This window comes from Muscardinus avellanarius, assembly GCF_963383645.1.
Source record: "Muscardinus avellanarius genome assembly, chromosome: 17".
Taxonomy (NCBI): Eukaryota; Metazoa; Chordata; class Mammalia; order Rodentia; family Gliridae; genus Muscardinus; species Muscardinus avellanarius.
The window spans coordinates 16,189,510-16,477,867 of NC_137803.1; the positions used below are offsets into that span (position 1 = coordinate 16,189,510).

General features: G+C 43.1%; 1 protein-coding gene across 1 annotated transcript; it reads left to right on the forward strand.

Moving 5' to 3' along the window:
* Positions 1 to 8,816: 8,816 nt before the first annotated feature.
* On the forward strand, positions 8,817 to 238,467 carry CCBE1 (collagen and calcium binding EGF domains 1; the record flags this gene model as incomplete). The annotated part of the gene is made up of 11 exons (XM_080714297.1): positions 8,817 to 8,950; positions 9,321 to 9,401; positions 204,346 to 204,398; positions 215,312 to 215,446; positions 217,955 to 218,107; positions 226,424 to 226,524; positions 230,996 to 231,116; positions 235,202 to 235,341; positions 235,442 to 235,477; positions 236,578 to 236,613; positions 238,234 to 238,467. The coding sequence occupies 11 exons, from the start codon at positions 8,817 to 8,819 to the stop codon at positions 238,465 to 238,467; spliced, it is 1,224 nt and encodes a 407-aa protein (XP_080570423.1).
* Between the last annotated feature and the right edge of the window lie 49,891 nt (positions 238,468 to 288,358).

Below are 288,358 nucleotides of genomic sequence, written 5' to 3' on the forward strand. Positions count from 1 at the left end.
AACCACTGTCTGGAAGCCAGGCCTGAGTCACATGCTTATCAGCCCAGTACTTGGAAGGCTGAAATGGGAGGATCAAGGTTCACGGCCAGCCTCAGTTACTTAATGAGGCTCTCTGCAACTTAGCAAGACCCCATTTCAAAATAAAGAATGCAAAAATTCAGAAGCTGAGCGTGGTGGTGCACGCTTTTCATTCCAATACTTGAGAGGCTAAGACAGGAGGATCCAGGTTTGTGAGGATCCAGCCTCAGCTACTTAGTGAGGCCCTCTGCAACTTAGTGAGACCCTGTTCCCAAATAAAGAGTAAAAAATAAGGCTGGGGGTGTAGCTTGGAGGTAGAATGTCCCTGGGTTCCATCCCTAGTACCTCGCACACAAAATAATAATAATAAAATCACCATCTCAGTTTGCTTATCTCTAAAATTCAGGGAACAATAGAATTGATGACAGATTATTGCAATAAGGGTTAAATGAGGCAATAGTTGCAAAGTGCTTAGAACAAAGTCTGTGTATACCAAGTCCTCCATAAATATTTGAAATTATTACTCTTTCTTCCAAATTCCTAAAAAATTATCATCATCTATTGAAATCTTGCAGGAATATAGCTTTCTTAGAATTTTATAATGAACAGGCCTTCGTTTTAAAAAATGTAAGAAATGTATTCCATATTCTATTAGAATCTAGCAACCACTTACCTGAACTCTAGGATTTTTTATAGAAGTAAGTTGTTGTATTTTCTTTTCTTTTCTTTTTTTCCTTTGTGGTATTGGGGATGGAACTCAGGGGCATTCTACCTCTAAGCCACACTCCCAGCCCTACTTTAGTTTTTTATTTTGAAACAGGGTCTCATGAAGTTGCAGAGGGCCTCACGAAATGGCTGAGGCTGGCTGTGAGCCTGCGATCCTCCTGGCTCAGCCTTCAAAGTACTAGGATTACCAGCATGCTCAACCTCACCGGCTCACTGGGCTGAAAGACAGGATCCTTCAGCAGTGGCCCTTGACAGTTGCAAATTCTCCATGTGTTACTCTATTAAAAGAGCCCAAGAGCTACAGGTGTACCCAAGTGCTAATGCTCGTGCTTGGCATGCACGGGGAGGCCACAATCTCATTGTGGGTGAATTTGAAGAGAGTGTTTTCACCAGTTTAGAATTGGTCACAGATGGGTTTAACTAGCCAACTCCCTGAACACATTTGAACCTTGATTTCACTTAAAATATATAAAAATCAGGCTAACGGTACTGAGAAGTGGAGCTGCTGTCTAAAGGGAAATCTCTGTATTCCAGCTTCTAGCAACTGTTATTTTATGTGCTCAGAGCCCTTGACCTTCTGTAATATCTGAGAAGCCCATGTTAATGACACCAATGTCAATTCTGCTACTTAGGGTCTTCATGACAGGGGGTCTCTATCTTTGGTCATCCATTAAACAATGCAAATTCCATATGAAAAGCAAATTAAGTGAGACAGGGTGGATGGGTTCAGTACAACTACATCCAAACTATTGAATAAAAACAATTAAGATATTAGGCATTGTTTTGTTTGATTAATTTATTTTTTGTGGTGCTCAAGATGGAGCCCATAGTCATTCTACCTCTGAGCTATACTCCAACTTGTTTTTTTTTTTAAATTTTTTATTTGGAAACAACATTTCACTAAGTTGAGTGAGGGCCTCACTAAGTAGCTGAGGCTGGCCATAAAACCGGATCTTCCTGTCTCAGCCTCCCAAGTACCGGGATTACAAGTGTGCGTCGCCACGCCCAGCTCTAGGTGTTGCTTTATGACCTCTGGTGTGCAGGCCTCTCATTTATCTCATTTATTCCTTTCAACAATCCTGTGAGATGACTATTGCAATTTCTTTTATTTTATGGTGGTACTGGGGGTGGAACCCAGAGGCTTTCTACCTCCGGGCTATACTACCAGACCTATTTTATACTTTATTTGGAAACAGGGTCTCACTAAGTTGCTGAGAACCTCACTCAGTAGCTGATGCTGGCTTTGAACCTGTGCGATCCTCCTGTCTCAGCCTCCCAAGCGCTGGGATTACAAGCATGCGCCACCATGCCTGGCTGACTATTGCTATTTCTATCTGTGGCTAAACTGAGTCCTAGAAAGACTAAGTTGACCAGAGTCACAGAGGTACTAGGTGGTAGAGCTGCATTTCCAGCCCAGGTCAGTCTGAGTTCTAGGTCTAGTTTCCTTCCATTTCTCAATGTTACTCATCTTAGTTAATTTTTTGTTTAAGAAAAGTAAGGTTAGCTCATATCCAGAAGGGAAATATTTTTATTTATAGGAAGCACACATGCTCCACTGGCATAAGAACTATAGTTATATTTATTCCACCATAAGAGATATCTTGGCTCAGATCAGAAAAGATTTTAAGGCAACATTCTCATTACCTGTCAAATTGGCTTGATACCATATTACCAAGCCGAGTATCTTCCAGGTCTCAATAAATACTAAATAGCTCATAGGCTTAAGGGATATAAACAGGGTTCTATAAAAAGAGTCAGAGATATTGTTGATATTGGAATGACAGATACTCAAAGGAGTTAGTTCACAAATCCTGGAATAATTCTAAAGTCATTTTCTATTTTCTTCTCTCTCTCTCTCTCTCTCTCTCTCTCTCTCTCTCTCTCTGTGTGTGTGTGTGTGTGTGTGTGTGTGTGTGTGTGTGTGTGTTTCTAGATTGGAGATTGAACCTAAGGGCATTTAAGCAACCTTTAAGCTATGTCCCTAGCCCCTTTTAACTTTTGTTTTGAAACCAGATCTCACTAAGTTGCTGAGGGACTCACTAGGTTGCTGAAGCTGGCCTCAAACCTGTGATCCTCCTGTCTCAGACCCCAGTACCAAGATAACAGGCATGTACCATCCTGCCTGGCTTCTAATGCCACGTCTTGATTCAGAGGCTTCACGGCATGAGCCAGCAGCCCATCTCTGCCGTTGGCTCCTTCTCCTTTCTTGCCCATGCTGTGGAGATGACAAGAGACGACTCGCCACAGGCACACGTCCTGTTGCTTCTATTAGTGGCAAAAGCTGCAGAAGTGAAGAGTGTTCAGAGCGCTCATTTCCAGCTAAAAACTAAGGTATGATCCTATACTGCGATTGACCGAGAAGACTGCTGACTCCTTGCAACAGGATCCTCCTTTAGGAGAAAATCTAGACTCCTAGACACAAGCCCCAGTGTGTGTGTGTGTGTTGGAACTTTCAAGAATAAATCTGACACCCAGATCATGTGAATAATTTTTCTTGATATTCTTGAGACATGCAACCACCTGAGCAAAAGGTTTCTTTGGTTTTTGTATTTGCATGCTATTTTTTTTTAAAGTGGCCAATCTATACATAAAGCAAACTAATCTTTTTTAAATGGCTTCTACTTCAAATTGGGCAAAATTGTGTGATAATATCACTGACACAGGAACCAAACATTTCTTCCTGTTTTGGGAGAAAATTCCAGAGACCCACAGCTTTGATAAACATTTAGAACGTGTGCAAGTTTCAGCCGAGTCTGGCTTAGCGAGGAGGAGATAATGTACACACTTCCAAACCAGGGCTTTAAAATTCATATAATGTATTAAAAACATTTGGACTCTTGCCTCCAGCAATCCTTCAAGTGGCTTGGAGACTTTAACACTTTAAGACATAACCCGGATTCTCTAAGCCGACCTGGCTGCATGTCAATCAAAACCAAAACTGAAGGAAGCTCTCAGCCACCTGCTTATTTTAGGGACGTCTTATCTTTTACTCTACAGTTTAGCTGATGGTTGGTAATTTCATTTCAAGGAGGCCCACGGGGAAAATCTGCCATTTTTAGAAAGCAATCTATAGGCTTTTCTTTTGCTTTTAGTAACTGATCACGTAATTACCCTGAACTGACTTTTAAGGATTTGAGACCTGATTTGTGATCTGCTTGAAACATAGCTCAGGACTTTCTGCTTATATAGTCTTGTCAATTGATAATACTTCATTGCTTTGTTACTAAATCCTGATTTCCCTTTTGCCTTATCTGCTTTATCTATGTCCTATGCTATACACACACATACACATTATAAAACAGTGTATTTTTGTGAGCTACCACTAATCTTTTTACAAGGAGAATTTCACACAAATAGGAACATAAAATGTCCCAATTGGTGTGATCTGTTCTTTTGTGTGTGTGTGTGGTACTGGGGACTTAATCCCAGGGCATTCTACCTCCGTGTTACACCCTCAGCCATATTTTTTATTCTTTATTTTGAAACAGGGTCTCACTAAGTTGTGGAGAGCCTCACTAAGTAGCTAAGGTTGGCTGTGAACCTGAGATCTTCCTGTCTCAGCTTCCCAAGTACTGGGACAAGCATGCGCCACCATGCCCAGCTTAGTCTGTCCTTTGTAATAACTTTTTTCCTGGGATGAGGGATTGAATCAAAGGGCATTTTACCCCAGAGCTACATCTGTAGCCTTTTTTATTTTGGAACAGAGTCGTGCTAAGTTGCTGAAGTTGGCCTCAAACCTGTGATCCCCTGTCTCAGCCTCCCAAGTCCTGGGATTACAGCCGAGTGCCACTGCACCCAGCATAACCTATGTTTTATTTTATTTATTTATTATTAATTTTTTTTGCGGGTCTGGGGATGGAAACCAGGGGCATTCGACCTCTGAGCTACAGCCCCTGCCCTATTTTTTATTCTTTATTTTGAAACCAGGTCTCACTGAGCTGCAGAGGGCCTCACTAAGTAGCTGAGGCTGTCCGCGAACCGCGATCTCAGTCTCCCAAATGCTGGGATTACAAGCGTGCGCCACCACGCCCGGCTAGCATAACCTATGTTTTAAAATGATTTTTCTTTTAGAAGGGTGCTTTCTGCCTTGTGGCCAAATTTCTACTGTGTTCATTTTACTTTTTACAGAGTGGTCAGCCCAGGGTCTTACACTTACTAGGATGTCCTCTTGCACTGAGCTACACCCTCGGGCCCCACTTTCCTCTTGAATGATGGCCTCTCTGTTCTCTAGCCAGCCAATTTCAGAGGCCCCCGGGGGCAGCACTGCTTAACAATACCTGTTCCTCCGGGGAGTCTAACCTATAGCTCAGCCTGCGCTGGAGCTGCAGGACAGGGTAAATTGTATAACTCTCCACTCCCTGGTTTGTTTCAGGGTAGCTGACAGGTCTACATGGGAAACACTGCCAACAGCCACACAGACCTTCCCCCAAGAGGCATTTGGGTCTATGTCATTAATCTTTGCAACACTCCTCTGAAGAAGCAAGAGGTGAGTTCTCTCATGCCAGCAGTTTATAGTTGAGGGGATAGGCAGATTCACTGGATTTGAGGGGCAGGCCCGGGGGCTGAGTAGGTTCGTGCAGAGAGTGTGGGCGCAGGGAGAAAAATACCAAATATCCTCATGGTTCCTACCACTAACTGCCTCTGAATGTCCTGGTATCTCCTGTGCAGTCTGAGCAAATGCAGGTTTGGCTTTTGCAGGACTGTTTCACTTTTCAGGGACTGCTATTTATATATGGCCATCCACAGCTCCTTCTGCTTGGCTGTGCTCTGTGGCAGGCACCCCCTCTCCCCACACACATACAAGCCCAGTGCTAAATGTCTGCCGCCAGGAGCTGCCAAGGGATTGAAATTCCAGGCCTGGGGGCAAAGGTTTTTCAGAAGGTCTCAGCTACAGCTCACCTCTTGTAGAAATGCTCTGACCACCCACCCACCCACCCACCCACGAGACTCCTCCCCCAGAAAATCTAGGCTTTTCCTGCCTTCTCCAGCACCTCTGCTTCGTGGGTGCTCAGCACAGGGGACCAAAAATAAGGTGGCCACACATTTTATGTCAGACACACAGCTCTGCATGATGGGCATGGTTGTGCTTTCTCGTTTTGTGATGTGTACTGCTCCGTCACTTTCCTTGAAAACTGCGAGTCCACACACCTGGCTTAGTACTATTCAACACAGCCAATGACTACTCCGCTACACCATGCTCCGTTGGCAGAATGGACCTTCATGCCGTAAGAGTAGAAAAACAAAACAAAAATGAGAAAAAAAATAGCAAGTTTGTCAAAATAGAGGAATTGGTAAGAAAACAAAGATGGCAACTCCTGCCTGCAGGAAAGTCTTTTATTTCCATGGGGGATCAAGCGCTTTTATGGTACAAAATTTTTTTTTTCTTTTCAGTACTGGGGATGGAACCCAGAGGCATTTTTATCACTGAGCCATAACCCCAGCCCTATTTTTTATTCCTTCTTTCTTTCTCTCTTTCTTTCTTTAGTTTGCGGTACTGGGAATGGAACCTAGGGGCAGTCTACCTCCAATCTACACCCCGCCCTATATTTTTATTTTTTATTTTGAAACAGGGTCTCCCTGAGTTGCAAAGGGCCTCACTAAGTAGCCAAGGCTGGCTGCAAACTGCAGTCCTCCTGTCTCAGCCTCCTGAATGCTGGGATTACAAGCCTGAGCCACCACGCCCAGCTCTAGTACAATTTTCATGAACTCCAGGATAGGTTTCTTTGTCTTCTCTTTTTTCTTCTTTCTCTCTGGTACTGGGGATTGAACTCAGGGGCATTCTACCTCTAAGCTATACCCCTATCCCCATTTTATTTATGTATTGTGGTCCTGGGGGTTGAACCCAAGGACATTTAACCTCTAAGCTATACCCCCAGCCCTGTTTTAAAACTTTTAAAAAAATTGTAACGGGGTCTTGAGGCTTGCCATGAACCTGTGATCTTCCTGTCTTCGCCTCCCAAGAACTGGGATTACAGGCATGTACCACCATGCCCGGCTCTTATTTTTCATGTGCTTAGTGAGGATTTTCTTTAAGAACTCAAACAACTGTTGAGAAATAGAGTCTATTTATCTAGACAGTGAGAAGTCAGGTCCCTAGAAACAAAAACCTAAATCATGGAGATTCCATGCTATGCAATAATTTTTGTAGGCGTTCATGTCTCCTGAGCACTTAATATATACTCCAGGCATTGTGCAAAAATGCTTCATATACATTATTCGACACATTATGAGGGAGTGTGCCGCATTTGACAGATGAAAAATCTGAGTTTCAGAAAGATTAAATAACCATCTTAGGTAACTATAATGCCTGGATTTGAATTTTTTCTTGATCCCACAAGTTCTGCAAGATTCTGAAATGTTTTCCCAATGACTTGAAAACAAACTGGTTTTGATAACCAACAGTGCCATATCTTAATAGCAAGTGTGCTTTATGGCTGCCCTAACTCTGTGTATTCTTTATTTTTTAGGAAAAAAGCCCACTTCGCTAAACAATGAGACACTGAGGTTCAAGGGATATTGCAAGAACTGGATAAAATCACAAATGTGGAAGCCCCTTGGGAAATATAAAGCGTTCTACGGAGTAAAGAGTGTATTGCTGCTATCAACAATAACAACGAGCCTGAGATAATTTTCAGCTGACCGAAATTTCATGTAAATCAAAATACCTGCTTACTTAACCATTGTGCACGCAAAATAACTTGCAAACAAGCTATCTTCTCACGTTGTCTCGAGAGGCAGAACAACACAGATGTTACAAATTAGTGACTTATTGCGATTTGGGACCTTTTAGCCTGTTGCTCACAACTGGCTATTAAAATCAAAATTTGCTTTTCCAACTTCTGGGCCACCACCACTTGCTTAGTTCTGTGGTCCCCGTCTCTGTCACAAATTTCTCTTTGACAAGCACAGAAAACTTATAGCTTATTGGTGTTAAGAACTAATTTATATCAATTTCTTTTTTTCTAATTTAATGTTTTTTATGGTGCATTGTACTCATACATCTTAATGGGGTACAAGATGGTAGAGGCATACCCAATTCCCTCCCCACGATTGTTTTGGTTTGCATTTCTCTGATTGCTAACAATGTTGAGCATTTTCAATTGCCACGCTTCACCTGTATTTCCTTACCCATAAACAGAGCAGCATAAGCTAGCAGGTGGCAGGAGCTGTGGTTCACGGGCGCCCTCGCCCCACCCCAGGTGTCTTCAGTGCGGAGCATCCTAGCTCTGACGTGGTGCGTGGAGTGGAAATGCATCTATAAAAGCAGCTCACTGGGCGACCTTGCAAATCTCTCGGAGTCCTGTAGAAGACTGGCGTTTGCCCTGCACCCTCATTATAAAGAAAATAGCGGTAAAGTTTATAAAGGGTGGAGAACTTCTTTGGAGGGGTTTCGTGATGACTGTCTTCATCTTAACAACGCTACCACAGGTTTGTAAGAGACTCACCAGTGCTCAACACAGGGAACTAAAAATAAAGCCTTTTTCTTTTCTTCCCAGTTTTCTCCCGTATTAAAAAAAAAAAAAAAGTGGGGTAGTTAAAAAGCAGATCCTTCTGGGCGAGAGGCGAACGTCGCATTGACCCTGGGCTTTGGAAACCCACTGACTACAGGAAGGAAGCCTATTAACCCCTGTCCTCCCCTCCCTTTTCCCGGGTGAGAATGGGCTCCTCCTCCTCCTAGGCGTGCGACCCTGGTGCAAAATGCAAACCACCGCCCGCTTCCTCCACTCTGCGCTTCTGTCCCTGAGGAGCGTGAGGGGAGGGCGCTGCCCATGCCAAGTCGAGCCAGGCTGTCCACCCGGCGTGACCGTCCCCAGCAAACGCTCAGGACCTGGGCTCCTCGTGCGCGATAGTACGCGCCCCCTTTTGCCAGCCAGTCTTGAGGGTTTGCTTTCGGGACCCCGGCTCCTGCTCTGAACCCCCAACCCCAGGACGCCCAGGGCTTTGGAGCCGCACGCAGGTGGTGCGATCGCCCCGGCTCTCTGGCGCCCTCTGCCCGGAAGAGAAAGCCGGAGAAGCGGGCCGCGGGGCAGGGAGAGGGCCCGGGCGCGGGGAAGAAGCCGGGAGCTTCCCTGATGGTGCCCCGGCCGCTTCCGAGCCGGGGAGGAGCGGCCAGGGGGCAGCTGGGCAGGAGCCTGGGTCCGCTGCTGCTGCTCCTGGCGCTGGGTCACACGTGGACCTACCGAGAGGAGCCCGAGGACGGAGACAGGTAAGCGCGGCGAGCTCCTGCGGGGCGCGGGCGGCCCCCCAACACACCTCCGAGCCGAGCGCGCCTCGGCTCCTCCGGCCGCCGCCGGGCTCTGCTGGGCGACTTGTAACTTCAGTCTCTGCGCGCTCAGCCTGGGCGCCCCGTGCTCGCGGCTCGAGGCGCGGGGGTCCCCATCATCGGCTTTCCTTAGCCTTCCCTTTGGCCAGGGTCTCTCCTTGGGGACCCTCTCCCGGCCTGTTCCCGTCCTCGGAGTCTGCCCGTCCTCTGTGCTTGGGGACCAGCGCCCGCCCAGCGCTCGGGCGCGCAGACCCCAGGGCGCACGCTGTCCGCCGCATCCCCGCTGACCACCAGCGTTTTCTAACCTTTTCAGAGAAGTCTGCTCAGAAAACAAAATCACAACGACCAAATACCCGTGTCTGAAGTCCTCGGGCGAGCTCACGACCTGCTTCAGGTAAGACTCGGGACTCTGCGGAGTCCGCCGCCGCGCACCCGGGCTGGCTGGGAAGGAGGCGCCCCAGCTCTTGGAGACGCCCTCCCGACCCCCGGCAGCGTTGAAGCTGGAAAGTGCGGGGTGAGCGCTCCTTGATGCGAGACTGTTATACCCTGACTCAAGCAACCCTGGGTCGCCGAGTTTGCATCTTTGCTGTGCCCTGAGCTCCTGACAATTGACCCTGAAATGTTTGGGTGGTGGGGACCTGGGGCGGAGGGCTGCAAGTTACTGGACGGTGGATTAGACGGTTGGGTGTAAATAGCGGGGAATGGAGAAAAACGGCCGCGTCTGCGCTCGGCTTTGAAAGCACAAGGAAATAGTTGGCACTTGGCTGGCGTTTGACCTTGTGTCAGGGCGAGTCCCATGAACAGGGCCCCAGGGGTTGGTGGGGGGAGAGGGAGGACTGTGGGTGAGGTGATTGTGTTGAGTTAAAACACGCCTCAAGACTTGACTACGCAAAGGCTTTAAGGCGTCCCTGGATGCACCTGGGGGTTAAATCGGTCACCTGGGTGCGGGTGGAGACCAAGCCAGGGAGGGGGAGTGTCTAAAGAACTCAATCTAAAAACCTCTTGGCAGGTGACTCCTATCTCTCCCCCAACGAGAGGCCCTGGAGATAAAATGGGTGGCTTTTGTCCCCCAAAGGGAAGAATAAAGTTTCTTGCTTGTTACATCTTGGTTCCTGGATATACCTGGATCTTAAATCAGTCACCTGGGCATTTGTGAAGCCCAAGCTGGGGGGAAGGGTCTAAAGAATGCAATCTAAAAACTGGCAGGTGGTTCCTATCCCCCATCAAGAGATCTTAGAGATAACACAGGTGGCTCTCTTCCCCCAAAGGGAAGAACAAGGTTTCCTGCTTGTAATATTTTGTAGTCAAGGGTTGCCTTGATCTTCACAAGATGAGTTATTGGCTCCTGTTCTAATTCTACTGAACTTTGAGAGGCACTAGTCCATAAATGTGGGCTCCCTGCTCTATAGGGGGGGGGGAGAGGGAAGACTTAAATAGGTCAATCATGTCTTTGAGGCCATCAGTACCAATTCCCATGTTATGAACGGTGGAAGGGAGCTGGGTGGGAACCAGAAAGCAGTAACCAGATGCTGTTAGGATGTGTGCCATCAATGCACCAGCAAAAGCGTATTACGGGTGTGGTGGTGCACGCCTGCAATTCCAGTATTTGAGAAACGGGTGAGTTGAAGGTTAAGCTCCAGCCTCTGCAACTTGGGCCTTCAGCAACTTGGTGAGACCATTTCAGAACAAAGCAAATAGGGCTGGGGTGTAGCTCGAAGGTAAAAAATGCTCCTCGGTTCAAACCCAATATCATCCCCACACAATTCCAGCTGAACTTGAAACAAGTTATTTGGGATTCTGGGCACACTAGTCTGCCTCAAAGAATCACTGGAGTACCAGGGTAACTACTGGGTAGTACAAGGTAACAGCAACCCCCCCCCCCGCCCCTGTGAACTTGAAAAACTATGCCTAATCATATAGAGTCAACCTGGTAATGCTTTAGGGTTGAACTTTTTTTGTGTTGGTACTTGGGATGGAACCCAGGGCTTTTCTACCTCTGGTCTATACTCCCAGAACTATTTTATATTTTATTTGGAAACAGGGTCTCACTGAGTTGCTGAGAGCCTCACTAAGTAGTTAAGGCTGGCTTCGAAGGGTGTGTGATCCTCCTGTCTCCGCCTCCCAAGCGCGGGGATTACAAGCCCATGCCACCACGCCCGGCTTAGGCTTGAACTTTATTCCACATGCTCAAAGGCTTTGGTTCCAGGGTTGGTTAACTTAATGGTACGAAAGTACCTGGTTCCATCTCATATTCCTATCTGCTTTGGCAAGGGGAAATAAATGAGGACTCAATCATCCCTATCAAGGCTCAGGAGGTGTTGCTTTCTCTGCGCATGTGGACAGTGAACTACTAATCTGGATGCCTCAGTGGAGGGTAGGCATCTGGTTGGCAGGGAGAGGCTTTTGATGGTGGTAACTAAGTCACTCAGCTGATGAAAACAGCCTAGTGTTGGCCAGGGTATTGCCTACCCCCTTCCAGCCTGTATTTCATGCATCCAACCACTGAATTTCCTAGGACATCTTCCTATCACTGCTACATAAAGACTCTAACATGGGAAGTGTCCCTGGGATGGCTTGCTTACATGTTCAGTCCCAAAAGTTCAGACTGCATGCAAATCAGTGAGTTACATAATGCATATCAGAGTTCCCCAGTTCTGTGGTCCCTGTTCATTCTACTTGTTACTCAGTTACAGCCACTTTTTGTTGTTTCAAGAAAGGAACGGTCTGAATTTCTCTCAACCTGTCTTAACCAGACACACTGGCAGCATCTTGGCACATGTTTTCACTAACAGCTACCTGGAAAAAGCCTGTGAGACCTAGCAGAGAAACTGTCAAGTGTAAAGAAGTTCAGGAGAGAAGGGAATGTTACCAGCTGGAAAGAGTAATGTCTGAGTATGAACAGGTTGGTTTTTAGGTTGTCTGAAGTCAAGCGTGTTCTGTGTCTCATACTGTTCTAAAGCTTAATCTGTTGGCAGTTGCTACATTAGTCGTGCTTTTGAGCTCCGAGAAGGACGGGGTGCTGTGTGTTCTTGGTCTGTGAACTCTGGTTGTCCTGGTTTGGTAGCCCCGTGCTGCTTTAAGTGTGGCTTAGAAACCACATCTGGGCACCTGTTAAAATCCCGACCATTCCTCTGACTCGCTGAATCAGAATGTATCTTAAAAGGCATATTAAAACTTGAGAAATGCTGCCATAGAACGGTTTTCAGCTCCAGACATGGTGCAAATCCATTTGGACAGATCCTCGGGAGCATGGAGAGCTCTGCAGATGAGCAAGCAGTATCTTTACTACTCTACCCAAAAATGAGAACCACCAGCCTGCCAGGAAACCAGATCGGGAGCTCCTTCTAAGCTGTAAGTAGTATAACTTGTTAAGAAGTGCGCACTCTTCCAGGTGTTTCTTGATGAGTGAGCAGTTACCAGCACAAGGAAAAGACCCCTGAACTTGTTTTTCACTTTAAGTCATTAATGTGGGGAGTTGATTCTATACTAAAATCAGTACGGTAGATACGTCTGACTTGATACCCAAAAGGGTATGAAGTAAACCCGATCTGAGGTGGTCCAGAGGTAGGCTGAGCAGACTGCTCCTCCTGGACCCCTGCACCCCACTTGTTTTGACATGATTTCACCTAGGCACCTTCCTGCTTTTCAGCATTAGATATTAAGTGACAAGCAGGCCCCCCTGGTACTCAGCATGGATGCACCTTACATGCTCTACCTTTAATCCAGAGCTACTGTGTAGCGTTTGTACTAAGTCTTAGAGGAAGAAGCCAACTGTTGGGGGCTAAGTAACTGACCATGGTCTCAGACCAAACCCCTGTGAGCCAAGACTCACAGCTAGGTGTAAGACTTTAATTCAAATGGTTATGAATTTGATGGTACATTAGCCCAAACATCTACCAGGTCCACAGTGGTCTCAAATCATTACCCCTAAGGTCTGTAACAATTGACTTTTTACGTATTACCTGCAAAATGGGTTCATCCGTGTATGGCTTTCTTTCCTTGTAGAATTCCTATCTAGATAGCAAAGTCAATGCCTCTACAGACTAATGTGTGTGAGGCTACGTGTCCAAGATCTAAACAAGCCTTTGCAGACATGTCTGCAACAGTTTAAAGTGAGTTTAAGGTAAATGTGTTCAGTCAGCGTAATCTGATATAGCACATACCCTTACCAGTAGTTATCAGACTTGCGGTGTGACTTACCTGAACTAGGAATTATAGGCATACCAAGCACATGGTCATGGTGCCACCTTCCTGTGGCTGTTTCTCCTACAAGTTGACTTTCCTTGCTTCCCAAACCATGTTTTTAACAGTTTCATGCTTAACCTTAAATTGGGCTTTATGCTAATAAAATGTGTTAAAAGCTTTCTTTAAAGAACATGTTTGTGTGTAGAAGACCAATAAAATCCAATTTTTATTGAGTGGGGTTGTAGCCAATAAACATTCTAATTTTAAAATTCCTTAATCCAGGACTTAAAATAGTTCAAGAGAATGAGTCTAAAAGAATAAGATACAATCCTTGGTCTTCCGTAACTTACAGACTTGATTTTTTTTTTTCTAAGAGAAAGCCTTTGAAACTGGCTAATGCACAATGGTATATAATGGAACTCAGTCACATAGTTCAGCCGGGCGTGGTGGCGCACACTTGTAATCCCCGCACTAGGGAGGCGGAGACAGGAGGATCACTCAGGTTCGAAGCCAGCCTCGCTGGCTTAAGAGACCCGGTTTCCAAATAAAAATATAAAAAATAGGTCTGGGAGTGTAGCCCGGAGGTAGAAGGGTTTCCAGAAACCCCAGTACCACAAAAAAAAAAAAAAAAAACAAAAAAAACAAAAAAAAAACACGTTGTTCATAGGAAACCAAGAATCATTTGGAGCGGACTATTTTTTTTTGCACTGGGGATGGAACCTAGGGGCATTCTACCTTTGAGCCACACCTCCAACTCTATTTTCAAACAAGGTCTCGCTGAGCTGCAAAGGGCCTCACTAAGTAGCTTGAGGCTATCTGCAAGCAGTGGTCCAAGTACTGGGATTACAAATGTGCGCCAGCAGGCCTGGCCAGAGGACTTTTCAAAGGTGAAGTTAGCTTTGCTGTGAAGATTAAATAATGTGATGGACGTAAAACATTTCAAAGAGCCTTGAGACAAGTGCTGGATAAATCTTCCCATCATCCCTGTGACTCATCAATGGTGGCACAGGAAGTGCTTGTGCTAGGTGCTCAGTGGACATGGGTTGAACTTGGTGAGTTCTGAGATTTTACAAATATCTAAGTGTCAATCACTCTATGGCTATCCTCAATGCTCCCACATGGCCGTGGTTGGAAAAGCAACTCCTTTTGCAAGGTTTTTCCCCCCTCCCTATGTGATATTTTCCTTATGATTCCATGAGGATCTGCTGCCTGTCTAGCTCTCGAATCTCCCTATTCATGATGACAAAGTTCGAGCTCTCTCCATCTTTCTAGAACTGGCTGGGGCTCCTGTAATCCTGGACATGCTTCTTGTGGTTCTGGCTCATTGTAGACTTCCCCCATCCTCTTCATCTTGGCCTGAAAGGTCGAGCTTTGAACTTACGGTCTCCTGAAGGGCAGCTCTGGCCTCACTGAGAATAGGTAAGTTTCCTTCTCATAGGCGGTCTGGAGGACTTGTACAGCTGCCTCCTGCTGTCCTTCCATGACTTAGCTAGTCTCTCCTGAAGCTCTGCCTCTGGGCTTCTCCACCTGTTGTGACTACTTTCATGTTGCTGGAAAAATTAGTTTTTGTCCTTCTGGTGCGGTTGACTTCCCAGATGTGCACGGCTGGATAGTAGCGGCTGTTTTTAAGGGGGACCCAGCTACTTGTGGCTCTGGTTTGGATAGCTGATCTGGTTCTTGGGGCCTCTTTGGGGACTTAGCAGCAGCTCAGCCTGCTGTGTCTGCAGTCTATCCTCTTCTGGGGTCCCCAGAGGACCCAGAATTTGGGGCCCTGGTGCCTATTCTGCATCTACTGGCTGGACCCTGAAGTTAAAACTGGAAAGGCTGACTTCTGGACTTGATGTTTTAGACAACAGTGGAGGATATGTGGAGTCCTGCCCACAAATGTAGATACTGGCTTTGAAGGGGAGGATGGTAGTTTTAAGAGAGCTGAACAGGTGGTACAGGAGAAGAGGGAAGGTACAAGGCTCTGTATAACTTTCCACACCTTATCAGTGACTTAAAAACAAGTAACAATAGACTGACTACGGAAAACCACCCTTTCGCAGATATATCCTTGGAGATAGGATTGAGTGGCCACTCTTATTGTAAGAGTTGTTGCTGCCTGGCTTCCTATGGTAACTTCATCTCCTAAACGAAGCCATGGCAGGTGCTCCCGGAACAACCCAATGTGGCGTGGTTTGCTTGATTCTAGATACTGTTTTCTCAGGAGAAGGTTTGCATTTCAATCTCTTCCCGCACTGGTGCCGATTTGGGGTCCCCAGGTCTATCTTCCTGCTCAGCAGGACCCGAGCTGCTTTTGTAGAGTCCCAGGGGCTGCCTGTGTTGTTGAGTATCTGGAGGACAAAGATCTCATTCTGTTCTAGTTTATTTTTTATTTGGGGGATGAAAAAGTAAACATCAATGTCATCTGTAGCTTCTATTCTGCCAAGCCAGGTCTTCCAAGAAGCTATTCCAGTCCTAACAGCAATCTTTTCATTCACTTAACCTGAGTGTTGGGTACCTAAAACATGTGCCACCTAGGGTTCTACTCACTCGCATGTGAGACAAAGCAAGCCACAAACAAACCCCAAAACTTCTCACAGAATTTATGGGTTCTAATTAAACTTTCAGGAAAGGAATTTTGAACTGAAGATGACTTTGGGACATCGAAGTGATATTTTTGGCACACGTTTGAATGTCACATGTTGGAGGCTAGATCTCGAAATTTCCTGTTGCCCAGCTGTATCTTTTCAGCTAAAGAAACAGTGCAGCACCAAGCAGGGATGTGAGAACCCAGAGATGATGGTTGAGTTCTAACAAGAACTTAGCATGTGCCCCAAGTTTCACCTAAGAATTGGTGGAATGTGATGAAGGCATTATAAACAGCCTCATTCCCTGCCGTGTGACCTGGGAGGTGGATGGTAGCATCAGTTACCAAAGGGCGACATACTAGAGGGTGGTAATCTGTCTTCCCTGCTGGCTTCCCAAGACCTCTTAGGTGGATAGCGCACATGGGATAGGAAGTTGGAGAGAAGTAGAGCTATGGTTTGAGAAGGCTGTGGTCAAGGGGCACATTCTAGGGAAAGGGTCTGGAGTGGTCCATCTCCGGAAGTGGATAATGGCAGGGAGCTCTCTGCTTGGTGGGACTTATTTATTCTGAAACTTTCCTCACGTATTTGAGGAAAGGAAACTGCACCACAACTTAATGCTGTTTTTCTGCAGTGTTAAACATTCCACCAGGTGCCTAAATGAGACCCAGGGTGGGGGCTTCTACAGTGGTGACTGCAGCTGCGTGGTGAGTTTCCTTTTGTCTTATGAGGGCTGGCTGGATCCTCTGCTATAGCCCTGTTCACTGCTGCTGGGGCCAGCCTCTGTTTTGTTCAGTACTGGGGATAGAACCCAGGGGCATTCTACCCTGAGTTGTACTCCCAGCCCTACTTTGAAACAGTCTCACTGAGTTGCAAAGGGCCTCGCTTACGTAGCTGAGGCTATGCACGAACCAAACCGTGATCCTCCTGTCTCAGCCTCCCAAATGCTGGGATTACAAGCGTGTGCCACCACCCCTGGCTTCCAGCTTCATCATTTCTATAGGGACTTTAAGCAGAAGGTTCAACGAGGACACAGTCCTAACTTTCTTCGTGTCTTGTAATACATTGTAGTTCTGTTGTCCTAAGTGTATCTGAGCCTAAACTTGTCGGATCAAACTCGAAGGTTGATGTACAGATAGAAATTTTGGCAGGTGCAGTGATGTACTTGGACTATTTCTGCAGAAATGAGGAGCCATCTAAAAGCCAGTTTATAGGCCGGGCGTGGTGGCGTACGCTTGTAATCCCCGCGCTTGGGAGGCAGAGACAGGAGGATCGCGCAGGTTTGAAGCCAGCCGCGCGCGCGCGCTGGCTTAGGAGACCCTGTTTCCAAATAAAAAATGTAAAAATAGGTCTGGTAGTGTAGCCCAGAGGTAGAAGGGCTTCCAGGAACCCCAGTACCAAAAAATAAAAAAATAAAAAAAATAAAAGCCAGTTTATGCTATGACTTTTTCAAATGTTACCCCTTTCTGCACTCATCCTAACCCTACTCTGGTTCTGGGTATGGAACGTAGGGCCACTCTACCACTGAGCTACATCCCCAGCCTCAGTCTCTTTCGAGACAGGAGCTTGCTAAATTGCTAAGGCTGTCCTTGAGTCTGTGATCCTCCTGCCTCTGCCTCCCAGTTCCCTGGCATTAGACATGTGCCTCCCCACTTGGCTGGCTCTTGATAATGTGTCCATACTTGGAGTTTCTCATAAAGAAATAGTTGTCCTGGAAAACTGTCTGATGGAGATTGTCTTGCTGGGAGCTCAGTGAGTGTTTAACCTGTTCCTGTAGGTTGTGTGTGAGCTAATTGCAATCCCTTTGGGAATCAAGATTGTCCCCAAAGGAAAATGCACGTCTTAGGCTGGTGGTGGATCTGTGCTAGAGCATGCTGCGGGCCCTGGCTTTCACCCCCAGTCCTGGTAGGAAGATTAGAATTCCATGTTCTGGCAGAACCTAAACTAGAAAGAGCTTAGGATGTGTTATGAGTAGGTTCTTATATCTGATAATTTGATTTTTTTAAGGACTTTAAAAAATCCTGTACGTGTTGATTTCTGATGTTTGCCTCCATCAGTTCTCTGGGAACCACCCAGGGGTGTCCATTCTATCAGCAGAATTAGAAGCTGGATTATCAAGTAGACTCAAGCCCCTCCCTCAAATCATCACATGCTTGTGCTTTTAACAAAGGGGATATCTTGCTACAAATGCTATAATCTCTAGGATTACTGTCTGCGCGATTAAGTTTTTTCACAAAATTAACATGAGCAATATCACCAACGAAACTAAATTTCTAAAACGTAAACTTTTAGTCTGTGGAGCCTGGTGAGATGTTGGAGACTATAATCTATTTTAAACACTTGTAGCAAGACATCTGTTAAGATGCAAATGTGAGTTCTATCTTCAATGGGTCAAGTCAGTGCAGGTCTTGAAGAACACTGGATAGTCTTCCTATGTGTGCTGAATTTTTAGAAGCACTGAATCCTAGTCTCTGGGTCTCTAGGCCTTTGATTACTTGCTACATGGGAAGTACGGGTAGTGACTCAATTGCGGCTGTACTGGTATCACCTGCAGAGATCCAGAAACTCCCAGGCTGCACCCCAGACCAGCCACATCAAGAAAACTCAAAGTGGGTGCCAGATAATCAGGAACTCAAACTTCTTGCTCGATTCCGACATGTGGCAAAGGTTAAACTGTCTGACTCAGAAAGCATGATTGGGCTGAGTGGCTAATTTTGCCAGAAACAGGGTAAATGGCCTCCACTCTTCGGCTCCCAGGTCTGGGTCCCTTTCATGTAGTTAGCAACTGCTGCAGGTCCCTGAGCAATAACACCAAAGAAAACTGAATTTCTAAAACGGTGTAAGCAGTTCTTCTGTGGAACGCCTTTTCCGGATAGTGAGACGTTGACTACATTCTATTACCCTAAGGTAATCTATTATCTATTGCCCTAAGGCCCAGGTCCTTCGACAGGTTTATGGCTGAAGGTTGTGTTGGTAAGCCATCAGCATGCCCGTGACATCTGTTCTCTGGCCTTGGGTCCTGCTCTCAGCATCTCCGTTCTGTGGGAGGGTTTGTGGGTAGTCGGGAGAACCACACAGTAAGTCAAAGCAGACCAAGAAGTGTTGACCATTCTTCAAGTTCTTGTGAGTTTTTAAGCCGATCAGTCAGTTCCAGCTCCCACAGTGCAGATTCCGTCACTCTGCTTTTCGTATTGCGAGCTCTCAGCTTGGTGTCTGGAGCTACTTAGCAGTGACCTTCGGTGCGTTGAAAAAAACATTGCTTTGTTGCTGCACTGCGTGAGCCTTCTTAAGATATAAACATGGATCAGCATATTATAAATGAAAGCATTTCAGTGTCAGGCTGTGTTTTTCTTTCCTTGTGAGCATCAAACACGGTCTCCTTTCCACATGGTCTGATAGGAACTCTTTGCTGAGTCTCCTCCCATCCCATCTGTAAGCAGCAACTCCTTATGCAGTCCTCTCTCCTAATAACTGAGAGCTTCTCAACCCCCGACCCAGCAAACACAGGCTTTTTTGGGGCTTGAGTTAACTCCATGAAACGTGACACAATCTTTCTGCGGTTTGACCTGATAGTTCTGGCACAAGGTCAGTGCTGACCATATGTCCTTAAACCAGCTAGCCCCCACGTCTGTGTGTACATAATGCAGTTGTATGTGTGTAATTGCATTTTCTGAGTGAGACCATGGTTATGCTAGTAAACCATAGAAATGGCTATGAATCGAGAAATGCAATTGCAACTCGTATATGAAGGTGCCCAAGTGTTGCTGAATGAGGGATTTCTTTGAACCTGAGACTGGCAGAACATGCAATGGTTCCTAACAACTCTAGTTCTTGATTTGAGTTGGACGGTGTACGCAGTACGACAGAGGCCATCACAGGAATGGATGCTTCAAGTGAAGGCATGAAGGGGTCCAAGTGGATGCCTGACAATCTGCCCTTCATCTCTGCCAACCTTACAGCTCTGTAAACTTTTCTTGGAGAGCCCCAGCATTTGGGAAGCATGCTTTTAGATCTTAGAACATGTAAGCTGTGATTGGAGACTACACTGAGATCAGCAGGAAGGTGTGCCTAGCCCGGGACCTCAGAAGGTTGAGCTGTCATTCTGGTACCTTGGAGCAGGAGGGCTTGGGAGATCTTGGCACCCCTGGGGCTGTTTCTGGACAGTAAGGGGTGAGGCAGGGGTTCACGTGTGCTAATCCTGTGGTGCAACTCTACACCATGGGCTCTGTTGACATGAGGCTGTACCTCCCTCATCTCTTTACTGAATCCTTCTCACTAAATTTTCCACTGTCTGGCCTTTAAAACAGGACCTATAGGTCTTGGGGACACATCTGTTTGCTTGTACATGGCTTGGCTTGCTCTTGTGCGATTCTCGGCCCCTGGGAATGTACACATGGGCATGCCTTTGAGGTACTGTCTGCTTTCTTGATGGTCTGGCCACAGAGCATTAGCACCCTGTGCCTTGGAGACATGAAGGCTTCCTCCACACTTCTGAGGACTTAAATCCAGACACTTGGATCCCCAAGGAAACTACCTTTATTATGGGAGAAAGCACTGTTATTCATGGAGATCATACAAAGGGGACATCACATTCTACCATCCTGGGTGATCTCACCAACTAAGAATGGAGATGGTTGGGTTTGGAAATGGGGTGACAAAGGGATTAACTATATGAACACAAAAAGCCATTGAAGGTCTCCACTTTGTAGTTATCTACAGATTATGGAACACAAGAGGGGAAATGCACTAGAAATTTGTCCTAAAACGTAGTGATATTTGCTCTTCCGTGTTTTACAGCATGATGGTGTATGACTTTGCACCGAGGCTGCTCTGTCGTCCCAGCCCTCCAGGATGACAAGGGGTCCCAGGATGTCTTCCTGATCTCTCCTATGCATATACTAAGATGCTTTCAGTCATGAGAAGTAGGTTTAGTCTGTGGTTGATTCTTTGGCTTAGTACTTGGGTACTTGTTACATAAAGTGCGAACATTTTATATTATTCCTATTATAGCGTGGTAGAGAGGCATCTGTTCATCAGGAAGCTTTTTATAAGGGAATAAATAAGCAGATACCTAGACCTCGCCCCCAATGTGTTGGTATATTAAGGTTTTTTATTCTATTTGGAACTGGGGATGGAACCCAGGGGCATTCTCTGAACTACACTCCCAGCCCTATCTTTTTAAATTTTGAAACAGGGTCTCAGTTGCACAAAGGACCTCACTAATTGAGGCTGTCCGCGAAACATCTTTGTCTCAGCCTCCCAAATGCAGGAATTACCTTCGTGGTGTGTCACCATGCCTGGCTCATGTTAAGCTTTAGGTGTAAGGTACTAGTTTCAGCTGGGCATGGTGGTACATACCTGTAATCCTAGAGCTCGAGAGGCTGAGACAGGATCATAGGTTTGAGTCCAGCCTCTGACTCAGGCGCCTCAGCAACTTAGTGAGATCCTGCTTAAAACAAAAGTAAAATGGGTCTGGGGGTGTAGGTTGGAGGTAGAAAGCTTCTGGGTTCAACCCCCAGTACCACCCCCCAATTAATTTCAAGTAGTTGGCTGTGTATCTATGGACTCATTGTGCACACAGGAAGGAAATAAGAAAAATGCCTCCATACCAAATATGTAGTTTGTCATTTCCTAAACACTGTATGACATCTATTTGCATAGTATTTACATTGCACTAGGTATTTTCAGTAATCTACAGATCTAGTGTCTGATGTGCATAGGTTATATTCAAATACTATACCATTTTATACAAAGAACTTGAGCATCTGAATTTTGGTACTCGGGGGTCCTAGAACTGATTCCTCAAGGATGCCAAATCTTACTGTACACCAATGTTAGCAAAATGAGAAGATCGAGTGTCACCAGACAGTGCTTTGGTCTGATTTGAGATGTGGCTTCAGTGTCCTGCCCCTTAGCCTCAGCTGCAGAACTGGTGGGGGAGGCTCCTCAAATCCTCGGTTCTCTGAGCCTCAGATGAGGGATGGTGGGGCTTTGGAGCTCCCCAGTCTGGCGTCTGAGCTGCTGCTTCACAGAGCACAGCGGACGGAAGCGGGCTTAGTTTACAACCCAGGGGATTTGCTGGACATCAGGGCGAACATCTTGGCTGTGAAGATACTGTGGGAGACTCTGGCCGACTTATCTCTAATCAGCTTTAAAGCAGGATGTGAGCCCTGGGCTGTCAACTGGATCTCCCGAATGCCTTTGATAGCTTCAGGTTATTTAAGAGGACGAAAAGCCTGGTTACTTCCCAGGTGCGTGCACTGGATAGCAGACTCTCCTCCGCCGGCCATTGCTGTGAGCACTGGAATGGAGGGACCCTTTCTTCCCACCGAGCAGAACCGGGGGAAGGGAAGGGTAAAGTATTGCTTCCTCACTTGGGCATGAGCTGTTGTCTTGGGGCATCCTCTCCCCTTCCTAAAAAAGGAGAAAGTAAGTTTCATTTGGCAAGACTTTTTGCCTCGTCTCGAAGATGCCCTTCATGTTTTTTTATCCTAACATAATAGGCTTGAAACTTGACTAAAATTTTTATCACAAACTTAACATTTCAACACATGCAAATCCTTCTGAGTGTATTTATCTTATGGAACAAGGATAATCAGCTTCTGGGGCTCTAAGGACCTTCGTAAAGACTTGGTGTGAGCATTTCTCCCGGGTTGGGGGGCCCGTTGTGGCATTTGCCTGGTTGCAGGCTCCATATTTGGCTCTGTTTAAAGACACTGAAGGAGATGGTGTAGAAAGTTAGCTACACAACTTAGTTCTGTGTATTTAATACAAACCCCCTGCCCCAGCCAAACTGCGAAGAATGAGGCTGCCCTTATAAGTATCAGGATGGTTTTTGTTTTGTCTCCCTTACCCCCTCCTTTTTAGTACTAGGGATTGAACCCAAGGACGTTCTGTCTCTGAGCTACATCCCCAGCCCTATTCATCTATTTTTATGCTACTGGGGATGGAACCCAGGGGCATTCTACCTCCAAGCTACACCCCCAACCCTAATTCTTTATTTTGAAACATGGTTTCACTAAGTTGCGGAGGGCCTCACTAAGTAGCTGAGGTTGGCGTCGAACCTGTGATCTTGTGTCAGTCTCCCAAAAGGTGGGATTACAAGTCTGTGCCACCATGCTCAGCTACCCAGCCATATCTTAAATTCTTTTGTGTAGTACTGGGGATTGAACCCAGGGACATTCTACTTACAAGCTACACCCCCCTCCCCAGCCCCATTTATTTTGAGACAGGGTCTTGCTAGGTTGAGTCTCTAAAATGCTGAAGCTGGTTTTGAACCAGGATCTCACTAAATTGCTGAGGCTGGCCTTGAATCTGCTATCCTGTCTCAGCCTTCCAAGTACCATGATTACAGATGTGGGCCACCGTGCCTGACTTTTTATTTTGGCATTCTTTTCCACACATAGGCAGCATGGGTTTAACCAAAAGGTTACCTGCTTGAGTTTCCCATTAAATCAACAAGGCACTCCTTGGTGGGCCTGCTCTTTTCGGTTGAACTTCCTTTCCCTTGTGACTTACCCTTTCTGGTCTGCTTGTGAACCTCTGCACCTTTGGGAAGTGTTTTCACTAGTTGGGTTGGAATCTGATGGATAATGAATTTGTTGCAACTTTTGATGCCCCTCCTCAATTTATCTGCATCAAACTTAACATTGACCCCCTGAAGTTAACTTTTTGTATTTCCTCTAAAAATGTAGATTTTTTTTGAGAACTTCAAATATTCCAAAGAACAACACAACAATGTTGCATGTGTTCACCAAGATTCAGTAATCAAGATTTGACTACATTAGCTCTATCAGTTCCTTTAATCTTTTGCTAAAGTATTCTAAAGTCCAAGGCATGTCCTCTTTCAGTCTACATCTCTAAAAATGTAGAGTTCATACATTACCGAATTATCAGCATACTCGGACTCCCCCCCCCAAAATGATTATGAACTATGAACATTACTTCTAAAAACTTTCCTAGATAGCCATGGTGCATGCTTGCAATCCCAGTATTTGGGAGGCTGAGACAGGAGGATCTGGGTTTGCAGCCAACCTCAGCTACATAAGCCCTTTGCTACTCACTTTCTCAAAATAAAAAATAGGGCTGGGTTATATGTAGCTCAGAGTTAGAATACCCTTGGGTTTCATCCATGTACCAAAAAAAATTTTTTTCCCAGATAAAGGTTTTGAGAAGTTCTTAAGTTACGGATGAATGGTATTTTTTAATCACAAATGAAAAACTTTGTTTTAATGTGCTTAATTGTGAGCAAGTTTCTAGAATGAACATACTGTTGTATTCCTCTGAATGCTGCGCTGTAGCACTGTTGACGTAGAGCGGGTCTCTGGCGGATGGCTAATGGCTGTGTGTGGGGGGGATGGGTTAGGCATATTTTCTCAAGGCAGTTCTAATTGACCCCAAGGGTTATCATTGTGGACAGGATGTATTAAGAAAATGAAGCTTGTAAAGCTAATGTTTTATTCACATTTCTTGTACTTTTAAACCCAATCTAATTTTGGTAGCAAAATTGGATTCAATGGCAATTAGCTCCTATAATATGAAAAAACAAATATTCTGTAGTATAAAGGTGTCCATAATTAGTCTTTTGGGAGGAGTACTGGGGATTGAATGCAGGGACACTCAAACTCTGAGCTATACTTGAGCCTTATCTAATTCATTTTAAAACATAGGGTCTTGCTAGGTTGCTGAGAAGCCTAAATTGCTGAGGCTGGTCTTGAACTTATGATCATCCTGTCTTATCCTTCTAAGTACTGGGATTACAGGCATGTGCTACCATGCCCAGCTTAATATTCTGATACCCATTTTCATAAGCCAAGCCTTTGATGTTTTACATACTTGAAATCAAATCCATGATTTATGCTGCAGTCTTAATGTTTTTAGCTTTAGTTTGTTTTTTTAATAATAGGGATCAAATCTTTAAGCTACACTTCCAGCCCTTTTTGCTTATTTTGAAACAGGGTCTTGCTAAGGCTGGCCTCAAACCTGTGATCCTTCTCTCAGCCTCCCAAGTACTGGGATTAGTCATGTATTGTGCCTGCTCAGCTTAAGCTTTAAACATTCAAATTGGAGATTAAAGCTTAAAATCCCACAGCTCTAAGATGTAGGTCCTTCAGTCCCTCCTGGATTTTTATAACATGGCAACTGTTTAAGTTTCTTCATGGCTTTTTTCTTCATACTAAGACACTTTTTTTTGGTGGGGATTGAACCCCCAGGAGTATTCTACATCTGAGCTGTATCCTCTATTTTTATTTGGAAACAGGGTCTTGCTAGATTTGGGTCTAATTACTTTGAGATTGTCATCAAGCCGGGCGTGGTGGCGCACGCTTGTAATCCCCACACTTGGGAGGCAGAGACAGGAGGATCACACAGGTTCGAAGCCAGCCACGTGCACTGGCTTAGGAGACCCTGTTTCCAAATAAAAATGTAAAAATTGGTTTGGGAGTGTAGCCCGGAGGTAGAAGGGCTTCCAGGAACCCCAGTACCACCAAAAAAAAAAAAAAAAAAAAAAAATTGTCATCAAATCCACCATCTCATCCCAGCCTCCCAAGAACTGGGATTACAAGCATCTGCCACTGTGCCTGGCTTAAAAACTTGCTTTCTATTTTAACTTTAGTTTTTGACATCTCTTGACATCCCACGGAGAAGACTCTGGCCGTCACCAACCACCAATACATGCATGTTTTCTACATTTGCATACTGTGTTCTACATTAGGATAACTCCATGTCCAGGGCTTAGCTCACTACGCTGGAATGCTTTGAATTGAAGCCCCCGCAGTATGTGACTATTGCTTTTCCTTTTAAAGAATTTCTTCCTTTTTGCTTCTTTTAAAGTTTTTAAACATACGTAAACAGAAACCGATCTCCACTTAGCATTTCATCTCAATATTTTATCTCTATTTTAAAATTCCATGTTCTAACTTCTCAGCAGTGCTGAGGATCTGAAGCGCCTGGCCTCAGGCATAGCAGGCCAACACTGTCACTGAGCTCACCCCCAGTCTTCCACCTTGGAGAGCTTCCTCTGACTCTGAGGCCTGCACCAACCCAGTTGATTTCTTGCTCAGGAGCAGTGGCTTGGGATTTCTCTTTGCTGTTGTCTTAAAGAATCTCTGCTTTTGGATTCTGGCCTTTCTGAATCTTCCATTTCTCTCCTTTCCTGTTGTGTTGGAGAGTGGCGTTCAGAACTTTACTGAGGTGAGGATCTTGGAGAGGTGGGCATACTAAGCTGCAGCAATCCCTGCATACTCACCTCCTTGGCTTCTGCTTGGGTGTCAAGGGACGTTCCACATATAAAGTTCCAAGCAATGTCTTCTCCCCGCACAGCACACATATTGCTTGTAGTCCTAATACGTGGTTAGTTGCTCAAGATGCATCTCTAGAAACAATTTTGGATCACTCTATTTCACATGCTCTTTGCAGCCAATCTTTCACCGCATATATCCAGTTTGGGTCTGTCTCTCCACCTGGTGTAGGCACACCATCTTTGGGGTATTCCCAAGATGTTCTTTGCTTCCTGACTTTTTTACAGTCTGTTCCCATGTTAGCAGAAGGTGGTATCTTGAACCTTAAAACAGATGATGTTGTATCTGACCCAGACTTAAAAGCCTCCTATGGCTTTTCATTGCACTCAGATAACTTCCTTGGCCTGCGAGGTCCTGGGCCATGTGGCTTCCATGCTCTCTCCATTCTCTCAAGCGGCCCTTCCCTAGTGTAGCTCGGTCTCTTTTTAAACTCTATTTCAAGTTCTGTTTCCTCTGCCTAGATAAATGATCTTTGCCACTTAATAAATACCCTCATCCCTGCTCTTAATCATTGGGGTATCACATTCTCCATGAGTTATCCACTAAACTCCCGCCAGAAGTCCATCCTCTATCCCCTATATATTTTGTTTTTTAGTCCTCATTCAGGTCCTTTATCTTCTGTGCTTGAATTTTGTAACTTAATTTTTTCCTGACTCTGTCGGGATAGAAGCCATGTCTGTCTGGTTTTTGCCTCCATGGTGCCCAGCACAGTGCTTGGTCTTACAGGGATATTTGTGAAAGAGTAAATGAATGAATGCGTTAGCTATATTACTAAGATTGGCCTCCGAAACAAAGCTGTGCATCTTATTTGTCTTCTGTGATACTGAGGATTGAATCCAGGGGCATCCTACCTCCAAACTACACCCCTAGCCCTTTTTTTTAAATTTTGGAATCTCACTAGGTTGTGTCTTAATAGTTGGCTGAGGCTCTTCTTGAGCCTGGAGCCTCTTGTCTCAGCCTCCCAAGTATTGGGATTATAGGCACGCGCTACCATGCCCACCTTACTCATGGATTTAAATTTACACTTGGGTTTATTCCAGAGATAAGACTTAATATATGCATTAATTATGGGGAAAGGAATAAGGAAAGACAAGTCAGAACAATTAAAAGTCGAGCCAGGCAGGACTGAGGTTAAGACCACAAAGAGCCATGGGGCTTGCTCTGGGTGAGATTCCCAGCATGGAGTGAGAAAAGATGAGTTACACAAACCCATACAGTAATGACAGAGCAATGCCCTTGAGAGCGACAAATGTTCATTTTGAGACCAAAGAGAAACTTGGTTTTTGTAGAGAAACACATGCAATGTGAAGTCCATCCCATGATAGACATGGGAAACGTCACAGGAACCACGCTATAGAAGGCTGCTGCCCTGCCGGATGTGGTTTGGTTAAGGCTGGTGCATGGAATGTGCCATCCAAGCTGTGTGCTGTGTGATAATCGCGGCTGTTGATGGCACTGTCGGCTTTAATTTACTGGCTTGCACCGGGACAGACCAGGCGCACTGATTGGCTTTTGTAATTTTACTTCATCTGAACCAAACACTACTGACTCCTAACCACTGCTGTATATCTTTATTTTCTTTTGCTGAGCACCTCAGAAACCTCTAAATTCTCTTTCAGGGTTTGCCTGATGAGTCCTTTAAGCTCATCCCCAGGTGTGATGTAGGCTTCTAACCACATCTGGGTAAGGGTGAATTTCTAAACAGTACTTTAAGACTGCTTAAACCTTCTTTACCCCTTTTTATGACGATTATTTAATTCTGGATGGACTTTCTCTGCCTCATGTGGTGTTTTTTGTTTAGCTTAATGTTGTGGGTGGGACTTCAATACAGCAATGTGTGTTCACAATTACTAGGACTTCTACAGAGAATGAATTTAAGTTTTCTTTAGCTTTGCAAGATGTGTCTATGTAGGAGCTGTCCACTTAAAGCTGCTTCAAGCAAAACTGGGTTACAAAATCGAGAGGGTTCAGTAGTCCCCTGTACATGTACAGTTCAGGGGAAATTGCTATAGGTTAGTTATTGCTTGGTATCCATATTTGAAGGCCCAGTCACCGAGCATGTAGCCTTTGACAATTCTGTATATCTGCTGTAGCAAAACTGACATAGCAGTATGCTATTGTTAAATACAACACAGAAATTTCTCCTGCAGAAGAGGGTTTCATGCGACCAACGGGATGAAGGAACACTCTGAGCTCAGTATTGACAAGGTTTTGTCACCGGGCACTAATAGAACTAGGACAAAAGGTTTATGGTGATTCTTGGTTGGGGTAGTTGATTACAATGGGCTTTGGTTCTTGCCCTCAATATTTCTTATAATCCAAGCTAAAATTTATTTTAACTTTGGAGGATTTTATTAACCATCCTGTTTCTATTTCGTGCTTTATGAAAAACCATGGGTGAAAAAGATAAGACAGCATGCAGGAAAGTGCAAATGACGGTCTTGGAGACAAAATGAAAACCCTTTTGAGTAGAACCTGGATATGATTAAATGCTGGGTTTGCCTAGGGGAGTTTAGGTTTTATGGCTTTTAGCTATTGTTACTTATTAAATTTCTGCAGAAAATAACTTTATCTGCAACTTTATATCATAAACCCCCTTTTCCTATGAGAGCAGTTATTTTATAACAGTTGTTGATTACACAAGATTTTGTAGAAATGCAAATATTGCATAATAGAAGAGATTGTGCTTGTTTTCCTGGGACGTGCCAAGTAAGCATGTAAAAAAATGTATGTTGAAAAATGTTACTGGCTCTTACAAAGTTATTAGTATATATTGAACACTTGCTACATGCCAGGCCCAGTTAAGTGTCATATTACTTTCTTAACCTATGTAAATATTAAACTATTTCATGTGTCACACTGGGGATTGAACCCAGTACCTCCAAGCTACATCCCCAGCCCTGCTTTTTTTTTTTTTTTTTTGTGTGTGTGTGTGTGTGTGTGGTACTTGGGTTTCTGGAAGCCCTTCTACCTCCAGGCTACACTCCCAGACCTATTTTATATTTTTATTTGGAAACGGGGTCTCTTAAGCCAGCGTGGCTGGCTTCGAACCAGAACCAGCGTGATCCTCCTGTCTCTGCCTCCCAAGCGCAGGGATTACAAGTGTGCACCATCACGCCCGACGCCCCCCCCCCTTTTTTTTTAAATGGGGTCTTGCTAGGTTGCTGACCTTGGCCTCAAACCTTGATCCTCCTAGCTCAGCCTCCCAAGTACTAAGATTAAAAATGTGTCCCACACCTGGCTTCAAGTATTAAAGCTATATTTCTAATTCTCACTTTATACATGAGATGATCAAGACTGACTTACTAAGCACCTTGCTCAGTCCCATGGCTTCTAAGTGGAGAAGCTAGGTTGGGGCTGTTTCCAGCTAAAGGGACCAGTATGAGGTCGTGCACATGGCTTGGGCGTTGATGCTGTCTGCCACTTGGAGCGCCTCTGCTCTCCTTCAGTGGACCTCTCCCCACCTGATGCCTCGGTGTTCATTAGTCCAGGCTGGGCTTCCTGAAATGGTGCTGTAAGTGACCCAAGAGCCCAAGCTGGAAGCAACCAGAAGTAGGAATTTTGCAGGCTTAACGTTATTGAAGATCAGGGTGCTAGTCAGCTTTACATTGCTGTGACAGATTGCTTGAGAAAAGCAACTTTGAGGAGAAAAGGCTTATTTTGGCTTATGATTTCAGAGGCTTTGGTCTATCAGCTGGCTTCACTATTTCTGGGTCAGTGGTGAGAACGTCACAGAAGTGTGTATGGTAGAGCAAAGCTGCTCACTTAGTGGTGGCCCGAAAGTAGAGACAGGGAAAGGGCTAGGGACAGGATGGCTCCTTCCTGGGCATGGCCCCAGTGACTTGCTTCCTCCAGCTAAGCCCCACTTCCTGAGGACCAAACCCTTCAGATCCCAACTGTAATGATCAGAGTAGCCTTGGTCACTTTGCTGCTCAAGGCAAGCCACAAGGCCAGATCTGAGGGAGGTGGCCTGAGCCATCAACGACTGTGAATGCAGATACACATTCACTGAACGTCTTCCCTGTTGGTTGTGCACTCCACCTCCGTGGTCTATATTCCTTGTAACACTTTTTTGCTCTTATCTTTTATTCTCATTCTCTGTCCTACCTCTCTAGCCTTTTTCTAGATTTTTGTTTCAAAACAGGGTCTCACTAGGTTTGAGAGTAAGTTGGTGAGGCTGGTCTTGAACCCATGATCCTCCTGTCTCAGCCTCCCAAGTACGAGGATTATAGTCAGCGCCAGCCTATCTGGGCTCTGGTATTCTTTTACTTTTTTATCTAATAGCTGAGCACCTCTGATCTCCAGTTGTAATCAGATGGTCCCTACATGAATCTACTTAGAGTTCCTTCTGAAGACAGTCAATACCAGTGGTGGATGCTCTTTCTTGTGTCCTTCCAAATACTGTACAGGCTTTGCCTGCCTCTTGGCGAGTTCCTCTCAAAACCAGCATCCTGCCAACCTCATGATTGCCGACGGGGTTGGTATTTTCTTTGCTCTTTGAACCTGCCCTCTTGGGCATGTGCCGCCCCTGCCCTGCCTGCCTGCCTGCTCTTCCTCCATCCGAGCTAACAAGCAGAAAGCCTTTGAGCCTGCCCGTTCCCTTTCCTCGCCACTCATGTCCAGGCTTGTCAGCTCATCCCTCTCCTGACACAGCTGTCGAAAGTGACCACCCTCCCTGCCTTATCTCTTCCTGTATTTTTGTCCCTCCCACAGCTGCTGGTCATTGGAAATGCCATTAAGGAAACCTGCATTCCATCTCCCTCCTCCCGCCAGCTCCTCCTCCTTGCCGGGTACTTGAACTGCTCAGCTAGTGTTCAGGACCAGTCAGCAGTTCTGGGCCTGCCTGCCTCCCTCAGACTTGATGGTATTTAAATGAGACGTCTCCCTAAGATCATTAAAGTGCATCACTCAGCTACCCTGCAGAGCTCTGCTTGAGGCCAAATGTTAACACAGCTTAAAATGTCAGTCTTGAGATCTTATTCTGATATATTTTTTTGGTATTGGGGATGGAACCCAGGGGCATTCTACCTCTGAGCTACACCCCCAGCCATATATTTTTATTCTTTATTTTGAAACAGGATTTCACTGAGTTGTAAAGGGCCTAAGTAGTTGAGGCTGGCCATGAATGGCAGTCCTCCTGTCTCAGCTTCTCAAATGCTGGGATTACAAGTGTATGCCACCATACCCAGCTTATTTTGACATATTTAAAAAAATACTTTGGATGCCGTGATATACAGCTGCAATGTCAGTACTTGGAAGGCTGAGGCAAGAGGATTGCACATTCAGCAACTCAGGCCCTGCTTTCTCTCCTCCTTTGGCTCATTCCCTCCTTCTGTTTCCATTTCCTTCCCTTTCCTTTTTCTCTTGGATTGACCCGAGGGGCATTCTATCTTTGATCGACACCCCCAGCCCTACATTCTTTCATTTAGAAACAGGGTTTTACTAAGTTGCTGAAGTTGACTTTGAACTTGGAATCCTTATGTCTCAGCCCCCCAGATTCTGGGATTACAGGTGTGCACCACCATGCCCGGCTGCAAGACCCTGTTTCACAATAAGAGGGCTGAGGGTATAGCTTAGAGATAGAATGTCCCTCCCAGGTTCAATCTTTAATGCAAAAGTCTGTACAGTGGAGTAACAGGATTGAAAATCGTACAGGAAGACTGACGTGGAGTGATGGAATGCTTGGTAGCATGTAGAACTTGCTAAGACAAGTGGGTGGCCCAGCTTTCAAATAGTGTTCCTTTGGAGGTGTTGATGTCTAATGAGGGTCATCCCATTACAAGGCACACGTACAGGACTTAGAAGAACTGTAATTGTAAAGGACTGATAACGCTCAAGCCTTAAGATCCTCCTGTCTGTCCTGACCCCATGCTGACTGACACTTGCCTCTCCAGCTGTGACAGCTTCCTCCAGTCACTAAAGGAAACCCCGTGGTGCCCAGTCGTTTCCCCTAACATAGTGCACACCTTTGTAAAGAGCTCCGCCACAAAATTCTCCTGGGCCCCAGTGGAATGCATCTATTTCTAATTCTTCTGCAATGAGTACTTATCGCTTACAAAGTGGTTGTAGCTTTGTGGGAAGCTGATTGGTCATAGCAAATTGACAGGGCCATTTCCACAGCCCTGCAGGACGCCTCCCCGAACTGTCAGTCCCACCTCATGCCCGGCTGTGTCCTCATGCCAGGATGTCACTTGCTCCTGGTTTTAACAAAGATGGAACCCTGGGTAGCCATTGAAGTGCTGCTTTTGCTGTTCCTAGAGGCCAGTCCCTCAAGATTCATCTGGATCATTCACTCCTTATCCCTTGGTATCACCCCCAGGGTATCCGTGACAGTTGTCTAGCACGGGATGCATCCTGCACGTGTTGAACAGATGGATGAACTCGGCGCCCGCAGTGATCTGTGAAAGCCAAGTTCCTGAGCTGTAATAGCCTTAAGACAGACAGATGCTCACAAACACTTGTGCTCAGACTCCTGGGGAAGTGATAGGCTTTTGGGTGGAAAACACTGAACCAGGAAGAGTGTGGCCCAGGGTGTATACACATCGTCTCGGATCTATAAACATTGCTGCTCTTAAACTTAATACTTCCTGACACTGGAGGCTGGCTTTTATTTTGCCTCTGGAAAGAACGCTTCAGGCCTGCACACAGTGAAGCGGTACCCAAATGTCTCTGAGCACTGAGATGTTGCAGTTAGAGCTGTAAAACATGGGCTTAGATAAATCAGTGACTAAAATGTGGATTGCCTGCTTTTTGAATTCTTTAGATTGTTCCATATGGTAAACTCAATTATTATCCAACATTTCAAGTGGGTAAAGAGTTGCTTTGAAATTCTTTCTGCCATCTTCGGATACCTGGGTTGGCGTTTTGGGTTGCTGTTAGCCACTGGGGGCCTTTAATGTGGATTAGCAGAAGCTCACACCATTTCTGTATCATAACCACTAAACTTGGGCTTAAAATGCTAAGAACATTTTTGTGTCACTTAAGAGTGCACTTATTAGCTGGGAACAGATTGCCTGTGTCCTTAGAAGGCTGACTCTACCCCACCTGCTTCTCACCAATCTTCCACTTGGCTTTGCCTTAGCGTACTTCTCCACTTGGTCTTCTCAGATTATCCAATAGGTCAATAGTTCTTAAAATGAGGTTCTTAACCATGGCAGCTTTGTCTAAAGGGCAGAGTTTACGTGGAGGGCCAGAGGGTTTGTGTGGATGCAATGTTTGTGTAGTGCCTCCGTTCTTCCTGCTTGGGGCTGGATGCTATGGGAAGCCTAGGTGGGTGGGGGTTGATGCTCCGGGTTCTCCAGTGGGTCTCAGCTTTGTGCCTCTAAATCCAGTTATATCTTCTGTTCCAACTGACTTTATCCCAGTTGCCAACTACAGTGTCTTCTCCCTTCTATGAAGCTCCAGTCCTTTCCTGCACGTCTCTCTGGGGCCCCCTCGGTGTGGTCTATGGGTGCGTCTCCCTCCTCTCAATATGTTGAAACAGCCTTCAAGGTGATGTCAGCAAGAAGTGGGGCTTTGGAGATGATCAGCAATCTGCCCTTGATGGGATAAGTGTCCGAAAGGGACTCTAGAACTGGGCGTGGTGGTGCACACTTGAAATCTTGGCATTCGGGAGGCTGAGACAGGATTACACAGTTCGTGGACAGCCTCAGCTACTTAAGTGCCTTGCAACTCAGACCCTGTTTCAAAATAAAGAATAAAACAGGGCTGGAGGTATAGCTCAGAGGTAGAATGCCCCTAGGTTCCATCCCAGTCCCGCAAAAAGACGAGATCTGGCTTACCCCTTTTTAAGAGGACTTGAAAAGGAGTCTGGAGTCTGGAGTCTGAAATCTGAGGGTCCCTCCCCAGAACCTGCCATACTGGCACCCCGATGGCAGATGTCTGGCCTGCAGATGGGAGGTGCAAGTTCTCATAAGCCGCCTAAATGATATTTGCACACAGCCCTGCAGACTCCATGAATGGTGTACCCAAAGTGGACCTCATTTCTCCTGCTCCCTCCCTCCTTGGGTCTCCTGGGTTAGTGGCCTCACATCCAAGTTCTGACTACCCACACTGTAGTTCTGGGAGTCATTTCTTCCCTGCCTTTTACTCTGTGTTCATGCAGTCGGTAACCAAGTCCATATGAGGGTCGTGTGAATCAGACCTTAATTCTTGCCACAAGTCATACCCTCGGGTCTCAGCCCTGGACTATCATCCTCTCCCTTCTCCCAGGTTGCTGGCTGTTGACTTCCTAAGGCAGCCCACCTGTACATAGCCGGCTGTGTTCTTTAGAGTCAACCTCTTACCTTGGCTGCCCCTCTGACCTTGATCCACAACTCCATCTTTTTATCCTTTGTCAAGTCCCAGCTTCACAGAACTCTGCGCCATCGAGAAACTTGTAATCCAAATCGGAGTGCTCTTAAACAATGGACCCTATTAATACTTCCATGGATTCAGCGGGCAAACGTCGGTACTGGCCCAGGTAAAGCAGGATATAGGTTCATTCCATGTTTCCTCTTCCTGTGAACTCAGCAAATCCCCCACCTCATCTTTGAATCTAACCCAGAGGTTACTTTCTATGTATCTCATCACCAAAGAACTTAATTTCCGCCTCAGTGGCTGTTATTATTCTGGTATGCTTTCAATAAAGTATGTGCATGATCTACCTCTCTACGTGTCTTGCTCTTGCAATTACTCTTGTGACATAAGAACAATGTCTTTCTTTGTATCCCTGTTCCCAAGCCTTGTGCCTGGCACATGGGAAATGGTCTGTAAATCTTTAAAGCCATTTCATTTAGCTTTTAAAACTAAGCGTACTGAACTTGGAGTTGTTCAGGAATTCTGCTCTTCTATACCCTTCGTGGTAGAACTCGATTTGCACAGCCTTAGAATAAGTCCCCTTCTTAAAAATTTTTCATAATATCAGATTTCATTGTCAAATTTACATACATGCATGTGCCACATATTTGGATGCTTTCATACCTCCATCTAAAACACTGAGCAATATTCTGAGCCTGTTTTATTTTTATATTGAGACAGAATCTTGCTAAGTTGCCCAGGCTGGCCTCAAACATGTGCTCCTGTTTCAGCCTCCCAAGTGGCTGGGATCAGACATGCACCACACCACTGTGCTGGCCCACCGCAGTACTTCAGTATGGTACTGTAGGAATTTCTCTAGACTTTCCTGGGGGTGTTTTTAGGTCTCTGGCTGCTTGCACTCTTTCTGTCCACCTGCAGACTCCTAACCAGGGCTTTGGGGCTGGAATTAATGTCCTGTTCAACAGTTCCAGTTGTTCCCGTTCATATATTTCTCTGACTTGATGCTATTCTCACACTAGTGGTTGTACATGTGGGGAATTGTGTAATTTTTTCAAGTGTAATTTTTCTTGATATTGGAGATGGAACAGTGGCATCAATCTACCTTTGAGTGAAGCCCTCAGTCCTTATTTTGAAACAGGGTCTCACTGTGTTGCTGAGGCTATCCTTAAAACTGTAATCCTCCTGTCTCAGCCTTCCAAGCACCGGGATTACAAATGTGCACGTCACACTTGGATATTAGTATGATTTTTGCCTCACTGGATTTATCAGTACAATGAGGGAAACCATTCTGGTCATCCTTCCAGCTTTAGGGGCTAGCCCTGAGGGTGCAGTCAATATTTGGGGATGAGCTAAAATTCGTTATTTACTATTCACAAATGTCGGGATCCACATTGTAACCTGTAACCTCAAAATACAAACCAGCGCTCTGTGGTCCCTCAAGGCTGCAGCAGAGCTGTAAGTGAGGTGTAGACCCAGAAGGTGAGGTTGGAGGTGATGTTCTGTCTTGTTGCAGCTTTAACTGTAAACAAGTGTCCTCTTCAGTCTATGTAGCTGTGTTTTTCAGCCTGTGTGTCTTACTTGGGACCAAACCCAGGAGCATTCTATCCTCAAGCTACACCCCAGCTCTTATTTCTGGTTTCTGAAACAGGGTCTTGCTTAAATTACTGAGACTGGCTTCAGGCCTGCAATCCTCATGTCTCAGCCTCACAAGTAACTGGGATTATAGGTATGCCACCACCATACCCAGCTTCAAATATTTTTGAGTTCAGTGTTTTCAAACAGCCCCCAGTGTCATGCTGAAGCGCTTGCTGTGCGGTTCCTGACTGTGGTAAGACTGATGTGCCATAAGGGGAAGGTACATGAGCCAGACTAGCATGAGTTCTAGTGCTCTTGGTGAGGTTCCAGTGCTACTTTAATAGACACTGTTGATTCAATGTCCTTAAGCAGAATCGGCACAAGATTATGGACAATCTGTGAATTCTGCACGTTAGGACTGGTATTCGGTAACTTGGTGTTTATGGCAACCTACTAGGACATACCTACTTGATTGAACAGAGAATTGGCTTTCATTGTGGGAATGAAAGCTCCCTGGATTTTAAATGTCTTGCATCAGAGCAGTCAGCTAATGAGTGTAAAACTTGAGATTCATTTGTTCAACAAATATTTATTGAGCCTCTTGAGTCAGGCGCTGTGTACATTTGACTGTCCGAATCCTTAACCTCCAAACCAAATGCATGTGAACCGTGTCCTAACTTCTTCAGTGAGTTATTATCAACAAATATGCTTAGTTACACAAGTCAAACTCCTTTTGAGTTTGACCAAAAATATTTACTGTGTGTTTTTGGTCTCTACTCTGCAGGTCCATAGAGACGCCTGTTAAATGTCTGACATGTTTTCTTAAGTTGCAAAATTTTCCAGATGAATTCCAAAACGGGAGTATGTTAGCAGTGTATTGTTGGAACATCTCCAGGGAAAATAGTTTTGGTCAAATGTTTGGGGGTACACAAAAAATTACCAATCTATGGTTATTGAGTAGTTGTGGGAGAAAATGGGTCATATGGCTATTTTTTTTTTTTTTTTACATTTTCCTTTTGTTGCAAAGTCTGCCAGGTATTGGGATATCTGGACAAAATAATGGCATTTGTGAATCTATGGTTAACCTTTTGGCCACGAATTAGTTATTCTAGTGCAAGAGAATACTAGCTGTTTCTGTAAACTCAGTTTTCCAAACATTTTAGTAGATACTTTGGGATTATCTCTGAAAAATAAGTGGCTTTCATTTATTAGAAGCAGAAAATGGAGGTAAATCTTTGATATTACTGTAGATTTCTCCCTCCAGTAAAAATAAAGGGAAGACAGAGAAATGTCCAAGCTGAGATTGTGGGCAGTATTTATCAAGCATGACTCAAATAGCTTGTGTATACCAGATGTTTGGGCTCAAAAAACCTTTGCTTTCTGCACAAACATGCCCAGAATATCATGAGACTACAGAACTAAAGTTGGTGTCTAGAAATTGGAATACAGTCCCCTGAGAAGTACTAAGGAGACTTGTTTTCTCTGACCAAACGGATCCTCGGTGTAGAATGGGAAGACTTGCTCTGTAAGCAATCAAGGTCTCTAATGGGCACTGGCATTTTCTACCCACTGGCATCTTGGGTGGAGTGAATGTTTGCTTACTTAGCAAGTTCTGTGCTTTGTGTTTGTAAAAGGTTCACATTTCTGGACAGGGCTACAGCTAGTGCATAAGATGCCTTTATTTGAATTGGGACGAGGCATCTCTTCTTGACTGATGTTGGTGTGAAGGATGAACCTAGCTCCTTCAGCTGGGTACCCATTGGCAGGGCAAAGCAACATACTTTTGCACAGAAGCCTTGGGCTCTGGAGGAGCCAATGAAGTGGACATATGGAGAACATGCCTGGACTCCACAACTCATGCATTGCCCATGACCCAGCTTTAAGGACACCACTGAGAGGAAAGCATTTAGCAGGGAGGAGCTAGGGACAAAGGGACTCGGTGACGCAGGGTGGGAGGGACCTCAGCTCCACTCTGATCCCTTCATTTCACTGATCTAGGTCTAGGAGGCTTCATCATGTATTTGATTGTGAGGTTTGTTCTTGGTGATGGGAGAAGTGTGTGCTTCAGTTCATTTAGAACAAACTTTTGTAGTTCCTCCTTGACACAGCCGTATTTGTCGGTAGGCTCAGCTGTGTCTCTCTGGGACCCAGGAGTTGTAGAAATCCTGATAGGTGGTCAGGCACATCCCTGGCCTGTGTTAGGCTTTCTAGCTACACATTAGGTAGGTTTAATGGATTTTGTTCTATGATATTCCTCCCTCCCCTTCTTTCCTTCCTGTATGGTATGCAATAAAGATTGCTAAATGTGTGGTGAGATCACCTTCTTGCTGTTCGCTTAACTCTCCATCCCACACTACAGAAGTGCCTACCTGCCAAACGTGTGCCTGGAACCTTTGACATCCTCTCTGCCATCTTTCCAGGTTGCTTGATGAGTCAGAACTGACATTGCAGCAAAGGCGTGATTGGTGGCTTTACAAGGCAACTTTTACCTTTTTATTTTACAAAGGACTAGCAGAGATGATAGGACTGAGGAAATACGGAAGACTAGGTGGAACTTCAGTCTATGAAAGACAAGGAATGGAGACTTTAGAGGGACCCTGGCTTGTCCATTCTCGTGCTACCAGATCTATGAAGCCACTACACCACTTCTGAGAGGACTTCAAGTTGTCTTAGTTGTAATCTTTTATATGCTGGGATCTGGGCTTAGCCAATGGTAGAGAAAAGCAAAGGACCCCGAGACAGATGTTTTGACCCTGTCTACTCTACAACCAAAGTGTATGGCAACCAATATAAATTAATTGTATTTTCTATAGTGGAGGAAGCCTACAAAATTAGCATCTGGCATATATGCTTTTGAGGAAAAACAATAGGCCTTGTGTTTACAATTCCATCACTAAAAATGTTGAGCTCTTAAAACATTAATTAGCCAAATAATTGCACACTAGAAGCACTTGTAAATAAGACCCAGATGCTCTTCCTGACCATGAATAAGTAATGACCTGAAATTCATATCCTGAAAGGAGTGACTTTAAAATCTTTAAGACCAATTGAAAGTGGTACTCTGGATGGTAAACCTACCTCCTGCTTCAAACATTGCCAACCAGCAATTATTGAATATCCAAGAAAGTAACCTAGTGTTCAAGTTGGCTAGTTCTAAAATTTAATATAACTTGAAGTGTGCAATGAATGAGACATGACCATGAATGCTTTCTAGGGTTTCTAATCTTTTTATAGAGTACCAACTACTCTAAATATAGGAAATTTAAGCCAACTATTACCTCAAATTCTACTCCATCCTCTTTAAATGAATATACTTCTCTGACAAACTGGACCTACTCACACAGAATCTAGTGAAATTACACTGTGCAAGTTCACTGCTTTGGGGAAAGTCATTAGACTTTGTGAAAACTTAAAGTAGATGTTTAGATGCAAGGTTATTTGGAGGTTTATGAAAACATTCCAGGCTTGCTGTTGGGCTTAAGAAGTGAACACGGTGTTCTCTTCACTTTTCAAGTGGTATTGCTTGCCAATGGTGCTCAGATAGCGTTCCAGTGTCTGGGTCATGGTGGTCCTTGGAAGCCTATGGATGAAGAGAGCATCTGGCCCCTGGAGAGAAACAATATTCAAATGAACACTTTTATTGGTCCATTGTAATTACACATCATAGTAAGATTCAGGGTGAAAGAAATAAACATACATAACACTTGGTGAATTTCCCTCTGTATCCCACCCCGCTCTTCCCTCCTGATTCATGTTAAGTGAGATGGGTAATGTCACTTTTGTACATGGATATAACTGATCTTTTCCTTTCTCTTGGTTTTTCCTTTCCCCGTCTATCGCCATACCCGATTCTCTTCCACTATTCCAATGGCTTTTCTAATTTGAAGTTCTTGTTTTCTATTTTTATCTTTGATTCTACATGTGAGGAAAAGCACTTGATCCTGGACTTTCTGAAACTGGCTGATCTCACTTAGCAGAGCTTTCTCTAATTCCATTCATTTTCCTGTAATGGTCAGAATTTTCTTTTATGGCTGAATAAAATTCTGTTGGGTATATACCACATTTTCTTTATTCATCTGTTGATAGACACCTAAGTTGGTTCCATAATTAGGCTGTTGTGAATCGTGCTGCTACAAATGTGTGTACGTGTGTCACTATAGCATTCTGACTTTCTCATGGAAAGATACTGAGGATTAGTATAGCTGTAGTTGGTTCCATTCCCCATCTTCTGAGGAGTCTTCATAATATCCATAGTGGGTGTCCTAATTTATAGCCTTACCAACAATGTATGAGCTATTTTTCTACTTCCTTGTCAGTATTTGTATTTTTGTGTGTGGTACTGAGGATTAAGCCCGGGGAAATTTTTCTAACTTCAAGCTACTCCCCTATTCTATTTTGAAAGTGTCACACTAGGTTGAGTGTCTTAACTACTGGCTGATGCTGTCTTCAAACCTGTGATCTTCCTGACCCAGCCTCCCAAGTATACTGGGATTACAAGTGTGTGCCACCACATACTTGTCTTTGGATTCTTGGATGATTACCATTCTAATTGGAGTTAAGTGGCATCTCAGGGTCATTTTGATCAGATTGTTTAACAAATCCTTAAAAACCTGCCTCCCTAATGCACTGGCTCACTATCTGGTTGGTCAGCCATTATTTTCTGATTTTCCCCTGTGGTCCTAACAGATGAGCACTCTGTCAGAGCAGTTCTGGTGAGGGGTCTGGATCTCATCTGTGGTCTCTGATGTCTCTGGATTCCCATGTTGGATGGTGGGGGGCATCTGTCTCAGAGTCCAAAACAAACATTATGCCAAAGTGAGAACCGGCAGGAACCCATCCCTCGTGGGCAAGCTCCCTCACTGGTTAGATGATTCAGGGGCCCTAATCGGTCGAGGGACTGCCTGAGGTCACAGCCACGTCATTGCTCTCTGCTCCTACCCATTGAGCCCTCTCTGCTTCTCTTCCCACAATGCCACATTGCTGCCAAACGTCCTCACGTGGCCAAAGTGCGTGCTCAGCAAGCTTTGGGCTTCACGATGAAACATCTTTTTCTCCACTCCTGACAAGTGACTTTATACCAGACTGCTGGAAAGAATGATTTGTGCTCAGAAGATGCAGCAAAAATCCTGGCTATTTGGGAGAGTACTTTGTTTATCCAGTCGGTACCCAGCCATCAAACAGGATGAAATGTTTAATACTTCCTGTCAACAATTATAATACTAACATTTTTCCCAGGCTAGTTTAAAAATTAATTCTTCTATTAATGGGATAACTTAGCAGTATGTAAAACCTTCTAGCTAGTCTCTAAAATCGATATTTTTGTGTGTAAATGTTCCTTATTAAGCTGATACTTCTGCTTATGATGTGCCCATCATAAACACTCAAGTTTCTTAAAAAAATACAACTTATTTTTGATACTTTCTCATGGAAATCAACATCAGATTATTTTGAACTATGATAAAAATTACCCAGTAAGACAGTATGAGTGGAAATAATGCTCATAATCTCACAGGGTTGAGAGAGAAACTGGAATAGGATGTGAAAAGCTCATAGTACTACAAACAGAAGCCTTTAACCATGTGACTTACTTGGAAAAGTGATGAGCCCTGAAATATATTGGCCGCGTTAGGCAGAAGGATAAAGGCAAATTTACACTTGAGCGTGAGTTTTGCTGTCTCACTCTCCCCCCTAAGTAGGGACCATCAGTTGCTTTGAGCCGTTGGAAGGGTCTCACCACCTCCCAGGGATAAGGATGTGTGCCAGCTCTGCAGTGTAGAGTGTGGAAGGGAAGGAATTTCTGCCCAGGCTTCTGCCATGGGATCTATAGTATTGCTCTTCCAAAACTTGGTGAGAAGTGCTGAGAAGTAAAGTTAGAACAACACCTCTCTACCGAGTTTTCTGCAAAAACCTTTAATGCGAGGCAGGCATAGAACCTCTAGAACTGAGATTTCTTCCCACCATGGAGGGCAGGCTCTTTCTCCTTTCGTTCCTAGTGGGACTCTGCCATTCCACAGTGGCGGCCGCTTCTCCTTTTACCCTGTTAAAAGTATTATAGGAAGCCAGGTGTGGTGGCGCACGCTTGTAATCCCAACCCCAGCATTTGGGAGGCTGAGACCGGAGGATCGTGGTTCGCGGACAGCCTCAGGTACTTAGGCCCTTCGCAACTCAGACCCTGTTTCAAAATAATAAATTGGGCAGGGGGTGTAGCTCGGAGGTCAAATGCCTCTGGGTTCCATTCCCAGACCTGAAAAAAAAAAATATTATAGAACCAAGCTTCTTAGGGGATTACGTCATTTTATTCTTGGCTGTTGATTTCACATCTGTTATTGTGAAGATGTGACATCTATTACTTCTGATCCTGAAAACAAAGGGTGCTGGAGTCTAAGGATGTGCCCCATTATCTTGCGGGTTTGGGCTAGATCCCTGCTGCTCTTACATTGCTCTTGAATGTTGCCTGAAAAGACATGTGTTGAAGGCTTGGTCTCCAGTTTGTGGAGAGCAGATAGTGGAACCTCTCAGAGGTGGGGCCTCGTAGGGGTTCCGAGGTCATTGGGGTGTGCCCTCAAAGAGGATGTTTGGATCCTGGCCCTTTTAACTCTTCCCAGCTGTCTTGAGGTATGCATCTTGCTCCTCCAAGCCTTTCTGCCATGATGTTCTGCTTTGCCATAGGCCTAAAAGAAACTGGGCAAAAGTGACTAGACAAACTTCTGAAACAATGAGCCAAAATCTTTCCCTTAAGTTGATAGTCTCTGGTATCTTGTCACAGTGACAGAGCAAACCCACCTTCCTAAGTGGCAGTGCAGCACCCACTAAAAGATTCAAATGAGACCTGCAAGAGTTGTCCAAACGCATCAGTGATGCGAGATGGCCGAATTTTCCATGGTTCTCAGATTCTAGAGTTAAGACTCGGGAGAAAGGCATCTAGTGGAAATTATGGCACTGGCTTTATACTTGGTTTCCCCCAGGGCTCAAATTTGCATGCACTGGAAGATGGGCCCCTGCCTCTGAGTCTAAAGACATAGTGCTATCATCACTAACTTTATGAATTGAGAGCTTTTCTCTGAAGGTCTTGCCTAGAAAAAAAAAATCTATATTTAGAGTCGCAAAAGATTAGCTCAGACCTCGTTAATCACTTTACATCTCAGAACAGAACCTTGCTAAGATACGCTGAACAATAGCTAACAAATTCTTTGATTTTCACCAGAAAGAGCAGTGGAGATAAATCTGGATCTAATTCTGACTGTTTGCCTGCCTAATTGCTTTCAGAGAAAGAGAATTGGAACTTGGTATAAAGGAAAAAACCAGCTCAGGGCGAGCACTTTTGGTAAAAAAAAAAAAAAAAAACTTGATTTGAAAAGGTGGTTTTTAGAAATACGAGATTTCATTTGAAGCACAGGTGGGTTGTACATGTTTTGGACCCTTGCAGGGAACCTAAGTGTCTGCAGCTTCTATCCCTTGATGTGTTTTGTTGTCCAAGGGACATTCCCGAAACAGCTGGAAAGCTTTCCCTAGATCATTGTAACTGGACAAATGTAGGTCCTTTTCTGTAGGCTGGGCTTGGCTGTGGCAAGAGGGAATAGTCAACTGCAATCTGGTGTGTGATGTTTAATACCATCCTATGTCCAGATTTGCTAGTTGGTCTTTGCCGGAAAACAATCTATTCTAGGCAAACTTGTCAGATAACTCACGAACCCTGTGTGCTGGATTTTGAGGCCATACCAGTGTTCCTCGAGGTTCTATGAATGGGCACATCTTAGGGTAGATGGAGGAACTTCAGGTGGAGACAGTATAACTCACAGTAAACAAAGGGGTTCTTTGGATGAAGAGGTGACTGGACCATGTGTTGAGGGAGAAGTGTGGTTCTGGAGTATCTGGTGAGCTTTCCCAGGACATCAGAAATGCTTTAGAATTCAAATTCCAGCTGGGATAATAACTTCAGAGCAAACTGCACCAAGTGCAGACTGGTGCTGAAGTTTTCTTGAAATAATTATCCGTACACTAAAGGGATTAGGCGACGTTTAACTTGGCTGGGGATTTTCTGAGCCCCACTCACGTGAGGATTCTCGGGGAATGAAGAACTTGAGTGAACGGGAGGTTAAATGTCCTTTACATGAAGGAAGCTGGGGAGTTGCCTTGCTCTGGGTGTTTGGAGCCTTTGTTGTGCTTTGGAGAGAAGCCTTTACTGTGGTGTGCTGGACATGCTGATCTGTCCACTCAACTTTGAGGGCTGGATACAGGAAGCCTCTTCTGTTGGGAATTTTTTTTTTTTTGTGTGTGTGTGTGTGGTACTGGGGATGAAACCCAGGGGCCTTCTACCTCCAGGCTACCCTCTCAGACCTATTTTATATTTTATTTGGAAAGAGGGTCTCTTAAGCCAGCTTAAGCTGGCCTCAAACCTGCATGGTCCTCCTGTCTCAGCTTCCCAAGCATGGGAATTACAAGCGTGTGCCACTATGCCCGGCTGGGAATCGTTTTTTTTTTTTTTTTAACTGGTCCTCTTAAGATTCTGAGCACTCTGCTGGTTCTGTGGGTAGAATCTTTAGTTCTGCCCATGGAGTCTGACGTATTTCAGGGTTATCTTATGGCCTCACAGCTGGGAATCATGCAGAGATGGGAGGGCTATGCAAAGTGCACTCCTTGGCTGGATAAAGATGTCTCGTAGCATCCTCTCAAATCAAAAGTAGGCAGAGCCTATCTGGGCCCCTTGCTATATCCCCCTTGAAATTATTTTGTGGTCACTTCTGGCCATTGGAACCCAGGCACTGAGCTCCCTGGTCACGGCCTTGGCCTGGCCTCCCTAAAGAGCTTCAGCGCCCGGGCTGGAATGGCCTCTGCACCTCAGCCGGTGTTCTGTGAAGCCTTTGGCATGTGAGCCATTCACACCCATAATCCCACTATTCACTCTCATAGAGTGCGTGTTGTCATGAACTCCAACAGTAGCCTGAGATAGTGGTTGAATAGGTCAGTTAAAAGCACATGGGCTTCAGTCCCAAAAGAGGCTGTGACCTCCAGATTCTGCCCCTGGGTAGTGGTAGCAGTCAGCCCTTGACTTCCCCAAGGCTGTTTTCCCATCAGCAAAACAATTGCTGTGAAATAAGCTAATGTGTATAAATGCCTGGCATATGGTTATAATGCTGTTAACAGTTAAGTCATAAATCCCTAACTTAAGTCTTCTGTAAGTTTAACTGGGAGGGTGGGGTGTGGAGTCAGCTTGCATCTCAGCCAGCAGCAGTGGTTGAACATAAGCCTACTTCTCAGGCTGGGCTTACGCAGCTGACAGTCCCAGTAGGGAGAACCAAGGGGCTGAGCCCAGAGGGATACTGTCAGGCTCAAAGGGCAGTGCATGAATTTCCTGGGGCCCCCATTCTCTAGAAGATGTGGAGATGTACAGAAACTTCCTGTGTCTTAACAGCAGCCTTGTGCTATACTTCATTAGAGGCTTCCTCTTTTCTGTGTATATGTTGGCCTTTGTGAAAAGATTTGTACATTTTGTGGCTGAGGACTCAATTACATACCAAATGGCTGTCAACTCACCTGTTTGGAGGAAGCCTGGCAGAGTAAGTTGGGTGGTTAGATTACAAAAGAATAATACACTATGTAAAAACCTTGGAGACATGGAACACTATAAAAGCAATCCAACCATAAGTGTTATCAGAGCATTTTCATTTTAGCATATATCTTTCTGGTCTTTGTAATTTTTTGTATATATTTGTTTTACCATACATCTTTTTTTAGTGTATACACTTGATGTGTCTGCTTCCTGTTATTGTGACCATATGATGTGTGTCTTCTTGAGTTTAAGTGAACTCTTGAAGTGCTGGAGCTGGAATCCAGGGCCTTGGATACTAGGCAAGTGCTGTACCACTGTGCTACACCCCAGCACCAAACTTTAACAGACATGAAAATTGCACATATTTATGGGATACTATGTCTTGTACATGTGTACAGGATATAATGCCAGAATAAATGTCTTCCCCAATACTTTTTTGATGCAAATATTTTCATTTTTTGAAACAGAACAAGCCAGGCATGGTGACACGTGCTCGTAATCTGAGTACTTGGGAGGTAGAGATGTGATGATAGCAGGGTTGAGGCAGCCTCACTAATTTGGAGAGAATGAAAATTAGAAAATAGGACTTGGGTTATAGCTCAGAGGTAAAGCACTCCTGGACTTGATCCCTAGTACCAAAAAAGTGTATTATAGTTCCTGCTAGTCATCTTACTGTGCAATAGCTCACCAGGACTTCTTACTCCAATATATAATTTAGTTCTTATTGACCTATTTTTTTTTCACTTAAAATTATATGGTGGACATTTCCCATGTCACTATACAGCCATTAAACTAACATGGAGTGATTATATTTGGGGGTTACTTTTAATACTCTATTTTATTGTTGAAATGTTTAAAGCTGAATTGTTATTGAATACATGGTAGATATTTTTAGGCAGAAATGAAGCCAAATGTAAATAGAGACAAAAGAGAAAAGTCTGGGAAACTATTAGCAAAGTTTCTGTGAAGAGCCTAACACTGGCTTTTTGCTTTAGTCACCATTCCTATTATTAGATAAAATCAACTCAGCAAATTCCCTCTGGAACTTATGCTCCTATCCTTCGGCCTACAGAATGACCAGAACGGGTTTCATGGTTTTGCTAAGGCGGGTGGTCCCCAGTGCTGAGTCGGGGGTTCACATGGACTTAAAAACAGCTTTGTGGAAGAAATGCTGCAGGGACCTGGTTATTGTCTTAGGCTCCCCTGTTCATACAACACTGGTGGTCCCATTCACAGCTCGGCTGAGCGTGAAAGCTATGGATTAGTACTTCATCAGCCCCAGAGGCTGGTTGGGTACCAGGCCTTCATCAGGAAGGATAGTTTTGGAAGTGTTGCCATGGGAGATCTGTCAAATTTCTGCAGAAAGATGAATTTCCTTTAGGGCAGATAGTCTTAACCAACCCTTTTTGAGATTCTGAACTGATCAGGTACAGGTGAAATTCTTATTGTGGTTTTATTTGGTGCATTATAGTCTCACATTATAATGTAAATCCTGTTGACAGCATGTACATGCTCTTGGTGCCCCTCTCCGTTTCCCTTCCTCCCCATATGGAGTACCCAGATTGAGGTTGATATATATTCACATGTGTACACAAAGTATATGGTAGTATTTATATTAAAAAACCTAAATTTTCCTCCACTACTACCCTTATATCTCCCCCTGGCTCCCCTGAGGTTTCTCCTCATCTGGAGTTTCTTGTATCCCAATTATTCCCTATCCCACATATATTAAAGAAAACAAATGACCCTTTACTCTCAGCAATTGGCTAATCTCACTTAACATAATGTTCTGAGTCTTTCCATGTTCTTTGAAATTATATAATTATATTTTTCTTCATTGCTGAGTAGAATCCCATTGTATGTATTTCCCATAATTTTATAATCCATTCATCTTTTGATGGATACCTAAGTTGGTTCCATAGTTTGGCTATTGTGAATTTTCAGATGAAATTTTTATATTTCACAGGATCTGTGGTGGCCCTAAAGCCCAAACTTTGTTCCCAAGTTGAGAAGACTTGCTAATATTCTGACTTCTTCCCAACTAAGACCTCATCCCACCCTCAGCATTTTCTGATCATAGGCCATGGCTCCTCCATGTGACAATGCCAATTCCCCCTCTTAATGGATAGTTCTTTGCCTTTTTGGTTGTGAGCATTCCTTACTCCAGATAATCCCTGGACAGTCTGATCCTACTCACTTTTTTGGTTTGGTCTACATCAGGCCCACAGGAAATGTTCATTCTTGACCCTGAAAATCCTTTCGTAGGCTTTTCCATGAGTGATTCCAGCTCTACTCAACATGCTCTACAGACGTGGTGGATGTGTGTGGAACTTCAAGCTGTTTCCTAGAACAACTTCTCGACTGGTTTCAAAACCATGTGGTTTGTCTACAGTGGCTGCAGCTCCTGTGGAATAGGGGGAAGGGTCCTTGCCACAGATGATTATTAGCTTATGAAACCCTGGGGAAGATAAAGTACTTAACACATTAACCTAGAGTGTTCTCTCCCCATGACTGAGGTCAGAGATTGCAACAGAGTGGAATATGGGAATGATTTGGATTTGGGGGAAAAGTGCTTCTGGTGTGCTGAGAGCTTCTACAGAAAAGAGTGCCTTGAAATCTGTCTTGTTCTGTTTTCTTCATTAAGCAAGAGACTTGTATGGCATCAGCATAACATTTTCTAAAGCCTGGCTTACTAAGTGTCTCAAATACTTTATGCAAAATCCAGACCTTCAGAAGTCATATGTGGACTTGTGTTATTCCTAGGGTAGAGAGTATGTCTCCAACCAACTAGAAGTAAGTGGAAATAGAGAATAGGCAGTATAGACAACATATACATGAGAAAACTTCTCCACACATTGTACTAGTAAAGATATAAATTTGAATTTCCTCTGGAGGTAATCCATGTTCTCCCATGAAGTCCTTGCTTTACCCCAAAAGATGCTCCCACAATGTTCTCCCTTGAATCTGTGTATCATGTGCTGAAATTCTGTTCTGTCCTATATGCCAAGGACCTCGCTGGTCCTGATTCAAGGTCCCCCCTCTGAACTCCTCCAGTGACATATCTTGTGGTGCCCAACATGGGGTCAAGACACTGATTTGTGTTTTACTGAATATTTTCCTTTATGCCTTGGCCATGATGTATGTAAACTCACTTTTCCCTCTATTTCCTTCACTTTCAAAGACCAAAGAGCACAAGCTGTCTACCTAATTTTCCATGGCTTCCCTTTTTTTGGTGGCTTGAAAACCCCCAAGCCACATAGATTCAAATAGCAATAGGTGAAAATTGACACCACCCTGAGGACCTGGTGACTCTTAATTTTACAGCTGACTTTTTTTTTTTGCCTCTACCTATACATTTCTCTGCCTTTTATCTCAGTGGAGCTAAGATGTAAACTGAGTCACTGCCATACCTGTCAAGGCCAAAGGAAGAAAAACCGCATTCAAATCCAAGCTGCTCTAAGGCATGGACAGATTTTCACTATTTTCATGAGGTCCACCGCCCCCACCCTTGGCTTCCACATAGGAGAAAACTTGAACTATCTCTAGTTCCATCTATCATCCTGAAAATTACATAATTCTTTATGACCGAGCATATAGACCATGTAACATGATTCTTTATCCGTTCATCTGTTGGATACCTAGATTGGTATCACTCTAGTATTCTGACTTTTTTTGAAAAATACTGAGGCATAGTATAGCTGAGTCATATCACAAAATGGTCATCTCGTTCCTAGTCTGTTGAAGAACCTCCATACTAAACTGCATGACTGTATTAATTTGCAAACTTACCAGTAATGTATAAATTTTTTTTCTACATTCTTGCCAGCATTTATCTTATTCTTGATGACTTCTAACTGGAGTGAGCTGGAATCTGAATTGCATATCTGATTACTAGGGATCTTGAAGTATATCTTCAGTTCAGTTGCCCATTTACTGGTTAGTTAATTTTGTTTTTCCTTTGTTTTTCTGCTGTGCTGTGGATTGAACCCAGGGGCATTCCACCTCAGACCTTATAAGCCTATTTTTCATTTCTTTGAAACAGGGTCTCACTAAGTTGGAGGGTCTCATTAAGTAGCTGAGGCTGGTTGCGAATCTACAATCGTGTCTCAGCTTCTTAAGTACTGGGATTACAAACATGAGCCACCATGCTCAGCTTTAAACTCTTCATATATTCTAGATATTCTGTTGGGAGAAGCTGGCAAGAATCTTCTCATGCTCTTGTTTCCTTTGAGAAGCTTTAGTTTAATGCCATGCCATTTGTTTATTTCCTGAGCTCTGGTCATCTGATTGAAGTGGTGTGTCTGCTCGTATACTGGAAAGTTGATCCTGTGTCTTTTGCTAGCAGTTGCTAAGTTTCTGGTTTTTGACTTGTACAGTGAGAGATGGGGATCTATTTCTTATATGTATAGATGTTCAGTTTTTCCAATGCCATTTGTTGAAGCTGTCTTCCAACATGTGTACTTGGTGTCTTTGTCCAGGATAGGGTAAATGTATCTGGATTTTAGCAGATGACCTTAATTTGGTTACTTAGAATAAGAAACAAACTGTAAATCTTCAGTTTCACCTTATACAATTTTGTCCTACCCCATAGTGCTTCCAAACACTTAAAACACTAGAAGGCCAGGTGTGGTTGTATACATACCTGTAATCCCAGTACTTGAGAGGCTGAGGCAGGAAGGTCATAGGTTTGAAGACAATCTCAGCAATTTAGTGAGATCCTCACGCCTTAGACTCTTTCAAAATAAATCTAGTAGCATACAGTGTCCCTGGGTTCAATCCCAGAACAACCCCCCCCCACACACACACACAAGATCTTTGTCCTCGTGTTATAAAATGTAAGTTCTCAAGCACACTTTGAGATCTTGGGGATAGTAGTCTTTTCATTAAGGAATTCTTGAGAACCCCAATAGGGGACCATAGAGCACCCTGAAACTGGAGATGAGCTCACTTGAACCACAGATAATTCTCAGAAGAAATTAGCTGCTGTTGTTTATTTAGAGGCTGCATCATTTAGAGGCAGGAATGCTTGGCAACCCCCAGATTGGCAGCATGGGACAGATTGAAAGTCCTGTACTGCGGGCATGCTTGTAATCCCTGCACCTGGGAGGTGGAGACAGGATCGCGCAGGTTCGAGGCCAGCCACGCTGGCTTAGGGAGACCCTGTTTCCAAAAAAAAGTTTAAAATAGGTCTGGGAGTGTAGCCCAGAGGTAGAAGGGCTTCCAGGAACTCCAGTACCACCAAAAACAGAGAGTCCTATACTGGTGGGACTGCTAGAATACTCCAGATTGAATCTGATCCTGGGAAAGGTCTTTCTAATCCTCCCCCAAAAACCAAAACCCGAAGTACTCAAATGATAAAAATTATGGATGATTCAATGTCTGCCCCTGGAAACTTACCCTTGCAGATTACATAACTGGTACTGTTAAGGCAGAGAACTTAAATTTTTTGTTAACATGGCTTGGCTCCAATACAAATTTAGAGGCTTGTTTTGTTAATGAGAATGGACAGATCTCTGCCTCCCCCTCCACTCGAGAATCTTACATAAGTGTTAAGCAATTATTCAATGGCTAACAAATTCAATTGTGACTAAAGGAGAAGGAATATTCCTCTTTAGGGAGATTAAAGGATTGGTTGGGGAAAAGTGGCCACGTGACCAGTTGATTGCATGTCAGCCATGATTAGAAGACCCTATTCTGGCCATCTATTTGGCCTACCTCCATGTTTGTGTTCTCTATTACTCACTGTCACATGATGGACATCTGTGATAGGCTCTTTTGATTTCTGGAATATTGAGCCTGGTGCTCATTCTGTTGACTAAGCATTTATTTTGTAATTATGGGGACTTAATATCAGACCTATATGGAACAGTAAAATATCCTTTACTGCCTGATTAAAGGGGATATCTGGTTCATTGGTGACTCTCTGGCAAAAAAGAAAAAAAATCCCGCCGGGCATGGTGGTGCACGCTTGAAATCCCCGCACTTGGGAGGCAGAGACAGGAGGATCGCGCAGGTTTGAAGCCAACCGCACTGGCTTAAGAGACCCTGTTTCTAAAAATAAAAAAAAATAGGTCTGGGAGTGTAGCCCGGAGGAATAAGGGCTTCCAGGAACCCCAGTACCACCAAAAAATCCCTCTAGATCTCCAAAGTTAAGATGCTGCCCCCACAGAGGGGGTGGTGCTGGAAGATCTAGGGAAAGAGAGTAGCCTCAGGTACAATTAGGGGGACAGTGAATAAAATAAGGATTAAGTGGAAATGCTCAGGTGCTGAATAGTTTTTCTGAAAAGGGAGAAGTAGGCCAATAAGTCAGGGGATCTTTTAAACTCCAGCTTTGACTCTCATTTTAGCCATAGGACAAACTGAACAAAGATCTGGAAATTGCACTGGGCAGAAATTCAAAGCCTTTGGAAACTTAAGGCTTTCAGCTTCCCAGGTAGGGTGGGGTCTAGCTCAGAGGTGGAACACACCTGGGTTCAATCTCCAGTCTCAAAGTGTTCTTTGCCTTACTCATTAAAGAGCTACATCTCATTAGGAAAAGATTGAGATGATCAACTAGATCCTTCTCCAAATTTTTTTACTGAAGGAATTTCTATTAGGGTGTCTCCCTGTATTGAGTACTTCTTCAAATAAGGTGTTAAGTCTTCATAACCTTTATACTATTTGCTTTCACTGGGCCCTGGTCTAAACAAAGTTCCATCTTTGAGATGGAAACTTTACTGTTTCAACGAAACCATCTTTGGAAGTGTAGATTTAAGAATCATTAGGGGCTATGATAATACCAACAGAATAATTTTAAAAAATTGGCAGATGTATCCAGAATTCCAGATACACAAATATATGGCCTACGGCTCCATATCTAATAGCCTCTCCAAAAAATATTGGGCTGGGATATCGCTTAGTGGTTCCTGCCTTGTATATGTGAGGTCCTAGGTTTTATCCCCAGGAAGCAACCCCCACCCCACCCAATCACTGCAAGGAGAAAATACAAAGGGCTAGTGATGCAGCTCATGGTTGGAATGCTTGCCTCAAATGCAAGGCCCTGAGTTCTATCCCCAGTACAAAAATCTATTAGGGTTTCATCACTTAAAACTAAGTTTTAAAAAATTAGGGCTTGAGTACTTATGTTTTAAGATTTCTTAAATGATCACAACAAGTTTGGGTTATTGATCTATTTTACATCCTATATAAGTAACCATGACTAGAGATGTGTATACATCTGAGGGCTAAAGTATGCTGTGTATCTGAACTTTGTCTAAATGTTACACAAGCACTTAGTATAACTTACATAGGTATAATACATGCAAGGTGTATAAATGCTAAATGCTCTACTTTGTACAGTTTGAGTATTTTATGACAGGAGATTCACTTTCAGATAGTAAGTCTATTTGTGGTCATAAGCACTGTTTCTAAACCAATAGTTTTAAAGCTATTTTTGTCAGTGCTAATAATCTATGTAAACCTGTTACAGGCATATTCACAAACTGTCTTTTGGAGCCATGGATTCCAAATCCCAGTGCAGAAGCATAATATATGTGAAGTATATATATGAGTGTATATAAATGACTCCTATGTATTTGTGATGCTACTAATTGCTGACTCCTTATATATTAAATATATTACCCAAGTGTACTCACCAGCCTTCTAAAATGTAAAACTTAAGAAAAACACTTTACCAAGCCAGGAAACACTTGAACAAGCTGTCCTCCATATTAAAGTTGTCACAAAAACCATTTTTTAGGTTTGTTTGTGGGATCCTAAGTATTGTGACTATCATTGTTAGCCAAACTGACACTTTCATAATTAAAAAGGTACACTCCCTCTGATGAATATCTGTTAAAAAATTCTTGATTTATAAAACATTTAATTTGTTTTTAGGAGATGAATGGGGATTCGTCATCCACTATTTTGCAATTGAATAATAGTAACCTATAGATAGGTGGAAAAATTATCTTTTTACAATGAGGTGGGAACATTAATCTTGGAAAAAATGAGCCTGAATGATATAAAGGTTGACAGTATAGAAAATGGAACTCTTGCCACTTTGTCCATAGAGGAAGGGAAGGAAAATAAGAGCTCTTAGCCATCTGTTTAATTAAAGTAACAGATATGTTACTGTCCAATATGTAATTGATCTTTAAGTATACTCAGAAAATAGAGAACCCTTCATATACTCCTAAAGTGGTACTTAAGGGGGGGGGCAACAAAGAGGTTCAAATGTAAATCGGCTAAGAGCTATTGAAAAGCTGGCTGTACCTGGGGTCAGGTGCTGTCTCTTGCCCTGCCCTATGTTAAAATACCCCCAAAATAGACTAAAAATGAAGTCTGTCTGAAGTTTAAAAAATTTTCCTACAAAGATTATTGCAGTTGCTAAATAAAAATATAATACAAACCTAAGAGTTTGGGCAAACTATATAAATGGTATTTAAAATTTATGGTTAAAATAGAACTTATAATTTTTACATGTGATTGAGTTGACAAATTGTAGGGTTTTTGTAGAGACTAAACAGATACCAAGTGTATGTTAGTGTTCCTGTAAAATTGTTTTTTGGTTTCGAGCTATTACACAAACTAAATATTTTTGCTATGGTTAACTTTGCCTCGCAAAACATCACTGTTGCCTGTTAGTGTTTTGCAGAATGTAGCTATCGCCTACAGAACAGACTCCCAGTAATGCTGACTCCTATTAAATGAAGTAGCAACTATAAAGTTACAAAAGCTAAAAAAATTTAAAAAGCTAAAACTAAAATCCACTACTCCAATGGTAGAATGCTACTAGTCTACTCCCAGTACCAAACAAAACAAAACCCATAAATCCCCAGTACTCTATCAGGACTAGCGGAGCTGCCCTTCTGGGTGTTCAACAACCAAGATCTGGAGACCAAGCCAAGGGAAATAGAGGGCTAAGAAAAAGCTAATATTTTCCTCTTTGCCCTCCAGGGAATTCTGGGAACTCTTCTAAGGTCCCTGCGACTGAGTCACCCAATCTCCCAATTGAGGATCCTTAGGATCTTAGAGAACAGGAAGCAGTCCGTGCATGTTCTACAGAGGATGGGCCGGGCGTGGTGGCACATGCGTGTAATCCCAGTGCTTGGGAGGCTGAGACAGGATTGCACAGGTTAGAAGCCAGCCTTAGCTACTTTAGTGAGCCTCTCAGCAACTTAAACCTTGTTCTCAAATAAAATATAAAATAGGTCTGGGAGTATAGCCCGGAGGTAGAAAAGCTCCCGGGTTCTACCCCAAGTACCACCAAAAGAAGGAGGATGTCCCTACAATTCCCAAGGGGGAAACTATATGGTCAAGCAAGACCCTTGATCCATCCTAGCAGATGGCACAACTGGTAGAGGAAAAGATGGAAGGAGCCTGGAGGCTTCTCACAAGTTAGTAAAAGCAACCCCTAAGGAGACTTGGCTACCTTAATGGTAAGAAGGAAAGAGGCTAACACCAGTGGTCACCAACTTTGTCTTGAACACCCACCAGGGAACTATAGTCAAAGACAAATGGACTGACATGAGGGACATGTATGGACTTCTAAAAGGGAAACACAATGGTCCTTCCAAATGTAACTTGATATGTTTCTGTGTTGGTCCTACCAAAAGCAAAGTGTTCTTATGCATGAGTATCAAGTCTGCCCAAATCATAAGTCTGTCCTCAACTAATTTGAGACTAATCAACCTGGTGAGACCCTGTTTCAAAGTAAAAATAGGACTGGAGGTGCAAAGTGGAGGTAGAAACCCTCTGGACCCAATCCCCAGTCACACACATACACACACTGAAAAAATCAAGCAACTTTCAGATACTGAAATTTGTACAGTTAAACTATTGAAGTTACCTTGCCTAAACTCATCTGGCTATTGCCAAGTTAGGCTCTTTGGTTACCATACTTCTTAACTGCCTAGTCAAACTTGCACCTTCCAGATTGAAAAAGTTCCAGGGGTTGAGATGGTAGTGCCAAGCATTCCAACTCACCCCAACAACTGAGATCAGTCTCTGTTGCCATTAGATGAGGTATAGGCAGAGGCTTGAAGATCCCTGGCTAGGGAGGATCATCGCCCTTGCCAGCTTGAAGGAGTTATGGAAGATGGTTCTTTGTCCTTTGTCGAGCTTTAAGAATAAGGGATGCAGAGAAACAAGGATATACAATTTTAAAAGTTAATCTCAACAAACGAGTAGAACGTAGGAAACACCCATAAACCTTCAAAATGCAAAACAAGTACCTGGTAAGCAGCCCAACCCATGCCTTTGCCTGCAAAAGTAACATGAGGGGCAATACCCATGTGCTCATAAAACAGGCAAAAAACTATGTAACTCTGCCCAACTCATCTATCCCCTAGGCACTTACCCCTCTGTAAATAACACACCCAGACCAGAGGGTTTCTTTCTGCCTCCCAGGAGATGGATGTATTCTCCTCTGAATGTCTATTCCTTGTTGTAATCCAAAAGGTACCCCTTTCTCTCAGCCTTCATTCTTCCTTGAATAAGTATCTGATTTTCTAAAGTTGACTATGGGTCTGGAGGAAGGAGAATCTTTATTTACCAAGCCTTAGACCTCAAAAGGATTAACTTCAGGAGCTTTCAGTTAGGTAATGAAATTGTTCCTCTGAGGGTGCTATTGTACAGTAGTAATGCTTGTGGGTAAGAAACATAGCATATCTCTTTTGACCTTAAGGAAAGGTTACTGTGGCTCATCAGGCTAGCATCAGGGAAGGTGCTTCAAACATCTAAAGAGCAAGCTTGATGGGTGTGGTGGCACACACTTGTAATCCCAGTACTTGGGAGGCCGAGACAGGATTATACAGGTTTGAAGCCAGCCTCAGCTACTTAGGGTCTCAGAAACTTAGATCCTGTTTCCAAATAAAATAGGTCTGGGAATGTAGCCCGGAGATAGGAAGCCCCTGGGTTCTAAACAAAATAGAGCAAGCTTAACATTCAAAAATAAAGAGTAAGCTTGAAATTGTACTTGATATACCACTGACCCTGTGAGCTGTAGGAGATGGGAAGGAAGGGTCTGGTTAAATCTATTTTGGAAGCTCTACTTGTTATATCTGACTCTGGGCCTTCTCAGTAAACATTTGCATATTTAAAGGATCTGAGAAGACTTGTGGTTCAGCAAATTAACTGGATTAAATCTCTCTAGCAAGGAACAGCTTCCTCGAGTACTAGGAGTACTATGTATTTGGTACATATCTCACTCAGGAAGTCTGAAATGCTTTCAGCAGCTGCTCTCTGAAAATTCTTTTCAAACTGGTGAAATTTCATTCAAACCAATGGAAAACAAGCCTGGGGTATGCTGTGCACAGGTATCACTAAATTTAAGGTTGTTTTAAAGTCAACAATGCATGTGTACTTATGAACACAATAAAAAAAACTTGTATATAATTTATAATCAGGAAAAAACTTGTATATAATTTATAATCAGGACAATAAGCACTTTGATCTTAAATGTATACCATCTGTTTTGGAAGCCTTTGGCATCTTAGGTTTTGAAAAATGTAGACTGGGGTTAGCCTCTTGCGCTATATACAACAGAACTAATACCTTATATATAACACTCTCCTTCCCAGTCTCTAATGACCCCTGTTCTCTCTTCCCCTAAAAATTTTTTCCCTATGGAGGCAGTAAAATTAGTGGTTGCTAGGAGTTAGGGTTTAGAGGTAGTGTAGATGTGTGTTGTCATATTAAAAAGCCATAGAATGCCAGGCGTGGTGGCACACACTTATAATCCCAGTACTTGGGAGGCTGAGACAGGAGGATCGCACAGGTTCAAACCCAGCCTCATCTACTTAGGCTCTCAGCAACTTAGAACCTTTCCAAAAATAAAAAATAGGTCTGGGAGTAGAGCCCAGAGGTAGAAAAGCCCCTGGGTTCCACCCCCAGTACCACACACACATAAAGCCATAGAATTTACAGTGAACCTTATGGAAGTAGGGTGATAATGATACATCAAGGGAGGTTCGAGCTGGGCATGGTGGCACACTCGTGTAATACCAGTACTTGGGAGGGTGAGACAGGATTGTGGTTCATGGACAGCCTCAGCTACTTAGGCCTTGTACAACTTAGACCTTATTTCAAAATAAAGAATAAATAGGACTGGGGTTGTAGATCGGAGGTAGAAGTCCCCTGGATTCCATCCCCAGTACCACCAAAATAAAAATTCACCCATTGCAACAAATACACCACTCTGGGAGATGCTAGTACTGGGTGAGTGTGGGGAAGGAAATCTTTGTACGTTTTGATTAATTTTGTCATTAACCCCAAACTGTTCTAGTACCAAAGAAGACTATTAAAACGTGGAGTAAGAACATGTATTTCTTTTCTGTACCCAACATATTTCGCTTATGATATCCTTTGGTTCCATGTTGATAATGACAGAATTTTCACTGCCAAATGCTACATTGTGTATAATACCACACTTTCTTTACCCAGTGAGCCACTGATGATCACCTTGGCTGATAACATATCTTGTCTACTGTGTAATGCAAAAAATAGGAAGGCAACTATTTCTATGATATAATTTCATTTCTCTTGGGTATCTACCTAGTCATGGTATTGTAGAATCCTATAGTAGTTTTATTTTTAGTTTTTATTTCTGTGCTGGAGTTTGAATGAACCTAAGGTCTCATGTATGCTAAGAATGTGCTCTACCTCTGAGCTACAACCCCAGCCCAGTTTTTAGTTTTAGAGATATCTTCTAATGGGTCTCCATACCAGCTGTACTAACTGGTATTCCTACCAATAGTGTCTAAGAATTTTTTGTTTGCATCCTTGCCAGCACTTATTGTATGATACTAGAGATCAAACCAAAGGCTTCATGCTCGCTAGGCAAGCGCTCTACTTTTGAACTACACCTCTAGCCCTACATTTTTGGTATGTGGCGCGCGCGCATGTGTGTGTGTGTGTGTGTGTGTGTGTGAGAGAGAGAGAGAGAGAGAGAGAGAGAGAGATCAATTAATCGATCCTAGGGGTTGAACCCAGGGTCCTTCTACCTCTGAGCTACACCCCCAATTCTTTATTTTGAAATAAGGCCTCTAAGTTGCTAAAGGTCTTGCCAAGTTGCTGAGGCTATTGTTGAACCACGATCCTCCTGCCTCAGCCTCTCAAGCGCTGCATACACACATGGTATACCTCGCTTGTCAGAGCTACGGCTTGCGTTTTCTTTTGCAGGCCGTCTATTCCCTTTCCTCTGCTGTATTGAAGTCAGTTGGTTAGACATGCACTTGTTTTTACTTGGATTGCCTGTGCTTTGGGGATCTCATCTAAAATATCGTTGCCTACACCAATCTCTCACGCGTCCCCTATATTTTATTCTGACAGCTTCATAGTTTCAGGTCTAATGTTAATATCTTTGATCCATCTTGACTTTTGTATATGGTAAGAAGGTCTAATTTCATTTTATAGCATATGTTTTCTAAGCATTTATTGAAGACATTTTTCTTTCTCCAGTGTTCCTGGTACCTCTATAAACTGCAAGCTGGGCGTGGTGGTGCACGCTTATAATCCCAGCATTTGGGAGGCTGAGGCAGAGGACTGTGGTTTGCAGACAGCCTTAGCTACTTAGGCCCTCTGCAACTCACTGAGGCCCTGTTTCAAAATCAAAAGTAGGGCTGTGGGGGGCGTGGAGCTTGGAGGTAGAATGCCCGAGGGTTCCATTTCCAGTACTGGGGGGAAAACTACATGAGGATAAATTTCTGGCTTCTCTATTTCATTAGTCAATGTATCCATTTTTATGAAAGTACCAACTATGTTAAAATACTTAACTCAATTATCTTTTGCCATTCTACCTGTATTTTTATCAGTATCTAAAAACGTTTCAGCCAGGCATGGTGGCGCATGCTTTTCTAATCCTAGCATTTGGGAGGTGGAAACCAGAGGATCATGGTTCGCGGGCAGCCTCAGCTACTTAGCAAGGCCCTTTGCAAATCAGACCTTATTTAAAAAGACTAAAATATAGGACTCTAGGGGTGTAGCTCGGAGATAGAATGCCCCTGGGTTTCATCCCTAGTATCGAAAAAAGTTCAATTCCCCAAACTAGACATACTTCATTGGCTTGTACGGTAAGTGACTTTTTGGATTTCAACACATGTGTATCAGTTTATTTGCTGTTCCTTCTTCGAGCTCATATTTCCCTTTGTGATAATTTTTTTGGTGAAATTCCTTTTTTAGCAATTGCTTTGAAACTTCATACTTTCTGTTGGCTAAAAGTACTATTCTGCCTTAGTTACTGAATATCAGTTTACTTGCATATACAACCCTACATTGATAACATTTGTGTATGCCAGTTTACCTGTATACACAGATAACTAAATTGAAGTTAAAATTTCACTGGCTTCATTTGGAGCTGATAAAGCCTAATAGCAAGTTAAGGCTGTGAAGTAACCTTGTTCCTTTCCCTTTAAACCAGTTTTGCTGTCTGTTTTCATTCTGCACGTTATATCTACGTCTCCTCTTCTCTCCCTCCCCTGATAAGAATGTTGTATTTCTATAATCTGAGTATTTTTCTCATCAATTCCTAGAAATTCTTATATCTTCAAATGCTGCCTTCCCCCTCCCATATTCTTCTGGATTTCTAATTAGACTTGTTAGACTTTATTCTCCTTGTCTCTTAATCTCTCTTCCATTTACTCTGCTTCATGTATTTGGATAAGTAACTCATTCTTGAACGATTTCACCCATTTCTGAGTTAATATACAAATACTAAGTATATTGCATATTTACTCGTTATATTTTTGTTCCAGCACTCTGACCATTAAAACTCTCTGGTTCCTTACTCATAATCTGGTTCCAATCTTCAATGATCTTTTTAGTCTGTCCTGTGTTGTACATTTGAAGGTTCCCGTATTCTGATTCTCTAACTTGCGGTTTCTCGCTTTTGCTAGCTGTAGATAAAGAAGTTCTGTTTCCTGTGCATGTTGCAGTGTTGTGTGGAGAATTCAGATCCGCTCATCTGTGGCCTGGAAGGGCTTGTGTTGTAGTTGTGCTTCCAGTGAGACTTGTTTGCCAGATCTCCAGGAGTGCCTTCAAGTGTGGGGGCTACTGTCCATTGATTTTGTAGTTTGCCCCCAGGCCATGCGTTTAAGATAAATGCAAATCCTGAAGATGTATGAAAACAGGTCTAGGATTATAGATTCCAAGTGGGGAAGCCTTTTATTTAATATTTGATCAACAAATAATTTGATCAACAAAATTTTTGGTTTATTCTCCGAACCAGAGGGCAGGTTTTCCCAACTCATCCTGTCATGAAGAGTCTCCTTTTTGAGGGTCCCTTTTCTATACTGTAAATGTGACCATAATTGGTCCGTTTGAGGCTTGCTTCAGGTTTTGCTTCCTGGCTGGATTTAGGGCCCTCGTATGTTCAAGCTTTTAAGACCCAAATCATAGAGAAGTTCTTTGACACCTGAAGGAATTCTTAAAATTCTTCAGTGATATCTGCTAGGCCTGTCTTCTTTCTCATATTGGCCATATTGTTCATTCACAACTTGGGCGTTATTATGCTAAGTCAAGATACAACCCTTAGTCTGGGTGTATATGTGCTTATAAAACCTTTCACTTATGTTGGGGTCCCATGTGGATACCATAAGAAATATTTCACTAGAACATTTTCTGCACTTTAAAAAAAAAATTAGTTACATGAATATGTGTGGTTAATGCCGGAAGATGCCTCCTATCTGGCTAGGTTGGCTTCCTTCATTCCTCTGGCTACTCAATTTCAGAACTATTTAGACAGTGCTCTGTGTTTTGCCCCAAGGGTCACTGCTGGCTGGATATCCTTCCCTAACTGCTCCACGGACCCAAAGGATCCCGGAAACGAACTTAATGAAGTAGACAGATGATGCTTAGAGGGGCGTGTTCTGTTCTCTGTGGGGCCAGAAGTTGCGATAGCAAGAGGAAAAACTAGCGCTTTTAGCAATAACTAGTGAAATGAGAAAATGTGTCTGCAATTGGACTACAACAAATTAACGTCTTTGGAAAAATAATCTGCAGTTATCTTTTTTATATACTGGGGATTGAACTTAGAGTTCTACTTCCAAGGTACATCCCCAGTTCTTTTTCTCTGGTGAAATAGGGTCTGAGTTCCTGAGGCTGTCCTTGAATTTGCAATCCCCCTGTCTTAGCCTCCTAAGTATGGGATTGTAGGCATGTGCCACCATGCCCAGCTTAGTTTTTCTTTTTAAATAGCTATTGTTGCATAACAGCAGAGGGACAAGTATAATGCTTTACTGACTTGAAACTTGTTTATGTTGTCACTGAAGTTGGTTTTTGCCATACTCTGGACTTTAGATGTTCCACTAGTGAGGAGTTTCAGGTACAAACAACTCATGAGAAGCTGTAGATCATTCCCTATTATTATTTAAGCAAAGAATACATAAAGCCAACTTCGAAAAAACTTCATGATATCAGGAGTTAAAGGCCTTACGTGTGTGTGGTCCTCTCTATGGTCTACTTTGTAAAATTGAACACTATTGCCAAGTCACAGCCGGCCAGAACCTCTATTTGAAAGAGTCCTCGGTTACCTCCCTGGGGTCCTAAGGTCATTGTGTAACAATTGGAGCCTGGATTTTCTCATCAGTGGGATCAATGGTCCAGAATGACTCTTAAGCCAAACCTGTGGATGTTTCTACTGTTGTCATACCTTACGTCATAAAATATCAGTGGTGGTTATTCTGCAATGGACCTTAAAGTCTTTGTAGGTCTTGTCAACACAACTTAGATTCTTGAGTTCATGCAGCTTAGATTTTAATTGAATCCGTAGGACAAATGATAAGTCTAATGTTGAACAGTAGTTCAGTAAATGGTCATGCCATGACTTGCTGTCTTGTTACTTTCTTACACTGAGGTCCCTTCAAACCATCCTACTTGGCTCAAGGGTCCAAATTCTAGTCAGTTTTAACTCCAAGATTTCTGCCTCAGGTGCAGGGGTGTCACCTAGTGGGGGAACATGGCAACTGTAGGCTGTTTTGCACCCATGTTCCATTTAAAATTCTTTGGTTTGGACTTCCGGGAAGATGGCGACCGAGAAAAGCGGGGCTTAAGAGCCCCGCTAACAACAAATATCCATTACCACAAAATCAGCGCCTTTCAAAGCCAGAAAACAACATCACCAGAGAAACAAAAAAAATCACCAGGCTCCAGAGAGAAAGCGGACTGAGAACAGAGCCACAGAGGATATCCTCACGCCGAGGACGCGGCAGACGCGGCAGACGCGGCAGCAGCGCCATACTGCCGGCGAATTCACGGGACGGCCACAGCAAGCCGAGGGGAGCCGCTGCGGAACAGCCAGGCGGGATTTCTCGGTGCAGAGGACATCTAAAGCTCCCAGTGTCTGAGCTCAGCACACGCTGCAGGGATTCAGAGTGGAAATCAAAACCAAGAAAAAAAAAAAAAAACGCCAGCCCAACAGCCGAGGGCGTAGCAGTGGCGCCATATTGCCACCGGTGGCAGCAGCACGGAACTCACTACAGCTACATCTGCGTACTCAAGAACAGTGAGTCAAATTGCGGGCCACAGCGGAGAAATCCCAGTACTGTACTCACTGGGACTTGACCCAGTGGGAGAGGGGCGGTGGCAGTGATATCACACCATAGGAGAACGTGCAACCTGGCACCCCCCACGGTCTAAAGCAGCCTCTATCGACTCTCTGGGTCGGAGACTCTGTGATAAAACCCAGTAAAGGAGTAGTGGGGTCTGAGATACTACTGACTCGAGATCCAGAGCACCTTAAGTGAAGTCATAGTGACCCAAGGGAAGAACCCAGAGAAGGCACAAACTTCCGAAATCATGGGAAAGAGGAATAATACTGGAGCAATTAATGCTCACAACCCCACAACATCAGAACCCGATAAAACAGAAAATCAGAGATTTCTAGAAGATCAAATCAGGAAAATAACTGTAGAAATAATAGAGGTGCTTCGAAAAGAACTCAGAGAGAGCCAAAAAGAGATAAAGGATGCAATTAATGAAGTAAAGGTCTCAATTCAAAGCACAAACAACCGATTAGAACACATGGAGAACAGAATCTCGCTCTTAGAAGATGATCATTCAAAAAATGAACGCATAGTTTCTAATCTAGGAAAAAATATCCGACAGCAGGAATCTGATATTGAAGAAATATGGGCCCATTTTAAGAGAGCTAACCTAAGAATAATTGGAATAGAGGAGGGAAAAGAAAGTGAAACCAAAGGGATCAACAATCTCTTCAAGGAAGTAATAGCAGAAAATTTTCCAGACATAGAGCAAGAGGTCGATACACAGGTCCAGGAAACGTATAGAACTCCCTTTAGACAGGATCGGAGAAGAGGATCCCCACACCACATAATTGTCAAAATGACCAATGTCAAAGCCAAGCAGAGAATCTTAAAGGCAACAAAAGCAAAGGGCCAAGTGACATTCAGAGGCAAACCAATTAGAATCACTCCAGACTTCCCAAACCAAGTTATGAGAGCCAGAAGGGCTTGGAGTAACATATTCCAAACTCTGAAAGAAAACAACTTCCAGCCAAAAATTTCCTACCCAGCAAAACTTTCTATCAAATTAGATGGAGAAATAAGAAGCTTCCATGACAAACAGAAACTGAAGGAATTTATGTCTTCAAAACCAGCACTAGAGAAAATACTCAAAGAGATTAACTACAAAGAAGAAATAGGTAACACACATCAGAACTAGAGAAACAAGATTTTCCATCCAACAGACAACTAAGATTGGTTATCTGTGGAGATTCATTATTTATGTTAGTCTGTTACCTATCTCTAAAGGGTATTGTTTGCCTTTATTGTTGTTAATTTTTAGGATTTCTAGTTGGAATATTAATATACCTTCAGATATAGCATTTGGAAATATTTTATCCCATTCTATTAGTAACTCTTAACTCTGTTTACATTGTCTTTGGATATACAATATGTTTTTTATTTTTTAGGGAGTTTGTATACTCTTCTGTTGCCTGTGCCATTGAAATCATAACCAAGAAATCACTGCCAATTTCAATGTTGTGAGGTTTTATGACCCAGATTTTCTCCTAAAAGTTTATAGTCTTAAGATTTATATTTAGGTCTTTTATCTATTTTGAGTTAATACTTGTATATGGGATTAGGTAAGGGTCCAATTTTATTCTTTTCCATGTAATTATTATGTTTCAACAATATTTAGTTAAAAGATTATTATTTCCACCACCAAATGTTCGTGGAAACCTTGTCAAAAATAACTTGACAATATAGGGAAGAATTTAGCTCTAGGCTTTTATTTAACTCCAATGGTTTATATATCTGCCTTTAGAACAGTACTACACTGTTTCAATTGTTGTAGCTTTATATGGTTTGAAATCAGAAAATATATATCTTCTAGCTTTGTTCTTTTTCAAGATCGATGTGGGTACCTAGAGTCCATATTCCATATTAGGATAGATTTTTTTTTCTAAAAAATAAATATATAAATATATGATAGTTTCACCTAAAAAATAGAAAAAAATAGATTCTCTGGTAAGAAAGAAAGCAAAAAGAAATATTGAAATGTTATCTTTAAGTCATCAAAAGCTTGGTATCAGACAAATGAAACTGTTATGAGAGATTATCATTTTTAATTTTGGATAAATTGCTATAATACTAGATGTCAACTACTAAGCCAAGCATAGGAGGGGGGGATAGGGAGAGAACGGGGTGGGGATCGGGTGGGGGCTGACTGGGCAATGTGTGCATGTATGTCTACAAAAGTATGTATCCCACTATGATGTATGAATACAGTGCACCAATTAAAAATAAATATGAAAAAAAAAATAAAATTCTTTGGTTTAATTCAAGAGGCTGAGAAGTAGGCATTTTGGAGTTTCAAGATGATGACTTGAACGGTGTTGCCCCTTTACATAAAACAGTAGGCTGCACCTTGCATGGTTTGATACAAAGGCAGCTGATCTGGGCTCAACTGTTCGAAGGACCTTATCCAGTGGGCTTCGAAGTCTAACATTAGCAGGTCATTTGATAGTGGCTTTTTGCACTTCACCTTTTCATACATTATTTTGGCCTCTCCTATTGTCTACTGGGTGTTAATCCAGAAATTCCTAAAGCAAGTGAAAAATTCAGCTTTGACTCGTTTAGAGCCAGCAGGGATTTTACGGACTGAGGTGACTGGATCTCTGGGGACAGGCTGGCCGAGGCACAGGTTGAACCATGTCATCAGGGTCGAGTCTCTTTGCCACTCAAGTCCTTAAATCTGCCTTTGGATTTACTATCCAGACCTACTTTTACACTTGGCATCTTCCCTCTCCTACCCCGTGTGCCTATGGTGTGCTCTTCAAATGAGGCACAGGCACTGGAATTTACTCCTATCAGGCCTTAAGCCAATGCTCGAATCAGTGGCTTTGGTGGGGATTTGAGACATTACATAATGGTTGTCCATGTATGGGCCATGTGATCACCCCGATAACAGAATGAGGGGAAGAGATGCTTCCCAAGAAGGAGGAGCTTGGATGCTATACAAGTAGAGCACACAAGCCCATGACCTTGGCCATTCGTTGTCTTGGTGAACCCTCTGCAGGCAATGTGCCGTTTGCTTTGATCTCAGTGTCTGCACATTAATGGATATGTAAGGTGGGCTTAATAATCAATAGCTGAATCACTGAAGAATTGTTGTGAGGAGGAGGAGGATAGTGAGTAGAAAATCTAGGTTTTCTTGTGGGGTGAAATGACAATTGTGGTAGTTTAAAAACATGACCTCAAATACCTTTGGAAATGTCTCCTAGCAAGAGGTGGAGCGATGTTGCCTCTCCCCTTCCCTGGTCAGTGGGCTCATGACCGCTTCTGCCAATGGAATGGAACAGATGTGACCCTCTGAGGACACATCATAAAAGAACACACAGCCCTATTTATTGGGATGCTGGATCTTGGAGCATAGGTCTACCATGCAAAAAGTGCTGCTTGAGTTCACTGCATTGGGGGGAGGTGCACAGTCCCTATCAGTCTAAACCTCCCAGCCATCCCCACACAGGATTCTGCAGCCCAATCCCTAGCTGAGTAACACCGCAGAACCTCTGCCACATCTGACAGAAGAACCACCCAGCTAAGCCCTGCTGGAATCCCTCAGCCACAAGTATAAAAGAATAATCATATGGTGGCAATTCTAAACTATTAAATTTTGGGGTCATTTGTTATCCGGTAAGATTACTGAAGCAAAACTGTGCCCTGTAATACCTTAATGAGAAAGAAAAGACCAAACACATTTCAAAATATTTTGACTATGAACTCATCACAAATGTGTTTGTGAAAGAGCTATTTATGAAGAAAAATTAAGTGGATTTTCCCCCAAAAGGCTTGCAAATAATAAATCGGCCTTCCTACTGCCAGCAGCTTGTTGGCAAGCTGCCCCCTGTAGCTCAGTCGAATCCAGCAGGAACAAGAGGCAGAGGCCAGTGCCTGTCACAGCTTTGCTGCATATGGTGGCTGGCTTACAGGTCTCCAGGGACCTGAGAACTGCTTCCTCATGGAGAAGGATCTTGGACCAGCTGACTGTGTTTTGTCAGCAGTGTTGCAAGCTAGAAAGTAGGCTCTACTTCTGGAAATCTCACTACTTCAGCAGACGTGTGTATAGCCTGTCCTTTCTCCAGAGACCTGTTGGGAAATGTCTGAAGATGGTGATAGGTCTAAAGAGCCCCAGGCATCATCCTGGGCTTAGCTCTGCCTCCAACTAAAGACATTCCCCTTGTCCCCATCATAAGATCTTCAGAGTATCCAGGTGCATGTGCCTATGCTTGAGAACCTGACATCTCCTAAGGAAGCAGTTCCCCACTGGGACTTCCTGGGATGACTCCTAGAAAACTATTTTCTATTTTTGACTTTAGTGAGAGCAGGCGACCTCATTGGACAAAGTTGAGATGCTCTAATTCTCTCTGGACCCTCCTTCCCCACCCAACCAAATATTCATAGAGCTTGTTGAGTGCTGGATAGTGTTCTAGGTTCTGAGAACACATTCATAAGTAAAAACATCCCCGTGGTGGTGAGATTTACCCTCTTTTGTGGCCTGGATTATGTATGGAAGGCTTGATTTCCCCAGTGCTACTAGGTTCAGAGGTGGAGCTTTTTGAAAGTGATTAAGTCATAGGGCCACTGACCTTGTCAACAGATGAATACTTTAGTTAATGGTGTTACTGGAGGAAACTGGAGAAGGCAGGGTCTAGTTGAAAGGAATAGGTCCTTGAGGATGTGTCCTTGGAAACTACATCTTGTCCCTGGCCCTTTCCTCTCTCTGCTTTCAGGCTGCTAGGAGCTGAGATCCCTATACCATTCCTTTCTGTCAATGATATTCTGTCCCATCTCAGGCCACAAATGAAGCCAGAAGACCATGGGCTGGAACCATTTTAAATTGTGTGAGCTTAAAATGAATCTTTCCTCTAAGTTTTTTTTTTTAACCAGGTATTCTGTCACAGCAACAAAAAACTAATATTCCCTCTAATGTAGAGAGAGACATAGGATTGGTTGTAAACATAACCAATAGAGGGGAAGAAGGAAACTCTAAAGCACATGATGTACTTAAACATATATGTCAACCACTAAGCTGAGCATGGGAAAGGCGGGTTGGGGAGGGAATGGGTAGGGGCTAACTGGGTGATGTGTGCACAAGTTTTTATCCCATTATGTATGAATACAATGAAACAATAAAAACATTAAAAGAAATAGAACATACCATGTGGTAAAACTAAGTCAAGTAAAGAAAAAAAATTGGGAATCAGTGAGGGGAATTGATGGTGTTGTCCAGAGAGGCTTCATTAAGGAGATGTTTGAATGCAGACAGAAAAGTGATGAGGGAGTCCAGTTGATGATACCTAGGGAAGATGAGTCTGGGAAGATGCCATCAGTAGGAAGGTCTAAAGCTGGCAACACCAGGGGAACCGAGTGTCGTAAGTAGATGAGGTCAAAGTACCATGGGGGTCATAGTGAGAACCCCACTGCAAGAGGCATGGGGGATCCTTGGAGAGTTTGAACAGGAGTGACAGGATCTGATATGGGGCCCAGATGACTGATTGCTGGTTGTGAATATACTATAGAATCAAGGGAATAAATATGGGGTCCCATAAGGGGCTGCAGTGGCACTGCAGATGAGATGGGATGGTGGGTTTTTGGTGGTTGAAGAGGGACTAGAGTTGGAGTGTGTTGGTCTAAAGCAAGGTGGTAGAGCAGCCCAAAAAGTAGACACGGGAGATCAGGTCTGTTTGGGCCCCTCTGACTTGAAAGGGCAGTCAGGCATCTGGAGAGTTTGTGCCTGGGAGGCTAGACCCACAGCTCTGCCAGCTGGGGGTGAGGACCAGGCTTGCATGAGGAAGCTGTCTCCCAAAGGTGGCTGGGTGGTCTCAGGTTAGGCCTCAAAGTGGAGCAGGCACACAGCTTTGTCACTGGGTTGCAGGACATATTCCAAGCCCTCGTGTCCTAGGACTGCCATCTGTTCCCCAAAGCTGTGAATGTGGTGAGAGGGTAGGAGATGTCTCGCTGCACGTCCAAGGATGGTTCGTGACAACATTGTTGGCTCAGACTGTATATTAGACAATTGGCATGATCCGATTGGCATGATCTAAATAAAGAGCTCTCTTCATTGCTACTGCGTGCATTAGAGCTTGACGAACATAAAGAGCGTTTTCCAATCTCCTGTCTGTTGAGGGCAGAGACCAGGGGACTAGAAGGAAAGTTGAGAAAAAGTACCATTTTGTTCTAAGCCAGTAAATGAAAAAACGCCGTGTTCTCTTACTTTTCTTTAAATACTAGCTCTCACTTAGTTGATCTTGCATCAACTAAGAAGTCCAAATCTGGCATTTTTTAAACCACTTTCTGAATATAGTTTTCAACAGTCCCATTTCCTAGGGCTGCTGTAACAAAATACCACCAACTGGGTGGCTTAAAACTAAGGGAACATGTAGTTTTACAGCTCTGGAGACCAAAAGACTAGAGGGGAGTCTGCAGGGCCGTGCTCCCTCTGCAGGCTCTAGGAAGGAATCATCCTTTGCTTCCTCTGGCTTCTGCAGGTTGCCAGCAGTCCTTGGCAGCCCTCGACTTGCAGCTGCATTGCTCCAGTCTCTGCTGCTGCTGCTTTCACATGGCCTCCTCCCTGTTGTGTGTCCCTGCGCATACAAGTTTTTTCCTCTTAGGAAGACACATCAGTCATTGGATTAGGGCTCAGTATAATCCAGTTTGTCTGCATGTCAGCTAGATAGCACCTATCAAGACTCCGTTTCCCAATAGAGTCCCATGCCCAGATCCTCAGAATTAGGATAGAAACATCTTTTCAGAGGGATAGAGTTCTACCCACTGAAATACTGAAGGAATCTAGACAAACGGGCTATAAAGTGCTGTGTAAGCTAAATATGCTTCCAAATCAGTTAAATAATTATTTACTAATAGGCTTTGCATTCCTTGTAAAATTGATCTCTTGTACAAACTTTAGACACTTCAAACAACTTTTCTAACTCTTGACATTTCTTAGAGATTTAATTCTATATGGTCATACTCAGAATTAGGACAATGTTTTGGTGCACTCAAGGGAACGTGGTAGGAAGGAAATGAATGGCTGAAACCTACAGTCTTTACCCAGGACACCTGTGAGTAGTTGAACCAATGTGATAGAATCTGTCTGGTGTTTTGCGGAAATCAAAAGAATCATGGTAAAGGAGTTGATATCCATCCAGAAGCAATATGTAAGAGCTCAGCACCAGCATGATTTGAACTCCAGGCTCCTGTGAAACCATGGGCTGGGATGTCTAGTCTCCTCACTGAGGCTCCCTGTAGGTGCCTCCACACATCTCAAGTCTTAATCTTGCTATATGTAGAATTGTAGAACATTGACTACACACATCTCAGGGTTCTCAGAAATAAAGTGAATTCACAGAAACGTGTCAGAACACAGTAGCTGAGAGCAGGTTCTAGAATCACATGGTTCACAGGCCAGTTCTGTCTTTGCCCTTTTGGTGACCTTGGGCAGAATTAGGGGTTGAATATGGAATGTCACCCCCAAAAACTCATGTGCTGGCAATACAGCGATGTTCAGAGGTGAAAAGACTGGATCCTGAGGGCTCTGACTTCAGCGGATAAATCCCTTGATAGATAAAAAACTTGAATGGATTTACTGGATGGATTTAAGCAGGAAGGTGTGGCTGGAAGAAGTAGCTCTCTGGGAGGTGACTTTGGACTGAATCTTGTCCTTGGTCCCTTCCTCTTCTGCTTCTCAGCTGCCATGAGCTTTCCTCTACGATGACTTTCTACCACGTTCTGCCTCACCTCAGGCCCAAAGCAATGAAGCTGGCCAGCCATAGACTTAACCTCTGAAACCCAGAGCCAAATAAACCTTTCCTCCTCTAATTTCTTGTCAGGTGTTTTGGTTAAAGCAATGAAAAGATTAACTGGCTGTGTCTTAGTTGCCTCTTCCATAGAAATATATGGATAGTTATACCAACTCATTGTTGTGAAAGATGTGTGAGTTAAATCATACTTGGTTAGTAGTACTTGAGACACTAAATGTTATTGAAGTGATTTCAATATAAGTGTTGAATGAGTTTCAGGAGCATAATATGGACTAATAAGTATTTTTTGTGTGAATGTATCTTCCTTCTGCCCCCCAAAGTACTCCATCACCTGCTCTTTGTTCATCTTAGGGGATGAAAGAGGTGGTGAAGGGCATTGTAACTTGAAGGCTGGTGCTGTCCAACTGGATACTTGGAAGTGGTTTACCTTACTCAAAGCTTGCTATGAAATTCCTTAAACTGATATTTAAGGTGAAACTTTACTTACAAAATTAATTTTTATGTGGACCATCTTTAGAAAATCACCACACAAAATAGATACTAAGATTGGGCAAACCCACCAATGTCCTCTATGTCCATCACACGTCCTGGACCTTGCATCTGTTTTGACTCCCAGTATTTTCTTATAAAGCTTAATTTGATTTTTTTAATAAAAATTACCAGAGTCTGGATAACACACACACATACATGTATGTATGTATGTATGTATGTATATATGTATGTATGTATATAAATTTTTCTCAATCTTGGAGGCAGGAAGTCCAAGATGAATGTGCCAGCAGATTTTCTGTCTGAAGGCTGGGTCCTCATAGATGGCACTGTGCAGGTGGACACTAAACATGGCAGAAACGTGAACAAGCAGAGATGGCATAAGCTAGTGTCATCTAGGCTCAGCTCTTAACAGTCACCTCCAAAGACCCGTTAGGTTTAGATACAGATTGGCCCCTTGGAGACCTCTTAAATTGGTGTTGAGTTGAAATAATGGCACCTGGAGGGTTGTAATTATATGGATTATATTGGATTAAATTATAATGGATTTATCTGGGTGGTGGCTGGAGGGGTGGCCTTGGGGATTAAATGATCCCCCTCCCCGTTCACTCTTCCATTATGTAAGGACAATCCATATATTCTTTCTTCACCTCCCACCACCATTCTCAGATTCTTGGTCCCCAGCCTGAGTCTGAAATCATAAGAAAACCTTTTCTCTAAGTTGCTTGGCCAGGTCTTGGCTATAGTTGTGAGAATGGTAACCAGAATAGGCCCCAACTTTCAAAACCCCACAATGGGGGGCCAAGTGTCAATACATGAATTTTGAGGAATATTAGACCATCAGTTATCTAAGTAGTAATGGAGGTTTTTCTCAGTAGTAGGGCTTGAACCTAAAGGTGCTACACCCTCAGCCTTCATTTTTTACTTTTTGAGATAGTCATGCTAAAGTTGCCCAGGCTGGTCTCAGACTTGTGAATCTGTCTCTGCCATCCCAGTAGCTGGGATTCCAGGTGTGTACCGCCTTGCCCAATGATAGTGGGTTTTATCTATATTTTTGTGGTGCTGGGGATAGAACCCAGGGCCATTCTACCTCTGTACACCCCCAGCCCTATTTTTTCATTTTGAAACACGGTCTCACTGAGTGGCAGAGAACCTCACTAAGTAGCTGAGGCTGTCACCAATCTTGATCCTCCTTCCTCAGCCTCCCAAGTACTGGATTACAAGCATGCACCATCACGCCTGGCTTGTGGTTTTTAAAACTAAAGAACTGAGAGATACCTGAGAACCCTTATTCATTTTGGATTCAAAGATGTTGATTCAAATGAGAAAGTAGTTCTTTTTCAGAACAAACTGTCTTACTCTTATCCTGTCTTACAATCTTGTAAAGGACTTAGTTTGCACTAATTTTACATGTGCAGTGCTGGGGATTAAACCCAGAGTTTCACATAGGCCCCTTTTTTTATTTCAAGGCAGGGTCTTGCTAAGTTGCTGAGCCCAACCTAGAAATTGGAATCCTCCTGTCCTCAGCCTCCAAGTAGTGAGATTACAGGTATACACCACTATGCCTGGCCTATACATTTGCATTTTTAAGGTAAGTAAAATTAACAGCCCAGAAAGTTACAGAAATGGATGGTTGATAAACAGTGAAGCTGGGAAGGTAGGTGACCTGGTCAAATGGTACACAGCCACATATTGGCGTCAAGAATCTCTGAATTTATTCCAGGTGCTTTCTACTTCTACTCAAAGAAGCTTGTGACCCTTGATGCAACTGTATAGTAAGTGCTTGTACCAAGGGGAAGCAGGGGCTCTGTTTGGATCTAGGTCCTTGTGTTTGACAATCACACCAATGCTTAACTCCGCTGCCTTTCTTGCTTTGAAAGCAGAAAGTCCAGCTCTGCATCTTGTTTCAGCCCTGGAGTATATCGAGGTAGGAGAGTTGTTTACTATGTGTTGATGGTCCAATGATCACAAATATATTGGTAAAACTTTGAAAACAAGATTCAACGTTTACTGCAAGTCTTATGTCCTTTTCCTTCCACAATTACCTCCTTTTATTTCAACTCTGAGATGCCCTTGTATTTGCAATGAGTCTGTTGTCTCATGGGGAATGGCGGTGTCTCAGGCCAAAGAGAACTGCAGGCTGAAATGTTAAGATCTGGCCAGTGTGAAGGAAACTTCAGGACTGTGTGTCCAGCATGCGGCCTTGCCCTTACAGGGTAGCTACAGTGCAAAAGCATTTCATGAGCAGAAGCTCTACAAAGTGGGACACAGCTCCACATTATTTTAAAGTATGTGCTAGTGATCTGAGCCCTGGCCTGACCAGACCACCCTCTCTTTTGTCAGGAAAGGTAATTCTACTAGCTTAGACCTCCCACTCTTATCATTTGGAACCACTTATTCCGAGTGGCCTGTGGTTTGGGTCTTTGCACCAGGGAGCACGTGTAATGAGAACCACACCATTCATCCTGATAGTCTTGGCCCGTCTCTCTCGAAGTGAGAGGCTGCTCATGATGGGACTTATTTCTATTCTGTTCATTTGGTGCCTAAATCAGGCATTCCTATGAATTCATGCATGCCCTTAAATCACAGCTGTGTTTCACGCGTGTGGGTGGGCCTGTCTCTGACTGCCGGAGGGTTCTCTTCCCTCGTAGAGGGGAATGGTCAGCCCTAGTCTGTAGACACAGTACTCTCCCACCATCCTCTAGTTTGAAGGTAAAAGTGCAGCCCTCGGTGTTGCTGTGTAGCAAGGGTCTCCAGCAGGTGTTCACAGCAAACACAGCCATATTGTCCTGCCTGGGTTTACATGGAACACCAGTGTGAGTCTTACAGAGCAGTTGTCCCAGAAGACAGTGTCTCCTTAGTCCTCGGTCAGAAAGACGCAGCCTGAGTGCAAACAGCCCACTGGTGGGCCTGGAGGGACCCTGTTGGTAGGAGTATCTGCTCTGCCATCTCATAATTATCTTGAACAGGTACCCAGACTGTAGGCTATGCATGTTTCCTTTTAAATTTTAATTTTCATTGATGCCTTATGTATTAGTAAGATTTATACTGGCACATTCACATATGCATGTAGCATAATTTTGTCTGTCCTTTCCCATATCTTCCCTTCCTCTCTTTCCTCCCATAAAAATCACTTATGATATCTAGTTCCATTCAAATTTCTGTGAATGACATTTTCTTTGTGGCTAAGTTAAAGTCCATTATGTACATACATTTTCTTTAACCATTAATCTATTGACAAACACCTAGGGTGGTTCTTACTTGGCTTTTGTGAATGGTGCTGCTATAAACACGGATATGTTTGTATCTATGGTAATCCAACTTCAGTTCTTTTGGACAAGTACCACAGAGTGGTATAGCAGGGTTGGGTTTCATTTCCAGTCTGAGAAACCCCTATACTGATATCCAAAGTGGTCGTACTAAGTATTCATGGCATAAGTACCCATTCCGCCACATCCTCATCAACATTTATTTGTATTTTCTCTTTTGGGAGGGTGATTACTGGGGATGGAACCCCTAGGTGCACTCTAACACTAAACCTAAAACCCAGCTCTTTATATTTTGAGAAAGGATCTCACCAAGTTGCCCAGGCTGGCCTCAGACTTGTGATCCTCCTGCCTCAGGCTCTCGAGCTGTTGAAATTACAGGGGTGTGCCACTGCCCTCGGTTTGTGTTCTTCATTGCCATTCTACCTGGAGTAAGATAGTCATAAACACTTTGGTTTAAATGTCCTTAAGGTTATATGACTTTTTATACATATACTTAGCTGCTACTTTTGAGAAGTATCAATTTGGTTCAATTACCCATTTATTGAGTTGTGTTATGGTTTGGATAAGGAATGCCCCCCAAAAGCTCATGTGTTGGTAATGTACCAAGGTTGAGTTGGGTTACGGCTAGAGAAGGTGGGTCACTGGAAGTGTGGCCTTGGAGACTATCTGTCCCTGTCCCTCCATGCTATGCTGCTGGCCACCATGGGCAGAAAGCTTTCCTCTGCTACACCACTGTAATGTTTCTGCCTTGGAATGAGCCAACCATGGACTAAAACTTTGAAGTCGTGACACCAAATACTCACCCCCTCTCTTTTAAGTTCTATCCAATATTGGCATCAGAGTGACCCAACTAATACAGGGAGAATGTGTAGTGCTAATTTTGAGTTTCTTGTTCATTTTGCATACTAGTCATCTGTTAGATGCCTTTTAATCTGTAGATTAAATTGCGTAGACAGAAGCCTTTTAATCTACTGCTATCCAATTTATTTCCTGAGCTTTAAGGGTCTTGTTGAGGATATTGATATCCGGGCCTGTATGTTGGAGAGTTGACTCTAGATTCTCTTATACCAGTTGAAGTTTCTGGTCTAATTCCTAGGTTTTTAATCCTTTGACTTTTGTATGAGATGAGAGATAGTGATCTATTTCACTCTTGTGCATATGGATATATGGTTTTTTTCCAGTGCTATTTGCAAAATGCTGTCATTTCACCAATGTATCTTTTGTCAAGAATCACATGGCTGTGATTTTCTGTACACCGTAGTCCATTACATTATGTTGTTATGCCACTACCTTCTAGTTCTATATCTCTATCTTTTGAACTTGGTGATTATTGTGCCTACAGCAATACTTCTCAGAATTTCTATGGCTATTCTGGGTCTTTTATTCTCTCATATGAATGCTAGGATTTTGTTTTGTAATTGTTTGTCATTCTTATAAAATGGGAGGCAGCAATTGAGTATTATCTAATTGAAGAGAGAAGTCTTTCAAAGGGTCTGGCAAAGATACTTGCATAATGGTAGCTGTTAATAGGCAGTGGAAGTGGTGAAATCAGTGAGCCTGGTCCTGTAGTTTGTATCACATTGAAAACAAGCTTTATTTTTAGAAGTCTTATTTTAGGCTCATGGAAACTTACTGTACCACCTTCTCGAATCGTCTTTCCATCCCTGTCCCCACATAAGCCTAGTTTTCCCCCACTGCCTACATCCCCACCACAGGGTAGTACCTTAGTTACAATAGATAATCCCTATATTGACATGCACCAGTGGCACCCAAATCCTGTAGCTCTCACAAGGGCTCACTTCAGGTGTTCCTCAACCTATGGGACTGTAAAAATGCATCATGTGTACCCAGCATTGCAACATCAGGGTGTTTTACAGTCCTGAAAATCCTCTGCATTCTTCCCATCCATCCCTTCCCGCCTGCTTTTCTGGCAACTAATCTTATTATGAACTTCATAATTTTGCCTTTCCTAGAATGTTACATAGTTGGACCCATACATTATAACACCTTTTTTGTGTGTGGGAGACTGGGGACTGAATCTAGGGGCATGCTAATTTCAAGCTGTATACCCAGCTCCATCATTTTTTTTTTTTTAAACAGGACCTCAGTTTCTGAGACTGGTTGTGATCCTGTGATCCTCATGTCTCACAGACTGGGATTACAGATGTAGGCCACCCCATTAGACTTCATACCACATTTTAAATCCCAAGTAATATTGTCCCTTTTTTTTTCTTATCAGATCTTGGCCTTTTGACTCTTAACAAAAGCCTGAGCAATTCTGAAAGAATTGTACTCCTGAGAATATTAGACTGAAAATTAACTTAAGTAGATGAGTTCCCCATACATTTTGAGAAATGGCAGTTTAGTTAGAATACATTTGCATCTGCGTTGAAAGGCAGCCTGCTCTCTTGAACAGTTTGGTGTAAAGGCTGTGCCCATGATTTCTTCTGTGTAGGACTTGAGATGGGCAGCCTTGCTTTGGCCCTGCAAATACAGGCCTTTATTACAGGCTCCTAGGGAAGAGAACAAAGGGTAAAATCTGGCCTGACAGGAAAGGAGGGATGGGAAGGATGCTGAGGGACAGCTTTGACTCAGTACAGGACAGAAAGAACTGAGTTGGAGGACAAATTTGGGTGGATTTCTTTGCATGGTGGGTTCAAGGATGTTGGGTAGTGCTGGATCTCATTTAGGTGTAGCACCAGGGTAAGTCCATGGCAAGACTCTGCCAAGGCTGACATTGATGTGCATTCTGTGACGTATCACTTGTGTACCAGTTACCCCATGTGGAGTTAAGCCGATGGACTTTAGTGATCTTGGTTTTTGGTGTTGAGACAAGAATAAAGGACCACTGCCCCCCCCCGCCCCCGTCAACACACACACACACACACACACACACACACACACACACACACACACACACACACTTGCTCTCGCTCTCTCTCTTCAGGGAGATCCAAGCCCACTTACCTATGGTAAGTATTGATGAGGCAGCCTACATCTTTGAGCCTCTTTCTGGCCACCGTAAAATGAAGATAATGTTTCTGGAAGGGTTGATTTGGGGATTGGCTGCAACCTAACAGATGCTCAGTAAATAGTGGCAGTCATTGTGTCGGGTCATTTACTGCTGTGTCCTTCTCCGTGTGTAGTGGGCTGTTCAGCAATCCCATCTAACCTCCAGTGTCCAATTTTGAAGGCAATTGACGACTGAGTTTAGGCCTGGATTTGAAGGGCAACAGTGGCCGATTGGTCCTCTCCCCAGGGACCGTTCCTCTGTGCATCATCTGATGGAGCCATTACTGTGAGGCAGCTGTCATAGCTCCTGGCCTCCAGGTGTGCCCAGGGTATGTTTTCAGCCATTACAAGCTGGGTCCGCTTGAGTGACGGGTCATTTCCCAGCAGCCAGCCACATACTGTTTGGCTCTGGAGTTCTGAGCAATCCTCCTAAGAGCACTGTGGGCTTTCTGGTCCTTGCACACATGCAACTTTTGCCAGGACCTGGGATGCTGGGTTGTGCTTTCCTGGGCTTTGTTAGCTTACTGCTCACTCTAGATCCTTCCGTGGTTTCCTCCTCAGCAAAGTGAAACCCAGTCGCCTTGACAGCCCTGGCCAGCACAGAGACGTTACTCTGGAAACCATTCCTATTCAGCACACAAACTGGCATCCCGCCACATTCAATATCAGGGTGTGTACGAGCCCATGTAGGTTAAAAATAACTCATTTTAAAGTAATACAGGGCTCAGCCTTGGCTTTTGACAGCTGCAAGGCAACGTCTATTGAGCAGAATGGGGCTTCTAGCCTTGCAGGTGGTCCCCGTTCCAGCTGCTCCTAAGTTCTCATTCAACCAGGTATAGGTCCAGACAGTGGGGATCTCCTCTCTATCCAGGATCATCTCTCCAGCACACCAGGAGAGAGAATGATAAAGCACTAGGATCTGAGGTGAAGGAGAAACTTCATAGGACGCCTAAGAGGGTGGCCCAAGAAGCCCGGAGTTGGGGCTTATGATGTGGAGAGATTGAGTCCATTTCTCTGCATGTATATGTTCTCCTTCCCTCGTTATCCTGTCTTCCTCTCCTTTTTCTCTTCCATTCTCTTCCCTCTTTTGACTAGACTTAGAATGATGAAAGCCAAAAGCTGTAGAAAGAGGACCAGGACTGGAAACGCACACCCTCTCGTCTAATTCTCTGCTGTAAACTCTCCCACCCGCTTGGATAGTTTGTATCAAAATAAGAGGTGTCTTTCCTTCAGACCTCTAGGAGTTGGTGAAAATTGTTTTTGTCAAAATTGCAGTAAGATAAATTCAGCTGGAAAGTTTAAAGCCTTTCTCTCTCATGCAACTAAGGGGAGTTCTAAAAATCTATGGGTTTAAAAACATGCCTAAAATCCATTCGGGGCCATAAACCAATGAGAATATGCAAGAAAATTCCAAACAGAGAATTATGAGATGTGGTCAGATAACAAAAAATATAGTGCTAAAAATCCCTTCAGTTTTTGTTGGCCCAAATAGTTAAGTGGAACAGGATAAATCAAAGAACTTTACATCTGTGACTTTACTACGTAATATGGCAGGTATCACAAGGAATTATTTATTGTAGGCTTAGAACTGACGTGGAATTTGAAAGAAAAAAATTTCCTCACATGACAGTTTCAGTAAGTAGTGACTGGGAAACAGTAAGAGGTAGAAATCTTAGGATTTGTGTAAGTATATATGGTCGCAGCCTCGTTTCCAGTGTGACTACTTAATGTTATTGATGCTTTGGAAATAAAGGTATTTGGGAGCTATTGTTTAAGATTTTAAGGTTATTTTCCTCATACTTTGGAAATACTGTGAAAGAAAATTCTAAAGGTTAAGAAACTATAAAATTTTATTAGAATTGTAATTATAAGCACTTAATAGCCCTAATGACATTGGAAATCAATAATCATATTTTATATAATATCTAGGGTAGCAGACATCTATTTACTGTATATAAAGTAAAATGCAATTGTGTAAAGTCTCTAATCTCAAGTTAAATCAAACTATAGCTTTAAAGAGAAGGCTGAGCAGGTCATAGGCACATAATCATGAGCACTTTGATCCTAAGTAGACACTTTTTTAATGCCCTAAAGTTTTTGTTCAGAGAAGAAAGTTTTTATAAGGAGTATGTTCTAGTTATGTGAGGTTCTTTTGTTAGTCTTAGAGTTCATTGGCTGCTCCAAATTTTGTGTGTACATCACACACCACTGTAAAACAAAGATTAATCCATGGTTATAGGAGATATCCAACATGTGTACATAATCTAGTATAGTTAGTTCAAACTGAGTCATCTCTTATTAACTACTTTGAAAGATTAGATGGATTATTAGATCCACTTATTCGGATCTTTGAGGTGAATGGCATGATCCATTAGTTGGTCTGCTTGGTTCATTCTGTAGGACGTGCAAGTCCCACGCTAGCTCAATGAGTCCAGGCGCTGTCCCTTATCCTCACCCTTCAGGGTGATGGATCAAATAGTAACATATCAGGAGTGGAGGCCTGTGCTGAGAAGTTTAGATTTGACCTCAGTAACCCCCAGGACACAACTGGCTGGAAAGTGGTTCTTGCTAATTCAGGTGCTTTACAAGCCTGAAAACTAAGCCAATGTGGAAAAATCTCCAGAAAAAAAGGTGAGTCTGAATCAAAGGCCAGCTAGAGCAACACAGGCGTGGCTTTTAACCCCTTGGGATGAGCCTTTGGAGAGTGGCCCTAAGCAGCCTTGTCTTTCATTCCGCCTCCTGCCCTATGACCTGCTTTGGGCCAAAGAGGCATTCGCCTCCCTGAGGGAATATCGCCTTTCTCTCCACGCTAAATAGCACCACCTTTGTTTCTCACATTTCTCCCATTCTGTTTCTCTGAAGCTTGACCTTTGGGCTAAGAAGCAAGTCTGTCTTGAGATGGCTTTGCCACAGGCCAAGCTTATAATCTTGCAGGTGCCAATCTTCAAAGGCAATTTGTTTTCAACGGAGGATCTCAACCTTAAATTTATAAGCATTGCAAATTTGCATTTGGCATCAAAGGAGTTAAGGCATGCCTATGGCTGTCAGGTATGGACAGGAAATGCAAAGAAACATGTGGCCCCTATTCCTAAGGACATGCCAGAGAAATTCTTTGACCTTCCCAAACATGCAAAACTATGGTTCATGATATCTTGGCTATTGATTGCCACCATATTGCAAATTGCCTAGAGATTCCTTGCTTTGCCTCTACTTTGACAATTGATACTTGGCTTCTCATCATAGGAGTTGTGAAATTGATCTGTGGTGGGGGGAGCAAGAACTCAGCTTATACAGCCATGGTTGATGGTCTCGGTGGCTTCTCAGCCTTCTTGTGACAGGCAGAGCAGGTGGCAACCTTCCTTGTTTGCAGCTATGAAAGCCCGGATTGTTGAACTTCTCGCTCAACTCGGCAGGATCAGTCCTTAGCCCAGAAACCAAGGCTTCCCTCTGAGTGGACTTTGAAATTGAGAGCTGTCAATTCATTTATCACACTGTGGCCGTTGTGTGAAATTCTTTGGTCATTACATTAGGAATCTGTTTCTGGGAAACATTATGCAACTGGTCTAATCCTGGAACCCCTTCAACCTTCATAGGCTCTCCTCCCTGCACTAAGCTTCCGGTGTTGGGTAGAGACAGATGAAAGTCTTTGGGACTAGGGTGGAAGGAGTATTTGGCCCCTATCCTTGGAGTTTCAGAAGACTTATGTTCTAGCCAAGGTGGCAGTGCCTCCCTCTAACCCCAAAGACCTGTTTCTCCTCGGGGAGATCTGTTCTTTGACAAGAGAAAACAGCCGATTTTTAGTGTCTAATGTTCTTTCCATCTATGTCTGGAGCTGATCCAACTTTGTGAATATCTTAGATAATGCTGTCTCACCTGAAATTTCTTTGCTCAGAGCGCATTTTAACCCACATGGGGGATCTCTCATAAATCACGTAGCCACCATTTTCCAGACCCACCTCTGGCTCCCCTTTCTGTTTCCTTTTGCTATTTGGCCAACTTTTCTCTAAAACAAGCATTTCCTAAATCTGTCATCTCCCGAGCCCTCTCCCTCCCCCCTCCCAGTTCCATGCGGTCCCCTGCACAGCCTCCGCAGCAGCTGGGCTGGTTTGACACAGCCCTCCAGTCTTGCCTCTCTGGAGGGATCTCAGACCTGCTCTCCCTCTGGCCCTCACGCAGGTCTCCTGGTGAAAGATGGGAGTAGGTGCTGCACAGGAGGCAGCCAGGTGCCCATGTCATACAGTCTGTGACTCACTGGACCATAGTAGAATCACCTAGCTCCGACTCTTGACATTTGTATACTTAGCTCTGTCTCAATATGGCCATGAGTGTTTATTAACATGTCTAGTAACAATAGTCTCCTTTTTTTTTTTCTAAAAGAGCTTGTTTACTTTAATCTCTTTATTTTCTTTGCAAATATTGAATGCCTACTGCGTGTGCTGTTCTGTCAGTGAACAAAACCAAGGTTCCTTATGGATCTTGCCTTTTAAGATGGGGTTTGTGGGGCAGGAAGATTTATCTAGCACCTTTTCTCTGCCAGAAATTACATACTTCATGGAATAAAGCAGCAGATTAAATGCTAAGTATTGCATGGAAAAATAAAGTAACTACTTTTCCAGTGCAATATGGTCAAGAATATACCAAATCAGTGGAAATACAGTGACTTGTTTACCCCAACAGCTGGTCAAGAAAGTTTTGACAAGCGGAGACGACACTGAATGATATTGGAATGAGGAATGGTGTGTGAGCGGATAGAAGGTTGCTCTCTATCCGGAAGGAATCGGGTAGGCAAGAGTACTGTGCATGAACCAGCACTGTCGAGGGAGCAAAGAGCGAGGGATTCTGACAACTAGAAATAGAACTGGTCACTGTCCTAGGGATTGGCCCTGCAGATGAGCCATCCCAGGTCTGAGCTCAGCAACTGACGGCAGTGGGGCTGTGTGTTCCCCAAGTCACTTGGGTAGAGTGGACAAACATGTACAGGAAGGACTGGCTGGGACGCCCCACCATGGGAAGTCTAATGGAGACATGAGGTTCTGGACTCTCAAGGCACAGGGTGAAAATTAGAGTGAAAAGAAACCTGGGCACAAGTGACGTTTCTAATTGTTACAGGGTGAGAATCTTCTTAGAAACAAGGCAGTTATTTTTTCCTAGATTCTTGATTTTTTTTCCCCCAGAAGATTTCAAATAAAAGTACAAGTAGGATGTATACAGGTTTATACAGGGAAGTGGGTAGTTTTGATTTGCATCTGATTGCTAATGAGGTTGATTTTTTTCCATGCATTTATTGGCCATTTGAATAGCTTTTGTGAAATTCATTTGCCTGTTTTTTTATTGGGTTGTTTTCTTAGTGCTGAATTTGAGTTCTCTGTATATTATAGATATTCTCTATTGAAGTAGGTGGCAAAAATCTCCCGTTTGGTTGACTCTCGGTTGAGGTTCTTAACAGGTTCCTTCGCTATAGAGAAGCTCTTCAGTTTAATGCAATCCCATGTATTGATTTGCCTTTTAGTTTCTTGTGCCTTTGTGATCTTGAGAAAGATTTTACCTGTGCCTATGTGTAGTAGTGAAAAGGCTGTGATAGAGGTTATATCTTGGATAGAGGGTCATGGCCCTGAGCTGGAGACTGGCCGGAGACTGGCAGCGAGCTTCCAGGTGAGGAGCTCTATTCTGGAAACCTCGCCCCTCGTGCGTATTTGCACTCTACACACCATGGCGGAGTGTGTCCTGGTGCCTAAGTGGAACCCTGCAGGAGCTGCGCATGCAGTTAGTTTATATATTCCTGCAGCTAAAGGAGTTCTGTATTTCCATCACTAAGCATCTGCTTTGCTTCCCCCCTCCACTGCATCCCAATCCTGCCCTGCCCTGCCCTGCTGAAATGGAGCATGTGCTATGGCATTCTATGGATGTGTGTGTGGGGGGGGGTTAAGAAGTTGAGATCTGACCACATGTTTGTCTCATGTGTTTGTTTTCTAAAATCAACTCGTGGAGGCGGGGGAATGTCACCACACTGTGCAGCCAGTTAACAGAGGACAAGAGGCCTGTGTCTGTTACCTGCTCAGCTCTAGGATGGCGACCTTAGAGGCAGACAGCCTTGAGGATAGATGACTTAGAGCTACAGGAATGCAAACTGGGCTGAAGGAAGGTACCTGTGTGCTGGGGCTAATTGGGGCCGAGGTCTCTGTACTTGTCTGAGTGCTGGGATGTGCTCCTGTAGATCTTTGTTTTTGGATGGCATTAACATGACAAGCAGGGAATGGGGAAAGACATGTAGAGAAATGGACCCAGGGTCTACTGTTTCAGATTCTGGTGAATGCAAACCTAGCCAGCCCAATCACTAAGCCAAGCATGAGGAGGGAGGGGGAGAGAATGGGGCAGGAATTGGGGAAGGGCTAATTGGGTGATGTGTGCATGTATGCTTCCACCATCTTGTACTCTATTAAGATGTATGACCCCAATGCACCAATAAGATTTTAAAATCCTTCAAGTTGTGCTTAGGGACACCTTATTTCTTTAGTGGGAAAGTGTTTTAAACTAGTACTAAGTTATAAAAACCTATTTTTGGTTGAAGATTCACCCACTTTCATCTGTACTGTAAATATCAGTGATGTATAAAATTACTCAAAACATTGCCCACTAGAAAGAAATGTTTTTGTATTTTAATTTTAAAAGCAATTGAGGCTTAGACTTAAGTCTTTTAAGTGTTGGAAAGTAAGATTAAGAATTAATCATACGAACATTTTAAGTTAGATTGCTAGGCAACTGAAGTACTCTACAAAGAATAGGACACTTAAAATTTAAGAATGCAGTTTAAATATTAGTAAAATTCCTGAAGTCCTAGCCTAAGTGTGAAAATGTGCTGATATAGAATAAGATTTGGAAGTTGAACTTTAATTCTCCAGAGGAAAGTAGGCATTTGAATTACAACTTTAAATGCATTGAATTAGTAACTTCTAAAGTAAGATAAACTATTAAGTGACATTTGTATACAGAAAGCACTGTAAAGGGTACAAAATACAGAAAATGCTTCAGTTGGTACCTTGACACTGCTTATAAAGTGGGAAAGTGGCTCCTGTGCCCCTCCCTCCATGTGGCTGGTGGTCAGCCTCACCTGGCCCACCCATCCCCCACCTCGAGCACACCTGTGCCTGTGTGCACACATCTGTGATTAGCATCATTACCCACTACAGCCTTTGTCTACCCTGCTCCAAGCTCCTGGTCAGAGGGCTACCTTGAGATCTGTCCTTCTGAATTCCTTTAGGGTTTAAAGTCCCTACCCTGCAATTTAGCATGTAATTGTATGCCCTCTCCTCACTGTCTCTAATTCTTTCAGTGTGTATGTCTTCTAACCAGACTAAAAATAAAAATAAAGGCGGGTGGGGGCTTTCTTGTCTTATATGAGCTCTGGCACCATCCTTCAGTGACTAGTACATACTTCTCTAGATAGCAGCCCCAAACCTGCAAACTTAAAACCAATCTTAAAATTGCACTTAAAAAAAACCTGTACATATCCAGTTGTACTAGAAAGGATTTTGGAGTCCACCTTTGTTTTTAAGAGTAAGAACCGCACTTTTCCTTTGAGTCTGATGGATGCAACAAGCATGCTCTTGTCTTTGCATTCCAAGTGTGGGCATCTGTCAAAGGGTTTCATGGAGCAACTGTAAACGGAATGCTGTTTCTCCTGCCTTGTATGCCCTGTCAGTGTAAGACTCAAGCTTGGAGCCATATTTCTCAGGAAAAAGATGGGACCACATGTTTTCATTATAAGACACCCAGGGTAGCAAAAGATCTAAGATTCAAACGCAGCCTGCAGGAGAGCTTTCTGAAATCCCTCCCAAGTTCGTCAGTGAGCTCTAGAACATGGCCCGAATGCGGCAGGACTCCCAGATGCATCTTGCAGGAGAGAAGTCATGTTTACTATTTGAAGACAGCTCATAATGGGATGTCACAACAGGCTCGTTAATTAGGTGGATGATAAAAACAAAGTGTGACTTAGAAATGGGGGGAAGGCGCAGAGGAAGTCGGCACTTGATGCGTGTGTTCTGTGGTTCATGGCATGGACATGTTTTCTTCGTCACAAACGCCTTCTTTCTGTGACAGGGTCACTGTGTCCCTGTCAGAGCTGAGGAGTTCCATCCCAAGGAGGTAAAGAATGAGTTGGTGGGAGTCCTGCCTCAATTCTCTCATAAAGCATGCCTAAGATGTCCAAGTGTAATTGTGGCCTTGGAGAGGTCCAGGATTATTTTGAGAAGTAATGAACAGTGAAGAATTACACTTGTAGTACTGAAGAATCTGTACTTGGGTGGCAATCACTTAACCTCGGGGCAAGGCGGAGTCTAATCCTGATGCACCCCAGGAGTTAAGACCATCACCCTCACTGAGGAGGTAACATGCTTCTGGCAGGAATCTAAGGAAGGTCATAGGGAACGAGTCGTCCATCCTGATTTCTGCGGGCAGCAGGCTTCTGGCTGGGACCTAGCCCAGCAGCAATTCACTGTACCACCTCACTTCTTGCTTTAACTCTCCTTCCAAAAATGCTGTTAGGAAGAAAGGCTGCCCCAAGGCTTGACTCCTGAGCAGCAGGAGTCCTCTGGGCTCTGGAGCCGCCTCTAGCTCCTTCTCTTTGTTGATCCATGTGTGTCTTTTAAGTGTCAGAGTTTTCTGGGAATATAAAGTGTTTGATTCTACCTAGGAATGTTTCACTGGGATCATGAGAGGCAGAAGTGATCCCTGGAAGTTCTAAGTAGGCGACCGTACTGGGTATTTGGAGACAATAGAGACTCTTTTAAGCTCTACCATTTTTTTCTGGCAATATCTTAGTTTCTGATTATCTCTCACGTACTACCAAGTAACCCACCCAAGTGGCAGGTGAGCTGGCTTGCTGGCAGCTGATGAGTTATCCCAGAGCCTATTTTTCTTTGCCCTGAATCACCTCTTCCATTCTGTGTCCACATTGACCATTTTACCTGTCCTTCTGGGGTCAGCTTGAGTAGTTCCTACCATAGAGCTGCTCTGCAGAGTGAGATGCTCTCCTGTGTGCCAGAGGCCAGTTTATCACTTCCGCTCATCCATCCACCTGCTGTCCTTAAAGAACTTGTGTCCTCTGAGCATCAGCAGAGACTTGTGACTGGCTTTCAGCAAATGGAGGACCCATCAGCCTTGGCAACTTGAAAAGGATTTTGTTAACACAGCTAGAACAAGTTAAAGGTGTGATAAAAAGATGAAAGTTTGTGTCTTTGAAGACTCCTCCTTCCCATCCCAGTGCCCCACCGGGCATATCTGCCAGCTCCTGCCATCTCATTGTGCTGGAACACACTGTCACCAACTGCTCCATGGAGGGCCCTGCTTACCTCCAGCAGGTTGGGTAGTGGTGGCCTAGAAGCCGAGTCTACCTCTATGTTGAGGTTGGTCTGGAGTTGGCAGAATCTGGCCAGTCCCTGGGTAAAAGGGAATCTTGCTCCATCTAATCTTCTCAAGAGCCTTAGTGATAACTGACCAAGAGTGAATGATGTCTTGAGAGACTCAGTGTGGACTGAAAATACATTTAATGCTGAGAGAAAAGCAGTGCACAGTTCAATTAGTAAAAATCTCAAGCATCAAGTCCTAAAGAATTGCAAGATTATCCCTAGAAATGGGTGTTTAAATTGGACATTGAAGCAAATGCCTATTGAAGCATTCACATACAGTACAATTATTTCTTCCTTACTAAATCCCCCTTTATCAGCTTGTTAAGCATATTTCTGTTATAAAAGTAGATGAGAGGGTTTAGCTTTCCTTTTAAGTCAAAGTGACTGTCCTTGTAATTATAGAAAGAACACTAAAACATAAAATTTTTCCAGTAGTATGGAGAGGGTCAGTTGAAGACTGACCCTCTGTTTTGAAGAAAGCCCAGCCCTCTGCAACAGAGTCTCATCCTCCTTGCTGGGGTACAGGGGACTCTATTGACAATTCCTTCAGCCTGGCGTGGCCCTTGAGCAATGGTCCTCTTTCAGTATGGAGGGTCCTACTTGGGAAAGTTTTCCATTTTTTTTTCCATTAAGTCATCCCCCAGTTGCCTGTTATGAGATTAATTACCAGAGAAAGAAAACTTTACCCACTTTCCACTTAAAACAGGTAGCATCAATGGGCATATGCACGGAGCATTAGGCTTTACACTCCACTTCTAAGATAAACCTTACAGCATCATCGCTTTCTGGAAATTAAGGCACAGAAGTCAGACCTTCTGTTGAAGTCAGAACAGAACATTAAATCTCCAACCTAGAAACTGGGTGCTAACTCACAGCCCCTTTTCCCCTGAACTGCTTATCTCTTGTTCAGTAACTTATTCATTTAAAAAGAGTTTGAGGTTCTTTTGCCCTCCTAAAAATCAGCATGTTTAACAAAAGATAAAAGCTTTCTGGGGTAGAAAGAAGAACCAATAACTTTGTAGTAGGAAGAGAATACCAATTTCATTTTGTGTTCTTGCTGGATTTAATAACAATGCAGGAACATATAATTATTTAGTAGATAATTCTGTAATTACTTAAAGATGAGCAAAAACTTGAATAACCCACAAAGTGAAAGGTCTTGAAGCAAGAGACACTTCTTGGATAAAGGCAGAGACTATTTAAATCAGATGTTCTTATGGAGAGAGATAAGCCATCTTTATCTCTAAAGGCCAAATTCTGCCTCACAGGGGTGGAAGAGACTGATTATTTTAGAAATAAAAACTTTATTTACTGAAACCTTTCAGCCAAGGACCTAAAACCTTTATTTACTGAAACCTTTCAGCCATGACCCAGTTGACATTAATTCATGAATTATTGGAATACTTAGCTTCTCTCATTTCTTGATCTACTTGCTGGAAAAGTCTAAACCCCAGAGACCAAATTCCATGCCCTGACATTGGACGCTTCTGGAGTCTGTTTCACCTACCAGCCATTCTGGAATTTTCTAAATAACTGGTGATCAATTGGCTATGGTAGGTGAGCACCCTGGATTTGATCAGGGGCAGTTTAAAATGAAATATTTTGAGGCCGGGAGTAGTGGCACATGCTTGTAATCCCCGCACTTGGGAGGCAGAGACAGGAGGATCGCGCAGGTTCGAAGCCAGCCACATGCGCTGGCTTAGGAGACCTGTTTTCAAATAAAAATGTAAAAATAGGTCTGGGAGTGTAGCCCGGAGGTAGAAGGGCATCCAGGAACCCCAGTACCACAAAAAAATGAAATATTTTGTCCTGTTGGCCTTCTGTGTGTCATATGTAACAGTATTCTGTTTCTGGGAGCAAATGAGTGCAATTTGGACAATTCTGCTCTAGTTCCCACAATAACCTGGCAATTTGGGCATTACCACTTCATCTTAGAAAGAGATTGAGCAAGCCAGGCGTGGTAGCGCACGCTTGTAATCCCCGCGCTTGGGAGGCAGAAACAGGAGGATCGCGCAGGTTCGAAGCCAGCCGCACTGGCTTAAGAGACCCTGTTTCCAAAAATAGGTCTGGGAGTGTAGCCCAGAGGTAGAAGGGCTTCAAGGAATCAAGGAACCCCAGTACCACAAAAAAAAAAGAAAGAAAGAAATTGATCAGAGTGGCCAAGCAGTGTCAGTGCAAACCTGGGCTTTGACCCCAGGAATGGCTGACTTGACATCTGAGCTTCTAAGCGCTGGTATACTTTCATTTTGTGAGACCACATATGCTGACTTAGAATTTGAAACATATCACCTTGATGTATCCCTGTTCCCCCCTTGACCTCAGGGTCCTACAGGTTTAGGGCAAGATGAGCTATATCCACAATTCCCACTTCTTGAGCCACTCTTGACCTTTGATATTACTCCTTATTGAGCCTGTTTTTCTGTGGGTCCCCCTATGTGGCCATCACTCTCCTAGTCCTACCTATGTCCAGGTTTCCCAGGAATCATTTTACGGGGTCACACGAGTATGACAGCACCTTCGCAAGACTTCAACCCAGCCAGGACTCGAGTTCTTCTGTCTATAGTGTCCTGTTCTGTAATTGTCCTTTCTGTATTACATGTGTTCTGTTCTCATAGCGTGGTGTAGTCTTATCCAGGTCTCGGTAGCTGGGCAAATATATTCACTTATCAGTGAGTTTTCTATTGTATCAAAATAGCCCAAGGCCACTTAAGAAAACAAGACTTAGCTCGGCTTCAGAAGTTAAGGGTCATGGCACTGGCTGTGGCTCAGGCCTGCCCAGGGCCCTCTTGGCTACACTGCACCGTGGTAATGGCAATGAAAGCAAGAGAACACATTCCAAACCAACACAGAGGGACGCTCAGGCTTTGCAGAGGGAAGAGGGGCACTGGTGATTATTTTTTGTGGTACTGGGGATGGAACCCAGGGGTATTCTACCTCTGAAATAACATCCCCAGCCCTATTTGAAACGGGGTCTCTCTGAGTTGCAAAGGGCCTCACTAAGTAGCTGAAGCTGTCTGTGGATTGTGATCCTCCTGTCTCAGCCTCTCAAATGTTGGTATTACAAGTGTGTACCGCCACACCTGGCTGGGTACTGATTAAACCCAGGTTGTTCTATCTCTGAGCTACACTCCCAGCCCAATTTTACCTTGAAAAAAAATTTCATTATGTTTAGGAGCCTTTCTAAGTTACTGAAGCTGGCCTCAAACCTGTAATTCCTCCTGTCTTAGCCTCCCAAGTACTGAGATGATAGGTGTGGGCTATTATACCTGTCCCAGGCTCAGGCTTTCATAAAAAAAAAATCAGACCAGTATTTCCTTCTGAGTGCCACAGTTCCTAGTGATCTAGAAACCTCTACTTGGCCTTACCTCTCAATTGTCTACCACCTCCCAATTCTGTTACCTGAGGCCAAAGCCTCCAGCACATGAACCTTAGAGAAGGGACAAACAGTATTCCAAACCATAGTATTCATCTATCCAGTGGGTTTATATCAAATTTCCTTGCTGCACATGAGTACTAGGGATATGAAATAAGAAAATACAGGTCAGTGCTTTGAATCTTCAGTGCAATTCTAATGGATCATGATGGAAGTAGAACCAGATAAGGATGCAGGGAACCTCACAAACTCTCTTGCCTGGGGTGTTTGAAAGGCAGAAGCTGGATAAAAATGAAAAAGTATCTTGCCATACTACTCCAGCACCACCTTTTCATCCTGAAAGATCCTGAATTCTGAGAATATACATTCTTTGTTTTTAAACTAATAAACTATGCAGTGGTTAGTAAAGGAAGCCAAGTAGAATTCACATTTATAATAACAAATAGTCTCTTGCAAATGATGGGTACTCTCAGAGCTGGCTCCCTTTTCAATACTTTTTCCAATCTTGTTTATTTTAAAAAGTTGCATACTTGGGGGTATTTTAACTTTTCTATATAAGAAAGCTGAGTGGTTGAATTTTCTGACTTAAAGATGAGAGAAGCAAAGTTTCGGGGAGCTTGGGTGTGGTGGTACATGACTCATCGCAGCTACTAGGAAGCTGAGTCCGAAGGATCACATTTTGGAGGGCAACTGGGCAATTGAGCGAGACCCTGTTTCAAGATAAAAAGGGCCTGGGTTGTGCTTGGGAGATTAAAACAGGATCACAGGTTCGAAGCCAGCCTCAGCAAGTTGGCGAGACCTGATTTAAAAATTATAGGATTTAGGGGTATATATCAAAGATAGAATGCCTCTGGGTTCAATCCCTGGCTCAGTGGTAAAGGATCCTTCTGTTTAACCCCCAGTAGTGCAAACAAAAGGACTTCTGGAAAAATGAAGCAAAAAGAATGTTGAAGGGTATGTATGGTGGGGGAGATAGTTTCCTAAATCTTGGAGATTTAAAACACCTGGCTTAAAGGCGGGACATATTCTCAATTCCATTAACATAATGGGCTGGACATACTTCCTCCATATAATGCACTATTGGGTGAAGCAATTAAAAGAAAACTGATAAAAAGTAGGCCCCAGTTTTAAATACAAGTTTAGTGATGAACAATAAGAAAAATATACATTCTTACTTCCTATGCCCTGCTATGGTTGAAATCTCAGATGAATTCTGAGGCTTGGGGATGAGAGGTCAGGAGTCGGCAGCAGACTACGTGGCTCTCTGCTCAGGGAAAAACGAGTGGCCCAGAGTGGTTGGTTGGAGGAGATGTAGCAACTGGAATGAGAAAGGTATATACACGAGAATTGCATATTGCATTAGCATCTTCATAGTTACAGTCCCAAAGACCGACCATATAACAGGAAGACTTGCTCCGTTTTCCTTGGAGATACTGGGGTTCAGTCTGTGAGGTCGGGAACTGCATATCGTGACGGTGGGAAGAGAATGGGGGTGTAGAGCTCAAGATATTGCTCTTTACATGCAAACTGGATGCAAGAGAGAAAGGAAACAGGAGCCATATATAATCCCCAAGACACTACCCCCAGAGACCCACCTTCAAACATACCCTACTGCCTGGACTACCACCCAGATAAATCGATTGCAATGAATTTATTCAGCTGAGATTATAACCAACCCTGCTTTCAACATTGCCTCCCCATTTCTGTGAGGGCTGGGGGACACCCCAAGTCTAAATGATTATACTGTGATATTTAGTACTTGTTACCAAAAGTTAAGGAGCTGAAAATGTTAACTCTTGACTTATTACATATTATACATACATATCCAATGTACAATTAAGTTTTTTAAAAGCATTGAACCAAGTGTTTTTGAGAAAGGAAATGTAGGGGCATGAAGGGCCTGGGCTGACTGGGGTACATTAAAATCCTCACCTTAATCATCCTTCAGTGAAACCTACTAAACTCATTTAAAGGAACACATGACAGGTGTTTTATTTAATGTATTTTTTTAGGTTGTTTTTGGTGCTGAGGATCAACCCTGGAGCTGTGCACATGCCAGGCAAGTGTTCTACCAGTGAGCTACTTCCCCAGCCCTACCTGACAATTGTCATGTACAAACAGTACACCTGCAAGACCTAGGAGCTCTTGACCTGCAGAGATGGTTTCCTTTGAAAGCTCGTCCAAGCTCTATGGGCTGGAATGACTTATTTTCTAACAGTGGATGAAATGGAAGCACCCAGAAGTGACTGGCTTTTTTCCCCCATCTATTAGCAGAGATGTCTAAAGTCATAGACTATTTCTATTAAAATCTTGTCAATGGCCACCAACTCCTTCCAATTTAGAAATGCCTTTATCTAGGAGCCTGTCATATGCATGGTTCTGGTTTCTCCATAAGCCCTAGGATATGTCTTGCCTATATTAATTCTTCAGGCAGGAATTAGTGATCTAATGGAACAGATAAAAACTCATGGAAAGTGACATCTCTGGGACTCGAACCCAAATCTGGGATCAAATGTTGCCTTGCCCATTGTGCCTTAGGAAACACATTGGTTCTGGGGCACCCAGGGACATGAGACTTAATGAACTTAACACCTTATGTTGTGATGAGAACTGGGAAATTGTAGGGGAGCAGTTGCTGTTTGTGTTAGCCTTGACGTGATAGAATCTGTCATTTTTGTCCTCTCCAGTAACTAGTTCTAGATGCCTGCCGGAACGCAAGCTACTGGTCTCTCAATTGAACTTGAATAAAATCTTAAATTTGCTCATTAATTCAAAGATTATGGAATTAATGGTACCCACCAGGAGGCCTGGCACCTAATAAAACTTAGAAACTTCACAATGTAATCATCTAACCTTCATCATGCAGCCTTTATCTGATCCCGCTGCTTCCTGTTTTTTCCTTCATCCATAGCACTAAGATGGAGAACCCAGCAATTTACACACTGCTGTTTCTGGTGTGTGGGGTTCGTTTCTTCTGTACTGGGGATTTAACTCTAGGAGAATTCTACTTTCTAGCTACTTTCCTAGCCTTTTTTCTCTTTTTAAAACAATCTTGCTAAGTTGCAGAGGGGCCTCAATATGTTGCTGAGGTTGGTCTTACTTTATTGGATGCATTGCAACTTTGCATAACAGTAGGGTATAGCATATTAGAAAAATGCACGCACCCACTGGCTTCTCCCCACCCTTTACCCCACAAGTATTTAAGATTGGGATTAATTTTGCACACATTGATGGCATTATTTCTGCATTCTTTGACTTTATCTCTCTCCCAGTCACCACCGGTCATTCCCCTGGAGTTTGTGTTCATGTATCTGATGTTAAACTTATTTTCAAATGTCTCTCTGGCTTCCATATTTAAGAGAATATAGCCGGGTGTGGTGGCACACACTTGTAACCACTTGGGAGGCTGAGACAGGAGGATCACGGTTCGCGGATAGCCTCAGCTACTTAGTGAGGCCCTCTGCAACTTAGACCTTGTTTCAAAATAAAGAAAAGATAGGGTGTAGCTCAGAGGTTGAATGCCCCTGGATTCCATCCCCAGACCCGCAAAAAAAAAAAAAAGACATCTAGTTCTTTGGGACTGTGTGTACTCACTTAGCATAATATTTACAAGTTCTATTCATTCTGAAAATGGTGTAACTTTATGGATGAGTAAAACTCCATTGTGTGTATATACCAGGCTTTTGTGGTTCATCTGTTGATAGACATGTAGGCTGGTCTTGCACCTCTGAGTATCCCGTCTCAGCCTCCAAAGAACTGGGATTACAGGCCTGCACCAAGAAACCCAGAAAATACTACTGCTGTTGCTTACAATGGTGGGCAATTGTGTGGATCATGGCAGGGGTTGTGTGATCCTTGTAACGGGGATGTTCTGTGCAGCTCACCCTCTAGTGCCCGCCTCACCAAGCTTTGTAAATCACTGTGTGTGCAGGTCACACAGTGCCTGGCAGTAAACCCCTTTGGTCTCTGCTTGTCTTTGCTCAGCCTGCCCTCTCCAGCATCATTATTGAACAAGGGGGTGGGTGGCTGCTGAAGGAGCAGCATGTCCACCTTGGTCCTCACCTCCACTGCCCCTCTTTCCTTCCTCGGATTTTTTTTTTTTTTTTTACTTCTTCATTTTCTTGAAATTACCGCTCTTTTTCTTGAAGAGATTAGAGGTAAACTCTGTACCCTTCACAATTGCTAGGAAGTACCTCACACATTTTGGACTCTTTAACCTTGGCCATCTTGACCTTGGGTAGCCAGGTTTAGAATCTTTAAGCTAAAATCCTTTGTCTGTAAATGGATAGTAATAAGACCTCGTGGATTTGCTGTGAAGATTGACTAGTATACTGTCGGCACGTTCTTCTTAGCACTACTCTATAGTTCATGCTTCTCCCTTTTAGCCTCTTTTACTTGGCAGTTTCTTTTCTCTGCATTATATTGTGGAGAAAATACAATACTCTGTGTTACATTGATGGCTATTGTTACTTGGGCTCTTTTAGGATCCCAGTGGTGCAAATTGCTTTATATAGGAATCAGCTCCTTTAATCTTCTCAACCTCATAAGACACAAGTACTTTTACTTTTGACAGGTATTTTTATTACATCTTGGATATGAGGCCTGGGGAGAGAAGAGAACTAGCCTGTTTGCACAGCTGGTCCGTGGTAGGGATGAGATTTAAATCTACCAGCCTGCCTGTGTCTGAACTGGTAACCAAGGCTAATCAGCTGTTTTTTTTCCTAATCACTCCGGCCCGCTCAAAACACCAAACTCACTGGAAAACTTTCAGTGGTTGAATAGAAGATGCTGTCCTTCTTAGAGATGACTTGAATAATTATATTTTCAGAGCATAGGTTTCTCATCTGTTGTTCATCTGTCTCCATGGAGCTGTGCACATGTTCCCCATGGCCTTGGGTGATTAGCTTATCTTGGTGAGGTTGTGGCTGGGAGCTTGTCCCTGGGCAATTTAGCAGATATTTTGCCTCCATGGTACTAGTGGGCCTTCCCAGTACCATCACTATTATAACTTAATCATAATTATATGACTTATTATAAACTAAAGCCTGTGGCTTTATACTGATTAGCTGAGCTCTATTTTGATGGAATGAATCACAATGTCCTTTTGATTCCATTATATCTAAAACCCAAGGCTTCATAGCACCCTTACTCTCCCAATCCTACTAAATACTGGGAGACGAGGATGAACTCCCTCCTTGGGATCAGTTGTGAGACCCTGGGCTTCAAGGTTTAGGGAATGTGACTTATGAATGTTGCATAGGTAGCAAAACAGAAGTCACTTGCTGTAGAGACCCTCTCTGCTAATGTGCTGTGGCCAAGAACCAGGGCCAGCCTGCGTAGTCCTGGCGTGCTTCTGAAACACTGAATTCTTCATCTATTTAAGGCCCAGATGCCAAAATGGAACTAGTTTCCAAATCGTCAATTGACATGAATGGTTCTATGTTAAGCCTCTCATGTTCATGGAAAATCGATGATGTGGCAAGTTGAATTTAGGAAGTCCCTCCTGCCACTGTGACCTAGGCTAGCTTGGCTTCGGGAGGTGGGGGGGTAGATTCAGGTGTTCGTAACTTTGGTTCAGTCATACTGCCCTGGCTGTGCCCTTCTTCAAAACCCTAAAATATTCAAAGCTATACTTCTGAAAAAGACTGTTTCCCCTATAGAAACGGGAGGGAAATTACAGTGCAAACAGTCACTCTATTCAGATCTCATGTTTACTTCATCCTTTTATGGTGTAAGCAAAATAATCAGATGGAGGTATATTGAATTAAAATAAGAGAATGGATCCTACCATGTAGAGCATGTATGCCTATACCATCTTGTATACCATTTAAGATGTATGACTCCAATGCACCAATAAACATCTTAAGTTTTCAAAAATTTTTATAAGAATCTTAATGAAGATAAGGAAACAAAATTGGTCTCCCTTTAGGGCCCCAAGGTGATGAGAACCATGAGGAAACTTGGCGTTTTTCATGAGGTTGCCTTGGCTCCCCAGTAAACATTTCCCATCTCCTCATCCAGATTAGAGACGGAGGTTAAGGGAGAGCATATGGCTCTGCCAGGGTCTGGGGCAATGGAAGAAGTTGGTGTGGCTTCTTAAATGTACAAAGTAAGAATGAGTAAGACAGTATGTTTGGAATGGGAAGGTTCCTCTTAGAAATGGTACCCAAGTAAGCCAGGCATGGTGGTGCATGCTTGTAATCCCAGCATTGGGGAGGCTGAGATAGGATGGTCATTCACGGCCAGCCTCAGCTACTTAGGCCCTTTGCAAATCAGTGAGACCTTGTTTCAAAATTACAAATAATTGGATCAAGGATAGAGATCGAAAGTAGAATGCCCCAGGGTTCCATCTCCAGTATTGCAAATAAAAAAAAAAATAGGTACCCAAGTGAACCTTAAGAACGTGTTTGGATATTCTAGGAGGGGAGTGCAGCTACTTGTATACCCTTGACCGAAGACTGGTGGTCCTCTGTAAAGGAAGGTTGTCCTTCCTCTTGGACTGAGCACACATTGGATGCACATGGAGTGGTGAGGGAGGAGGGGGACACCCACCTAATCAACCAGATCAGTTGAAAATGAAAGGACCCGGAGAACATTGAGACTAGCCACAGAATGAAGGGTCATCTGTTTAATCTATGTAGGATAGGGAATCATTGGGATACAAGAGAAACTCCAGATGAGAAAACTCAAGAGCCAGGGAGGAGATAGAAGGGTAAGAGCAAAAGACGACTTAGGCTCTACCTAAGTCTACTACCATAGACTGTGTATACCTATGAATATATCATAACGTCAATCTCTGGGTACTCTATATTGGGAGGGAGGGAAATCCGGAGGGGCACCAAGAGTATGTGCATGTATGTCATTGTCAACATGATTTGCATTATGATGTGAGGCTATAATGTACCAATAAAAGCACAAAAAGAGAAACGGTACCCAAGAAGTCCTATGGCTTTTTTTCCAACCTGAGATTGCTACTTCGTGATCAGTTGAGTTGTCAGACATAACTGATGCACTAGACTTTATTGGTTAGTTTGCACAATGAACTGATAGAAGTTGGACAATCTGAGAAGCCTCCTCCCTGTAACTGTTTTAGATGTTCAAATGCCAGAACAAATCAAGAATCCTAAGGATATTCAAGCCAAAACTGCCTGCAGCCAGGATTATAAAGATTACAAATGTGTCCTGGGAGTTGACAAAACTTCAGGCCTTATCTTATGTAAGAACACTAGGCCTCTTTTACCTTTTTGAAATGAGGCGGGGGTCCTCTTTTCATAGTCGATGCTACTGAAGGAGGTTGTGATGCAGATCATCTAAAACAGCTGAGGGAGCATGTGACTGAGAATTGACACTTGGCACTGGAATGCATTACAGAAGTTGGCGATGCTTAAAGCCACCTATTCATGCTTTTCTTAAACTAATCTGAAAATTAGAAGGCGTTCTCTGATCATGCACCATCTAACGGAAGGAATGCGTTACAAAACTGTACCGGGTGGCAGAATAAACGTTATAGATTGGAAGAATGCCTGTGTATAAACCATGTGGATAACCGAGAAATGGACTGAAATGTAGTATTTTTCCTAAAAGATTGTTATTGTAAAGTGAAAAACGCAGTTCTAGGGTGCTGATCAAGACAACTGCATGGCTAAGGCTTCCACCTTCATAGCTATTACCCAGGTCAAGACAATTTTCAGCAGTGTGCCATGTCCTAAAACATAGAGCTCCCATCCATCCCCAAATCACCACTCTCCTAACCAGTGCCGCCTTCCCTTTTTTTCATAGTTTAATTGCCCAGGTGTGTGTCTCTGGAACCTTGAATTTTCCCATTTTCAAGTTCAAAGTAACTCCTAAGTCTTTTTTTGGTGGTACTGGGGATTGTACCTGGAGGCATTCTACCTCTGAGCTAAACTCCAACCCTATTTTATTTGGAAATAGTATCACTGAGTAGCTGAGGCTGGTTTCCAACTTGCTGTCCTCCTGTCTTAGCCTCCCAAGTACTGGGATTATAGGGATAGACATCACCACACCCAGTTTAGGTGGATTTTAATATTACAGATTCCTTCTATTTCCAGTTTGTCTGTGGAAAAATCCTCTGCCTTTCTGTCTATAGAATTTCCCAGGTCCTGAATTTTGCTTATCATGTGCTTAAACTTTCTAAGATGGTTTGAGTATGTGAAATCAATATAGTTTTAGAAGGCAAAAACAAGTATATGGAAAAGTGCCACTGCCACTCAAATACCTTCATTCTGTTTTCTCTTGCCAACCTCACTGGTGTTTCCACAAAAATAAGCATATACATATATCTAGAAATGGCTCTCCCCTTTTGTCAAGTTAAAATCCAACGTTCCTTTGCACTCCACTCTCCATACTTAACCACGCATTGTGGAGATTGCTTTATTGTATCAGGGTTTCCATTTTCCCCACAACTTCAGAATATATGATGTGAAGATGCTGTAGTTTATTCAACACACACACTTTCCAGGATTTTGTAATTACACATAATCCTGTAATGTGCACACCTATTTTTATTTCAGGTATGAATTTTAAAGTGAGATTGCTGGAGTTAAGAGAAATGCATGTGTGGATTTTGTCTGATTCAAGTATTGCCTAATGCCTTTCACAGGGGTCATACCAGTTTTTCATACCCGCTAGTAAGGTACGGGCATGCCTGTTTCTTTGTAGCCTTAGCAAGAATGTATTTTCAAGCTCTTGTATTTTTTCCAATCTGATGTATGAGGTGGTATCTCAATGCAATTCTAACTTTTCTTGGACATCTTAACTTTAAACTTTTCTTGGACATCATAACTAAACTTGGACATCTTATAATACATATAAACATTTTTATATCATATGTATTGCTTGTTCATTCAGTTCATCTATTTTTCTATTTCTTTCTGCCTCCAATATTTTATGTATGGGTATATAATACAAAATAAGGGACATTAGCCTATTATATCTAGTAGTATTGCAAACATTTTCTGTTAATGTATTTTGAATTTGCCTAAGGTATTTTTCTCTATGCAAAAGTTTTTATATAATCAAACTTAAAAATCTTTGTAAAATTTTTACCTGGAACTTATTAATATATAGCTGCTTTTTATACCTAGTTCACAGAGAAATAAGCTCTATTCTAGCCCTTTTGTGATTTTTTTTTACATTTACATATGGCGTTTATTTGAAGTTATTTTTGTGTAGAGTGGAGACTAGGTTTATCATTATCCTCACACAGCTGTTCAGTGGTCTTAGTACAACCTATTAAAAAGTCATCCTGGTCACAGTGACTTAAAATGTATACTAAAAGTGACCAGGTCTGCTTCTGGATTTTCTATTTCATCCTCTGTCCTCCTGTGCTAGAACCTTCCTGTTTTAAAGTGTTTTGGTACGCTTTCATATCCAGCAGGGCTTTTATCTCTGGTTTTCCTGTAATCTTGTCTTACCTATTTATGCTTATTCATCAACATGAAGTTTAGTGTCATGTATAGCACAATAAAAACTAAAGTTTATTGATGTTTTTATTGAAGTTGGTAATTACATTGGAATTTATAAAATAAGTGGAACTAACAACTTTATGATGCTGAATCATAGTACCCAAGAACCAGGGATGGTTTTCTACCAATCCACATTTTTTTCGAGGTCACTTAAAATATTTTGATAGACTTTGCAAATTTCTTGTTCAGCTTATTGCTAAGTATATTATCTTTGTTGCTATTTTACTGCATTCTTTTACTGGGAGAATAATTTCGTTCTTAAGTTTTCTAGGTATACTGTACAACTTGTATATAGCTTTATTTTTCACATTCTAGTACCTTTTATTGAGCTGCCTTAATTGAATCAGTTAACACTGTTAAGCAAAGACTGGAGGTGGCATCTGTATTTTGTTTCTGACTATAGCGGAAATGACTTCAATGTTTCACCATTAAGGAAAGTTAAGTAATACTGACCTTGGGAGAGTCAGGCAAGCAACCATTTGTGTGTGTGTATTCATAAGGTTCTTCCTATATCTATTATCCCACCATTGAACAAATTATATTCCTGAAGTTGGTCATGGTACATGATAGTTATGAGAAGTTAGATTTCTTACTGCCTTAAGGAGTTCTACTGTAATCCTAAATGATAATTGTAATATTCTCTTTGATGTCATCAGTGATATCGTTTATGCAACATAGGACCTATTTGGTCTTTGACAGTTTATAATTCTTGGTAAAACTCTATGGACCTCATGGTGTTTGTAACACGTAATCTTCTCTACTCCGTCCAAAATTGGTCTGTGAAAGATTCCTGTCACTAACGTGGGTCATATTGATGAACCACGTTGTCCAAGGAAATTATGCACTTCATATAGACTTGTGAATTGACAACATAGGAAGTAGCTGCTATCCGTATGGCTGAGATAGAGACCAAGGAATAGGTTGCCTTCTCTGGTCCCCAAGAACAATTCAGGATGAGCTCCTGATATTGGAGGAAAGGACATGATTGTAGCTCTGGATGGTGAAGTTGTTAAGGTCTTCTATTTGTGGAACTTGGCTGGAAATCTTTGCTCTAGAGTGCTGGGGAATGCCATTGATTGAGAAATAGTACCACACCCTGAAAATCGTTGTGAAACCATTCATGGGATGGTTCCTTACCAGCAGTGGTCCATCTCCAAGCCCCTGAAGAGGCATCAAAGTGCATTCATGTCTAAAGTGGCCTTCCCTTGTGTAGTTATGGCAGGATGCTCAGCACGTCAGGCCACTTAGTGCTGCAGGAGCTCCATGCCAAGAGGCAGTTGACTGCAGGAACCAGATGCTAGCGAGGGTTCCACAGCTGCTGTGAGACATCACAGGCTACAGAGGCCTAACAAGAAGGGCATGTTGGAACCAAGAAGAGGAATCCTTGCTGTCTGATTAGAAAAGTTGCCTTATTTTTCAAGTTTTTTTTTTTTTAGCCTAAACAAAGATCATACTGTATCACCACAATTATAAGAGGATGAAAATCAGGCAGAGTTAATTGCTGGTGGTAGAGGTCACAAAGTGGCAGCCTCTTACTAAGGAGTTATAATCTGGAAAAGCACAAAAGTTCATGGAGTGTGGGAAATATGTCTTAATGAGTGGTAGCTACACTGCGTCTGTGTATGTAGAAAATAATTGTCTGCACACTAAATTAATGCAAATCAAAGCTTATGTACATCGTACTAAAAAAGTGAATCTTGGCTATTCTTGGCCAAGAATCTTTTTAATATTCTTGGCCCTTTGGTTTTCTATGTAAAATTTAAAGTTAGTGTGTGTTAACTTCCATCAGAAAATCTTAGAATTTCATTGCATCTATATCTGAATTTGAGCACTGCCATTGGCACAATGCAAGTCATTATTTAGGAGTTTGGTTTGTTTAAGCCTTCACTAACATCACTAATATATCACTAACATAGACTTTTTTGCCGTTATTTTCTTGAGCTTATTGTTAGCTAGTTATTTGACATTATAGTGCTATTATAATGGGATTGTTAAGAGTTGAATGCTTTTGCTTCTGTATGAAAAGTACAACTGAATTCAAATATAGATAAATCTAGCAAAAAGTGAACTCTTATGCTAGTAATCCCAAGCTTATTAATTTTGTTTTTTACTCCTGTGTTTCAATCCCTTTTATTCCTGCCACACTAAGTAGCCAAGACTTCCAGAAAAGTGGACAAGAGAGCCACAAGATGTAGATATGAGTCTCATTTTGGAAAAGTTACTCTCACATGCCCATACACGGAAGCAAGCAAGGAATAGACTTGAATGTGTTGCTGAATTTTTGAATGTGCTGGGATATCCTATTCCAATGAAAATAAAAACAATCCTCTTCTGTTTCTTGTTTTCTAAAAGATGTTATGCCCATCTCTGTTAAATTCTACAAAATGCTTTCTGGCATCAGTTGAGAGGATTAAGTGACTTGTGTTCTTTAATCTATGAATATAACAAATTATGTTCATTGTGGTGTTACATTTCCATTCTTGAAGAAAGAACTCATCATGGTCATGATGTATTCTGTTTAGTGCTGGGTTTAGAATGTACTGTTTTGTTTAGGATTCTCAAATCGATGTCAGAACTAGCAATAGGTGGTCTTATTTCTTTTCCAGGATTTTGTTACTATTGATGATAAAGGGACTTAAAGTGTATCTTAATTCTCTGTAAAAGCGTCTGTAAAGTTACAGTGATCTATTCTGTCCAGGTGTGGTAGAATTTGTCATTGAAACCATCACCAATTCTTTAAGTTTGGCAGTTTATTTTTTAAATGTATGGTTGTTGCTTTGCAATAAAAACAAATATTCAGTGATGCTTTATGTGTGCAAACATCACTTACTGTGTTCACCTCTAGATTTCCACATTTCCTCCCAGCTCCGTGTGTTACTGAGATTGTTAGCGATACCTTCATTTATGAACATAACACTATTTGGCTTGTTTACTTCTTTGAGCTTTTATTCACCAGTTTTTCTTTCTAATGAAATAATATATTCTCTCAGACTGAATTTTCATGTTCATTGTTTCCATTTGCTTCTATTTCATGTCTCTTTGCTGATGTCTAGACCTTCTGGAAATTGATTTTTTTCCTTTTTTTTGCAGTACTGGGGATGAAACCCAGGGGCATTCTACCTCCAAGCTACACCCCCAGCCCTATTCTTTAATTTTTTATTTTGGAACAGGTCTCACTGAGTTGCAAAGGACTTCACTAAGTAGCTCAGACTGTTTAATGAAAAATGGCCCAGTCAGGAAGACCAGAGGTTTCCAGTCAGCCTCAGTGACTCAGTGAAACCCCATGAAACTTAAGACCCCGTTCAAAAAGAAAAAAGTGGCTTGTAGTATAGCTGAGAAGTAGAATGCCCTGGATTCAATCCCCAGTTTTGGAAAAGTGCCCTATTTTTAAGTACTTCTAACTAGATTATTTCTTTTGTATCAAGTATATGCCCTTATTTATTTCATCTTACATGTGTTTCACTCATTGGTCATTTATTTGGTGCTGGGGGTTGAACTGAGAGGGGTGTTCTACCTCAGAGCTACATCCCTAGCCCTATTTTTACTTATTTTGAAAAGACCTGCAGAGGCTGGCCACAAACCTGCCATCCTCCTGTCTCAGCATCCCAAGTACTGGGATTACAAGCATGCGCCACCACGCCCGACTTCCAGATGTTTCTTACTGGGTCTTCTAAGCTTGAACGTTTTTGTGTGAACTCATGTTACATGTTTTGATGGTTGCTTCAGCCTCTGGTCTAAGGTTACATGGCAGTAGAGGGGTCTAAACGTCTGTGTCATCCCAGCACACGCCCATCTTGGATGCTCTGCAGTTTTTGGCACATGGCTACTGCCTTTTCTCCTTAGCCATAGGAAAAGCAGAGCATTTCTGAACATATCTAGGATATGTTGCCGATGAACATGAGGTCTGACATCAGCCTGCTTCTACTTGTTTACTGTTTTTAAGGAGCCTGGTTCTGGTTGGGCTTTGAGGTGTGCTTGGTTCTGCATTTCATTAAATACAGCGAGGAGCCATGTCCATGAACTACATGGTGTTTCAGCCATTATCCATTAAGCTAATCTCTCCATCCCAGATGTGGGGGATTGTCTTGTCATTTTCAAGTGTGCCTTAAAGATATGATTCTCCTTCCCCCATCTTATAATGCTTGCATATGCGTCCCTTCCTATGCATTTGAGATGGAAAGAAAAAGAACATTCAAGGTCTCATTTGCCTTTATCAGTGTCATGTGAGTTTTTTTTTTCTAAACCTTTCTGCTGCTTTCTTAGACTCAAAATTAATACAAAACCAAGTGCAGTGGCCCATCTCTGTCCTAATATTTGTGAGGCTGAGACAGGAGGATCACAGGTTTGAGACCAGCCACAGAAACTTAGCAAGCTCTCAGACCTAAGCAACTTAGACCCTGTTTCCAAATAAAATAGGACTGGTGGTATATAGCTCAGAGGTAGAATGCCCCTGAGTTCTCAATCCCAGTACCAGAAAAACAAAAACAGATTTAAAAATCTTCTAAAATAGAACATTAAAGTTGGGTTGGACATGTCCTGTTTCCATGAAATTATTTTTTTTCTTTAGAGAATAAGATTTCAAATTTTAAGTGAAATCATTAATAAAAATCCAATATTAAAGGGAATTTCTCCATTTTAACAACTTTGTAGGCAAATACTGCTTAAGACCTAAAGTCTATTTCATCTAAAACTTCTTCACAATTAAAATAATGGCAAGAATGTTTAAAGTAATAGTTGAAATACATGAGTACAATTTAAAAATTACCTAAATAGACGGGCGTGGTGGCGCACACTTGTAATCCCTGTGCTTGGGAGGTGGAGACAGGTGGATCGCACAGGTTTGAGGCCAGCCATACTGGCTTAAGAGACCCTGTCTCCAAATAAAATGTATAAAATGGGTCTGGGAGCATAGCACGGAGGTAGAAGGGCTTCTAGAAACCCCAGTACCACAATAAATTAAATAAAAGCATCTCTAATTAAAAAATTACCTAAATAGGATAAGCTACTTTTGTTTTTGTTTTTGTTTTTTTGGTACTAGAGAATGAACCTAGGAGAATTCTACCTCTGAGCTATCCCACCAATCTTTTATATTTTGAAGCAGGGTTTTGCTATGTTGCTGAAGCTGGCCATGAAACCTGTGATCCTCTTGACAGGTATGTGCTACCACGGCCAGCTTAGGCTACTTTTAATTGATGGCTTTTCTCTCCTCAATTTTTGAAAACTACATGATGCATACATGTGTGATGTGCATTATTTGTAGAAAGGTAACAAAGATGTACACATGACACAGAATGAGGAATGTAGTTGAGGGGGAACAGTGGGTGAGGTGACCAGGGTCCATTTGTAATTTTACTTCTGCATGGTCTGGTAGGTAACAAAGTGAGATATTTTGCCACCTTTCCATCTTTTGGAGAAGCTAGATTTTGACATTCCCAAGAGTGGTTCTCAGTCAATTCTAACAGACTTGTTTCCTTATTCATCTTATCAGGTTTGAGTTTCTGTGACACGTCCAACCCTGAGTTTGGTGGTTGCCTGTCATGGTCTTTGATTTCAGGAGCTTACAGTGTTCATGGAGAGTCAGGATGATCAAGTAGCCACCAAATAAATGTAAAGATAGCATTTTGATTTTTCAAATAGAATTGAAGTGTGAAAAGGGTCTTTTATGGGGGAATGAGTAGTTATGACACACCTTGGCTCCTTGGCAGTGGAGCAGGCTTGAGGATGGTGACGTGGATGAGATATGACACTGAGGGGCTTTCTAGGTGGAGGGAACAACATGGTGATTGGCTTGGGGGCTGGAAGGAAGATGGCCAGGCGGGCCATGGGTGCCCTAAGGCATCTCATGAGACAGTGGAAGGCAGAGCGTGTGTGTTGAGTTTTGATCCTTTACTTTGCGGGGATAGGAAATCATGAACTTGTTGATCTAAAGCAGAAGGATGGAGTCAAACTTGTCTTTTTGAATGGATTCTCTCAGGCTGTGTAGAGGTTTGAGCTTAAAGGATGCCGAGGAGAATGAGGCCACATAAGTAGGGCCAAAGACTCACTCTTGCCTATGTGCAAAGATCTCTACTCTCAGTGTTCTAGGACGCATGGCAGGCACAAGGAGGGCAAGGCCCCTGGCTGGTATTTTCAGGGGAGAAGCTCTTACCTACTAAGTCTTAGGGGAAATTTTTTAAAGAAAAAACATTGGCTGCTTGGATGAAAAATGAAAACCCAAAGACCAAGCACATTCTCCTTTCCCTATGCTTGTCAGCTGGGGATATTTCTGCCCTCTCTACCCACAGGAGAAATAAGTTATGGTTAGGTATGTAGAAGAAATTTCAGAAATAACAAGCATTAATACAGACAGCTGGAACATTGCCTCACAGTTCCCTTCCATCCATGAGAATTCCTAATTTTATATTTTCAGAGTTTAGTAAAAGTTCAGGTTTTATTCTCCATGGGCTTACAATAAAGGCTGAAACTATATTTCAATTGAGGTAAAAGTGCCTCATGGAGACAGTTTATCTTCCTGCCGAGTTCAGGTGATGGACCCAATGTGTGCTTGTATGCTTAGAGGTTAGCCTAGAACATGGCAAGGTGTTCCTTAAAGCTCAACTGTTTCTTTTATAAAATATATAAATACAGCCAGAAAGTTGGGACCAGTTTTTAGCTGGTTGCAGGAAAGTTTTCTCTCATGAAGAAGATAGAAAGCGAATCAAGTGACAGCCCAAGTCCAGGGCAGGACTATGCAGGCTGTCTGGTCATTGCACTGGGCTAGATCTTGGCATGGTCAGGCCCAGCAGCTGTCCTCTTGGTCCCTAACTTCTCCAGTGCTTACATGGTGCTGCATTGAAGAGCCTGACTTCTGCCACCAAAAGTCTCTTGATTCAGTCTGTGGTGAGAACCTCCAAACTCAGGATCAACTTGTACAAAACATTAAATTTCTACTCTTTACCTATCAAGTACTTGGCATTCAGTGTGGTCTGGAGTTCCCAATGAGGCTGGTACCTGCTCAGCTCAGTAAAGCTTTGGGCCCAGACAGCATAACCTCTGAGGTCTGAGACTCCCAGTCCTTTAATGAAAGTGGCTGGAGCCTGTATTATCTTGAATCACCAAAGAGTTCTTTCTCATTCCCTGATGTATAGGATCAGAACTTAAAGGGGAGAAAATGGATCTGGAATATCACCCAAAGGGCCCATATATTAAAGGCTTGATCACCACATTGACCCTATTAGGTAGAACCTTTAACAGGCAGGGCTTTGTGGGGGGCATGCCCTTGAAGGACTGTGAGACCCAGTTTCCTTTTACTTCCTGGCCACAAAGGAGAGGAATTTGACTTTCATGTGCTCCCTGGTATGATGTGTTCCCTCACCCAGTGTATCAGGGTCACCCAGTTAGGGACTGAAACCTGAAACTGAGTCAAAATTTGTTCTTTGTAAGTCAGTTATTCCAACTATTTGTTACAGTAAAGGAAAACTGACTTACATACAGATGGGTAAGGCTTTATGGGGGACTTGGACATTAAAGGATGAGTAGGATGCGACCTGCTAAAGGCAGCTTTCCAGGAGAGAAGAGGAAAGTCAGGGCATACAAACCAGAGGTGGGCCAGTCAGGTTAGCACAGAGGTTCAATGACTGGCAATGAGGAGCCCTGACTCGGAAAGGTTAGTTAGGGGCGATGGTAACCTCCAACTTCCCTCCCTGTCTTGTTTAACACTCATGCTTGATCCGTGCAACATGGAGAGTTAGTAGGTATCCATAGCAGCTAGGATAGGAAACCCAGAAAACTGAGTGGAAACATAGATGGGGTCGTGCAAGACACTTGATCACCATGATTCTTGGCTGGAGGTGATGTGTGGAAGATGAGTTTGGTTGTCACAATGGAAGGTGGCCACTACTACCATCAGGAAGGTGGAAACAAAGTTCTGATAAACATCCAGTGGAGCACAGGACAAGTTCCCACCCCCCAAACATGTATGTGGCTTCAAATGTTAATAGTTCTGGATTGAGAATGCTCTAGTGGTTGCTGTATCTGGAGGGACCAAAATCCCCTTCCTATTCCTCTTTTTCATGGGTGACTAAAAACATAGTAAAATTAGACATTTCTAAGTATAGGAAGATAATGTGTGTTGCTACCCAGTGAATGTATTTCCAAGCTGGTGTCTTAGCTACCCTCAGACATACCTTATTTCGATATCTGCTACTTTGGAGTTTTGCATTACAAGAGAATTAAAGACACATAAGTGGTAAGTTCTAAAGATTTTCCTTAAACAGAAGGCTTGTCGGATGAACTTATATTTCTGCTGTCAGTGTAGAGCCCATCTGGCCTTCTCTGTGCTGAGCAGTATGAAAAGTTGTCACTTTGGTTCTAAATCCACTGGTAACTGTTGTCCAAATCAAAGGAAATAAAACTAACCAAAGGAAATAGCATGGAGCGCTGGTGCCTCTTCTGATCACTGGGCACACAGCTTCCAATGGGAAGACAGAGGATGGATTAAAATTGCAGGCCTGGCCCCGCCAGCGTGTGGAGCCTGCATACAAGTTCCCTCATCTCTAACCAGTACATGGGGTTCCAGCCAGGACTAGACCCCTTCTCCTACAGAGATATTTTCCTCCTTTATTTCCTTTTTAGAATCTATCTTGTTTTGTGTGGTACTAGGGATGGAACCCAAGGGCATTCTACCTCCAAGCTCTACTCCCAGCCTATTTCTTATTCTTTATTTGGAAACAGGGTCTCACTGAGTTGCAAAGGGCCTCAGTAAGTAACTGAAAAAGCTGGCTGTGAAACCCACATCCTCCTGTCTCAGCCTTCCAATCCCATCTCAGCCTCCCGAATGCTGGGGTTATAAGCATGCACCAGCTCTTGTAAATGTTTTTATTGGTGCATTGTAATTATACATCATATTGAGGTGTAGTGATAACATAAGTGTGTGCGGCACTTGGTGGGATTCCCTCCAGATCCCACCCCACTTCCTCCCTTTTGCTGTACATGTCATTAAGATTGGTGTGAGTGGTTCCTTGTAAATAACATTATTTGCATGAGAAATATTCGATCGAAAATTTCCAGGACAATCAGGGATCCCCTGCCCTCACCCTGGCCCTGCCACGAGCTGTCACTTTTGGACACTTTGCTTTATGCTACAGGGCCTCCATGTTCTCATAGCCCAGATAAAAAGGTTGAACTGGATCATTTGTAAAACTTGGTTAACACTGAGACTTTCTATAATAAAGCAAAAAGTGACTCCACCTTCTGAGAGTCTACATAGTTTTTTCTTTTGGTTTTCATAGGAAATTCTATCCAAATCAGACATGGTTTGCTCTCTTTGAATTATGGAAAATAGAGGTGCTTTGGGGAGATAGATACATACACTGCTGTTCTCCTTTCTTCAGATCCCAAAGGCACCTCTTGCTCCTCTTCCATGCCCAGCTTCCCCAGTTCTAGTGATAAAGGCAGAGACAGTGGGCATCCATAGCTCAGTACACTCAAAGCACATTTTCAATTTTGAACAGAGAAAGTCAAGTCAGTGTGTGCTGAGAAAATGAGAAATGCCGTGCTCCTGTTGGAGAGTCCTGGGGAGGTCTCACTGGCAAAGCTGCTAATGCAGTGAGAGTCCAAGCATTTTCTTCTGTTGGCAGCTTCCCGGGGGTCACCACCACAAACAATGTGGGGAATAACAAGTGTCCTCAGGAATTTATTGTTTTCTGAGGAACAACTGTTTTGCAATGAATGTGGACAATTTTGCCGAGAAATTGAATTAAAATTGTCCTCAGTTGGAAGCAGAATGATGGCTCTATCTAAGCTTAAACTCAGCATTATGGGAGTTTTTTAGATGCTTGGTGCCCACATGACTCGCCAGAGCATTTAAATGAGAAGCTTTGGGGATGCATCCAGGAATCTGTTAAAGATTCCCATGATTCCAGTGTTTGAAGTCGAAAATAGCCGGTCCTGGGAAAAGTTGACCAGGTATATGACCACATCCTGTTGTGCATTTGGGAAACTGCAAACTACAACTTCTTCCATGCTTTGACTGTATTTCCTGTTTTCCTAGCTGATTTTAACAAACCCAGAGGCTAATGATGGCATTTGTCAAATATAAAATTATGGCAATTGTCAGTGTCATGAATTGTAAGCAAGGATGGCTCCACCTGTAAGGTCTCTGTCAAAGGGTTTCTGTGGTTTGAAAGAAGTTAAAATCACCTAATAGTCTACCTCTGAAATTTTTATTGAGTGATCTAGATAGTAGTTTGAGACTGAAAACAATTTTTTGGTACTTTGGATGGAACCCAGGGGTGTTCTTACCTCCATGTTACACCCTCAATCCTACTTTCCTATTCTTTGTTTAGAAATGGGGTCTCACTAAGTAGCTGAGGCCAGCCATGAACCTGTGATCCTCCTGTCTCAAGCCTCCCAAGTTACTGGGATTGCAAGTGTGCACCTCCATGCCCAGCTAGACTGAAATTAATCCACGTGTAAGATGGCAATATGACAGACCTTAGTATTTTCTTGACCTTGAGTATACAAAGAAGTATGTCTGCTAGGCATGGTGGCTCACACTTGTAATCCCCACGCTTGGGAGGCGGAGACAGGAGGGTCGCGCAGGTTCGAAGCCAGCTGCGCTGGCTTAAGAGACCCTGTTTCCAAATAAAAATATAAAAAAATTGGTCTGGGGAGTGTAGCCTGGAGGTAGAAGGGCTTCCAGGAACCCCAGTACCACCACACACAAAAAAAGTATGTCATCTTCAAACTGTTGGAACTCTTTCGATTGGTGCTCTCCTTTGCCACCAGTTTTCCAGTGAAATCACATTACTGATTTTCTTTGTATTTACTCACAATTAGCTTTCCACAACTGCCTGTTATCTAAAATATATGGTGTGCGTGTGTCCATGTCCCTGCACAAATGTGTGCTGTATCTGTACTCACTCGGCGATCCAGATGGAACTGATTTAAATCTACAACTTATTAACACTTCTCTCTACTGGCCAAAGAGCGTGGGCTTATTTTCGCAAAGTGTGATCTCCAGTGTTTGGAGTAGACATTTTTATGATTCAGCTTGAGAAACTGGGAACAGCCGAGGCACCGTCAATCAAGTGTGGGGTAAGCCAGTCCTCCCATCCTTCCAGGGGGCTTTCCTTGTATTAATTGTCCAACCTCTGCTGCCCTGCCAAACTTGGCTTTTGTTGGAGCGAAAACTGACTCCAGCTGGAGCTGTTGCCCAGAGGGAGATGTGGGGCTGCCGCCCACATAGAGGGGCCATGTCTGGTTCGCTGAAAGTGCTGCTCTTCTCCAGCATGCACTGGCCCCACGCGTGTTAAGGCTTGTGCTTTATCCTCAAACTTTACCACTTCTCTCCCATCTCTGCTAGATCCAGAGCTAGAAGAGTTAAATACTGACACCTGTCACCAACAGTGCAGCTTCTTTGAGCATGCAGTTCACACGAGGACCCTCCAGAGAAGAGCTGGAGCATTGGATTTCTTTTATGTGCAAGCTAGCCAATCTTGAGCTCACTTCCAGGCTTTCTTTGGGTCTTAAAAATAGAGGCACATCTGTGACTACTGTTGAAGAGGTTCAGGAGGAGTCCAAAGAGAGACCTCTTGTAGGTAGACAGAATCTGCCAGACAGGCTATGTGTTATACTCACTTGACAATAGACTGCAGGGAAAGATGTAAGCCGGGAGAGCCACGTGCATTGCTTAAAAAATTTATGCATCAGGTACAGTGGCCCACATCTGTATTCCCAGTACATGGGAGGCTGACATAGGAAGGTCTCATATTCAAGGCCAGCCTCAGCAACTTTAGCAAGACTCGGTTTCAAAATTAAAAATTGAAAGGCTGTGGGTATAGCTCAGATGTAGCAGGCCCCTGGATTCAGTCCCCAGTAATCATATAAGGTAAAAAACAACAACCAAAACCTCAAAATGGATATATTTCATCTCCTTTGGTCTTTATGAAGTGATCTTCCTTTGACACAAAAATACAAGCAGTAGGTGAGCAGGAGACAGGAGCAGCAGCCGAAGAAACCAGTAAGCGGCCTCACTCATAACACCGACACACATGGGAGATGTCAGAGCCATTTCAATCCTACATTTAATCAGAAGCACCATAAAGGTGTATCGGCCACTTGTATCTCTTTTGTGAAGTGTCTATATAATTCAGTTGCCCACTTCTTAATTGGGCTGTTAGTGTAGAATCTTTTGAGCTCTTTGTATATTCTGGATATCAGCCCTCTATCACAGTAGTAGCTGGTAAAGATCTTCCCCCATTCTATGGGCTTTCTCTTTAGATTCTTGATGGTTTCCTTTGAGCAGAAACTTATTGATGCAATCCCACTTGTTAATTCTTGTTTTAATTTTCTGTGCTTTGGAGGTCTTGTTGCTACCTGTGCCTATATGTTGGAGTGTTAAGCCTATGCCCTCCTAATAGCTTCAGTCTCTGGTCTGATTTCCAGGTCTTTGATCCATCTCAAGTTGGTTGATTCCTGTACACGGTGAGAGGTAAGGATTTAGTTCCATCTTTCTACAAATAGTTAGCCAGTTCTCCCAGCACCATTTATTGAAAAGACTGTCTTTTCTCCAGTGTATGAGCTTGGCCCCTTTGTCAAAGATCAATTGACTATGAGTATGTGGGTTTGTTTCTGTATCTTCTGTTCCATTGGTCTGTGTGCCTGTTACTGTGCCAATATCATGCTGTTTTAACTACTATTGCTTTGTAGTATAATTTGAAGTCAGGGATTGTGATTCTTCCTGCATAGCCCTTACTGCTGAGAATTGCTTTGGCTATTATGGGTATTTTCTTTCTCCATATGAATTCATGACTGATTTTTCTAGGTCTATAAAGAATGTCATTAGTATTTTGATAAAAATTGCATTGAATCTGTAGATCACTTTTGGGACAATGGTTATTTTGATATTCTGCTTATCCATGAGCAAGGGAGATCTTTCCATCTTCCAAAGTTGTCTTCAATTTTTCTCTTTGGTCAGGTTTATTTCTTAGGTATTGTATTGGTTTTGAGGTTATTGTGAATAAAATTGTTTTCTTTTTTGTAGATTCATTTTTCGCATATAGAAAATCAACTGATGTCTTTTTTCTGTGGTACCGGGGGAAGGAACCCCCCAGGGACTTTCTAACTCTGGGCTACACCCCAGCCCTATTTTATAATTTGGAAACAGGGTCTTACTAAGTATCTGAGGCTGGCTTCAAGCCTGTGTTGATCTTCCTGTCTCAGACTCCCGCGCGCCGGGATTACAAGCATGTGCCACTATGCCCAGCTCAACTGAATTCTTTAGGTTGATTTGGTATCCTGCCACTTTGCTGAATTGGTTAATCAGCTCCAGTAGTCTTTTGGATGAGTTTTTGGAATATGCTACATATAGGATCATGTCATATACAAATTAGGATAATTTTCATTCTTTTCCTATTTGAATTCCTTTGATATCCTTCTCTTGTCTTATTGCTGTGGCAAGAGTCTCGAGGACTATATTGGAAAGGAGTGGTGATAGTGGGCATCCTTGTCTTATTCTTGATTTTAGAGGAAAGTTTTGCAGCTTTTCCCCATTCAATATGACAGCTTTGTGTTTATTGTATATTGTCTTAATGATGAGATACATTCCTTCTATTCCAATTTTCTGCAGTGTTAACATAAATGGGTGTTGGATTTTGTCAAATGCTTTTTCTGCATCTATTGATATCATGTGGTTTTTGTTCTCAGTTCTATTTATGTGGTGAATAACATATTGATTTGCCTATGTTGAACCAGCCTTGCTTTTTAGAAATGAAACCAACTTGGTGATGATATACAATTCTCTTGATATGGTTTTGAATGCGTATAGCCAGTATTTTGTTTAAAATTTTTGCATCTATGTTCATCCAAGGATATTTGTCTGTAATTTTCTCTTTTTTAGGTATATTTATTTGGTTTTGGTATTAATGTGATACTGGCCTCATGGGAGTTTGGAAAAATTCTACTTTTAATTTCCTGGGACAAGTTGTGGGATTAGTTATTCTATGAAAGTTTTGTAGAATTCAGCTGGAAACACATCTGGGCCTGGGCTTTTCTGTGATGGCAGAATTTTTATTGCGTTTTCTATTTCTTTGCTTTCTATTGGTTGGTTTAGGCTTGCTATGTCCTCTTGGTTTAATTTAAGTAAGTTATATGTGCTTAGAAAACTACCGATTTCTTCCGTGTTTTCCAGTCTATTGGAGTATAAATTTTCAAAATAGTTTCTAATAATCCTTTGAATTTCCCCACTGTTTGTGGTGATGTCTTCTTTTTCATTTCTGATTTTGAGTTGATTTTCTTTCTTTTGGTTAGGTTGGCCAGGGGTTTGTCAATCTTAGTTTTAAAGAACCAGCTTTTTGGTGTTTGTTTTGCAGGTCTGGGGATGGAACCCAGGGGCATTTGACCTCCGAGCTACACCCTCTGCCCTATTTTTTATACTTTATTTTGAAACCAGGTCTCACTGAGTTGCAGAGGGCCTCACTAAGCATCCGAGGCTCCACGAACCATGATCCTCAGGTCTTAGCCTCCCAAATGCTGGTATTACAAGCATGTGCCACCACACCCGGCCAGCTTGTTTTGATCCTTTGTATTTTTTATCATCTACTTATTTCTGCTCCAATTTTAATAACTTCCTGCCTTCTGCTGGCTTTGGGATTAGACTGTTGCAGTCTTTCTAGGTCTTTGAGATCTGTCATTAGGTTGTTCACTTGACAACTTTTTTTGTGTGTGAGAACTCAGTGCTTTCCTCTTAACACTGCCTTCAAAGTGTCCCATAGATTTTGGTATGTTGTGTTTCTATTTTTATTTAATTCCAGGAATTTCTCCCCTTATTTCTGATCTTAACCACTCCTCATTCAATAGTATACCATTCAATCTTCATGTATTTAAGTAGTTTATTATCTTCCTGTTTACTTTCATTCCATTTTATCTGAAAAGATGCAGGGAATTATATTACATCTTTTGAATTTGCTTGTGCTTGCTTTGTGACCCAGGATATGGTTTATTTTGGAGAAGGTTCCATGGGTTGCTGAGAATAATGTGTATTTTGTTTTTCCTGATCGAAATGTTCTGCTTATGTCTATTAGGTCCATTTGGTTTATAGTTTTCTTGTTCTGAAGAATGTTTACTCATCTTTTGCCTTGAAGATGAATCTAATGGCATGAGTGGTGTTGAAGTCTCCCAATACTGTAGTTGGCTCTATTTGAGATCTGATGTCCTGAAGGGTTTGTTATACAAATGTGGGTGCACCCACATTTGGGGTGTAAACACTATCATATCTTCTTGCTGAATTGTTCCTTTTAATAAAAGGAAGCACCCTGATTTGTCCCTTCTGATGTGTTTTAGTGTAAAGTCTGTTGCATTGGATATTAGCGTTGCTAACCCTGCTCATTTTTCATCTTCATTATCTTTTAATTGGTGAGTTAAATCCTTTGTTCAGTGTTACTAAAATAAGATTTTTGTTTCCTGTCATTTTAGGTTCTATATTATGTTTGATATGTTATTTCTTCTTTGCTTAGTTGCCCTGCTGATCAAATTCATCTCTTTGATTCTGAAATTTGCTTCATTTTTCTTCTTTATAATTTAAGTTTTTTTTTCTAGTGCTTGCTTAGTTATTCATGAATTTTTTGAGATTCTGCTTATCTTGAAAGGCTTCGGTTTCTCCATTAATTTTGAATAATAACCTTGCTGGATATAGCAGTTTGGGTTGGAAGTTGTTTGCTTCCAGGGTCTGGATTACATCATACTAGTCTCTCCTGGCATTCATGACTTGGGTTGTAAAGTTTCTAGTGCTTTGTTTTGCTCATTTATGTCACCCATTCTTCTGTTCTCACTGCTTTTAAGGTTCTTTTCTTGGCCTCTTTGTTGGTCATTTTTATTTTTACATGACATGGGGAGGTCCTTCTTGAATCTTAACAGTGTTTTGTATGTCTCTTGTACAGGGAAGATTGGAAATCTCTGAAATTATTTCTTTGAAGAGATTACAGATACCTTTGGTCTGTGCTTCTGTCTCTTCAGTGTCTTTTATCCATAGATTAGGATGTTTCACATTGTCTCATAGTTGTTGGATGTTTAAGTTCTGTTGTTGTAACCTCTTCTGTATATTGTTGACTGTGCTTTTGGTTTTGAATGAACTAACAGTTATATTGTTTTCCATTTCATCTAATCTTCCAGAATTTCTATTGCTGTCTTCATTTTATTTAAGGCATCTGCTTCTTAACATCTCAATTTCCTTTTTCATTTTCTGTACACTTACTGTGAGGCCTTTCATCATATTGAAAATCAGGATTCAGAATTCTTCTTGCATTTCTTGTAGGTTGGTATTTGTGATTTCCCTTATTTCTTCACTATTTCTAGTTCTCATATTTTCAAAATTCTTGGGTTTTTGCTTTTGTCTTGACATTTTTTATGTGCGAGTCTTGGATAACCTGTCTGATCCAATCATAGCAGTAGAGATTTAGAGGGGTCAGCAGTTTGATACATGAGGGGTGTGTGTGTGTGTGTGTGTGTTTTAATGGTGAGGGTAAAGTAGAGGATATGATTAAGAATTTAATTATAATAGCATAGTGTCTGAGAATGAGATGGTGATACAGGATTCTTGTAGTTAATATAAAGTATTTGGATATGGAGATATGAAATAGCCTGAGTATAAAATGAGATATAGTAAAAGAAAAAAGTTTTGAGAGGATAGTAGATAGGATAGAAGAACCTTGTAAAAGGAGTGGGAGAGGGACCAAAGATGTATATAAAAACAAAACAAAAAGCCCTAAGAATTTTTAAGAATAAATCAAAGCCAAAAAAAACCCCCAATAAAACCCCAGTACCTGTACAGTACATATACAGGACTCATATTATGTCTTTTATCTGTAGTAGCTTCTGGAGTATGTTCCAATGTCTCTCATTTGCTCCATTACCTATTGTCAGCTTTTGGACCCACTTTAAGTGAGCCCCTTTCACCTCTGACTCCTTTGTGTTCAGGTGTCAGGTTACCAGTTGTCACAGTAAATTAGTTCTGTGTAGGCAGAGTTCTGTGCTCTCTGGCCGTTGGCTCTATGCTTTCTGGCCCTCCGCTCTGGTGCTGGTGGCTTAAAATGTTAGAACTCTACTGCTGCATTCTGCCCTTCAAGTCCTTGGTTTACTTGCTGGAATTTCTTGGGGCTGCAGAGCTGGCAGTCACAGCATGGGATGGTGGCCCAAGATGGCACCAGCCACCACACCAGGTCAGTCATGCACTGAGGCTTTTTACTGTGGATCTCATGATCTGAGCTTTGAATATTCTGCCATAGTTCCTTTTTTTTTCTTGTAAGTATCTTCATTGCTTTTTTTTCTTGTCAAGGAGCTGCCTTCTTGTTAGTGATTTTGTTTATTACAGCTACTGAGATAGGCTGTATCCCACAGTCATTGTTTTCTTTCTCTCCCCAATATATGTATCCTAATATGAGAATGTATTACTGTTATTCCTGCTGGCTGCAGGAATAACCTAGAAAAGGAATGCCCTCTATCCTGAACCTGATCTTTCCTTTGACCTTTTGCTGTACCACCTGTGCCACATGTCACATGCTCCTTTGCATTTTGTGTGACTTCTGTGGGAGATGGATCAGTTTGCTAGAGATGCCATAACAGTACCATATGGTAGGCAGCTCATACAAGAGATATTTGCCATAGTTGTGGAGGTTGGAAGTCTGAGGTCACTGTGTCAGCCAGGCTGGTTCTTTGAGGCTGTGCAAAAGTCTGCAGGTTTGTGGATGGCTGCTGGTGGTAGTGTTGTACTCCTTGGTGTGTGGGAATCATCTCCATCTCTCCCTTGAACTGCATGTGGCATCAAATGTGTCTGTATCTTCATCTCCCTTTTCAGCACAAACAACAGTCCTGTTATATTAAAATCCCACCCTATTGTAGGGTGACATCTCAAGTAATTACATCTACAGTGCCTTTATTTTCTAAAAAAAAAAAGGGGGGGATTTTCTCAGGTGCAAGAAGTTGGGATTTAATCATGAATGTTCAAGGGGCACAGTTTGCTTGTGGCAGGGTATATTAATGGAAGAGTTGGCTACCTAGAGGCATAAAATGTGGTCTCTATTAACCTTCAACTGTCTATTAAGGTGAGACATCTTGCCAGGCAGAAGTATAATAGAGAGCATCTCTTTAAATATTTCATTAGTCTCACAAACAGATTTTGATTTAACTTTCTTAAAAAAAAGAGCACAAAAGATCAGGTATAGTGGTACACACCTGTAATCCCAGTATGTGGGAGACTGAAATAGGAAGATTGCAGTTACGCAGTTTTGTAGCCAGCCTCAATAATATAGCAAGGCTCTCACCAACTTAATGAGACCCTGTGTCCAAATAAGTAAAATTAGGGCTGGGAGTATAGCTCAGAAGTAGAATGCCCCTGGGTTCAATCCCCCAGTAGGACAAAATAAAAACAAAACCATAGGGACTTAAAGGTATATTTTTGTGGGCTTTATGTATAGTTTTGAGGAAATAACTTGTGAAAAGTTTGTAAAATCATAGTAGTTTTGACCCAGTTTCAATAAGCCCAATTTTTGACAGAATTCCTACTGCCATGTTTTAAATGTAGATCTGTTTCTCTGCTACACACAGCACTGACAGTTTGTTTCCTGTGTGATATTTTGAATGAGGAGATAATTTTCAGTGCAACTGTGAGCAACTAATTTCAGACCTTCAGTTTACTTCAGCTAAAATTCTGGAAGCACTGCAGAGACTGTGGGCAAATCTTCATGCTAGAAGTTCTTTGAGAGTGTTGCACCCGGGATCAGTCTCCAAAACAATGATCTTATCCTGACTTACTAGAAGAGCTATCCAGCATGAATGTAGTCAGATGGCATGGATGACACTGGTATGAGCCAGCGACTCCATGCCACCTGTCTTGTTTGCTTTTCTGTAGCTGTGACCAAAACACCTAACATGAACCTAGAGGAAAAACTTACTTGATTCATAGTTTCAGATGTACAGTCCAAAGTTGGCCAGCTCCATGGCAGACATCATGGCGGCGTGGCACAGCAAAGGAAAGTAAGGCTCAATTCAATGGCGGCAGGAAGCAGGCCAAGAAAAAAGGACTAGGGACAGATAGTGCCCAAGACCACACTCCCAGCAACCCACCCCTCAGCCTTGCTGCCTAAGAACATGCTTTCATCATAGCGTTCAGGGGACATGCTAAATTCAAGTCATGACATTTGTCATCTTCCTGGTCCCAGCTGCCAGTTCATGGTGCCCACTGGCACAGATGGAGCATGTTCTATTGGAGGAGGAAGCATTGAGGACCAAGAGCACTTGAATGGCTCTCTTGAAAAAAAAATTCTCTTTTAGGTACTGGGGATGGAACCCAGGGGCATTGTACCTTCGGTAACTGAGCCTGGCTGTACACTGCATCCCTTCTGTCTCAGCCTCCCAAATGCTGGGATTTCAAGTGTACACCACTGCACCTGGCTTCTTTTGAAGATTTTTACCATTCATTTATATAAGTAAATAAATACTTAATGACTATTACATGAAGATTAAAATAAAACCAAGTATTTATGTCCTTGAAATGTTCATAGAAAAATGGAGGAGCTAGGTGTGTAATGGATGACTTCTATGGTAAAAGAAACGAGCTTGGCATGGTGGTTGCACTCTTGTAATTCCTGGACTTGGGAGGTTAGGATAGGAAGATTGCAGGTTTGTGGCCAGTCTCAGCTACTTAGGCCCTCTGCAACTCAGTGAGACACTGTTTCAAAATAAAGAATGAAAAATAGGGCTGGGGATATAGCTCAGAGGTAAAATGCTCCTGGGTTCAATCCCCAGTACCACCAAAAAAATTTTTTTTTGGTACTGGGGTTCCTGGAAGCCCTTCTACCTCCGGGCTGCACCCCCAGACCTATTTTATAGGTTTTATTTGGAAACAGGGTCTCCTAAGCCAGCGCGGCTGGCTTTGAACCTGTGAGATCCTCCTGTCTCCGCCTCCCAAGCGCAGGGATTACAAGTGTGCGCCACCACACCAGGCGCAAAAAATATTTTTAAAAGAAGGTGATAATTAAAAATACATTTTGGTTGGGTGAGCTTCAACTGGAATGGTGAGAATAGAAGCATAGTATAAGACAGGCATGGTGGTATATGCCTATAATCCCAGTCCTTGGGAGGCTGAGACTGAAGAATAAGGATAGCCTCAACATTAAGACTCGTAGTAAGTCAGAGACCTTGTTTCAAAAACCAAAATGAAGAGCTGGGGGGTGAAACTGAGGTAGAATGCAACTGTATTCAGTTCCTAGTACCACCAAACACAAAAAAGAAAAAATAGTATGAATATTATAAAGACTGACTCAAAAGTTAGCCTACATTCATCAAGGTTCCTCAGACAAACAGAAGCAGTAGGATCTGCAGTGATCTCAGAGTATCCGAGAGAATTCGTTTTAGTACCCCTATGGATACCAAAATCTATAGAAGTTCAAATCCATTATATTTATATATAACCTGTGTGTGCCCTTAAAATTCTGGAACTCATCTTCAGATTACATCTAATACCCAATACATTGTAAATGCTATGTAGTTGTCATAATGCATGGTTCAGGGAGTAAGAAAAATGCCTGCATTGCCGGGCATGGTGGTGCACGCTTATAATACCCATTCTTGGGAGGCTGAGACAGGAGGATCACACAGGTTCAAAGCCAGCCTCATCTACTTAGACTCTCAACAACTTAGACCCTGTTTCCAAATAAAAATATAAAATAGATCTGGGAGTATAGCCTGGAGGTAGAAAAGCCTCTGGGTTCCACCCTCAGTACCACCAAAAAGTCTGCATGGTCAATACAATTTTTCTTTTTGGTGTGTTATAGGGGGTACTGGGCTTGGAACCTAGGGCCATTCTATCTCCAAGATTTATCATCAGTCTCTATTTTTTCTTTTGAATCAGGGACTCACTAAGTTGCTGAGGTTGTCATTGAACCTGGGATCACACTATGTTGACCTCCAGAGTACTGGGATTACAGGCATGTGCCACCAAGTCCAACTCAAACATGGTTTTAAAACATTTTGAGCTATACTTGGTTGTATCTTCAAATGTGGAACCTGTGGTTAGAGATCCAAGTGTGTATCTAGAGGAAAAAATGAACAACTGACTTACATCACGGTGGGCGCTACAAGCCTGTAATTGGTACAACAAGCTGCCAAGATAAAGATGTAGGTCAGGGTTGGTGTTACTGTCAGAAGGCCTAAGAGAGGGAGGTTTTCTGTGCTTCAGTCTGAAGGTAGAATCCCTTGAGTAAACCTCAGTTTTTGCTCTTAAAGTCTTCAGCCAATTGCTTGAGACATATCCGTATTAAAGACAAATTCACTTTATTCTAAGTCGTATGGATTTAGGTATCCCCATCTCCAAAAGTGCCCATAGAGCAACATCTAGTGATTGAGTGACTGAACCTTGCAGTCTAGATAGGTCCACGTGTAAAAGTAACCATCTCGGACACATGAGTTCCCTCTTCAGGGTCCTCAATATACCGAGGATGAAGCACAGGTGTTCAGCGAGGTTGTGGTCCATACCTCTGAAAATGGCACAGGCTTTCAGCTGCCTGCCCTTTGGCTGTGTTTCACCCTGCCCCCCTATCCAGCAAACACAGCCATACCTGCTGAAGTTTGGGAGTTAAGGTTAATTCAACCAAGCTATATATAAAACATCATGAGTAACTTAAATATTTTGACATGCCTCATAAAGCAGGCTTATTTTTTTCTTGAGCAATGTGATATAAAGCTGTGATAGTATGTTGAGGGCGAAAACTATCACATGGTTATTTTCTTCCTTGGTGTGTTGCATATTGAAGCATTGTCAGATCTAAGTCTGTGCTGTGCCATTTCATGTGGGTTTAATTATCTTACCAAAGAAATCCATATGATATTCTAACGTCTCAAAAAAAAATCTAATGACAGGAAATCCGGGACCTCTTTTATTTAGTCTCTCTGTAACAATTGGTTCCAGCTTCACAGAGCAAGGGAAACAAAATTTTGTGACAGCTACGATAATACTACCTCAGCTAGAGCAAGGTCAGTTAGAAGCTGATCAGGGGATTGATTGGAGGCTGCGAGACCTCTTAGAGTACGTAGATTGACTCGGTGTAGTGGGCTTAATTTCTTTATGCTAAGCAACTACAAAAATGCCAACAAATGCCAAGTAATAAGTCTTTTGCCTTTTCATCTCTGCCAAAGCAATAACTACAAAGACCTATTTTGGTGTCAGTACTAGAACATTCTGAAAGGAGTGGTAGTGGATTTCTCCAGTCGTTAAAGACTAGATTCCAGTGGTTCAAAGAGTTATCTGTGTTCTGTGTCTAAACATTTGCAGTGAACTTGTAGAAATCCAGGTAGCTGAGCCCCATCCCCAGACTAATTTAGTAGGTCTGGGATGAGGACTGAAAACTTGAATTTCTGACAAACTCCCAGAGTGGATAGGACTTTGAGAAACCCTTTCCTATGTATATCAGTGATGGAATATATGAGGAGGTTGAATCAACTTCATTGTAAGTCCTGTGTATTATAATTCATTTTATCAATTTGTTAAGCAACTTTAGTATTTAATGGCGTTAAAATGGCCGGATATAACAGTGTCATCAAGGACCTTATTGTCTAGCCAGAGTGATAGCACAAGCCTGTAATCATGGTACTTGGGATGCTGAGGCAAGAGGATCATAGGTTTGAGGTCAGTATCAACAATCTAGTGAGACCCTGTTTTAAAAATGGGAGCGGGGCATGGGGGTACATGTTTGTAATCCCAGGACTTGGGAGGCTGAGATAGGAAGGTCACAATTTCCAGGCCAGCCCCAGAAACTTGAGTCAGGCCTTCAACTTAATAAGGCCCTGTTACAAAATATAAAATACCACTGGGAGGCCGGGCTTGGTGGCACACTCTTCTAATTCCAGCATTCCAGTGGTGGAGACCAGAGAATCACAGTTCGCAGACAGCCTCAGCTACTTGGCGAGGACCTTCGCAACTCAGTGAGACCCTGTTCCAAAAATAGACTAAAAAATAGGGCTAGGGTGTAGCTTGGATGTACAATGCGCCTGGGTTCCATCCCACTAGTACTGCAAAAAAAAAAAAACATAAAATACAGCTGGGGTGGGGGTAACTTGGAGGTTTAACACCCCTGGAGTCAACCTCAGTACCACCCAAAGGTCTGCGGCTACAGATCAAAGGTAGAATACCTGAGTTCAATCCCCAGCACCAAAAACAACAAATTCATTTATAAAACTGAAAACCATGCACAGTGGAGGAAAAGTTACATAATTCTGCAAAGCAATAACAAATAACGTGATTGTGCAGCACGTGCGTCAGGCTTCCCTAAGTGCCATCGCCAAGTCGACCTGTCAAAGGCAGTAAATTAATACTGGCTTCTTCCAAAAACAAAGGAGCACATTTCTCTTTGGGGCTGACTATTATTACCACCAGAAGTGCTAGGGTGAGTTTCTGGCTCAGGTTCATATATTGCAACTCAGCAGTTGACATCCTCTTGTGATGGAGCATGAAATTGAAGCAATATGCCCCCCGCCAGCTGAAGGACCAGTTCTGTGAGAGCTGGGCCCAGGGCTCTGCTAGGGGCCTGCGTGAAAGGCAGGCTCTGATGCCTGTATTTCCAGCCTGGTTGGTGGGCAGCCCCTGGCTGTCTCTCTTGGAGTTGGTGAGCCGGGATTCTGCTCAGATGCCCAGCAGCACCCTTTTTCCTTTCTGCAAACCTCACACAGTCTTAATATGACGGTGAGATGCCTCAAGCCCCTGGGAGGTCCTGGCACCAGCACATCTCTAAGGGTGACTTTTTCTTTTCTGGAAGGTCACAGCCCTGGCCATGTTACATAGGACTCTTATCCCCTGGATGTCATCTCAGGGACCATGGTTACTAGTCTTGCCCACAGCTGTCTGAGGTTGGAGTCAAAGCCACGTATGCAGAGTCCTGTAGAAGGGGGAAGAGTTGGAGCCAGTGGAGACTGTCGTTACATGCTTTTAACTCTCCTGATCAAAGGCTTCCTGCTGCCCTCTTGGAGGCCTCATCATTGACTCTGAGGGTTTCTAAGGGGGGTCTCTGCTTGGCCTAAAGTCCCCCAGCACACTGTTCCATCTCCCACTTAAGTTGTGCTGTTGCAGTGTTGTTTAGCTGCACAGACTCCTCATTGAAGTTTCCTTCTCCCCATCTGGAGCCTGAGCTTCCAAAGAAAATGCCACACTTCACCCTTGGCTATTTCCCCACCACACCTGAAGTGTGGGGGCTCCCAGCAATAGCTTACTTATTGAAAGCCAGGGTAATTAGTACCAGATAATTAAAAGAAGAAAATCACTGTGCCTATCTTTTTCTGTACTGGAAAAGAAACCCAGGATCATTCTACCTCCAAGCAACACCCCTAGCCTTATTTTTTTCCTTTTGAAACACTCTCACTGAGTTGCAAAGGGCCTCAGTAAGTAGCTGAGGCTGGCCAAGAACCATGATCCTTCTGTTTCAGCCTCCCAAATGCTGGGATTACAAGCTTGCACCACCATGCCCAGCCTCCTAACTCTTTAGAAAGAGAGAAGGTAGTATTAGAATCTGGTATTTTCCTAAACTGCAAAAGTCTGCAGTGTTCGGTGGACAAAATTTGGACTTTGTGCTTTAACTCTTGAATTTATTATGGGGAGGAAATGGGGAATTGGGAAGGGCTAAGTGAGTAATGGGGGCATGTATTCCTCTACCCTCTTGTACCCCATTGTATGATTACACTGCTCCAACAAAAATGTACTACCAGTTGTAATTTCAAAAGTAGGAGTTTACCTTGCAATGCAATTGCAAAAAGAACAGATGCTAAAGATAAATCAACTAATTGATTTAACTAATAGATGGCCCACTTGTATCTGCCCTTTGTATGGTTATATTGACAGATGAATCATTTTAGAGTAAAATGCTAAGAAATGTAATGTGCAGTGTTAAAGATTGTGGCTGGAACTTTGTTCAGGCAAGTTGGTGCAGTGAAGCACTGAGACCTTTTTAGGTAGGGCACAGCTGTGTGAGCCCGTCCTGCACACAGGTGGATTCCGCAGCTTGCTGAGCTGGGGTAGCTATGCAGGTAAGGAAAGTCACTTGTAGAATAAGAAAGAATGGAATCAAGTACTGTGCAGAACCAGCCTGAGATGAGAGCCCATCTGCAGAGAGGAAATCAGAAAGGGAAGCAGGTGGGAACACTGAAAGAAGTAGAAGAAATGCTAAAGGGTGGGGGTGGCGAGTAAGAGGCTTTGTTGCTGAGGATGTCACTGCAGGGGAGAATTTCAGCCCCTACCCTGTATCTCCATCTCTGTGTCTCTGTCTGTGTGTGTGTCTCTGTTTTGGTCAGTCTCGGTCTGTCTCTCACTGTTCCTCATTTTCTCTCTGTCTCTGTGTCTCCAATTGCATCACCTCTGCAGTAACCAGGTGCTACATAGAGTGGAGGCAGCAATTATGGACCTTCCTGTTACAAACCAAAGAATAAGTTTTGAGAACACACCATTGGTAAAAGCAGAGTAAAACTTAACGTTATGCAAAACAGGACCTCATATTTCTACCAGGTAACTTGAGATGTCAGGATTGAGGGTTTCAAGCATATAAAGTGCTAGCTGGACCTCTGTATGAATGGACTTTTGCCCTGAGAAGGTTCTTCCTGTGATTCTTTTGATGTGAATTCAGATTGTTTTTTTAAAAAAATCAAGAGTTGATACAACAAAATTTTAAAAAGATGTATGATTAGGAAGTTCAAAACAAATGAAAATACTACAAATAGCATCACAAGTGGGATTGATGACTTTGTGCATGAAGCATGAATTTGATAAAGCAGACAGACCTAGCTACCCAAGGGTTTGTCTGTCATGTTATTTATGGTGATCTTTATGCACATCTGTATCTACCATGGTGTTTTGTGGTGTTCAGATCATTCTAGGCAGAGCATCAGTCAGCCCTGAAAAATGGCACCCAGAAGAGAGGCAGAGGCATCGGTCACTGATAAAATACCTGTGTTATCAGTGGTCAGCTTGAATGGTAGCAAAGAAGGGCTTTGGTTGTAGAGTCAAGAAATCATTTGCTGCTTTACCTTCTGTGATTTAGCTAACTTAGGAGTTGGTGTCCCCAAAGATGCACACAAGCAAGTCATACTTAATGAAATAGATGGTGAAAGTATCAAGTACCTTTTCATTAGAATAAAGAGAGCTCTTAGTATTTGTCCCTCAAATTACAGAATGATTTATGATTTAGAAACATGGTAGACTCAGCTCCTTTTAAAAGAAAATCTTAGTTTCTTATGTTCATTTTTATTTTTAATACAAGGCTTGAGATGTTTTGGTAGCTGAACATTACGGGAAGGAGCATCTTAACCCTCCCCCTACCCTCTTGGGAAGAAAAGGAGGCAGGAGAAGTGAAAACATTTCTTAAGAAGCCAATGTTAGCCAGCTACGTTATCGGTGGTATTTCTTAATAGGGGGATTGAAGGATTTTAGTAATAGGTTGAGATAAGATTAGCAGCATCTGCAAATAGGCTCCTTGGCAGTGTGCAACAGAACAGAATGACGCCGTTCCTTTCTTTGGATGGCCAAGCGCTTCCTTTTTATCAATGCTCTTTCCAAACAAATGTCTGAACAGACTGTGTGAAGGTTGTGACTGTAATTCTCAGCGCCCAGTGAGTTAATAGCACAGTACTTTGATCATCTTGGGTCAACTTTTAAGTGTTACAGCAATTCTAAGGGCACTTTTAATGAAGGTTACTGGCAAATCGTGCCTCATCTTCTGAGGCAACCCTGTCTGATTTCAAGGTGTTTGTCTCCTGGGAATATCCACTCAAACATGGTCCGGGAGATAAATGTCTCACTGAGAGGCCTTTTCAGTAGTGAAAATGGACATGTTCTGAAATGGGCCTTGGAAAGGCATTTTGTGCTCCACTATGAGAGGCAAATTGTCCTGAAATGAAGCAGACTTGACTTTGGAATGGTTTGCTGGCTGGCTTTGCTGCTGTAGTAGTAATGTGTAGCAACCACTGCTGCTAGCAGATACACAATATGGAGGCTTCTTATAGGTGTTCTCCATTACATAGGCTAGCCAAGCCTCCTGCAGTGGTGTTAAGACTGGGTCTTTGGGGACTCAGATTACAGACAGTGACTAAAGTACTCGGTGATGCAATTAGGAGAAAAGGGACTGTGGACAGGGAGCTATAAGTACCAACCGGTAAAGTTCTACCTTAGAGTATTCTGTGCATTGGTTTGATCTTTGTGTTGGATTTTTCTTTGAAAACAAAGTTTAACACCCCAACAGTTTGTCTGAGAAGCTAACAGGCTGATTTACCTATGCAGGGAAAATCTAGTAGTGACTATTTATCTTCCCTTCTTTGAAGCCAAGAGATTGGGTTAACCTTCAATTATAGGCAGGGTTGGCTTCCTGGTGGACATAACCTGTGTATTTTGAAATAGTAGATGGGACTGTATGTCCTAATATTGGAAAATGCACGAGACATATTCATCTGACTTTCATTTGCTGTATATCATAGGATCTTATAATCTTGTATGCATTTGTTTATACATAGAAATTGGAGAAATAATTGCCATGATCTCACTTGGATGGGATTAAAGTAGAACTAACCCTTTATGGGATGCTATGAAGTTCCAGTTTTGTAATTTTGTTTTCCTAAAGGAAATTATTAACCAGGCATGGTGGCACATGCCCATAATCCCGGGAACACAGGTTCACAGCCAGCCTTACCAACTCAGCTAGTTCCTCTGCAATATAGTGAGATCCTGTTGCAAATTAAATAAAATAGCATTGAGGGTATATGGCTCAGTTAGAATCCCTCTGTACTGCAAAACAAAAAGTGTTGGAGTTGAGACTGAATTGCTGATTGTTATAAAGATGGTCTGTATTGAGGGCTCCTGGAATCAGCTCTTTAAGAATGTCTGGCTACTTCAAGCTGGTCTTCCTTGGGCTGTTCATGCACCTTTGCTTAGCCAACCTTCTGGAACTTTCCAACTTTCCACTATCATGCAGAACTTCATCATGCTAGACCAGTTTTTCTCGCATCTGTGCCCTGGCTCATGTACTTCTCCCATCTGGAGAAATTTAATTTTTTCCTCCTTGCTAACTCAGATTCCTGGTTCATATTTGCTGCCTCCAGTTGCCCAGATAATACTATTTCTTATGTAAATACAGAGGCTCTGATGACCCTGGGTCACAAGCATGAGCAGCCCTGTACCTTTGTGGACCCAGGGCACGTGTTTTATTGACCTCTAAATGTTGGGCTCTTTCATTGATAAACTGGTTTCTAATCATCTGCTCCCAGTAAAAAGAGGATTCAGTGATCCTAGTAGGCATGCAACTTGATTGGAATTGAAACCCAGGGGACCGAGATGCTTCCCAGCACCCCTGCGGACATGCCATGCTCTGTATAAGCCACTGAGGCTCAGCCTCTGGTACCCTTTGACCTGAACTGAGGAGTACCATAGCCAAAATCAAATGGCATTTTTCTGAAGGACAAAAAACAATTTTTTCTGTTGTATGTTTTTCTATAATTTATAAAACCCTTAAATACTTGCTATGGTTATCTACTGCTGAAAATGGTTTTCATATTTTATTACACTGTAGACTGGGGTTTGTGTAAAACTTTGACTTTAGAAGCCAGGTGATCATGTTGGCTTCAGCTAGGAAATTGGGAACAGTGTTAAGTGTTTTAAGTACCTTACAAAGGGGAAACAAGTATTAAATCACCAAAAATCAATCCTGAGTTATTCTTGGGGGGAGCTGAGGGTTTTTCTTCCAGCCTTACTGTGTCTTATCTGTGACCAGTATGAATAATCAGGAAAATAAGTTCATTAAAAAAACTTGCATTATATCTCTGCACAGCTAATTAAGGCATGTTTATCAGTAACAGAATTAGAGAAGCAAGAACATTATGAGCCAGGAAGGGTTCATTATAAGGGCGTAACATTCGGCAGTTGTGGGTTCTGTTTAAATGGTCTCTGTAAAACTGTTGCTTTGACATCTGGTGCTGAGCCTCTTGGGAAAGGAAAATGGGTGTAGAGATGGAGAACGAGCTGGAACCCACTAAACTAGTCTCAGCTTCCAACTCCGCTATGCAGATGACCTGCAGCAAAGCACAGAGCTGCCCATGCTGACCTGGGCTGCAGAGAAGGTAAAGGAGTTGGAGGAGCTGGGGGTCCAGCTACCGCCTGACAATGACCTTGAGAGCATGTAAACAGACTGCCACTACATTGCCTTCCAAACAGTGCCCCAATTGCCCCTGGTGGCCAGCACCAATGTGACCTTCAATGTGACTGCTGAAGGAGGAATGCAGTTCCAGCTGAGCTGACACAGCACAAACACAGCAGAGTGTGCACAAGTGTAAATATTCCCATAAAGAATGCAAATGGCTCCCTGCTTTCAGCTTAAGCGCTCCATAAAACCTGACTTCCATGAACTAACTCTTTGACTTCATTGAAGAAATACCTCAGGGTGGGCTGGGTGACTTACTGGGGTTTCAGATTACTTCTCCATGTAATTATTTCAGAACTGATTTCATCCTGCTGATAATGGCTGGCTCTCTGAGCAGAAAGGTACCCTTTAATTAAATCCCAACACATCAGGTCATTGCCCGCCCTTCCCCGTGTATTCTGCTGCAGGGACACGGCTTGCATCTGCTGTTTGTAGTGCATAAGCCTTTGTTTTCCACAGCTGGGTCACATTCAGTAAGTAATTACAGCACATCTGATGAAGGTCTCCCCCAGTGCGCTCCATTAATCATCTCCAGGAAAGAATGCCGGGGAGGTCAATGTTGCTGCAGGTAACTTTCGCCTGTCCTGCTGATAGGAACTTTTCCTACACTCTGCACTTGATTGTGGCCCCCACTTTAATCACCCCAGAAAGACAAATCACAGCTGGGCTCTGTGTGCCCTTGGGGATTTGTCCACAGCTCAGATTTGGTTCTGAGATTTCAGGAGTTTTTTGAGGACAAGATGCCTCATCTGTGTTTCATACACCTCCCAAAGCAGCCCACGACAAAGCATGGCAGGCAGCCCAGCAAGGATATCACTCAAGGCAGGAGAAGAGGCATCCGGAAGGAGGGACAGTCTTGGGTCCTGTTGTGGATGAGACCTGGTTACCTTGCTTCTGATCAAAATTAAGAAACCTGATGCCCTGAGATTGCTAGGAAGTGTGATTTATTATCCAAGCTGCTGGCAGCTGAGCCTTCCCTCCAGCCTTTCAGAGAAGCCCCAAACTCCCAAGCTGTGCCTTGACTGCCAAGTCAGGACTTTATAGCAATAGAGTGGGTCTGTTTCTTCAGTATCGAACAGTGATCATCCTTTATATAGTACGAATAATGGCACCGAGGGTGTTCGGTGTTCTTAGATGATACAGAAGTGCTTGGTTTAAACTTTCTCACACTCTTAAGTAAAACTAATGGCTTCCATTGTTTAGTCAGCCATAGAACCATGTATTTCTAAGGAAACCACAGGACTTCCTTTAGGTCACCGTTTCAATTCTTGGAAGATAGAAATCCCAGGATCTGATGCAATAAGTGTAAATTCCCAAATTGTGATGCCTAACCTGAACTTGTATAACAGAAAATGAATACGCGACTCATTAGCAAACATAGGAGACAAGCTCAGGACGAGTCATAGGGCAGTGTCACAGCATTGACTCTAGTGTATCTGTTACAAGTTCCATTCAAATTCATCTTTGCCTAAGAGAAACAGCTGAGGATCCATGTGTTTTAAACTTGGCCCAGTCTCAAAGAGAAAAGACTTTCTTCCTGAAGGATTTTTAAAATGTTACTTCGGAAAGCATTTCAAATTCTGAAATCATTTATCGCTGTACATCTTGGAGGGTAGAAATGGTCAGATTTTCAACTTAAGTCGAAGTATGAAGACCATGCATGCCTGTCAGTTGGGCTGAAATGAATACCTCAGTCAGAATAATCTAAGAACTGATATTCCTCATCCACCAGATGGCAAAATCAGCACCTCACTTAATTGAGTACATGCTGGTTGCTGGCAGAAGACTAGATGTTCTGAATTCCCCTCTCGGACCCCTTGCTACTGCTCCATGAAGCTGCCTTATTTCCTCTAGAAAGTAGGTCACTAAGTGGACAACATTCGGAGCGCATTTCTTAGGCAATAGCTGGGCAAGGGGGATAGGCAGACCTACTCTATGGAACCTTCTCTCTGTATCCATCTTCTCCACAAGACCATCCTATCTTGTTTGGTGGCAGCTAGGATTCCTGCCGCACTGATTTTCTTATCTCCTTCTCATAGTCTCTGATGGTGCTGAGTGTGGTGGTGTATGCCTGCAATCCCAGTACTTGGGAGGCTGAGGCAGGATTACAGTGTTGGAGGACAGCCTCAGCATCTTAGACCCCATTTCAAAATAAAAAGGGTTGGGGGTGCAACTCAGAGGTAGTGCCCTTGAGTTCAACCCCCATGTGCCACCATCCCCTAAATCTGGAGTAGGGAGGGGAGAAACTCTAGTAATCTGGAGATATATCAGGTGTATCAACTCCCAAATTAATGACAAGTAACTAAGACTCTGAGTTGCACCATTTGGCTTTGGACGAGTGCAGAAGGAACTGATGAGTATCATGTCTCAATTTGATCAGGACTTTGCTGTCTTTTATTGATCCTAAAACTAGAATGGCCAAGCTTCTGATTGTTCATAGGTTGCAACCAGCTTGGCCAGTGGGGCTTAACTCCTGGTGCACAGAGGTAACGCATAAAAGATGTGTAGCAGCCTGGTGTGCACATGCCTGTAATCCCAGTACTTGGGAGGCTGAGATAAAAGGATCAAGACCAGGCTCAGGTTCAAGACCAGGCTTAGCAACTTACTGAGATCATGTTTCAAAATAGGGCTGGAAGTAGAGCAATAGATAGTACCCCAACCCCTTGGTTCAATCTCCAGTAACACACACACACAACTAGAGGACACCGCTGTTCCCTTGCCACCTAATCCCTTCAGTGTTACTACTTAACATCTTTTTATGGATGGACACATGGTGCGACTATAGATCAGCCTAAGACCAGCTTTATAGTTCAAAGAGAAAAGCTACATCCTTAACCAAATCTTAAACATTCATTTTAAAGGCATAGGTACTCAGCAACATTTTTCAATATGATTGATTACATGGGTTCTTTCAATGGAGAAGCAAGTGAAAATATTCTCCATATATTTTCCATAAGCTGTGGCTTAACATTATTGTAATAAATGAATCTGACCAGATATTTTTCTTTTTTATTTAGACAGCTTCCCATGGTAAGGTCATCTTCGCAAACTCTGTAGCCTGATAGAAAAGCTAGGTTGGAACTATTGCCAATTTGGATGTACACTTTTTGTTTTGAGTTATTAAGTGAGCAAGTGGATGTTTGGGATAGCTGGAGCCTAAGGAGATGTTGGATTGGTTCCAAATACAGCCAGAATCGGGATGTGCATTAGGAGGAGGAATGTCTCTAAGACATACCATCTTGACAGCATCTGGAGGGAGAGTAGAGAAGTTCTTTCTGTAAGCCCTGGATAGTTCATGAACTGACCCTCTGCTAAGCCACCCGGCACGTGTTCCTTCATTCCATAATTACAACAAGCACACAGGCACGAATGTCCCAGAGGGAATGTGGCCACAGCATTCTTCAGACCCTTCTCATAGAGAGATGGAGTCCCCCTTCTTCAGGCCTTGTGGCTTTTCTTGGCAAATAGAATGTGACAGGAGCGGTGTTGTGCAAGCTCCAGATCCCGAGTCACGAGAGGCCTTGTGGTTCCCCTTTCCCCTCTTGGAATGCGCAGTCCTCGTTGGAGGAAGTCCGGCTTACACTTTTGAATGATAGGCCGAGTTGACAACCAATAGGATGCACCACCCGTGTGTGATGCCCACTTACATCCTTCATCCGGGGCCAGCTGCCAGGTGAGAACAGTCCTAGGCATGATCCCAAGCAACGATGGGCAAGATGAGTCTAGTTCAAATGGAAGATGATGAGCAAAGAAATGGTGGTTGAAAGCCATTGAGGTTTGGGGTGACATGTTAGACAGCAGTATATCCCTGCTATGTGTCTCTGAGTCAAAAATGGAGCTGAGAACTCTCAAGGGTTATAGGAAAAGCAGGTGCAAATGTGATTTGCACTGTATCTTTCGGGCCTTATTCTTTGCCTGTCCCTGTCAAGACTACTGTGTTCCAATGTAAAAGTTCTCTGTTGCTTGAAATGTAAAGGTCTCTTTAAAGACCTAGTCTCTTATAAACTTAGGGTGATAAAAAAAAGTAGTGAAAACAAAATTTTCTCCTATCGACTTTTGTCTCCATACTTGAGAAAATGTTTTCCCAGGTGCCTTTAGAGACTGCATTACCTGACCTTCAAAGTTTGTACTTACAGAATTCCTCAGCATTAATTGCCTAATACTCCAGAAGTCATAGCTCATGAGGGTATGTAGGTTTTTTTGTTCTGTTTTTTTTTTTTTTCTTTTTGCAGTATTAGGGATGGAACCCAGGGGCATTCTACCTCCAAGTTACTCCCAGCCCTATTTTTTTTTTTTTTTTGAAACAGGGTCTCACTAAGTTGCAAAGGACCTCACTAAGTAGCTGAGGCTGGCTGTGAACCGCGATCCTCCTGTCTCAGCCTTCCAAATACTGGGATTACAAGCGTGCACCACCATGCCTGGCTTTTCTTTGAGGGAACTGTAAAGACTTATTAGTCCAGCCAAGCATAGTGGTGCATACCTATAATCCCAGTAATTGGGAGACTGAGACAGGAGATAGTGGGTTCAAGGCCAGCCTTAGCAATTTAATGAGACCCTCAGCAATTTGTTTCAAATTTTAAAAAATAGGGCTGGGGGGGGGGGGCGTAGCTCAGAGATAGAACACTCCCTTGATCCAACTCCCAGCAACACACATGTACAGATTTTCTAGCCCACTCCAGTTGAAGGAAGAGATTTATCAGGGAGATGCCCTCTGCTGCAGAGGGGGGTATTCTGAGGTTTGTGAAGCCAGGGATGAAGTTTTTCTAAAGAGCTAAGCCATCACTTAGGCAGGATCCAGGAAACATTCTGTACAGGGCCAGGCAGTATGCATTTAACTGTACAGGCTGTCTCATATTCAGCCCACCCATTGTTGCTCATAAGCCATAGGTAATACATAAACAAGTGAGCATGGCTGTGTTCCAGTAGATTACATTTATAAAAACAGTAGATTGGGTTTGGTCTCTGGGTCAGTTTACCTCCAATTTGGGGTCCTACGGATGCTCCAGAGCCTGTGGTTGTGTTTGGCTGGCCTGGGCATCTAGAAGGAGCCTCTAAGTATTTGTGTATACAGGCTGAGGCTGGAGTATCTCCAGCCTATAGAACCCACCTCTCAGATGAACTGCAGACTCACGGAAGCACCCTTTCCAATAGTGGCACCGTTCAGTGGACTCCAGGGACAGCAAGGAAGTGGAAATGGGGCATAGCAATGTCCTGGGGCAAGGGCCTGCAAGTCTCCTCCTCTGCTTATCTCTATGGTGGGAGAACAAAGAGCAGACTCAGCAAAGCGGGTGGCCTATGGATGCCAGTCTGGTGTCCTCGCCACTCCCACGCTCTTTGAGAGGAGCTGAGAGCGTGGTTATCACCGCCCTATGGAGAGCAGCTGTTAGTGATTACAGGACATTATCATCAGAAAGCTTGGCTAGGGCCACGCTAATTGCCAGCAGGGCCCTGGATCGTTGCTGGGCTGTTGACTGCTGTGCTGTTTTGTCCATTGTCTAGTAGTCTCACTGGCATCTCCCTCATGATGGGCACTCAGTTGGTAAGAGAAGACAGCCAGGGCTCTCCGGGTTCCGTGCCTGCTATTCCACAGGGCTTAACCGGCTGATGGGCAGGTCATTTCCCAGGGCCAGGCACACCAGATGGAGCTTATTTTTAAAATCAGCCTCAATCAGGGAGATCAGATTTTACATGCTCTTAATTCAGCTTGCATTTTGGAACTCGTTGTTATCCCTCGGTGGGGCGGTCATTTAGTTCACACTCCTTCAAGTTGGGGTTTGATTTATTCTGCTGAAATTGTTTCGGAGATGGCCAAATAGGAAAAACAAGAGTAAGGGGGACGGTTTATCTAAACTGTGTTCAGCATGACAGATGGTTTTCACCAGCATTGGTTTCTAGGACACCACCATATTGGAGTAAGACGTTGCCATTTTGAGGTGTGGATTACTTATGAACAGCACGTGTAAAACACAATGTGGTCTATATTTCAAGAGAAAGGCACTTGGTTTTAAGGGATTTCTGTAAATGGTCTTTTAGTCCTTGATTTCATTTGCCATGACAGCAGCTGAGTGTTCCTAAATGGGTCTATCAAGGGGACCATTGGGGAAATTGGAACTTGTCAAATCAAAAAAACCTAGCTAAGTACTGTATCCTACTCTTTTTATAGGTGGGAAAACCACAAAAACTTTCCGAGTCTTCCATTAAATATATTTTACTGTGTGTGTGTGTGTGTGTGTGTGTGTGTGTGTGTGTGTGTAGTTGTGGGACATTCTACCTCTTAGCCACAGTCCTTTATCCCCCTTTTTTATACAGGGTCTCACTAAGCTCATTAATTTGCTGAGGCTGACCTTGAACCTGTGGTCCTCCTGGCTTAGCCTCCCAAGTACTGGGGCTACAGGAGTGTGCCAGCATGCCCAGCATAATTCACTGTTTTTTTTTTAAGTGATGGAAATCAATCTGAAGGCATCCAGATAATACTACTCATCTTCCTGTCCGTGTGAGTGTTCCCACTTGTTTGCACGGACACCTTTCTTCTAGAAGAAAGAATGCTGAGGGTGGAGGATTCACCTTGCCCAGACCAGTTACTTTAGTTGTCGCTCATAAGATGAAGACACTCCCTTGGATGCAAGCCACATTCTCTCCAGCACTCGTGAATGCTCCACCCAGCAGATAGTTCGCATCACATGAGGATGTAGTGACCGCTAAGATATTTTCAGTTCACCAAAGCACTCAAATTCTCTTTGTGGATTTATCCCTTCTCCCCACAAGGATAAAAACATAATGTGTTAAAGTAAAATTCTTCAAACTCTTGACTGTGATGCCCAGCCTTGGTGCTTCGCTCAGACCCTCTTTCGTCCCACAGCAGCAGCGTGATCTCAGATCTCTTCTATATAGTAACAGCAGCAGCAAGTAGCTTCAGCTGAGAGCCCTGCTCATGCCCCCGGCATTTGCCTTTATTTGGCATGTCCCAGGCCACCCCCACACAGTTGATGCTGTTCAAGGGAGGTCCCTGGAGCTCTCCTGGGAGCGTTTGTATACCTCTTCTGGACCATTTCGTGGAAAGTGTGGTCGGTATATTGTCAGCACGCTTAAGACCAAAATTACCCTCAGCAGTTTTCATGTGTTGAAATGTTTATCAGGTATGTGACCCATGTCCTGTTAGTGCTTTTGAATGAGCTGTGAGTCATTTGTCATCTGATGTCACCTTTTGAACTTCTTGTATATGATAAGTTTTTTAGTTTGGGTGGCTTTTGCTGGTCTAATCAGAATCTTTTTCCTCTCCTTCTTAGTCGATTTTTTCAATAGTAGTGACATCTTGAAAACCAAGGTCCTCATCTTAGGCCCTCAAATCACATCGCTTTCCCAGTCTTGATATCTACGGGAGCTCTGCCATCTTTGGTGGGAACTCTATCTTGAGACCTATGGCTGCTCTGTCCTGCTTTATGCTCACTGCCCCCTCTGTTTCCCTTCTCGTTCTGTCCTGTTTCCATGGAGAGCGAGCATCCTTTCTCCTCATCCTACCTGCTTTCCCCTGGCCCACCTACCATGTAGCCTTGGACTCCACTTCAGAACTCTTCAGGGTTTCTTCTCAAATCTTCCTGGTTTCTCTTTCCATCCAAACCTAACACTGTTTCTGCTTTTTAAGGTCAGGCATGGACACGTGGTTGAGTCTGGTCAAGTCCATCTTCTAAATCATCCTCCCTCATCGTCATTTCTGTGCCTCTATTTATGAAGACCATGTCATCCGACCACTCAGCTCTCGCTGTCTCCAGCCACTTTGCTGTTTGAATCTATCCTCCTTTGTCATGTCTTATAAGGCAGGCATTACCTGGTGGTAGCAGTGGCTTTGATGTTGAGTAATCTCACATGAATGACAACGGAGTCAACATAGAAGCCGGGGAGGCCAGGGAGGAGAGATGTCTCTACTCCTACCACCTTCCACAAGCATCTTGCATTTATTGAAGGTTATAATCGAAATATTATGATACTATTATAAGAAATAAACCAAACATGGGGTGAGTCAGAATAAGACCAACATAGTCACAGATGAACCGGGCAAGGAAAGGGTAAATAAGGAAACTGTCAGGGTCTTTGCTTATCGGCCATGGTCCCTGGTTATTGCTCCCTTTTGGTCCTTGGAAACTTGTCTGCCTGCAGACAATTCCCATTTGGGTGGGCAGTTTGTGCCCTTCACAAACCAGACAGAGGTGACCTCAAAGCAGATGAATAACAGTGCTCTCAACACCTCGTCTTGGTAGCTGATTGTGTGGTTGGGTGTTCTTCTTTCCTTTTGTAACATGATTTCTATTAAGCAACAGTAAACTACTGTAGGAGCCAGTGTCCTTCTGCTGTTGACCTTGGGAGATGCAGGGACTGTGTTGTGTGGCTATTTTCTTATATAGAGGTTGTACCCAGTTTTTTCTTTCTAGAATGCCATTCCTGAATTGACCCGCAAAGCTTTCTTTCTTGACCTGAGGGAACCTTTAAAGTCAGATGATTCCAATCTTGGTTACCAGGAACAGAGCCAGAGATTTTCTTGTCAAAGGTTCCAGGTTGCCTCTTCATGTTCTCTTGGCACTGAGACTGCTACCCTGAGTCCCTTCGAGGCCTTGGAATGAACCCTTTGTGTAAAGATCAGCTCAGTAAGATTGGAAGAGTGGCTTTTTAATAATCATAGGTGTCCATGCTGGAAATACGGAATTAGTCTGAACAGAACCATTCTACCTTCTTCCAGGGATAACAGGGTAAAGAAAGATCAAATAAATGAGAGAAAAGACAGGAGCACAAATCCAGCTGCAGCTTTCCATGAGTGTGTCTTTTGTTATTCAGTACTAAAGATTAAACCCAGGGGCGTTCTACCTCCGAGCTACACCCCAAGCCTTATTTTTTATTTTGAAACAGGGTCTCACTAAGTTGTAGAAGGCCTCCCTAAGTAGCTGAGGCTGGCAGCAAATCTCTGATCCTCTTGTCTCAGCCTCCCAAATATTGGTTTAAAAGCCTGTGCCACCACTCCTGGCTCCCATGTGTCTTAATGGCTCTTCCTCAAATGTGTCAGCTGAGAGTAGAGGTGACCAGGTCACAGTTATTAGGACATTTCAGACAAAGTAGAAGTGTTAGAGGTAAAGGGACTGGTAAATGAGTTAATGACTCCTGTTATTTTAAGCTAAGAGCTGATTTAAAAAATCTTAGCCATTCCTTTAAACACATGTTCTTCAAAAGAGCCCTGTGGGAGGAGGTGATGTCTTAAATCCCCATCTGGAGGATTAGAGTTCCCAAAGGGCCACCTCCCCTTGTGGATGGCTGTCAATCTCCTGTGGACCTAGCTGACCCCACTGACCTAATCATTTCCCTAGGGGACTAGTAGGGCTCCAAATGAGGAAAGGAATGTAGGTTTACCACCAGGAAATGCGACAGAGCATCAAAGAAATGGAAAGAAAAGGGTGCATGCTCATGTGAGTTAAAATGACACACTTCCCCCAACCCCTTTTTACCAATGTCATCTGTGGACTAAGATGTTTATTGCCATGTAGACTTGAGAGTGACATGTGTCTACCCTCCTAAGCATGTATTCATGATAGGCAGAGCATCCAAGTAGGTACCCCTAAAGTTTTCAGGATCAAAACTGCCCTGTTACCTGGGCATGGTGGTTAATGTCTATAATACCAATACATGGGAGACTAACACAGGAGGATCACAGGCTCGAGGCCAACCTCAGAAACCCTCAGTAAAAAAGATCCTGTTTCAAATTAGAATTTTATTTTATTTTACTTTGGTGGTACTGGGGATGGAATCCAGGGGCCTTCTACTTCCGGGCTACACTCCCAGACCTATTTTATATTTTATTTGGAAACAGGGTCTCTTAAGCCAGCTGAGGATGGCTTCCAACCTGCGCGATCCTGTCTTAGCCTCCCAAGCGTGGGGATTACAAGCTTGTGCCACCATGCCCAGCTAAATTTTAAAAGACTGGAGATGTAGCTCAGAAGTAAAATGCTCCTGGGTTCAATCTCCAATACCCAAAAGAAAATTCTATGAAGTGATTTCTGTTGCCAACTTAGAGAATCAAAATTCCTCCCTGCCCCCATTTCATACAGGTGATATTTAAACAATGGGCTAAAGCCAGATGTGAGATTTCTTATCACAGAAATTCCAGAGAGTCTTATCTGCTGTTCTGATATCTGAGGTCACTATTAATGGCTCATTACTGAGTTCTTTTGATAGTATCATGGAAATTCCCCTTTTCCCCTTCCCTCTGTTGCCACTCACTTTTCTTCCTACCACAGACTTAGTGGTCCCAATTGAAATGCCACACACTTCCCACTTGGGCTTTGACAATATTTGATTGCTTTTCTCATCGGTTTTACCTCCAGAACTTAATAGTAACTTCACAAGGCTGCCTTCTTGTAATTAAGTGGGTACTCATTGCTGGGTGTGGTGGTGCACGCTGTGATCCCAGTACTGGGAGACTGAGCAGGAAGATCACAGGTTTAAGGCCAGCAGGGCATAAGTTAGCAAGATCTTGGTACAAAAATAAAACTGGAGGTGTAGCTTGGAGATAGAATGCCCTTGGGTTCAATTCCCAGCACCACATACGCACGTGCGTTCACACACACACACACACACACACACACACACACACACTCGTGCACTTGTTTCTCTAGCACCAGATGCCTTCCTTGAGTTGGCCCCTAATGACTTTCCTGATGTTCCAAGTGCACAGCTCGCTGTGACACACACGTCCTCTGGGCCTTGGTGCCTACAGTTCCCTCTTCCTAATAACTGACAGATGCGCTGACTTCTCATCCACATTCTCCTACCCTGTATGCAGCTCACATGCACCTCCTCCACAAGCATGGCTTCCTCCCCTCCCCATCTCGAGCCTCATCTCTCCTTGGACAGCTGGCATTTTTGACCTTGAGCTATGATTGTTGATCATATCTTATCTCTTAGGGAATGTCTGGCCAGAGGTTCTGTTAATGCTTTGTGAATCTGGCCTAGCAAGGACAAGTTGTTTACTTTTGTCAAATTACTAGATACATGATTAAATTTTAGTCAATAAAATGATTGCAATGTACATTAAAACCCCTTTAGGCATTTTATAGTCATGTCTTTATAGTATATTTAGAAATATCCATAGATTCTGAATCATTGATGTAAATTGGACAATAAGAATACAGGCATTCAATGTAACATTAGAGAAGTGTAACAACTTTTTCAATATGAAGCCTATCAAGATCTCTCTTAGAACAAGGAAGTGAGTTGTAGAGACCAGAAAAAATGAGATTGCTATGGATCACTCAAAAGTTTTATTAATTTAGATAGCACTTTTAAAATAAAATAAAAAATATTGCAGACAACCTCAGCTACTTTGTGAGGCCTTTTGCAACTCAGTGAGACCCTGTTTCAAAATAAAGAAAAAATAGGGCAAGGGGTGTAGCTCAGAGGTCAAATGCCCCTGGGTTCCATCCCCAGACCCACAAAAAAGTTAATCTACAACTGCATAATTTTGTTTACCCAGAAGATTAACATGTTTAAAGTGCAAAGAACATACATGGAAAAATATTTACAGAATATATAATGGGACACAGGATTGTTTCTCAAATATATTCAGTATGTACAAATCAATAAGGAAATGACAAAATGAATCAAGACCTTTGTTATCTATTGCTGTCAAAAACTAAAATGTAATGGCTTGAATATCATTTCTTCTAGGAGAATTCTGCAGGCTGGGCTCAGATGGGTGGTTCTTTATGTTGTATCCACTGGAACTCGGGGACCAAGATGGCTTCTTAGACATCTGGGGCCTCATCTGGGGTGACTAAACCAGACATCTTTCCCCATGTAGTTTTTCCTGGAAAGCTGAACCTATACCAGTGGCTTAGGGTTCTCAAAGTCAGCTTCCCAAAGGGAATGTCCTACTATGCAGGTGTTCCCCAAACCTCTGCTTTGGTAGTCACTGTTATTGGTCAGAGCTGAGCATATGAACAAGCCCAGAGCCAGTATGGAAGACAAGACTAAGAACATAAATCTGAGATGGGATTCCCTGGAAACCTCCAGGGTACCCACCTACCACAAATGTGACTAGACAGTTTGAGTTAAGAATGACTAAAAACCATGAAAAAGGTCACATTAAGGCAAATACAAATGAGGTTATTTTTATTAGAAAGTTGATATATTACCATTGCAATTGACAAGCTTATAGGAGAACTTTATATATTAAGGTAGTATAAATTAGTATGGCCTTTTTAAAAAGGTCATTTGACAGTGTATATAAAAACTTCATGATCAAAAAGTTACACTTGTGCATATAAAACTATTGCTACAGGTTTCTCAGAAGGTATTACGTAGGGCTGTTTATATATTACTGGTAATAAGCTTGAATGTCTACCAGTAAAGTAATGGCTAAATTATGATAAATTTATGTTTTATAGAATATTAAGCTATTTAAAATAATATGAATCTTTGTATAATTCCAAGTACTTTGAGTGGAAAAATATGCATACATTTCACCATTTTATGAAAACAAAAATTTGTGCACATGTACCCTTACATAGACTGACAACTGACATTGAGTTGGGAATGCATTTTTACTTTTTCTGTGTGTATACTTCTGAAAATTTAGAATCTTTAAGTGAGCATGCTCTGCTCTCCTGGTGGAAGAACATTTGGAGACCTCTTTAAAAGTGTGCATGTAGGGATACACAAATATAGATCTGTGGGAGGAAGTTTTGTACCTTCCTGGGGATCTGGTATCTGTGGCTCTCTTCCTCTCTCTTCTCCTTGGCTCTCGCTGGCTAATCTGTTCTGGAAAAGTGCGTATCACTAGTAATTTCTGTAGTAAAAGATATTTTTATGATTCAGTTTTAAGCTTTTAAAATTTCATTAGTCCTATCAATATAAAGCATCAGAAACTGTTTTTTTTTTAAATGTCTAGATTCAAAGGTTTTTTTTAGGAAGTGGTGACGCATTAAAGTACCTGATGTCCAGTTAGATGTTCATTTATAAGCTAGAAATGGAGACAAATCAAACCCAGGGTTTGTTCCGGAAGGTATCATGGAAAAATAGGCCTTTTAGTGCCCAGAGTAACTTTGGTGATGGTAACTTAGAATTTGTCTTATGTGTCTCCCTCTGCTTCAGGGACAAAAGACTGTTAACAAGTTTCTTCCCTTTTCCCTCTTCTCACGTCATCCCCTCAGTAAGGAAGTAACATTAACTCCTCATTTGGTGTTGTGAAGCTCTTAAGTCACATCAGTGGAAGAGAGACCTGGAAAATAAAAGGTCTTGTCACAGAAAGACAAACACTGCATGATCTCACTCAGGCGGAATAAAAAATATGTGAACATAGAAGAGAATAGAGGTTGCCAGAAGGGAAAGAGAGATGTGTAGTAGTGCCAAGACAGCTAGATGAGAGGAGCGTGTATTACACAGCAGGGCGATTACCGATAAGTTATCACATGATAAAAATGAAAAGAACTTGGAGATTTTTAAATATTCTCATCACACAAATGATGGGTAGCCAAACTATCCTGAACTGGTCATCAGAGTAGGTGTTCCAAAACATCACACTGTACCCCACAAATAGGGACAATTATCCTTCAGTTCAAAAACTCTAAAATTTAAGAAGAATGTAAAAGATCTGAAAGACCTCCCTGACAACACCAAAGACACTGGTGGTGGTTGCTGTGGATTTAACCCCCTCCCCAAGACATTCTGTGTTTTAGCTAAATCTCCAGCCCTTTTTATTTTTTATCTTGCAATAGTGAGTCACTAAGTTGCTGAGGGTCTTAAACCTGTGATCCCCCTGTCTTGGCCTTCCAAGTACTGGGATTACAGGAATGTGTGACTGTGCCCAGCCCAAATTTCTACTTCAAGGTCAGAGTCAGATGTCCATGAAATGCAAAAATAAACATCACTTAGTTCAAGAAGATCATTTGCAAGATAGCACCATATCTTGCCCTTTTTGTGAGGGGAAAAAGCAATGGAGTAGAAATAGATTTTATTTCATAGTAAATTTCCTTTAAATTTTATTAATAAAAAGCAACTTAAAGCAATATGTTTTTAACCAAATATAGTTAGAAATATTATCTGGGTTTGAGACCCAAAGATAGCGCAAAATACACAGCCCTCCTGCTGGGAGTCGGGGGGAATCACCTGATATGTGGATAATAAAACTTTGTCACAGCATTCCTTTTATGCCTTGAAATCAGCTGCTTGTATATAGCCTTTTATGTTATTCTAATATCTACATTATGCAACATAAGCAATAACTAAATTTCTCAATATTTTTAAAGGTCTTTATTTATAAACAGGAAAAATTCAAACCCTGCTTGCACCATGTATGTGTTCTAACCTTGACATTTTTCATGAAAGGCATTGATGCTCATACACACAAGCGCGCACACACACTGGCACAACCCAAGGCGTGTGTGTGTGTGTGACAAGTGTCGTAATTTTCAGATTGTCACATACTGGTTTTACAATAAGTCCACGTAACAGGGCGTGGTGGCGCATGCTTGTAATCTCAGCATTTGGGAGGCTGAGACAGGAGGATTGTGGTTTGTGGACAGCCTCAGCTACTGAGACCCCCTGCAGCTTAGTGAGACCCTGTTTCAAAATGAAAAATAAAATAATAGGGTTGGGGAGCTGGGTGTGGTGGTGCACACTTGTAATCTCAGTATTTGGTGGGAGGCTAAGACAGGAGGATCCAGGTTCGTGGACAGCCTCAGCTACTTAGGCTCTCCACAATTTAGACCCTATTTCAAAAATAAAAATAGGGCTGGGAGTATAGCTAGAGGTAGAATGCCCCTTGGTTCCATTCACAGTACCGCACACACAGAAAAAGGACATGTAATATCCAGTCTTTATCTTAACCACCGTCATGTTTTCCTAAGACAAATCATCAAGTCTATCAGAAAACCATGTATACATACTAAAAATGTGTCCTTACATACTAAAACACTGACTATAGAACCTTAGTTAAGGCTTTTTCAGTGTAAAAATCTTACATTATTGCATCTTTTGCTTATAACTGTTGCCTTAAATAATGTCTAATTAGTGAGTTCTACATTCTTAAGTGGGTTTCTGTGGATGTCACACATGGATGACATGCATCAGATCATGAGAAATCATTTGTTCAGACTTCTAAGCCCCCACCAGTTGAAAGGACCCTGGATTCTGCCTGTTAGCCAGATCCTTAGGTAATTTCCGTGTGGAGTTGAAGTATGAAGCCATTGAGATTCAACTGGAACAACCTGGGACTTGAGAAAGACAAATGCTGAGGTGAATCCTAGCCATGCTGGTTTCCTTGATCCTTAAAGAAGTTAAAGACTTCTACAAAAGAGGAAGAGGCAACTTCTGGGCAGCTGGGTTCATTGGCATCTTGGAAGAGTTGGGTTTCCTCCCTACTTGAATCTGAATTCAGTAGACAGAACCAAATGTGGCTACAAGGAACAAGATGCATCAAGAGGGTCTCAGAGAAGGTTCAGTTGCTTGAGGGCCTTCCACAGTGGTCTCTAGGCTCCAGGAGGGAATGCAAAGTCAAGAGTCCAAGGGGTGGAGAGATGGGAGGTGAAGCTTCCCCACACCCCGAGGGCCCTGAAGCAAGTACTGTCTTGGACTCTCAGCCCAGGACATTCTAAAGCAATGCTACTTGACACCGTCACATGAATTGTTTAAAACCGTCCTGTCCTCTATTACCATATTTTTCCAGATGAGTAAGAGGCAGTAGAATATTGCAAGTAACTTTATCAGCCCTATTAGGGCAGCAGTATTATTTCTTGATCCTTTGCATGTATTTTAAATGTTTATATGGGGTATGTGTGTGTTAAGGATGAAACCCAGGGAAAATCGTACCTCCTAAAACTAAATTACTTTGGGCCAGCCCTCTTCAGTTTTTTTTTATTTTGAAACAGTCGAAGTTGCAGAGGCTGGCCTTAAATCTGCCATTCTCCTGCCTCAACAGTAATTTTTAGCTAAAGGAGAGTCACAGGTTTAAAGCCAGTCTCAGCAACTTAGACCCTGTTTCAAAACAAAACAAAAAAATAAGGCTCTGGGAGTCTAGCTCAGAAGTAGGATACACCTAGATTAAATCCCAAACCAAAAACCTTATTGTCTTTAGTTTATGTAATTTTCATCCTCCTTGAGATCTGAGGTTTGTCGTGATCAAAAGAATTTTACTTCTGTATCAGAAGTAATTAGACTCTTAAGAATAGATACCTAGAACAGCCAGGCATGGAGGTGCACACCTGTAATCCCAGTATTTGGGAGGCTTGAGGCAGGGGAATCACAGGTTCCCTGCCAGCCTCAGCAGCTTAGAACGGCCCTCCACCACTTACGCCGTTTCAAAGTAGGGCTGAGGATGTAGCTCAGAGATAGAATGCCCCTGGGTTTAATTTCTAGTGCCACAAAAAGGGAGGGGGGACACCTAGGACTAAATTTTATTTCTAAGATTGTACCCAGAAGTCCAGTAGCAGCACTTCTTCCCTATCCAAGACACACATCAACTCAGAGAGCTGCCAGGCTGACGGCCCTTTCTAAGAAGGGAGTTGAGGGCATTTTTGCAAGTGTTTGATCCTACTAAATCCTTCTGATCTCAAATGATCCTTAAATCTGTCTCACTACTAATATCCATTTAAGTTATTTAATCTGGAGTTTTGTCTGCGATTTTTGTAAATCTCCCTAAGTGTGGTTGTAAATTTTGCCTTCTCCTTCGTCCATAATTTTGGGTTTCTATCGTTAGAACATTCATCGTGATTTCTTGTCTTCTGACTTCGAAAGAATACAGAACTTCTTGTATTCTGTCATCCTAGATGTGGAACACCTATCAAAACTTAATATTATATAATAATCTGGGCATGATGGTGTATGCCTATAATCCCAGTACTGGGAGGCTAAGACTGGAGGATCACGGGTTCAAAGCCAACCTCAGCAACTTGTGAGGCTCTCAGCAGATTAGCAAAGCCCTGATTCCAAATAAAAAAAATAGGGCTTAGGGTGTAGCTCCAAAGTAGAACACACACCCCCTCGATTTAAAACCCAGCACCAAAATAAATATCATAAAATCTTACAATAACATATAAGCCCTATTTCCAACGAATTTTAGTGCAGCTTTGCCAGTTTTGTAGAAATCTTCAAGCACTGGAAACTTGAGACTTTTATGGGTTGAGAAAACTGCCTCCTGATACTTTCAATTCCTCAAGTTTAATAGTAGACGTTATAATAGGAAAAATTTCATGCTTTGCAAGTTACCTATGCAAATGATACCGTTATAATAACCCAAAACAGATGGGTCAGATACTAGTCTCATTGTGTGTGGGTGAGGAATAATGTCAGGCAATCAAGATGGATTGCTCCAAGTTCCCATGTGAGAAAGAATGAATGAATGAATGAATGAAATAGGGGTATCTCAGAGGTAGAATGCCCTGGGTCCAGTCTTCAGTACCAGCAGCAAAGTACTTCCAAGCTTCTGTGGTGTCAGCTGGGTTGTTCCTCGTGGGCTCTTTCACACAGGGCCCAAGTCCGCCATTGGCCTTCTGTCAGCCTCAGTTCCTTGCCAAACTTGCCTCTTGATCATGGTAGTGTTTTTCACCAGACCACAGGCTTCGGGGAGAATCAGCCAGTGAGACAGCGCAGCGGTCATGGTCTCTCCTAGCCTAACAACAGAAGTGAGTTTTTGTCATCTTAGCCAAATCAATTGGCTAGAAACTAGTCGATTTCTTCAAAGAGGAGAGGATTAGACAAGGGAGGTAAACACCAGGAGGCTAAACTCACAGGGGTCATTGTAAATTCCTTACACAGTCCTCCAAAGTTTTCCTTGTGGAAAAACACTTCAGCCTTCAGTAAAGAAGTTGTGTATAGATGACACTAACATTTCTACAACCTATGGCCCTCTCTTGGCTGATTTATTCCCCCAACTTTAGGTCTTGATTTTTAGGGAGCCATGTGCGGAACCTGTTGGCTACTTCTCATAATTAAGAACAAAGTACTTCGATGTACTTAAGTTGTCCTTTGGGGAATTGGTTGTTTAATGAGACAACGAGCAGCCCTGCCCTTTCTGTAGCTAGAGGGCAGGAGTGACAGGTTGGGAAGACCTTGGCTGTAATATTTGCATTTCGGCATTGCTTTATTTCTTTTGAAAGTATCCCCAGAGTGGATGCAGCACTCTTTGTGATTATGCTTAACGGAACTGGGTTGTTTTGAGAAATAATACACATTTAGGAAGGGAAATTAACAGAAAACAAGTGTGTATGTATATTTTGGCAACTCGAGATGAACATTTGCTTGGGGTTCTTTGAAGATGAAGATACATCTAAAATTTACTACGGAGTTTGAGATTTAAGTCATCCATTTTATAGCTATTCTATATTAAATTTATATGATTTATATTACTCAACATTCTTGGTTTATGGGACCATAAATCTCTAGGTACATTATTGACTGGACATATTTAATGAAAAGCAATGCTGTGCTAAATCCATATTCATTACAGAATACATATTTTGTTTACTGTGTGCCAAACACTCAATAAAATATTAAGTAACTCATTTAGTCTTCGTAACACTCCTAGAAATAGTGCTGCTATTTCCATTTACGGATATGGAAAAAGGCTTATGAAAGAGCAATGGCCTGCCCAAGGATATATAGGTAGGAAAGGATAAAGCTCTGAGTCTGTCTATTAAGTTTTTTATTATTTATTTATTTATTTATTTATTTATTTATTTTTGCGGGTCTGGGGATGGAACCCAGGGGCATTTGACCTCCGAGCTACACCCCTGCCCTACTTTTTATTCTTTATTTTGAAACCGGGTCTCACTGAGTTGCAGAGGGCCTCACTAAGTAGCTGAGGCTGTCCGCGAACCGCGATCCTCCAGGTCTCAGCCCCCCGAATGCCGGGATTACAAGTGCGCACCACCACGCCCGGCGGTCTGTTAAGTTTAATCATAGAATCAAGTCTGATGGACGAGATAAGTATACTGAATACAGAAGGATTAACCAAGTTCCTTGTAAGTAGACACATTGAATGCTGTATACTTGTTAGCTACTTGGCAGTGACACTTTGAGCATATATTACCTCGGTTCGGCTGGCATCAAGATAGAGACTATAGTTAAAATACAGATCAGTGCCAAAATGTGAGTCTAAGACTTAGAGACAAGATGAGAAAATGGCCTCTAAAGTGTAGCGTGAAAAAGCGGACTTTATTTTTATTGTTCTTCATTTGGTTAAGTAGTTCTGCCAACACCATTTGTTGAAGAGGCTATCATTTTTTTTCCCAGTGTATATTTTTGGCCCCTTGGTCAAAAATCAATTTGCTATAAATGTGTGGATTTATCTTATTCTGTTCCACTGGTCTATGTTTCTGCTTTTGTGCCAATACCATGCTGCTTTTATTACTATGGCTTTGAAGTATAGTTTGAAGTCAGGTATTGTGATACCTCCTGTATGGTTCTTGTTGCTGAGAACTACTTTGGCTATTCTGGGGACTTTTGTTCTAAATGAATTTATGGACTGAATTTTCTATGTGAGGAATGACCTTGGTAATTTAATGGGTATTGCATTGAATCTTTAAATCACTTTTGGAGGAATGGGATTTTAATATTTTTTCTGCCTATCCAACAGCATGGAAGATCTTTCCATCTCATAAGGCCTAATTTAATTTTTCAATGTTTTATAATTTTTCTTGTAGAGGTATTTTATCTCCTTGAATAAGCTTATTCCCAAGAATCTTATTTTTTTGTGGGATATCCTGAATGAAAGTGTTTGTAGCCCATTAAGATGTATAACTACAATGCACCAATAAAAAAAAAAAAGGCACCTCAAAAATGGGTCAGAACTAACCTGAGACGGCTGGAATTATCTGTTGAAAAACTGCAGCTCAAAAGTGTCTCAACTCTTTAACCAATGAGGTCAGAGGTCTCCCAAATACACAAAGGTGCTATATGCTAAGAATAATAATTATTACCACTACTATTTTAGTTACAAGGTAGCTTAAACAAGAAAAGCAATGCTTTTTTGTGGTGATGTTTTCTTGGTTTAGTCAAGAAAGGACACTACCTGAACATGATTGTTTCATGAATGTTGGTGTCAGTCACTGGGCCTGTTTGTCCTTTGCACTGGGGCCACTGCCAGGCTGCCCCTCTGCTGATGCTTTGTTACTCGCACCCTGATTTCCTTGGAGAAGTTGACGTTTCCTTCACCCAAGACAGCCTTCTCTTCTATCTCCACATCTCTTGCTTTTTCTTGGGTAATTCCAAATACAGACTAATGTCTTGTACATGCTGCAGAATGTGTCAGTCTGTAGTTGATCAGGAAGAAGAGCTGGAGGTCACGTAGCAGGGGAGAGGGAGGCCGTGGGGACCCTGGGAAAGGACAGCATGGGATTCCTGAGGGCCTGCTGTGCCCTGAGCTCTGAGTGTGGAGCTCCCCGCCAGCAACACGCCATCTGACCCTCAAAACTTCACACCACATGAGAAAACAAAAGCTTTAAGGCTGGTTTGATCAAAGTCCCACTACTAGTAAGGGCTGGAATGGAGATCGCTGTCCAGGTGTAGACCTACATCTTCTAAGTTATTGCAGACTTTTATAAGTGTTAGAAGTAGTCCTAAAAATACTTTGTATTCACCTAAAAAAAAAAAAAAAAGCAAAAATCATTGAAGCCCTTTGTGATTCCTCCTTGCCTCCGAAGTACAGCTGTCCTCTGTAGGCATGGATTCCACCCCCCAAAGCTTGCACTAGGAATTCTTCTACACTGTTCTTGGGAGTGCAAACTAGTTGAGCCGCTATGGAAATCAGTGTGGAGACTGCCTAGAAAACAGGAAATGGATCCACTATACGATCCGGCTATTTACCACTGCTGGGTACCATTCCAAAGGGGTTGAAATCAGAACTACAGTAACATATGCATATTCATGTTCATAGCGGTGCCCATATGCAATAGCCAAACTAGGGACCCAAACTAGGTGTCCATCAACAGATGGATTACAGAATCAGGGGAATGCACACAATGGAATTCTACTCAGCAGTGAAGAATAAAATTCGGTCATTTGTAAAAAGATGGAAAGACCTGGAGAATATTAAGATTAGCCAAACACAAAGAGAAGGGGGACATATGTTTTCTCTAATATGCTTGAGCTGGGGAGAATTTGGGATACCAGAGGGCCTACGGATAATGGAAGAGATCTTCAGTGGGGCCAGGGAGGAAGAAGGCTGAGGTTCATTAATGGAAATACTACCTGCGACTACGTATGTATATGTAAATATAACACTCTTAACACGGACACTTGGAGCCGGGCATGGTGGCGCACGCTTGTAATCCCCGCGCTTGGGAGGCTGAGACAGGAGGATCACGCAGGTTCGAAGCCAGCCTCAGCTACTTAGTGAGGCTCTCAGCAACTTAGTGAGACCCTGTTTCAAAATAAAATATAAAAAAATAGGGCTGGGAGTATAGCCCGGAGGTAGAAAGCCTCTGGGTTCCACCCCCAACACCACAAAAAAAAAAAAAAAAACACTTGGTATTGGGAGGGAGGGAAAAGGGAAAGCAGGGGTGGGGGGATGGCACCAAGTACTGTATGTCGTTATCAACATGATCTACATTAAGATGTAAGATTATAATGCACCTTTATATGGATTATTTTTATATATTTTATTAGCATGTCTGTGTTCCATAGCAATAAATGCTGTTTCCAAGTATTTACCCTTTGAAATGGTATCATGGCTGTACCTCTGCTTGGACAGCTTGTTTTTGTATTCTGTTTAATTGAAATATGTAAGTCAGGTGTGGTGGGACATATCTGTAATCTCAGTTCTTAGGAGCCTGTGGCAGAAGGATCACAGGGTTGAGGTCAGCCTCAGCAACTTGGTGAGACTGTCGATCAATGGAGGAGCTACACCCAAATATATGTAAAAGTATGAATATAGCCTGGTTACCCTGGACGCTCATTATTGGGAGGGGGGAAGGGGAACGGGGCGGGGAGAGGGCACAAAGCACAATCTAAATGTACACCATTTTCAATATGTTCCACATATAAATAAACGGAAAAAAAAAGCCTGTGGGTTTAGCTCGGAGGTACAATGCCCCTTATCAGTCCCCAGTAAAACGTTTGAGTAAACTACAGTTTACATCATGATCAAGTAAATATTCACACTGACATAGGGCTGCTTCCAATTTTTCTGGCGCTTTTTTTTTTTTTTTTTTTTTTTGGTGGTGGTACTGGGGTTCCTGGAAGCCCTTCTACCTCCGGGCTACACTCCCAGACCTATTTTTACATTTTTATTTGGAAACAAGGTCTCCTAAGCCAGCGCGCGCGGCTGGCTTCGAACCTGCGCGATCCTCCTGTCTCTGCCTCCCAAGCGCGGGGATAACAAGCGCTCTTAAAAGCAATGCTGCTGGGCGTGGTGGTGGCGCAGGCTTGTAATCCCCACGCCTGGGAGGCAGAGAGAGGAGGATCACGCTGGTTTGAAGCCAGCCTCACTGGCTTAAGAGACCCTGTTTCCAAATAAAAATATAAAATTGTTCTGGGAGTATAGCCCGGAGGTAGAAGGGTTTCTAGGAACCCCAGTACCACCAAAAAAAAAAAAAAAAAAAAAAAATGCTGTGTGATACTTGTGGTCAAGTGCTTAAACCTGTGTTTCCATCCTTGGTACATATAAGACTGGAGCTACTGGGATAAATTAAACATTTTCGTCTTAACTATGTGCATAACACATCGTCATGTCGGGTAACACTCTGGTTGGTGCAAAATATCTCAATGTTTTAAATTTGAATTCCTGTAATTACTACTGAGGGTAAACCTACAGGAGCTTACAACCTGGGGGTATAACTCACATGCATGAGGCCCTAGGTTCAGCTTCAACCTCCAGCACTCAAAACAAAAAAAAAAACTCTGCAGCATAATCTCATCTCACCAACCTTGACAGACTTGACATTTTTTTTAGTAGGGCGTGGTGGCACACATTTGTAATCTCAGCATTTGGGAGGCTGAGACAGGAAGATCGTGGTTTCTTGGACAGCCTCAGCTACTTAGTGAGGCCCTTTGCAAGTCAGTGAGACTGTTTCAAAAAGAATAAACAGTAGGCTGAGGGGATTGCTCAAAGGTAGAATGCCCCTGAGTTCCATCCTTAGTACCACAAAAAATATATATATATACCTATATATATTTATGTTTTATATTTTATATATTTATATATTATATATTTTATATATTAAATTTTAACTTTTATATTATATATTTGATATATTTTGTGTATTTTTATATCTTATATATTTTTTACATTTTATATATTTATGTTCTGTAGACATCATTATTCCTTGAAAGCACAAAACTGTAACAAACAGAATGACTAACCTGAAACCCCAAGAAGCTGTAGAATGGCTCTAGCTATGTGGGGGAACATGCTTGTTTACTTTCTGCTTTTTAGCATGTCTCACTTAGAAATCAGCAAGTTTTAAAATATTCAGAATAAAACTAAAATGAAGCATCAGGGCCCTGAAGATTAGGGATTCACTAAGTGACATCATTCTTCAAATTTGAATTTTTTTAAATTCTAGCAAAGAATTTAGGACATAAACTAACATTACAGATGTTTTTAAATTGGTAGACTCTTAGGAATGTGTGGCTTGGGGAACTATCTGAAATGGAAATAGTAATGGCTTTATTATCAGCTGACATTTAAGTAACTCCCTTTGATGTGCAGGTGAGGATGAATCAGTTTGGAGAAGGAAGGACAGTGTTTGATGGCCTTCTCAATTGGTCTTTGTTAGGGATCGCCCAATGAAATAGATTCCACCAGGTTCATGGATGTACAGAGCCAGGGCATGGGACGGTAAAAGTACTTGCTAATGACTGTTAAGGTATAGTTAGAACTTGTTTAGGTAAATGAATAAATCTTGTTTTGCCCATATGTATAAGGAAAATAATGTACCTACATGTGTGTATACACACATGTGTGGGTCACACCACCAACTTGGACGTTACGGCAAAAGAGATCTTTATATGGAAAAGCAAAGTAGTTTTGTTTAAAAATGTTGTGAATGGGCTGGGGGCTGGGGCACGTGCCTGTAAACCCAGTACTAGGGAGACTGAAACAGGGGAATCACGAGGTCAAGGCCAGCCTTGGCAGCTTAGATCCTATCTCCAAATAAAAATTAAAAGGACTATAAAGGTACAGCTCTGTAGTAATGTCTCTGGGTTCAATTGTCAGTGCATGTGCATACACACACGCACACACTGATGGACAAAAGGTGTACAGGGCAGACTTCTAGGTTGCTGGTAAAATTAGTCATTTATCCATGTAACGTTCGCATAAATCTTGATAAACAGTTATAATTTTGCCACTTTCAAGCTGGCTTGTTCAGAACAAAATACTTTAAGACAAAACTAGCATATTCTTGACAGTGCTTCAATTCTCAGGAGTTGTGCATCTTGAAAATCGGTGCACTCACATATGTGCAAATGTGAATAGAAAATTTGGACTAAAAGTAAAACAAGATAGTATTCGCTGTACAGTCTCAATTTTTTATAAATAACAGGCCCTGTGTGGAAGAATTTAGATAAGCTTTGTTAAATCTTTAAACAAGAAGGTTTACCTTAGTTTGAGTTTCCATTTTTATTTTTCTATTTCAGAAGTCAGAGTTTTGCAGTCTGACATGATGGGAAATTGCATGCACTTCTAAAAATCGCTAATATTTCAACATAATCCTGATGGTCATTTAATGTTCAACTTACCATGCTTAGAATAAAACAAAATTTCTAGTTATCTACTTTGTTTTGTCTCAAGAATTTCGTGTGAACCCATACTGAATGTAATGTAGAATAAAGCCAAAAATAGCTTGGGGAGGTGGAAGAGGGGATCTAGGATCCAGGTTTCAAAATATTATGAAAAGGAAATAATCAAGTGTAACACTTGCCTTTATGTTGATCTCCTCTGGCTCCTCACCCTTTACCCTCACTAAAGTGTTCTGTAGCCTGTGGCCACTGGTGACCTGCCCGGCAGACAGCCACAAGTTCCAGGCAGATAGATACGGTCTCATGTGCCATCGATGATAGGATTTGATATAAAAAAGCACAAGGCTATGCCCCCATATAATTTCATTTTGCATAACTGTTGTCTCAGAAAAATTTGACCTGCAATTTCTCAACGGTTCTTCCCCTCAAGATATATAGTGTTATCATATGTCAAGATATCATACGTCTTGATAACAAAATGAGATGCTGTTCTCATAATTCCTAAAAGAACAAAACAATACCATGCAAAATGTCTTGCCCTTAAATCAAAGAAGTGGTACTATGTCTTCCTAATAAGATACTACCTAGAAACAGTGTATAGAAATCATCATAGAGAAGCTGTGTATTCTGTTTATTGATAGTCTTAGCGGCTTCATTTGGTAGAGCAAAATGAACTTAGAAATCAGACCAACTCTTCTTTCCATGACTGTTAAAATTAACCTGGTTCAGGAACCATAATGTGTGTGAGAATGATCCTTCAGTCTGTAGAATGAGCCACAAAATGTCACAGGATTTTGAGGCTGACACGAGCTCAGTAGGAAACCATGTGAGGCAAGTTACGATGCTCAGTACATACTAATTTCCATATTTTCCTGCCTCGTGCTCAGCACAGCGCCTGCAGCTTCCCCAGCCTGCGACTTAGTTAAGCAAAAGAGTTGGTGCAGGTGTGGGTTTCCTGATACCATCACTGAAAGGAATTCGTTGAATGTGTTGCTGACCTTGCAGTTACAACAGGCTCTACCTGCTGGACAATTTTTTGTGTAAAAAGACAACTCTAAGTAGATGGTCTTAAGTGTATTTATTCAGTGTCCAGTAGACATAGAAATGATATGGATATAAGTTTTTAGAAAATTTGACTTTTATGGCAAATGCTCCTTTTGGAGACAAAAAGTAAGAAGTGATTCCATTCCCACTCAGTCCTTCTCAGAGGCTGCATTGAGCTGGTCTGCACAGCAACCAATGCGCCCAGGCCTTGTCCTCCTGAGTTCTCCCATCCATCATGCTTAGAGGTCAGAAATCATGTCGGCATTCCCAGCACCTGGCACAGTACCTGCTTGTTAGATAAACACATCCCCTGTAGCTGAGTGTGGAGTGACTTCTAGACTTGCCCCAGAATGCATGTTAATGTTCTCATGATATTTTAATAATGCTTGTAGAGAAAGACTGTTCTTGAGGTGCTATGGAGAACCATGGAACTCTTCAGAAGAAGTTTCCAGGCTCTTGCCTAGTTTCTTCTATATTCACTGAGATCTTTGTATGTTGATCGTTTCTCAATGAAGACCTAAAGGTGTTCTGCACATCATGGTTTCTTGAAGATAAGACATGGGCAGCATTCCCATATTGGACCACTGGGGTCTTCGTTTTAAAGCAGTGACCAGGCAGGAGGAATAGTTGGTGCTCCAGTAGAACTTGCCTTCTATGGCACATTCTCCTGTGCAAACTTCTCAGGTGTTAAAAGAAACAGTTGGGCGTGGTGGTGCATGGTTTTTAATTCCAACATTTGGGAGGCTGAGACAAAAGGTTCTGGGTTCATAGATTTCCTCAGCTACTGAGTGAGGCCCTTTGCAACTCAGACCCTGTTTCAAAATAAAACCATAGAGCTAGGGGTTTAACTTGGAGGTAGAATGCCCTTGGGTCCCATCCTTAGTACCACCAAAAAAAAAAAAAAAAGGCCAGGTGTGATGGTACACTGTACTATAATCCCAGTTCTTGGGAGGCTGAAACAGAATTAAACTTTGAGGCTGGTTTCAGCATCTTCAAGAGACCCTGTTTCACAACTTAAAAATGGCCTATGATAAAATGTCCCTAAATTTAATCACAAATACCAAACAGAGTAACAATGAAACCTCTGAACACCCAAGCCCCAGTATTCTCCAGTTAATATGCTCTTATTATGGTGAGGCATGTATTATCATGAGAGCTTCCCAGGTGGTTCTCAGCCTTCTAGGTTCGTAACTCAGTTCCCAAAAGGAACAGTCTGCTGACTTTTGTGTTAACTTGACTCGTGTAATTGTCTAAAGCAACCAAATGCTAAAATACGACACAATAGGCAACTAATATGTATAGTGTTTATTACACACCAGGTTTTATTTGCATGTGTTCATATGAATTTATCCTCACAACAACCTATTGAGATAAAAGCTATCATATGAAATCCTGCCTGTTGGAACTGTAGAGTTTTTGTAGTTATCTGTCTGACCCCACATGACCTTCATAAAATTGGCAAAGCCCAGGTATGTTGGCGCATGGCTGTAATCCCAGTACTTGGGAGACTGAAGCAGAAGGATTTGAAGGTTCAAGGATAGCCTCAGCAAGTAGTGAAATTCTCACTACTAGGTGGGGAGTACTAGGTACTTGCAACCTAGCAAGTACCATTGCCTCCACCCCAAAATCAGATGGCTGGAGTAAGGTGTGCCACATCCGGAGGGTAAACGGTGACAGAAATGGGGCTGGGACTCACATATCCTAGCTTGAATTCCTGTGTTATTTCTATAAAACTGCATTGTCCTGAAGTATTTCTGGAGACCTATTTAGGACAAAGTAGAAGGGGTGTGTGTGTGTGTTACTGGAGATTGAATTTAGGGGGCTTGTTACCTTTGAGGTATACCACCCCATTTTGAAACAAGGTCTTGCTAAACTGTCCTCACCTGTGATATTCTTATCTCAGCCACCCAAGTACTGGGATTACAGGCATGTGCCTCCATGCCCGGCTAGAAAGTAGGATTTTAATGATAAAATGAGCATGTAAATGGCTATTGCCACCAATACTCCATGGAGAGCCCACCTCCGACCGTGCCCCTACCACCTTGCCATCTGTCTCCTCTGCTCTTGGTACCTTCGTCCCTCTCCAAGCATTGGGCAAACTTTGTCCAGTCCTAAACTTTCTGTCCCTGAAATGTGGACTACCTGATTGATCCTGACTCGTTGCTCAACCTAATTCTAATTCCATGTCCTCCAACCCAGGAAGCCTGCCACTCCGCGGGCCCCTGCTGCTCACTGTACCAGCTGCATTCTAATGTGCCTGGCTCCTTTCTGTGTGGTACTCAGTGTCTTGGATCTCAGTTTCCCTTTAAAGATGTCATCTTCTTATCCAAAGGCATTTAAATGCACACTTGGCATTTAGTCATTCTCTTGTTTCTGACAAACACATATTGTTGTTCCTTGCTCTCCCATTCAGTTTTCACTTATTCTTTTTTATAAAAAGCCTAATTCAATGACCTTGAGATTCTTGGACCAGGAGAGGGGGAGAGATCACATGTGGTCAAAAGTAAATATGTTTTTTATTTTATTTTGACTCTTCTCGTCTTTCAGACTGGCCAGGGCACAAATGAGGCAGTATTTCTAGCGTCTGGGTTATTTCTAATGCTGGAAGATTTTGTTCAGTAATTAAATAGCCAGTGAGTTGATTTGGGGATACCAGATCATTCGGCTCACCCTGTGGTCTCTTGAGTTGGAAGAACTCTGAGTACTCAGATGTATTTAAGAAGACAGTGCTCTTTACAGCATGTTCCAGCTGGACTCTTGGTATTTTCCATTAATGATTTTGAACTCCTTAATTCAGGGCTATCACTTAGATAGAAGATGGAGTCAGAATGGAAGGTTTGCTCATTGTTGTAAAGCTTCCTATTTAATAGATAATACTCAAAAAATATATAGGCAATTTATTCTTTATTTTGAAACAGGATCTCACTAAGTCATTGAGGCTAGCCTTGAATCTGCAACCCTTCTGTCACAACCTTCCAAGTACTAGAATTACAGGGGGGGGGGGAGACACAATTCCTGGTTTACTATAGGTGATTTAAAGAGTATATATAGTATTAGAATAAAATATGATGGTTTGGAAAGCTATTACCTTAAGCAACAGTAACTCCAAACACTTGATTTAGAAGGCCTTTGAAAACTATTAGAACAATAGCAAAGTGATGGGTTTTTTTTTTTTTGGTTTTTTTTTTTTTTTGCGGGTCTGGGGATGGAACCCAGGGGCATTTGACCTCCGAGCTACACCCCCTGCCCTATTTTTTCTTTATTTTGAAAACGGGTCTCACTGAGTTGCTGAGGCCTCACTAAGTAGCTGAGGCTGTCCACAAACCGTGATCCTCCAGGTCTCAGCCTCCCGAATGCTGGGATTACAAGAGTGTGCCACCACGCCCGGTGGAAATTGATGTTTAAAGAAGCTAGTTTGTCTTTTTCAGTGTGGGTTTCCCTCTTTCTTCAGGCTTTGCTCCAGTTTTATTCCATCAACCTTAGCTCAAGCAGATTCTCCAGAGAATCACAGAAGCTACGTCAGTCCTATGATGGCCTCTCCATAGTCACACTTGAGTGTGCTTGCCTTTCTCAGAATTTGTTTCGATGAACCTGAGCAAATCTCTGTATTATTTTAGAGTGGTTTGAAAGAGTGTTCAGTTTCAAAGATATAATAGATGTTCTGGAGGTGCCATGGAATTTGAAGTTCTATAAATGAAAAATGGTGAACTTGAGTGAAGTTCAAGAAGAGTTATGCCAGTGCCAGCTAAAGTCAAAGACCATCTGTTTGCTCTCCTATCCACATATGCTAGAGAGAAAATAGGAAACAGAAGGAACTTCAAATAAATGAGGGAGACCGGTACAATAATGGATGGGGTGATGAGGGAATAAGGTGAGAGGGGAAGGCTGGAGGAAGGAAGTCGTTCCAGTAATGCTGTGTCCATGTCTGAACATATCACAGCCAATCTCACTAACATACGGGGCATGGCGGGGAGCAGAATGGAACCTGGAGAGAAATTCACCAAGTGCTGTGTGTATGTATGTCAGTAACACTTTAAACCTCACTACTATGTATGATTAGATTGTACCAATAAACAGCTAAGTCAGTGATGGGGCCAACCCAGAGTTACACAGGGGTGTCACAGCAACCCTAAACTGGGAGGAATCATAAATGGTTTATCTGGCCTCACAAGCCAGGAATATAAACCCTGTCACCTCTTAGTTTTAGTAGTCAATCAAGAATTCATAAGGTACCAGGCATGGTGATGCATGCTTGTAATCCCAGCATTTGGGAGGCTGAGACAAGGGGATTGCAGTTAGTGATCAGCCTCAACTACTAAGTGAGGCCCTTTGCAACTCAGAGCCTGTTTCAAAATGAAGAATAAAAAATAGGGCTGGGGGTGTATCCCTGATGTAGAATACCCTTAGGTTACATCTCTGGTATCATTAAAAAAAAAAAAAAAAAAAAAAAAGCAAATCTCTGTTCCTTCCTGAGTAGACTGACAAACTATAACCTGGGCTGGGGCACTAAGACCCCCTGAGCCCAAGTGTATGTGACACACACTAATAGTTCAAGAGCCACAGTTCTGGACATACACACTCAAGACAGTGTAAACGAGGTGTGAGAGCACAATTTTTTAGTCTTTATGTGATATTTAAAAAAACATCAGAATTTTAAATATTATCAACTTCAAAACCAGAAATTTAAGGTAACCTGGGTGAATTTTGGAGAGAGACCACAGGCTCAATTTGTCCAAGTCTGATGTACAAAACAGGAAAAAAAATTGAAAGAATGCATGTGTGTGACCAAAGGGGGTTTGCCTAGGACTGTTACTATCTATAATCTTTCATCTCTATCTAGAAAGTTCCATCTGGTTTAGAAGAAAGACTAATTAGAGTGACCATATGTCCCATTTGACAGCCACAGGCCTTGTAGTGATGCATCACAAAGCTATTGATTCCTCAGTTATTTTTTCCTCTTCGAGGTAAATCAAAGGACCCCACTGCTGACTTGTAAAATAGAGCTCAGACATAAGAGTTTCTTTCTTCTCCAGCAAGAGCCTATGGAAACCAAATGATTAATGTGAAGAGACTGATTCTGTTTAATTTGGTAACCAGACCAGGGTTCCATGGATGTTTTGGGCTGTGTGTGCGCACACACACGCACTAACTACAGGTGTTCTTAGTGTTTAGTACCCAGCCAGTCAATCCAGCTCTTATCCATCTAAATACAAAGGAGATGCACTAATTTTTTTTAACTTAAAAACCAATCTAGATCCAAGCTTTAAAAAGGTCCTCACTGCTGTCCTACATCTGAAAGGCATATTTTGAGCCCAGGAACCGAAAAAGTTTCCCAAACCTTAGTCATAAAGCAGGATGCAAACACTGGCCTTGATCTGGAGAGAAAACACCAAGTCCTGTGCACATGTGTGACTCTATCACTCTGAACATCATTATAATGTATAACTAACTACAAGGCACCCATAAAAGTATATTTTAAAAATGGACCTTGAATCATGTATTGAACAGCAGGTATCATTTTCCAAACCTATTTAAATAAGAAGCGTCCCCCAGAGCTGGGCATGGTGACGCACACTTGTGATCCCAGTACTTGGGAGGCTGCGACAAAGAGGATACAGATTCTCAGGCGGCCTCAGCTATTTAGGCCTTCCGCAACTCAGACAGTGTTCCAAAATAATAAAAAATAGAGCTAGGGGTGTAGCTCAGAGGTAGAATGTCCCTGGGTTCAATACCCAGCACCACAGAAAAGAGTCCCCCAGAAGGAGCATCAGCTTCGGAAAGGACATTTAACAGACTTCACCCGACAGGCTGAGTGGTGAATGCTCCACTCTCCCTAAAAATACTACACACCCAGTTGGATTTCGAGGATCTGGGCATGATATACTATGCTCCCTTAATCACTGTCTTGGTATTTGGCTAGTTGTGTGGGTTCCTTTCTGTATGACATCTCAAAACCCAAGTTTTTATAGTTGGGGACCCTGAAGGTATTTCAGAGATAAATGGTTAAAATGACGACCTAAGGGCTTGTTTTCCTGAAGGAGGCAGGCTCTGCCCTTCAGTTAGTCACAAGAAAGTTTCTTTAAATCAAATGTGTCTGCAAGTGTAATTATCTTGAGGATTTCTCATAGTATCTCTCCATCAGCCATGCAGAGGGCTGTCCTGAGCAAACGTGATACTGCAGAGAGCCTGGGGAGGATGCCCAGGACCAGAGACTTCATCCTGGCTCTGCCCCCAGTGTACTTTACATGCTTCACCTGTCTTACTTTGATTTTTATTTCTGAAACGAGTTTAACATTACCTAGCCCTGACTCATGATCATCTTCAAAATAAAGCAAAATAAGTGTATGTGAAATTACCTTGACAATCCTCAAGTGCCTTATTAGTTTTTAGATTATTCAGTTCATATTTTTATACCAACTGCAATAATAGTAGCTATTATTTATTGAGCATACGCTGTGTTAAATGTTTTGTATGTATTATCTATCTGAAACTTCCCAGCCTTTCAGAATAGGTACTGTTATGGTTGACGTTATATAGCTAAAAAAACTGAGATTCAGAAAGGTAAAGTAACATATCTAAGATCACCCAGCCAAGCCAGGTATAGTGGTACGCACCCGTAATCCCAGTACTTGGAAGGCTGAAATAGGATCACAGGGATGGAGCCAGCCTCAGCAAGCTAGTGAAACCCTGTTTCACATCAAAAAGGGCTGGTCTGTAGCTCAGAGATAGAATGCCCCCGGTTCATCCTCAGGACCACAAAATAAAGGACTATATAGATGAGTATCAAAATTCAAACTCAGTATACAACAAAAATATGTTAATGTATGGTTTATGTCTCTGATAGAATTTAATGTCATGTGTTCACAAAATACTTAATAACAAAATTTCTATTTAAATTAAAACCAGAAAAGAATACAGTCCTAATTTTAATGTATATTTTTATAAAAACAATAAGTAGAATTATGGAATTTGTATCATATTTTCTAAACTTAGACATTTATAATATAGTTTATTTAGGGAAAAATTTCTTAAGCCAAGTTCTCTAAATTCAAACTTTCAAAAGTAGAAATCATCACCTATTTTTCATTCGGCAAAGCAGACAGATTCCCTGTAGCATTTCTCTTCAGCAAAATAGTAACAACAAGATCCCAAAATGTAAAAAACGAAGTGCATGGCTTGGCTTGTGAGGAAGAGTGAGCAGCCAGATGTGTTCTCTGAGTCTCAGTCGAGGCAGCTGCAGACGCAGCAGTCCTGGGCTGGCAGGAGCAGCTGCAGGTGGATTGATTGGAAAGTAGGACAGGCTCTGCAGAGAAGGTGCTAGACCCATTGCTGATGGCAAAGGCCATGTACTTTGCTCCAATCCTCTTGAAATTCCCTGTGACCTCCCTGCCACCCCTCCCCCAGTGCTTGGGGAAATGTTTCCCAGAACGATCTGGACACTTCTCTAGTCCACATTGCGCATGAATGCATTTTTTCCCCCACTATCATGACCATGAACCAGGGAATTCTGCACTGGAACAGTTGTGTTGAAATCATGACATAAACCCGAAGTCACAGTCCTGACACATCTTAGAATGTCAGTTGGGATAATTTTATGTGTGTAATGCCTTTTAGAATTTTGGCTCTTCATCTTGGATTTTGTAAAAATTTCTGTTTGCTTAAAATAGTCAACTCCTGTGGGGAAGTATTAGAATGCATATGTAACACAACAGATTATTGGCAGCAAAGGTGGATGACTCCACTCCAGACTATAAAACCTGGACGTGGAGCTGACGTTTAAGGATGGCTGGATTGAATAACTGGGCAAGCTCAGCCTTCAAAGAATATGGTTCCAAAAAAATAGTCTCACAGTCTTATTTAGCTGGAGGTGGATGATTGGAAAATAGAACAGACTCAGCAGGCGTGGTGGCACATGCTTGTAATCCCAGAACTTGGGAGGCTGAGACAGGAGGATTGCGCAGGTTCGAAACCAGCCTCAGCTTCTTAGGCTCTTAGCAACTTAGACCTTGTTTCCAAATAAAATATAAAATAGGTCTGGGAGTGTAGCCCCTGGGTTCCATCTCCAGTACTAAAAAAAAAAGAAAGAAACAAACCCAGGCTCTGCAGAGAAGGTGCTAGACCCATTGCTGATGGCAAAGACCATGTACTTTGCTCCAATCTTCTTGAAATTCCCTGAATACCAACACTAGTGTATAACTTCTTAAAATTTACTTTCAGTGAAAGTAGTCAGTTGTGTCCAGTTAGTTTTTATTTATGATCTGAAGACTGAACATTTTTCAGAGAAGGAAATGATGCTTACTTTGGTCATCCAAGTTCAGCTCGAGTGAATTATCCTGGAAGTTGGGTATATATTCTGGTAGATGGTATCAGGTTGAGAAACAGGAATTCAAATATCCTGAACCATAGTGCACTTTGATTCCTGCTATGGGTTTTGTTGGGTAATTAACATGTGCACCGATGTAGGTAAATTGTAATACGCTGCCTCTCCCTATGGGAATACCACCACGTTCATTGATGAACTCATTACACAAAGTTGCTTAGCAAAAACTCAAAAGGATGTTCTCCCTTAGGTGAACATAGCCTGTGCTGAACTCAACCTGAAAACTCATCTCTGTCCAAGGACCAGAGTTTGTTTGACACCTGTTAGGGCATTGTGCTAAGATTGAGTCCTGTATAATGAATGTGTATAAGAGAAATGGCTTTGGAAGAAGCAAACTTTTTTCTTTAGAGGCCATTTTTCTTGGATATGTATTCAGCAAAAGTACTGATTTTAGGTAGAAGTGTATCCGAATCAAGTTTTACTCTTATTTTGCGATATGCAGAGTCAACTTTAAGTTTTTTGGTGGTTATATGAAAGTCCTAAATGTTCAAAAACCTATCCCAAGTAAAGAAGAGGCAGTAGGTTATGACATGCTTTATAAAATACAGCGTAAAACATAGTGGTAGTAAAGCTGATCTAAAAATAGAAAATGTGGTTTTTGCAGCCTTCAGAAATTACAGCAAGATTGAGAAAAAATTGTACGCCATGAAAATAAGTAAAAGTATTGTATACACATGTCAATATTTCAGCATTCAAAAAAACTCAAACATACATGAGAAAGTTAAAAGATAACTGACCACAGCTTAACATTTTGGGTTGTGGAATTGGTTTATCTTCCTGTAATTTCTAAGCAATATCAGCCTCGTAAAAAGGATCTGCACAGCCTTCAGCAACATTTACTACAAGAGTTGGCATTTAAAATGTAACTCTCCAAGCCACGTGTGGTGGCACACTCTTGTAATCCCAGCATTTGATAGGCTGAGACAGGAGGATCATGATTCGCGGACAGCCTCGGCTACTTAGGCCCTGTGCAACTCAGTCAGACCCTGTTTCAAAATAAAGAAAAAATAGGTCTTGGGGTGTAGGTCAGAGATAGAATGTCCCTGGGTTCGATCCCCAGTATGGCAAGAAAAGAAATTTAAAAAATGCAACTCTTCTGAATTTCCCGGGGGGGGGGGGGTTCTGTCCCATCATATAGCTTAGTATAACTTTGATACATTGATATGATCTGTCAGAGTTTTGAAGGTTAAGTAGAAAGTGGTTTATTTTTCAAGGGATAAAAGATTCAGTTTACTTTATAGTCTAGGAGAGCATTTTTCACCTAAGGGAATTTTTAATTTAAAGCAGAGTACATAGTAAATATGATGGAGAATGATATCCTAATGGGGTTCTTAGAACCTGACTAAAGCAAAATCTGCTAGATCCGACCTCAGGTGGAAGTAGTGTGCATTTAGATCTCGGTGCACATATGCTAGATTTTCTGATGGTCTTTATTTCAAATGGTTGCTGCATCTTGTTTTAAGGTTTTGGAACCTATTGCTCAAATTATTAGATGGCAATAAAATGCTAAATCAAAAAAAATAAATCTTACATACTTGGGTGCACGAGCATATTTTCTTCCATGCTGGGTATTGAACCCCTGGAGTGCCTTACCGCTGAGCTCGATCCCCAGACATTTTTATTTTTAATTTTGAGACAGAATCTCACCAAATTGCCCAGGCTGGCCTCAAACTTAAAATCTTCCTGCCTCAGCCTCCTGAATAGCTAGGAATACAGGTACATACCTGTATGTGCCACTGTACCTTGTAACATACCTACTGTAATAAAGTGCTAGAGAAGTTCTTAAGTACCTTAAACCTTTAAAAATTTAAATCCTTCACATCCTGTTTGCAAGATTACATATTTACCCAACATACCCACCTTTATAAGATGTGAGTTCAAACAGAAGTCGTAAGGTAGGGAAGGGCGTATTTCTGCCTTGACTAACTACTTATTTGGAAATAATGAAAAGTAGTATATTTAATCAGATGTATCATTTTTCTCCAAAAAATTTTTTGCCGCTGATCAGCATCCAGCATCCTTTCTTCCTTGATAGCATCACTTTGCTTTTCTTTGGGAAACGTTATTCCTTCCCTCTCTACATACATCAGGTTGGATGGACATCTCTGCCTACTCCTGGGGTGAGCTACAGAAATATCCCCCGCCCCCGAGTTACAATGATAGATCATTGGCCCAGAGAGAGGCACAATTGCCTCCGGAGAGAAATTCTCGGCACTGACCCGAGATGCGCAAAACCTTTGGACATGCTGGTGTGATTATGTGAGGCAGAAGCAGGGGGAGCCACTGAACACCCCAGAACCAAGCCCGGACCTAGAACTTTGTGGTTGTATGTGACGTTTCCTTGCTGAGCAAGCCAGCTTGGTCAGGCATTTGTTTAAGCTTTTTTTTTTTTTTTTTTTTTTTTTTTTTTTTTTTTTTTTTTACTAAATGAACACTTTGTGATACAGAAACCGGAGAGGGAAACACCATAACTGGGGACAGTTACTGTATTGATGGTTTATTGTGATACTGTGCTGGAGTTACTATATATTAACCATGTACTCTGATCCTGTGTATGGCTGCACTTTCCAGAGTCTGTGCCTTGCATTTGATATGGGCCTCTACAATGCAAGGTGTGCTTTCCCCAGAAGTGCTCACAGAAGGGTGGATGGGTGAAACAAGGCACTGGGGTGCTCTCCTCTGGGTGTGTGTGCGCGGGTCTCTGCCTCATGATTTCTGGGGAAAGGGATCCCGGAGAGCTAACTGGCCTTTTCAGTTTGATTTTAAGTTTTATTACAGCATTATTGGCATTGCAGGCCCCTTCACCCATTTTTGTGGTGGTGATACTGTGATTTGAACCCCTGAGGGTTTCTATCTCTGAGCTATACCCCCATCCCTTTTTATCTTTTGCTTTAAAATGGAGTCTCGCTAGGTTTCTGAGAGTCTCGCTATATTGCTGAGGCTGTCTTCAAACCTGCAATCTTCCGATCAGTCCCACCAGTACTGGGATTATAGGTCTGTCCCATTACTGAAGGCCAAAGGTCCACTTTTCACCCTTTCTATTTATAAGCAAAATATGCTTTGGTAGTTGCCCTCGTGCTGGGGATGGGCGGTGGGCGCTCAGGCGTGCTGGGCAGGTGTCTCCCGTGGAGTCTGCCCCAGCCTCCTTGTGTGTCCTTCTGTCATTTGAGCTAGCATCAGCAGCTTGGCCTCCGGCTCCTATTTGTTCAGGTAGATTTGAATTTAAAGTGTTGGAATCAGCCCCTGGGTGGAATTTTATACTTGCTTCATCTCTGATCTTTACTGAACTGGAAAGATTTCAGTTTTAAGTAGTTACCAAGGGTATATGACATGCTGTTTTATAGAATTAGTGCAAAAAAAATTTCATAGTATTGTCATAGAAAGGAAACCTCGATTAACATTTAGATAGAGATTTTGTGTACATTAAATGAGATTACACAATAATTTCTATTTATATTCTTTCACTTAACAGCTTATTAACCCCTCATTATATATTTTACTACCTTATTCTATTTTGATACTGAGAAATTGAATGCAGAGGCATTTTCTAAGCTATAATCTAGCCATATTTTGTTTATTTTGGAACTGTTTGTTTTGGTTGCCAAGGATCTCCTTACATTGCTGAGGCTGGCCTTGAACCTGCGATCTCATGTCTCAGTTTCCCAAGTACTGGGATTACAGGTGTGGACCACCATGTCTGACTATACTAGTGTGTGTGTGTGTGTGTATTACTTATTTTTTGGCGGTACTGGGGATGGAACCCAGGGGTATTCTACCTCTGAGCTCTACACCCCCAGCTCTATTTCGTATTTTTAATTTTGAAACAGGGTCTCACTGAGTTTCAAAGTGCCTCACTAAGTAGAACCTGAGGCTGTCCACAAACCATGATCCTTCTGTCTCAGCCTCCCAAATGCTGGGATTACAAGGGTGCGCCACCACGCCCAGCTTATACTATTATTTTTAAATCATATGGTGTTCCACTATATGTATAATGTTACTTTAACAATGCCTAGTTAGATATTCAGTTTATTTCCATTTTTCTTTCCCATGGCAGTAGAAAGAACTTTCTTTAATCTGTGCACATTTGATTCTTGCGTTAGAATAAATGACTAGCAATTGGTATTTGCTGGGTCTTGGGGATAATCAAATTTTAAGTCTTATAAATTGCTTAACCAGAAAATTACAGCAATTTTCCTTTTCTGTCTGTTCTTGGTATTAGCATCTGGAAAAAGTCCCTTTGTGCATGCGAGTTTTTTGGGTGTGAGAGTCAGTTTCCACTACTGGTCTATAAACTCTGATAGGCTTAGCACACCCTCTACCAGTTCTGCTTCAAGGTGTGCACTCAACAACTAATTATATGGATGAATGGAAGAGGACTATACATAAAACTTTCCATTTGCAATTCGGTGAACCTTAGAATTTTGTGTTGAGCTGTTGAAATTTTGAAAAACGTCACTGCATTCACAAAACCGAGAGTAAGTCCATCTCGGCCACGGGTCCTGTCTGTTGCTGAGAGAACAGAAGTCCACTGTCATCGAGATTCAGCTTTGAGACAAACCAGACCTATTGAAAGAACCAAATCTGCTGTAGCCCCTCCTCTTTTCATGCCATTTGAACAGTTTTACAAACACATGAGTGCAGTTTGAAACTTCAGAGACTCTTGAAAGCTGTCTATCTGGGGCAGGCCATGTCTCTTGAGCTCAGAAGCTTCCCCAAGGATAGTTAGCAACCAGCGGACTCAATCTCATAGTTGCCACCAGATATTCCTGATGTACGATGGTCCCACTTATGATTTTTTTAACTTTACAATAGCTCAAAATATGCTGTACAGCTATCTCCATTTTTCACCTGTGGTACAGTATTCAATAACTTATGAGTAATTCAACATTATTCTTAATGGTGGTACTGGGGTTCCTGTAAGCCCTTCTACCTCCAGGCTACACTCCCAGACCTATCTTTTTATATTTTTATTTGGAAACAGGGTCTCTTAAGCCAGCGAGGCTGGCTTCGAACCTGCACGATTCTTCTGTCTCTGCCTCCCAAGCGCAGGGATTACAAGCGTGTGCCACCACACCCGGCTAATTCAACATTATTCTAAGATAGGTTATATGTTAGATAACTTTGCCCAACTGTAGTCTATAGGATCTGAGCAAGTCTAAGCAAAGCTGAGCCATGTTTGGTAGGTTAAGTATTAAATGTATTTTTTATTATATTTCCAATTTATAGTCAACCCTGTTGTAAAGAACATCTTAATGTGAAACTCCGTGGTACTAATATGATTTTACTCTCCCTATTTACTGCTTTCCCCTTAGTGCTAGTTAAAATATAGAACATTGACCTGGACGTGATGGTGCATGCTTGTAATCCCCGTGCTTGGGAGGCTGAAACAGGAGGATTGCACAGGTTTGAAGCCAGCTTCAGCAAATAAGTCTGGGAATATAGCCCAGAGGTAGAAAGCCTCTGGGTTCCATTCCCAGTACCACCAAAAAAAAAAAAAAATACAGAATATTGAGCTGGATATGATAATGCACATCTGTAATTCAGGAACCTGGCAGGCTAAGACAGAAGAATCACAAGTTTGAGGCCAGATTCATCAACTTAGCAATGTCCTCCACAGCTTAGTTAGATCCTATTTCAATAAAATAGAGATGGGTTGTCGCTCAGAGGTAGAATGCTCCTGGGTTCAATTTTCAGTGTCACACATAAACACATTGTGCATGCAGCAGCATACAGATGGAGTGGCCACTAAATTACAAGCACACACTATGGGGCCACTTAAATCTCATGTGCATGTGCCTTACATTTTCAGTCCACAGAAGCTGCTAGCTTCCAACAGCCAGCATCAAAGCATTTTGTTTGGCTGCAGGGTTGTCCTCACAGATTAGCAAAGGGGCAAGTTTAACACGTGGGGCCAATTCTACATGAATTATACCTGAAGCCAAAGGTGAACATAATGGCCAGAAATGACTCATTAGTGAACAAGGGATTCAGAATTCTGTTCACAATTACGAGAAGTTTTTCTTAATTATGATCCTGCACCAGAAGTGTGTGTAAATACTGGCCCGATTGCTGTTCCTGCTATGGGGAGGAATCTGAGAAAGTGAGGTTGAACACTGCTGTGTGCTCAAACCCCAGCCCCACCATCTCCTTACTCTTGACACTAAGCAAAGGCACAAGTTTCCTCCACGCCCAGCTTCCCAGAGAGACACCCTGCCGGGTTCAGAACCAAGGACAGTGATGTAAGCTGTGGCTCACCCCTGTGCCCAGCAACCCTGGATTTGCTGATGCTGTGTGACCAGATCTCCATCTCTGCAACTCACCATCCCCAGGACTGTTTTTCAAATGGTCAGAAAATATTCATTGTGTTTTCAAAAAAAAAATCAGATCTTGGCCATGATAGTTCTGACCTCCTGTTGCATATCTATTAATGCTCATAGAAAATTGGGGACTCTGAAGCCCCACCCCCCTCTGCAATCTATCGGCAGTACTTGTTTTAAACAAAACCTGAAAAGGAATAAAGGAGTAGAACTGACTAGGTAGCGTCACCAAGTCAACATGCAGATGTACCCAGTCACAAAAGGGGGCATTCATACCCAGGGCCAGTAGGGGACAGATGACAAGCAAGATGTTTACTACAGGGGAGTCGAGGAGCGAGGAGTGCTGGGTGAGGGTGCATGTTCATTGTACGTAGTGCCTCTGACATGAGTTTCTTCTGTTAATGACTTTTCACCTATAACAGCCAAAAGAACAGCCAGAGGTGTATCCTGGGAGCTAGCATAAAAATGGGTATCAGTTTCTTCAGTTAAAGAAAACTGGCCACAATGTGGCTAAACCAAAAAAAAAAAAAAAAATTTTTTTTTTTTTGCAGTACTGGGGATGGAACCCAGGGGTGTTCTACCTCTGAGATATACACCCCAAGCCCTATTTCTTCTTACTCTTTATTTTGAAACAGGGTCTCACTGAGTTGCAAAGGGACTCACTAAGTAGTTCAGGCTGACCTCAAACCAAGACCCTCCTGTCTCAGCCTCTCAGCCTCCTGAATGCTGGGATTGTAAGCCTGTACCACCACACCTGGCTGAATATTTCAAGAATCACAAGTGGCCAATGATATAAAATAATTTGTGGGTGAACTGATGAGTTAGTTCATAGAAATATAAGCTAATATGCCCCATTCTGTTTCTTCTCAAAAGGGCCCGAGGTAGAATCAGAACACCAAGAGTTGCACTGTTTTTCTTCTTGTTGACTGATTTTTTTCTAAAATGAAGAAATAGAAGTCTAATGACTTGTTTAATATCAGAATCTTGTCTATTACCTGTTTCATCTACCACAGGGAGATGAATAGTCCCTTCCATCTCATTTGAGTTTCTGCATATGAGGTGAAGTACCAGAAAAAGAAATGGCTTACACTAGGAAAACTAACAAGTATTTGGATTATTTTAAGGTGACCAAAGCCTGAGAGATTGATAGGAGAGAAGGTCATGATGCTGTACTAGATCGAGTGAAGGCATTAAATTCTGACAAAGATTCATATCCTGGCATATAGAGATACGAAGAGCCATGGCAGACCCTCACTCACCAATCCTTTCTGATGTTTGATATTCTGCCTACTTGCCAGTGTATCCCACACTCCTACCCAGTTTGTTATGGCTCTGCCCAAGAATTCTGGGGACTAGCCACTAAGTCCTGAGTCTCAGGTTCCAGGTTACAGTGTGGAAAACCAATTCAATAGTAATGTGGCTGGTGAGCCAGGAGGGTCATGGTAATGAGCCAAATCATGTCCTCGGAAGAGAAACAGACCCCATGTGAGTCATAACAGGAGAGAAAACAAAGATAAACCTCAGTGACCCCCAAACTCTCCTTTCAGCACAGACAGTCTCACCCCCTATCAGTGGAATGTTAATGAGTCACATCCATCCAGGAGGCTCTGTTGCAACAACAAACACTGGCAACTCCTATCCCACTTGACATGTTTGCTGGTCCCTCTCATTTTCCCTGGCTCACTCTTATCCCTAGGCCTTAATAAGTATTGCAGATATTTGCATACCTAGCAGGGAAGAGAAAATCAGAGGCCTTTCTTGAAGAGGAAAAGCCAGTATCCATGTCCCCTTCCCTTGACAGCCTGGCTTCTAAGAACGAGCAAGTGTGCTCTGCAGATGGATGGAGAAATCATGCAAATGCTTGTCGGGGCTGAAATTTGTCCAGTGCATGCTTAAGCTTCGCCTCTGTTATCCCTGTCAATTTTCTCTGGAGAAGGGGACCCTCCTGTGTCCATTTTGCACTGACACTCAAAGACGAACTCGTCCAAGTCACAGCTTGAACCCAGATAAGCTAGATGCCCTAGTCTCTCCTCTTCACCGCCTCCCTGCCAAGGTGATTTTATAAGAGCTATAAAGGAGAGCAACAAAGAACCAGCTTGACTTTACAATAAGGTGTGTTCCCAAAGGATTGTCTTTCTCACTGAATTTTAAGCCTCAAAGATAACCTTTACCTTCTAATCTCCTATTGTGTCTGACATAAGTGCTCTTTCTCAAAAGGATTTATGTTGACCATTCAAAATAACTTCTGAGATAAGGGACTGAGAAGACAAGGGATTGCTGGTATCAGAAATGGGAACAGAATAGTTTTTGGAAAACGTGGGCGGAGGAGGATCTTAAAAGGTCTAGCTTTAAAAATGAGACATTTCTTGGGCAAACTACAGCCCAAGGCTCTTAGAAAAGTAACCCTTTACTTGTGTGCAAAAAAAGTGTTTAGTATCATCAGCTTTTAATAGGCACTAAATGAGTAGTTGTTTTAAGACGGATTAAGTTTATTCCTGAGTAAGTAGCCTTTAAATAAAACAAAGCTGTTATGTGTAACTACAGTGCCAGCTAAAAACTTTGAGGCAAATGTTGGTCTCATCATGGAGTGTAGATCGTGACAGATGCACGCTTGGACCTTATTCTAGTGCCAAGCTGTCTTTCTACCCTTCTGTGTCTTGTACCTCTATTTCTTTTGGTCTTTTATGCACTAGGTTACATGACCTTGAATCATCTGTAAAGGTTTGTAAGTTTAATAAGTAAAATAGCAGCCATTCCTGCTTCTCAGCTTTGCAAACATAATTGGGTAGCTGAACTTGGCCTTTGTTATTCTAATTGTAGACATCAGTTGAGCTAAGATCAGAATAGGAATTTTAGAGATTTATTGATGACCACTAACCTAAGGACAGTGGCCAAAGCAGCATAATAAACTGGATCTGCTGAAATGGACTTGTCCCTGATGCTTTAATGATTGAAACCAAAAGGCACTGTGTGTCGAGGCAAGGGTGATCTAGGGCAAGGATTAAATGTTTGTTCTTTAAAGTCAGCAGATCCCGCTTAGATTAGGGTTGTAGCCTTGAAAAAATCAAGGGGGAAGAGGCAGAAAAGGAAAACATGTTTGAATTCCCCCGGGGAAGTCTGGATTCCATAGAAAACAAAGGCGAGCCAGCAGCTACCCTCACACACGGCTCCAGCTTCAGGGCCTGAGCCAGCTCAAAATGTCACTCGGGGCTTTCTAAGCCAGACTATCCAAGCAGTCGCTGGCTGGTGTTGGCTGCATGGGAGACTGAGCTGCAGGAAAGGCAAGTGGCCGATCAAAGCAGACCGGCAGCTGCCCTGGGGTCTGCTCTCCTGACTTGAGGTGGGGGTGTGTGTCGTGTCAAGGAGCCCATCAGGGAGTGCCCAAGAATCCAGAACTGTTCACCAGCGCATATGGAGTGCCACTGTGAACCGCAGTGTCTAGCAGCAGTCTACTAGGTATCGTAAAAGATAAAAGCTTGGTACCTACAAGCCTCAGTTTCCTTTTCTGCTCTGGGGAATGTTTAGGACTTTTTGAGCTTACATTTTTGCCTACAGATGTTGCTGTAAAAGTGAGTTGGCCCCTCCATCAGAGTTTTCAGACAAATCTTAGAAATTTGGGGCAGGCAGGTGTGGAATGGTATATGAACACTTGTTAGGAAGGGTCATAAAGCCATGGCTTGTGCAGCGTGATGGTAACCCACTTGTTATGGTGACTGGCGTCCTAGCTAGCTGGGCTGCAGAACAGTTGTGCAAGACCCCTTAGCAGCCAGCCCATGTGGCTGGACCATGGCTTGTGGGCAGCTCTCTTCCTGCGGAGCAGCGCGATGTATTGGAGCCAGTCAGGTGTGAGTCTACATTCCAGCACTGAGTCTCAACTTCTCATCTCTAATATAGTTCTAACTCCACTGGACATAGCCTTCCTAACCTGAATAGTGCACAGAAATTGAAATTTTGCAATTTGCAGAATTATCAGGGGGTAGCTTTTCTATGATCTCCAGATTCATAGCTTCTCTGCCACTACGAGCTCTCGGTCCACCCGGTGACCATGCCCACCGTCTTGAAGGCACTGACTGCCGGCACCTGTCCACTGCCCTCTGACTTAGTCCTGAATTCTTCCCTGAAGTTAGGGCTTGGACAGCCTTAGAAATCACTGAGTAGGAAGAACACACCTGGGATTTGGACCTCCTGGACAGCCAAGCAGGATGATGCCTCCCTGCCCACATGCTCTCTCCTTGGTTGAACACTTCCCCGCATGTCCCCCTAGTTCCTACACATGTGCCCCTTCCATTCTCCAAAGCTGAAAACCTTCAGCCCCTGCTTCAAGATAACAGCGCTTCCCATTTCGCCCTTCTAGTGTAAGTCGGGGGTCTGTTCTGGCCTGCTCCTGCCAGGGACCTTGTGCTTTCTTTTCCCCTCATGGACAGCTCAGTTTCATCTCTTCTTGGAAAGCATGCTGTTTCTGTGAGCAGAACTCTGGCAAGTCCTTGGGAGAGGGTACCCCCAAAATGGACTGAGGACCTCAAGACTCTTCACTGCCTTGCCCCAGACCTGCCCGCATCTTTAAAAGATGTCCCATGTGTTCTCTGGTTTCATCCCTCTAAGGGATGTGTAAGGGTAGCTGTTTTCCAACTTCTGCTGCTATGGCTCATATAGCTGCTTAAAGCAAAACCCTGCATGTTCTACCTCAGGTGACAGTGGGGATGGAACATAGGTGCAAAGGAACAAAACCCAAAGATAAAGTGTACTAGGTATGTGCCTCACAGGAGCAAGGATCAAAGGCCAAGGTCATTTTATCCTTGTCTTAAACACCTGCTTTAGCTTCTCAAGGCTCCTCTTTGGGCTGGCCTATTCTATTCTGCCCATCCTCCTGGGCCAACTCAACTTACATGGGCCCCCAAATGGCTGCTCCAGGCCGAAGAGTCAGCCAATGCTCAGTTCTCCCCACAGATGACTGAGGACATCACAATATCTTATCCCCAAACTAAGAAAAACTGGTTACTCAATAGGGTCCTCTGATGGAATGGGGGGTGGTTCCCTAAACGTGATGCACTCAGGGGTGGTGGCAACTTTCAGAAGCGACTAGAAGGTCAAAGACCCTAGAACTTAATACTTGTCATCATATTGATACAATTGTCATCAACTCTAAGATACTACATTTTCTCTATAATTGGCTCATATTCTTTTTCTCCCTATTAGGCAGCAGTTGAGTTATAGATACTGTTGTCTGCCAGTGCAGATAGTATACAGATCAATGTCAAAACTAGCATCAAGTGTTCAGCTGCTGAAAAGAAAGCCCCCAAGACACTGTAAAGCATCTTGTAAGCAGTGGTCATGGGGAGGGGCCAATCCCATCTCCAGCAGCTTCTTCAGAGCCAGGGAGACAGGCAGCTGCAGGGGCTGGGACCAATGACTTCTTATTTTCTAGAAGGACAATATTTTGTGGTAAGGCAGAGTTGCTGACAACTTGGATTGGGGAAAAGGTTGGTCGGAAGAGTCAGGGTCCATACATAAGTGTTTTAAGGCCCTTTCCACTATTATATTTTTAAACATATGTTTGTATCCTGTGATGTGATCTCTAATTAGAATTAAAAATTAGTTTTAGTGATAATGAAGCATTAATTGCCAACTTTAAGAATTGTGGTAAGCTGGGCAATGGTAGCACAAAACTATAATCCCAGTAACTAGGAGGCTGAGACAGTATTGCAGGTCTGAGGACAGCCTCAGCAACTTAGACCCTCAGCAACTCAGACCCTGTTAAAAAAAAAAAAGTTTAAATAGAGCTGGGGGTGTAACTCGGAGGTAGAATTCCACCTGGGTTCAATTCTCAGGGCCTCGCACGCACAGTTGTCACTATTGGTAATCTTATTTTCAATGAAATACGGCAACATCATTGGTAGTAAAGGTGGCAGTATTCTGAGTTCCGAATATAGAACTTAATGAACGTGCCACCCTGCTCTTCTCAGAATTCACAAAACACACATGGTACCTTCACCCTACCTTTCACGGGGCGCTGATAATTGTCAGCTATAAAGAATAGATTCCAGAAAACATTTGTCCTTCAGACATTCAGACTTCCTGATGTCAGGAGTGTTTGGATTCTGCCATAACAATAGCTCATTCAGTTTGAACTCCCAGCATTGCTGTGCCCTGTTGTTGGCGATCACTGGGTTTCGCCTGGCTTCCCACCCCCGACAGCCCAGCATCCTTGTCCAGCAAAATGCACAGTCACTCCATCCTCCAGCCTTCCCTTAGGCCACCCCTGCTACATCACTCTGAAAACATCTTGGGTCACTTCAGCCATTATTCCTCCCCCCCCCCCCCCGGCTCATTAATAATGACATCCAGTAAATCAGCCCTATCTAAAAATACCTTGCAGAGAGATTGCTTTTGGTTTTCAGAAAGGTCAGCACAGAGCACAAATGAAATAATTGTTTTCTAATTCCCTGTCGTATGAAATGGCTTTTTTCCACTGGGCACCAAAGTTCCTCTTTTATGCGGTATGTTGCTGCAAACTTCAGAAATGTGCTAGATTCAAAGTGGGTCCAAAAATCTCATTGTTTCAATGTGTGCCCATGGAGAGTTCTGGTTAAGGACCAAGTTCTTTGTTTTTCCTTATTTTTTTTCCTGTCCCCTGATACTAATTACTTTTCAAAATAAAAAAAAAATGATAGCACTTTTGTATTCATCACACATCTATGAATGCATAATAAGAATAGAAATTGCCAAGATTTTGCTTTACATGTTAGCGATTCATGTATAGATGATTCTTAATTTTTATCATAAATTGATATCCATTATAGTTATTGCATATATGCATTTTTCACTCATATTCGCATCTCTATAGAGATTACCTTTAGATTTACTTTTGATTTTGACTTGTAATCTGTGCCTGAGAGGTATCCAACCATGTGGATAAATATGGAAAACAATATGACAGTCACTGTCTTCTGTGGCCAATCTGTTGAGAAGAAAGGACAGTTGGGAACCACAGAGGCACTGGTTCCAAGTTGGTTTATTTAGAAAAGCTGTGGTCTGGAAGCTATATTTGTCCTTGTTTTCAAACCCAGCATAGCTGAGTAAAAGTGTTGGCCTTAAAAAAAAAAAAAGGCAAATGACAGTGGGTACCAGGTGACATAACCCATTGGCCACCTCTGCTCTTATCTGGCTGCACATGATTAGAAATTTCCCGTGTTGATCTTGAGTGTGAGTTACGTAAGTTTAAGAGCCGCCCCGGTGTGACTCATTCCTGTAATCCCAGTACTTGGAAGTTTGAGACAAAAGGATCACAGGTTCAAGGCCAGCCTCAGCAACTTACTGAAATCCTGTTTCAAAATAGAAGGGTTTGGGGGTTATCTCAGAGGTTGGATGCCCCTGGGTTTAAAAGTCCAAAAAGTAGAAAAAAATGATCTGCCTTTATATCTGCTGTGCTGAGCATTGTACATATATGTTCTCTTTTTACTCTCAACTGAAGAGGCAAGTTTCACATTGCCACTTAACAGATGGGAAAATAAATCTGAAATCATACAGACAACAGATGGGTGAACTTGAATTCTAATGCAAGTGTGTCTGACTTCAAAGCCCAAGATCTTGGGCACTATGCTACCACATTTTCTTTGCCCCAGAGAAACACTAATGAGCACAATACATTGCTTGCAGATTAATCTTGAAAGTGAATATCTAAAGATGCTTGGTTTCTAATCAGGTGTGCATTTCCTAATCGTAAAGGAAACACTATGTTGTGAGATTGTAGGCACATGCTTTCAGAGGAGCTGGGTTTGTGATGGAATCTGGGATCTGAGTTTAGGTAGCTGCTTTCGTTGGATAAGGAACAGGCATAAGTGCATTGGGAGAACTGGGCAGCTTAGCACCCTGCCCGTAGCAAGTTCCTGTTGACGTATATTGGCACAAAGGTTGGACAAGTAGAGTAGGATATGAGGATGCTCAGAAGCCAGGGGAAAGGAAATGGCTCTTAAAAAGGAGAATATCAGGCAGGTGGGTCATGAAAGAAATGGCACATGAAGAAGGCAGTATTGCCTTGGCCACAAACAAGCTGGAGGATGTGCCATTGTGAATACCAGTGCAGAGCTCATTTGCTGGTGTCCAGTCACAGATGTATGTAGCCTGGGTGCAAGCAAGGACAGTGGTAAAAATAGAGGGAAATAGCGTGTGAGCAATCGCATTAAAATTGACGGGCTTTGACATTTGGAAAAAAAATTGGAAGATTTACGTCTAGATGGCTTAGAGAAATGAAATGAGAAATTTTGGACATGTTGGTTTTGGAAAATAAAAACCTATGGCTTTTTCAGATGTGTTTTGACTTTGAATAGTTTGAGATCCCTTGGTGAAGATCTCTTGGGGTCATTGGAAAACAGGACTTGGGTTGAAGTGAGAGGCCAGGCTGAGGATGCGGATGTGGGAATCAGCAGTCAGAGGAAATGCCACGATAAAGACTCGTGTGGAGATGGACAGTGTACACAGAGAGGCTGGAGTTAAGGAAAACTGAGCCTACGAGGACTGAAGGAGTAGGAGGGACTTTATGGGACTGAGAGAGAGAGATGTACTAGGTCCTTAATGCCATCCATGGGGAAGATGATAGTCACTTTGTGGGAAGTAAAGGTTTAGGTTAATACTTTCCAGGCCTGTCATCCCAGAGGTGATGGTTGTGGGTTTGACCTTTGATCTGCACTTCCGGATACATACACCTTCCACTTCCATTTCCTGCTCTCGTTCCAAGAGGCTGGCCCGTGTGCATGCCAACAGGGCTCCCCTTCTTGCAAGGTTGCTGCAAGTGGGCTAGGTCCTTACAATGTCATTGCTGCACCTAAAGTGATCTGCCCAGCCTTCTTCCTCCTTGGGCTTGGTTATCTCTTTTCTTTGTCTCTTGAAGTAAAATAGTATTTTAGTTTCCTTGGGCTGCCATGACAAATGACCACAAGAGATGTGGCTTAAAGCACAAAAAAATGTGTGTTCTCCTACTTGCAGCCAGAAGTCTGAAACCCAAGTATCAGCAGGGTTGGTTTCTTCTGGAAGCCTTGGAGAAGCGAGCTGTTCCCTGCCTCTGGTGGAGATGATGACAGTCCCTGGTATCCCTTGACCATAGATGCTTAAATCTGATCTCTGCCTCCATCTTTACATGTCTATCTTCTCTGTCTTTGTCCACTTTGGTCTCATTAAGACACTGCCGTAGAAATGAGGAAGAAGGAAATGATTCAAATAAGGTGATGTCTATACGTGAAGGTATTACTATCAACATCACTAATATGGCTGGGCGTGGTGGCGCACACTTATAATCCCAGCATTTGGGAGGCTGAGACAGGAGAATCGCAGTTTGTGGACAGCCTCAGCTACTTAGGCCCTTCTCAACTCAGACCCTGTTTCAAAATAAAGCATAAAAAATTGGGCAGGGGGTGTAGCTCAGAGGTCAAATGACTCTGGGTTCCATCCCCAGACCCCCCCCCCAAAAAAAATTACTAATATGTATAGGGAGGAAGAAAGGGAGAGCAGGGTATGGGATTCAGAGGAAAACACACCAAGTGCTGTGTACATGTTTGATTCACTTTGAGCCTCACTGTGATGTATAATTAAAATGCACCAATATAGTAAAATTAAAATGAAATATATTTTTGCAATACTGGGGATGGAACCCAGGGGGATTCTACCTCCAAGCTACACCCCCCCAGCCCTATTTTTTATTTTGAAACAGGGTCTCACTGAGTTGCAAAGAGGCTCATTAAGTAGCTGAGGCTGTCCACAAACCATGATCCTCCTGTCTCAGCCTCCCAAATGCTGGGATTACAAACCTGGGCCACCACGCCCAGCTTAAAAATTAAAAAAATTTAAGATACTGTCATATGGACTGAAGACCCATCCTCATCTAGTGTGATCTTATCTCAAAGTCTATAGGTGCCTGCATAGACTCTGTTCCCCAATAAGATCATGTTCTGAGCTGCGTGGGTGGATATGAATTTGTGGGAGGAAGGGCAATGTTCAACCCACACAGCTCTGCTACACTGGCCTAGTTCATTCTCCTCTCCCATTGGTTAATCCCTGTGTAAACAACCCCTCCTAGCAGCATCCTTATTCCAGTGCCCTCCATATGGAGGTGGGATCCTCAGTGATGAATATCCTTTCAGTTGATTTTTTACTATCTACAAAAACCTATACTAGAAGGAACACACAATATTATCTCCCTTTTTGAGCTCAGCAGCCAGGAAAAAATTAGCCCTAAATAAAGCATTCAGCCGTAGAAGCTCTCTTCGGCCTAAATTTCTGCTATATTTATCTTTTATCCCGAACGACTCTTGTTTTGGTTCTCATTTTAAAATGCCTTTATTATTTTAGAAGATAGGAAATTGGATAACTTAGTAAGAAAAGGGCCAGGGCTCCAAGTCTCCCTTTCTCTTGCCAAATCAAATTTGAGCATCTACTTTTTCACTTTTCAAGGGTGTACAGTGGCTTATCTAAAGCATTGTGTCTGGAGTTCACACCGGTTGGTTATGACGGAAAGGAATGTGTAAGTTGGGTGTCTTGCATGTGTAATTCCATGTTTGTGTACAGGCGAGATCACCCAACTCCACGATGATTAATGCTTTGTAGCATCATTAATACAGCCCGTGGCATCGGGCCCAGTCCTGGGCTCTCATCCTGCTGGGCTGGATCTCAGTCTTGTGTTTAGTTTGAGAGTGTCATCGTGTGGGCCTTGTGAAGATGAGGAACATAAGAGACAAATCGTTGTTTTCAACTCCTAAGAGTTTGAATGCAGCCCAAGGTTGTCCACTTTCCCACTTCTCCTTACATCTCACTAGGGAGCTCTCAAATATTATCAAGATATCGGGCATTTTTTCATAGAAATTTAGAGCTGGAAAAAAGTATCTAACCCAGCTAGCCTCTCTCACTTTGCAATGAGAAAAATGAAGACCCAGAGGGGTGAATCCATCCCACAGTGCCTAAAAGCTATGGCAAGGAGGGTGGCCAAGGATTTTACCCCCCATGAAAGTGTCCTTTCCAATGGGACTTGTTACATGTGTCCTTGACAGGGTCCAAGTGGCCCAGAGAGAAAGAGGTATGGAATTTCAGGGGGACAAGAGGTTACTGCGTGCTTAGCTTAGCCAGAATAGACATCGAGGAGGGAGAAGACATCAAGATAGATCCTGAAATGTGGGCAGAGAATAGACAGACTGTTTCCAATGAGGCAAGCAGAAAAACAGCCAAGATTCCAGTGGGTTGTCATTTCAAAAGTTGCCATGAAATCTACCTGGAAAAATGTAACTGAGCCAGGTATGGTAGTGCAAGCCTTATAATCCCAGTACTTGGGAAGCAGAGACAGGAGAAATGCTAGTTCAAGGCCAGCTGAGGCAGCTTAGCAAGACCCTGTTTCAAAATAATAAGGGAGGGCCAGCATGGTGGCACACACTTGTAATCCCAGCATTTAGGAGGCTGAGACAGGATTGTGTGGTTCCTGGACAGCCTCAGCTACTTAGGCCCTCTGCAACTTAGTGAAACCCTGAACGCTGTTTCAAAATAAAAAGTAGGGCTGGGGGTGTAGCTCGGAGATAGAATGTCCCTGGGTTCCATCTCCAGTAGCAATAATTAAAATAATAATAAAATAATAATAGAGTTGAGGATGTAGCTCAGAGGTAGATCATCCATGAGTTCAATCCCCATTACTACAAATAATAAATGCAATCGTCTAGTTAGTACTGTGAAGGCATACCCTACTTAATATAATGGTCAACTTTAAGCATAAGCTCTTTATTTAAGCAGCTGGGTGTATTCATTCGAGTCACCCCTCCATGCCACTCGGGTATGGGGCTGTATTTCTATTTTCTGTATTTCTATCTTTCTAGTAAACTTCCTTAAATCTTCAAAAAAATTAAACAGCTGAGGGCAGTAGTGATCAACCAGGAAACTGAATTAAAATCACACTTGGACTAAAAAAAATTCTTGGATCAGTCCTACTAGTGATGGTGAACTTTTATTGAGGAAAATACTTATGAGTGGAAAAAATCTGGGCTACAATGTCAAGAAAACATGTATAGCTAACATTTAATCTCTTAAACTTAGTTTCTTGGAGTTATTCCAGAGATGCATAAAATCTGTAAAACTGAGAATTGTAAAATTTGGTCACACTGGGACCCCATGTATATATAGTAAGCTATCAAAAATTCAGTGATGTTTGATAATGTTTTTCCACCATTAAGATTGTTTGGTGAGTTGGCTATATTACATTTAGCACTTCCCTTCTGCCAGATATGGGGAAATTATAGAGATGAACAAGACAAGCCTCTTGATCTCTAGTTCATGGTCTATACAGAAAGATAAACACATCACCAAAAGGTAGCTGAAGGAAGAGAGAAAATGTTTTGCCAAGGGTGTCTCCTGGGTTGGACCCATCAGTGGATGGTGAGATGTGGAGATGAGGCCCTTCCAGGGATATGTGGACATTTGATATGACTTACCACAGTGGGAAATGACACAGAAGGGGCTGAGAAGAGGGTCATAGGGCTTTGTGAATGATTTGGGTTTGACTTTGTAAGCATTGGGAGCCAAGAGATTATATTACATCGGGTAATAAAAAGAATTTTAAAAATATTTGCACTTGATGGAATACAGAATAAAATCGGAGGCAGGAAAATGAATTAAGAGGCTCTGACAAGGGTGAGGGTGAGAGATGTGAAGGTCGGAACAAAGGTAGCTGGCAGCAGAGATGGAGAAAGGAGGTAGATTTCAGAAACATGTTTCAGTGTCAATACTGATGCCAGAGGGGTTAGATCAAAGCAAAATTATGCACCCAGGCTTTGGAGTCAGTCCGATCTGGGCATACCTTGCAGACCTGTCACTCACTGGTTGTGTGACCTGTCCAAGTTACTTACCTTCTCCCAATTTGTTTCCTGACCTATAAAGTAAGGATGCTGCCTCTCCTTAGTACTACAGTTTGGAGCACCTCAGAAAAATGATTACGTGCATGATATATACTCAATAAATACTAGCTGCTATTACTGCCTCTATTATACCCAGCTATCCTGTCTTCCAGATAGTGCATTATTGGATTCTCTTTCAAATATCATTACTCTCAATGACACCTGATGATGAGTGTCCAGCACTTGATTTCTGCCTGGGCAGTTCCCATTTAATTACTCAAGGCCACCAACTCTACCGGTATCACAGCAGACTGTCAGAGCCACATCACACGCTGTTCCTTCAAGAGAATAGGCATAAACCCATCCACACTGTTACGGTTGGGTACAGAATATTCCCTGAAGAGATGATGTAATAATGGTCAGAGTTGATGTAATTTCACCATGAGGGTTGTGATCTCATCAGAGGATAAACCCATCGTAATGGATTTACTGGGTGGTAACACAGGCAGTTGGGATATAGCTGAAGAAGGTAGATCCCTGGGGTGTGGCTTCAGGGATTGTGCTTTTGTCTAAATCTTTTTTTCTTCATGATGAGGACAGGGCCCTTGCCCTGTCTCTTTCTCCTTCCTCTACAGATGTGCCCTGAGATCTCTAGACCCTAACCTCACATGACTAGACCCCAAATCTTCAAAAACTGTGAGCAAATAAATCATCTTTAAGTTGTGTGGTCAGTTGTTTAGTATTACAACAGTGAGAATGTTGAACAAGACACCCACAAAGGGGAAAGACAGGTGAAAGCCGGATTCCGAGGGGAACCTAGGAACCTCTTCGCTCTCATTACATTTGCAGTTTGCTGTTCCATAATCTGTTGTTTTGAAGGGAATGTGTCACTCACTAATGACACAGAAGGTGATGCTGCTTGTGATGGGAGAGACCGCGCAGCACTGGAAGGAATTCAGCCGGTCCTCCTCCCAGCCAGTGAGCTTGAACTGTTTGATTTTAGCAGCCTAGCAACGGAAACACCGTGAGCAGGGGCGCACAGCCTTCTTACAGCTCCTCTCTGGCACGCTTTGCATTTGAGTCGGAATTTATGGCTTTGTCCCTAATGTGCCTTTTTTTTTTTTTCCTTCTTCTTAAGGAAATTAGATCTGCAAAGCCAAGTCATGTAAGCTTGAGAATTCCAAGGGCTGGGAGTTGGGCTCAAGTTCACCACTAGACGAGTGTTTGGAGCTGCCCTCTGGCTCACCTTTGTTTAGATAAATAATTGAAAGTGCGCCATTTACAAGGCCTGGGTCTGAGAGGCGCTGGAAGGAGTCGGGCTGGAGGCTCCTTAATTGGAAGCAGGAGATAACCAACAACAGAGCCTGTTCCTCCCTTGGGATGTTAACTGGGGATGGGGAGATTATTTTTTTTGGAAATCATGTTCTCCTCGTGTTGCCCAAATCAGAGGCTGACACGCACATAACCCTTACCTTACATAAAAGGCAAAACATCCCCCATAGTTCAGCAGGGAATTGTTGAGATTGTAAGGTGAGGATGCAGTCCCTGGGTGCGTGTCTATCTGAAGAGCTCTGTGTGGGAGGCCTGGGCTCAGAGCTGAAGGGCAGTGCTCCCTAAGGCCAGGGCCTTACCCTGAGAGCCCCCAGGCTGGAGAATACACCATGCTCAAACTCCAAGTCATGACAGCCCTGTGTCTCAGTCTTGTCTACTTTCCAGAAATGCTGATTCCTGGTTCCAGCTCAGATCCTAATTGAATTGCTCTGTGTTTGGGCCTGGGCACAGGCCTTTTTACATCAAAAGTATATATATTTTAAGCTTATTTCTAATGGATTCTGGCATGCCGCCTGGCCTGAGAATAAATTATTCTCCACCTGCCCCCAATATCCTAAGATGGGCACCAAAGGCAAAAACGTAGAGATTGAGGGGAAGTGAAAATCCCCTTCTGAGAAATAGAAATTCTGGGAAGGCTTCCAGGAAGAGGAAGGAAGACGTTGCGCTGAACCTTAGAGTAGGGCAAGGCTGACACAAGAGGATTGCAGGTTCGAGGCCAGCCTCAGCAACTTAGCAAGACCCAGTTTCAAACTAAAAAATAGGACTGAAGTTTAGCTTAGAAGTAGAATATTCCTGGTTTCGATCCCCAATAACACGCACAAAAGAGACTCAGACAGACATGGTGAGGTTCAAATAGGGCAGGACTAACTGCACTTCAGTTTAATAGGTAAAGACCAGAGAATTTGAACCTCTCCCAAGCATCGCAGCCATTCAACTGTCACTTTATACCAGTTTATCCTGGCCTTCATATTAGGAAGGACAGACTAGCTTGTCCACTGTTCTGTCTAGTAACCACAGACTCAATGCCCAGACCCTTGAGAGCCAGGGAGGAGGGACCAGCTCCAGCACAGAGTCCTGACAAGCCCCATGGACCGGATGCTCCTGCTGAGCACCTTGGAGCTTCTGAGCTCAGAGCAAGTTTTGCTGGACAAAGGCCCCAGATGTCCATGTCTGTGTGTTTTCTTGTACAGAGCTTGTTAATGAGCAGCTTTTCTGAGCCAGAGGCTATGCTTCACTCTTTGGTGATTAGAATCCCAGGTCTAAACATTCTTCACTGCATGCCCTTGGGCAAGGTTGAGTTGTCTGACACTCCATTTCTAAGCCTGCAAAATGGAGCTGACGAGATGCTGTGTGAGTGGTTGTGGGGATTACATGAGGCTTGGATAGGAGGCACTTTCTTACCCTGGGACTTGTCTCCCTGCAGTTCCTGTTGGCAAAGCCCTTCTCACCCTCTCTGCATTCATGTCACAAGGAGCGATGCTGGCAGTGGGCGGCAGGGCAGGCCCATCCTAAGTGTTGAGCTTGCCTTCAGCTCCTTGGTTTCTTTCTTCTGCGGGGCCCGTGTCACATAGTCAAGTGCACAGGGAAAGAACGACAAATGCTGACCATGGCTGGTACCTTTGTGGACATTTCCACCAGAGAAAGAACCTCCTCTGCCTGACCTCTGGATCTTACCAAACAGTAGGTCTAGGCAGAGCCAAGTCATTAGGAAAATAGGGTGGAGACTTAGGATATCATTGACAGTTTGCTGGATGACACTGGCTGTCATTTCTGTGAAGGCTTCTAGGCACCCAGGGACACATGGTCAGCTGCAGTCAACACACTCTTCAGCAGAAGGAAGGTAATGAGCCAGAAGACACAGGCATGGCCAGCATCTGCCTGATCTCATTCCCCTCTGTGAGGATTTGTGTCCAATGATAGTGGAAACTCAGAAGGAGTGGTACGGGGTTTTGCTAAAAGTGGCTTCCCAGAACCATGTCACAAAATGGAAAACTGCCACCTGAGGGGGTCTGCTTTGGGTCCACCTGGTCAACACATAGCCCATCGACACAACTGCAATTGTGGAGAGCAGATTCTGGCCAGCCATGGAGGAGTGTTTGTGGACCTGTGTGTGGTCTAGGGCATCCTCGGGATAGTGATGCTACACTCCCCGGGGGAGAGAGCTGTCGACACTAGCATGCACTGCTGGAGGACCAGAGGGCCTACCACGGAGGAGTGTACTATGATTCCATAGTATGTACCCCATGATGGCCCTCTCCATCCTTGTCCAAAGCCCTGCTAAGCTCCAGTCCCTGGAAGGTCCTGGCCCCAAAGTGAAAGTCTCTAGGACAATCACGCCTCCTTTGGGGGATGATACTTGTCTACACCTGGACTCTCACCAGCAGGCACACACTCTGGGGGTCTGGAGAGAGCGTTGTCTCCCCAGTGAGGAAGTGGTGCCTTGGGTCCAGTGAGCCGCTGTTCTGTCTAGAGAAAATGGCATTTACCTCATGCTAGTTATTAGAGAGAGCACACGCCCCTTCCTCTCGCACTCCCACTCCCACCACAGTGTAATGGTCTTTGTTTTACTACAGTGTCAGTGCCTAAAATTCCATGCAAACATTGCTCCTTTTAGTTGAAAGTCATCCTTCTTGTAAGTGATGCCCTAAAAGACCGGAATCTTTTTTTCGGATTTGTGTGTGCGTCTGTGTGCCTGTGTGCATGCACTTGCTGGACTATTTTCTAGCAGTTGTTGCTGGGGGAGGGAGGATTCAACCCAGGGGCACTCTGATTTTGAGCTATACCCCCAGCCCTGTCTTCGTTTTGAAATTTTTTTTTGTTGAGCTATACATACTGACCTTGAACTTCAAATCCTCCTATCTTCTCCTCCCAGGTACTAAGATTACAGATGTGTACCAACACATCCTAGAATTTAGTGACAGAATCTTCTTTTGCTGGATCTTCTAGCAGGGTTCAGGATGTGTGAATGTACAACACGAAACCCTCTATGGCAAGTTCTCAAAATCATACTAATTTTTGGATCACCTGGCACTGTTTGCTCTTTACCCTAAATGCCTTACTTCAGATGGGGAAGAAAAAAGAAGCTGTGAGAGCTAGGTGGCCTCAGCACATCAGGAGACCCATGAGAAAGCTTTTCTAAGGCCTGGGAGAGGTGAGTCAGTTAATAATAGACACAGTCACCTGCACGAAACAGATGCACCTACTTATCAGTATTACCACTTAGTCTCTCTACTGGAACCCACAGCAGGATTTCTTCTCAGCGGGAACAGACCCCAGAGAAAGTCAAACAAGACAGATCACAGCACAGCATTGCCAATGAATTATAAACTTAAGTTGCCAAGACACCAGACCTTCCCTGTAATTGAAGGCAAGCTTCCTTCATGAGATGCATATTCCTGTCTCTTCTGCTTGCTTGGCTCTGCCTGGTACAGATGATTTCTTTTTTAAACCCTGTGCTCCAGCTCTCTGTCAAGGTTACCAGTAAATAATTCACTAGTGCTGTAAAACACCTGGACATTCAACTGCCGTTCCCAGAATCCCAGTCTTGATGTGATTGAAAATGTTTCTATTTAAACCATCTGAGTGATTTCTGTCTGCAAAACAGAAATTTGAGCTTTTGATGGAACACACTATGCCCATAGGAAACCTGCCTGTGATTAACACCCAAATCTAAAGCCTTATATGCTGATCATTCCCCAAGATTGGATATTTTATATGTCACCAGGATCACTGAAAAAGAACAAAGCCTTGGTTGCAAAGAACAAGTGCTGTGAGAATCTCTACAGTAAAGGGAGGTGGTATAAAGATATCAGAAGCTAGAACAGGGGAATTGTCAGAAAACAGAGTGGGCCTAGGAACAACTCTTGTCTCCCTTAGGAGCCTATTGGTGCCAGTTTGCGCTCCTAAAATCATTCAAAATGTTGGCTGGTTCTGCTCTCTGAACCACCTGCCAGAGCCCCAGCTTACCACCAAGGCTGATGCGCCTGCTCACTGTGAGCTTGTTAGTGGAAGGCCCTAGCAGGAGTTGTGATTGGCCCACCACCTCCATGTGTCTTGGGAGAGGTGGATAGATTGACTGGGAGATGCCCCTCCCAGTTTTTCTATCCTAGAGGAGCAGGTGTGTTGCCTCAGGCTACAAACCCAGACCATCCATGCCACCTGATGACAAGGGACCATGGTCTCAGTTTTCCTTGGATGGACCTGTGGGCCACAGGCACAGTGGCTAGGACCTCTAGTTCAAGAAACACCTGTCTACTGAGAAGGTCCAATAAATAAGGTACTGATGTCCATCACTGTGTAAGAAACAAGTCAGATGAGGCTGTGCCCTTAGGACACGGCAAGGAGCACCTCTGTGGGGTTTCTCGTGTGTTCCCCGTCTTCCCTGAGAAGTCTTTTCCATATCCTAAGAGCCAAGTCACATCCAGAAAGAATTCCCAGAACCTGCCTGGTTGGGTCAGGTCCAGCCTTTGGAAACTTAATGAACTGAGTGCTTTTTGGTATCTTAATATTATCTGTAAAATTCATTTTGTTGATATAAATCTCTAACATTCTCTGTCCTCAGTGATAGCGCAAGTTCTTTATCTTAAAATTGTTTCCCTCTTTATCTTAAAATTGTTTCCCTGCAACATCCACCAATGACTTCCAGAGGGCGGCTCTCAGTTGTTACTTGTTTATTTCATGTAAGTTAATGTAACTTGTAATCCTCAGAATTGGGTGGGGGTGACTTCAAAGTGCTTCCCTATGACTCTTCTAAACATTTGTTTAATATTTACTAACTCCTGTGCTGAGGGATAACAATTACAGTTCTATTACTACTTTCCTGGGTATTTACTATACAATGTTACTTCTATTACTACTTTCCTTCATTGGGTATTTATTATACACAGGTCACTCTACTAGCTACTTTCTTCATCTCATTTAATATTCACAGTGTGTGTGTGTGTGTGTGTGTGTGTGTGTGTGTGTGTGTGTGTGTGTGTTGCTGGAGATTGAACCCAGGGGCATTCTACCTCTGAGCTCTACCCCCACCCCTATATTTTATTGTTTATTTTGAAACAAGGTCTTACTAAGTTGCAGAGGGCCTCACTAAGTAGCTGGCCATGAACCCCCAATCCTTCTGTCTCATCCTGCCAAGTACTGGGATTACAACTGTGTGCCACCACACCCAGCTTCACAGTCGCTCTTAACAAGTACATATGGAGCCAGATGTGGCATCACACACCAGTAATCCCAGTACTTGGAGGCTAAGACAAGAATTAGATTCAAGACCAGCCTCAGAAACTTAGTGATACCCTCAGCAATTTAGCAAGACCTTGTTTCAAAATGAAAAGGACTGGGGGTATATCTTGGAGGCAGAATGCCCCTGGGTTCAATATCCAATACAAAAAAAAAAAAAAACCTGATACTCTACTTTGCAGAAGAAACTGTCATGTAACTTCCATCAATTGACAAAATGAGAAAGTGATGGAGCCAGGTCCTAAATTCATGCCCTTCTGTCTTTGAAGCAGTTGCCTATGACCATGATGCTCTCCACCATCTCTCTATTGACCTTGTTGATAGTTATCTCAGGCCTCCACTAGATAGAGGCCCTCGTCACCACGCGACAAGGGGACAACATGATTGTCTCAGGATAGCTCCTCATCCTAGGCAGGGTGGCCAAGTTGCCAATCAGCCCCAGGATTCAGGGTCCCACTGCACCTGTAAGCAGGGCTGTATGGTTTGCCTTGACCACCTGGGTCCCCCAATTCATCGCCCACAGCAGAGCAGATGGCATCTACTCCAGACAAGGTTGAACATTTTCATTTCTGTGAGGTAGAAGATGGCAAACATGGTTGGCTTAATCATTATTTCCTACAAAAAAAAATATTATGATGCCAGGCACTGTTTTGAGCTAGTCCATTACTGTCTCAATTCCAAATTCTTTCTCTACCCTGTGATTCAGAAAAGGAGGAAGGAATAGAGACTAGAAGAGATAAAAGGAAAAAAGAAAGCCATAAACCATATTTTTATAAATAAAGTCTTGGAGAGGTTCTTCCCAAAAAATGAATTCTGGCCAAGTCCAATTCTGTGAAAATAGATGGAGGATTTGTAATCATTCATGTACCAGGCTAAGTGCTCGAGACAACCAGGGCTCAACCCCTGCGCTCTAGCGGTTCACGGTCAACAGATGGCGGGTGTCCCATAATAGCATACGCATGTCCTCCCATAACCTATAAGATCCTTGCTGGGAAGAACTTTTATCACAGAGCCCCAAACCATAATTATTGTTGGAGGTTAGATTTATTACTCTCTTTGGCACTAACTCTTAAAATTTTCAAAAAGAAAAGTAATGACATAAAATTTCTAGTAGACTCAATGCAGAGATGGGGGGGGAAGGCTTCCTTCCTAAATCTACTATGCTTCAGTAAAGGAGCCTTAGCTATAATAAAAGTGGATACACCTGGTCCTGAGCTCTGGAAGCCCTGCATTTAGCCAGGTATGGACCAACACGGGATAGTGCGTGAGCGGTATAATGTGAGTTCAGATAAAGAACTTGGCTGGCTGAGAGCACAGATATCAGGAGGTCAGGGCTGTGGCATTGTCTCCCACACATCTTGAACTGTCTTGAAGAACCTGCCATACCCATGACATCTAAAGAAGGTATACCAGTGGAAGTTTTTACTTTTTACTTTTTTTTTAAGTACCATAGATTGAATCCCAGGGGCATTGCATCCCAGACCTCTTAATTATTTTGAAACAGGGTCTCGGTTGCTGAGGGTTTGCTAAGTTGATGAGGCAGGCCTCAAACCTTTGATCCTCCTGTCCCAGCCTTCCAAGTATGGAATTATAGGCATGTGCTGCTATGCCTGTCTCCTGTTGATTTCTTGGTGTTATTTTTCTGACTAGTTCTTTCCTCTCTGGCTTCCTGATGGTGCCCGGTTCTTCCAAGAGGACACGTCCCCAAGTCCCATCCTGGGGGTTCACCCTCCCTTGGGTTTTGTATCCACTGGTTGGTTGTATCTGTTTCTGGGAAGATTCTCAGCAGCTCCACCTTCTGCTCACCCTGAGCTGCCTACAGCTTCAAACACATTCAACAACCATTTCAGTTAGACATAAAAATCTTCTAGTTATCCCAAACTCTGAGCTTCAAAAATCTTGCATATATATCTTTCTTCCCATTCAACTAGTGTTGGCTAATAATAGGATCATCCTTCAGGCAGTTCCACTCAATTGATTTTCTTACTCTCTACATACAGGGAGTTAGGACTTTCTATAGATTCTGCCTCCGATGGTTTTTTCAAAGTGTGTCTTCATCTTTGCATTTTCACCAACCCTGTTCATCTCCAAGATGAAAAATTTCAGTCATGACTTTTTTTTTTTTTTTTGTACTGGGAATGGAATCCAGGAGCATTGTACCTTCAAGCTATACCCCCAGCCCTATTTTTTAGTCGTTTTAGTTTTGTTTTGTTTTTTAAAACAGGGTCTCACTAAGTTGCAAAGAGCCTCACTAAGTAGCTGGGGCTGTCCACAAACGTTGATCTTTGGTCTCCGCCTCCCAAATGCTGGGATTGCAAGTGTGCGCCACCACGCCTGGCTTCAGTCCTCTTTGTTAACCAGTCTGTTGGTAGTCTGTTTTACCCCCCAGCTTTTCCTCTGTTCCCATCCTGCAGCTCTCCTGACCCACATCTGATGTTAATTCGGGTTTGGAAAACACACTCTAGAGGCTGTAAGAGGATATCCTGAACCAGGGATGAAGTCACTGCCCACAAGGAAGCTGAAACTGCATGGCAGAGGCATGATTTGGGGACCAGGCTGGTGGGACTGCTGCTCAGTGAGTTAGCCTCATGTCCTGTACATCACCACATAAGGTGACTCCTTCCACGAAGCCTGAGGCAGGACAACACCAACATACTACATCTCTGACTCCTGAATCTGAAGTAATATTCTTCCCTGTATGCTGAGAGCTCATTGTATGTCTGCTATGATGCCTCTAATGCTTTATTTAATGTGGTCCTCACTGTGCTTGCATACTTCGTTGACATTGACAGGCATACTTCTCCACCAGTTCCTAATCTTGTCTGTTTTTTGTACCACCCAGCTTAGAGCAGAAGTGACCTCTGAGCACTACAGCCTGGGTTGGTATGGCGGCTCAGCTACTAATTTGAACAAGCGATGTTCTGTCTGCTTCAATTTCCCCATCTGTAAGAAAAGGTTGTTGTGTGAATTAGATAATCACAGAAAATGCACAAATTCTCAACTGAGTATTGATTAAATTGAATCAAAATGAATTCTTCCAGTTGCTAATCTGAATTTTTTTTTCGGGTCTGAGTATGGAACCCAGGAGCATTTGACCTCTGAGCTATATGCCTTCTGCCCTATTTTTTTTTTATTCTTTATTTTAAAACAGGGTCTCACTAAGTAGCTGAGGCTGTCTGCTAACCGCAGTCCTCCAGTCTCAGCCTCCTGAATGCTAGGATTACAAACGTGTGCCACCACGTCTGACTTGAATTAATTTTTTATTGCAATATTGGGTTATTTTCCAAGTTCACAGTTTAAAACAGAAGATTCCTGTTCTCATCTTTAAATGATCTGGGAGTAGAAATCCTACTTTTGGTGTTGTATGAATCTTTCCCTACAGGGATTTAGATCCAGTTGTGTTTCATTGTCCTTAAGAATTTTATTCATGTGTGGAACAAGATAAGTCACATTGTGATTAATTAGCCTATGAAAGATCTCTTTTGAGTCTCCTCTGTCTTTTCAAAATCATTACAAATGAAGCTCTGAGTTTCTCACTTAATTCCCAAGTGACTGACCTAAAAATGGCAAAAAGTTAGCAAGTTGAGTTTGCATTTTCCTATGCTGATATCTCTTTGGAAATGCTCCATTTATGTCCTAAAGTGCAAAAAAAAAAAAGGGGGGGGGCCGAGTGCTAACAAACATCTGCCCACTGTGGTGGGAGGAAAGATGGTCAAAGCATCCTTCCGCTTTGTGATTTACGAGGTAGGATCCAGACAGGACCAGAATTTCATAAGGCTCACAGGCTCCACGCGCAGTTGTTACTGGAGCAAAACAAAGCCCACACCTTCTCTGGACCCCTTTGGCTGACTAACCGCGTACTTCAGTAGTCTCTCTACCTTGGGTTCAGTTCTGGCATCATTTTGGCCTTGAAAGTGTAGTAGGATCCAGCAACTAAAACCAAAAATAATAGCTTTAGTTGGACCTTTTGTCCTCTTACACAAAGCTTTCAGGTGTCCTTGGCTTTCGTGGTGACCGGGCAGCCTTTGGAGGCAGTTACTCGTATCCTGGCTTAGCCATCACCCACATCTTTACCTCTGTTGCCCAAGATGGTGTGCAACCACCATGATTACCGTCCCTCTTGTGGAAAGGGGAAAGACAGGACACGTGCCCTCCCTTTTAGGGACCCCGCCTGAAAGCTGTTAGCCCCATGGTCCCTTGAATCCTGCTGACCAGGTTCCTCTACTAGAACTTACCTGGCAGGATGAGAGACTGAGAAGTGCTGCTTTTTATCTGGGTGGTTTAGTGCCCAGCTATAACTTAGGTTTCTGTTACTGTAGAGAAAAAAGAGAAAATAGATACAGGGAAACAGGTGTCTCTGCCATAGCAGTGACCCCAAAATACAGTTGCTGTGGGTAATTTGGGGCTTCCTGAGGTGAATAAAACAAAAAGTAATGTTTAAAAGCAAGCATTTGTGGGTAATTTGCCTTCGAGGTCTGGCTACAGTCAAGTATGATACTCTTTCTCCTTGGCAGTAAGTAATTTTCCCATTAGTTTTAAAGTACAACATCTTGCCGGGCATGGTGGTGCATGCTTGTAATCCCAGTACTTGGGAGGCTGAGTCAGGAAGATCGCAGTTTCATGGCCAGCCTCGGGTACTTACTGAGGCCCTCTGCAACTTAGGCCTTGTTTCAAAAATAAAGAATAAGAAACAGGTAGGGGTTTAGCTTGGAGACAGAATGCCCCTGGGTACAGAGGCAAACGCCACCCTGTGTCTGCTTTTGAGCCAATACTATGCTGTTTTTATTACTATGGCTCTGTAGTATAAAGTCAAATATTATGATGCTTCTTGCATGGTTTTTGTTGCTGAAAACTATTTTGACTGTTCTGGGATTTTTGTTTCAAATGAATTGAAGGACTGATTTTTCTATGTGAAGAGACCATGGCATTTTAATGAGGATTGTATTGACTCTGTAGATGGAACTGGAGAATATTACACTAAATGAGATTAGTCAGTCACAAAAAGCGAGTCAAATGTTCTCCCGCATGTGCTAGAGTGAAATAGGGACACAGGAGGGATTTCAGAGGAGAAACCTTAGTGGAGACAGGATGGAGGAGGAAGACTTGAAGATAAAAACATGTATTTTTTCTACCTCTGAGCTACACCCTCAGCCCTATTTTTTTTTCTTTATTTTGAAACAGGGCCTCACTGAGTTGCAAAGAGACTCACTAAGCATCTGAGGCTGTCTGCGAACTGTGATCCTCCTGTCTCAGCCTCCCAAGTACTGCGATTATAACTATGCACCACCATGCCCGGCTGAGGAAATCATCTTAATGGTCATGATATACATACAGACTTTTGAAGGCCAGTCGCTGTGCTGAGCACCAGGAGGCGGCAGCGGGGGGAGGGAGAGGGAGGGCTCAACAAGCACTGTACACGTGTGCCTCTATCACCCTGAACTTCATCAAGATGGATGATAACGGTGTACCATAAAGGAGGCGAGCGAAATGAAGGCTCCCGAGGTTTGCCCCGTAGTAGTGATGAGAGGAAAGGTAAGAGTCAGAATCCTAAGAAGGGGCCCACCCTTTGAGGGTGGGAGAGGCATAAGGACGCATTGGCTGAACTGCAGACAGCCTCAGAGTGGGTGGATAAGCGCGAAAGGAAAATGGAGGAACTGTGAGGATCGCATAGTTACCATGTGCTGTCCTGGTCGGTTTATGTATATAATGCAATGTTTACAGACACCATTTGCTTAATAAGTGCTATTGAGCATTAACCATTTGGGTAGAACTGGAACGCTTGGCATTTGATTCTATTCCATGGATAGAACCATCAAAATAAACTTCTAGGACTTTGGGCTTTGTCCCACAGCTCGACTGCACACAGCAAACCACACTGCTGCCAAAGAGTATTCTGCACTTTTCCACATACTGTCTTTGGACCGTTACCCCAGAGCAAGACTCGCAGCAAGCAGTGCTTCCAGTAATTAGCAACCATGGGAATTAATGAGAGGGGTCGGTCGGTTTAAACATGCCTTGCAAATGGGAAAATTGCTCAGTAATGATTTCTGCAAGGGAAACTACTTATTTGAGGTGAGTAAAGTAAGAACGAGCAGCCTATAAAGCGATGCTGTAATTTCCTAAAGCGATTTCTTAATGATTACTATACATTGGTTCCCAGCGACGGGGTCCAAAGCAATTTAGTGGGAACCTGCTTGGTCGTGATGATGACTGTGGAGAACGGGAATTCCCAGGCTCTGGGTTGGTTGAGCGATCCCAGTCTCAGAAACAGGGCACGTGGAACGTGCTGCAGTCCTCAGACATGTGCTTGGGCACATTCCACGAACCAGTTTTCATAAAGAGTTTTCTGAAGCCAGGGCCAAGCCTGGTGTTTGAAATGTACCCAGAGATTCTGAAAAATCATGGTTCTTTTATTACAAAGTCAATTCATGCTCATTACAGAAAATACCCAATAAAACCATGTGTGTGAGAGAGACTGAGGATTGAACCCAGCCATGTTTTACCTCTGAGTTACACCTACAGCCCTATTTTGTTTTATTTTTTGTGACACGGAGGGTGGAACCCCAGAGGCTTTCTACCTCCGGGCTCTACTCCCAGACCTATTTTTATATTTTATTTGGAAACAGGGTCTCACTAAGTTGCTGAGAGCCTCACTGAGTAGCTGAGGCTGGCTTTGAACCTGCGCGATCCCCCTGTCTCAGCCTCCCAAGCATGGGGATTACAAGCATGCACCACCATGCCCAGCTCCTATTTTATTTTTGAGACAGGGTCTCAGTTGCTGAGGGCCTTGCTAAATTGCTGAAGCTGGCCTTGAACCTATAATCCTCCTGTCTCAGCCTCCCAAAAAGTAGGATGATAGGCATGCACAACCATACCTGGCAAGAACATCTTTTATGTCACCCACATAAACAAAATCACGTCTATATTGTGATGAATACCTGACCTAATCTTTTTTTTTTTTTTGGAGGGGGGTATACTGGGGATGGAACCAAGGGGCATTCTAACTCTGAGCTCCACCCCAGCCCTATTTTTTAGTGTTTTCATTTTTGAAACGGGGTCTGAGTTGCAAAGGGCCTCACTAAGTAGCTGAGGCTGTCTGCAAACCAGTCCTCTGGTTTCAGCCTCACAAATGCTGGGGTTACGAGCATGCACCACCACGCCCGGCTCACTTTTATTTCTTTAATGTAGAAATATCTCTTTACGTACATACAAGCATATGTATAGATGTCATTTTATGTCAGTAAACCCACGTTTTCCAATTTGGGGGAAAGAGGAAAGGCACCCTGCAGGCAAAATAAGGATGATTGATGAGGTAAAAATCTCTTGGAGGCAAAGAAGAGAGGGAGCTGGAGTGTGTAACACTGACGAAGATGCGAAGAGGACGTTAATCCAGGACTCTCACCTCCAAAACGCGTCTGGACTGCGCCTCTGCTGAGGACCTGGACCGTGTGCATCTGGAGCACACTGATGCACCAGGGAGGTCGGCAGGGCTGTCAGAATCAGCACACGAAGGTGGCCGCGTGGGTTCGCAGCCTTGCAGTGAGAGCTGGTTTGGGCATCTTTTCCAAGTTCCCAGGCCAGCTTTCACTAAAGAGTGAGGGATGCAGTCATACACACATCGTCATTGACAGAGACCTCGTGGCAGCCATAGGGAGCTGGAAGGCTTGAGCAGCTGCAGGGGCTGGTTCTGCTCATCCTTGGACCCGGGAGTGAACGTGGAGACAAACATCACCAAGACGCCGGTCCTTGTGCTGCCCCTAGTGAGGACTGGCTGCTGCTCATTGAAAGCCTGGTCTGGTGGGAGCCACCCGGTAGTGGGGCCCACTTGCTTCCTGAGCTCCCTGCTCTGCAGCACGCATGGTGTCCTCCCAGGGGAGAGGACACGGCAGGGGAAACATCCACAATTCTTTGGGCAGTTGAACTTTCTCTCGCCTCACAGGCTTTGGATACTATCAATACCCCGTTTTGCAGATGAGGAAATCAAGGTAGAGGGGCTTTGTCAATTCTCAAAAGTCCACCACTGGAAAGCAGAAAGCCTGGATTCAAACCTAGGAAGCCCATTTCCAAGTTCCAGAACCCTAACCACCAGATAGATGCTCTATTATTGGAGTAACTGGTATTCTTTGGATGAAAAACATACCGCCCACACCCTTGTTGTGTTCTATCACTTTTAGTTACCACCTTAGCTCCACCAAAGAGTAAACTTTCACCTTCCATCTTCAATTTTTTTTTGTTATTCAAATAGCTACAGTCCAGATGATGAATACCACAACCAAAAATTTAAAGGTTAGAAAAATGACTTCAAAGCATTGCCCTACTGGATCACTGTGTAGCAAAATAAACAGATAAAACTCTTACCCGCTTAACCATTTTTAGTTGTAAAGTTCACTGGTGTTCAGTAGATTAGCATTGTTCTGCAATTACCACCATTCATCTTCAAAACAGCTGCATTTTTCCAAGCCAAAACTATATCCCCATGAAACAAATTACTTAATTTCTCTGCCTGCGATCCTTGGCAACCTCCATTCCACTTTGCCTCAGTCTGATCACTCTAAAGTACTTCATATAAGTCGAATCACCTTCTATTTGTGTCTTGCCAGTCCAATTAGTATAATGTCCTCAAGGTTTATCCAGGTCGTTGCACATGTGAGATTTTTTTCCATGTTTTATTTATTCATGTATTTTTTTGATGGGCGTTTGGGGTTGTTTCTATCTTTTGGCCATTGCATATAGTACCACTCCCCTAAAACTTATAGTATGATTCAGCCTCTCCATTTCTGGCAATATAATCAAAAGAACTTGAAGCAAGGCCTCAAATGGACATCTGCACACCAATGTAGATAGCAGTACTTTCTGGTTAAATAGACTTGGACCAAGGTAGGAAGCAACTCATTTAGTTCTATTCTGAGACCGCTAGTGTAAAAGAAAGTCCAGTAGCTCACACGAAGGCATGCAAAGCTTGGTAAAGATTATAACGAAGAAGGTTACAAGGAAGAGAACAGGGAAGACTCCCTGCTCTAAGGAATGATACAAAGAAATTCAGAACCAGTTCTGAACCCTCCCTCAATCCTTTAGAGTTAGCCCAGGGGTATTCTTTTTTGGTTTTACCGATACTGGGGATTGAACCCAGGGGCATTCTCCCTCCGAACTACTCCCCCAGCCATTTTTTTTAAATTTTTCTTTATTTATTTTTGGTGGTACTGGGGTTCCTGGAAGCCCTTCTACCTCTCGGCTACACTCCCAGACCTATTTTATATTTTTGAAACAGGGTCTCTTAAGCCGGCGCGGCTGGCTTCGAACCTGCGCGATCCTCCTGTCTCTGCCTCCCAAGCGTGGGGATTACAAGTTTTTTCTTTATTTTGAAATAGGGTCTCAGTTGCAGAGAGCTTCACTAAGTAGCTGAGGCTGTCCTTGAACCTGTGATCCTCTGTCTCAGCCTCCCAAGCACTGGGATGACAAGGGTGCACCACCATGCTCAGCTCCCAAGATGTCATATTCTTTATACTTCCTGGCAAAAATGTCTTTAGGGATTCTTAGGTACCCTGCAGCTTAGTAGAAGTGACAGAAATAAAGCATGAGAATTGGATTCCCCTTTTTTAGTTTATTTTTATATACTTGGCTCATTGCAGCCTCACATCATGATGTGCTTCAGAGTGACAGGGACGTAGATGCACATAGCACTTGGACTCGTTTTCAAGCCTCACAGGCTCACGTAGAACCATCCCTGTATCTGTGAGGAAGCCCCCATCTCGTCTTCAGAAGCCATTCAGCAGGGACCTGTTGTTTTGTAGTAAATGCGAAGTTGGAAGGTTTCTTTATCGAGGGTTGGGATTTAGTAAGCCTGGGCAGGAGTATCTACCAGTGTTAACTTCTATTCCATTCTCTGGGTTCATGTCCCAGAACCTGGAACTTCTTTGCTGTGATTTTCCAAAAGAATCTACCTCTTAGAGTAGTACATAAGGAATATTTGTTTGGCTTCCTGGGGCTGGAGAAGAGGACTCCGTCAAGTCTAGCTTTTCATCAGATTTTCAGGTCACCTGGCTGGTCCTGTACCTTCCACTGGACGTCTGTCACCTCCAGTTTCTGAGCTGAGGTTTTGTAGGATGCCTTGGCTTGTTTGACCCTGGTAGCCATCTCTGGAGACATCTAGGATAGGATTGGCGTTAGTCCACCATCCTTCCCCCCATTTGCCACCTCCATCTAGTATGTTTTAGGATTAGAGAAATCTCCTAAATCTATTGAGCATGAGGTTTGCACATCTTTCTATTTGGGGTTAACTTGTGAAAGAAGAGCAGAGAAAAATCTTACTTTTCTGCCGTCTTGAAATCAGAACCTTCTCTCCCTCCATGTCCCCATCCCATTCATCATTGGAAGAAGAGCTACATGCAGCTGCCTCTGAGTGAGAAGTAGAAGAAAGCGATGAGTTGTATGAAAGCAACTGGGAGGGAGGAGTTGTTTCGGCTCTGTGCATAAAGCTATAGCTAGAACACAATTCTGAGCCTCAACCAGGCCTGCCCAGGCACTTAGGTTATACTATCCCTAATCTCTGCAGTGATCCTCTAAGGTAAGTGTGGTTTATCTATGAACAATCTGAAGCTTATCAGGTTTAAGAAGTGAACCTAAGGTCATATGTCTTGCTCACTAAATGTCAGAGCCAAAACTATAAACTGAATTTGCTGGACCCCAGAGCCACCGCTTCATCTACTACACATATCTTGATGCCAAGAACTATTATTATTCCTCACAAATACAATTCTGTCACTTAGGAAAAAAAAATCTGACATCTGATGCACATATAGGCAGTTATACGAATGAATCCATGTAAATCTTAGGAGAATCTGCCCTTGCGTTGTGGAAACAGTTTAAATATTTACTGATTCACTTGATTTTTAAGTATCTTTCTAGTCCTCTAATTCCATAGGTGAATTTTGTTTAATTCTAGACTAATGATCAGTACACAGTCCAATGACGCTATATTTTCTTGATTTCTTTTTTCCCCTCCAAAATTATCTCACACACAGACACACACCTGGCTAGTAGCTATATTTTTGGTTGCAACACTTTTACTTATTTTTTTTAAACATATAATTCTCAGAGGCACCCAGGGGAAATGGGCCATGCTTCCTTGATTATCAGACATTGTCCTCTGTATGTAACAACCATCGAATCGCCATTTCCCATTGCCAAGAAATGAGAAAATCATTTGCATTTGGAAAACTGAGCTCTAACACGTGAAGCGGATTAGGCACGATGGCCTCCCCAGGGTCCCCGCCAGCTTTCCTCATCTTAGTTTGTTTTTCTTCAAAGATAAAAACTGCACAGCCGTGTTTGTAGTGAGGTCTAACAAGTGCCCTGGCTTGCATGACAAGATTTCATTTTGGCTGTCTCAACTTCATTATATATGAATTATATCGTGGGTAATCTTTGAAACTGTACAACATGCAGCCAGTGTTTATTTTTTCATACTTTGGTCTGTTTCATTATTTATTTTAAATGGCAGTTTATGATTGGTGGGTGTTCAACAGGCAAAATAATGTGTTCCCAGGAAATCTGAGGAAGGAGAAAGAACTTGAATCTCCGTACTACTTCTGATCAGAGAGCTGGGTTTAGCAATGCAATTAATAGGAAACCCAGAGGGGAAGTTGATTCGTAGCCAAGCAGCTATTTAAATGATGCCCAGCATGCTGAAAGTCAGATCTCCTCCTGACAGAGCTCCATGGCCTTTTGAGAGCATATCAGATCACAGCATTATCATTGTTTTGTTAAAAAGCAAACATCAGGTTGCACCACACTGTAGACAGTCCCAAGTCCTTGATATCCTCAAAAAGGTCACACAGCCCAAGTTGAATGTTTGGAGGGGGGAGAGATTGTAAGGATTACACCCAACTGGATAAGTTTTATAATGCCTTCAAACATCTTGGAGGCTATACCTTAGCTGTAACATTTAAACAGAAACGAACAAATAGAACCACATGCTTAAATGTGGGGTGAGACTTGAGTATCAAAAACATATGGTTTTCCTCTCTATCCAACTTTCTCATGGACCACTTGAGTTTCACATCTCATGCATTGATCTCTCATACCTTTCTGTAGGACAGCCTCAAGTAATCCAGTAGGTAATAACTGTAAAATTTTAATGAATACACCATACAAGCTAGTTTTCCTTTTGGTTGTTAGGAGCTTGAACCTTTCAAACCATAGAAAACTTGGCTGAGTTTAAGTTCCATGGAATATAAAGGTTCGTCCTCCAGGTCTGTTCCAAATCATGGTCATAAATTTCTACCCCATGGGCTTTCCTTGGCATATGAGATGATAATTTTAGGTAGAGATGTTGGGAAATTATGTCCAGTGGGAAAACTCTGGACATTGCCACCCATCCTCTGTATATCAGTGAATTAGATGGATGATTAAACGTGCTGCAGAAAGATTCACGTGATCTGTACTAGGAAGACAGGAAAATGCACTGGGAAGGAAATTTTCACTACTTCACCCAAGTCTGTTTTGGGAACATCCCAAACCTCACTGTGGCCATAATAAAAACCCACTTCTGTTCTTTTGAAGTATGAGCTCAGCCACAGCTGGGCTGCACATGACAGGCTGCTGGGAGAGAAACAGAGGGGTGGCGCTGCTAGCTGGGCTTCGGAAGTCTCTTACCAAAGGTGGCTATTATAAGTTGTATGATCTTAAATTTTTACATAAAGTTTATTGAGCTATGGATTTGTTCTTAAGCTGTTATAGTCTTTTGCTAGTATTTAAAACTTAAGTTTTCCCTATGCATGGTAACTCACCTAATTAGACCAGCTGACACAAATTGATTAGACCAATCATAGATATTAATTTGCAAAAAAATAATGCTATTAAGTAAAAGTCAGGAAAAATAAGTGAATCAAAATTCTTCTTAAATATAAGACATTATCTAGTGTGATTCTGAGAGTTTGATGAATGTGAGAATTTGCTTTAGACACAGACCTGTTTCCCAGATCAGTAGTGTGTGCCCTTTCTCTTGGTGACCTGATGGTCTGCAGGTGATGTGAATTCCCCAGTTGGTAGACAATATTTAACTTATCGAGCTTCTCTTCCACTTAAGTGTCATGCCCAAATAGCAAACGTTACACTGCAATAGGAATACTCTACGTGTGTGTGTGTGTGTTGTGTTACCGGGGATGGAACCCAGGGCATTCCAAGCTGGACCCCCAGCCCTATTTTTATTCTTTATTTTGAAACAGGGTCTCATTGAGTTGTAAAGGACCTCACAACATAGCTGGGGATGTCCGCAAACCTCACTAAGTAGCTGAGGATGACTCAGCCTCCCGAATGCTGGGATTACAAGCATGCACCACCAAGCCTTGCCAGGAGTAACTTTTTTATTTTTTACTTGTATTGGTACATCGTAGTTGCACATTACATTGAGATTCAAAGTGATACAAGCATACATGTACACATCACTTGGTGTATTTCCCTCCATATGCAATACAATTAACTTATCTGGTTTCTTGGAGTTTGAGAGGTAAATTTTTAATTGGTAGTCTAGTTCTTAGTCAACTCAGAATAGCTTGGGGTATATTGCTTGGGATTTGCAGATTGACTGCATTCTGGTAATTTTCTGCCTATGGTGTGTGATGTTGGACATGGAAAAGGGACTTTTTTGTGTGTATGGTACTGGGGTTTCTGGAAGCCCTTCTACCTCCGGGCTACACTCCCAGACCTATTTTATTTTTGGAAGCAGGGTCTCTTAAACCAGCACAGCTGGCTTCAAACCTTCGTGATCCACCTGTCTCCACCTCCCAAGTGCGGGGATTACAAGCATGTGCCACCATGCCTGGCAAAAGACATTTATATGGATTCCATCTGGAAGAGAAGGAAAGTTGTGGAAACATACAAGGAGAGGCAGAGGGAATATTTGTTCCAGCTCCAATGGAAATGCCCATATTGTATTATTTTATATAAAATGTAAGCCTGGTGCAGTGGCTTATAAAACCCAGTACTTAGCGGGGCATGGTGGCGCACACTTGTAATCCCAGCATTCGGGAGGCTGAGATCAAAGGATCGTGGTTCGCTGACAGCCTCAGCCACTTAGGCCCTCCGCAACTCAGTGAGACCCGGTTTCAAAATAAAGAATAAAAAATAGGGCAGGGGGTGTAGTTCGGAGGTCAAATGCCCCTGAGTTCCATCCCCAGACCCAGAAAAAACAACAAAAAATAAAAAATAAAACCCAGTACTTCGGAGGCTGAGACAGGAGGATTATGGGTTAGAAGCCAGCCTTAACAATTTAACGAGACCCTCACAACTTAGCCAGATTCTGTTTCAAGATTTATAAAAATAATCCTGAGGACAAAATACCCCTGGGTTGAATTCCCAGTACCAAAAAAAGAAAGTAGAAACTTGGTAACGATACATGGCCACTTACCTCTCTTTCATTTTCCCTCTGAAGTTACCATATTTATTGCAACTACATGCAGTTACAATTCATAATAGCCAAACCATGGAACCAACCTAGGTGTCTATCAACAAATGAATGGATTGCAAAATGGTGGGAAATACAAGCAATAGAATTCTACTCCGCAATAAAGAAAAATAAAATTATATTATTTTCAAAAAACGGAAGGACCTAGAGAACATTGTTAAGTGAGATTAGCCAATCACAGAGACTAAAGTGTCATATGTTTAATATGTGCAGGATAGGGAGTAATTGGGATATAAGAGAGACTCCAGATGATAAAGAGAAACCCCAGGGGAGCCAGAGAGAAAATATAAGGGTATGGGTGGAGGAAGATTTAGGTTCATTAATAGAAATACTACCATAGACTGTGTGTATTCATGTGAATATATACCAGTGTTGATCAGGGTACTCTGTATTGGGTGGGAGGGAAATGGGGAGGGGGCACCAAGAAAGTGTGCATGTATGTCATTGTCGACATGCACCGATAAAAGCAAAAAAATTTTTTTAAACTTATGTTACCGTACTTTGTGAAAACTAACAACAGAATTAGGCTAGAGATATCCACCACTTCTGAGGCTCTTCATTGCTTTGTATAGATTAAAGTTCAGAGGGCTGATTTCACATATTATGTGGTAAACTTTGGTTTGGGAAGATAATGGTTGTGTAGATTTTGGCTTTTAATTTTGTTTTGCTTTGGTTTTTGGTTTTCTGGTGGTACTAGGTATTGAGCCCAGAGGCATTCTACCTCTAAGCTACACCCCTGGCCCTACTTTATTTTGAAGCAGGGTCTCACTAAATTGCCAAGGCTGGCCTTGAACCTGCAATATAAGTGCTTGGATTACAAGTGTGCATCATCATACCTGCTATAAACCAGGCGTGTAGTTTTGACAAAATTTTTCTTTTTAATCTTAGGTAACCCTCAAAATGCCCTACCCCTACTTATATATCTTATTTTTTTTTTCTGGGCATAGGTTATTCTGTTCAGACAGTAACTGAAAATTTTATTTTAAATCTAACATCATAATTAAAATGCTGTTTTATTTGTCTCTTAGGAAGAAATGCTGCAAAGGGTATAAATTTGTTCTTGGACAATGTATCCCAGAAGGTATGTAATATAAAAGAGGGACTCATCCTTCTTTATTCATGACTAGTTGTTAGAAGTCTATAAAATTCAGATATACAATAATATGTTTACCTATGTCTGATTACCTGTGTGTTAGTATATGATTCATTTGGCATTAAGTCCTTTGCTTATTTGGTTATATTTTATATGCTCTGTCTAAATCATGAGATAGTCACATACATTGAGTCATTAGTACATTTCAGGTTTTAAACTTAATAGACTATTATTCTCTAATTGGACTTTATTTTGAGAAAGAAAAAAGAGAATGAGAATATGAATATGTGGGGGACAATGGAGATTAAACCCAGACATTCTACCTCTGAGCTACACTCCCAGTCCTATTTTTCTGAAAGAAGGTCTGGATAGATTGATGAGTCTTACTACTCCTGAGGTTGTTCTCTAACCTATTCTAGTCTCCAGGTACTGGGATTACAGGTGTGCACGACCATGCCTGGCCTCTAACTGGACTTTCAGAAACCAACTAAAATACAACCCACATCTCTTACCCTCCTGCCTGCCTTTCGTGTGCTAATCCCTTTATATGACCATCAACACATGCTAACTGAATGCTTGCCCCAACAAGGAACAGGTAAAGATGTAAGGCATGTAGCCACACCCTCCAAGTATATCCCTCAGAGTGGGGAGACACGCAGATCATATGAAGTCAGGTGGGAACTGATCATGCTTCCTACTCAGTATAACCAAGGACAAGTTCCTTTCTACCCCTTAAGTTTTTCCGGGCAGGTACTGGTACTAGGGTCGTACAGGTGTTTAAAGAATTTTGCTTAATGTAAAATACTTGGAACAGAGGCTGGTTCTTATTCAGTTCTTGGTAAGTGTTGGATACTGCTGTTGTCATTAACTACATTTTGATGTGAGACTACAAAGTACTGCAAAGTACCAATGAAAGTATATAAGAAAAAGTAAGCCAGGCGTAGCAGCACATGCTTGTAATCCTTGTACTTGAGAGGCTGAGACGGGAAGATTGCAGGTTCACAACCAGCCTTGTAAACTTAGGGAAACCCTATTTCAAAATTAAAAAATAAGCCTGGAGGTGTAGCTCAGAGGTAAAATTCCCTTGGGTTCAATCCCCAGTACTCCACCCCCCAAAATTACACAGTCTAGAAAGAGGCCTTGCATCTTTTCATTTGTTCACTTACTTGTTGACTCATTCACTCATTCAAAATTAAGTCTTCTATGAAGCCAGGTGTGGTGGCACACATTTGTAATCCCAGTACTTGGGAGGCGGAGATAGGATCCACAGGTTCGTGGTCAGCCTCTACTACTTAGTGAGGCCCTCTGCAACTTAGTGAGACCTGTTTTAAAATAAAGAATAAATATAGGACTGAGGGAATAGCCCAGAGGTAGAATGCCCCTGGGCTCAATCCTCAGTACCTCAAAAACAAACAAAAAAAAAAAATTAAGTCTTCTGTATTAGTGTTTCTCCAACTCTAGCATGTGTAGAACTCCCCTAGAGAGCAGGTTTCAGACATTTACATTCTGAACTGCATTTTTAAAAAATTTTATTAATAACTCATTTTTTATACTTATTGGATGAGAGCATTATAATTTCAAATCATACTTGGATACAGAGTGTTAGAAAAATACATATACACACTCTTGTTACCCTCCCCTCTCCCAGCAAGTATTTGAGATTGGAATTGGCATTTTTTGGGGGGGTACTGAGAATGGAACCCAGGGGCATCCTACCTCCAAGCTATACCTCAGTTCTATTTTATTCTTTATTTTGAAAGAGGGTCTCACTGAGTTGCAAAGGGCCTCACTAAATAGTAGTTTAAGGCCTGTAAGCCCAGCATTTGGGAGGCTGAGATTAGAATTGGTGATTTTTTTTTGGGGGGGGGATCTGGGGGTGGAACTGAGGGGCATTTGACCTAGCTACACGGCCTGCCCTATTTTTTATTCTTTACTTTGAAACCGGGTCTCACTAAGTTGCAGAGGGCCTCACTAAGTAGCTGAGGCTGTCAGTGAACCGCAGTCCTCTGGTCTCAGCCTCCTGAATGCTGGGATTACAAGGGTGCACCGCCACACCCGTCTTGGAATTGGCAATTTTTGAGCTGCGTTTCTAACCAGCTCCCAGGTGATGCTGATGTTACCAGAGCCTGAGAAGACCGCCGTCCTGGAAAGAGGCAGCAAGGCCCAGCTGCAAGGAAAATGGGGGAAACTGGAACTAGGGGTTCATGCTGCCCAGGCCCACCTCTCCACTGCAGCTACACTGAGGACTTCTAGAGAAATTTTTCTGTGGTTAGAAAAGTGGGCATGTGCATCCAAGTTCAATTGGTGTTTAAAGAGATTTTTCTTTTGGCTTGCTCAAATCTTAAATAGAAATAATTTTGTTAATGTTTTATCTTTTAAAAAAATAATATATAGACTGCAGTTGTACTTGCCATACAGACACTGGGTGCTGGAGGCTTTCAGAGAAGACACATAGCCAGGAAGACCATCTGGGAAGACCAGGCTGGTCAGAGGCGGGCTCAGAGGAGAGACCTAAGCCAGTTTATCAAGGAAGGCTGCCCAGGTCTTGGACAAGTAGTGGGAGAGTGCTGTGGAAGGTTCCAGGCAGAGCACAGACACAGCACCAGAGGCTGTTTGGGTTTCTGATGTTGTTTCAGGACTAGGATTGAACCTAGGGCTGCATGCATGCTAGGCAAGCCTCTACCACTATATCTCCAACTGACGGAGGACCAATTAAAGAGCCTGGGGTTGGTTTGCTCAGTCTAGGGTTGAAAGAGGGTGGAATGAGGTGTTGTATATGAAGATGCTTCCTCTTGTCCAGGAAGCCAGGTATCTCTAGAAGATGTGGAGCCCAGCCAAGCTAATTCTGTTTGTGTTATCTCACAAAGCACAATCTATCAGAAAGAGATGTGTCCTTCCTGTTTATTACTCTCTTGGGTGGAAGCATGAAAGAGCTCATTAAACCGGAGCTGTGACCTTTGAGAAAGCTGCCTCGGGAGGGAGAGATCGTTAGGAAATCATCGCATGTTGATGTGACCTTGGGTTTCTAGGAGCTTCATCTCTCTCTGCCGGCCAGCTCTCTGGCTTAGACACTGGTGGGGGGAAAACACAAGAGTCAAAAAAAATTGCATTTTTTTGTAAGCTGGCTCTTCTCAGTCACCAGCTGTTCCTTTGTGTTATAGTCTGGTAGATACCAAAGATTAAGATGCTAACTAAAGACCTTGCCCAACATAATTAAAAACTCACCATATGGGTAGCACATACTTAAGGGTTCCCTTAAATGTTAGGTATTGTGGTTTCAAATGTCTAAGCCTCAAACCAGCCTCCTTCACCTTAAAGCTTGACCATAGCACCTATGATTAATGTCTCCAAGAATCAAATATTCCAGGACAAGTAGATTAGACTGCTGGATGTTCCTTTGCCATAACTGACTCTCTGAGCTTTTGCTTTTTAGAGGACTACTTTTTAAAGTTGATTTACTCTATGGGAATAAGTTAGTGATTGTTTCTTTTACTAAAGATTATCTTTAGCCACAGGGTTTCTATCACCCAATAATGCAAAGTACAAATGTAGTACTTGGGTAGTGACGGTATATTAGTTCTCCGGAAACATAGAACCAATAGTAGGCATGTATGGATGTGTGTGGAGAAAGGGAAGGAGAGATTGAGAGACAGATTTTGTCAGCTCATGAGACTATGGAGGTGCAAGTCCTTCAGGTAGGCTGGCAGGCTGGAGACCCCAGGGAGAGAGTTGATGTTAAAATTCTAAGCCAAAGGCAGACTCCTGGCAGAATTCCTTTTTCAATGGGGGAGGTCAGTGTTTTCTCACTGGGCCTTCAGCTGACCAGAGGAGGCCCACCCACATCATGGGGGGTGATATGCTTGAATCAGGCCTACTGTTAATCTCATCTTTAAAAAAGTTACATGGAAACAAAGTATTTGGATACTATGTCTTAGTCAAGTTGACACATAAAATCGACAATTACCAATCTTCCTCTTGTCAACTTCATACTCCTGCACACCAAAAACGACCTTTAATCACCAAATAAAAGCAATAACAAAGTCATAATTCCACCTGACATTATAGTAATGTCTTGTGTAAAAGTACATCAACACTTTCCACAGAAGAAGATGCTAAGTGATATTTATGTTTCTCCCTGATGTGCTATAGCTTAAATGCTGCGATGGTAAAGTGGTCAGTACTTAAAGACTATGATATAAACTTGACACATCTTATAATACATTATAGAAGAATAAAGGGAAGAAAACATGTATATGCATATATACCCACAAATGTGTGGATAAGAAAATATTTAGGATGCTTGCCTCCTTGTTTCTGGAACTGGTCACATGGTCATAACGGATGATCGTGACTGTCTTCCACCACCCATTCCTATTCTTTCCCCAAGTAAGCAACTCATCTGGCTGTGTTTCTTGATCTGATGAGGCAAGCCCAACCTTCATTCCTGAAGCATGTGAGTATGAGTCCTGTGTGACATAGGACACCTCAATTAGTTTTAGTAGTTTTTTCCCTTAAGTGGAATCAGAGGGCTTAGCAACATGAAGGTCTCAGGAATCCCTTGTATTCTAGTTCAGTATTGAAATAATACTCCAAATTCTCCTTGGTCATTAGACTCAGTCTCCCTACCTGCACAGCAACTCCCAACTCGCAAATTGACTCAGAGGCATGAGGAGCCAGTGTCCAGGGAACATCCCAGTGGATTCATTCCTCACTGTCCTAGTGGAACGAAGACCTCTAAGCCGACTAAGCATGAAGTTACAGGAACAGGCAGCAAAATTTTTGCTGCTAGAGTTAAATATGGTGGCACGTACCTGCAGTTCTAGCTACTCAGGAGGCTGAGGCAGGAGGATCACTTAGCACCAATCTGGGAAATACACTGAGACCCTGCCTCAAAGCAAACAATCTTACTAGTAGATCAGTAGGGATAATCAGAAGTGATGTCATGCACTTTTCCATCCCTGGTCCTGTGAATGCTCATTCCCCGCATGTCTCTTCTCCTGGTCAACCTTGCCTTAGACCAAATGTGTAGGTGCCATGGCCTAGCCAGTGGACCCATAGCATTAACACACAGCAAAAACAGACGAGAGTTTCTGAACAAATATGCTACCTGATAATTGGAGATGGCAATTTGTCTAAATGATGTGTATGTGTGTGTGTGGTGCTGGGAATTGAACCCAGGGGCATTCTACTTCTGAGCTATATATCCCAGTCTGATTTTTTATTTATTTTGAAACAGGGTAGTTGAGGTAGTTATTTTGAAACTAAGTAGCTGAGGCTGACCATGAATTTGGATCCTTCTGTCTCAGCCCCTCAAGTATTGGGATTACAGGTGTGTGCCACCATGCCTGGCTTAAAATGGCACTTTTTTAAAAAGTGCTGCTTCTCATTTGTTACTCCAAGTCAAGGATCAATGAACTATGGCCTGTGGGTCAAATCTGACTCAACCCCAGACTCTAGAAGTGTAGTTTTATTGAACCATAGCCATATTCCCATTCATTGACATATTGTCTTTGGCTTCTTTTGCACAACAACAGCGGAATCTAATGGTGTTAACAGATGCTTGAAAAGCCAAGATAGAACCTGACTCCTTTCCAGAAAAGTTTGCCTATCCCTCCCACAAGTGATAGCCTAGCCAGAATAGGATGATCTGATTTTTTTCTAGCTCGATAATTATAAGTATAAACGGTAGGAAGAAAATCTGTTGGTTACACCAAGGGGCATAGCCCCTCATGTAGCCAAATAAGAACTAGCAGCCAGGGAATAAGAGCAGGTAAATTTTTTCTGTGTGTTTTCAGGTACCATGCTGAATGCCATCATTCACTACCATCTTTCTTGACAATGCGGTGAAGTGGGTGTTATTACTGCTATCAGTAGCCTAGTGAGGCTTAAAGGGTAGAGATCATAGAAGACAGTGGCCAAGTTAGGAAGGTGGGCATTCCATGAATATGACAGACCACATGAGTGAAAGTTCTAGAATTCTGTGCGTGTTGATAGGATACACAAACTAGATGCAATTGAGATCAAGGGAGGGTTCCAGAAAGGGTGGCTTTTATAGTGGCACTTAGAAAACTGGAGAGAACACCAATAGTTATGAAGCACTAAGAGATGAAACAAGGGAGCTTGAGCTTCTGAAGTCTAAGGAACTCTTAGATGAGTCTTAAGGTTGGATAAGTCTTTAAGGGGTATAATGTAAAACCTCAACTGCAAGACTGAACCATTGATGTTAACTGTCAATCAGTACAGACTTGAGTATTTAATGTTTGGGCCCTGAAGATCTGAGTTTGGTTTTCTTGCCATTTTTTTTTAATTTTCACAATATTTTCAGAGAATTTATTGATAACATCATGATGGTCAAAAAGTTTGAGATTTAGGATTTTCAGATTAGGAATACACAACCTATCGAAAACTTAATGTATTTTTAAGCAAGGAGTAACTCACAGTACTCCACATTGGAAAGAGTAGCTTGACAGTATTATGCAGAGTGGATTTAGAGGGGTTTGGGATAAGTACCTACTCACATGGGAGATCTGAGTTAAAACTGAACCAAGAGAAATAGGGCAGAGGATGGAAAACAGATCTGAAAGATAAAAGCTATGAGACAAAATACTGACAGGCTCTGGGAAATAGGCATTAAAAAAAAAAAACTAAAGCCAGACATGGTGGCACATGCTTGGAACCCCAGCATTTGGGAGGTTGAGTCAGGAGGATCTCCGTTCAAGGACAGCCTCAGCTACTTAGTGAAGCACTTTGCAACTCAGTGAGATAGCTACTTGGGCACTTCATAACTCCGTGAGACCCTTTTTCAAAGTAAAGAATAGAATAGGGCTGGGAATGTAGCTTGGAGGTAGAATGCCCCTGGGTTCCATCCACAGTATCACAAACAAAACAAAAAAACCTAAGTTCATGCACATCCCTTCCTCCAGAACCCCCATAATATAGAAAAATAAAAAACACGTATAAGACCACAAGGTCAAAGAGAAATGAAGAGGAGATAACAAGAAAATTTAAAAGCTGGAGGACAGATGAGAGATGGCAAATAGTTGAACAAAATGGGAAGAGTAAACCCTTAGGACCAGAAAACAAGGAACAACTGAGCTTATACCAAATCAATAAATTAGAAAAGAGGGTGAAAATTGAGTCAAAGAGAAAGGTTGGCTAGAAGTCTAAGAAAAGGTCAGACTCCTGGATCTTATCTTATACTCTACACAGAACGGATGTTGGCCTTTCCACCAACCAGGCAGGAAGCAAAGATACCTTGTGATCTGAAAGGGTAACCTAGAGGTTCTCAGTACTGGGGATGACCAGTCAGAGAAGAAAGTAAAAGTCTGATACTGAAAATAGAGGCATTAAGCAGATGCTTATGTGTTGAATGTTCAGACACCATCCCTCTCCCTTCACCTGAGTTCCAGCATGACTTAATCACAGGCAAGGATTTGTACCTGCTGTCATTGAAAGTACAAGAAAACTCAAGGAAAAGGCCTTGGGGAAGCTGGCATTAAAATATGCCAGCTTGATCACTTATAGTGAATCTCAGGGTTTGTAAAACTCCATGGGCAAAGGTGCCATGAAGCTATTTTTAATACTACATGAGTAAACTAGAGTAACATATCAGGATCGCCAGACATTAGAGGAAAACCTTCAGAAAGAAACAGAAGACATCTTAGAGGAGAAAAAAACTACACAGAGAGAAGAAAACTTCAAAATAACCACCCATTAGGACTTAGAAATAATACAGGATCCACAAAACAAAATATGGCACTAATAAAGACAAAGTGAATTATTTTGGGAAATTACAAACACGACAAAATAAAAACAGTAAGAAGGTCAGAAAAGGAAATTTTCTGAAAAAGTAAGACAAAAGATTGAAGAAATGCAAACTGGAAAAGAAGGATGAGAAGGCCCGGGAATGCAACCTCCGAATAATTGATCTACACAGAGAAAAAGCAGTAGTCATTAAAGATAAAATGTAAGAAGATCTTCAGGGTTGAAGGACATTAATTTCTAGATAAAAAGGGACTCATCAAAGATTAGCTCCACATGAAGACTTGATTGTGAGTTTTTAGTATGCTGAAGTCAAATCCTGGAATAATGGAATTCATGGGAAAGGTGATGAATTAGAATCTCATTGGACTTAGCTATTGGAAGGTTTGAAATGTTGAAGATACTAAAATGAATGCTTCAAATTTCTTTGATCTAGAGTTATAGATTCCCCAATTACATAAACCCAAACTCTTAATAATTATAAGGACTGGTCTAAGACATTTTTAAACATGAATGAGCTCAAAACTTTTTGAGCTCATGCATGACTTCTCAGGAAAGCCCTGGAGGATATGCTCCATTAAAATGAGAAGAGGAAACAGAAAAGAGGGAAACACGAGTTGAGAAGCAGGGGTCCAAACCAAGAGAGTGGTGGGGATCACAGGTCAATAGTGAATGGTCCGTCCAAGTGACAGCCACAGAGTCCTTATAGGGACAAGGATAGGAATTTTCTAGAAGAAACTGCCTCAATATTAAAGTGATAAAATGTTTAAATGTTTATATATTCTAGAGACTTATGAAATTGGGGGAGCTCTTTGAGATGCTTTAATGATCACTTTGTAGAAATTGAATATGTGAATAAAGTTAAATCCAGAAATAGAACCCTCCCGAGTTACCCAACAGAACATTTAGTAGGAAGAATTGTTCCCTAGACATTGAGAATTGCGAAGGCAAAACAAAAACTATTGCAAGAGACTGACCTTGGCAGCTTCCGCCTGAGGCTAGGTGAGCAGAGAGAGGTGCTGGATGGACTGATTAACATTTAGAAGCCCAGGGAAGGTTCCATCAGATGGGGACCCAAACCTCTGAGATTTGGGGCCCCAGATACTTTTCCTCTGCAGTCAGAAGTTAGGACCCATGTATCTGGGACTCACACCTTGAAGAGGGAGCTGATGCCTCTGAAATTGGATGTAATGAGCCTTTTGCAGGTGTTGGAGAAACTACAAACTATCATTTTACTGCAGCTAATGAAAGCAATCTACTGGTTAAAGAAAAGAGCTGAGATGAGGCTCTGGTGAACATGAAGTCCAAGCAGAAAGGAACATGTCCTCCTTCCTCTTCCAGCCTCCCTGGCCTCGTCTCTGTGTGTGTCAGTCTCCCTCGCTAGAACACCTTATTGGCAGCACGGAACAGACTAGCAAAGGAGCATGGTCTCCAGAGTCCTAAGTCACATAGTAGCTCATGGAAAAGGCTGGGTGGGTTAGAAACTGACCCCAACATATACTAGATAATTCTCTTAAATCCAGGAAAAACTGGAGATGGTGGTAAATGCCCGTAATTCTAGTACTTGGCTGAAATAGGATTGCAGGTTTGAGGCCAGCCTCAGCAACTAAAATACAGGAGAGTCAATGTTTCCAACAAAGAGTGAGTAGAGTATACTTCCAGGTACTGCAAAGAACAGCTTTTATATCGTCACTATATTGCAAACACTATAGACTTGTTAAACTAAAAGTTTGACAGATCTCTGATGACCAGGAATAGGGAACAGTGTCAAGTGCTTAGTGAGGACAATCAAAAGCTAAATGCAACTCTTTCATGGCTGGAAATTAATAGGCAGTACTTAACGATGCAGTGCAGCCTTGCTACTTAAAGACACAGAGGTGAATGTGAAAACATTTAACTGAAAGAGCTGGAAGTGGTCCCTCAGGGAAGCAGACCAAGAGAGCAGGAACTGCTGCTTTTGGAGGCAAGTCTCACTGGGCACCACAGTTAACGCAAGTACTTTTTGCTGCTGCCCAGTGATGGCTGACAGTTGGCAGAACACCTCATTACTAATTGCACTGAGACTTGCCCTGCTCTTGATCAGGAGGAACACAGAATGTTGGTTGCTTAGAGGGGATGCTCAGTAGGGCAAAACCCATTTAACCAGAGATAGTTTGTAGGCTTGTTCACAGTCCGTGCTGACAAAGCGGGTCTGGAATCACACTTGTGGGAAGAAGGAATGAGCAAGGGCTGCTTGCCAACTCGTCATGAGAAAGGCATGATCTTTGTCACACCGTCTCTGCCTGCATTGGGTTGACAGCCCACCTGTCCACCTTTGTATAGAGCAGAGCAGAGCCAGGCTCACTCTGTGTCCAAGGAGAGTTCATCCATCGGCACCTGGGGAAGACAGCACCATGATTAACGAGATGCTAGATGTGGTGTGGGAACAGACATTGAGCCCTAGCTACTTAGAGCCAAAGTCCCTTCAGAGGTTTATTAAATACTAGTTATCAGTTCACAAGAGCAGATGCCTCCATTCTTTACCTGTAATAGAGCACACACCCACCCCAATTTTGCAGTCACAGGGCCAGCAAAAGAGCTATCAACGTTCCAACTTCACAAACCCTTTCTTAGCATGCAGAATCAGTCCCCTAGTATGCGTATCTGACACTCATACCCACTAGCACCAACACTCAGAGAACTTGTGCATTTCTACTCCAAAGCTGTCCTCATATTCTCTCAATTTGCCTGACTTCCAGCGCCTGTATCCCATTGTCAGGGCTGGCCTGCCTTTAGCGTCCTGCTGGAAGAAGTTTTCTGTCCCTAAGGCAGTGGTTGAAAAACATAAAACCAGTCCCCAAGGAATGTCGAAGAGCCTGACTGGCTAAGGTATCTTTGCTCTCTGCATAGTGACAGACCAAAGGACGATGAGTGATCTAGCGGTAAAAACAGGGATTTTCATTTTTAAGCTGCTCACAGTCACCCATCACAGTGCTCACAAGCCACCTCCAGCCTGAAGACACTGACGTCCCTCCGGAGATAGCCAATCACACGTCACACCTGCCATTGATGAGAGCGTAGCCCAGAGAGTGTTCCCGGCTGGGGCCAGGTTTCCCTGCGGACTGCTGTGGCTAATGTGAGCACATGCTTTTGTTTTTCAGATTATGACGTTTGTGCCCAGGCGCCCTGTGAACAGCAGTGCACAGACAACTTTGGCCGAGTGCTGTGTACTTGTTACCCCGGATACCGCTATGACCGCGAGAGACACCGGAAGCGGGAGAAGCCCTACTGCCTGGGTGTGTTGGGAATGTGGGTTAAGTTCCAGCTCCTAAAGACATGCCTCGTTCAGACGGCTCCGTCCTTTGGCTCTTCATCAGCCAGCAGGACCAGCTCAGCAGAGCTGCTCTGACGTTTGATTCCTTTCCCAAAATCCTCGTTCTTGTTGGGGTCGTGATTGGCCTGGTTTTTGGCAGATTTTCAGTCACTGTGACCAGGATACCCACAAAAACAACTTAGAGGAGGAAAAGCTTCTGGGGGCTCATGACTCTGGAGCTCTCAGACCAAAGGGCCAGCTCTGAAGCAGAAGCCACAGCAGTAGCAGCAGGGCTAATGGCAGAGGGACACAGTTCTCTTGTCATGACATCTAAAAGAGCAAGAGGAGGAGATCAGGGGCATGTATTGTCCCTAAGACCACATTCCCAGTGACCCACCTCCAGCCATACCCCACCTCTGAACTTTGCTATGCTGGGAACATGTTTTTTTGGAGGGGAGGAAACATGTTTTCAACACATGAGCTTTGGAGGACATTTTAACTTTTATCTAGAACAGGTCTTCTCCTTGGAGCTGCTCACTGGCTTTCATGATGATTTTTAGAACAAACTGTGTCTGTGGAATTCTGCATGGCATGGATACCAGTCAGATCTTAACTGGCAGAGAGATCTGAGAGCTGGAGAAAGGGAACAGAATCCAATGTAACTAGAATCATGTGAAACAGGATATAAGCAAGCTGAGATGTGAAAACAAAGAAGGAATGAAATGAGCCCAAGTAGTCTCAAAAGTTGGCTAGGAAAACAGATGTGTCCGTGCAGTAGACAGGTTTGGAGTAACCGGGGCTTGCAGCTGAGCAAACGGCCCAGATTTCCCCGCTGGCCACTCTCCCCAACTCATCCTCTTCGTTCCTGTTGACTGGGCTTTCCCACCGTAGGCACCTTGAGTTCCTGAGGTGGATTTAGAGCTGAGTTCCCAGGCAGTGGCTAACCTGTCAGAAGCAGCTGGGATCCTTACTTGAAAAAAACAATCCTTGGCGGGCTCTCCAGATGTAATGAGTCACAGCTCAGAACGCAGGCCTGGGAATGTACATATACACTGAAGTTTCTAGTGATTTGTATGCTGGGTAGAGTTTGGGAATCCGCTGGAAAATGAACTAGGAGTGGCAGATGGATCTAAGTGAGAAAGGAGTAGTCTTCCCTCTCCCTCTAACCAAGCGGGAACTCCAGGGAGAACCATGTAAGAGGAAGTCTAGCCATAGACCCCCCCAAATTATCCCCAACGGCACCTAGGAATGGCGGGCCACATGGACAAGTGAGAATGAGACTGTCAGATGAACACAGCAGGGACCGCAGCCTCTCCTAGAGCTCGGGCCACTCCATGCAGCCCGGGTCTTTTATTTCAGTCCACGGTCGCTACCATAGCCTGCTCTTTCCACTTAGCAGTACAGGGAGCAACAGAACTTGCATTTTCTTAAGAATGTCCTTTCTGGTAAATGCAAGTAGCTTTCCACTTAAGTTTAGGGTAGAGACGTCTGAGATTTGCACCAGACACCCTGGAGAATTCCAAACCAGGTCCAGCTGTAAGCTCAGGTCTACAGATGACATTGTACATACTGCCAGGGGAACGCCCAACTTAGCACATTCTCATTGGCACCCACGGGGCCTGCCAGAGCTGGGTCCTTGGCCTTTGGCCAGGAAGCAACTGGGATGTTGTCACATCCTAAATTCAGGGCTGGCCTTATCTGCCCACCACATGTACACAGTCTGGGGCTCTTTGGTCTGGTTGTCTTGGTGCCTTCAGCCAGTGAGCAGGAAATGGAATTGAGCCTTGCTCCTCCTGCAGTGGGAACCATTTTTGTTTCTGCCCCATACAGCAGGGAGCAAGTCTTTAATGTGCACAGTTAACACCGACTCTCCACGGTTCCTCGTTTGATGGTCTCACGCCTCATTTCTGTGGCTCACGAGGAGTCGTGTTGGTTCAGCGATGAGGTACAAAATTTCCTGGGGAGAGCACTCTCTGTTAGACCCACCAGGGCTGTTTTCTTTTAACAGAAGTAGCTTTTCCCAGGTATTCTTGAACCTCTTAACTGGAAAGGGGCCATATCTCAGTGGCCTTCGGGTCACCACCATGCTGTTTTGGAATCCCAGCCATCAAGGTGAACTTTAAAAGCCTCAGCAGACCAGGCTGCTTGCAAAAAGTTGCTGATTTAATTTCTGCTCCTCCAAGCAGGCTGCCATCAGTTCTCTGAGGAGCCAAGGCAAGTACTGGGGGCAGGTTTGGTTATCACTGTGTGCTAGGAGCAAAGCCTGTACTAAGTCACAGAACAGCCAGGAGCCCAGCACTGGTAGGTCCATAAAGACAATCACAGGGCCAATTTGCTGCTTCCACAGGTGGCCATGTGCCCAGCTTCCCTGGTCAAGCTCTGGAAGAGCATCCTTGGCACCTAGTATCAGAGGAGCAGGGCCCTGTATCATCTGTCATGTTGGAAGTGGCTTCTCCAGAACTGAGTGTTTTGTGTCTTTGGTTCAAACCAGATATCGATGAGTGTGCCACCAGCAATGAGACGCTGTGTGCACACATCTGCATCAACACCATGGGCAGCTACCGCTGTGAGTGCCGCGAGGGCTACATCCGCGAGGACGACGGCAGGACGTGTACCAAGGGGGACAGTTACCCCAATGACACCGGTGAGTGCGGCGAGTGTGGCTGTCCTCAGTGTTTTCCTACTCTATGGTATATGTGTGGTCAGTCATTCATATGTTTGGTGTAGTTAAGTAATTTTATCTATATCATTTGTATAATTTTTTTGTTTATTATGTAAACATAATTCTGATGTATCTTAATATATATGTAGTGTTACATATAAGATTACATATATGATATAAAACATAATTATGGCCAGACATAGCAGTACATGCCTGTAATTCTCTAGTACTTGGGAAGCTGAGATAGGAGAATTGAAGGTTCCAGATCAGCCTCAGGAACCTTAGACTCTCAGAAACTTAGACCCTGTTTCAAAATAAAAAAATAAAAAGGGCTGGGTGTTTAGCTCAAAGGTAGAATGTACCTGGATTCAGTCCCTAATACCACACTCAAAAATAAGCCACCAAAACATAATTATAACATGTAGTCTATATCATACTAAATTTTGTAAATGTGGTTTGAGTTAAATGTACTATTTTATGTGATATCTAATAGCTATTATATAGAACATGTATGTTGTATGTAGGTACCTGAGAGCCCAACCAGGTTCCTCGGGGAGCAGTGGGTAAGAGGAGCACGTATATAAAAGGAGCATCTAGGGTAAGAGACATTTGTTCTAACTCCTTCTAAAAAGAGACCGTAGCGGTGACGCCCTTTAATATGGAGGGTGGGAGGTTGGTATGTGTTGGGGAAGGATGGTGTACTCATGGAGAAATCAGCAGAGCTTGGTTTTGTGATCAGAGCAGACTAGGCCAAAAGGCTGGGTTCTCTCAAAGCAAAATGGTCTAAAATACAGATCGGAACCATATTTCCATGGAAGGTACCACTCTGCAGCAGCGCTACTCAAAATATAGTCCAAGTCCTGCGCCTTTCTGTGACTCTATTTAATTTACAATTGGATAAAAACAAAAATTGAGAATGTTTAGAAAATTTTATAACAGTTTGACAGATTTTATTCAAATCCAAAAACATATGCTTGTATTTTGTGTCTGATTTTTCAAGCCATCCATTTTATAGCTGGCAGGACTCACATTACACAATCAGTTGGGCCGTCTCTAACGGCTAGTTGTTCAACACAGACTGGAGATGCTGATTCAACCAAGATGCCTAGTCGCTTAGGCATGCAGTCAGCCCAAGTGCTGGGATACTTCTTTATTGAGTTTACAGGAAGAAAAGAATGAGGGAGAAGAGACAGAGGGAAAAAGAGGAACAAGAATGCCCCAAAGCTGATGTTGATGGTTCAGAAAATGCCTTTGTGGGCCAAATATCACTACATCCACTTACGAAGCAACTCTGATCTCTCTGCCAAGTAATAAGTGCCAGGCTTGTTGTTGTGATCAATAGAACTGCAAAGTATGAAGACCAATAATTCACGTGAGGCACAATTTGTGTCTTTATACAATGACAAGTTTAGTCAACACTCGGTCAACACACACAGGAACTTAGCAGGAAATTGTCTGACATTAAACTAAGTTTGGATGCCGGGTGGCTGCTTTGCCAAAGACAGCAATGAATGAGCATCAAACAACATGCTTCACACTAGCAAACCTGACAGTTTAGGTCAAATAAATGTGCTACACAGTTCTAGAATAAATTCTAAAACTTAGAATATAAGACAAACAGGGAAAAAGGAACCAAGTCCAGCCATGGAAGAGCAGATTGAGGGGATGGCCTGGGCAGCCAGCAGGTTGGAGTCGCTCCTATCCTTGATTAGGATAACAACAAGAACAGGATCAGAGCAAGTCTCTGGGTCAGAGTCACACACGCGGGCAGACTGTCCAGGCATCAGTAAAGTTCAGTGCACCGCTCATAAAGGCCAGCGTCTTTAGAGGACTGTAGAGGTGTTGCCCAGTGTCTTTGGCAAGCTCATCTGGGCTTATCAAACTGTATCAGATTCCTGTCAGTAGCCAGAAATGCATTGATGACTTAAACTCATCAGAGGTGAGAAAGAATTTTAGATTTAAGGGTCCGTTATCAACGGCAGCGCAGGCGTGATGGTCCGAGCCCTCTGCTGACATGTCCGGACAAGTTGGGTTTCTGAAGTTGTTTGAGCTATATGCTGGCCTGTCTGAACAAGTTGTTTATGAGCTCCTGAAAATGGTTTTATATCTCATACTCTGCTAGTCATTAAAATTTTCACCTGTATAAGCTTAAGATTAAGGGCCTTCCATCCAGAATGAACTTTGAAGCAAAGCCTCCCCTGACCATGGCCAGCAGGACAAGTTCCCTGGGAAAAAATCCTCAACTGCCTGGAGGGCCCAGGGCTGAGTCCCATACCACCCAGGGCTCGCAGCTCAGCTCTGCTTCCCCAGGACCAGGACACCGTTAAGACACTGGCTGGACATCGCTCCTCGGTCAAGTCACACCTACCAAGCAAGGCAGGGAGAGGACAAAGCACCACCGTGTAGCCCAAGAGATAGGGCCCCGGCTTCAAAAAGGGGTGGGAAGGGAAACAGCTGGGGACCCGCTGCCCCAAAAGGAGGAACTACAAAGCGACATTCTGAGGAATGATGAGGGATTGCGTCATGAAGCCTCCTAGCCTCTGTGCTAGGAGTAAATGTCAAAGAGCTATTGGAGCCAACCCAGGACCGGGCAGCTGGGGATCATGTCCATGAGCTATAGGGCTAGGGACGCCTTTGAAAACCAGAAGCCTAGAGAGTTTTCCCACCTCTAGAGGCGATCATAAAGCAAGGGTTGACAAGAGCAAAAGAGCTAATAGAAAATATCATTTAACTGGGAGTGATGCTACACACCTCTAAGCCCAGTCTTGGGAGGCTGAGATAGGATCGCAAGTTTGAGGCCAGACTTGGCAACTTAGAAGACCCTGTTTCAAAATATAAATTGAGGCCAGGCGTGGTGGCGCCGGCTTGTAATCCCCATGCTTGGGAGGCGGAAATAGGAGGATCGTGCAAGTTCAAAGCCAGCCGCACTGGCTTAAGAGACCCTGTTTCCAAATAAAAATATAAAAAAAACTAGATCTGGGAGTGTAGCCCAGAGATAGAAGGGTTTCCAGGAACCCCAGTACCACTATATATATATATATATATATTTTTTTTTTTTTTAATAAAGGGCTGGGGTGTGGCTCACTGGTAGAATGCCCCTGGGTTCAATCCCCAGTAACTCATGTGCACACGCACACGCACCATTTTAAGACCATTTTTTTAAATTTACAAAGTCTACATTTTGGGAATGTGAGAGAAACGGAAATGTGTGGCTTGCCTATTGAATTACGTCCTTTATTGATAGGAAGAATGTTGTTGAAAAATAGGGTAAAGCTTGTGAGCCATTGATGTACTAACGTGTGTGCCTAACTTGAGAATTAGTTACAGGAAAGTAGCTCCCTAAGCCAGGCATGGTTGTGCATACCTGTACATCAGTACTTGGGAGTCCAGGACAACCTCAGCAAGACTCTGGGCAACCTAGTAAGACACTGTTTCCAAACAAAAATTACAAAGGGCCAAGGGTTTAATTCAGAAGTAGAATGCCCATAGTTTCAATCCCTAGTGCCACCCCCTCCCCCCCAAAAAATAGTAGCTTTCTAATTGTTTTACTTTGGAATTGTATTTCCAGCTGAGCTCTAAGCTAGGAAGCTCTTGTGCTGTGGGGGGTAGGTTGCTTAACCTGGCCTATATTGTATTTTTTTCCTCATGTTTATGGGCAGGTAAAATCCCCTTTCACAGGGGCAGGGCACAGAGAAACCCTGGGACACCTGGATCCAGACATAACGGCCAGGAGCAGCATGAGCTGAGATGAGGCGAGGGATTCTCTCTCCCTTCCCTGCTCCAAATTTACTTAGAAAAACATTCTGACACCAGAGACCAGAGGTGCTAGGGTAAGGACTGAACAGAGGCGTCCACACGCAGTCACGAGGAAGGGCGGGCGCATCGTGTACTTCGAGCATCCCAGTCCTGACTCCGGCATCGGACACGGAGATGCCGGGGCTGACTCAGTTCCGGCAGAAAAAGTGCCCTCAACTCCTTTCCTGGCAGTTGTGATGCCAGGAATGTTCCTCAGTGTGAAACATGGGAGAACAGGTGACCAGAGCTGATTCCATCTTCAGCTGGGAAACCGAGCAGGTGTCTGACTGACGTTGGCTCATCTGGAGACGACAGTGTTGGATGCCGGGAGCTCTGAGAATGAGCCTCTGAGATCTTTTTCAAAGTTTCGTGTGATGGAGTAGACACAGCATAAGCTCCTGCCAGCTCTGGGATTCTTTACTCAGCCCTAATTTCTTTGTCCTCTCTCTAAGCAAGTATTGAGACTTGAAAACCTGCCCAGATTCAACACCTTCTAAGCAAAGAACATTCCCCAACAGGATAAAAAAAAAAAAAAAGATGAGCAGTTGCACGTGCAAACATTCGCCTTTGCAATGAAAAATGTTTGGGGTTATGAAGAGTCCTGCTTCCTGGAACAGCAAGGCAGCTAAGTGTTTTCATCTGCTTTGGACTAATTAATAAGCCCAGTGCGTTGTCACAGTTGCTTTTTTTTTTTTTTTTTTGGATGAAGAGAATGATTATTGAGAATAAACACATGTGATCTAAATCTAAAGATCTAATATCTTCCTCCTCCACTCTGTTTTCACTTTCTATTGTCCAATATCTGTAATGTTGTAACCAGACGAATTTATAAACAAACACAGGCAGAGAGTAGAAGTGGGCATGGCCCTAGAGGAGCCCCTGATGTCTGGAAGGACGGGCTCCGTGACAAAGCCCGTCTGGCCAATGAACATTCGGTCCCTTCGATTTTTCTTCTTGAAAACATGGAGCTGGAGCCAGTGCTGTCACCCCAGGGAGCCTGTGTCTGCGTAGCTTCGATGGGGAGACACATTTAGGAAATGTTGGCTCCATAGTAATTAGCTTTCTGTTTATTTTCTGATAAAGTGACCTTGACCCAAGCATCACTTATTACAGTTCAAAGCGTCAGACAGCCAGGTGTTTCGTGTCTCTTTCAAGCTCCGCTAATCCATACATCAGTAGTTCTCAGCCTTGGAATCACCTGGGAGTGTTAAAACATACCCATGCCCCCCCAGGTGGGTGGGATGCCACAGATTGTGTATTAGTTACGCAGGATTGAATCCAGAGTCATTCTACCTCCCAGCTACACCCTCAGCCCTTTTTTTCTTTTGAAACGGGGACTTGCTAGTTTGCCAACATTCTCGTTAGGTTGCTGGGGCTGTCCTTGAAACAGCAATCCTCCCATCTCAGCCTCCTAAGTACTGGGATTACAGGCATGCACCATCACGCCCAGCCTGCAGAATTTTTTTTAAAACCAACAAGATGACTGTAATGGGTTGCCAGGGCTGGGCATTATCCCCAGAATACAAATCTGCACAATTAACTTTTTTTCATTGGTGTATTGTAATCATACATCTTTATAGAGTAGATGATAGAGGCTTACATGCACACATTACTCATTGACCCCTTTCCCAATTCCCACCTCATTCCCTCCCTCTCAGGTTTTGGCTTAGTGGTTGACTTTGAAATGTTTGTTAAAACCAAACATTCTTTGGGGTTTTTTTTAAGTTTATTAGATACTGCTACTAGATATTCTAAGACATTACCTTTCTAATGATTAGTATGTATACCCAGCTCAAGTTCAGTAAAATTTAGAGCTTCACGCCCCCAAGTGGTTATCAGTAGTATTGCATCTTCAACCTCTAAACAAGTTGGAGAATTGATAACCACCTCTTGCTGAGACTCGCAACCACAGCTTTAATTTCAGACTGAAAAGACAAAGCCCCCTGCCTAGGTCTCTAAATGAACTGTTCATATACACATGAGATTATTTCTAGCTCTGCACTGCCATTACTGTAGCAAATTGCAATTGCAAAACAGCTAAATAAACACGAGTTCAGAGGAGGTTGCATCTTCGAGGTCTACACACACAAAAGGTGAAAATCCTTATTTTTTATTTTTATAGGTGTATTATATTCATCCATCATATTGGGGTAAAAACCTTGTGTGGACACACATGTACACATCACCCATTTAGCCCCTACCCAGTTCCCACCCCATTCCCTCCCCATCCCTCCTTCCCACGCTTGGCTTAGTGATTGACTTCAATATGTTTAAGTGCATCGTGTGTTTTAGAGATTTTCCTCTTCCCCCCTCCTTTCTCCTCCTTTAGGTTGTCTTGTTTGCTCCTCTATAGGATTTCCTTTTTCATCTAGAGTTCCTCCTATGACCCATTTCTCCTTAGCTTTCACATATTAGGGAAAGCATCTGATTTCTTATTTTTTTGTGACTGACTAATCTCGCTTAGCATTATGTCCTCCAGTTCCATCCATTTCTCTGAAAATGATGTAATTGAGCTTTTTTTAATGGCTGAGTAAAATTCCATTGTGTACATACCCCACGGTTTTGTAATCCAGTCATCTGTTGATGGACGCAAGTCCTTATTTATAATCAGTCTCTCTGGGAGCTCTAATTCCAGGATATAAAATGCTTTAACGTGTGTCTCTAGTTTTGTGTACAGAAATGAGAACAGATAATCACAACAGGGAGCACTGTATATGGAGCACCTGCCATGGGCAAGACTGTTCTGTGACCTGCAAGTCTTATTTCATTGGTTCCTTACAGCAACCCCAGGTGACAGGTGCTATTACTCTTTTACCATTCAAGATGGTAAAAGATGCAAATGCCAAAAGCAGCTGTGACTTGACCAACCTAAAGATGACTAAGTGATAGCACTGAGATTGGAATCTGGATCATCAGCCTCCACCAGCACCCACTCTCCTTACTGTTGTGCTCTGTGAAGTCTTGAAAGTTTCAAGTCTTTTGGGTAAAAATGTTCATCTGGATTCTCCATTTTCTGATAACTCTACAACAGCCCAGGCTTTTCTTTGTAAAAGATTTTCCACAGAGCAATTCCCTGGAGCCCACCTGGAGACGGTGCTCAGTGTTCTCAGCAGAACTTCTTTACTAGGCTTGCTCCATGCCCACCCACCCTCCCAGGGCCAGCCCGGTTCCTGGAGTCGCTGGGTCTCTGCGCACTGCACTCTGAGGGATATAAAGTGAGTTGGTTTTCTTCTTTGGATCTTATCTAAAAGAGAGAAAGAACTAAAGAAATATTGGTTCTAATACTCCACAATCCAAATAGAATTTAGGAATCTAGAACCTGGTGAAGAGGTATATCCTATCATGAAGTTGTCACATTGCTCCAACACTTGGAAAATTCAACTGGATAAAAGTAGAAATGGAAAAGACAGCCTTCTAACTCTTGTTCCTGGCGGCCCAGCTCTGCTGATGGAGCTAACCTCTTGAAGGTCAAGCCTAAATTGTTAAACAGGTATCACTAAGCCAGGTGTGGTGGTGCATGCTTGTGATCCCAGCATTTGGGAGGCTGAGACAGGAGGATCTCAGGTTCGTAGCCAGCCTCAGCTATTTAGGCCCTCTGCAACTTAGACCTGTTTCAAAATAAAGAATAGAGCTGGGGGTGTAGTTGAGAGGTAGAATGCCCCTGGGTTCAACCCCCGGTACCATAGAGGAGGGAATAAACAGCTATGGTCATTGATTTTTGCATTTGCAGCACCACATATGGGACCTAAGAGCAGATGCACCGTGGATAGGAGAAAAGGCAGCATAGGTGAACAATAAATGGTTGAAAAGTGAACGTAGATGAGCTATGGATAGACAGAGCAGACTGCATACATTATATGATCCAGGCTCCAGGTCTAAGTTTGTTGATATCTAAAGACAGTTAAATGACATCCATATCATCCGTTCCATCAGAATGGTGACAGTGGGATAATGTCATCTTCAACTCTCCTTCCTGGACATGCTGATCTTCTTCCTCCTCTCTTCTGTAAAATCCCTCTTTCCTGTCTCCGCTTGTTGGGTGCTGCCAACCTCGCCAAACACCCCAGAAGGTCCTGGATTACCCGAAGTGATGAAGGCCAGCTTTGTGCATCCTCTGGCCTTGGGCTCAGGGATGTTTATAGTCTGGGAACACGGGCCCTTTGAGAGGGGTTATAAATCATGTCAGAGCCTTCCTCCTGGAAAGGCACAGATAAACATCATGGGACACATTTTCAAACATGAAAGGCACTGACAGAGGGCCGCGGTACACATTTTCACACCTTTGGGATGCCTATGTAGGAACCGCCAAATCTAAAGGAGAGCAGGGCTTCTTTTTCTTCCCCCCTTTCCTGACCCAGGGCGTGCTGGCAAGGCGGCGTGACCTGAGAACTCTAAAGCTGTCGACATCTGCTCGGTCCTCCTGCTCCACCCCAGGAATGCCCTTCCCTGAGTCTGGATCTTTTCCAGCCTCCTACATGGAACTGAGCCTGTCTTCTTTCCCAGGGCACGAGAAGTTGGAGAGTGCAGTGAGAGCCGGGACTTGCTGCGCCACGTGCAAGGAATTCCACCAGATGAAGCAGACGGTGCTGCAGCTAAAGCAAAAGGTACTGCTGAGCAGGTGGGAGTGCGCCCTGGGCGAGGGGATGCTCGCAGTCAGGAAAACGAGTCATGCGCTGTTGTGCATGCCCGCGGTGGGTGCCAGCTGCACAGACTTGGGATACTTTCCCACTGAAGCTGACTGTTAGTAATAAAGGCAAAGAATCCAAGAAGTGGTTATTAAAATAGATACTCGTAAGGGGGCAGCAAGCTGAAGAGAGGAAAGGGCCGTGACTCGCACGATTTCTTGGAACATGAACGTGGAGACAATGCCCCGGGGCACACCAATGGGATTGGATCTTTGTTTTAACCGTCAACATATTTTTTTTCTCAACTTCGGTAAAATGATGACTTTCTGCACTGGTTTTATTTTTTCATATTTAAAAATGTCAGCCTGTATTTTGCCTGGGCTCCATGCACCTAGGAAAGCAAGACTTGGGAGCTGCATATCAGCAACGCGAGGACCGACTCTGTGAAAGGGTCTGTGAATGCCCGATGTAATACTAGGTCTCCAGTAATGTCATCAAGCTATAAGGGCCCCGTGATGGATCTGGCGACGTGACTTCTCGAATAACTGTCTTGGACCTAGATAGTCAGTGTCTGTTATACCTAAAATCAGTCACTCGGCTAGTTTGTCAGCCCCTCAGGGATTGCTCTTTCGCTGGTAAAACATAAACTTACTGGTTTGTTTATTTAACCGCTTCTTCCCAAGGCCTCTCATAGATCAAAGAGGTGCGTATAATATGTTTCTTCTAAAGGGTAAAAGAGTAAGCATGAGATCGTATCTCTCTTCCATGCTCAACAAACGTGCAGCCATTCCCTAATGAGTATCACAGCTACCCGTTAAACAAGCAGCGTAACAAGCTCAAAACAAAGTCACTTTGCAGGTCTCTTGTACCTTGTTGGTGAAAACATAATCGCCTTTAGTAGAGGTGCATGTATGCTTGTTGTATAGTCATGAATAAAATGTAGACCTGACCCTACGTGGCTTTGTGATCTGATAGGAAGACCAGGTGGAACACCGTGTATATATAAACACAGGGAGAAGATTAATACCACACACACACACACACACACACCCTCAGATAGAACTTGCATAGTTACTGACATTTATTGAGTGAGCTCAAAAGATTTGTGGAAGAATTACGTTTGTATTTCACAGGCTGGAGGATCAAGACTTTGGAGAGACTGTTGGTCAACATCCCAAGGAAAACCTTGAAAGGATATAAAGCTATCCTCATCTTTCATTCCATGGAAGTAATCCAGGAACCATAGGGTATTTCTTTGAAGCTGGGATGATTTTTAGGAACTTTAAGAATCTTTAGGATTCTTTAGCAGATAAATATCACAAGGTGTTCAGAAATTTAGTTGCAAAGTCTGGCTTTTCCGTAATCTCCCTGCAATGTTTTATGACCAGTCAAAGAAGAACCCTGCTATAGAACTCCATAAAAATTCACGAAGCCAAGCCAGGTGGCAGTGGTCAAAACTGCAACCTCAGTACTTGGGAGGCTGAGACAGGAGGATTGCACACTCGAGGCCAACCTCAGCAACTTAGCAAGCCCTGGAGCAACCTTGGTGCACCCTACTTCAAAATAAAAAAGGGGATGGGGTATAGCTCAGAGGTAGATTGGCCCTAGGTCTAATCTCCAGGACTTCTCCCCCCCCCTAAAAATAATCAGCAAGCTGGCTTAATATTTCAGTTGAGCTGGACCAGAATGGCTCATCCTTCCCCACATTCTCCCTGCACGCATTTTGTGACAATTCTGAGCTAACGGGGACCCTCCAAGAACGTGAGCAATGCATTTTGAAAGGTACCTATGCTAAAGTGGTTTTATATCCAGAATCTCATTTGATTATTACTGTAACCCTCTGAGAAGGATGCTTGCGTTCTCCGAGAAGTAAAATATCTGCCCAAGAGGCCAGACCTCAAAGCCGGCTCTTCTCACCCCCATGCTTGTGTTTGGATGAGCTGGCAGTTTTGACGTCAGCTCACTACTGAGAAGAACATGGGACAGCTGCCCAAGTAAACATTGGCCAAGAGGTAGGGTCCAGGTGTCCTGGGCAGCAGCCAAACCCACAGTAGGAAAGGTGTGCAAACACGTCAAACGGCATCACAGGTGGGCAGTCAGCAAACTTCTAAATGTGGGGATCGCTCGGGGTCAAATGCTCCGGGCTCTTTGTGGAATGAATCGTAAAGACAGGCGAGGTGCTGATCAGCAGAATGATGGGAACTTAAAAGACCTACTGTGGTCTAAAGAGCAAACCTAGATTGCGGTGTCTAGGTATGCACAATTGGGTGGTAGATCTTTTGTTTAAGCATAAATGTCAGGATGATGGTTTCTTTAAAGGGAGGGGGAGGAGACTGGTAAAGACAGCTGGGCTGGAGAAGTTACAGCTCAGTGGGGCCCCACAGCGAGCAGACCTACAGCGTGCTGCTCACTCTGGGGCTGCTTGTGACGTCAGACTCATATATGGCCAAGCCGACCTACAGTGTACAGTCTGTGACGTCAGACTCATATATGGCTTCTTGAGGGCCTGTGTTTCCCCTGCTACCTTGACATTCTTACTCTGAAAAATGGGTCTTGCAATTGGGAAGATTAATCCATCATAAAGTGACTGTAGATTTCTTGACCAAGTATCATAGTAACTTTAAGAGAGGTTGCCCGGTGAAATGGGTAGGAGTGCAGATTCTGGAAGGAGATTGGCTAAGCTTAATTTCCTGCCTACCATGTGCTGATTGTGATAGCCTTAGTATATGACTTAACCTCTCTGTGCCTCAGTGCCATATCACTCTCAAGCCATGTGATCTGGTCCCTGATGGCAAATTCCTTGCAGCCAGGTGTGGTGATGCACACTTGTAATCCCAGTACTTGGGAGGCTGAGGCAGGAGGACCACAGACTCAAAGCCAGCCTTGACAACTCAGTGAGACTCTCGGCAACCTAGTGAGAGCCCGTTTTCAAATGAATAAAAATTGATCTGGGGCTGTAGCTTGGAAACAGAAAGCCTCTGGGTTCAACCCCTAATATCAAGATAAGAAAAACAAGGTTCCTTGCATATTAAAGTCAGACCCTGAGATCCCTGGACTTACTCGTGGAGCATTGCAGGTGTGCCTGGCGGTGCCGCCTCTGAAGTTACCTGGGAGCCTGTAATCTCTTGGAAGGAGGAAGAAGAAATAATCTGAAAAAGGAAATGAGGTGTGCCGCGTGCTGGCTTCCCTTTGAAGGCAAGGGATAAAGGAAAGTCTGTGGTCCTTCATGTCCACATTCCTCTTCCCCAAGGGGGAATTGATAATGGTCTCGAAGGCTCTAAGGAAGAACTTTGCTCAGTTATTGTGTGTGTGTGTGTGTGTGTGTGTGTGTGTGTGTTACTAGGGATGGAACTCAGGGGCATTGTACCTCCAAGATACACCCCTAGCCCTATTTTTTTTAGTCCTTTTTTTTTTTTTGAAACAGGGTTTCTCTGAGTTGTGAAGGGCCTCACTAAGTAGCTGAGGTTGTCCACAAACCACAATCCTCTGGTCTCAGCCTCCTGAATGCTGAGATTACAAGCATGTGCCACCACGGCCTGGCTTGCACGGTTCTTAATACATCACGCCAAGGTCAAACCCTACCCAACACATATCCACAGTGGCATTTGGCCACCTCTGATCTCATGCTGGCAGTTGTAGGAACCTCTCAAAAGCTTCGGCCCAAAGGTGGGTTTAGAGCCTCGGAGCCATCAGAGGTGAAAGGGTTGGACCTGCTGTGTGTCTTCATGAACCTACATTGCCCAGGGGCCTGAGGGTCCCAAGCAGAGACTTGACCAGGAAGATGAGGACAAATTCAGGCTCCTTTGGAAAAATGCCAGAGGAGTCACTTCTCCAAATCTCTAAGAAATGTCTCTTCTCCCCTAAATTAAGTCCCCCTGCATTAGCCTTTGGGGGAGGGGACAAGACTAGATCCACTATGAACAAGGTACTTACTATGTCTTGAGTCCTGTACTGGGCACCCAGCATACGTTTCTCCCTCAATCCTTTTATCCCTAAAGGTAGGTGTTACTGTTAGTGAGATTGAGTTTGTGGCCTTCCGGTGTTCACTGGAGGTTCATGGATTCACACAGCCGACCTGACCTCAAGGAACGCAAAGGTCATTCATTTCGGCGGTTCTCTGACTTCCCCTAGCAAGCCTGGCACATAGCAAGCAATCAGTGAGACACAAGGTAGTTAACAAAATGAAATAATGAACTGTGTAGGTTCTGTTGGTTAATGAGTTCCGATAATTTCTAAGTCACATGGAGTCTAGCTTCTCCCACTGTCTACAAGGGAAGTCCACACGGGTTGTCCTAGGCTTAGGAGCCTGACCCTTCCTTTGAGCTCTAACTAGTTATGGTTTTTAGAGTCATGAAAAGGCTCGACAGCCTCTGCACACTATACCAATGCAGGAAATCTCCATCCCCATGGGCCGCTGCTGTATGACCAAGGTTTCCTACTCTCTCTGCAGATCGCCCTGCTCCCTAACAATGCCGCGGAGCTGGGCAAGTATATCACAGGCGACAAGGTGCTGGCCTCCAACGCCTACCTTCCAGGACCTCCCGGCCTGCCCGGGGGCCAGGGCCCGCCCGGTGAGTGTGGAGGAGGGCCAGCAGGATCTCTGGCAAAGGCCTGCTGAGAGCTCATGGTTAGTGGGGGTTGGCCAGTGCACTCCAGAAGCGGGGCAGGTGTCTGGGGCGCTGCCACACAGCTGCGAGCTGAGCGGGCCTTGGAAATTGAGTCCTCCAGCCGGGGAAGCCCTCATAATAGGTAGTAATTAGGGACAAAAGGTCTTGGAATTAGATAAGCTTCCTAAAGATTGTTTTCAATTAGAAACCGAACAAAAGCAATTTTTTAACTTCATTCTTGAAAAACAAAATTTTACCATATACAGAAAGCTGAAGGGTAAAGTCACTCAGTGCTATGAACTCTTGGCTAGCCTCATTTCCACTGCCCCAAATTCTCCTCTCAATTTTCCTGTTGGCCAACATTCCCAGCACTGTGACCCAAACACCTGGTAAGCACAGCTTGCAGGAAGAAGGTGTATTTGCTAACAGCTCTGGGGATTTCAGAGGACACAGTCCTCATTACCGGGGCTGCCAAGCAGGAGCTGGGGCGACAGGTCGTTAGGGCATGAAGGTAAGGAGCAGAGAGAGAAGCAGGTCAGAGAGCCTGAAGCTGAAGCTGGGTGGGTGGGGTACACGCAGAGCGCTCAACCGTTCCCCCCGGGCTACCTCCAAACAGGTGGACTCCAGTCCAGTGCACAGGGTCTGGTGTGTGTGTGTGTGTGTGTGTGTGTGTGTGTGTAATACCAAAGCATTTTAACTCTGAGCTACACCCCCCCCAGCCCTATTTTTTTTTTTTTTTTGGTGGTACTGGGGGTGGAACCCAGAGGCTTTCTACTTCTGGGCTATACTCCCAGACCTATTTTGTATTTTATTTGGAAACAGGGTCTCACTAAGTTGCTGAGAGCCTCACCAAGTAGCTGAGGCTGGCTTCAAACCTGTGCGATCCTCCTGTCTCAGCCTCCCAAGCGCGGGAATTACAAGCGTGCGCCATCACGCCCGGCTCCTATTTTATTATTTAATTTCAAAACAGAGTCTCACTAAGTTGCAGGAGGGCCTCATGAAATTGCTGGGGGTGGCTACAAACCTGCAATCGTCCTGTCTCAGCCTCACAAATACTGGGATTACAAGTGTGCACCACCATGCCTGGATACTTGATTGACATATATGTAATATACCTATTTAAGTTATGATTTGGTTAATTTTAGTGGACACATATAGCCATGTAGCCCACATCCTATATCCATATCAAGAAATGGGGCATTTCCAGCTGGGCGTGGTTGCGCACACTTGTAATCCCAGCATTCAGGAGGCTGAAACAGAAGGATTGCAATTCACAGACAGCCTCAGCTACTCAGTAAGGCCCTTTGTAAAACAGACACTGCTTCAAAATAAGAAAAAGGGCTGGGGTGTAGCTCAGAGGTAAAATGTCCCTGGGTTCAATGCCCAGTACCACACACACACACACACACACACACACACACACACACACACACACACAAGAATGGTAGAGGCATATATCCACACATCATCCAATTAGCCCTTCTCCAATTTCTACACCATTCCCTCCCCCTCCCTCCTTCTCATGTTTGGCTTAGTGATTGACTTTGATATGTTTGGGAATGTGCATCATGTACATTAAGAAAGTTCCCTCTTCTCCCCTCCCATACCCTCAGGTCACCTTATTTGCTCATCTGTATAATCCCAGTACTTGGGAGGCTGAGACAGGAGGATCACAGATTCACAGTCAGCCTCAGATACTTAGTGAAGCCCTCCACAACTTAGAATGTTTAAAAATAAAAAATAAAAAAATAGAGCTAGGGGTGTAGCTCAGAGATAGAATGTCCCTGGGTTCAATCCCCAGGTCTGCAAAAGAAAAAAGCTTTTATTTATACTATTTATTTTCTTAATAAACGATGTGCTGGCTTTCCTGTCCAGCTCTTCCGTCTGGTTTCTAACATGGCTTGAGCTGTCCAGGGTCCTTGAGGAAGCAGTGTAATTGAAGATGAGTGAGCTTTTGCAGCACACCAGGCCCTTACATGGAGAATGTCTCACTCCTTAGAGCTAGTGTTTGTGATACCTTCCGTTGAGATATAATACGGCAACCAGAAAGCTAAAAGGCTTTCTCTTACCTTTAAATGAAATTCCAGTTCATTTCCTGGAGCACTTGCACAGGAAACCACTCTGGGTTGGAAGCCTTTGGTGGTGACGGAGTGGCTGCTGCTCTCTGACCCCCACCGTGGATGGATATATAGTGTTTCCATGTGCAAATCTCGACCCCACACATGAAAGGTGTTTGACACACAGTGATCTCTGAAGTTCACTGATGATGAAAACGCAGTTATGATATCTCTAGTCTGTTTTCCCGTTTTGGGGGGGAAATCGTTACAGGAGAGATTGGGCCTGCTTCCCAGGTAACCTCTCAAGATGCTTCACAAAGCCAGCATTAGCCAGGGCACAGGGTGTGATTGGATGGAACATTGTCTGCATTTAACTTTGTCTTAATGATTTTGTGAACTAGAAAAGCTTCCCCAAACATGAGAAGTCCTTAGTCCTTGTTTCTGTGTTTTCTTTCCAGGGCCTGAGAGTTATTCCACGCTGTCAGAGTCTAGGCAGGGAGCATAGACGAAAAGAGAGGGCGAGGTACAAGCAGTGGGCAGTGTGGAGAGCTAAACTAAGCAGGGGGCCAGCCTCTGCACAGATCTCCAGTCAGTGGTGCTATGGCCAGGTTTCAGTTCTTCTGTTTTGAAACTGAATCCAGAGACCCAGGTTTATATATGAGTTCTCCCAGTTTTTTAAAATATTCAGAATATTGCAAAGTGATCATATAATGCACAGAAAACAAACACAAATGTGTGTGTACATATGCTAAGGTGTTTTGGAATGGGCAGAGTCCATGGGTCTCACTAAGGGGTCTTGCTAAGTTGCTGAGACCCTGGCTAAGTTGCAGAGGCTAGCGTTGAACTTGCAATCCTCCTGTCTCAGCCTCCATAGTGCTGGGATTACAGGCATGGGTCACCATGCCCTGCTAATCATTGTTCTCTTAAAGTTCCATGGTGATTAAATGGGAGGGAAAGCAAAGTAGAAACCAGTGTTGTAAGCTGGGTGGTGCCCTGCAGTGGGGTCTGTTTAGAGAGGATGAGGCTGCAGGTTGATGAGGAGGAGGCAGGTCCTGGTGGAGAAAGCACTTGGAGAGCCAGTGTACTCCTGCGAGTGTGGATTTTACACAAAGAGGAGTCCTTTGCCACACTCCCACCCAGCATGCCTTGTATCAGTGGCAAATCTTAGGTGCGACAGCATTTTCTACCCCACCTGCTGAAGCAGTGGGCGCTGTCTAGCGCCTGCAGGAGAGACAGTTATCACCCCTCATCACTGGCTTGAGACTTTTGCACTGAAGGGTTGAAAGTAGGGTAGTTACACAATAAAACATTTTAGAAATATTTCTATAAGAGTAAAAAAATGGGTAAGGAGTGAACAAGATTGCTGCGAGGTAGGGGTCTTCAGCTATGAGGACAGAGTGGTCACAAATATAAGAAGGCCAAGGACTAATGATTGGTTTTTAGTGCTTACTGTGTGTGAGGCACTATGCTAAGAAGCTTGTGTCCAAAACTTAATAAAATCGTCCTGTAATGAAGGTCTCTGTTAGCCCAACTTTAGTGGTGAGAAAGTAAGGTTCAAATAGCTCCAAGTTTTTGAGGATTCAAACTAAGGTCTCTCTGGTGGTAAAACATGCTGTTAACCACTATCCGGTTGTGATGGCCACCACACTGCTGGGTTGGGGGTCACAAGCACAGGCAGGAGAGATGCTGAGGAGGAATATTGAGAAGGAGCTGGTCACTGATTGGGTAAGGCTGTGGAAATAGAGAAATGTGGTTGGAAGATTCTCAAGTTTCTGACTTGAGTGGATGGGTGACTGGTGATCCATTAGAAGAGAGGAAGATGTTGAGGACCCTTTGATCATGTTGAGTTTAAAGTTCCCATGGGATGATTTAATGTTAGAGAACAAAGTACAATTAGAAGAGGGCAAACAGCAAAGAGAGAAAAATGAGACAGTCCGAGAGTCCCTTGTTCCCCAATAGGCTGTGCTCTAACAAGGTGATCTTTGATTACAGGCTCACCAGGACCAAAGGGGAGCCCAGGTTTCCCCGGCATGCCAGGTCCTCCCGGGCAGCCTGGTCCCCGGGGCTCGATGGGACCCATGGGACCATCGCCTGACCTGTCCCACATCAAGCAAGGCCGGAGGGGCCCTGTGGTCAGTATCTTCTCAGAGATCTACTTACTGGTGCCAGAAAAGTGGGCATTCTTGCCCCATGCATTTTCCTTCTGTTAAACCGGATCCTTGTGTCTCGTAGGGCCCCCCAGGTGCACCAGGAAGAGATGGCTCTAAGGTAAGTCTTTCGAATGGTCCTTACAGCTGGAGCTGTTTCCACCTACACAGGCATCAAGTTCTGTTTATCTCCCTAGAATTGCAGGGGGCAGTACTGAAACACAGGTACACAGGTTGAGCATTCCAAACCCCACATTTTACTAAGATGCTCAAAAATTGATTCAGAGTATTTTAGATTTGCAGGTAAAAGATGCTCAACCATTAAATACTGAGCAAATATTTTAGAATCTGGAAAAACTTCAGCATCAGAAATATTTCTGGTCCCAAGCATTTGGGATAACCTGGACATTTTCCCCCCAAAGCTGGAAATAAACTTTTAAAAGTGAGTTTTTTTTTATACTGGGTGTTAATCCTGTAGGCATTATACCTCCGTGCTACACTCCCAGCCCTTTTTTATTTTTATTTTTTTTTTATTTTTTTGCTTTGAATCAAGGTCTTATTGCTGAGTCTCACTGAGCTGGTGAGGCTGATCTTGAACTTGTGATCCTATCTCAGCCTCCCAATTGTGGGATTTAAGGCATGGACTACTATGCTAAGCTTAAAAAGTAGTTTTCTTAAAGTATAGAAACAATTCTAAAAGCAAAAAATAACCACTAAAACTACTCACAGGAAAAGTGCCTTCTCTGAGTGTTAAATAAGCCTCTGTTACGATCATCACATTTTTCTCACTAAGAGCAGTATTCTATAATGTGTTTTCTGTGTCCCCAACTTCTTTATCTGTTTAAGAATAGAAGTTCCATTCTGTGCAAGTGGGTGGCTTCCCTTCCGAGAGCCGCCTGCTACTGGGCTCATGAAGAAGTCAGTGTGCATTACGGGAGAAAGTTTCTGCTCCTCCACCCACTGCCTGGAGATACAAGGGTTGCTCCTGTCAGATCTGGTTTGAAAATATATGGCTTTGGGGGAAATCACCATGAGCAACGCTTGACCCAAGCTCTCAAATAAGTGGTCTCTTGAGTCTAGCTTTCATCCTTCATTTGCTCCCTATAGAAAACACTTGTTTTGAGTAAAGGGATGATTGTGGAGGATGGGGGGTCTAACTAGAGAGCGAGGTGGAGGCGCCTGTGTGGTCCAGAATGCTAACTTTGGCCTTTCTGTTCCCAGGGGGAGAGAGGAGCGCCTGGACCCAGGGGGTCTCCAGTAAGTGGCACTGATTGTCCCGCTTCCCGAGTGGGAATGTTCTCAGGGACGTTCATCTTAATGGGCTCTCATCTTAATGGCTCTTCATGGCAAAAGGCCACCCCTTACAGCTGTCACTAGGCCTGCCTGAGCAGAGCTCTGGTGAGGCCTGAAAGCGGTTAGCCGCTGGTTTGGATTTCTCTCTGAAATTTTTCTGTTGCTACTTTCTCTTATATCATGGCTAGTCTTTATATGGAATGTCTTCCCTGAAGCCCAGCATGCTGTGAGTCTATTTCCTGGTATATGGTAAAGTATCTGAAAGGGCCAGGACAGGAATCAAGGGCTTGTCTTAAATTGGAACCCTTGACTTCACTGCTACAATCCTAGCAGAGCAAATGGCCATCCCCTCCAAGAATGCAAAGACACACAGTGCTGCTTAAGACCTAAAAAGAAGATAGATGCATAGAGATAATATATATGCATATGGATAGTGTCCAGGAGATTACAGTATGAAAATCAACAATATCCAAGCATACAGAAAAAGGCTAAGATTCCATTGCTTCTAAAGAAGTCCAGGTCATTTCTGAAGGACCCAGAGCAGTGGCCACCAAGAGAGACCTGGGTTCCCTTCTCGCCTCTCCTACTGTTAGCTTCCTGACCACGGGCACATCCCCGTGTGGCTCTGAGTGTTTGTCTCCTGCCCAGTGAGGTGCTAGTTGGACGGTGTGATCTGCCACATGTCAAGTGATCATTCTGCGGGTCAGATGACTGTGAGCCACGGCGCCTGTGTGTGCTTCCCAGTGGGAGCTGCTGGGGCCTCCATGGTGGTTAGCTGTCCCACAACCGCCATGGTGGGGGGAATGGTGTTTTGACCCTTGAGCATCTAAGAAGCCTCAGAGTATGCACATTTATACACTTTTAAAAATAATGCTCCACCATGGCGCTACATGGAAATTAAGCCTTTATAAATGTTTTATAGTGGTAAAGGATGTTCAATAAATAGAACCATTAGGAAGCTTTTTTTCTTTTTGGAAATCGGGGCCTTGACTCAATTTCCAAGTTGGGGAATTGGTACCTTTCCAACACATTCTCAGTTCATTTAGTGTAGGTAGCAGCCAGCCATTGTCTAGACATCTTAATCATTTCATTCATAAAGAATTAGTTTTTGAGATCTTATTACCCTTGAGTTCTTTCTACCTACTAAGTCCATTAAATTTTTACCTATAAAAACCTGTAAAGTTGGAACCCTCATTGTCCCCATTTCAAAGATGGGGAAAAACTGAAACCTAATAAAGTAATTTGCCTCTGACCACACAGCTCAAGCCCAATAGAACCCCAGCCTCTTCACCACTGCCCCGGTACCTTTGTCTTTCAGATCTCTTTGGTCAATTACTTAAGATGGGTACTACCATGTTCGTTCATTTGACGAGATTTGGTTTAGCCTAGAGTGAGGAGGAAGGAGAGGTGAATTGTGTGTGAGATGGAGAACTAGAAGGCAGTCCCCAAGGTCCCAGGCTACAGTCACAGTTCTTGTGCCTACTCTACTCGAGGCACAACGTTATTCAGGAAGCTGCAGATCCGGGAGCTGCGTACTGGCTGAGTGTGTTGTAAACCGCAGCTCTGATTCCTCCCCACATACAGGGACCCCCTGGTTCTTTTGACTTCCTGCTACTCATGCTGGCGGACATCCGCAATGACATTGCCGAGCTGCAGGAAAAGGTGTTTGGGCCCCGGGCTCACTCGTCAGCAGAGGAATTCCCTTTACCTCAGGAATTTTCCAGCTACCCAGACACCCTGGACTTTAGCTCTGGAGATGACCCTCCAAGAAGAACTGAGACAAGAGAGCTGGGGGCCCGCAGAGACGTCCATCCGTAGCTCATCCTGCATGTCTGCACCAACAGAAGAATGAAGAAAAACCACTGGAGACCTAGAATGGATGTTTTCACTTTTTTATTCCTGTCCTGCCTTCTCCCTACTCTTCCTTCAAATACTGTGTGCAGGGTAGACCTGCTTAGAGGCAGGAGGAAAGAAGTGATGGTTCAGCAAGTCAGCCTAGTGGTCCACATCGGCACTTTGACATCCGATTTTTCCAGGAAGTTCTGGTTTCTGAGTGAACTATCACATCATCTTAAAATTGGGTGGAAAACCAAAGAAGGAGAAAATGGCAAAAAAAAAAAGGGAGAAAGCTTTAAGAAAATGTTAGGCGGCTACTTAAAAAGAGAGTCTTCAAAATAGACTCTTCCACTTCTAGTATCAAAATTAGAGCTCTTCAATTTAAAAGGTGAGGAAGGCGACCATGTGGATGCAATTTGGCCAGTGATTATTTTTCCTTGGAAATCTAATAGATTTTTAAGTGTTTTATCTTCTTACTTAAGCTTGTTTTCCAAATCTGGTTATAGAAGGAAGAGAAAGCATGGAGCTTAAGGACAATAGAGAAGAATTGCTGGCGTATATTTATATCGCATGGGTTGCCATGTTTTGAAATTTAAATCTGATAATTAAGATTAGTTCCTTCCATGCTGATCTATAAGAATCCTACTAGGAGAAGACAGTCCAGTTGTAGGATAAACCCTCTTTTGCAAAGGCAGGGAGAAAATGAAATGGTCCAATTCACACTAGAGCAGTGGGCTCCTGCTTGCCAGAACATGTTAGAACTATGTGGTCAAACAAGTGGCCCTGCTTCATCAACCACATCTTCTTACTAAATAAGATCTCTAACCCTTACAAACATGTGCAGGATTCTCTGGCTCTGACCAGGTGCCCGTATGTGCCACTGGGCTATGATCTCAGCTGAATATGTGTGCAGTGGGGTTCGAGGCCAGAAGGAGGCTGCTGGCATGAGCTGCTGGCAAGAGGGTGGGGTGTGGACATTGGGCAGGGACCCTCCTGAAGGGCTGAAGCTAGACCAGCCACAACAGGTAAATTTGCTTGCTCTCACTAGGGGTTAGAAGTCCTTGTGCAGAGCCAGCCAAGTTTGCCAACACACTGGGGAGTAATACACTGTTGAGAATTCTCTTGGATGGGGAGGGAGAAAACTGGTTTTCTTTGCTTGAAAGGAATTTTCTTCCTTTAGTCCAAAATCTGGTTCTTTCGGGCCTTCTCCTTGGTCTGTTTCCTTAGCAACATGGAAAGCTCTTAAGAGTGGGTGCATTTCCCAACGTCTCTCAAAGTTGTTTTCCCAGAGGGAAGTGTGTTCCCAACAAGGTGTCTCTGGGCTCACGGGCACCAGCAGTGAGAGGCCAAAAGGAGGATGTCTGCTTCCTAACCCCACTGAGGCCATTCTTGTCTCAGTGGACAGCTCCCAGGTTTCTGAAGGTCCACTCTCCTTGAACCCATGGAATGGCTCCTTGTCTACCTTTTTAGGAGAATACCCCCTTCTATTGAGCTCTACAAATGATCCTTCTGTTTGCCTACATTGGGGCCACCCATTTCCCATCCCACAATGTCCCCCTTGTGTTTCTGAGACATTGTATCTGTCTTTTCCCTCCATCTCCTTTTAGCCTACATCATCTGCCTCTCCATCATGAAAGCTTGTTGGAAGGAAACCACTGTCGAGTTTGTATGCTACTTTACAATCTTCTTCCTGACGAAGGACGGAGGGGCTCTATCTGCAAATCTCAGGTGGCACTAGTCTTTTTTCCCTCCTTGCTGCAGTGTTAGGAATGCATTCAGGACAGCGGGTGGCTGAGTCTCTTACAAATACTTGGCTCCACTGTTTCTTACTCATGTCAAATCCCCAGTGACTGCCCACAAGCATTCTAAAGGTGAGGGCCAACACATTCACAGCTGGACCACCACCGCTGTGGAGTCGCACCTGGGATGTATTTAATGTTTGCCTGCTTGTGGAACACCGTATTTAAAGGGTGTGGAGGGATGAATGCTCCAACAGAAAACTATGCACAGACTCCATCAGAGATGACTAGGTCCACTACTAAGTTTTTTGAAAAATGAGGAATTTGGGGTTAGGGTCATAGCTCAGTGGTAGCATGCTTAACTAGCATGAGCAAAGCCCTGGATTTGATTCTCAGCATTGAGAGAGAAAAAGAGGGATTTTATTACCATTGATATTTTGTTTACATGAAATGTGTTTAGAAATATCTTTATTGTCAAATGATAATGCAAGCAAACTGCATGTTTGCCTGGAGGCTAAGATAATATATTGAAAGAATGGGCTAAAGGTCTTAATGTCTGAGATTTATAAGACTTCTGTATCTCCAGAAAATTACACAATAACCTGTATTCTAGAACCTCAATCTACTGGACCAGGGCAATATTAAAAAATCAGTAATCTTATTTTCAAAACTTGGACTACTGTAAAACCAATATTTACTTTGTAGGTCCAAAGTGTATTTTCAAAAGACACATCATAAGACATCGCTTTTTCTAATATACCTTTCAGTTATTATTGGGAAGTCAAAGCATCATAGTCTAAACAGGATTTCTTCTCAAACCCTAGTAGAAAATCTTTGGAAGGTGTTAAAATTGACTACAGTTTTACTGCACCACATGTTAATGAGAAAAATCTCCGTACACCTCCTTGGCCCTTCAGTAGAAGTGCTGACAATTTTTTTTATTTTGGCATCTTCATAATTAGGACTTCAAATAGGGCATTATGTGTTGTCTGTTTGGGGAAAGTAATGGAATAAAAATCTTTGGAAAATAGTATAAAGGCAAGCAGTTTAGGGGGAAAAAAACCATCCCTTCTCAGTTACAGAGGAAGCAATTATGAGCTCTTATGCAAAAAGGAATGGTAGAAGTACCCAAGGGTGCTGCCTTTTTTCACCCCCCCATGTTAATTCTGATCACCTGCCACAGAAATTATTGACCAGAGGCATTTCTACTATGTTTACTCAGGCAGTTGTGCCCATATCCCAGTAGACAAATAAATGCTGATTGGCATAAAGGGGAGTAGTGACGAGTATTACCCTATAAATACTGTGTGCGGGTCACCATGGAGACTCATGTTCCCTTACCAAAGTTAATAGCCCAACAGGTGAATGTTAGTTGATATCAACGGGAGAAGGAAAGAGTATTACCTCACCAAATACCACCTGCATCCTGGACACGCATGTTTCTTTTCCAAATTTAATAGTCACCTTGACTTTGAGCTAGCCACTCTCAGGCATGCAGGGGAAGACCCTTGCTGTGGCTTCTCCTTGTATTTTCAGGCAGCGACTCTCCATCATATTTGGGGTATCGGTCCCCTCCCACCACCCTAGCTGCCCCACAGACACAGCCAAGACAGTTTCACTCTGCAAACTTATCTTCCAAGCAAGCTTCCTGAAAAAGGAAAATTATTTGCAGAAATCTGGGCCAAACCATTAGTAGGCAAGAGCTACCCAAAGCTCTTGATAGATGAAATTTTTCCTGGCACAGTGAACATGGATGTTTTACAACCAATAAAAAAGTTTCCCATTTGGAAAACACAGTGACCATAATCGTCAAAACATAAAATCATGGGCTTTAGGTGATCCTTGTACAAATGTTACCACTTTAGAGAAATCACAGAAACGGACCCTTCAATTATGCGTCCCTCAGGGATCCTGGCTGGCTTTTATTAGATTCCCAGAGCAAGTACCCTGAGGAACTGTGTGAGCTGTGGGTTTGTTTTCATTTCCCATTGACTAGTCATATATACTTCAGTAGCTCTGTTCATTATTTATGTCAGGTCATATAACAGGCAAGCTAATATTCAAACAGTTATGGATGTGATACTATGAAGTCCTTGTGTATGATTGTATATGCCTAATAACAAAGTTATTTTTCTTATGTGGCTCTACTGCCTATTTTTTTCCTGACACTCAATCCTGGGGAAATCCAGGTGAATATAAGAAAGTGGAGAGCTGTACTCTCAAGAGCTGGAATCTGCGTTCTGGGTCCTCCACCTCCTGGGGTCTGAGTGTGGTCCGAGCTTTTGAGTCTAAACCAAGGAAGGTCTATAAGCCTGGGTTCTACTGAGTCTGTGTCCGAGGCCCATTGTCTGGTAGTGTAGATCGTCGGTCCTCCAGGGTAGGATTTTCAAAGCACTCTCTGGGGATCATTGGGGTACCTTAGCTCACAAAGAGGCCTGTCACTGACAGAACATGTCTAACAGTTAATGCTCACCAAAAATATAGAGATTGAGATTTGTTTTTAATTTTTTATCGATGCCTTGTAATTGTGCATGATAATGAGAATCATAGTGATACATTGATATATGCAATTAACATTAGATTGATATATTGAGGAACTGGCTTACATGTAGAGGCAGTTGTGTGTAGGTCAGCAGGCTGGAGACCCAGAGAAGAAGGAAAGTCACAGTTCAAGTTCAAAGATAAACCACTAGCAGAATTGCCTGTTTCTTGACGAAGGTCAGTCTTTTTATATGAAGGCCTTGAAGTGATTGGAAGAGGGCCACCCACGTTCTAGAAGGTAATTTGCATTATTCAAAATCTACTGATTTAAATGTTAATTTCAGAAATGTCACTCAACTGATAAAGCACTTCCCTGGCATGTACAAGGCTGTGGGTTTCATACCCAACGCTGCCAAAAGTAAATGTTAATCTCACCTAAGAAATTGACTCACAGAAATATCTATAACATTTGACCTGGTATCTGTGGCCTTGCCTAGCTAATGCACAAAATTAGTTGTCATAATATTTAAAGAAGCTCTGATGGAAATTTAGGGAAGAAAAAGAGTGGTAGAGGTAAGAATCTTCTGGAAAGACTTCAACAAAAGGATAGCATGGGATAAGAAACCTGAACAAAGGGAGAGATAGACTATGTAGATGTATTGGGAGAAAATGGTCCACACAGATTATTACAAGATATTGACATGGATCTACTTGTGTTCCGAGAATAGCAGTAAGTTTGGTGTGGCCCAAATAGAATAAGGATGATAAGAAATGCCTTGAAGACACAGCCAAAGTTTAGGTAGGGCCTTATTGCCCTGTATAAGGACTATACATATATCTTCTAATGAACTCAAAGGGTTTTTGAATGAATAAAATTGGGGAAACCCATTCAGAGAACACTACACTTGTTCATTGACTGCCCCTGTGAAAACCTGCTGTTTGTATAATTGTTTCCTTACCAGAGTAGGCCTTAGGAAGCTGGGCATGGTGCAGACCTGTAATCCCAGTTATTTGGAAAGGTGAGACAGGAGAATCAAAGGTTCAAAGCCAGCTTCAGCAATTTTACATGGCCCTGTTTCAAAATAAAATAATAAGGCTGGGGGTATATCTCAGAGGTAGAATGCCCCTGAGTTCAATCTCCAGAACCACAAAAATAACAAATTGGCCTTACAAATAGGAGCTTTGTTTTTTCTGTAGCATATTCCAAGCATCTGCCAGAATTCCCAACATATGAGTTGAATACTTCTTACAGTGAGTTGAGTTGAATTAACACTTCATCTGTCCAAAACTCTCTAACGTAGGTACTTTTATTACCCCCAATGTGTGCATCATCTTCTCTGAGAAGTAAGGTAACTTGCCCAGTATCACCAAAGCTCAAACATTTGTAACAGGATAAGGTATATTTCATAACATTCTGTGCCAATCTAATGCCTAAGATAAACCTAGCACGTGCAGCCCCACGATCTCCCCACTTTGGAAACCCCACTTTAGTCACATGAAGATTCTCTATATACCAGACCATTGGCTTCCAATCTTTGAAACTACACTGGGTTGGCAACTTTTTTTATTGGTGCATTGTAGTCATACATCTTAATGGAGTATAATATTGTAGAGAAATACATGCACACATCACCCTTACCCAATTCCCGCCCTGGGTTGACAACGTTCTATCTACCGAGGTAGCTGGCAAATCTGTCATAAGACTATTAAGATAATCTTCAGTGAAAAAAAGTAGTAAAGCTAATATAGTTACTATTACTTAGTATAAGATATGTCCTCAAGAATACTAACTGGGAATTAAGACTTAAGAGAAATAGACTAACACTTTTTTCTTTTTTGGTACTAGGAACTGAACCCAGAGGCATTCTACCTCCAAGCTCCAAGCTATATCCCCAGCCCAATTTTATATCTTATAATTTTATATCTTATAGGTTTCTGAGAGCCTCACTAAGTTGCGAAGGCTGGCTTTGAAACTCTGATCCTCCTGTCTGTCTCCAAAGTACTGGGATTACAAGTGTGTGCCACCACGCCTGGCATGACTAACACTGTTTAATAAGGAAGCATGTGGAGAGACTTCTGGGTGGACGGTAGCAAGTAATTAATATTTATTAAACAGTCATCGATAGATATATTTCTTTTAAAGCTCCATGCTAACAAAGGAAACAAAAGGGAGCAACTTAATGCACAGGGATTAAGTTGCTGAGCTGCACATTTTGGTCTGATGGGTAAACTCCATTAAAGGCTAAAGCAGAGACTGCCTTGGGAAGTAACCAGCTGGATCATAATATCATAAAATTTTCAAATGTTTTTGACTATGATCTGGGAAAGTCATTTGCACAGTAAGCTACCACTCACACATCTGTATATACAATTGAACATACATTTCATTATGTTTATCTTACTGTATAAAATGTGCTGTCATATTTTCTCTATACAATTTGTTTTTTAAATCCTGGTCACACCCACTAAATTGATTTCACGAGTCTTTAAAGGATAGCTGCACATAATTTTAAAACTGCTTGTTGAATCAGCATCTCTCAAACTGTATTTTGCATATGCACCATCTGAGAACCTTAGAAGAATGAAGATTCTGATTTGAGAGGTTTAAGATTTGTACTCCAGCAAACTTCAAGGTGACGTCAATGCTCCTGTTTCATGAACCAGACCTTGGGGAGAAAAGATTGTCATCTCTCCCACAGGAGTAACTGCTCTGGGCTTTGGACATAAGATGAAATTAACTCTGATAAGAGTCGGGAATTTATATATGGTAACTATTATATCTGTTATTCTGTTTCTTATTGTCTTCTACTTTTTAAAAATACAGCAGGTTAGCCAGGCATGGTGGTGCATGCCTGTAATGCGAGCATTCAGGAGGCTGAGACCTGAGGATCGGGGTTCGCGGACAGCCTCAACTACTTAGTGAGGCCCTCCACAACTTACTGAGACCCTGTTTCAAGATAAATAATCATATACAGGACAGGGGGTGTAGCTCGGAGGTCAAATGCCCCTGGGTTCCATCCCCAGACCTGCAAAAAAAAAAAAAAAATACAGCAGGAGCCAGGCGTGGTGGCACACTCCTGTAATCTCAATACTTGAAAGGACTGAGACAAGAGGATCTCAGAGGGCATCCTCAGCAACTTAGACCCTGTTTCAAAAACAAGAATAGGACTCAGGTCCTAGCTCAGAGATAGAACATCCCTAGGTTTAACTCCTACCACACACAGAACAGCTAGTGTATGGGTTCTTTGTGGATTCAACTACCTGTAGATCAAAAATATTCAGGGGAAAAATGTACTGAACATGTCCTGCCTACTTTAAACAATCAGTCTAACTACTTATATAGTGATTACAGTGTATTAGGTATGATACATAATCTAAAGATTTAAGGTATGCAGGTGAATACACAGAGATTATATGCAAATATTGTGCCATTTTATGGAAGAGACTTGAACATTCTCAGAATTGGTATGGGGGTGCTGGAACCAATCCTCAGAGGATACTAAAAGCCAGTAACAGTTTCCTTGGAAAATGATGTATCCTGAGTTTCTCAAAATAAGGTTTCTCCAATAACACATTTTAGTAGGAATCGAGTTGATGGCCAGCTGAAGAGGGGGGAAAAAATGCCCAGAGGGAGAAAGACTATGGGAGGGGGAAAGGCGAGGTAGAAAACACAAGCTTGGCCTGCTGTACTGGCTCCCGCCACAGTGGCTAGTACTTTGGAGCTGATTCCCGGAGCGAGCACGGTAGAAACAAAGCCCGTGACCCTATTCAGCTGGACTCAACTCCTGCATGGTGTTGGTTTCGCCGGTCCCCTGGTGGTTTGAGGACTCCTCATTCTTCCCCATTTCTGGCCATATGGTGATGGATGTATTGAATTCCCACTTCTCCAGTCAGTTTCCTGTGACTTTATTTTCTTTCTAATATGCTGCCAACCACATTGGGAATGGGAGTTAAGTGATAAAACCAGGAGGTAAGTCCTATCTATGGAGTCATATTTTGCTTTATGGTTTTTGTGATATATAAGGATGAACTGTTTCCAAACTCAAGTTTTTTGGGGTTTTTGTTTTGTTTTAGCTGCAACTCGGCTCTGTTTCTTGGCTCTATTTCTCTGGCTCAATAATACAGAAATGGGTAGGCCTGCCCTGACTCATCTCAGAGCTGGCTGCGAACCTTTCTGCCCCCAGTACTCCAGAAAGAACACACAGCATCCTGCTAGACTACTATCATGCCATGTGATTGAAGGACCATGTAATGTAGAAGAAATACCTCTCCTGTGTACTGACAGGCTCGTTTATTTACAACTCAGTAAAAATCGCAGCCAAAACCAACAGAACATACATCTGACTGTAAAGAGCCAGCTGCGGATAATTTGCCTTCTCAAAAAAGAATCTGGAAAAGAGGAAGGTGCCCCAAATTGAATTAGGCTCCGATTATTCAGAAAGGAAGTAACAGCTGGAAAACATTTCAAAAAAAGGTTCCTTCAAAACAGCCTTTCAAGACAACAGCCAAATATATTTTTTTTTCTGTCAGGGATGATTCCATCCGTGTTAACTGTTGAGATCCAGTGCCACCAGGCGGATTGACAGGCTCTGTATATAACTATCCACATGAAGACCAGGCATGGTGGCATATGCTTGTAATCCCAGCATTTGGGAAGCTGAGACAGGAGGATCACGGTTCAAGGGCAGCCTCAGCTACTTAGGCCCTTTGCAACTCAGTGAGACCCTGCCCCCCCCCAAAAAAAATAGGGATGGGAGTGTAGCTCAAAGGTAGAATGCCCTGGTTTCCATCCCCAGTACATCAAAAATAATCCACATGGGATGGGGTGGAAGTCTGGGTTGACATAATTTGATCTGGGTGTTCCCAATAAACAAAATTCACCCCCAGGCATTGGCCAACCAGCCACATAGTTACCCTCATAGCAGGATAAAATCTGTGATCAGTGTAGAAGCAGCAGTATTTATTTTGTGGTGCTGGGGATGGAACCCAGGAGCTTTTTATCTCTAAGCTACACCCCGACCCCAGGTTTGTTTATGTTTTTGTTTGAAACAGTCTCACTAGGTTGATGAAAGTCCTGGCTGAGGTTGCCCTGGAACCTACACTCATCCCATGTCAACCTCCCAAGTACTAGGATTACAGGCATGCACCTCCATGCCCAGCCCGAAGCTGCACTTTGTGTCTTTGTAATCAACGTCATGACACCCCAGTCTTTATTTGCTCAATTAGTGGAGTTGGAGTCCACCACAGCGGTGGTCCTAGTCATATGGGGCTGGATGGCTGTGGCTCCCATTTCTTCTGCACAAGTAAACTTATACATGGGTTTAGGCCTGCGCATTTAATAAAATTTTCCTACTGAGCCAAAATTGTGTTTTAGACCCAGGGCTGAGAGTGCAGTGCACTTAGGAACCCCTTTAATCTAAAGCTGGCAGCTGGGTGTGGTGGCACACACTTGTAATCCCAGTACTTGAGAGGCTGAGACAGGAAGATTACAGGTTTGCAGTCAGTGTCAGCTACTTAGGCCCTCCGCAACTTAGACCCTGTTTCAAAATAATAAAAAAATAGGGCTGGGAGCCAGGTATGGTGGTGTATGCTTGTAATCCTAGTACTTTAGGAGACTTAGGAGAATAGCAGGTTCTTGGCCAGCCTCAGCTACTTAGTTACCCTCTGCAACTTTTAAAACTTTTATTTTTCAAAATAATAAAAAATCGGGCTGGAGATGTAGCTAGGAGGTAGAATGCCCTGGTACCCAGGTTCAGTCCCTAGTACCGTGCCAAAACAAAATCATCATTGGATGATCTGGGAGCAGCAACTCCTGTTCCAAGTTCTATCCCCCCACCTGCCCTCCTGACCCAAGTTGCAGAGAAAACACAGGAGAAGGAGGTATAGGTAGCCTTAAAGTACAATTTTTTTTCTTGCTGTACCGGGGATAGAACTCAGGAGCATTGTACCTGCGAAATACACCACCAGCCCTATTTTTTAGTCTTTATTATTTTGAAACAGGATTTGAGTTGTGGAGGGCCTAAGTAGTTGATGTCTTCGAATAGCAATCCTCCTGTCTCAGCCTCCCAAATACAGTGATTACAAGCGTGCGCCACCATGCCCGACTCAGTATGATATTCTTGACAGGCAACTCGCTGCCTGTCCCTAAAGCCAAGTGAGGAGTTCCAAACCCCAAACTTGAGCAATTTGGGATGTTCCTAAGTATGTAAGGCGCTGAGCTGCGCAACTCACAGCTCTCACTTGTGCTGCAAGAGCGAGGCTGGATGATCCAGGAACCTCTAAGACTGGTTTGCCCTTCCTTTTCGGGGCTGAGAGTGGTGCTTGGCCTTTGTGCCTGGGTGAGAAGATATTTGTGCATAGCGGCTAACACCACCTGTGGATTCAGAGAGCTAGTGAGAGCCGCCTCTTCCGCAGGTTCAAGAGGGCAACGGGCGACTCTCCAGGCTGTGCATGAGGGGACCTGTCTGCGTGTTGGAGGAACACAGAGGAAGGCAGGATTGCAGCGCCAGGGACCCTCCCTCTGATGCCTCAGCAGTGGCCCAGGCTGGCCCTTCATCTCCCATCTCAAGCCATGCTCCAGGAATCTGAATTCCTAGAGGTGGGCGGAGCCCTGTCTATAGCCCCAACCTCTGCTGGGACTGGGAAAGGAAGAAGCCCAACTTTAGGTCGAGTTCAAGTCTGTGTGTATGTGTGTGTGTGTGTGATGCTGGGGATTAAACCTAGAAAACTTTACCTTTGAGCTACACCCCCAGCCCTATTTTTTATTCTTTATTTTGAAGCAGGGTCTCAGTATCTGAGGCTGGCCATGAACCTGTGATCTACCTGTCTCCGCCTCCCAAGTACTGGGATTACAGGGTGCACCACCGGCCAGCTTAAGTTCAAGTCATTTAATTGAACAGGTTTTGGTCTTAAATCTCAAAGGTGATTACAAAGTCAGAACGCGGGTAACATTTCATGAAAGGAGCCATAACCAAGGAGGGAAAATGAACTCAACCAAGATTAAAAAAAAAAAATCTTTACCCTAATGAAGTTGGACTTTTCAATGAGCCAGTTAGAAATGAGATGGATTTTTTCCATTGTAAGTATTCAGTGTGCACCTAATTTTGTTTTCATAACTCTGCATGTTGTAAATTGCAGACTCTTCCCAAATGGTAAAAACATCAGGCTTCAGGCAATGTGGACCTGCCCCATGGGTGCTCAGGACTTCAGCTACCCTGCCCTTCCTTTCTTGACTCCTTTCTCTCCTTCCACTTTTTTTTGTTTTTTGTTACTGGATATCAAACCCAAGGGCATTCTACCACTGAGTCATATCACCACCTCTATTTTATTTTTATTTTGACCCAAGGTCCCACTAAGTTGCTGAGGCTGGCTCTGAACCCTGATCCTCCTGTCTCAACTTCCTAAGTACTGAAATTACAGAGGTGCACCACCATGCCTGATTAAAATTTGCCAATTTTTTTCTTCTAGTTTTTGTGGTGCTGGGAATTGAACATTCTAGACAAGCTTTCTACCAGTGAGCTACCTCCCTAGCCCCAAGATGCCTTTTTTTTTTTTTTTTTTGGTGGTACTGGGGGTGGAACCCAGGGGCTTTTCTACCTCTGGGCTATACTCCCAGACCTATGTTATACTATATTTTGAAACAGGGTCTCACTAAGTTGTTGAGAGCCTCACTAAGTAGCTGAGGCTGGCTTTGAACATGTGCAATCCTCCTATCTCAGCCTCCCAAGCGCTGTGATTACAAGCATGTGCCACCATGCCCGGCTTCAAGATGCCTTTTTAAACTAATACTTTCAGGTGCACTTTATAATAACTTGGGGGTTTGCCTTGATTATTCAATTATTTTATTTATATTTGGAGATAGTCTTTTTTTTTTTTTTTGGACTGGCAATTGAACTCAAGAGTTGTTCTATGTCCAAGCTACACTCCCAGCCATTTTATTTTTATTTTGAAACACGTTCTTGCTAGGTTGCTGAGAATCTTGATAAGTTGCTGAGGCTGGTCTTGAACCTGCAATCTTCCTGTCTCAGCCTCCCACATACTGGCGTCATAGGCATGTACCACCACGCACAGCTAAAGATTGTCTTTTTGATCTCTGAAGTTTGCATGAGTCCAGTCATATTGAAGGCAAAAGCCCATGAAGCAGGGGACCTGTAAACAAGCATATTCCTTTGTCTCGTTGAGATGTGTATCCCACTGCTGTTAGCACTATCCTTCTAAATTCTGCCCTCTTTTTGCAGAAGAGAGATCTCTGCTTAACTGTTCTGGTATTTCACAAGTAATGTCACCTCGGGGAATGTGTGTGAGGAAATCCAGACCCGGCAGAGATTTCCTTCAAATGCCAGAGGCAAGTGAAAAATGGAAGATGCTCATAGCCAGATGTTGAGATCAGTTTCTAAGTGGGAGGGAGAGTCCTGCACATGTGGATTTGTCTTCAGAGGCTCGGGGTAATAGTCACATGATGCTGTTGGCCTAGGGGAATGTCCAAAGATCAAAGATCGCCATGATTGTTCTTGAAGTGACTCAATTGGATGGAAACGGAAGGGGAAAAAAATTACCTTCAACCAGGCTTTAATCTGATTTGTGAGCTTGTGTAGATGAGTCTGTGGTACCAGTAAGATGCTTAATGTGAATTTTTTATTTTCAAAACATTTGAAATGATTTTAAACGTAACTTCTGTTATGTGATATCTTTAAAATCTTACGGACTAGAGAGAACAGGTAGAAATATAGATAAAACAATATTGAGCTGGCATAGTGGGACATACCTATAATCCCAGTACTTGGGAGGATGAGGCAGGAGGATTGCAGATTTGAGGATAGCCTCAGCAATTCAATGAGGCCCTGTTTTTAAATAAAAAAGGTCTGCAGGTGTAGCTTGGAGGTAGAATATACCTGGGTCCATTTCCCACTATCATAAAAAGTATATATATATATATATATAATATATATAATATATTTATCATAAATATATATTTATCATAAATATATATATTTATCATAAATATATATCTATTTCGTATATACTATATATGTATATGTATATATACATATACATATATGTATATATATACATGCATATACATATACTACATAAAAGTATATACTATATGCTAAACATACTATATATATATACTATATAATATATAATATACATAGTATGTGTACTGGTAGCATTAAAAGCTGGGTACATTTTTGTTTGGTCTAAACATATGCATCTCCCCCAAATTCAAATGTTAAAATTCTAACTCCCAAGATGATGGTGTTAGGTGAGGCTTTGGGAAGTGATGTACAGAATCATGAATGGGATTGATGTCCTTATAGATGAGATCCTGGAGAGGAAGCCGACCCTTGTGAGATGGTGCATGTGTGAACCAGGGAGTGAGCCCTTACCTTACACCAAGTCTGCCAATGACTTTATCTCGGACTTCTCCGAAACTGGAGAAATAAGTTTGTTTACAAGTGTACCATTTCATAAGTTTCATTTTGTTTAGCCTCAAACTAAATTATATTTCCCTCTGCATATGCATATGTTTGAAGATAAAAATATAATAAAAAGCAATTTAGAATTACATAGATTTAGAAACTTTAAAAAATCATTTTCCAGTTAGCAAATGAAAATCAAATTACCCTAAGGTAGAGATGAGCCAGTCCAGCACCCACACGGCTGTGGGTGACTTTCCCAGGAAGAAATATTCTAAAGCAGCATCTCCCTCTCTAGAGCAAATCCCCGTCATGCAGAACAGGCTTTGTCCCAGAGAACGCAGAGCCATGACCTGCTGGTATTCACTGTTTTCCTTCCTTACACCATGAGCCAAATTTTGTGGAAGAATCTAAATAATCCACTCTTTACTTCCACTTTTGGGCAAGGTTTTTCCTCTAGAAATCCCTAGTGATTAGCATTTTACTGGATTTTTGGTGTTTTGGTTTTTTGTTTTTTTGTGTGTGTGGTGGTACTGGGGTTCCTGGAAACCCTGCTACCCCCGGGCTACACTCCTGGACCTATTTTAAACATTTTTATTTGGAAACAGGGTCTCTTAAGCCAGCGCAGCTGGCTTCGAACCTGCGCGATCCTCCTGTCTCCGCCTCCCAAGCGCGGGGATTACAAGCGTGCACCACCACGCCTGGCTCTACTGAGAATTTGATAAAGCCTTTTCCTGACTCTCCCCATGGCCACAGGAAAGTGCACTATGATTAAGTTTGGGGCCCTAGTGAAAGAATTTTTCAGGTCCCAAGCTAAAAATCTTTATATGGAATCTGCCTGAGGGTCCCTCTCCACACCAAGACCCATGAATTTATATAAGCTTCTTTCCGTTCCTCTTAACCCTGGACAAAAGGCATATGGGTAGAATGAAGCTTTGAAGCTCATATTGAACAACTAGGTAAATTCTACCTCTGGGAATGAATTAGAAACTTTGATTTTTATTAACAATCATGGTCCCCACCATCAAGTGAGACTATCTCTGTTGTTATGAAGAAACTTTTTCTGGTAACCAAATCTTTCCTTTGGAAGACCTATGTGGGGATATGGCTGGCCCCACTTCCACCACAAAGCAGGATATACATATGACTCCGAGCTGTTTGCATGACATCCCTGATGCCAAGCAGTTCCCAGAACACAAGAGGTGAACTTTTATTAAGCAAATGAATGAAAGCTTGGTTTACAGTGATGATTCATTACTGAGTATGTGTGCCAACACTCCTGAAACCTTTTGATCACAGCACCCTGTAATAACTTAAATACTGAAGGGCTCTAGAGAGCAATTATGGTAGTGAGCCATCTTTTCTGATGCATGAAAAAAGCCTGAGAATGAAATCAACCCAAAACAACTAAGAGATAACCCTAATTACCTGATTTGAACACCTAGAACATGTCCAAAGCAAGACCTATCCTGACAGTTCTCAGTTACATGAGTGAGTCAAAAACATCCCTTGTTGCCCAAAATAGATTTCTGGTGGAGTTATTGGTTACTGCAACTTACCCTGCATATTTGTGATTCCTTGCTGCACTCCCACTGACATTTCTCAGATTGAATCAGATCTATATAACCGTAGTGTTTATATCTGAGTCTTCAGAGTCTCCCCAATGGGCTACCTGCTTTCAGAACTTTGTGACATGTAATGGTTCAGGGGGAAAAAACAAGGCTTTGAACAGTGGGGAGTGCAAACACCATAGTTTACGGATAGATAAGCTCAGGGACAGAGCTGTCATGTTGAGCTACATGAAAGTTACAAGGCCTCACGTTGAGAGTTGTTTGGGGACTTGTACAGAGGTAGACACTTCCAAGCTCCTCCTGAAAGCCCTTGATATTGGCTGGAATCCAGACCAAATTCCTGGCTATATTTGTGACTGGAGAACTGTGTTTTCATGTTCTGACTAGGAGAAACACACTGTGTGCCCTTTCAGAGGAGCACCGGGTGATCTGGGTACTCTCCAAAGTCCCCAGAGCGAGTTGGATGGGATAATGTGAAGAACTGATGAGCGATTACAAACTGCCTTGCTACCCAGGAGACCCACATGATTTATTGTAGTTAATTAGCCTAAAAATTAAAAAAGGTGAAGAAAATCATCAGAACTAGCCAAAACTCCGAGTAGACCTAGGAATACAGAGGTGGTGTGTTTAACCAGTAGTCCTTAAAATAGGACCTCTAAGGCAAGACCTGTTCACTGTTCCTGATTCTCTTCCCGAGTAATAAAACTGGCTTCAGCTGGACTCACGGTCATCCACGATAAAGATACTTCCCATCCTCCCTTGCAGCTAGAGATGGTCCTGTGACGAGGTGCCAGTCAAGAAATGCATGCAAAACGTTATATTTAGCTTCCCAAACTCCGTCATACAGGAAGCCCTTTTTCTTCCCAGCCGACTGAAACTTAAGTGTAATATTGAGAACCTAACCATTTTATACGGTGAATTGGCCCATTAAAGGCGACAGGAAAGAAAATGGAAGAGTACCTGATGTCCACAGTGCCATTCCACCAATCACTGGCCGCCTACCTCTGGCCTCGTGTGTAAAGAACTTCCATCTCTTGACCACCAGAATCATGGGCATTTTGAGTTTTCTGTAACGTGCAGTCAGACCCCATCAGGTCTGAAACAACAGGCTAATGCTCTACAAGGAAAGATAAGCAAATTTCTCAGACCAAATTAGTCCATATATACCTGGACTCCAGTTCAGGGATGAGCGACATCTCATTACATGTCTCGGTGGAAACAGTCACTCATCCCCTTGCTCTTTGCAGGTATCAGACCCTGAAGCTTGTGAGAGAAGTTCTGTAAGGATGGGGGCTAGGGATGTATTTTTGTTGTTGTTGTGGCACTCAACAGCTTTGGGTGGCTGCTCACTCTGATTTGTTTTTCTTCCCATTCCAAAATTCTAATCTTGGAAGAAACAGCAGTAAAAGGCTAAAATGTCCATGTTTTCCTGCTTGTCCTTAAGGAATATGCTTCCCCTCATGCAAGCATCTGTAAGAGACTGATGTTTGCCTTAGCCCTGAGGTTGTTAAACTTGAGGGTGCCTCAGAATCACCTGGAGAGATGGTTAAAGATGGCTGGACTCCATCCCCAGGATCTGGAGTTCAGCGTGTCCAGGGCCAGACCGGAACATGTGCATTTCTAACAAGCTACAGGAACCACATTTTTTAAAATTATATTAGCTTATAATATATGGGCTCCTTCAATATTGGTCCTTGGAAAAAAATGTAGCCAGGCATAAATAAGGAACATGTGACAATATATTCTACCCAGGAGTGGAATTGAAGGAGAAAGTATGGATGAAAATATCCTGCAGGCTGCATGTTAGTATGGAAAGCAGTCCATTCAAGGAGGCTCTGCCGACATGCCAGGGCAGACTGTTCAAGTCAAGGGGATGGGATGAGAAGGGAAGGAAGGGTTGGGGGTGGATGCTAAGGTTTTCCTAGGCTACTGTGAAATGTGAGTGGAAAAGAGTAATTTTTAATGTCATGCATTGCTGAATCTTCTAGAATTTGAGAACTGATTTATTGTGAAACCATGTGTTGGCAGAAACAAGCACAAACCCTCTTTGGAAAATGCACTACATAAATTAGTTTATGCATCAAGACTTTATAAGCATCAGACTTTTTAGGGAAATCCAGCTACCTGTGTGTTTTATGGTTGGATTGAATATGGCATGGATCATCTTGTGGCCAGTTTGCTGCTAGAACAAAGAATTATTGGAGGATCACTTCAAATTTTTTTATCAGTGTGAAGAAAACTAATAGTTCCAAATTTATACCAGCATCTCTCCAGTTCAAGAAGTGTGCACAAAGGCATAATGGCGCACACTTGTAATCCCAGCATTTTGGAGGCTGAGACAGGAGGATCACAGTTTGCAGATAGCCTCAGATAGTAAGGCCCTTTGCAACTCAGACTCTTTTTCAAAATAATAAAAAAAAAGTTGGGGTGTAGCTTGGAGGTAGAATGCCCCTGAGCTCCATACCCAGTACTGCCAAAAAAAAAAAAAAAGTGTGCACAGAACAGCTAAATATTTTCTATTTTTAAACATAGAATTCCTGCTGGGATTATATTTTTTTCAGTTTTCATATCTTTCCTATCTCATTCTCTTTCAAGATGAGTATTTGGGAGGTTTACTAAAAGATGTTGGTCACAGTAAAGCTATAATTTGAAACTATTTCTTTCCAATGGGAGTTACATATAACTTCTACATTTATCTTAAACCAAAAGGGGTTGTCATTTCCAGGAATATTTTTAACTAAGTACTCAGGGGGAAAAACACTTCTTGTGTGAATCGTAACATGATGAATAATTTTTAAATATTTAAAAAACCTCTTTAGGTGCATGGTTGACTTGGTAGGAAACTGAGGGAATTATTTGCAGGTCAGAAATGACAAATCCAGAGACAAGCAGGAATTTTGAACTGGCATTTATCCCTGGGTGTCTGCTAATCCCTTGCCATCTGGAGCTCTATTTTAGTAGCCCAAGAGTATAAGGACTAGAAACAGCCTGAGGTAAAAAGAGTGTTACAGATTGAATTGTGTCCCCTCACAATTGATGTGATTAAATTCTAGCCGCCACTACAACAGAATATGACCTTATTTGAAAATAGGGTCATTATAGATGTCATTAGGATGAGGTCATAGAGTGGCCCTAATCCAATATAAAGGTTGTTTCATGAAAAGAGTGAAATGTGGACATAGATGCGCACCCAAGGAGAATACCATGTGAGGAGGAAGTTACGGACCAGAATGATGCTTCTACAAACCAAGGAAAGACAGAGACTGCCAGCAGGAGCTAGGCAAAAGGCCTGGAACAGATTCTCCCTCATAGCCCTCAGAAGGAACCAGCCTCTGGTTTTAGACATCTTGGTTTTAGACTTCAGCCACCAGAACTGGACTGTTTGAGACACTCAGTTTGTGGCACTTTGTTAAAATAGCCCAGGAATCAAATAAAGGAGGAAATCAGATTGGGCCCTAGCCCAAAGGCTGGACATTCAAAGTACATCATGCTCAGTGGGTGAACTGGGAGCAGAAAACCCCCACAAAGGACCCAGTTGGAACAGAGGCGCTGCCAGCCTTGCTCCGAACTACTTCTGAGGCCTGAGACACTCAGAGGTGAACATTTGGTTTAAAATGATCCCAGGGTTTAATAGTGTTCCCAGGGATCTGGCAGAAGCCTACACAAATCCTTCCAGATGAACATACTTTATTTTGAATCTAGGCCTCAAAAGTCCCACAGGTAAATTTCCAAGAAACATGAGCTCCTGGTCAAAAATAATCAAACACACCAGGAGCCAAGAGTAACAGACAGTGGAAAGAATGAAGTGCGGAAACAGAACTGCAAAGAACACAGATGCAGAAATCTTGCATACAAGAAAAGTAAACAAGTACATCTAATATGACTTCAGGAAAAGGACTCTAAAAAATCTGAAGGGGGACCTGGAATCATCAAATTTGACCAGGCAAATTTGGAAGAGAATCCAAACCACTTCTATAGATGAAAAATGTTATTTTAAAAAGGAAATGGATAGTTTAAGCTGCAGGTAAATTACAGAAAAAAAATCGGTGAAGTGGAGAAGAGATTGAAAGAAAATAAGCAAACTGAAGACAGATCAAGATGTGAAAAATTTAAAGGAAGAGCTGTAAGAAACAAAATGGCAAGGACTTGCTAGAAGTTCTCGCTAGAAGAACAGTTCTCGCTAGAAGCATTAGAAACAGGGCAGTAGTTGAAGGGACAATGGCAATGAACTTCCCCAAATTGTTAAAAAAGCGACAGTTCTCAGATTCAAGAAGCCAAACAAAATGCAATTAAAAACAAACCCAACCCTATAAACCCCATTGTAATATGGGGTTCCATATTACACATTCCATATTACAATATTCCATATTATAATGGAATAACATAATTTTCAAAGATAAAAACATAGGAAAGTATAGACTAACATCATCTGCAGAATATACAATGATCTTTTTTTTAAAAAAAGACAGTAACAAACAAAAAGATCTAATAAGTATAAATGACCAGAGACTAAAAGCACAGGCACCTACAGCTTTGACATACGCCAGCTAAAAGCAAGTAGGAAATCATTTTAAAAAGATGTGCCACTTAGCTTGTAATAAACATGATAGAGGATACAGAAATAAGCCTAACAAGGCAAAGATGTAAACTTTCTGTAGAAACTGAAATTTTCCAATGAACATTTAAAAAGCTAGAAAAATATGTATCGTGTTTTTTAATATGAAAACTTAAATATTGTAAAGTTTTCCATTTTCCCAAAATCAATGTATAAGTTTGAAACAACCTCAAACGACACTTCAACAGGATGTTTTTGGAACTTGACACACTCATCTTAAAATTCCTAAAAGAGTAATTGTACAAATTTAGCCAGGTCAGTTTTGAAAACAAAATTTTGCCCAATCAAATATTATAGCAATCTGTGCATGGTGACATGCACTTGTAATCTGAGTACTATGAAGGCTGAGACAGGAGGATCAAGGAGGTTCGAGGATAGCCCCAGAAAATAGACTCTCATCAACCTAAGGGGACCCTGTTTCAAAATGAAAAGATGGCAAGGGGTACAGCTCAGAGAGAATTCCTAGGTCCAATCACCACTACCATAAAGTATTAATATATATATAAAGACACTATAATTAGAAGTGTGTATTTTTTGGGGGGGTGGTACTGGGGATGGAACCTAGGGGCATTCTACCTCTGAGCTATACACCCAGCCCTATTTTTTTTTTATATGAAACAGGGTCTCAGTTACAAAAGACCTCACTAAGTAGCTGAGGCTGTCTGCAAACCACGATCCTCCTGTCTCAGCCTCCCAAATGCTGGGATTTACAAGCATGTGCCACCATGCCCAGCTTGAAGCATGTATTTTAATAGTAAATCAAGAAATAGGTGTTAAAAATGAACGCATTTAAGTTTAATTCATAATTGGTGCTTCCAATTATTGGATGTGTCATTAATGTTGAAGTATAGATGTTTTATGTTGGAAGAACTGGATTTGGTCCTTTGTACCATTAACACCAAGTAAATCCAATTAGGTTAAACATACACATAAAAACTCAAAAGTATTAAAAGAAATATTAAGTAGTCCATGTGTAATGATCTGGCTATATGTAAAACTCTTGTCAACCCCCAAGATTAATAATCATAAAGGGAAATATTTAAATTTACATAAAATGTGTTATTTCAATAAATTTTCTATATATCAGAATAAAGTAAAACAGGTAATTCTGGACAAGGATAACAAACACTAGAAGAGTTATTCAGAATCGCCAAGAATCACAGAAATGCAAATTTTTTTTAATTGAAATGATCTCACCCAAAAGAATTCCAAAGTTTAAAAGTGAAGAGTCGGCGATGGTGCCGGGTGCAGGGGTGCAAACCTGTAATCCCAGTACTTGGGAGGCTGACACAGGAAGATCGCAGGTTTACGTCCAGAGCATGATAACTTATGAGACCTTATCTCAAAAGTAAAATAGGGCTGGGGCTGTAGCTTAGAGGCAGAGCACCGCTGAGTTTAATACCCAGTACAGAGGGGGGAAAGGTTTAATATGCTTTGGAAGGGCAACTTGACATTAATATTTTTAAGGCGCATACACTACTGCCTTGCAATTCCACATTCTAGTATCTGTCCCTGAGAACCTTACATGTGCCCACTAAGGCATACACAATGATATTTAATGCAGCATTGCTTATAGCACCAGCACATAAACCTGGAAGAAAAAATGTCTATCAGGATCAGCTGTGCAAACTACAACTTTAAAAAAAAAAAAATGAGGCTTCTGTAACCTGTAAGAACTCTAAATCACACTGAAGATGGTGGAGAAATAAAAGGGAAACTGCAGATTTCACATTTATGTAAGGATATCCCATAATACAGTAACACATTTTCCAGATAAAGCCAGTGCATAGAAAGTGGTCTAGATAGACTATTTGCCTCCGGGGAATGGGCATGGATAATATGGTGGGGAAGTGGGTCAAATGGTTTATACCTATGGGTGACTTTTTGGTTTGTATAAGGAAAACATATGTATGAATGAATGTGAAATTTCTTTTTCTTTACAAGAAAATGAACACTCATGTTTACCAAAAAAAAAAAGCTAAATTACAGTTTTATTCTTCTCTGCCATTAAGCAATTTTCAGTAGAATCTCCCAATCGTGAGCTTCCTGGGTCCTGAAAAAGTTGTTTACCAGGATCCTATTCACGAACATCATGTCTATGTTTTTCTGTGTAAAGCCAAGCATATCTGCTCTTTGGGAAATGGAGAGAGAGGTAAGCAACCCAGCCTCACTACAGGACCGCGGTCCTTACAGGATACCATCATTCTGTGTCCACCTTCCATCTATGAGAGCCAAGCTTGGAAACTCTTCAGGCGAGAGACTTTGGGACCTCAGATAAGTTACCCGAGTCTCTAAGTTTCAGACTCCACATTTCTAAAAATCAGAAGAGCAGCTACCTCAAAGGCTTGCTGCACTAAACAAGACATTGCAATTATTTAACCTAGTGTGAGATCACCGTCATCGTCCCTGTCTGTAGTGAACGAAGGGCTTTGCAAAGCCATGCATGACCCTTAACAATTATGTGAACTTGAGCAAAGAAATCAACATTTAGGTCTCGGTATCCTCGGTGAAATGGTAATGCTGTAATAGACCCCAGGCAATATGTGTCGTCTTTATAGTTATCCCTGTTTCAGTGTCTTCCCCCGCGCGCCTTCTGCATTTCCTCACCGGGTCGGCAGGGGGAGCAGTTGACCCGCCAAGTGAACTGGCCAAGTGGCTGGCGGGATGCACATCGCAGGGGGCAGCTCACCACGCTGCTACTTTGATTCCGGACAAACTTGAATTCCTTCTGGAAGGTTAAAGCGGACACTCACGAGACAGAAGTTTCCAGTGTGTCGGAGCTGTGTGGAGGCGCCCATCAGGGCAGGCTGACAGTCCAGCCAGGTCCCTGTCGACTTCCTCCAGGCTCTTGTTCAGCTGCAGGGGCCCTTCTTCAGGGACAAGTTCTTGTCAAGTGATTCAAGAAGAAGGTGCCTAGTCTAAATGTGTGCCATTTTCAAAATGTTCCGCATAAAAATAAAATTTTAAAAAATTTTAAAAGATTAAAGTTTCCACTGAAGGAAGGAAAAAGACTGCCTGGCCCGGCATGATGGTGAGATCGAAGGATCGTGGGTTGTGGACAGCCTCAGCTACTGGATGGGCGCTGGATGAAGCCCATCATTCTGAGGACTAAGATGACTCTTTATCACGTGATTCTCTGTAAAGGCTGCCTGGGGAGCCGGGAGCGGTGGCAAGTTTGTAATCCCGGCATTTGGGAGGCTGAGACAGGGGGATCGTGGTCCGGGGACAGCCTCAGCTACTTAGGCCCTTTGCAAATCAGACCTGTTTCAAAATAAAAACTAGGGCTGGGGATGTCCCTCGGAGGTAGAATGCCCCTGGGTTCCATCCCCAGTACTGAAAAAAATAATGCACATCCAGGTGTGGCACACACCTCTAATCCGTGTACTTGAGAGGCTGAGACAGGAGGATCACAGGTTCAAGACCAGCCTCAGGAGCTTAGCAAAATCCTCAGCAACCTAGTGAGACCCTGTTTTAAAAAAACTTTAAGGGAGGATGAGAGTATAACGCAGGTAGAATACCTGTGAGTTCAGCCACACACACTGCGATGCACAGATACCACAACTTGCCCGCACACATATTTTAATCACTCTAATATCTAACAGGTAATATAAAGAATATGTAGGAGCAAGTTGTTATAAAAAATGAATATGTATTTAAATATATAAATGCTCAGACACAACTATGCCAGAAAACATAAGGAAGTAGCCTGATGTCTGTGCCTCTGTCTAGCATCACCCCGAGTACGTCAGCCACAAACCACTGAAAACGTGTGACAACCCACAGACCATTCGCTGCACTGCACAGGTGAGTGTGTCCACATGAGGTTCCAACCAGAAGTCTAGTCATGCCTGTCTAGTCATGCCTGACTTTGCAAGCGGCTTTGTAGGTTAAAGCCACCAAAAAAAAAACTCAGTTGTAAATACAAAACAGTTCATCTGGGAATGGTGGGGCACACCTGTAATCCCAGGACTTGAGAGGCTGAGACAGGATGATCACAGGTTCAAGGTTAGCCTCAACAATTTAGCGAGACTCTCAACAATCCAGTGAGACCCTGTTTCGAAACAAAAATTGTAGCCAGGCATGGTGGCTCACACTTGTAATCCCAGCATTTGGGAGGCTGAGAAAGGAGGATCACAGTTCAAAGACAGCCTCAGCTACTTAGTGAGGCCCTTTGCAACTCAGACTCTGTTTCAAAATAAAGAATAAAAATAGAGCTGGGAGTGTAATTCGGAGGAAGAATGCACCTGGGTTCCATTCCCGGTACCGAAAAGAATTGTTAAAAAGCAGCTGGGGTGTAGTTCAAAGGTAGGATGGTCCTGAGTTCAATCCACAGCACCAAACACACGTACACAGTTAATTTCTAGGCTCCCCCTTCTACATATACACTGAACAAGCCCTAGAAGGCAGTATTGTCTCTGTGGAAAACCATAGGTGTGAGGAGCCAGGGAGGGCTGCCCTCCAGAAATAGGAAGTACCAGCCTCCTGAGGTGAACACCTAAACCCTCCCACACCCCTCCCCACAACATCCAAGACCTGTGCACACATCTGACACCAGTTGAGTTTCGTCCACCATAAACTTTGTGAGGACAAGGCAGTCCTCCTCCTCTTCTTCCTCCTCCTCTTCCTTTTTTTTTTTTTTTTTTTTTTTTTTTTTGTGTGTGTGTGGTACCGAGGATGGAACCCAGGGATGTTCTATCTCTGAGCTCTACCCCAGCTGTATTTTATTTATTTCTTGAAGCAGTGTCTCACTAAGTTTCTGAGGCTGGCCATACACCACGTCAGACAAGACAGTCTTCTTTGAATCTCCAGCATTGTGACAGTGGCAGCTGGCACAGTAAGTATTGTGAATTGAAGAAATATTGTGTTTTTCTCCATAAGAACAAAAACCGTTTACCATGCACAATAGATTCAAAATATGATGTATCATTTTTTACTGAAACCCATGGCTTATCTGCAGATCACGGCAGCTCATGCTACCAGCAGGGCTGGTGAAGTCCTCTACTGTGTAAAACATTGAGACTTTCCAATTTGGGAAGAGGACACCCCAGGCAAGGAGAGGATGCTAACCATGAAAAAAAGAACGTTATCATAGTGAACCAGCACACCCCCATCTTAAGACTAGGGAGCCCCTTATGAAACCTCAGAGAGGCAAACAGGGAAAACTCTAAGAATAGCTGTTTATGCAGGTCTGTCTAGAAAACTCACGAAGTGCATTGCATGAAGGTAGACATTGTTTCTCAAACTTTATCAACTATAACTGCCTGTAACCTTGGTGAAGTTGACACTAGGACCTTCCCCCAGAGCCTCCAGTGTAGAGGCCTGGATGGAAAAGTCTAGAAAGGTGTGTGTGTGTGTGTGACTGGAGATTCAGCCCACAGGCATTCTACCTCCAAGCCACACCCCAAGCCCTATTTTGTTCTTTATTTTGAAATAGCTAGGTTGCTGAGACTCTCACTATGTTGTGAAGGCTGTTCTCAAACCTGAGATCCTCCTCCCTCAGCCTCGAAAGTACTGGGATTGCGGGTGTGCACCACCACACCCAGCTTACACTGCATTTAGCAAGCTCTCTGCAGTAGCTCATGTTGATCATGGAAACATGTTTGACAACAGGATCCTAAGATGGTTAAAGCCAAAAACAAAGTTTCTTCCAATAATTTAAATGAATGAATAAATTATATGCCCAATAGATTCTTTTATATTTTTATCATGAACACTGTCAAATATGCACAGAAGTAGAGCCGGGTGTAGTGGTGCACGCTTGTAATCCCAGCATCTGGCAGGCTGAGACAGGAGGATCGTGGTTTGAGGACAGCCTCAGCTACTTAGACTCTTTGCAATTCAGTGAGACCCTGTTTCAAAATAAAGAATAAAAAATAGGGTTGGGGGTGTAGCTCAGAGGTAGGATGCCCCTGGGTTCCATCCCAGTACTGCAAAAATGCACAAAAGTAGAAAGAAATACGAAAAAAATAAACACACATGCGCGTGCACACACACATATGCAGAATGCATCAATGTATCGGCTGGCTTCAAAAATTACTACTTTGCCCATCTTGTTTTATCTATTTCCCCATAAACTGTTTTTTAAACTTTTGAAATATGTTAAAGCCTACTGCAGACATATCATTTAACCTGTAAATACTTTAGTATTTGTTTCTAACAGTTAAACACTTCTAAATTTACTTATTGAGGATAATTAGGATGTCTGGGGTAAATTTCTTGTGTGTGTGTGTGTATGCATGTGAGTGTGTGCGCACACACACACACAAAATCTACTAGAGATTGAACCCCAGGATGCTCTACCACTAAGCTACACCCCCAAACACTTTTTAGTTTAAGACAGGGTCTTACTAAGTTGCCAAGGCTGGCCCCAAATTTATGATTGTCCTCTCTCAGCCTCCCAAGTTCTGGGATAACAGGCATGCACCACCGTGCCAGGTTTGTTTGGGATAAATTTCTAAAGTTCTTGAGGCTGAGAAATCTGGGTTAAATGGATCCTAGTTCTGTCTGACCAGATGTCCTTTTGACTTCTGTCCGTTTCTCTGCATCTAGGAATTGCTTGACTGCAGCCCTCCACCCCACCCACATCTCGTCTGCCTTCGCACATCCCAGGTCCAACACTGCTCACGGTAGAGATATGCCTCTTGTTTCTAAAACCACCCTCTGGCAGTGCATCATTTATTTTCCCACCTGACATCTCCTATGACAGCGATAGGAAACTTTCTGCCTTCTGTTGCCTGGTACATGTCTCCTGTCCCCAGGAAACTGCAGGTTCTGTATAGGGAAAAATCTGTATAGGGAAAGAGCCACACAGATCTGTGCCCCATGATCTCTCTGCCACCCACAGACAGGCTGACTGAGCTGCTCCTTTTGCTGAACCATAGTAAAGAATACTTTCTCTGCTTCTCTGCCTTGTCACGGAGCTCCAATGAGAGCAGCCATTAAAACTCCTGGGCGTCAAGGGACATGGGGCATAGACACACCCTCCTGGCTGGATACATCCTCACAACCCTGGAAAGCTCTGTGGCTTTTGTAGATCTCTCTCAACGCCACGGATGCAGACACGGCATTTAACTATTTAATGATGCGCACACTTTATTATCTTACACCTCAACATCTCCACAGTCAGGATGTTTTACAAATTACCAGCGTTTTAGGATTGAGGTTGACCAGATGTCCCTCTTAACTCGGCCATCATCCCAGCATCTGCAGGTTTACAGCTGTCGGTGGGATTATCGTTGCCACCGGGTTAAGTGCAGTCCTGGATCCCTTGAGTTCAATTTAACAGTTCTTTAAGAGTGCTTCTGTTAAAAAATCTCCCTCTGATTTGACACTGAAACATTAAGTTACTGTGTTTACCGAAAGACCCAGGTCTGAAACAGCTGCACGTGGATTTGCTAGTGGTTAAGCAAATATTCTTTGGTGATAGTATGATCATCATTCTATATAATTTTTTGTACTGGGGATGAAACTCATGGGCATTCTACCTCCGAGCTACACCCCCAGCCCTAATTTTTTAAATTCTTTATTTTGAAACAGAATCTCACTGAGTTGCAAAGAACTTCACTAAGTAGCTGAGGCTGTCCGCAAACTGTGATCCTCCTGTCTCAGCCTACCGGATGCTGAGATTACAAGTGTGCACCACCACACCCAGCCTCATCATTCTATATTTTCTTAAAAATTATTTAAAATTTTAAGAAAATTTGATCCCCACCAGGTACAATGGCACACACCTGTAATCCCAGTAAAGCTGTGTGACTTTTTGTTTAGTGAGTTAGAGCGATTGCTTAGCACACTCCTGAAGATGCAACAGAAGGCAGAAGAAAGGGCCAAATTCCTCAGAAGAGATGGAAATAATGTCACTGTAGTGCAGGGTCAGGGCATCACCTGGTGCTTTGCAAAAGGCCGGTGTTAAGATTGTATCCTGAAGCCATGCATGGTGATGCATGCTTGTAATTCCAGCATTTGGGAGGCTGAGACAGGAGGATTACCATTCATGGACAGCCTCAGCTACTACTTAGTGAGGTCCTTTGCAACTCAGTTGTACCCTGTTTCAAAATAAAGAACACAATAGAATGTCCCTGAGTTCCATCCCCAGTACTGCAAAAAACAAACAAACAAAAGAAAAGATTGCATCCTGGCTTGATTAGTGCTGCTTTTTCTTGCTCAGTGATATATAAATTAATGGTGGATATTAAGACCCAGTACATCTTGAAATCAATAGGGCAAGATATTCTTTTTATTTCTTAAATGAGAGAGTTGCCTCTGTTCTGAGGCCACGGTGGTATCCAGTGAGCTCACAAGAGCCAGAGCTGTAGACCTTGATGCCCAGAAAGAGTTGGGACTCCACCTCTGCTCCAACAGCTTAGCCTTTTTATCACCCCCAGCCCAATTTTATCATCATCATCATCATCATCATCATCATCATCGAAATGGAGTTTCACTAAGTTGCTGGGTGTCTCACTAAATTTCTGAGGCCGGCTTTGAACCTGTGATTCTCCTGTCTTAGCCTCTGTACTGGGAACACAGGCATGGGCCACTATGGCCGGCTGGCTTGGCCTTTTTTGGTTCCTGTTTTTTGTAGAGCCCAGCTGCTTTTCCTGCTCTTCCTGCTAACATGCATCTTTTGTCTTTGCAGTAACTCACCCTACCTTTCCCACTTCTCTGTGGAGCTTGTGCCTCACACTGTCCCAACTGTCTTGCCGAGGTATGACTGCTGTAAGCAGATGCCCACCTGTTCATCCCCTCCAGCCCAGACTCAGGCTCTTTTTCAATCATGGATTATATTGCCTCATCCACATCTTCTTGTGCAGGCATCTGACAACCCAGGGTTCCCGTGCATGGCCAGGCAGGGGGCTGAGAGTCTTCTAAGGAGAGCCCCCCTGTGCACATGCGATGGCAACCTCTCCGAGCTCTAAGTGGCCTGGAGTTTGGGAGTGAAAACCTTATGTGTATCATTTAAATAACTGTTTACTCCAAGGCAAGAACAATAGTTATCTGCAGTGTCTTAAATCTGGAGTTAAACAAATATTCTGATTATTAGATAAATATCAACTATACCACAAGCAGAAATATTATATATACAGAACACTTTATATAGCACAACGGAACAATGCAGGGTCTTACAGTTCTTTGTTCTAAATAGCAATTGTCTTTGCCCGATAGGGTTAAAATCCTGAGTTTAATAAAGAGGTCTGACTCATAGAATGCCAGGAAAGCTGACATTTCTTACCTAGGTTTGGGAGGAAATTTATCACAGTTTAATTGCATATTCCATGTGGCATTCACTAGTCCAAAAATATCTCAAGGTCTAAAGGCCATTTCTCTTAACCTATCCTACATGAAGCTATATATGCTCAGACCCAATCACAATTCACTCTTCTTTGAGGCTCGTTTCTATCCTCAGAGTTGAAAACTAGGGGCCCAATTTTCATGTCCAAGGAGAGAGCGACAACTCCCCGACTTGTACCAAACTCTGACTGCTGGGAACACAGCTGGCTGCCCTGTCTCACTGATGGCTGCCCTGCTATCTACGAACACATATCAGGGGTAAGGAGCCAGCCCGGGCAGTCTGTGGGAGCAGCAGAGGGTTCTTAGCCCCATCCTGGCTCCCTGAGGGCTTTTAAAGAGCTCAGCAGAGTTGGCTTCCCCTGCTGAGGTATCTTGGAGGCCACAGGGAAGCTGTAATGCTAAGAAAGTCCTGCATTCCACTTAAGGCAGAGATTTGAATTTCTGACCCTGTTGGAAAAAGATATGGCTGATTGTGGCACGGGGCACTTTAGTGCCCACATACGGAGTGGATGCTTGAGAATTAAACCATCCAGAAAGCTAGGCATTATACACAGGCCACGAGTGTGGCAAACGTTTACTTTGGACAGCAGAGGTCTGAACATGCTGATTGGGTGGATGAATGGCAGGAGTTGAAGGTGAGGAGGTTACCCCCAGAAGCCTCCGTGCCCTTGGGGGGCGATTTTGAGCCAACATCACCAATCTTGGCAAGATTCTATGTATAAATAGGATGGTATTTAAAAAAATCACACAGAGACTTCAGCCTAATTCTCTTTTTCAATAATGTTGGGTGAGTGGGACAAGGGGTCCCTGTTAGAAAGTTTCATGGTACTTTGATGGTAAATTATGGATTCCACTTTGGAACTGAACAATACGGTTTGCACGCAGCTTTCTGCAGCTAGAATAGCAGGCTGTGGGTCTGGCTTTGCGCCCGCCCCAGCGAAACCACCTACGTCCTTGTGGAGTGGACCGAATCGCCCCCTGTGGTCTTGTTGCCCTGCCTCGCCCCTGAGAACCTTTTTTTCTGCTCTCCTTCTTTCTCTCTTTTATGTGCATTTAGTTCCCACAGGCTTCTTTTATCAATATTTCAATTGGGCGCTGCTGACCTATACTTGAATCCAAATATTTGCCCTGTTCAGTGTGAATTGTTCATTCAGCCCACTGCTTCATTGTGCCTGTGCTCTTTTGAGCAAACTGAATGGGCTACTTGACTATGTAATGCCGATATAACCTGGTCATTAGTAGTGTTTGTTAGGGTTGACCAGATGCAGCAGGGAAGGAAGGGGCGGGGGAGGGGTTTGCGTTCCCTTTGCTGTCTGGTGCACCTATGTGCCAGGGAAAATGACATTGTGTCCTCTTTAGGGTGGAAGAACCGACGGTCTCCGTGCTCTTAAAGATGGGCCACCGTCAGCTAGGGAGTGATTGGGATAGCAGGGACACTTCAGACAATGGAGGGGAAACCTCAGCGGTCTAGGGGAAGGGGTAGGGGAGGGATACTTAATGAAGAAAATAATTCCATTGACATTATGTATAATATGAGAATAGCAATGTCAATCTCAATACCCTGTATGGAGAAGGTGGGGAAATGGAGAGGGAACCTGGGGGAAGCCCGCCAAGTGCTGTGTGTATGTCATTATCACTGTGAACTACACTATGATGTGAGACTACAGTGCACCAGTAATATATACATTATATATATGTATAAATACGCCCTAGTCTAGCCAGGTATGGTAGCACACTCTTATAATCTCAGTACATTGGAGACTGAGACAAGAGTACCACAGGTTTGAGGCCAGCCTCCACAAACTTGGAGAGACCCTGGTTTCAAAAGAAAAAAAAGGTTTGGGATATAGCTTGAGGGAGAATGCCCCTCGGCTCAATCCCTAGCACCAAAAACAGGTAGGAGGTGCCTAGTTTAATAGGAAACAAATGCGTCAGGAATCCGAAGAAACAGGTACTCTGTAAGGCTCACAAATTTACTTATGCATTAGGAAATGACCCTCTGTAAAATGAATATGGTATGATTAATGGTGACTGATATTACTGTTTTAATCATTAAGATCGGGAACATGAAATATGATGGAGATATCAGCATTGTCTGTCCTTGAGAAATGTTGCTCTCTATGCTGATTGTATGGCCTTACTCTCCGTATTCAACATGTGGGTGGACACCAAATGTAGTACGATCGAATATTATTTATTTCTCTTGTTATTTTTGTTTTGTTGACTGCATAACTTTTAACAGTCATGTGCTAAATCATAATTCATACTGTTATAAAAAGAAAATACTTTCTCCTGTAATTTTTTATATCCAGTGACTGGGGCTCTACAAATTAAAATGGCAAAAAAATTAACAAGAGGGAAAAACAGTTTATGTGCTCACGCAGTGCACATACACATGGAAAAACTCAGTGTTAAATAACTAGATGCAGTGATTAGGTTTGGAGTGTATATACCACCTTAACAAAGAGTGATAATAAACAGCAGAGACTCAGGAAGCCTCTAGAGCCTGGGTGAGTTATAGGACACTTACTAACAAACGTGTGGTGAATAAAGGCTGTCTAATGAAGTTTTGGTGCATATAAGCATCAGCACAGGTGATATGCATGGTCTCAGAGTAGTTCTCTTCCTGGTATAAAAGGAGACAACTTTCCAGTGTCTGTTAACTTTACAAAGGGAAATCGATTCCCTGTTTTTAGACAGAAGGGAGGTGACCAGAGAGCTAACCGCTTCAAACTCAATACAATCCTTATACTAAAGCAACCTCTTTGTGGATGGCATATAGTGGCCTTTTTCTATACAATTATTTACTGGCCACCCAGCACATGACAGTACTGAGTTAGGTTGTGAAAATATTGCGTGCGGAATAAGAGCTCAAGTTCTTGGCACTGGAAATCAGCCTATGAACCAGGAGGATTTTTCCAGAAACAAGGGTGGTTTTGTTCAGTAACCCAGAGTAGGGAGGGGTAATAAGAACTTACTTGTATTGACACTGGCCCTTGAGGTGTCCGTAGCATATTGGAATAGGCAGGCATGTAAGCTGTGTCCAAAATTTAGGGATGAGAATATCTGGGGCAAGATACCAAAGGTGGTAATTATGGACCAGCAAAATAAAACAAAAACCTATAAGTAGAAGGAGCTCCTTCCCTCTGGGAGCTAACAGTCTTTTAGAAAAAAAAAACAATTTATGGGTATACATTAGTATCCAAGGCACACTGCTTTAAAGGAACCACAAGGTGACCTGGTTATTCAGAGCTGGAAGAGGTCATGTCCAAGTGCACTGGGTGTATGTAGCCTGTGTTTTTTACTCAAAGCTCATGGTTGGTGTTCATGCAAGCTCACACCATGTGTACTTTAAGTCTGTCTGAAGAGTTTACAAAGATCTTTAAGGACGCTATTTTTATTACTAACTTTTTTACTTCCTGGTTTCTATTACACTGCTTGCAAGGACCATTATATTTAAAAAAAGGGGCAGAGAGACATGGCATTTATCAAGCCCTTACTAGGTCCAAGCCACTGAACTGGGCACTTTCCACTTGATTTCTAGTTTATGTAGAGGGAAGGTTTTCACCTACTCTTTGAATCTGCATCAATGTTTCCACACAGTTCTGGAGTCTAGAAGTTCAAAATCAAGGCGTGGGCAGGCCGTGCTCCCTCTGAAGATAGTAGGGAGGCCGCTGGTGCAGGCTTCTGTCCTGGCATTAGTGGGTTGCCAGAAACCCATGTCATGCCTTGGCCTGGCCATGCACCCCTCCAACATCCCTTGGATAGCTTCCCAAAATCCTCTTCACATCTGCCTCTTCTCTGTGAGGGCGCTAACACATAGAACTGAGGCCCACTCTATTCCACTAGGACTTCATCTTAACTGACTATATTGGTAACAACCCTTTCTCCAGATAGGGTCACAGTGTAAGGTACTGAACTGAGGACTTCAGCCCGTTTTGTGGAGGAAGAGCATAAGTCAACCCATAATAGACCTTCTCCACTGCTTTTCAAACAATCTGAAATATTATGTGTGTCTGATATTAGGACAGCATAATGTTTTTCTAGTATTAGGACTCAATCACATAATACGTTTCTGAAATTAACACTAACCCACTCTGGTGTAATTTTCTTGAGGTGACAAAGTTCTAAGTGAGAGGGAAGTACAAATTTTGATTCTGCACAAACTCTTCTCTTTTGGTACCAAAAGCTCAAGACCCATCTGACACCTGCACACCTGGAGCAGTGTGGAGGGGAAGAGGGCTTGTGATGATATATGTGCTTGTAGCCTGTAACATTGCACTGGATCATGTGTTGTCTACATTGCTGTATCATGTCATGAAGACAAGGATGCTCCCAAGCCAAGCTAAGTGATGGGGTTCTATCATTTTTCACACACACACACAAACACAAATACACAATTATTATACTTAAGGAAAGAGCAGGTCACCTAGCTACCTAAAGGTAGAGAAATTCAGTGACCGTCATAAAAGCAACTTTCCCTTGGAAGATCAGAATAGGAGGTCTGTGTTCCCAGCTCCTCCAAAACCCGAATGTGTTTTCTCCTCTTTTCAAGTGAAACAAATACACACACTGGCCATTTCAACAATGACCAAGCCCACAGGATGACAGCCAAAGGTTAGAACAGCATTGGCTCTCACATTGGCATGATGGATTAATTGCTAAAACAACTAATATTAGAAGAGATATATTTTGCCTTGCTGTTGAAGAAAAAAAATTTTTGCAAATAATGTTTGGCATTGGTAATGAAGCAGAGGTGAGATACATGTAAGTAATCTTATCGAATAGCAATGCCTTGATGTAGAAAAGTACAGGTTTTCCCCCATTGATGGTTTTTTGTTACAAATCCGAGTTCCTTGTGTTCATTGTATGTGGCCCAAATATTACACTCTTGACTCAGAAATATATAGTATTTTGAGCCAGGCATGGCGGTGCACGCTTGTAATCCCAGCATTTGGAAGGCTGAGACCGGAGGATCCAGCTTTGCGGCCAGACTCAGGTACTCCTTTGCAACTCATTGAGATCCTCTTTCAAAATAAAGAATAAAAAATAAGGCTGGAGGTGTAGTTTGGAGGTAGAATGCCCCTGGATTCCATTCCCAGTACTGAAATATATATATATAGTGTTTTAATGGCATGCCTTATGTTAGTATCTGATAGTGTTGAACCAGTGATCACTTAAAATATTTCCTAATAAGCCACAAATATTAAATGCAGGAATGAATGTGAAAATTTAGAAAACAATGCTTCTTTGGGTATTCCAAGGTAGAAAGGCTCTTGGCTTGGTTCGGTTGATGGTTACTGTGTGTGTGTGTGTGTGTGTGTGTGTGTGTGTGTGTGTGTGTGTGTGTGTGTGACCTCACAATGTAAACCATGTTGACAATGACACCCATGCACACAGCACTGCACTTGGTGCCCCCCACATCCCCATTTCCCATCCTCCCGATACTGAGTACCCAGATTGACATATATTGGTATACATTGTCAACTGGCATATATTGGTTTATATTCACAGGTATATGCATAGTCTCTGGTAGTATTTCCATTAATGAACCTCAGTCTTCCTCCTCCCCTACTCTTATATCAATCCCTCCCTGGCTCCACGGAGGTTTCTCCTCTATTATCTGGAATCCCTCTTATATCCCAATTACTCCCTATTAGATGGTCACTATTAATGCCAGGCCTTCCTGATTCACTGAAACTTGCAAAGCACTTTTGTAATTTTACAAATCACATTTGTAATCTTATGTCCTCCTTACACGTTTTATTATCTCCATTCAACACGGGCTGAGTCAACTGAAGGATCATGATCATGGCAGAGGTGGGACTCTCATGGCACATCTTCACGACTCCACATCCCATACTCTTTCCTCTGAGCCCCCAGGCTGCCGCATTAGTCATTTGGGGTTTTGAAAGAACGGCACACGTGCCTGCAATCTCAGCACTTGGGAGGCTGAGACAGGAGGATGGCAGGTTTGTAGACAGCCTCAGCAATTTAGCAAGGACCTCAGCCACTCCTAGCCCTATTTATTTACTTATTTGTCTACTTATCTTGAAACAGGATCTTGCTCATTTGCGGAGACTAGCCTTCCACCTGCAATCCTCCCGTCTCAGACTCCTAAGTACTGGGGTCACAGATGTGCGCCACTACACCCAGCTTATTGTTTTTAAAACAAGGTCTTGGCAAATTGCTGAGGCTGGCCTCACACCTGTGAGCCTCCTGTCTCGGCCTCCCAAGAACTGAGATGACAGGCAGCAGCACCTTGCTTGGCTCCAAGCATCCATTCTAGTGTCCCCTGGTCCTGGTCTAGCTGCTCGCTGTGAGTTTGAACAACTCCCTCGAGCTCCCTGAGTCTCCTCGGCTTCACAAGCCCCTTGACATCTGAGTCTTCCTTCCAGAAAGGATTGTCATAGCAACTGAGAAAATGCCAAGGGAAGAGTGTTTTTAAAGTCTGAGTCCAAGCCGGGCGTGGTGGCGAACGCTTGTAACCCCAGCATTTGGGAGGCTGAGACAGGAGGATCGCGCTTCACTTCGCAGCCAGCCTCAGCTACTTAGGCCCTTGCAACTCAGTGAGACACTGTTTCAAAATAAAGAATAAAAAAAAAAAAATAGGGCTGGGAGTGTCACTTGTAGGCAGAATACCCCTGGGCTCCATCCCCAGTACAGAAAAAAAAAAAAAAAAAAGTGTAAGTCCCCAAGGTCTAGTGACAGTGTGCAGGTGGTGGCTCGGAGCTTGCCTGTCTGGGTCTGGGCTGCCCTGGGCGAGGTGTTGGTCAGCCACCCACCTGCCCGGTCTGTGCGCTCCGGGTTTTCTTTTTTCCCCGGCAACAGCGACTTGCATGGCATCCTTCAAAACTTGTGTTGGAAAGCACGGATACCAAATTATCCAGGGAACAAAGACCAAGCTCATCGAAAAGCTATTGCTTTGTGGGTAAATAGAACCCCTCTGTGTATTAAACAAAAATTAAACCCCACTTTCTTGTTTCATCGTTAAGTTGCCATCAATTGAGATCCAGCGGCCAAGGCACTGGACGTAGTTAATAGTCGGCAGCCCGGCCAGCCCCGGCTTTGAAAGCATTTAAGCTTCCCCTGAAGTGCGGCTTGTGCCCGATTATAACCCCCTACTTTACCATCTTCATGATTTAAATCTGTCCGCCCCTTAGGGGAGGGGGAATTTTTCGCTAATCAAAGCCGTGAGTGCACCTTTTTCCTTTTGACAGCATTCAATTAAAGCTCAATGGCTGGTTTTGAATGAGTCACTGTGAAGAAGAAAAGCATTAATGAGGTAATTTCATTATGGAGACTCCAGGCCGATGTGAAAACCAGGGAAGCGAGTGGAGGGGAAAGCTGGGGAGGAAATTAGGGTTCCTTCCACCCTAATTAATGTTTGGGGGCATTTAGTACAGCCACCAAATTAACTGCTCCAAAGAACTCTCATTGAAAAAAAAATACATTGTTGCTCTCCCTTGTAATTACAGGACCATACAAGGAGAGCACTCTGAGTATAAAGCCAGCCTTTAACTTACTCTGCCTGTCACAGAAAACACACCATTAGGGAACGGGGCTTGAGGGAAGCCCCAGCGTACAATATAGGATTGTTTAGGTCCTTGTGCTTTGGGGGCTGTAAACAGGTAGACTCTGAATGAGGAATTATGAGACTCCTGGGGGGCCTGTCTTCCCAGCAAAACAATCTTAAATGCATCCAAAAGGAAGAAAGAAAGGTGAATGGGCCCAGTGTGGGTCGCACAGAGAATCCTCAATGCCTGTCTTAAGTGATTACATGATGTTGGGCTGGCCCCTCTCATTGAGTTATCTTTACCCTGCCTTTGTCTCCTCTAATTGGAGCTGATGAGGTGCTAATTGGAGGCCTTTTTTAAAAGCCCACTACTTTAATCATTGGAAAAGCAAGGGAGCCTGAGGGAGTGGGGTTAATGAGATGGAAAAGAAAGAGAAAACGTCTATAGTGTAGCTGGACAGAAAATAAAGCGGGGCTTTTGTGGGGGGGAGAAAAAGGGTGGGAGGGGAGGTTTGATGGGGGACCCAGGGGAACCTGGGATATTTTATTTTATTTGAAAATCTGCCTATGACATCTTCACAGATCAGCGGGAAGAGGATGAGTCTGTCTAGTCCAGCAGTCTCTGACCTTTCATTCTGCTGTTGGGCCTCTGAATTCTGGTGGAACCCTTTTCTGTCTCAAGGCTCTGGCTCCTTTTCAGAACTGTAGGAGAAACTGTATGGCAGCCGGCAAGCCTCCTGCTGTGCTTGTCTTTCTTCTGGGAGCCAGAGTTTTTCCTGAAGCCCTTCGGATGTGATCTGTCAGCCCCCTGGCTGCACAGACCACTTTTCATTTTACGTTTCCCTCTATCTCACAGGTCTGGGTCAGACAGGGTAACCGCAGTGTCCTCGATAGGGATGTGCTGAGAAAAAGGAGGCAGAAATGAGTGAGCCCCAGTAACTCTCAGGAGTCAGGGTGTTCTCACTTGGGACTCTCTTATTTAAAGACAGAGTGCACACTAGGCGGGGCATGGTGGCACATGCCTGTAATCCCTATTACCTGAGAGTCTGAGACAGGAGGATCACAGATTCCTGGCTAGCCTCAGCTACTTAGGTTCTTTGCAGCTCAGTGAGACCCTGTTTCAAAAATAAAAAATAAGCCGGGCGTGGTGGCGCATGCATGTAATCCCAGCATTTGGGAGGCTGAGACAGGAGGATTGGGGTTCACAGACAGCCTCAGCTGCTTAGTGAGGCCCTCTGCAACTCAGTGAGACCCTGTTTCAAAAATAAAAAATAAAAAACATAGGGTGGGGGTGTAGGTTGGAGGTAGAATGCCCTGGATTCCATCCCCAGTACCACACACACGAAAAAGGGTGCACACTTGTAATCCCAGTATGTGGAAGGCTGAGACAGAAGGATCACAGGTTTGAGACCAGCCCTGGCAACTTAGTGAGGCTCTCCACAACTTAGTGAGACTCTGTTTCAAAAAAAAAAAAAAAATAAGATAGGGCTGGGGTGTAGCTCAGAGGTAAAATGCCCCTGGGTTCAATCCCCGATACTGCAAAATAAATAACAGATTATTTTTTGCTTCTCCTTTATGCATTTTTTATGATTTCAAACCTGGAGAAAAGGCCTATATAACTTTTATCATCAAAAAAAATAAAATTTGGAGCCAAGCGTGGTGGGATACCCTTGTAATCCCAGTATTTGGGTGGCTGAGACAAGAGAATCACTGGTTCAAGGACAGCCTCAGCTACTTAGGACTTTTGCAACTTAGTGAGACCCTGTTTCAAAATAAAGAATAAAAAGAAGGGTGGGGGTGTAGTTTGGAGGTAGAATGCCCTTGGCTTCTATCCCCAGCACTGCAAAAAAAAATTTTAAATTAAATTTGAATATCTTCATTGAAGGTAAGTTGAATTTTTGTGAGTTGCACAGAAATCAGAATGTAGCTTGAGGCAGAGAAAAGCAGAGTAGTCTGCAAAAAATGAGCTTTCAGAAACATGTTGTCAAGGGTGCAGAGCCTGGCTGCCTCTCCTGCTGTGTAACAGGATCCCAGGGAAAGTCAGAGATAAACATCAAGCACGTGGTTACAAGGGCTCCCGTTCAGCTCTCTGGTAGCCTTTATAAAGTATTTATAAAGTATCTTGGAGGATCTATAAAGTATGCCAAGTATCTATGTAGCACTTTATATGTGATCTTGTAGTACAACCAGAAAGTTCCTTTTTTAGGGGGTGGGCGGGTCTGGGGATGGAACCCAGGGGAATTTGACCTTCCAGCCACACACACCCCTGCCCTATTTTTTATTCTTTATTTTGAAACAGGGTCTCACTAAGTTGCAGTTGCATAGGGCCTCACTAAGTAACTGAGGCTGGCCGCGAACTGCCATCCTCCCGTCTCAGCCTCCCTGATGCTGGGATTACAAGCATTCACCACCACGCCCAGCTTCAGAAAGTCCTTGAAGGTTAACTTCCCGGCACACTGGAACCTCCTCTAAGGCAGGGAGCCTACAGTTTGTCTTCCTTTCCTAACTAGGAATCCAAACGCTTGAGTCATCCTCTCTGCACAGCTTTCATGTCAAATCCAGCCATACTACAGCGCATCAGTCAAAGGAATATGAAATCGACATGAAACGGGTCAGCCTATAAATATGAGCACGTGATATGAACAAATGCTGGTAGGACTGAGTTTGATCCGTGGATAATGAGCTGACACCTGTGGAGAGTTTGGACTAGTGCCTGGTACGGAAGTCACTTAAAGCTAACTCAGGGTATCGATGTGAGAATATAATTAGATCTTTTCTATCAAAGGAATAGCTTGACTTAGGCTCCATTCTGTAAAACTGCCATCGTGTAACCTTGTGTGTGCTTGCTTTTTTGTGTGTGAAGATAGCATTTCCTGAAAATTGTGAGCCGGGCGTGGTGGTGCACGCTTGCAATCCCAGTACTCGGGAGGCTGAGACAGGAGGATCGAGCTTCCAGGACAGCCTCAGCTACTTAGTCCCTTTGCAACTCACTGAGACCCTGTTTCAAAATAAAGAATAAAAAATAGGGCTGGGGGTGTACCTTGGAGGTAGAATGCCCCTGGGTTCCATTCCCAGTATCTCAAAAAAAGAAATTGGGTGCCAGCCCCTCCCCCAGCATGCATCCCTTTCTGTCAAGGACATATAGATTGTGAGACCACGCTCCCACCAATAGGAGCCCAGCACAGAAGCCCAGAGCCAGAAATAAAATACCCAGGAGTCTTCCACCATATTGATTCTGCATGCCTGACTTTACGGGTGGCAGGATCCCTTTTGCAAAAAGCAAAATTGTCCTTGCCAAGCTGCTTTCAAGCATGTGTCTTTTTTTTTTTTTTTTGACACATGGAGATTTATTTCTAACACCAAGAAGGAGAGAGAAAGCTGAGAAGCACACGGAGTCTAAAAATGATTGTGTATAGCCAGAGAGGAAGGAAGAGCTTTGTTGAGGGAAGCCCTTTAGAATCAGCATCGTCTGGGGCATTCATGGGCTGAGAAGGTGGCCTGCCATTGTTTAAGCTTTAGATCCATGAGACAACACCTCCCTACAGAGAAAAACATAGAATCTCAGAAAGAGTTGAACAGGCCAGGCGTGGTGTTGCATGTTTGTAATCCCACCATTCGGGAGGTTGAGACCTGAGGATCACAGTTCGCGGACAGCCTCAGCTACTTAGGCCCTTTGCAATTCAGTGAGACCCGGTTTCAAAATAAAAAGAATAAAAAAAAAAAAATAGGTCTGAAAGTGCAGCGTGGAGGTAGAATGCCCCTGGGTTCCATCCCCAGTACCACAAAAAGAGCTGAATGTAACTCTGCAGTGTAACTGACGGCCTCAAAGCCAGCTAGGTCATCAGGAGTGGTTGAGTCTGCACCAGGTTCTAGATTCCCAACCCACCAGGTCGGTGCTGTTTTTTTCTAATAGCAAGAAGCTTGCCAGCTTCCTGTCCAGCAATTTCTAGATCCAAACAAGAGAGCCCCGTTGCATGTATGTATGCACATACATACATTTACACACACGAGCTGACACCTAGAGCTACATGTCAGCCCCATACTGGGGGAAACTTTTTACTTAGATTTTTCATGGACAATTTGTACATCAAATTGAAAGTCATCTGAGTGGTTCTCCATTGAGCTGATTTCCTCCATCACTCATGCATCCGACACTTGACAAATATTGGGATACCCAAATGCTGAGTGCCTCAGACACAGAGGTGGACAAAGTGCACCATGGCCTGCTCTCCTGAAGCTTACCGTCCAACGCAGGAGGGAGACTTGGCACCACAAGGTGTGTACAGAATGCACTAAGTCACTGATTTGCGACTCTGTGATCAGCGCTGTGGAGGGAATGACAAAGTAGACTGTCATATTTATTGACCATGCCAGCTGACACTGGGGCAGCTGCTTGGAAAACTCTGAGCTCTGGTCACGGACAGCAGAATCTCCCCTCCCAGCTGCTATTGAAGCAGCTTCTAATGAGTTAATGAGCAGCCAAGGATGGAGGCCAAAGGGGGAGGAGGGTGTAAGACCTGGTAATCTGCAGAGCATTAGCAGACGCTCCAGCAGGAGGCTGGGGAAGCTATTTGCCAGTTGGCTGCAGCTTCTGAAAGAGCAAGCAGAAGGGTCAACCCATGTGGCCTTCATCAGTTCAGTGACCATATTTTAAATAATAATAATAATAACCCAGAACACATAATCTAGCCATTTTTGTTTTATAAACTAATTTGGTAAAATAGCTTGTAAAAGCACAAAAATTTAACATATTCACACAATTATTTAATCAGCTTTATGGAGAGAATATAGGAGGATTGAGGCATGTGAGAAGCAGAAATTAAGATCTCAGCAACTTAGCTTGAGAGAGCGGTTTGAAGATTGTCAAGATATGCTTCCTAATTTAATGAAGATCCAGAAAAACAAGGGAGTACTTGCTAGGTGATGTCAAGAACTCAGTCATTCTTGAGTACAGCCTGCCGCCTGCCTGGGCCCATGGACTGGCCAGCTTCAAACTTAATGGACCCATCAAATTCTCCAAAAGTGCCAGCACATTACTACTAAGGTATGAAATACAAATTAATAATAATATGTCATGGCTAACCGATCTGACTGAAAAAATTCAAGAAAGAAAACTATTAAGATCCTAGGATTTTTTTATTTTATTTATTTATTTATTTGGGTGGTACTGGGGTTCCTGGAAGCCCTTCTACCTCCGGGCTACACTCCCAGACCTATTTTTACATTTTTATTTGAAAACAGGGTCTCCTAAGCCAGCACGCATGGCTGGCTTCGAACCTGCGTGATCCTCCTGTCTCCGCCTCCCAAGCGTGGGGATTACAAGCGTGTGCCACCATGCCCGGCCAATCCTAGGATTTATTAACAGAACCCAGGAGGTGCCATGAAGAGGCTCCAACCAGCACAATTGGGGTGTTATTAAGAATAGTAATTGACATGGACTAAAACACATCAAATATTAGCCTGGCAAGGTAGCACAGGCTTGGAATCCTGATACTTAGGAGGACCACACATCCAAGGCCAGCCTCAGCAACTTAGCAAGACCCTATTTAAACAATAAGAAAAAGGGAATGGAGGTGTGACTTGGAGGTAGAACATATCTGGGTTCAATCCCTAGTATCCAAAATTCAAAAACAAGTACATCAAATATGTTAAAAATCCATGTGTTCAGGACAGGTGTGGTGGTGTGCACTTGTAATCCCAGTATTTAGGAGGCTGAAACAGGAGGATCTGGGTTCTTAGACACCCTCAGCTACCACTTAGTGGGGCCCTTTGTAACTCAGTGAGACATTGTTTCAAAATAAAGAATAAAAAATAGGGCTGGGGGTGTAGCTTGGCAGTAGAGTGCCTCTGGGTTCCATTCTCAGTACCCCCCCAAAAAAATCCATGAGTTCAAAATGATACCAAAGAAAAACAGTGCCAGACAATAATATAGAGGTTACTTCTGGAGGCTGCCTGCCTGGCAACCAACAATATAGTTTAAAACTGATGGAGGAGAAGAAAAGAAGGAAGCCTTTTTTTGCCAATAAAAAGTATAGATCAAAGTAAATAAGTAGTTAGCCAGGTGTGGTGGCACACACTTGTAATTCTAGCATTTGGGAGGCTGAGACAGGAGGATCATGGTTCATGGACAGCCTCAGCTACATAGTGAGGCACTTTGCAACTCAGATCCTGTTTCAAAATAAAGAATAAAATTTAGGGCTAGGGGTCTAACTCTGAGGTTGAATGCCCCTGAGTTCCATCCCCAGTATCTCAAAAAAAAAGTAGTTGATAATAAGAGGACTTTCCTTTTTATAGAGGCATCTCACTAGTACCAAAATTGGAAATGGTAAAATGGGAACAACATCATTTTATCCAACCCAATGAAATACCAGACCTCAGAAGCTGTGCTCAGTGGCTGTTCACAACCAGCCATCAAGTGCTGCTCAGTGGAGGTGCCCCTTCCTGACAGCTGATGAAATCTTGCCAAAAATCCCAACTGGGGTGGCCAGTGCTCCTAATGGCTCAGCATCCTCACAGACATGGTCCTGCCTGGGCCGCCACAGCCCTCAGTTGTTGATGCACAATAATCTGCTAGTGGTCCTCCAACATCTTCTGGCTCTCTGGACACCTAAGCTCAAACCATCAGAATGACCCCTGGAAAATAATTGTGGGTACCTCTCCTCTGCTCTAAACCTTTTGTGGGTGAACTTGTGTCCTCCTTAAAAGATCAATTCTTAACCCTTTGTGTCTATGAACATGGCTTCATGTAAAACAATCCTTCCTGGTATATAATCAAGTTAAGATGTGATCATACTGGGTCTTCATGAATAACTGCCATCTTATAAGAGAGAGAGAGAGAAAGAGAGAGAGAGAGAGAAACAGAAGGGAGGTGGCTATGTGAAGATGGAGACAGAAAGAAGAGTAAGCCAAGAAATGCCAGGGATTGCTGTGAGTGTGAGAGGCTTGGAGAGTTGCTTTTCCAGCTCACCTGCAGGATCCCTTCCTCACACCATACATCCACTGCACCAAACCAATCATGGCTTCTCAAGAGAGCCAGACTTTTGCATGCCCCTGACTTTGCACACATGGTACTGTCATCCCTCTCCTGGTCCACTCAGATGCCCCCTGGTCTTTGAAGTCTTAGCTTTCCTCCTGGGCAGGTGTAAAGTCCTTCTGCGACCCCAGAGCACATTATAACACCATATGCCAAGCAGCATTGCACTTGGCCCCCTACCAAACATGAGCTCTACAGTAGCCAGGAGGACATCTTACTTTCCCCACAATCCTAATGCCCAACAGAGTAACGACACAAATTAACATTAATGATATTAGGCAGATTATAGGAGAGAGTTGTTCCTAAACTCCAAGTACTGTTCCAAGCCTCTCCTGTGTATTGACTCGGTTAATTTTTACAATTCTGAATCATCATCTCCATCTTATAGATGAGAAAACAGAGGCACAGAAAGGCTAAGTGACCTGCTTAGTATCACACGATAAACGATGGAGACATCGTTCAAGGCCACTCCAGGCCCAGAGCTGGGTCTCTAACCCCTGTCCTCCGCTGCCTCTCTAGATGCATGCAGCAGCGCAGGTGACCAGGGGGTTGTGTGGAGTGGGGGAGCGAATGAATGAATGAGCAATAATGTCCTTTCGTAGGTGCTAATTCCTAAATCCAACCCATCCGAGGTGTTTTCGCGATTCTAAGTTACTGCGCAAACTCCGGATTTGGAAGCACAACCCAAGGATCTGTCTGAGCTATGCTAACTGGAAGGGGAAGGGAAAATGGTTATTTCTGTGTCATCTCTAGCTCACAGGCGAATAAATCCAGTTGAGGAAACAGTCTACTTATCTTCAATGCTCTTTCCCTTCCAGTTCCCCCAAGGCCATAATCTCTGACTGCACCTTTTCCCACCATCCTGCCCTTAGCGGCTGTTCCTTCCGTCCCCCTGCTTCCGTTCCTTGCTGGTCTGCATTGTATCAGCCAGGCTCTTTTCATTTGGGCTTTCAGCAAGATATTGATGAGCTCTATTAACTTGGTGTCTTCTCAAAGTAATGCAGGTATATTTTATAGTATTAGTGTTCTGGTCGCTAATGAAATGTGACAGAATTAAAACACAATTTAGCAACTATTCGTTAAGCCCATAAAAAAGAGTCCTTGGGGGAAATATCATTCGGTCTGTTCTCTCTCTTGCTCTTTACAGTCTTTTGTTATTATTTTGAAATGATGGTAAATACATATAACACAAAATTTATATTTAGTGACAGTACATTTACAATGTTGGACAACTATCACTACATTCTAGCCCCAGAACATTTCCATCACTCCTAAAGTAAGACCTGCTCACTGAGCAGACACTCTTCATTCTCCCCTGCCCCTGCCAACAACCAACTGCTGTGTATCTCTAAGGATGTATCTGTGTCGACTGTCTTATATAAATGAATCGTACACTATGTCACCTATTGTGTCTGGTTCTTTCACTTAGCATTTCCAGGGTCCATGTTGTGGTGTGCACTTCACTCCTTTTATGGCTCAGTAATATTCCATGATATGGATATACCACATTTTGTTTATCCCTTCATCAGTTCATGGACACTGGGCTATTGCTTCCTTTTGTCAATTGCAAACAGTGCTGCTGTGAACATTCATCTGCAGGTTTTTCTTTGAACATCTGTTTTGAATTCTTTGGAGTATCTGCCCAGAAGCAGAATTGCTCTAAATGGATAATTCTGTGTTTGCATTATTGAGGAAGAGGCGGGCTATTTCCCACCAAGGCTGCACCACGTTACATTCCCATCAGCCATGCGCAAGGGTTCATATTTCCCCACATCCTCACAAACACTTGTGATTTTTCTTTTTAAAATTTCCTTTATATCTTTTTGTGGTGCTGGGGATTGAGCCCAGGCCTTGCACGTTCTAGGCAAGTGCTTTACCACCGAGCTACATCTCAGCCCTGTTATTTTCCTTAGGTCTAACCCTCTGAGTGCATGTTTCTTAAAATCTTTTTCTTTTTTTTTTTTTTTTTGGTGGTACTGGGGGTGGAACCCAGGGGCTTTCTACCTCCAGGCTATACTTCCAGACCTATTTTTTTTTTAATTTGGAAACAGGATCTCACTAGGTTGCTGAGAGCCTCACTAAGTAGCTGAGGCTGGCTTCGAACCCGTGCGATCCTCCTGTCTCAGCCTCCCAAGCGTGGGGATTACAAGCATGCGCCACCATGCCCGGCACTTAAAATCTTTTTAAAGCACAAATAGATCATAGTGTGCTTCTCCAGCTTGCGTGCACACATGCATCCCTTGGACATCTTGTTCAGACATAAATTCTTCTATAGTCAGCCTGGGGTGGGATCTGCAAGCTCATACTTCTAAGATCTCAGGTATTGCTGGTGCTGCTGGATTCATTTATTGGCAGAGACGACATATAAAGATGACGGTAGTCACTTGCTTGAAACCGTCCAGTCTCTGCCCAGGGCAGTTAGAATGCAACTCGGGCACTCTGCCCCGTTATGAAGGCTGCTGCCAGTCCTTCCAAACTCCTCCTCTCCTAGGCTCTCCCTTCTTGACCACAGGGCAGTCATCTGGGCTGCTCATCTGCCCCTTAAACATGCCACAGCTCCCCCACCTCAAGGCCTCTGCACTTGCTGTTCCCTCTTTCTGGGGACACACGTGCCCCAGATCAAATGTCTACCCCACAGAGGGTCCTTCCAGAGCCATCTACCTAAAATTCCAGATTCTAACCAACCCCACCAGGGACTCTCCCCCATTTCTCCGGTTTTGTTTGTGGTTTGTTTTTACAGAACTCGTCTATTTCATGGTTTGAAATTTCCTTCAAGTTGTTGACAGCTTTATTGTGTTTGGGGCTCAGAAAATCCCCCAAAGCTGCTGCTCAGGAGCAGCCTCAGAGGCGATGTTTCTCTCTGCCTTTCTCCCGTTCTGTCTGCTTCACTCTCCTTCCTCCCAAGACAAGGCATGGAAACTAGAACTTCTCCTCCAGACAGGTTGTAGAAAGTAGAACCCTGCCTCCTGAAAGCAACCTATACAACCAAAAATGATCACTCTACCCTTTTCCTGCCTTTCTGTCTTAGAGCTGGCCATAAAGAAATTCTCGGGCCTGCCTTGTAGTAGAAGATCATAAGGGTCCTGTCCAAGACTGGGAGGAAGAAATGCTACAATGAAGGACCAAGATGGCTGGACAGACAGGCCTTGCTGGGTCTCCCCTCTGTCTGTTTCCATGAGCTCAGACCCTCAGTCCAATCCCGTTCTACATGGCTGTCCCTGTGTCGTTAAATCTGAGCATAAGCATGGATAATTCACTCTGAACTTTGGGATCTTCATTCTGAAGGCTCCTGTGTGATGTAAGCCCATGAACAAATACATTTTTCATGCTTTCCTGTTTAGCTATCTTTTCCTATAGGGGTGTCATCTGTGGGCCCTTATGATAAGAAAAAAGATGCCCCCTCTGCTTCCTTTGTCTAGCTCTCTTTCCTGCATGCAAAACACTAACACACCAAGACCTCGTCTGTCTGGTTAGCTGCCTGGTCACTAATGCCCACTACAGTGCTAAGTTGCATTCACGTAGGTGCACAAAACAAAGAATGAATGCATGCATGCATACATGCATGAATGAATTAATGAATGGATAGCTTCAGCCCCCCCCCCCTTTGTACACATCTCCATGGTTTTCAGATGTGGCCATGCATATCTGAAATTTGATCTAAAAAGTTGTAAATTATTACCAGAATAATAGTTATGGAGCACCTTCTAAACTATTTATTTATTTATTTATTATTCACAGGGGGCAGAACCCAGGGGGGACTCTACTTCTGAGCTACACTCCCAGCCATTCGTATATTTTTATTTGAAACAGGATCTTGCTACGTTGCTGTTTTCCAGACCATTTGAACAGCTTGTTAGATGGACAGCTACAGCCCCTCCCAGTCTCCCATCTGGCGCATTCATGGTCTGTGCTCCCACATCTACTTTCTGCCTTAGAACTTGCAAGTCTGTTTACAGATGCTCAGAGAACCACTTCCCCTGCGGCGATTCCATTTCCCCTTTGTAAACACACTCAGAGCTGGAGACATCTCAGATGAGCATCCTAGGACTTCACACCCCCCTTCTCATGATAGGTACATTTTTGTACCTGTGTCTTCGGTCCACAGGAAGTGTTTTCCATTTCCCGCTGTGGAGTTGGTATCCCATTCTTTATTTTGCCTTTGGGTCTAACGTCTCCAGTTTTCTTTGATCCTTCTTTGGTTTTCTTCCTGCTTTGGTGATCCATGTTTGGGTTTTAACTCCCCAGAGTGCTCTGAGCTTTATTCTACCAGAGAAGATTCCTTTTGTCTCTTCCATTTGTTCTCAACATTGAATGCTGGTTCCTGTGTCGGTCAGCTTGACGTCACTATAACAAATACCTGAGGCTAGCAACTTATAACCGGAAAAGGTTTGTTTTGGCTTTCAGTTTCAGTCTGTGATCAGTTGGTCACATCTCTGTGGTGGCACATCATGGGAGTATATGGTAGAGCACAATTCTTTGCCTAATGGCCAGGACAAAAAAGAGAAGACAAGGAAGAGGCCAGAATCCTACTATCTTTTCAAAGACCCGGTGAATTAAAAACCTCTCCCTAGGCTCCACCTCTTAAAGTTCCCCACCACCAATAGCCCCAAGATGCAACTAAACCTTTAACTCATGGGCCTCCAGAGGACATTTCAGATCCCAGGGACAGTGACTCCTTTTAATCATTTCCTTATCAGTATTTTCTAAATAAACATCCAACCTTACAAGATACAAGACACAAAACCTAACGAGCATGGGAAAGAACATACTGTTAAGCATGCAATGTGGTCCCGAAAGCATTCGAGAAAAGGCTTGAAGGAGGTCTCACAGGACACAGAATTCTAGAACCGTTTGAGGAGCAGAGAGGAGCCCAGAATGACTAGAGGGTTATCAAAGGCTTTAAATTTGCCTCTGTGTGTGTGTGGGGGGGGGGGGGGGAGAGGGAGGGAGCGCGAGCAGGGTGTGATGGCGCACACTTGTAATCCCAGCATTCGGGAGGCTGAGACAGGATTGCAGTTCATGGACAGCCCCAGTGAGGTCCTTTGCAACTCAATGAGACCCTGTTTCAAAATAAAGAATAAAAAATAGGGCTGGGGGTATACCACAAAGGTAGAATGCCCCTGGGTTCTATCCCCGGTACAGAGAGGGAGAAAGGGAGAGAGGGAGAGAGGGAGAGAGGGAGATTGGTTGGTAGTAAAATTGGGGCATAGTAAACTTCCAGGGTAGGATCCAGAGGAACACACCAAGTGCCATGTGCATGTGTGTTTCCCTCACTCTGGATCTCATGATGTGCAACTACAATGAACCAATACAAGTGTATTGAAAGCCGGGCGTGGTGATGCACACTTGTAATCCCAGTACTTGGGAGGCTGAGACCAGGAGGATTGCAGGTTCATGGCCAGCCTCAGCCACTTAGGCCCTCTGCAACTTAGTGAGAAATTGTTTCAAAATAAAGAATTAAAAATAGGGCTGGGGGTGTATCTCGGAGCTAGAATGCCTCTAGGTTTTATAGCCAGTACCGTAAAAAAAAAAAAAAAGTATTAAAAAAGAGAGAGAAACAGAGAGAACAGGGTACTCAAATTTGCCTCTCTATCTCAAATTCCTTGTGGGCACCTTTTGATTTCTTTTCACCTTATCACAGCATCTCTCTGGTTCAGCCTACACGCCTCTCTCTAACCTTTAGCAACCCAGCCTAAAATCCTCTGAAGGTGCATATCTGTGCCACCTTTTATCTTATTTATTTGTTTATTTATTTGTTTATTTGATTGTTTGTTTATTTTTGGTGGTGGTGGTACTGGGGTTTCTGGAAACCCTTCTACCTCCGGTCTACACTCCCAGACATATATACATACATACATATACATATATATATATATATATATATATATATATGTATATATATATATGTGTGTGTGTGTGTATGTATATGTATATGTATGTGTGTATATATATATATATATATATATATATATATATATATATAATTTTTTTTTTGAAACAGGGTCTCTTAAGCCTCGCTGGCTTCGAACCTGCCTCCCAAGCGCGGGGATTACAAGCGTGTGCCACCACACCCGGCAATCTTAATTTTTTTTTAGTCTAGCTAGGGCGCCAAAGACTCTAACCAAGAGTACCACTCTGATCTCCCCTTCCAGAATTCTCTTGGACTGCTTCCCTAGCCCGGTGTTGGAACTGAAGCTGTCCCTCAGGAACA